This window comes from Haemaphysalis longicornis, unplaced genomic scaffold (assembly GCF_048455015.1).
Source record: "Haemaphysalis longicornis isolate Haplotype H1 unplaced genomic scaffold, Haemaphysalis longicornis Haplotype H1 scaffold_3, whole genome shotgun sequence".
In the NCBI taxonomy this organism is placed as follows: Eukaryota; Metazoa; Arthropoda; class Arachnida; order Ixodida; family Ixodidae; genus Haemaphysalis; species Haemaphysalis longicornis.
The window spans coordinates 192,799,484-193,087,841 of record NW_027526335.1 but is presented as its reverse complement, the minus strand read 5'-3'; the positions used below and the strand labels follow the sequence as shown (position 1 = coordinate 193,087,841).

The 288,358-nt window shown below is 48.3% G+C and overlaps 2 protein-coding genes, 2 long non-coding RNA genes and 1 other non-coding gene across 5 annotated transcripts; 4 read left to right on the top strand and 1 right to left on the bottom strand.

Annotated features, from left to right (window-relative positions):
- The first annotated feature begins 65,006 nt into the window (after positions 1 to 65,006).
- LOC144173635 (uncharacterized) lies at positions 65,007 to 67,973 on the top strand. The gene is made up of 2 exons (XR_013323343.1): positions 65,007 to 65,526; positions 66,983 to 67,973. It is a non-coding gene; the product is annotated as an uncharacterized LOC144173635 (long non-coding RNA).
- A 20,594-nt stretch (positions 67,974 to 88,567) lies between these two features.
- Positions 88,568 to 227,343, top strand: LOC144175917 (uncharacterized). Its single transcript, XM_077704991.1, has 5 exons — positions 88,568 to 89,150; positions 131,643 to 131,783; positions 152,296 to 152,439; positions 169,896 to 170,203; positions 225,393 to 227,343. The coding sequence occupies exons 1-5, from the start codon at positions 88,733 to 88,735 to the stop codon at positions 225,699 to 225,701; spliced, it is 1,320 nt and encodes a 439-aa protein (XP_077561117.1). The 5' UTR covers positions 88,568 to 88,732; the 3' UTR covers positions 225,702 to 227,343.
- Positions 118,617 to 118,779, top strand: LOC144176098 (U1 spliceosomal RNA). Its single transcript, XR_013323786.1, has one exon. It is a non-coding gene; the product is annotated as a U1 spliceosomal RNA (small nuclear RNA).
- LOC144175918 (uncharacterized) lies at positions 182,888 to 186,816 on the top strand. The gene is made up of 5 exons (XR_013323712.1): positions 182,888 to 183,084; positions 184,233 to 184,401; positions 184,597 to 184,742; positions 184,829 to 184,951; positions 186,001 to 186,816. It is a non-coding gene; the product is annotated as an uncharacterized LOC144175918 (long non-coding RNA).
- Positions 227,344 to 242,072: 14,729 nt separating the features above from the next.
- LOC144175916 (uncharacterized) lies at positions 242,073 to 247,124 on the bottom strand. Its single transcript, XM_077704990.1, has 4 exons — positions 246,575 to 247,124; positions 245,418 to 245,694; positions 242,402 to 242,621; positions 242,073 to 242,173 (listed from the first exon to the last, which is right to left on the bottom strand). The coding sequence occupies exons 1-4, from the start codon at positions 246,664 to 246,666 to the stop codon at positions 242,088 to 242,090; spliced, it is 675 nt and encodes a 224-aa protein (XP_077561116.1). The 5' UTR covers positions 246,667 to 247,124; the 3' UTR covers positions 242,073 to 242,087.
- Positions 247,125 to 288,358: the final 41,234 nt, after the last annotated feature.

Sequence of the window (288,358 nt, the reverse complement as noted above, 5' to 3'; positions counted from 1 at the left end):
TATATACTCTTATGTGCCAGAGTATCGCGACATATTCGATACACCGTAAAAGTTTATCACTCCCGAGATACAAATAGATTCTTCAAATGCATTGTGACACTGAAATACAGATACTCAAAAGATTTTGTGAGATACTATCGCGATATCCTCTTATCACGACTCTGCCCAACCCTGTGTGTATCCCACGCTGTAACATCTGTTCGGGACCTTTGCTCCGACGTCGCCGAAGTTACGGCTGTGGGCTTGCCAATAGGCTCTAAGAAATACAACATTGCATCAGTCTACCTCCCACCTCGAAAAAGTATTGATGTAAAGGCGTTTCTGGAGCAACTCTGTGGCCGTTGTCCAGCCCCACGAATTATATGTGGCGGTCTTAATGCGAACCACCCGCTGTGGGGAGGCAAAGCGACAGACGCTCGAGGAAAACATCTAGCAGACGCCATTGATAGAGAAAGAAGAAAGCGTGGCGCACACTAGTCGTGTACGACGGAGATAAGATGCGACAGATACAGGCGCCAACTTCCCACGAGCGCCAAATTCCCACCACGTGCGGGCCACGTTACGACAAGCAATTTTGCAGCCACACGAATCTGAAATTCAGAATCCCGGATTGTGATTACAGGAAACGGCTGTAACTCTTGTACTCTCGAACGTATAACGAAACAAGTTATACAAAATACATCCGCTATGACGACGCTACCGTTACGCGGAGTTTTATTTTCTGATTACAATTAGTTCACAGTGAAGTTGCAACTGTTACAGAATTAGTGTCTGCTGTCAGTGCATGACCATATACAAAGGTTCCAGAAAACGTCTGTAACTGCTGTTTTGCCGAAACTATCCCGAAACTAATTATATGACAATTAGGCGATAGGCAATAAAACAACTCTAACGTTACGCACCAAAACTTCGCTGATCATCCTTCTTCACACACTGGAAGGGCAGTGCATTTTTTTATTCACGTAGACACCCACGTACCAAGTTTTCGATCGGTCCACGCGGGGGCAGATTCGGTCTTCGACGATTTAAAGCAACACTCCTTTTTTGCCGTGAATTTTGCACTTATATGCACGAGCAGAGCAAGGGTTCAAAAGAAGCTGAATAATTAAATTAACTGGAACTGAACCATAGAGATTCCATTTGTTTACAGAGGGCAGAAAAACCACCATCAACGGTGAGTACCTTTTACGTGAATAAGTAAGTTTCGCATATGTTCGGCAACGCTCTGTGGAATGAATACCTTCTTCCTTTTTCCAAAGCAGGCTAAGTGCTCTGTTCAGCGACATCTGTCGTCGCAATCAGGACACACCTGTGGGGCCGGAAAGAGCAGCCAGCGACCTCTGGCTTGTTCAAAACGTTTCCCACTAAACTTTTGCGACACACAGGCTGTACGCTTCAAAACAAGCTGCACTGCCTGCCTATATGGACATGTGATGCATTTTGTATGTTTCTGCTGCCAAAGTCATGCGTCTAGTGCTGTCAACCGCTTCCTGTAGTTCGCTTCCTGTAGTTACGAAACAGTTCCTTTTTTGAGGGATAAACACATTCAAAGGCGTTTCCTCTGTAGTCGACGCAGATTAACTGGGGCGATACTGAGGATGTGAATTTCAAGAATGTTGCACACCAGGCATACCACGTACAGACGTCAAAACAGTTAACAACCACGCGCGAACGCGTAGCCTTCGATACGTACAGCGCAGCCTGATGATAGGCACCGGCGTGACCAGCGAGATTTGGGGACGACGCTGCGGTAGCTAGGCATGCGATGCTTGCTTGTTTTGGGGGGAGAGGTTCGACGCTGAAAGTCTTTCAACACGACCCCCGCCAACTCCTATATTAAACATCTGACGCTCATATTCAGCGCAGTCTCATTTTCGCCTTTGGTATGGTTCCGATACTAAAAAATGTTGAATGTGGGCCGGGCATGGCCATTCCAACTTATGATGTGCAGGAAAGGAGGAAGCATAAGTGGATGCAGCCAGGGACTGCTTTTATTGAAATATTATTTCGAGCACACATGTTCGTGTCAAAGTCGGACTCAGAGGTAGTACAAAGTACGTTCTTTAATCTACGTCAGCCTAGGATGACGCCACCGGCATTGGCTCAGCAATGACCGACTACTATCCCTACATGCTCGCGTGTTTCACCTCGTTAAAAAGAGCAAGTTGCACGAGCGAACGATAATACAAGAATTTTCCATCCAAACAGAGTTCGCGCTGTGTTTTTATAAGCCGCGAGCGGTCCAAGGTAACTGGTTATTTCCCGGCAAGATGCCACCACGGATTCCGCTCGACACGCAAGTTGTTCATCGGTCCCAAGAAGGCGCATCGCAGCGATCCATCGCTCGGCAAATTGTACTAAACCTTCATTCTGTTAACAGGATAATTCAAGCCTTTCTGGATGATGGTAGGATCGGGGATGCTGCTCGTGCTCCTAGGCCACGAAACACGACACCAGAGGAAGATCTATCAATTATTGCTGCCGCCTGCGACAACGCCTTTCTCAACGCCAGGGAGCTGCGCAACGAGCTTTCCTTAGATGTGAGTACGCAGACAATTGGGAACCGTCTGCATGAGGTCGGTTTGCGGAGTCGTGTTTCCCCCAAAAGACCCCTTTTTTAACTGATCAAAACAAGGAAAACCAGCTGAAATTCCGTCAAGATCACGCCCCTTGGACTGAGGGGGAATGGGAAGCTGTGGTCTTCTCAGATGAGTCCACATTCACGACAAGCTGGCATCAAAAGCAAAGAGGGTATGGGCCAGTCCATTACAGGTTAGTAACATGCTTATATCACATCCTGTCGGGGACTTTAATCAAATATAGCTGGTTAATCATCTTTTTTAGATTATGCTCTATAGTGCCGGCATTGATGCTTCCCTCTGGTCAAGAGCCCTTGTAGTACCTTCTAACCCATTATTCAAAAGAGCCTTCCCACAAACGACACGAACTGCTATCTTAGGTTAAAAAAAACTATATAGATTTAGCGTGTTTTCATGACGCCATTCTGGGATGGAGGACTTATCGTATCACACAAGGATAATTGCTTTTTCAATAAATATGTTGTCTAATTGCCCTTCTAGTTAGGCACGTGCTTTTAGGAACATTTACACATGATGCTCGCTGAGGACAGTTCTTTAAAAACATACCGTACTTTATAACACATATTTAAGAAAAAACTGCAGTATTGTGAGCTTTATGTAACCCCACTTTCGCTATGTAACTGCACAGATCAATGCAGCCACAACCTTGCAAAAGGGTTGCACTGAACACGTTTCGTCTTATTCTTTTCTGCGGGATGGAGCAGCCTTACGTTCACCACGCGCGGCACAGTGTCTGGGGCTGCGTGACACGGCAGGCTCCTCTTGTACGACTTGACGGCCGATTCAACACAGTTTTCTACGAAAGACTCATTGCGACAGAGCTACTCCCCTTCGTCCTCGACTACCAGCAGTCTGCGCTGCACCTATCGAAGGCCACGCGTTCGCGCGTTAAGTTTTGACTTCTGTACATCCCCCCCCCCCCCCCCAGCACATGGACTTTGAAAGCTACGAACACCCCGTCTCTTTCGTATCGTGTAGCTTGCCTCTGCCAATTTATGCGTATGGTACAATCTACCTTGCTTTTTAGTTCTAGCCTAGGATAATCTTTAATTTGCAGTGTTCTCGATGTAATTCGACTGTGCGATAAACACTCATGCGATAGAAGCTGGTAACTGTTTGGCGTTACGGCGACACCTCAACCGGCCGAGCAGGAAAGAAGAGGGGGGATAGTGAGAAAGAGAGGAAGGAGGAGACTAGCGGGACTGGAGAACCAGCCCCTCTGAAGCGCATTAGGACGTGTTGGGGTTTGGTTTGGCGGCCTGTGAAGATCGTAAGAGCGAGGATAATTTTAATAATAAAAAAGAAGTAAATAAAGTACCAAACAGAGGTCTGTAGACCCTTGAGCAAAAATTAAAGGGCATAAGTACCTTGCAGCCGGAAGGCCCGAGAACAACAACGCAGGCAAAGGCAGCGACAACAGCAAAACAGCCACGAACGCAATAGGGGTGGCCACAACAACGCAACTTAACATCCACGAACATCAAAAAAGAGAGAAAAAACAAATACAAAACAAAAACAAACAAACAAAAACCAAACACGCAGAAAGCACAAACGAGCCGCGCGGAGCGGAGAGGGACAGGCAGGGGACATGCTAACAACTATGGCAAAACTGGGCATTTTAGAGTGCGCGGTTTTCACAAAGGATGACTAGTACGCAAAACAAAGCACGCTTATCGTCCCTGCACGGACACGCTGACAGCTGCGGACTCCGACATGTGAAGGGCGCGTGGCTGAAGCTCGAAAATGTCGCGTTTGCTTTTTCACCATCTTATACGCGGATGAGTATAGACACAATAGGCATATGTAGGTTCTCGTTCTGCTTTCGCACGGTGCATCAACCTTGCATTGAACAAACGCGTTTCAGTGCAGCCTGATTTTATCTCTCAAAGCATATGAAAGACACTCGGTGCCACAAATACGAAGGTAACTTGTGAGCTTGGGCTCTTGCTGGAAAGTAAGGTTTACCGCGTCCAAGAATAAGGACAGCTCGAGACGATGCGCTCATAAAGGTTGGTCTCCGGTGGGATAAACCGGATGACTACAACCGCTGGGTGCAGGAAGATAAATACTGAAGGTCGCTGATGGACTTTCTGCACGCCACTGGACTGCATGCATATCTGTAGACTCGAAAACCTATCAATTTCGTGACCATCTGTGCTCAGCCCCTCTCTCCCTACTTTCTTCTCTTTCTCTTGCCTTCCTACTTTCTTCTCTCCTCCCATCTTTAAACCGCCTCCCATACGCCGCACGGCAAAAACTCGAAGTAAAAAACAGAAAAAAGAAGCACGTGGTTTTGAGGAGCACCGCCGGGCAGAATACCGGAGCAGTCGAAGCGACATTTGCAACTCTTCGACGAAAGGCTTTTGACGAAAAGTGCTGGAGTCTCAGAAGTTACTTATATAAAACACTTTTACAAGTGTGCTATATCTGAATAGGCTGCGTTCCTCTTAAGAGTCCCCGTAAGGTAAGTAATGCAACGGAATATACACACAAGAATAAGACATATAGAATTGTGCTGATCTGGGTGGTGTTTCGGTCAGGTCACCACAGAAAGCCAATTTTTATCACGGTGAGCGAGCTTTTATAAGCAGGCATACAACGTCCCATGTCTTTCGCGTGCGAAAATATGCAATACAAGGCCTGTAAAAAATTCTTGAGGAAAGGGAAATTACCAACCACAGGCTCTCGGTTCCAGGAATGGGCTGACGCCACAGGCCGCATATCGTGGCTGTAGAAGGCTAATTCAGTCAGAGCTGTCGCGACACAAAGCACCACACTGTTTACATCACAACCGCATGGCGAACTCACGAGGTCAGACGGCATTTCCTCGCTTTGTTCTCTATGCCCTTGTATGTCCTCGTCAGGCTCAGAGCGTTGCGGGTATTCAGGCGTCGCGTCATCGAGATGCTTGAAGATGCGGAGTCTAGGATTGATTATGAGGTTTAACTCGCCGACACTTCACAGGCGATGTTGCGTGCCGTAGTGAAGGGCTCTGGATAAATTTTGACCACCTGGGGATCTTTAACGTGGGCCGAAATCTCGAACACAGGGGAGTTTTCGCTTTTCGCCTGCATCAGAAACGCGGCCGCCGAGGCCGGGAATCGAACCCGCGTCCTTGAGCTCAGCAGCACAACGCCTTAGCTCCTGAGCCACCGCGGCGGGGATACTGAAGGTGTAGCGGTGATGTAGGTCAAATCAAATCAAATGAAATTTTATTTTCAACAATACAATGTTGAAGGTCACCCTGGCATAAAAGCTGCTAGACGCAGCTTGACGGTGCCAGGGGGCCTAATGTACACTTCAATGACATGCATTCGTACAGTGATAATTAAAAACAAAATTTGTTCAATCATGTGATATACCAAGTCTATTTAAAAAAAAAAAAACATCTGTGTAAAAGCAGCATTGAATTTACAACAGAAGGGGAGCAGGCAATCGCAGGCAAAACGTTTCCCGTACTTTACACTTACTAAAAGCATTCAACAAACAGACCGACAAAATATGCGAATAAAACTCTGTACACAACATTTACCTATTGACATAAGCATCACGAAGGACATGTCGCGTAAACCTCGCGTAAATGACACCGCCACACATTTTTAAAGCGTCACCTTTATGATTGGAAAATTCTTTTTAGAAAGGACTGAAGGATGGGCTTTTAGGTTACCTGTATCTCTTTCAATACGCCACTACGCCAATACATGAATACGCCAATTAACCCCCGGCCCTCAGTCTCCAGTGACTGCGAAACAACTGACCACAGCGGCGGTCAGACCTGTGACGCAGCAAAGTGTGCTAAGAATCTCTGGAACCGAACAGGCCGCCGTTGGAATCTGAAATTTCAAATGCTTAACCCGATAACTTATCAGGCGAGGCGAGTCTGGAGGTGTTGTTCGAGGAGTTATATGACATTAAATTGGATGTAATAGGGCTTAGCTAGGTTAGGAGGGCTGGTGAAGCCCTTACGGTGCCGGAAAATGGACACGTCCTATGTTACCGTGGTCTAGAGGACAGAATACATTTAGGTATGAGATTCCTATTCAATAAAGGCATAGCTGGCAACATAGACGAATACTATAGCAATAACGAAAGGGTAGCTTGTCTTGGAATTAGGCCTAATGAGAGGTACAAACTTAAGGTGGTACGGTGCTACGCCCCTACATCCAGCCCCGACGACCAGCTAGTTGAACGCTTCTATGAAGATGTGGAATCAGCAATGGCTAAAGTAAAAACACAGTACAGTGGAACCCCATTAATACGTTTTTCACCGGACCGCGAAAAAAAGCGTAACGGCCGGGAAACGTAAGAGTGAGGAAAGCCACGGAAATGGGCCGACGCCTAAGTGGCGCCCCCCCCCCCCCCCCCTATCTAAAGCTTCATTGTTGCAAACTAGGTTTTTGCCCTTTCCGCCAAATGTAGCGGTCTTTTTTTTTGCATTTTTATGGGCACATTTAGTGTTTTCAAGAGCTATTAGCACGGGGGTAAAGTCATGTTAGTGGTCGTAAAATCACTCTACTACTCGCTCGCCGTCACCCTACTCGTGAAGGCCGACAACAGAACAGGGACTCGGGAAATCAACGTACCACACGCTCGCCGTTCCGACTGTCTCGCGGAGCGAACACGGGCGTCGTGATACGCAAAATGAACGAAAACAGTGCCCCTTTGACAAAAACGATTTATTTCTGCAATGTGAGCCTAACGCTTTAAAAAATCCGGAATGGAAGCTTGCCGTTTCTTTCGCCCGCTTGTAAGCACCACTCGCTCCTCAATAATCTGAAAGGCCGCATTGCTTTCAGCGTAACTTTGAGGTGCGACATACCTGCGAAGGAGGTCCATCGCCGCGACGGCTTCTCCAAAGCTTGTAGTGTCTGGCAAGTCCCTAGACACTACAAGCTTTGGAGAAACTGGCGCATATGAGATTGGAAGGGTGGTCTAGAAGGCGACGAGAGTAGCAAGGAAGGAGCAGCAGACGACGCGCCGAGACCGATCTCAACGCTACCGCAGCGCCACCGCCTGGTCGGCGGCAGCACCGGCCCCCACCGCAGTACTGGAAGGCCGCGCCCTTTGGTAACTCACCTTATCTGAAATTGGCTTCAATCCACGCTGTGAAGGTGGTTGGAAAGCAAAGCTTTAAACGACACCCACAACACTTGCCCATGCGACGTCACTTCAATTCACACACTTCGCTCTACAAAGAGTGAAACCAGAGATTCTGCCAGCCGTTACCTGGAATTCGCCTGGATGGCGTACCGAACACAGCAGCAGCGTCGGCCACGGCCGGACTAGAGCGGCGGAAGCCGCCGCTGTAGCCCGGCCGTGAGTCGGGAGAGAGAAAACAGAGATGAGTTTCTTTCGAAGGGTGAGACAGCAGAACCTAGCCGTTTTGATGCGCTAGCTTGGGGCTACACCACCGCGCAACACAAGCGCAGACACCGAAAGCATTTGAGCTTAATGATTCCCATTTATACTGATTTAAACTAGTTAGCTTAGTAAGTTTGAGAATTACGAGAAAGCTGAGGGAACTTTTATAATTCCAATTTATAAGAACCTGTTGCTAGTTTCGCCTTTTGCAACCCCTCCTAAAACGATTGGCAATCACCAATTTAGAAAACGGAGTCCCATTCGTGGCAAGAAGTGCGCAAAAGGTAGCGTTTCTCTAGTGGCCTGATGTGTGTATGGGGTTTATACATTTTGTTTTCGCACCCTGCAAACCAATCCTTAACGTATGTTTTCCGTGCGACCACTGAATTCCATCGGGTGCGGGTTAGCCTAGAGGTGCTGTCGAACAAGTTAATCAAGCCGTGCGAAGGCACCGCCCAATGGGCGGGAAGCTGCACCGACACAGCTGGCCAAAACAACCGCCGCTGAAGCAGACGACAAAGTCGCACCGCGGACGCCGCCGCCGTAGTGTGCTCCGTAAGGAAAACCGTCCGCCCCCCCCCTCGATGCCTCCGACGCTTTAAAGGGACACTGAAGTGATTGGTAAACATTGCGGGATTAGTAGCGCAAGTTGTAGTCCGGAGTTGGTAGGCCATGTTCCTTCCACTCTGAGTGCGTTTACGCGAATTTATTTAGTATAAAAATCAATTGAAAAATGCTGTCCTCCTCTCTGCACCCTCGCCCATTTTCTGTGGCGTTTTCGTGTGACGTCTGGGGGAAATGACTTGGCTTGACTGCGCTACTGCACGGCTTGCCAACCTTCCGACAGAGTCCGTCGGCCCAGCGCTTAGTCCGCTGGCCGCCGACGGTTCGTCACAATTCGTTCGCTGAGTTTAAACTAAGCCGCGATACGTTTGTGAATAGAAGAATGTGCCTTTCTTTACTTTGTTAGTTTGTACACTCTATCAAGCGCCAAATAAATGCAAGAGGGCAACGCACCTGGTGAGGATCAGACAACCACAGACCTATTGAAGGATGGCGGTCAAATTGTTCTAGAAAAACTAGCAAAATTATATAAGCAATTCGTAATGACCGCGAGTGTACCGGAATCTTGGAAGAACGCGAATATCGCCCTAATCCACAAGAAATGTGACATCAAGGAGTTGGAAAATGATAGGCCGATGAGCTTACTGTCAGCCGTATACAAGGTCAACCGTATACTGAACCCTTATAGATAGCCTTCATAGATTTGGCTGTCGAAACCTCAGCAGTGATTCAGGCATTGGGGAATCAGGGTGTAGACGGGCATTTAGCAAGAATACTAAATTATATCTACTATGGGTCCAGAGCTACCATTGTCCTCCATAAAGAGAGCTGTAAAATACCTATAAGGAGGGGCGTCAGACAAGGAGACAATCTCTCCAATGTAATTCACAGCATGTTTACAAGAGGCATTCATAACATTGTATTGGGAACGGGTTGGTGTGCGGGTTAATGGAGAATACCTCAATAACCTCAGATTTGCTAATGACGTTTCCTTGCTAAGTAACTCGGGGGATGAATTGCAAAGCAGGATTACCGCACTGTACAAGCAGAATATAATCGCGGGCCTGAAAATAATATGCAGAAAACTGAAGTAATGCTTAATAATCTCGGGATAGCACCGCGGTTGACGTAGGCGAGGATGCAGTGGAAGTGGTAAGCGAATATATCTACTTAGGCCATGTACTGACCCCGGATACCAACCATGAGGCCGAGATAATTAGAAGGATACGAATGAGGTAGAGTGCATTCGGCAGGCATTCTCAGGTAATGAATGGCAGCCTACCATTTTCCCTGAAGAAGATAGTGTATGACAGCTGTATTTACCGGTACTTACCTATGGGGCAGAAACTTGGAGACTCACTAAGAGGGTTGAGGATGACTCAGCGCGCAATGGAACGGAAGATGATAGGTGCAACATCAAGGGACAAGAAGAGAGCGGAGTGGGTCAGGGAACAAACGTGTGTTAAAGACATATTAGTAGAAATTAAGAAGAAGAAATGGGTGTGGGCAGGGCATATAATGCGAAGGCAAGATAACTGTTGGTCATTAATGGTAACAGTGGATACACAGAGAAGGCAGGCGTGGCAGGCGTCGACAGAAAGTTAGATGGGCAGATGAGATCAAGAAGTTTTCGGGAATAAATTGGTCGCAGTTAGCACAGTACCGGGATAATGGAGATCCATGGGAGAGGTTTTTGCCCTGCAGTGGGCGTAGATAGGCTGGTGATTATGATGATGATGTCCACTTTCAAAGCGGCTACTCACAGGCCTATACTTACGGCGAGTAGCATGTGGCAGGATATGGAGAACATTTGCAATGGAGGTAAGCTTTACCCCACACATTACCCCAGGATCACGTTGCCCCACGATCAACTATTTCAATAGCACAGTCAATTTCCATTAACGTCAGCCTCCACTTATAACCACTGGAAATGTTCCAACTCAGATCTGTGTAGGACAGGATTGAGAATATGCAAAATGTTCCTTTAGACACTTCTGCTCACCAATCCGTTCAGTTACATCATTGTTCTCAAATCGGCAGCCTCTGCTCAAAATACCCCTCGGTTTAGAGGTGGTGTCCGCACTCCTTGCGGCAACGCCTCTTCATGACTAAGAACCAAGTTCATCTTTTGTGAACAGATGGCGAGTCATCCTCAGGCTCTCTTGTCATGGGTGTCCGTGCCAATAGCACTTGACGAGGGCCCACACGAAGCAGCCAAGGCCCAATCCGAGCAGTCCAGCGCCGATCAGCGTGGTGTGCACGCTGTAGTAGCCGGTAAGCGTGACCATTCTGAACTCGCGCGTGAGCGACAGTGCCAGCATTATGCTTCCGCTGCACACCAAGAAGCAGCCGATCGCCAGGAGGATGTACGACCAGCCCACCATGCGGTTCCGGGGCGCGTATCCATCGTGGCACAGTGCCTTCAGCAGCACTGGCTTGTCTTTGCCGGATTGTTGTGGCCGCCGCTGCTGCAGCGAACGACAGTCTAAGACCACCTCGGACGGCGGTGGTGGGCTCTTGGTCATCGCTACCCCGTCCCTGCCAGAAACCTGCGAATAAATGGGGCAGGCAGTGAAGTGAGTCAGTTTTTAACGAAACAAACAATGAACGCTTTTGATTTAGGTTTTAGTGTTCGGAACTATGGTCGTCGGTAACATTTTCTGCAACTATCAGGACAAGCCTATGCATGCGCACATTACTGACGCCAGGGCTATCTGCTAGGTTGTTGCCGCAAAGCACAGGCGGCCGTCTTTTTTTTTTAATAAAAATGCGCTAGTTGGTTCATTACAGCTTGTAAAAAAGGGTGCTAAAACAGGACACAATGAGGGGGAATGACGACCCAGATGCGCTCATGTGTTGTGGATCTTCCTAGTCGTGTCTTGTTTTTAGCGCTCTTTCTTGCAGCCATGTCCACCCATCGCCGAAATGTGACAACAATAGTGCATGCACACCAGAATATGTCAAATCGGGAGTTCGGGTTCTTTCTCTGCCATTAAGCCATTAAAACAGTCAAATTTCGGCCTTTACCAGCCGAGTCTACTGAACCGACTGGGGGATCAATTTGTACCCCCAGGAGATCATTTATATGCTTTGAAATCTCGACACGCGGGCGTTTTACCTTTCCTCTATCTGAAAACTAGTAACCTCGACCGGTATCGAAGTCGTGCCTTTCGGCTGGGCAGCATAACGCAGTAGCAACTAAGCCACAGATGCGGGTGCTTAGCAAGAAGCTCCAGGGAGTTTGAATTGAAGAAAACTTTTAAATATGTGTTCTTCACGTTCTTCATGGCTGGTATAGCAGATATGCTTTTGCTATGGGCGCTAAAACGGCATTAAAAATAAGGCAACCGCCAAAGCAAACCACAAAAATTCTTACGGGGTTGGCGGGGTATGCGTGAAATATATATATAAAAAAGCCAAGCATACTTCGCGAAGCAGGCAAACAGTGACTACGATCTGCGTCGGCATCATTCGCACGAAAGGGTCGTGCGAGCATGAGACTTCGCTCGGACCTTTGTCGTCTAACACGAGATGCTACTCTCAGTGGCTAAGGCGTTGCGCTGCTGAGCACGAGGTCGCGGGTTCGATTCCCGGCCGCGGCGGCCGCTTTTCTGATGGAGGCGAAAAGCAAGAACGCCCGTGTGTACGAGATTTCGGTGCACGTTAAAGATCCCCAGGTGGTCAAAATTAATCCGGAGCCCTCCACTACGGCGCGCCTCATCGCCTGCGTTGCGTAGGCGCGTTAAACCCTACAATCAATCAATCAAATCGAGATGCTACTCACAGAAAATAGGATGTTTTAGCGATTCATGAACCGCACTACCGTCACTGTGACTGTAGCACTATCAAAACATCCATGTTTTCATACCAACTTGTACCAGATCTGGTATTAATCGTTCACGCGCCTCTTCGACAAACGTTTTCTCTTGTTTGCCGTGGCGTTTGGTTATTTTAATATTTGAGCAGCTGGAGAGAGTGTGTTTTAGAGAGCAAAGGGGAGGCGGTAGCGAGATGTGCTCTGAGACCAATCAGTTCCTCAGTCGGAAAGCAGTCAGCATATCCTTTCGAAGCTATGACACCCTTTGGTTATAGTCTTCGCCATAAGCAGTTTCCTTATGGCCCGTAGATACCAAAACCGTAAAACATTCGCTGTGTCGAGAAGCTGTGACACACTGTACCTTCAGCATGTGATACATGATCTTATCGTCAGGCTTCCGCTATTCTATCACGTTTTACTAAAAATGGGCCCAGTGTACGGCCAGCGAGTAGTATCTGCTCGTATCTGCCACCGCATTCCGCTGTCTCAGAAATCGAGTGAACTGAAGATGCTGTATGAGCAAACCCTCTGGTGTCCCCCCTTATCCCATGGGCCAATGACTGCAGCGACAATCACAGAGAATGTATGCGGCACGCGTAGATTAAACGTAAGTGCGGCATTTCTATTGATACCTATGCCAACATACAAACAGGTATTTCTCCTGGGGTTATGAGTAACTCTCGGAAGACGCGGTTGAATTGTAGCTGATAAGTACTCCTGTTGTAGTCCATGATACCGTCCAGCTTGGTGGGCATATATTTGTACTTGCACTTTGCTATATTTTTGGCTTGCACACATCATCGCCACCATTTCTGGCGCACCACTCTCAGTTTTTCAGCGATGCTCGAGATAAAAGGAATTGATAAGTTTACTGCCTTTAAAGAGACCCTGCAACACTTTCAACTTTTTTTTGAAATCCTAAATGCTTGCAGAACGTAGTCATCAAACACACCTAGTACTTGGATTAGGGGGTTGCAAAGTACCTCAGGCAAAAAGTACTGCTCCATGCCCATCAGGTAACTTGTAAACTCGCTAAAAAGATTGTTCTCTCTTTTCCGGTCTTGACGTTTTTCGACGGCTCGAATTACGTCACTAAGGCCATATAGCGGCTGTTGCCCGGTTTTTCTTCCGTTGCAGCAATGAACGCTTTTCGATAACAACTAAAAAAAAACACAAAAGCAAAGCAGAAATACAAGGCGTATCTGGTGCGACAAGCAAATTGCGCAGTGCCGCTCCGTTCTGGCGAAAACTATAGATTTCGCCTTGGTTCCAGACGCGAAGGAAAGAGGAAAAGCGCTTATCAAAAGTGTTGCAGGGTCCCTTTAAAGGGACACTGAAGTGAATTTGTCAAGCTCCCGTTTTTGCTTGCACTGCGTAGACTGGCTCAAATTAGCACACTTTTCATCGTTTATCCGGTTGACAAATCGGTAATTATTTTACAAAGCGCGAAAGAAGAAAAACTACCATGCGCGGTTTGCGGCGGCCGCACCAACTAAGGCTGTGACGTTGGGAGGAGGGGCGCCGTGATTGGACGATGCCCAAGGTTAGCAATCACACAAATTTCGGTTTCGGTTCTGTAAAACATAACCAATGGCGTTGTTGGATGGGCATTCTCAATATCTCAGTAATCATCGTACCGCGCTTCTGCCATGTTGTCGGCTGTAAAATGCACAAGATAAGCCTCCCAGGACGGCTTGTAGTCGTAGCATTCACTAGCCGAGACCTACGCAGTGCATGAACGCCCTCCGCGTACCCGCAGACGCCCAAATGTCATGCGCTTTTCCCCATATTTGTAGCTTGCCTCCGTCATGCCTGTATCGTAAAAAGTGTGTTCGCACCAGGCCAAGGGTCTGTTCATTCTGGCCTGTGCCCACTGCCTGCAAGCAGTCGGTGCTTATGGCAACAGCACGCCAACGAGAACTCGCTAGCGCGCCAGTGCCAGCCTGCGCGCGTTTTGTGAACTAGTTCGTGTAGCCATGAACGTTGCGGCCCAAAAAAAGGTGAACTCAATATAGAAAACATCGGCGGAAAACAAAAAAGTTAACTTACAAAAAAAAAAAGCACGTACCCACGGGAATTCGAACTCGTGACTTGCAAAACATTTGCGGTGACATACCTAGCGCCCCAGACTTTTTTTTTTCTTTATTGCCGGTCATTTATAAATAAACACTCACGGTACAGACAAGAAAAAGTACCAACAACGAAACCTGGTACAAAACATACAATGCATAAGGCGGCCAACCGTAACTCCGGCTTGGCCTTGTCCTTGTTTTCACAACTGCGTGTAGTAACGGTCGTACACAACCCCTACTCTCACATTTTCTTTCTGAGCCTGGTTTGGTCTCACACACCGTAAAAACTCTTTAGGTTGGCCTAACAACGCTGCCGAACCTATAGTTGGTAGTTAATATTTGTGGGCCTTAGTTACGCTTAATGCACTCATAAGCGACAAAACCTCATCATCATATTCTTGTTTGGCGTACACTTCTTTCAGTTTGCTAACATTTTCTGCAAAGTAAGAATCCACTGGCCTGGCATTCTCATCACTGTTTCTGAGTGCCATTCTGCTACGCCATATAGCATGTAGGCCGAGGAGGAAGAATACATCGTAAGGAGCAACTAAGCCACGGAGCGAGACGCGAAGGCCCACTTAATATAGGGTATATATTGTACAACCGGTTTACACTTTTATTTAGTTTTGGCATTTCAAGCAGCTTAGGTGACTATTTGTTGTACTGCGATCGTGCAGTAAGCGTCGCCCGAGTTTCCACAGTAGCTCACGTCTAGCAATTGCATTTCGTAGACGGAAAAGCGTTCGCAGATGCGTAGTCGTGCTGCTGACCGCTGTGCTTGTTCGCCCAGCGCAAAAAAGTGCTTCCCGCCCCCTAGTTTTACGCTGTACGGTAAAAATATCAGTTGATTTTATTTCCTTAGTACCTATATTGACTTCGCTGACTCTTCTCCCGCCTTCAAGAGGCCTTATATTTTCCTACTGGCGTACCAGTCAGCGAAGCGTCGCATGTGCGCTTGTGCAGCGCTTGTGTGAAGCGACCTTGACTTGGAACTAGATACAGTGTACAAACAAACCAAGTAAAGAAAGGCACATTCTTCCATTCACAAACGTGTCCTGGATTCGTTTCAACTAAGGGAACGAATTGCGACCAAGCAATTTTTTTAACCTCCTTGATTGCGACGACCCGCCGGCGGCCGGCGGACGAAACGCTGGGCCGACTGACTCTGTCGGCCGGGGAGCCGTGCAGTAGCGCAGCCGTGGCGCAGCCAATTGCCAGCTCATCCCCTCCTGACGTCACACGAAAACGCCACAGAAAATGGGCGAGCGTAAAGAGAGGAGGACAGCATTTTCGAATTAGTTTTTCTACTAAATAAAATCGCGTAAACGCGCCTAGAGTGGTCGAAACATGGCCTGGGGACTCCGGACTACAATTTGCGCTAGTAATCCCGCAATGTTTACATATCACTTCAGTGTCCCTTTAACTGTACACGCTGTTCAAAAACATGGCAGCTGCAGTGCCGTCAGTGCAAGCTGTGTATCAACGGCAACAAATTTAGGTTGAAAAACAGGACGAGAAGGAAGTAACCCGAACACCTGCTGTAGTGTGCCAAGAGCGTCCTTACAAACCAGTTTCAAAATTTTAGAACCCAATTCCCAACTGTGTTGCGGTATTTCGGAATGTCCCGGGAAGAATCCCGTTTCGCAGTTGAAAAGCGGTACACTGAGATGCGTCGGTTATTTATGTTTGTTTATTGGGTTTTACGCGCCAACGCAACGCAGGCGATGAGGCGCGCCGTAGTTGAGAGAGAGAGAGAGAGAGAACCACTTTATTTTACAACTGGGATTTAGGGGGAAGGGATGGCCGAAGCCCACACGGCTTCGGCGACCGCAAGGGCCCGTGCGGTTAGAGTTTCCTGAACCGCCAGGTCCGAGCTCCCCAAGGCCTGTTCCCAGTGGTGGGGCGTGGGGTAGGAGGGAAAGGGGTCGTGTGGACACTCACACAGCGAATGAAAGTGGGTATCACGTTGGTGGCAATGAGGGCAGTGTGGTGTTGGAAACTTGTGTGGGTGCGTGTGTGTGAGCGTGGTTCTGTGGGGGAAGCAGTGAGTTTGTAGGATGCGCCACATGTTGGCGGCAGCGTGCTTTAGTGACGGGTGCGGTGGGGGATAGTGCCTGCGGAGGAGTCGGTAGTGCTGGGCGACTTCTCGATATGTTAGAAGTGCATACCGAGAAGCCGTCGGGACACCGTTGTTAGGCGGAAAAGAGAGGCCTGCTCGGGTGGTCAGTGCTCGAGCTTGATGGTGGGCCGCCTCATTACCACCTATTCCAGTGTGGGCCGGGGTCCACAGCAGCGACACGGGTTGGGTGGGGGGCTTCTTCCGCAAGATTTGCAGTGCTACTTTAGATATGGTGCCTTTGGCAAAGTTGCGAAGTGCTTGTTGGGAATCCGTGAGAATTTTCATTGGGGTGGGGGTTTGTGTGAGGGCGAGGGCGACTGCCGATTCCTCCGCTGTCACCGGGGAGTTAGTGAAAATGGTTATGCAGTTGGTTGGTGCATCTGTGAGTGAGGTAAGCACTACTGCAGTGAAGGCTTCCTTGGAGTGGTACTGTGCTGCGTCCACGTACAGCGTGTTCTCCGAGGGTGGGTAGTGGGTGTTGTGGTGTCTTGCTCTAGCTTGTCGTCTGGCCGAATGGAAGGTTGTGTGCATGTTTCGAGGAATTGGCCTGATCTTGATAAGTTGACGTAGGTCGTTTGGGATGACGTGAGGTGGGTCAAGGGGTACTGGTGGGTTGAGGTTAATCCGCTGGAGGATCCTTCGTCCCGGGAGGGATTGAGACAGTCTGTTTATTTGAGCTGTTCTGTGGGCCTCGACAAGTTCGTCAATGGTGTTATGGACACCCAGGGCGAGTAGTCTTGCAGTCTGGGCGTGGGGGGGCAGTAGCAGCGCGGCTCTGTAGGCTTTGCGGAGTAGTGCGTCCAAGTCGTTTTTGTTGGCTTTCGGTATATTCGCGTATGGTAGATGGTAGCAGAAACGGCTTATTATGAAGCTTTGCACAAGTCTGAGCCGTTCCATTTCGGATATTCCATGGTGTCTGTTTGTTATTCGTTTTATGAGTCCGATGGTCTGTAGAGTGTGATTTCGAAGGGCGCGTTGTGTGAGGGTTGTGCTTCTATTTGCTTGAATCGTAAGGCCTAGGATGCGTAAGTTACTTACATGCGGAATGGGGTGATTATGAATTGATATATGGATGCTGTGTTTGGCGGGGGATTTTGTTCGCGGAGGGCGCAGGATTAAGAGTTCGGATTTGTGCACCGAGCATGTGAGACCGGCTTGCTGTGTTGTGTGTGCGACTGCCGTGGTTCCCAGTTGGAGGACTTCCTCGATATGTGCGTCGCTACCGCGGGGTACCCATAGTGTAATGTCGTCTGCGTATATTGTAGATCTGAGTTCCGGTATGTTTTCCAGGCTGCGTGCAGTGGGTATCATTGCCAGATTGAAAAGCAGGGGTGAGAGGACAGCGCCTTGAGGAGTGCCTCTCGCTGGCATTGGGAAGGTTGGAGAAATGAGGGGGCCTAATCTGAGTGTGGCAGTCCTGTCAGTGAGAAAAGTGAGCACGTACTTGTGTGTGCATTGCCCTAGGTTGAGAGATGTGATCGCTTGTAGTATTGCTGCGTGGGAGATGTGATCAAAGGCCTTGTGTAGGTCTAAGGCGAGGATCGCGGCATTGTCTTTTTTGGAAGGAGCTTGAATGATGTCGTGGTAAATTTGAATGTGTGCGTCTTGAGTTGATAGCCCTGCGCGAAACCCTATGAGGTTGGGTGGGAGGAGGTCTTGTTCTTCGAGGTATCTCGTTATTCTGTTATGTATTATGTGCTCGAGAAGTTTTCCTAAGCAAGACGTAAGGGAAATTGGACGGAGGTTTTCTAGTTCGATTGGTTTTGAAGGTTTAGGGATTAGCGAGATGTTGGAATGTTTCCATGTGGTTGGAAGGGTCCCAGCCATCCAGTGGTGGTTGAAGAGTGTCGTGATTGCGTCGAGGGCTTGATCGTCCAGGTGTCTTAGTATCTTGTTGGTGATTTTGTCGGAGCCGGGAGCTGTTCCTCGTCGGAGCTTTAAAATTGCGCTATGTACCTCTGCAGTTGTGATTTCTGTGTCTAGTGTGGGGTTTGGATCGCCTCGATATATTGGGTCGGGTGGGGAGGTATTCGCTGCTGAGGGGGTGTACATGTTTCGTAGTGTCTGCATGAGTTGTTGTCCCGTGGTGGCCTGCTTATGCAGTAGTTGGGTTATGCGCTGCGTAGTGCGTGATTTAGAAGCTGCGGGGCCCATGAGTTGGCGCAGGAGGGCCCAGGTGCGCTTCATGGACAGTCCTCCCCTCATTTCGTCGCATACTTGGTGCCACTGTGCTCGGGTTAGTTGCGCGGCATGTTCTATGATCTCCCTGTGTAATTGGGCAAGGCGTTTTTTGAGGGCCTTTCTGTGTTTGCGGGTTCTCCACCGGCGTTCTATGCTGCGGTACGCCTCCCACAAATGCTGTATGCGTGAATCGGCGTAGGGAACTGGTAGTTCGGGATCAACAAGCTTTTCGTTCTCTTTCTTTGCCTGCATTATTTGGTTGAGCCACCGTTCTAGCTCTTCGTCCGTTTGGTTGGATGGCGGTGAAACGTTTAGGGTTGAGGTTCGGAAACCGTCCCAATCAGTGATGTGTTTTTGTTCCGGTTTTTTTTATTAGGGCAGATTTGTACGCGAAGGTTGTTTCAAGAATGTAATGGTCACTGCCAAGTGTGTTTAGTGTGGGTGTCCAGGTTATGCCATGTAGGCGATGGGAAAATACGAGATCAGGTGCTGTGTCCCTTTGTGCGCTGTTGCCTATGCGCGTGGGTATGTCCGGTTCGTTGTGTAGAGTCAGCTGTACTTCTTGTATTGTTTCCCAGAGGAGCCGGCCTTTTTTTGTTGTTCGCGTGTAGCCCCATGCCACGTGTGGGGCATTGAAATCCCCCATGACCAGGAGGGGTTGACTGCCTGCTTCTCGTAGTGCTTCCATGAGAACGTGTTTGAAGTTGTGTTGGGTGTTTTTGGGGGAGCTGTATAGATTTAGCACGTGTAATTTGGTGTGGCCGGGTTGAAGAGGATATAGTGTGACGAAGTTATGTGGAATATTAATATTTGAAAAGACCCGATGTTCTGCGCTTATATTGCGTTGTACGAGTGTTGCTATTTGGGGGTATTCGGGCGTTTGAAAGGTCTGGTATCCTGTTAGTTTCACAATAGTACCTGTTTCTTGCAGTGCTATAACCGTGGGGGGGTTTTGAATGGTTGACAGGTGTGTTTGGAGTGCGGGGCGTTTGGCGCGATAGCCTCTACAATTCCATTGCCAGGCAGTGTGTGTTTTATAGGTCGGCATCTGCTTCCATTTCGATTGATAGGGGGATACTGGCAGATGGGTCGGGTGTTGGCATTGCTAGTCGTTGTGGTAGAAGTTCTTTCATGCATGTAAGTAGTTCATTGTCTAGAGCCGTTATAGATTCCTGCATGGCGGCTTGTGCTGCTTTGACTGAGTCGTGAAGTTGTAGATATTCTTGTAGCTGTGTTCGTAGTTCTTGGGCAATATCTATTGACACTGCAGAATTAGCACTCTCTGTCGTTGCCCTTCGTTTCAGTGGTGGGGATTTTGTGTCGGAGGGTTCGTGAGATGATTGTTGGTTGCATGTCTCTTCTTCAGAGGATGAGTGTTGTTGTTGTCTCAATAAGAGATTCTGTTCTTTGAGCTGGGCGTTTTCTTGCCGCAGCTTTAGAATTTCAGCTCGTAGGGCCTGTATTTCTTTGATAAGTGCTTGGTGTGCGTTGGTTTGAGTTGTTTGGGGGCTGTGTTGTCGGAGGCGTGTTGAGTAAGGGTTTGGGAAGGCCTTGGGGGCTCACCTGCGTGTTTCTGCCATGAGATGATCGGCCGGGTGAATGTTGAAGGGCATCTCTGTACGTAAACTCTTCACGGTTGGGGTCTTGCTTCTTTATGGAGTTTTCTCTTGCAGAAGAACGGAAAGTTGGGCTAGTTGGTATGTGTTCATTTTGGTGGCATACAGAAGCGCTCAAAAAACAAGGACGAAGGAAGAAGTAGACAGCACGGCGCTTACTCGCAACTACTCGTTTATTGAAAAACATACAAATATATACCATCCAGAGTACACGTGGTCGGATTCCCTCCCCCCTTATACACACCATTACAAGACTTAACAGCGGTCGAGGCACATGCGGCAGAAAAAAATATAAGATAAAACACACGCCAACTTATAGTACGCAAACCCTGAAAACAGCGCCACAACCTTAGATAGACCAAAGCATTAGTTCCGCAACGTGTGACACAGATAGGAGTATTCCTTGTCGGTCAAATTGAGGGAGGGGGCGCTGACACAGCGTTTCCCACACCTTTTAATGTGGAATGCTTCTATAACTTCTCTCGTGGTTCTGTCCCGAAATTTTGATAAAACTGAAGCCTCGCAAAAAATCGGTGTACATCCACACGCAGAACAGTGTTTCGCCAAGTTAGAGCCATCCTTCGACTTTACAGAACTTCGATGCTCTTGCAGGCGTATATTCAAGCATCGCCCAGTCTGGCCCACGTAGATATGGCCACAATTCAACGGTAAGCAATAAACAACACACGTTGCACAACGAACAAAGGGGGGGTTGTGCTCTACTCCACAATTTCGTTTCCTTGGGCATTTTTTACTATTTGATAATAACCTATCTACTTTGCTACACACACCGTTCAGTTTATTCGGAGCCGAGAAAACCACTCTAACATCAAACCTATTGGCAACATTCTTTAACCCATGCGCCAACTTGTGCACGTAGGGAATGACTGCCTGTTTTGTGGGCTGTTTTTCGCTGTCCTTTTCCTTGGCCGCCCAATTAGACTTCACACACTTTATTAACTTCAGAACAACCTTCCGCACGACCGCCTCTTGAAAACCAGCCTTGTTTAGTCTATCTAATTGATTTTGAAAACTTGTGGACACTCTATCATGATTGTGGACACTCTATCATGATGGACACTCTATCATGATTGCGATTTGCGTCTGCAAGGCAAGAATTCTTTCATGGTACGCAAGGCATGGGCTATGTCCCAGTGATGTACAGGCACTGTGCGGATTCACCGAACCTTCCACGGAACACAGCAGGAGGATGTGCAGAATTCTACGCGAGGAGAGCTGGAGACAAGAACGCCACTTCAGGGACTGCTTGCGCATGACCTGCGCCGCACAGGGCGAAGATGGTTCTCGCCGACGGATTTTCCTTGGTTGGTGCAAAACCTCAAAGCAGCTCACCGAGTGGATGTGGAATTACATAAGACCTACCTTGCCTACACGGAAGAAGGTCAGAGCAACCGAAGCGAATGTGGTTTTCCTTGGAGGAGGAAGCGTTCCCGACCACCACAAGAAAGTTCTGCAGCTGGGGCCGAAGTTCTGCTCTGAGCCCGTCTTCAGTCCCCCGGAGAAACTTGCAGTTTCAAGGTCCGTCTCATGGCGTGTGTCAGACGTGGACCGTCCTAGGTTCATCGCAGAAGGTGTGGACGTCATTGCAAGATCAGAAGGTAACAGAAAGGGTTCACTCAATGTTAGAGGTCTTGTTAATTATGCGGTGAAAAATGGCTTGCACTTGTTGACCTCTGATAAGGAGGGCTTTTTCGTTGTTGCTCCTGAAAGCATTTTCGCGCGGAAAGCTTTTGAAGCTGTCGCGAAGAATTTCGTCCATGTGGACATAAAACCTGCAAAAGTAAAACAGCGCGCCCTGGACATACTGCATGAGCACAGCCTGGAAAAACTTGCATCAGCTGTCAAGAAGTCGAAAAAGCCTAATTTGGAAATCTTTTTTACGGCAAAAACGCACAAACCTGAGATTCCTTTTCGTGCAATAGTAACCGAAAGGGGTACTTGGCAGCGAGAGGCTTCTATGTTCTTGCAGACTCATTTACAAAACCTGGTGGTGTGCGACCCGTTCATCATCCCGAATTCTGATGAACTTGTTAATTTTCTTAAGGTCTCAAATCCAGGTGCCTGTGGTTTCTTTAGCATTGATGTGCAGGACTTATATTATTCAATGCCCTTTGATGATCTTTTGAAGAGTGTCCGGCTTTGTATCACGGAAGATAATGATGAAATCAGGTTTAGTAACAATTGCGGTGTGTCGGTTAATACATTCATGGAAATCCTGTCTTTCTATTTGGAGTCTACGTTTGTGGAATGGAAAGGAAAATTTTATGTTCAAAAAACAGGTGTATGTATAGGATCCAAAGTTGCCCCTGTGCTCAGCAACATTTTCCTAGGCAAAATGGATCGACAAATCGACCTCAACCTTGGTGGGGCGGCTACAAAAATTGTAAGGTATGTCGTTGATTTCCTGGTGTTTGTAAAGTCTGATAGCCTTCGCCGCAGGGTTAGTGATGTTCTGAGTCTTTTTGAGCAGTATGGTCGTGGACTGAGCTTTACAGTAGAGCTACCGAAAGAGAATGAACTACAGTTCTTAGACGTAAGGCTTTTTCGTGAAGAAAACCACGTTTGCTGGGCGTACGTCCCGCGCTCAAAAAAGCCCATATTAAACTACAACTCTGGGCACTCAAAGGTAGTAAAGATGGGAATTGCTGCTTCTTGTCTGCGTTCAGCCATTACGAAATCTTGTTCTGATAGAGTGTCCACAAGTTTTCAAAATCAATTAGATAGACTAAACAAGGCTGGTTTTCAAGAGTCGGTCGTGCGGAAGGTTGTTCTGAAGTTAATAAAGTGTGTGAAGTCTAATTGGGCGGCCAAGGAAAAGGACAGCGAAAAACAGCCCACAAAACAGGCAGTCATTCCCTACGTGCACAAGTTGGCGCATGGGTTAAAGAATGTTGCCAATAGGTTTGATGTTAGAGTGGTTTTCTCGGCTCCGAATAAACTGAACGGTGTGTGTAGCAAAGTAGATAGGTTATTATCAAATAGTAAAAAATGCCCAAGGAAACGAAATTGTGGAGTAGAGCACAACCCCCCCTTTGTTCGTTGTGCAACGTGTGTTGTTTATTGCTTACCGTTGAATTGTGGCCATATCTACGTGGGCCAGACTGGGCGATGCTTGAATATACGCCTGCAAGAGCATCGAAGTTCTGTAAAGTCGAAGGATGGCTCTAACTTGGCGAAACACTGTTCTGCGTGTGGATGTACACCGATTTTTTGCGAGGCTTCAGTTTTATCAAAATTTCGGGACAGAACCACGAGAGAAGTTATAGAAGCATTCCACATTAAAAGGTGTGGGAAACGCTGTGTCAGCGCCCCCTCCCTCAATTTGACCGACAAGGAATACTCCTATCTGTGTCACACGTTGCGGAACTAATGCTTTGGTCTATCTAAGGTTGTGGCGCTGTTTTCAGGGTTTGCGTACTATAAGTTGGCGTGTGTTGTATCTTATATTTTTTTCTGCCGCATGTGCCTCGACCGCTGTTAAGTCTTGTAATGGTGTGTATAATGGGGGAGGGAATCTGACCACGTGTACTCTGGATGGTATATGTTTGTATGTTTTTCAATAAACGAGTAGTTGCGAGTAAGCGCCGTGCTGTCTACTTCTTCCTTCGTCCTTGTTTTTTGAGCGCTTCTGTATGCCACCAAAATGTTTTCTCTTGCTTGGGGTTGGTGCTCAGCCTGGGAGACTAGGGCGACGATGGGTGGTTGGTGGGGACGTCGTGGTTGGAAGCGGCGGGGACAACACGATGCTCCGGTGAGGTGGGAGTCTCCGCAGAGAATGCAGTTGGGGTAGCACGGGTGGTTTTCTGTCGGTGTGGTGGAGCCGCACTTGGTGCATCGAGGCGTAGGGGGCGTGTGGGGGCAGACGTCCTGTCTGTGGCCGGGTCGCCAGCAGTTAAAGCAGGCTTCGGATTTCCTCTTGAAAGGGTAGCAGCGTACGATCGCTGCCCTGTAGCGTACCCAGTATGGTATTGTTGTTCCGTTGAAGAGTATTTGCACCAATGAGGAGTTGTGAAGTCTTTTGGCATCCAGTATGTGAAGCGCTGGGTTGTAGTCAGTTAGGCTTCTGAGTATGGTGCTTGCATCGTCCTCTGTTGGGGCATTGAATATGACACCAACACAAGTGTTGGACGGTGGGGGGATGTGGTTGGAGAGGAGGTATGTTGCTCCTTGGTATTGAAGGGTCGTGAGTTGGAGGTATTGCTTGGCTCGCGCTTCTGACGGGGTGCTGATCACAATGAAGTTAGATTTCTGGTTGACTCGGAGTTGATCCTCATTGTTGGGAGTGATATTTGCTTGCCTTTGGACGAGGTCTGCAAGGGATGCTGCAGTTACGGTTTGTAGGTCCAGGCCGCCTTGGGGTCGTAGCACGATTTTGATGTCGCCTTCTGGCAGAGGTTCTGCAGGCGGAGGTGGTTTCTTTTTAGGCTGTTGTCTGCGCTTGTGGGCGTGCTCGCCGGTCGGGGTGCTGTGCATGGGTTCTTTGCTTGAGAGTAGCTGACTGCCGGCGTTTTGGAGGTTCGGTGTTTTGGCTTGACGGCGGATGCGAACCCATCCGGGTTCATCTAGGGTTGCTGGGTCTATTGGTTGTCCTTCTACGGTGTATTCCATGGCGTGGTGCGTATCACGGAGGGTACTGGGTGCAGGCGATGTGCGTCGCGCCGAGCGAACGCCCGCGTGGTTGGCAAAACCGGCAGGCGCCGCTGCCGAAGCGAGCGGCTGCGACGAACGCAGCTACGGCGTGGCGGCCGCGTCTTCGACGGGGGGGGGGGGGGGGGGGGGGGCGAGGAACGTTAGGCTTAGGTTGCAGCTCCGAGGTGGCAGAGTTAAAACCGCTTGTTGTGCAAGTTTTGATGATCTCAGCTCACCTTGGTTGGTATGCGGTGATAGCGGACGGTTAGCTGGTGATGTTGGCGTACGTTTTCGGTGGCTAAATCGCTTCGTTGAGGGCATGGGCGATCTCGAAGCGAGAGCGATGTGAAGACACGTCCACTGGCTTTGGCCACCTGGCGGCCTTCCCGCCCGTAGTTGAGGCCTCCAGATTAATCTTGACCACCTGGGTATCTTTAATGTGCGTCGAAATATCGTACACATGGACGTTTCTGCTTTTCGCCTCCATCAGAAAAGCGGCCGCCGCGGCCGGGAATCAAACCCGCAATCTCATGCTCAGCAGCGCAACGCCTAGCCACTGAGCCACCGCGGCGGGTGGCAAGTTCAAATAACGCGAGGCTTAGCTACGAACACAAAGTTGGGAAATGTGGTTTTCCAAATATGTTACTAGCGCGACATTATTGGACCTTAACAAACAGTATTCTTGAATTTTGCGTGTTCCGGTCCATCTTTTGGTGTTCGCAGTTCGTTTGTCTGCGACTGCTCGTTCAGCCCGAACCTACAGGGGGGATTAAAATAAATACGAACAACGGAGCGCACAGCCCCCGATGCATGCTGCATCGTCTGACTGCACTGTCAGTAAACTACGCGCATGCGTAGTACTTTCCGAGCGTTTGAGAATGGGGAAATGCTTGATAAAGAAGCGACGCTGGTCATTTCTTTTGTGGCGCCTTTTTATGGTCTGTCGCCACTGGTCATCCTGTTATCTACTACCATAGAGTTTCATACTACTATATACCAGAGGGAAATCTGGCGCTGCAGTCGCGGGCCGCCGTGGGCGGCGCCATTGCCGCTAGCGCCGTTCCTCGCCTACCTGGCTTAGATAGCTATATGGCTTCTGTTTTGTCTCGAGGCCAAATGAAATAAAAAAACGTTATATTTTTTGCTTGTTCATCGTGCATGAAGCTTCTACATAATCACTGACAAATTAATCTTTTTGGAGGTTCTAGTCTTTAAAAACAAAACAAATTTGTTGAACCTCTACAGTAATATTGTTTCTTTTTGGCAGCCAGAGCGAACTTTTCAGCGTGTTCATGAGCCATGCCAAGGACACGTGGAACGTGCCTGCCCGGTACATAACAGAACGCTCGCCGAAGCGCGCCTCCCCTAGACAGTGGCGCCAGATTTTCCTCTCTACTACATTCGGGAGCCAAGCGCACCGCAGGCTGATTGCAGCTAGCATGATGCCCTTCAACGATCATCCTACTCAGTGGCGACGCAGCGTGAAAAGGCGCCTCAAAAGAAACTACCGGCGTCGCTTCTTGATCAAGCATTTCCCATGAATGTAGGCCCCACTCTCATACGCTCCAGAAGAAGTGCGCATGCGCGCAGTTTACTAACTTTGCAGCCAGATGGTGCAGCATGCGTCGGAGGCTGTGCGCTCCGCTGTTCGCATTCCTTTTAATTCACCGTGTACGATAGCAAACATTCACGCATACAGTTGCGCGCGGAACACATGCCGCGCTACGACTACCAAACGACGAGACCATGCTAATAAAAACGAGAATAGCCAATGCAATAACATCCGTGCCAGGCAAAGCGAGAGCGCGTATTTTAGGAGGAGCCCACGAAAACACCTAGGCACTCGGCTTGATACTGGGGACCAATATCAGAGCCAGTGTAGCCAGTGCGCCGAAAAAAAAAAAAAGATATGAAAACGGTAGAATTATAACTCCCCGCATGTAGGGACGTCAAAAAATCTTAACGTCCCACGAATTAAATATTTCCGAGTATTGTTTTTACATGCCTTATCACCACAGAAAGCAGGTCGAGGCCGCGACTACTGGTACGCGGAAATTCTGCTTATTTTAGCGCGAGCGCTTCGCACGTGGCTTGTTTAGCGCTGCGGCGCTGAAACCCGTTCTATTCGGAAGACAGACGATGTGGATCACACTGGTTTAACCAGGCCTCCCTTTCAGCCAGCCCTCTGTTCTTTCGCATCCTATCAACGCCGCAGATTCGTGCATCTATAGATGGGGCGCGAAGAGACATGCTGTCCGAGAGTGATAAAATGCTCAGAGAAGGCATCATTACGGTTTCATTCAGTTCATTGTCATCAACGGCGTTTTGGTGAAAACGAAGGCTAGAACGTTTGGAACTCTGCAGCCTACTAAAGTGTCGGAAATCACCCACAGTGTCGCAGTATACTACCTGCCGCGGTGGCTCAGAGGCTAGAATTATCGTCCCTAGAATAAGATACAGAGTGCCGTCACTGAGGCACGCAAGTGAGCAACGGTGGCCATTTTGGTGTTTATCAGTGTTGCCAGATTGCCGCTTCTGCGGCCTCACCGCTAACTTTGACGAGATCATGTGGGAACAACACTACCGAAGACGCAGCAAAACGGCATCTTCGGACACACTTTTGCCGCTGAAAGGCTGCGAGGCGCGTAATCTTTGATTCGCGTTCGTAACGACGGCAGTCGCGCGCAGCCGCAGAGCAGGGAAGGCAAGCTGAGACTACCACAATTGACCGACAGAAAACGCATAAGCCACAAAATGGCGGTGCCCACGAACCGTCGCAGTGTAAACAAATGTCACATGATGCGAATTGACCAATGATCACGGTGGCGGCACGGAACAATAGGTAACAAGAGTGCCGATACGCTGTAACCTTATCTAGCGACACAAGCTAGAGCGTTGTGCTGCTGAGCCCAAGGACGCGGGTTGCATGCCGGACACGGTGGCTGCTTTTCATATGGATGTGAAAAAAAAAAACATTGCTGTGTGTCGAGATTTTGGCCCATGTTAAAGATCCCAAGGTGGTCGAAATTAATGAGGAGCCTCCACGGCTCTCCTCATGACCCAGGTGTAGCTTCGGCGCGTTGAACCCCCAAGATCGATCAATCAATCAATCAGTCAGTTAGTCCCAACTACTCGCAACTGGTCATTGGGCAACGGTTTATAACAAGGGATATATGCTACTCTCGAACGACATTCCGCGATTGACACCGCCTAACTGCCTGTCCTTTCGGGAGCCCGCAATTCATTCACACGGTCCCGCGGTATCATCGCGTTGGACACTCTGTACCTAGGATACAGCTGGGATATTTCTTTTTCCCCCTTGACGGTGGTTTGAGAGGCAAGAGCCGGCAAACAATTAGCAGTGGCTTAGCTCGGCGCTGCCAGGATATACGTAGCGTGAGCTAAGGTTCAGCTGATTATTCTGAGCTTTCTCCTGGTTGTCTAGGATAAGCTTGATTATCATGCTTACTGCTTCTTCAATGACATACACTCGGTATACGCATGTGACACGTGTATATTTATCAAGCGGCGCCGGCGCAGCGTCACCAATCGCCCCAGAGCTGAGCTGCCTCCACAGCCGGCCACCCTTCGCATGGACCGTGCCGCCGCGTGCGGAATGGAGGTCGGCGAAGACGCTGGGCGCATGGGGTGCGTGAGAGACGCCGGGCAGCGAGCAACGTTCTGTGCGCCGTGTGACGTCACTGCTCCTCGCGCATGCGCAGCACAGCTCTCCAGGAGCCACGAGAAATTGCTCAACCTCGGCCAGTGTAGCTCACGCCAAAAATACAGCCCGGACTCAGGAGTGTTTGGCACTTATAGCGACATTTACCGTACTGTCCCGGCAGGTGTCAACTTTTCCGTGCCTGAGGTTTCAAACTAAACTCCTCCGCCCTCTCAAAGAACCGTACAAATATCAGGGGCCGGGAACTGTCCCTTAAATGCAAATCAAAAACTGTTTTGAAATCTGTTGATTTACTTAACTCACCTGTTGCGGGGCAGGCCCACTGATGTTGTGTGACAAATGGTAGGAGTGGCGACCCATCCTTGGACATCACCAGGACTACAATACTCTGAGCTATGTACGGAACTCACAGTACCATGGACCTAGCGCGTTGTGGGCTACTGGCAGCGCAGGCAACGATCTGCATCAAGCCGCCAGTTTATTACAACTTCGGGCGACAACACGCCAGCGCAGCTGGGGATTTTTTTTCTTTTTCCGGGAGAGCTCTGATGACATTGAAATCGTAGTGGGTTGCCTCGCTTTATTTCCGCTCGCAGCAGACTCGCAGGCATCGCGCATCATGTTCTTTATCACTGCAGCGAGCCTGGTTGCACGTCCCCTGAAAAAAAAAACCCGCCCGCATCTTCCCACGGGGGGAACTCGAGTAAATGCGTCACGGAGTGGTGGGGGTATCGCGTGAATGTTGCGTAATTGGGTATGGTTTGGGAATGCTTAATTGTTATTTCGTCTTTATTATTCTTATTTATTGAATGAAGGAGAAGCGAAGGCAAGGAGTGTAAAGTTTGATTGATTGTAGGGTTTAACGCGCCGACGCAACGCAGGCGATGGGCGCGCCGTAGTGGAGGGCTCCGGATTAATTTTGACCACCTGGGGATCTTTAACGTGCGCCGAAATCTCGTACACACGGGCGTTTTTGCTTTTCGCCTCCATCAGAAAAGCGGCCGCCGCGGCCGGGAATCGAACCCGCGACCTCGTGCTCAGAAGGAGTGTAAAGTTAAAGTCTGTCTTTATTGCTTGGTGCCGTCAAGCAAAGCGTCAAGTCAAGCGAAAGCCAAGCAAAGACGCCCTTGACTGAATTCCGAACGCGCGCTCCGCCGCTTATATACACACCGCCCGCGTTCGAGGGAGAGGAGTACGGGGGAGAGACGCGCATGCGCACACTTCCGTACACAAGCGCGCGAACTTTCCACGCACCCACCACGCCGTTATCACGTGTACACGCCCTGCCGCCGTTACTGTTGAGCGCGACGCAGCGCACGGGTAGCTACGACGCATGCGCGCACAGACGCGCTCCCCCCGCACCGCCGCAGCTGTTGTTGAGAGCGACGGAGCGCACGGGGTACACGCGCTCCTCCCGCACCGCCGCACCTGTTGTTGAGAGCGAGGAGGGTACGGGGGAGAGACGCGCGCCTGCACCTTGACGCGACGCGCATGCGAAGTGAGCGTGTGGACGGCGCCGACAACATCGACGAGTGACATCGCGAGCCTAAGAAATGCTCCGCATTTAAAAGGTCACGCTGGAAACAACGCCTTCGTTCAGAGTCGAGCCAGTCGGGAGAGAGTTCACCGACTTTGTTGGTTCCCGCACTCTACAGCCCAGGTTGCGCAGATGAAGAAACCTTTGTCGCCACAAGCCGTGCCTTACGGTGCTTAGCGTGAACGTTTGTTTGGAGGCACTGTGGCAGGCAAACTGCAGTAGTAAAGTGAGCCGACGCGGAACGCTCTTTATCGCGTCGTTGGTACTCAACCTTTTGCGCTGTGCGAGACGCTCGCGGCCGCAGTGGCGCCTTGCGCTCACTCCGTTTCTGACGGTCCGCTCCGCTGCGATAGAAAGCCGGAGCGCCATTGCGCATGCGTGGCACGTTAGGGCGCTAGTGGCTATACCGGAGCGGAGCCCCGCTCCACTATCCGGGGCCTCATTGCGGGCCGTCGCCGCCATGGAGTTTCTTACAATATACACTAGAGAGGAATCTGGCGCTACCGTCTATGCGGCTCACATCAAGGTCGTCTGTGTCGTCATTGACCGCCATTAGATCATGCGCTCGCCTAAATTTCATCATTGGCTTGGATCGAAACGTTTTAGTGACCGCAAATTTAAACGAAATTACAAAAAACGCGAAAAATAGTGTGTAAATATGCAATTGAAAAATAAAACAGGCTGTTTTAAAACTAAGAAAAAAGGAGGTAAAGCTTATTTTTGCCGGAACGTTTGTTCCTGCTATTTTGCAAGCCAAGGTTGTAGTTACAAACAACGTTAATATTTGGGGAGGAAACTGATTATACTCTTTTTTTATTAACTTTACCATTACTTCAAATTATAAGTTGTTTGAAGAGTTTGGAAAGTTTTTGCAGCGTGCCTAAGAAAACGTCACCTTCGTGGTGAACCCGTGCACCGAGCGTCAGCTGCAGTTTAACAAGAAAAAAGAAAACGTGGCGTTAAACAGTCGTGGACGATGACAAGATAGGACGGATTCATGCGCCCGTATCTGCCGTATCTTGTCTTCGTCCAAGTACCTTTTGCTTATTTTTTCCGTCGACTACAAATTTCGCGGCGGCATATTAGCCGCTCAGTCATACGTCCTTCGACTGCGGCATGACCAACGTCAGGTGCGACCACACACTGCCTGATGTTTCACCGAACACGGCTACCACAGAACAGGGACGATTTCGGCTTCATCGTAGCTCGTAGACGTGTTAATGCATAGTGAAAGAAAGCGAATCCCCCAAACCGCTTAAGAATCCAATTTTCATGCCAAGCTCAAGACAAAAAGGGGGTCTTCCCATAAACCCCCACGATGACATGACTTACCAGGCGCAGTTTCCTCTCTAGTATACTTACTAAGAACTCTATGGTCGCCGCAGCTCGCGCTATCACGCGGAATTTTAATATGGCTGCCCCGTGTGAGGCGAGCGCGCATCGCGAACTCCGTTCCTTCAGATGAAACACGAGCGATGAAACCGAGAAAGCGATTCCGAAAAGGCAAAGGCGCCGCACATCTCAACGACGTCTAGAACGCGAATCGAAAATGTCGACCGAAACGCGAGCCTGCTTTTATGCACCTCCGATAGAGACGGCCTTGCTTTGGGTATCCGAAAGTTAAACGGCTTCTTTTAATAAATATTTATAACCATTATATCGCGTCAGCGACTATATAAGAAAGGTGAAATAAGGTGCCCACCCGCCGCGGTGGCTCTGTGGCTAAGGCGTTGTGCTGCTGAGCACGAGGCCGCGAGTTCGATTGCCGGCCGCGGCGGCCGCTTTTCTGGTGGAGGCGAAAAGCAAAAACGCCCGTGTGCGCGAGGTTTCGGCGCACGTTAAGGATCCCCAGGTGGCCAAAATGAATTCGTAACCCTCCACTATGACGCGCCTCATCGCCTGCGTTGCGGCGGCGCGTCGAACCCTATATATGTATACCGTTGATCAATGATTTGAGCGCCTAAAATACCAGTTCTTATATTTCCTGTGGGTGACGTTTTCGTTAATAGGGCACGAGCAGTGACGCGAATTATTCCCCGCCGAGGGGATCGCTTCGCTAAAAATACAGTTTTAGCTGGCCGTTTTGAACGGTCCGCTCCGGTATCGGTGAACCGCTGAAATGCCGTTCGCGGGGAAGCGCGCCACGCATGCGAAATGGCGCTCCCGCTTGCTATCGGAGCAGAGCGGACCGTGAAAAACGGTCAGCTTGACACTCCGGTCGCGCTGAGCGGGCCGTCGGCAGTGGAGCGGACCGTCAGACACGGTCAGCTAAAACTCTCTAATATGATAACCCGATTTTTCCTTTGCTTCGACAGGAGGAAGCGCCGGCGAGGGACTTCCACTGTAACGGAATTTTACTACGCGAGCAGATGAGGCCGTAAACATGTGGATGGATTTGCGGCGGAGACCTGTATAGTTTGATCCGTGACGTACGGCCGACCACAATTATGACATTAAATTTCTGGGGAAACAAAAAAGTCATTCGCCTGTTGGAAGGCAAACGAATGGCTAAGCTGTATAAAATACACATCACTCCCTCCTTACGAGCTGAACACATACCTATTTCTTTTTCATTTCATGATGCTAGTGACTGCGGGTTTGTGATTACTCGTACGAAAACCTGGAAGGACAAATGTTTTACCCTTGCGTACAAACGTGAACTGTTCGTTCTTTCTCCTGTGGAAGCATATGTATTGAAAGCAGACGTCACTTCAATAACGGTAACAACTTTGCTATGAAATAACCACGACCAAAGTAAAGTTGGTCGTGGAATTAACTACTCACGTCAAGTAAATGAAACTCGGCGTAATAATACAGGCGTCCTAGCGGCCAGTTGTCACGAAGCTTGCTCCAAGACAGTTTCCATAAAGCAAGGGTCACAGCCATTTATTGTAGCAATGCTCCTCCCAGAGACACCGGTGTATTACCAGCCGACGGCACTTCGGTATCGTGTACAACTTTACTGGGAATATTTATGAGAAAAAAAATTGGCTCCAATCCACGCTGTGAAGGTGGTTGGACAGCAAATATCACAACCAAGGTATCAAATATTCTGCATAAAAGATATAAAAACACTTGGCATGTACTACAAACATTAAGACGGTAGCTGAGGATGCCAAGAGAAACACATTTCTGCAGGTCAAAATTGGCGTCAACACCACAAGGCGATCGAGTAACGTTGATCCAAAAGCGAGCGAAAGGCGGATGTCGAGCTAAAGAGCATCACAAAATTTTTTGCCGTATCTATTTATTTCTTTCAATCGCTATTAGTAACATAGCTGGGCTCTCTGCTTCAATCCAAGCTTTGTTGCATTATCACCTTCCCGGCCGTCACTGCCGCGCCATCGTCTGCTGCTATGTTACAAGTTTACACACTAAAAATTTTTACGCCCAAAAGGGTGCTTCAGCTTGTCGCCGCAGGAGCACCCTAAAAACTGAATATTTTACGCCCTTTAGGGTGCTTGGATTTTGTCGCCACAGGAGCACCCTCTGTGAAGCACCCCAGAAGACAGGTGCCTTATAAACACCCTTTTTCGCCTAAAAGTATCCTAGGGTGCTACTTAGCACCCCAATCTGTAGGAGCATCTTCTGCAAAAGCACCCACCTAAAGGGGTACAAAACGGGTGCGTCATCCTCGGTTCACAGGTGCAGCAGGTGTGAGACCACATATTGCACAATATCACACACAATTATGGTATGAAACATTCGTGCTTTCCAAGCTCGGTTCTGTGAGACATTCCATTGAAGCTCAACATCAGCTGATAATTTCCTTGAACTTGTGTCACCGATTGTTAAAACATCAATTTAAAAAGTCAGGAGCCACATCTCAGTACAGTTATAACTTTAGAGGTAGTTTATTACCCAAAACTTCGTAAAAAACCAATTATATGTTCACTTTGCCGAACTGCAGTACACATCCTTCGAGATTCACTGCAGAGCCTAACCATGCTGTGCAGTGAAAGCAATTAGGTGTGCAACACTTCAACCACACAAAACTTCCTTGAACCTTAAAACCCTTGGCTTCTTAGTATTGCATCAAACTTTCAATCAAGGTAGCTACCTGCAATGTTTAGTGCCTTATTCTTGAGCTGAGCAGGAAGGTTCAATATCAAGGAAGACCAAATGCAAAATGTATAGTTTCCTCCGTAATGCGGCTCATAATATAGTTCCCTCCGTACTGCGGCTCATAATCTACTTATAAAAGTTGGGTACCCAAGCCATTTATTTTCGTTTGCATTATTCTTTTTGCTTTACGGAAAAATATTCATATGGTACAGCACTTGCAAGGTTTGGTGGTATTTGGAGTTTTATAAACATACCTTTAGACTAAATGACCCCACATAGCAATAACAAGAACTGCAAACATCACAGAACAATGCATACAAGTTCCCTGGTGAAGCCCATGGTTGAAATGTAATGCCATTGTTCAGAAAACATTATTTTACCATGAGGCTAGCTTGTACATGGTGCCTTGCATTATGTCCCTGCCGGTGGATGTGGGGTCATTTGTCACTGTTGCAAATGAAAAGCCAACAGCCAGGGCCCATTAGTTTTGGCTAGTATTACGAGGTGCCTCACGGTAAGCATTCTACGTCGATAGACTTTTTTAGAGTTGACTAGAACTGAAATCAGCAAAAGATTCTCTACAAAACATTCATTCTATCCGCAGCTTTAGGGTTTGCTAATTTCCATAGTTGGGTTTCTTCTGCCTTTCTTAACAACATTTTTCTTTTGATAAGAAGGTGCACAACCAAAAGCAAAAAGCTTTTCTGTAAACCTTTGGTAGCTATATAATTGTTACAAAATATTTTACTCTAAATATGGCAACTTAAACTGAGAATATTTGCATTTAAAAACATTAAAATAAGTTTAAATTGATCATAAATTTTTAGCTGTTTTTACGCAAAACTGTACATGGGATATGAAGTGCACCACAAGGAAGGCTTTGGATTAGCTTTAGCAAATTTGGGACATTTAAGGTGCACTCAAATCTCTACACATGCGCTTTTTCACTTTCTGTATCCACCAGAAAAATGGCTGCCAATTTAGACAGCGATTCTAAATAGTAGTTGACGTGCATTTTAAAATAATCACAAACATTATAGCCACAAAATTAATTTTTACAAGTTGTAGACATTGCCCGTTACACCAGACATTGGACTACACTGTCAAGAGCTTTGATATCTACAATGACGTCTACAAAGCAGGCTTATACTGGTAGAATGTTTCATACCATAATTACTGTGTGTTCAGAGCTCACGTGTGAAGTATGGATACTGCTGCTTCAGCAAGAACCGAGGATGAGCACCCTTCCTGGTTCTGAAAAAAAATAACAGAGGAAATGCCTTAAGCAGGATTCTGAAACGGGGTTGAATGAAACAAGAATGAACAAGAAATTCTTTCAAAACATGTAAAGCAATGCAAACAAATTTATTTCAACTTATTTCTACAAAAGACCACCTCATGAAGACTGGTGGTGGGGTATTGGCTCAAAAAAAAAAAAGCAGAGAGCACTTATACAAATGCTACAGGGAGCCTTCGCAGCCAACAATTGTTTGAACACACCTAAACTAATCACTGTTCAACAAACTCATAAAAAATGTTTGAATGCATAAAAAACCAGTGGTAAACACGGGAAACAGTTAAAACAGAATGACGGCACAAGTTTGTCCCGTCGTTCTCTTCTGTGTCCTGGGTTTTCCTATGGTTTTTCATCCAGTCAAACATGTACCAGCTAGCCCAGTCCAACGCCTTGGTATCATAAAAATATGGATAGTCAATCCTTACACAAAGTTGAAAAAAAAGAAAGTGTAAAGTAGGTGACAAAATTAAAACGACAGCAAATTGGTTGGCTTTTAATTTTAAATGATAATATAAAAAATAATGGCATGAATGAAAGTGAGCAGCACGCGAAGTACCTTGTTGCTAGCCCGACATTCCACTTTGAAGCAAAATGTCCGCTTTCAACACTACATAGGCTAAACATGCAATGAGGCATTCCTTTAGGCACACAAAATATACCATAATTGTTAAAAAAGCTACGAATTAGTTGAAAAAACCTGACCACGACAAATTGGAATTAGTGACTAGATACAGTTTCAGAAATACACAGCGACATCATATAAAAATATATGGTTCCCATACAAAGATTGATCATAACAAAAATTCAGGACATTTATCAGACTGGCATCAATGTGCAAAGCAGCTTAATGAAGGAAGACGGTCTTCACTAAAAACATGTTAATATTGGGAGCTCATGTGCTTGATTGATTGATTGATTGTGGGGTTTAACGCGCCGACGCAACGCAGGCGATGAGGCGCGCCGTAGTGGAGGGCTCCGGATTAATTTTGACCACCTGGGGATCTTTAACGTGCGCCGAAATCTCGTACACACGGGCGTTTTTGCTTTTCGCCTCCATCAGAAAAGCGGCCGCCGCGGCCGGGAATCGAACCCGCGACCTTGTGCTCAGCAGCGCAACGCCTTAGCCACTGAGCCACCGCGGCGGGTAGCTCATGTGCTTCCCTGCAAGTTGGGTGTGTAAACCCACTGACATCTTAACTAACCCGCCTGAATCATCACTTGATAGACATTGAGGAATTTTACGAATTGGTTTATTGTAGCCAGCTGTCTAGTTTATTTCCCTATTTTTCTTGGCATTTCGTGTCTAATTCTAAATTTGGTGACTAGATAGCTTTTACTATGCTCATGCACTGGTGACAACGAATATTTGATTTTACTTTAAAAAAAATTCAGTTTTGTTTTATTGCTCACCAGCCAACGATCTGAAATATCAGAGGTGCTTAAAACGTATGTTGGCATTTCCTTCCTGCAGTGTAGTACAACTAATCATGACTTTTACCATAATTTGTTCACAAATCGTAATATGTGGAAAGTATTCAGCTTAATGAAAATGTCATTTCAGAAGCATGCACAATCAACAAGGCCTCAATGACTCTCATGACGTGGTCCACTTGTTTCTGTCACAAATAACCTGAGTGCAGACACATTCCACCGAAGACGAAGGTAACATGCCCTCTTGGGTGATGAATATTTAAAAAGCCTTACGAGTAAATTTGCTGCTGAGCACGTGAAATTGTGGCATTAAAACAAAAGATCCCTCTGCGGCATCTTTCACTTGGAGGAGCGCTTGGCCACAAACTTTGAGAAGCTGGAAAATGCTCCGTGAACCGCTCCAGCCAGCAGAAACGATGCAGGGTACAAGTTGGTAGGTGGACCGTTGGCATCCTGCGATTGTGAAGATATTTCTGTTTAGTAGATGCTCTTCTTTTTGTACCACTGTTTATTTCACCTTTAACAAGCAGCTGAACTGCTTAACGTTCGCATAATAAAATGCTGCAATGCGGAACAGTTGGCAGGGTTACCTCAATTTTGCTTTTCTACGAATTAACACAATGTAGGTAATCTGCACACAACTACAATCAAACTACAATTTTCACCTACTTCACTGCTAACATCAGCGTTTGACTGCTCAAGCACAAATACAGGTTAGACATGTGAGCAATCTGCTAAACGTATCCCCACAAACTGAACAATCAGGCATCAGAAATCGGCAAGGAAGGAGGTGTCACGTTTAAATGGCACTTTTTTCGTTCAAAACATAAACAACACCTGGAAGCTTGAAGCGTGAGAGGGGGTCTTTCACGCTGACAATGTCAGAACATAGCTTGCTAGTGGGCACCTGCACAATGTGCACAATGTGTTTCTTGAAAATGCGTGCGAAAGTTTGATTGATGTGTAGGACGAGAATTGCAGCACGTTTTGACACAGGCCTTGTGGACGCTTCTGCCTGCTAATGTCAATGTGGATTCTTGCTAGTCGCCCTCTTCGCTTCTTTCTGAATATAATGCTTTAGGCATTATATTCAGGACAACGACTGCATCAAAACGTGCAGCAATTACCTACGTCCCACACATCGGTGAAACTCGCACACATTTTCAAGACACGCAGTGCATACATTGTGCATGTGCCCACTAGCAAGCTGCGTTCTGACATTGTCAGCGTGAGAGACCCCCTCTCACGCTCCAAGCTTCCGGGTATTGTTTATTAGATTCCATGCGCTGAATGCAAATCAGTGTACATTGGCGAAACGGGCAATCTGCACAGAAGATTAATGCAGCACTGGAACGAAGTGAACAAGGGCCATGCAAAAACAAGTCCACTGGCACGGCACCGTGAGAGGACGGGACACGTGGTCGACTGGAACAAGACAAAATTACTGACAACTGAGTGCAATCTATCTTCTCGATTACTGCTCGAGTCCCTCATTGTTCAGACGACGCCCAACATTATCAACATAATGGATGGCAATCTGCACCTTATCTATGCAAACTCATTGCGCCGCGTAATGCCCAATATATAGCTTCGTTTTCCACGACACATGCTCACCGTGAACAAGCAACAAACCGTTAAATGGCTTTCTTGACTTGGTCAGTGACCTACGTTTCATCACTGCAATAATGCTTTTACCTGCCTACACGGCATTCCGTCAAACACTGGACTACACCACATGAGCCATTGGCGTTCTTAACCTGCACCAGAGTATATAACCTTTCACTACTGCTATGAGATAGACCCATCAACGCACTTCAATATGGCCTTTATATTTAGCTCTTGGAAACATTATGTATAATTTTACCTTTAAGTTGCACCTGCTACAGCAGCTGGTACTATACCAAAAACATGAAAATAAAACGGTGGTTTAACACGCCAAAGCTACACTTGGGATATGGGGAGCACTGTAGGGGAAGGCTTCGCATTAATTTTGACCATCTGGGTATTTTTGTGCGCATCGAAATCTCCAAACATGGGCGTCTTTACGTGTTGCCTCCATCTGAAAAGCGGCTACACCAAGCGGTATCTAACCGACATTCGCCTCCACAGCACACCACCCTAGCCACGGCAGTGGGTTAAACATATGAAATAAAGCGAGTTTTGGAGTGCAAATGAAAATATTAATCACACGTCTTATTTTCCCAATCGATGTACCTTTTGAAATCCACCATGCAATCCCCCCTCCCCTACCGGCCTACCAAAACACCTTTGTCTCAAGAGGTAATCAGGCTGTTGTTAATGAAGTATTTACAATCCGAGACTTGCCACTGTTAAAGTCATGCACTTTGTTAATGAAGTAAGTATTTACAATCCGAGACTTGCCACTGTTAAAGTCATGCACTTTGTTTTAGAGATAAGCGACATTAGCCATTTGCAGCACCAGGAGTTAATTCTGTTAAGATCAGATTGAAAGCATTGACGGTAGTAGTTGAAAGAAATTGTGTGATAAATTACAACATCATCTGCAAATAGACCTACATGGGAGGATATGCAACATGGAAGATAGACCAAGCAACCTGCCTGGGGGGACAACAAAGTGGCACGAGCAAAAGAAGTATATAGTTATTAGAAGTAAACTGCATTTGAGAAGAATGAAAATCTTTTGCTCAAGTGAGGACATTAGGGTGAAGTTTGAGAAGTAGTCTTTGGTGTGCAATGCGATTGAATGCTTTAGAAAAATCGAGAAAAACTACCGCAGTTTGTAAGCCTGTGTCAATGGATCAATGTAGATCGTGAACAAATCCTGAAAGTTGTGTTTCTCAAGTAACCCTTGTGAAAACCGTGGTGATACTCGAATGTGATATTGTGATTTTATAAATAATTAGCGACCTGAGAGTGGATGAAATGTTTCCTGACCTTGCATATGGTGCTTGTTAGGGAAATTTAATGGTGAAGTACCGTCTCCTGATTTAAAGACTGGTGCTACCTCGACTATCTTCCAACCATTGAGATTAGTGCCTGTCATGAGAGACTGCGAAAAAAGCGCTGTCAGAATTCTACAGACTGCGGGATGTACTTTTCGGTATAGTATGATTATTACCAGTATGATCTGAAGTAGACCAGTTTGTATTGCAAGTTTAAAACCATATCGAAAGATCCTAAATGTTTGCTTGGCTTGATTACATAGGAATACTTGCTTCAAAGTCAGTTCAATTTCTCTTCTTGCCCTTTAGTCGTCAGCCCCAGATTCTCTTCAATATCTCTGCTAAGCAATGACACGCTCCATGCGCACAGCACTGCTTCATGAAAATGTTTCAAATAATCAGAGGCCACAGCACTGCTAACAGGTATCCATCATGGAAAGTTCCACAACATGCAATAACTAACCTGAAAGTACATAATCGGTGGGTGCACCGATATGGCAGCAGTGCCTGGACCGATGTGTCGAGCAAATGCGCTGTCTTCTGAACGGGTGGTCCAAGCGGCCAGATGATGGATGAATGACCATTCCTGGAGGCAAAGCGTACGGAGCACCAATGAAAGGCCAGGCAGTACTTGGGTACAGCAGGTGCAGTGTCGGTTGGCCAAGGGAGGCCCTGGCAAAGCCTTTGAAACTGGACTGGAAGGCAGCTGACCCAGGACAGCCAGCAGCAGCACCTGCAGGTGCATAATCTGTGAGTGTGCTGACACTTGTTGAAATACAAGAAGAGCACACACAAAGCACGAATGCTTACATCAAGTAGATTTTTAATCGTTTAAAGACAGCAACCTCCAAGGCACTAATAAGAACATTCCCGGAACACCCCAAGTGAAATTTAGGTCAAAGTAAGAATGTATTTATTAGACCCGCAGGTACTGTGAGTGGGGTATGCATGATATATGCAAAGCTAGCTACTGAGCTAATTTGCATGGAACGCATGCTAGCAGCTCATCTGTATCCCTTGCTTTCAATCGGAACTGGTGTGTGATAGTTGAGGCTCCTCCATTTCAATGTCTGACTTGTATCTGCACGTTCAATTCTCCAATATAAATCGAGTTGAGTGAGTGCCTACAGCTTTTTTGTTAGTCTCTGTATGGCCTGCGGTTTTGCGAAAATGAGAACTTGCGAATTGGCTCAATTTTCTGCACTAATTTAAACAATACATATGCCTCTGATATCAAGCCCCAGACTTCCCGAGAGCTACTCTGACAGAATCGGCAGGCGCCTCGTAGGCGTTGTGAAATCTCCCCCACTACCCCGAGACTATGCTAACTCCCTGCGAGGCCACATGCGCGCATTTCATCTTCAATTTGCACGTATGTGAATTCTATACCTTTATGAACTCTCAGACGGGCGTCGTCATATTCGTGCCGGACTCGTGAAACTCGGCAACGTAAATTACCGCACTCGCTCGCTGGCGCGCGGCCCGAACTCTCTCACCGTTTCCGGCCCTTGCATACTATTTTCTCCACCTTGCACTTTGTAAATTCTCATGTTTAACTACACCTCGTGCGCCCTCATCTCTTGCCTGCTTTTCTTCCAGCACAACTCCGTCAGCACCCGGTCGACGCGTACGCTGACGGGGCGCGTTGGCGAGCGAGTACGGCAATTTCGCTGTTGTCGAGCTTCACGAGAACAGCACACATATCGCGGCCCGAAGACCGCGAGGCGTACGGTCGCCGGTCTCGCGAGCGCAATAGCTGCGAAGCGCACTGCACGGAATTCGTGAAGGGGGGGGGGGGAGAGACGCCAGCCATGGAATCACGTGTACGCGTTTTCACATGCACTTCCAGGGAACCTCCTGTTCATGTTATTTCTTGGTATACCACGGGTATTCACGAGGGAGGACTAATCACAGCGTTGTGCCACTCACGCGAAATTGCGACTGCGATCTGCAACCGCAAAGGCACTGTTTGAGAGACACATAAACAAACGCCCCGGTGTTAAAGAGCCTTGCGTGATGTGAAATTATTAGCAGCCGTGTACCATAGCGCGAGCATCGTAGCCAAGGTCTAGCTTCATCGTAAATTGATGCTGACTTCTGCGGAAACGGTGGACTGGGCGCCAAACAAGGATACTAACTCACGTAGGCTCTCAGAGCAAACGAGATGGGAGTCTAGCGAATTACTGACCCATAAACACCAGAACTCGTTCCAACCAAATACAGAATAATAAAAAATGCGTACTTACCCGAGCAAAAACGATGTTTCCAACGTAAAATTCTCCTTCACTGTCGTCTTCATCTCGCGGACACACGAACACGCTTTGTTCTGATGCAATGTCATCCACTTTTGACGCGCAGTATTTTATCCGGCGATGATCGTTTTTCCGGGGTCCCTATGTTCAACACACGCGTAGGTTGGAAGGGTAGACATCACCCATAAAGCTTCTATAACTATGATTTAAGCTTGAAATAGATAAAACAGATTAAATCACGCCACCAACCACTCGGCACAAAACGCCATGACAAAACACACACAAAAGTGAGAGATAGTTGCCAGACTTCAAATGCAGCACCTCTATGTTTGACGAAAATTGTGTTACTACTGTAATGTTGGTAATTATCTTTCTGCTTTCAAAGTCTGAAATGTGTTTATAACTTAAATTTAAGGTTTTTAAACACAAAAAGTGAATACACATAAAGTAATTGACATATATATTGATATTGTAAAGAGGTTTGACGTTTGTTTTGGTTTTGTTTTCACGGCGGGCTTCTCAAGAGAGAACGTGCGAGAAAACGAGCTACTTTGGGTTTAGGAAGAGGGCGGTAAATGTCGGCGTGATAGAAAGCAAGGAACAGGTGCTTACTCTGGTCGTTAAAAAAGGAGCTAATGAAACCCTCACGTAAAAAAAAAAAAAAAAAAACACGTTCGACGAGGAATCGAACCATTGACCTACAAAACAGTAAACGGACGCGTAAACAAACAGCTATGTCGGCGGGCGGTGTACAAGGCGCCTAAAACAACTCTATACTTACGTAAGTTGTCAACGAATATTGTTGCTTGTGTCTAGTCATCGCCTCTTTTAACGTTGGTCTAGTTTATGCTGCATTTTTGAAATTCTGGCTGTCCTAACGCTTGTTTCTCACGCACCGGTCTTGCAGACGAGGCCGCATTGCTAGCGCTGCAAGCGATTGAGCCAAAGCTCCATTATTTGACTCAAGAAAAGCTATCGCAGTCAACCCGACCTTTTCTGCGCAAGCCACGGCAGCCACGAAATAAATGGAATGTCCCGTTAGAATTATGGCGTTGATAACGCTTGTTTGACCGGCACCGTCTTGCAGACAAGCAACGTCGCTCTAATACTACAAGCGATGTCACTCCTGGCATGTCAGGCGCATCAAACCCATCGTGTAAAACGACTGCTAACAGTGCGAAAACCTCTGAGTTTGTAACAAGTGGGGATTTGCGGTGGCGGCGACGTAATAGGTACAGCAAGCAGGTAGGCAGAACAGCAGCGTAGGGTTACAACCTTTCCCCGAAAAAAAAAAACGGGCCTTCCGGGGGGGGGGGGGGGGGAAGGGGGGATTGTGTTGAAAAAAGACGCCATGTTTTTTAACATGCAGTGCCATTTATTGTAGTGTTTTCTTAGAGAGAAATCAACATAACGTTTGTACTGAAAGTGATTGAGAGCTTGGTTAATCGCTCTGCATGTGCTTCACTGAACAGTAACCTCAATTGCTGACCGCGGCGGTAGAATTTCGTTATTTTGTTCTTCCCTTAGGTCCCCCTCCATCTGAGGCAGCGCGCTCGCCCGCGTATTTTCTCTGCTCGCGTGTCTTTGCGCAGCTTGTCGACATAGGCGTGCGCAGAGTTCTCAATTTGGGGGGGCAAAGTCTTACCGCTGCGCCCCCCCGCCCCCCCCCCCCCCCCCACCCCAGAGCAACTCCCGACCTCTTCTCACTGAAGGCCTTGCGGTGCGAACGCAGTGCAAAGAGGGATGGTTATAAAATTTTTATTTCAATGTGATGGAATTGCAACACACACAAAATATTTCTGAGCAGAAATTTTACTTTCATGTGTTACATCGGCAAGGCATGGGGCAAATTTGGCGCCCCCTTCAGATGATTAGGGGGGGCGGCGGCCCCCCCTGCCCCCCCTGTGCGCACGCCTATGCTTGTCGACACGTATTTATCGTCTTAGTTGTTGAATTGACGCTTATAAAACGCCAAAACGGGCATAATCACGGCACAAAAGCCAAAAAACCGGCTGATGACGGCTAGTTTTAGATATGGACCGGCAACCGGCCCGCTGTTTAAAAAACCGGTCGGGCCGGTCCAAAACCAGGAAGGTGGCAACCCTACGGCAGCGACGAGCGAAAATGATTTTACACGACCGCCCCCGTCGGCCTGCGCAAAAAAGGAAGATAGAACCCCTACATACACGCCCTCGAAGAAAGCTGTATAGCCGATTCAGTTTGTTGTGGACGAAGAGCAACCGAGGCTGCAGCCACAAACGATTGCGCTTGCCGTGGTATGAGCCAAATCATATCTTCACATAGTTATGTTATCGTCCGTCTGACTGTTACTTACTGAAGGGAAAATTCAGAACACAAACGTTGACGTCTAGCGTCTATGCCAGACATAGACGCTGCTGTTTAGGCCCTAAAAACCACCTTCAGGGCGTCTGTCGGTTCTGTCTGATGGCGCGCTCGCGCCGCTGATTACGAACGAGGCGTCTGTTGGCGTTGACTTATCGTGTTGGCGAGCCGGTAAACGCCATCACGGTTAAACTCCCTGTTGGAAGACTACGCTGTTGGGACGATAGAGTGCCGACAGAGCTTCTTATTGGCCCCACAAACGCCATCAAGGTTAAACTCCCTGTTGGAAGACTAGGCTATTGGAACGATAGAGTGCCGACAGAACTTCGTATTGGCCCCACAGGCGTGCTGTGAGCCCAACAAGAAAGTCTTGTTGGAATTTTTGCCCGGGGCATAATAATACGGGAACAAATTCTTAGGTAAATTCGATTTCGTTGAGGACACCGATGCCTCGCGTAAAAGTTTTATTTATAGGACTACAAGAGGCATTTTGTAGCCTTTCCTTCCCGTGCACCCAGGCATCGAAACGAACCTTGTGATACACTCGAAGCAGTAGATTAGTGCAGAGTGGAATTTAAACATTCAGCACGTTTTGTTCAATGTACGAACAGCAATTTTAGAGCCTTTCCCCTGGTCTATGTGGAGAGTTCATATTTATTCTCTCAACGGGCGGTGAAATAGTGCAATGTGCGGTTTAAACATTCAGCCTGTTTTTGTGCAATTTTGCATGCTTGCATTCACACACCGTTCTTTTAGGCACCCTAACGATAAGGTGCCGTGGTAACACCCCAATCGAGAAGAAATACTTTTTAGCACCCCTTTAACGGTCGTAGCACCCTATGAAACTGTTGATTACACCCCTGAATTTTGGCACCCTCGAGGTGGGGTGCCCGAGCAATATTTGGGTGCTTGAAAGGTGCAAAAAGGGTGCAAAATGTTCAGTACACCCTCCTTGCACCTTAAAGGGTGTAAAAATGTTAAGATTTACACCCCTTAATATGTGGCACCCTCATGATTGGGTGCCGGAGCAATGTTTTAGTCCTAAAAAGGTGCAAAAAAGGTGCAAAATGTTGAGTGCACCCTTTTAGCACCTTTAAGGGTGTTAAAAAGTTTAGTGTGTATGGCGTGATCACAGAAAAAGACGGCCGCGAACATTGCTTGTATTACACTTAAGCGCAGCGAACAGCTACGCCTGATAACTGCGGAGCGCACCGATGTCGCCGATTCACTCATTCGTCAATCTCGACTTCAATCAGCGCTGTAATGAACCGAAAAGGGACTTTTTTTTGCAATTTTTCTCTTGAGTTCGATCTTGTGACCCAGCAGGTTACTTGGAGGTGTGTGTGGACAAATACCATGCTTTGGGTTCTCTTTGTCATGGATAGACTTGTACTACTGCCCTACTATGTAGCGGTTACGCCAAACAAATAATTTTTATTTTATTGCCAAACATAAAAGCAAACTACAGCAAGTTATTTGTATGCTCCCTTATCGCAGACTTGGAAACAGTCTTTAATTATTTCGGTAGAAAACGTGCTTGAAACCGCGCGTCATGCGAAACTGTGCCTGCTGCAAATTCGCGGACATTTCGCGGCGCCAAAAGCCGGGGAAACTTTTTGCCCTATTTTGCGACAAAAGCAGCCGCCCTTTTGAAGCTGTTACGTAACATTACGTCACATTTACGAGGGCTGAAGTTGTCAATGCATGTCGTGATCGTTCCCGCCAACTATTTAAATTACGTCATGCCTTCTCAGCCAATCACAGAAAGGGCGTGTATTACAGGGAATATTTTTGTCGAATAGCAAAGACAGGCCTACGTTGTCATGTCTGGTGCTTTTAGTCTGGTTCTTTTACAGCACACACAACCGCTTTGCCAACCGGAAGCACGTGACCAAAATTGAAAGCCAATCAGGAAAGACTTCTGGCAAGTTCCCAGATTTCCCGGGAATTTGTGCAGTCGAGAATACGGCGATTGGAGCCGTAAGCGTTTTTGCAGCTCGCAGAATGCTTCCTCTTGGGCATTTTCCCAACTGAGACGGATATTATCTTTCGTCAAGAGCGTGAGTTGCTCTTCAATGCGTGCGAAGTTTAGGCGAAGCGCCGGTAATACGCGCACACACCCATAAATCTTCGCACGCCCTTCTTGTCTTTCGCCCTCGGGAAGGTCTCCGGGTCAGGCAGCACTTCCGCGCCGTTGACGACGTGGGCCAAAAACTTGAGTTCCTCGCACGCGAATTGGCACTTTTTCAGTCTTCGAGTCCCTAACCGACATCAGAGCCAGGGGGCGCCACTCAAGCATCTCACCGCCAATACCAAATTTTTTTTTAATTGAGCGGAAGTTCCAGTTCACTCAGTTTGAGTTAACCAACGTCAGCCTGACGGTGTTAAAATAGCAAAAGGACGCACGTGAAAAGGAGGGGATCACGTTAGTATTGCCAACTTTTATTCGATATCGCGTTTTGTGCTTCTGGGAATGGGAGCCTTAAGACCCCAGCTGGTGGCTGGAATAGTTGCATCCGAACCCATCAGAAGCACTTGGACAGTCGAGGACGCAAGCGTTCTGTACAAGCGGGATCGGCAGACTAAGTATAAAATTATCTCTTACCAAGACCACTTATCAGGCAACACGTGCCACCGACATTGGTGTCTATTTTCCACTGCTTTCTTTCGGCACTAAATTCAGCAGTACGCCAAAAAAGCACTGGGCAAGTCGAGAGCGCAAGCATTCGTCGCAAGACGAGGGTTTGGCAGCCCTGGTATAAAATTCTTCCGTACCAAACACACCCGTCGCTTCTCTAAGATTTTGTTAGCTGCTTCAGCGCCGCACCAACGGAATCCTGTACTGGGAACCCTGAAAACTGACCAGCTCGATTTCAGTTTTGAGTTGTTTTGTCCTCCTCCTCCTACTCTTCCGAACGCGCCGAAGCCACACCCAGGCTATGAGGCGTGCCGTACTAGAGGTCTCTGGAATATTTTGCCTACCTGGGTTTCTTTAACGTGCGCCGAAATCTTGACACACGGGCGTTTTCGCTTTTCGCCCCGACAGAAAAGCAGCCACCGCAGCAGAGATCGAGCCCGCGTTCGATCCCTGCTTTGAGCTCAGCAGTGCACAACGCTTTAGCTACCATCGCAGTTGGCCTTGACCCGAACGGTCGTAGGGCTACTTAGGGTAGATCGCCGAGTGACCTATTTTGTGGGGACTGGTTCATATTGCGCACTGCGACGTTAAAGGGACACTGAAGTGTTTGGAAACAATGCGGGATTACGAGCGCAAACTGTAGTCCGGAGTCCCTGGGCCCTGTTTCGACCACTCTGTGCGCGTTTACGCGAATTTATTTAGTAGAAAAATCAATTCGAAAATGCTGTCCTCCTCTCTTTACGCTCGCCCATTTTCTGTGGCGTTTTCGTGTGACGTCAGCAGGAGAGGAGCTGACAATTGGCTGCGCTACTGCACGGCTCGCCGACCTTCGGCGACCGAGTCAGTCGGCCCACCGTTTAGTCCGCCGGCAGCCGACGGGTCGTCGCAATTCGTTCGATCAGTTGAAACTAAGCCACAACACGTTTGGGAATGGAAGAATGCGCCTTTCTTTACTTCGTTAGTTTGTACACTGTATCTAGCTCCAAGTCAAGGTCGCTTCAACCAAGCGCTGCACAAGCGCACATGCGACGCTTCGCTGACTGGTACGCCAGTAGGAAAATATAAGGCCTCTTGAAGGGGGAGAAGAGTGAGCGAAGTCAATATAGGTACTAAGGAAATAAAATCAACTGATATTTTTACCGTACAGCGTAAAACTAGGGTGTGGGAAGCACTTTTTTGCGCTGGGCGAACAAGCAGAGCGGTCAGGAGCACGACTACGCATACGAAATGCAATTGCTAGACGTGAGCTATTGGCGGTGAGCGCGAACACACGCGGCGCTGCGAAGCGCGCCTCCGTGACGTCAGCTTAGGGATTCTCGCATTTGTCGTCTGCTTCACTCAGGATAGCTCTCCCTGCTGTTTCTTTGCGCTCGGTCAACGTCTGATGCTTGTCCGTACCAGAATTGGCGTGTGGGTAACTTTTTATCATGATAATAGGCTTAAAATCGCATACACTAGCTCATGGTGTCAATTAAAGTATAGTTTTGGATACCGCTACGGGAGAAACATTGCCGGGGCCATCCCATTCCTTGCGAAGCCGGTCCTGTGCGGAGCGCAAAGAGTCGGAGCTAGGCGTCAGCTTCTCATGTAAGCATTCGAACAAAAGGAACAGTCAGCTGCTAATAACCGACAACAGCAAAAATGGAAGACCAAAACAAATTCTAGGCCTTCAGGGCTGTCGGCTTTGGCAGAAGGCTTCACGATTCCCGGTAATCATATGTCAGGTAAAACAGTTTTTGCAACCTTGCCGAACGCTCGAACGCGTTTTGTCAGATCACTTTACGTTGTCAGGGCATGAAAGTTTGCCGACATGCACTATAGACGGCAAAAACTGTAGGTTTAGTTCCAAATAACCCAGTGTGCATATACGCGCGTGCTGATTCTATACCAGGCATCTAACCAGTATGGAGGTTTATTGACCAAAACGAGTCACGTCTTCGTTAAATTTATAGTAACACATATATGTGTGTTAAGACCTGGAGGGATATTTCGGAACATTTTGCACAGCCATATCTTCCCGATATTCGTATATGAGTTATAGGAAAGCTGCACTCAAGAGGAGGAGGAGTAGTAAGGGGAGGAGGGGAAAACTTTGTTTAACAATTAAATCGATCTGGTTAGTGGGCCGGGTCCTCAGTCCAGGACAAGAGAGTAAAAGTAATTTTCTTCAAATCATAGAACGCCATCCCGAGTAGAATAGGATTTGTTGTTCGCGCCTGGAAGGGTTGAAAAGCAATAAAGAGCTACTTGGAATTCTTCTTCGGTTTCGAGTCTTGTAATATATGCAGGTATACCATTTATTACGTTAGTTAGCGAGTATATCATGCCTTCAACACCGTAATCATGTCATCATCGTTCGAGTTGAGAGTCAGTTCGTTATGATAACTATATAATTACGATAGAAATTCGGAGCACAAAAGCCGCCTTCGAGTACTGTGGACCACGTTGTTTAGGGCGCGATCGCGGTGGCGTAGCACAAACCTTCTCATTGTATTTGCATGTGAATAAACAAAGCACGCTGCGGATATGCACCTTCTTGCACGCAGCCGTAATGAAAGCCAATTTGTGAAGAAGGGAATGTATGCCATACAAAATTAAGGAAATATCCACACGACCTTTGTGAGGCTCCCAAACATCCAGAAACCTCCTAATAAGTTGGTGACGGCGCAGAAAAATTAATGCGTTGGGCAGAAAAAATAAGCAAGAAACATTATTCCGATACAAGACAACAACGAAAGAAACAGAAGAAAGCCGCTTTATTTCCTGCTGTGCGATGAGCGTGTAGAGGCCGCTGCTTAATACGTAGTATTAGACTATTGAGTCTTCATAGGAGCATCTCAAAAATACTGCAGGGAAGCCTACGCATTTTGAATACTTATCGAGAAGCTCTGATCGCTGATCCTCGCGAATAAGCAAGAAAGGACGAGTTACACACGATCTTCTGACCGATACTCTGAAGAAAGTTGTTCTCTATCTCTTCGTGTGTTGCAAACTTGTGGGGGATACAGCTTCAAATTATTCAGATGCGTCAGAAGCTGGCAAAATAACTGAGTCGCTAGAAATACGATTTTTAACGCACTACAGCAACGAAGTGGGCGATTTCTAGCCCAGGCACTGTTGCCCCTCACAAGCGGAGTGTAGCAGACGACAGCGGCGCGAATCCCTAACCCGACGTCAGAGCCAGGGGGCGCCACTCAAAGATCTCACCGCCAATTGTGGAAACTCGGGGGACGCTTACTGCACGAGCGCAATACAACAAATAGTCACCTAAGCTGCTTGAAATACTAAAACTAAATAAAAGTGTAAACTGGCTATACATTATATACCAAATATTTTCCATTACCGCCAGCGGCCCCCTGTGGCCTAGTTTTTTGATGCGCTGGGTAGGTCGCCGCAAGTGTTTTGCCAGTCACAAGTTCGAATCGCCGCGGGTACATGCTTTTTTTTTTATGTGTTACCTTTTTCGTTTTTCGCCGATGTTTTCTACGCTGAGTTCAACTTTTTTTTGGGCCGCAACGTTCATTGCTCCACGAACTAGTCCACAGAACTCGCGCGCGCTGGCACTGCCGCGCTAGCGAGTTCTCGTTGGCGTGCTGTTGCCATAAGCACCGACTGCTTGCGGGCAGTTGGCCCAGGCCAGAATCAACAGACACTTGGCCTGGTGCGAACACGCTTTTTACGATACAGGCATGAGCGAGGCAAGCTCCAAATACGGGGGAAAAGCGCATGCATTTGAGCGTCTGCGGGGACGCGGAGGGCGTTCATGCACTGCGTAGGCCTCAGATAGTGAATGCTACGATTCCAAGCCGTCCTGGGAGGCTTATCTTATGCATTTTACAGCCGACAACATGGCAGAAGCGCGGTACTACGATAACTGGGATATTGAGAATGCCCATCCAACGACGCCATAGAATGTCAAACATGTTGTTTTACAGACCGAAACCGAAACTTGTTTGATTGCTAACCTTGGGCATCGTCCAATCACGGCGCCCCCTCCTCCTAACGTCACAGCTTAGTTTGCGCGGCCGCCGCAAACCGCGCATGGTAGTTTTTCTTCTTTCGCGCTTTGTAAAATAATTACCGATTTGTCAACCGGATAAACGATGAAAAGTGTGCTAATTTGAGCCAGTCTACACACTGCAAGCAAAAACGGGAGCTTGACAAATTCACTTCAGTGTCCCTTTAAAGGAGTACTGACACGAAATTTCTCGCTTTCAGTTTTTATGCTGTAAAGAATACCTATTGGCCCACTAATTACGAAAATCGAACCGAAAGCCGTCCGCCGCAAACACAGAATTAATTATAGCACGTTAATTGCAACCAATTTCAAATTTGGTCGCCGCGCGGGAAAATGGCCGTTCGAAGGCCAGCCTGCAAGCGGGCAGCCTTACGTCATGGTCTCACCCGTGACGTCAGGGACGTTTTTCTTTCCTCCATGCGTTCGCCGCATCGTCTGCTACGATTGCACATGATCCGCGACTCGCCCGCGCAGTCGACATGTCGTCTGAATCTTCAGACTCGGATGAGTCACTGCCACCCGACAGACAGAACAACTTTATTTGGCCAGGCGATTAGGCCAGCGATGTCTTTGCCGTCGTCCGTTTTTTAATATCACTGCGGCTCGAACCGGCGCAGACCGTGATAGCAACAGCTTGTCGCCACTCTTCTAATCAGTCTGATCACGAAAAAGAAGCTCTACATGCGAGAAACTAGATGTTAGTGTGTTGAAAATTGTGCTAGGAGTTGTTATCAGCGCTGAATTTAAAAGTGGCGTTCAGATATTTGCCGCGATGGTAAGCCTACGCTGACCGGAAGCGGAGGTTCGGCGCTCCGACCCAGCACTGTCGGCACCACGGTGCGGCGAGCGGCCGAAAGATGGCGCCACCTGCGCGCTAGAATCAAAACAGGCCGCGGCAGATGTTTTGGTCACCGATCGCAGAAACGGAAATTATTGCCAAAATAAAGCTTCATATGCGAAAAAGGGGATGATAGTGTGGTGAAACGTTGTGTAAGAGATGGTCATTCGCAGTTGTACAGATACCAGCGATCAAATAGTCGCCACGATACTAAGTTCCCAACACCCAAGGTGACCCGTGCAACCCCGAGCCCGCTGGCTTGGGCGACAGTTCTTGCGGCCGCCGGCGTGCACGAACTCCACGAAGTCCACATTTAGCGCTGCATGTCGTCGCGTGGAAAATAATGCATCTTGGCGTCGTCGTCGATTTGCTCGGGCAGGCTTCCACGAGCAGTACTTCGCATACCGCGAGCTTGCCATAGCACAACTTGGGCGAGCTCGGCGACGCGCACCGCCGCGTCGCCGCGGTGCCCGTCGACATCGCGTACAACGCCGTTTTCGGCACCAGTGCCAAACACCATGCGCCGGCAACGAACTGAAGAGCAAAGACGTCGAACACGCATCGTTTACAAGCATTGCTCACACAGCTACGCCCACGTCTCCTGCCCAAACGAATACCACCGACAACAGCAGCGCAGGATATCGTTTCCGGTTCTGAAAACGACTATATGACGTCACCCTGAACCGGCCAGACACGTAGGCCAATGTTTCGTCACTCCGAAAGCGATTGCGCTAGTGCTGCCGATTTGTGGAAGCTCGCGGCCTAGACAATCAAAATCGATTTTAGATGTGATTCCGGCCTCGGATCGCTGCAAAAGTTTCTGTGAGGCATCTGTACAAACTACTGAAGCCAATTATATCATTTCTAAGGTATCAAAATTTGGTGTCAGTACTCCTTTAAGATTGCACCCCTAGCGGCCGCGATAGCACCGGCCGATTGGATGGAGAAGCATTCCCAAGCACTTACTACAGCGAGAAGGCGCACGCAGATCAAATACGCGAGCTCTTTTTCGCCTTGACGAAGGGGTGGCATTCAACTACGGTCAGGATTTGTGCACAATTCGTTAGGTTCAGAATTCCACCGCGCAGAATCCGTTCAGGGGTGCGAATAAAGCCCACTATGGCAAACAGATGCATTCGTATGAAATAGTTAAGCTAACTCTAAAGCTCGGTGCAAATAATGTCGTTTGTCAAGCTGGCTTTTCCTGCGAGTGGCTGCAAGGAGGCAAACGTGGGAAGAAAAAAAATGGCCCAGGTTTAACCCTTCTAAACCTGATTGTCACGAGAGAAAGCGAAGACTATTTGCGCACGCTGTTTTGTGAATGGTTGCCCTGTCTTGATATTTCGCAGCCTGCCGTCCAGCTATATTTGCTGGATGACGGGATTCAACATTTCGTTTTCGCTAAAGGGCACCTACATAGAGCAGTAATTTTCGGATGAGGTGCTTCGTGACCTAATCTAAGTTTTTGATGTGTTGGTTGACTGTGTTCTGCATGCATTTAAGACTTTGAAAGAAATTGAAATAAGTGTTGCGGGGCCCTTCTATAGTTGTTCAGCTGACAGACTAAATATCTTGTCGCCTCAGTTCTTCTATTTGCACCTCTAAATGATGGCGCAGGCGTGCAACACATTAACTGCAACGATATTATTCTCTCGAGCCGAGGGACGGGGGTTCGATTCCCGGCCGCAGCATCCGATTTTTCTGGTGGAGACGAAAAGCAAAAACGCGCGTAGGTTCGAGATTACGGCGGACGTTAAAATCCCCAGGTGGTCAATATTAATCCGGAGCCCTCCACTAATAGTCGCGCCTCATCGCCTGAGTATCGTCGGCGCGTTAAACCCCACAATCAATCAATCAATCAATCAATCAATCAATCAATCAATCAATCAATCAATCAATCAATCAATCAATATTACTCTCCTCGATGCGATCGGTGGCGAACCTCAAGGCGATTCTACTTCACATAAGAGATCACGCTTAAAGTTTCGTTTATCACTGCTAAATTCTCGCTCGTGATTACTTCAGTGTGAACTTCTGCTTCTATATACTCGCAAGCCTCGTTTCCAGAACATGCGTAATTAACGCCCGTTCTCGTCTCGTCAGCGCGCGCATATATCACCAGGCTCACTTGAGCGAATCGCCGACACCTCATGCATACATGCATAACCAGCTTCAAACCTTCTCGCTTGGAGAGACGTGCCGCGCATGCGCCAGTGAATTCAAGCGAAAGAAGTAGACAAAACTATACGATCACCGGGAAACGCATCGCGACGAGCAAAAACTACGCGGAGAACTCGCGTCCAAAAAGTAAGCGAGCCGGCATGTGCTACGTGCGTGTTCCCCCGCGCGCACACGGCTGTTGCTCTTCCCTGCCCCCGAAGAACGCAGGCGCAGTGGCAGAAGTAAGCAAATAAGCGAACGGCGACAAACAGGAAGGAAAAGTCTTCGCGCGCCGGGAAACCGCGAGGTGGCGTTCCGAGCTGCGCATCACGTGACGCGACAACGGCCATCAAAGTCGCATTAAGCGGCGGACAGCGACGCTCTAATGGGCCAAAGATGGCCGACGCCATCTGCATCAAGTTGGCGGCTGCCAGGCCACACTATCAAACTGCCGTTAGTCGCCATCACGGCTCCAATAGGCGTCACCCTTCTCTCCCTCCTGCATCCATCGTATCGGACGGGGCTCGAGCACCTCCCCCTTTTTACGTCACTCTGGCTCTACCTACGTCCCTTTTTTCCCAATCCGCCACCTTTGCGGAGACTTCGAACCTCGTTAGTTTTAATGTTGGTGTGATAAAAACTTTCGCTTGCCACCATTTTCGGCAGCATTTGGAGCCAAGCGTGTCTTTATCGAGGCTCGCCGTGCCTTTGTACTGTGCTTTCATCACTAGAATTTGAAGTTGTGGCCCTCGTTTTTCTTTCCCACTGTACGCATAATGCAGGCTGTATACTTAGATCGGCACGCTCACGTTATGATTACCCTATTCTCATCTTTGATGGCTGTGTCAGTACAAGCTTAGTCTGAAGCATGTTTCCCCCAGCAACACTCTTTTCTAGGCGGAGACGTAATGTCCCCAACACATTATGGGGATACAAAGGAACCCATCGTAGTGGTAAGAACTTCGAGCGTTCCGAAGAAACAGCAGCTCTTCAGCTTATTAACGACCCGGATGCAATCACTCGCATCGGACTTCACTTCATCTCAACGGGACACTTTTCCTATCTTACTTGGGCGACCACGCCAAATGCAACTCCATATGAACTCCATATGCAACTACCGGGGCTCTACGTGGACTCCTTGCAACTACGTGGACACCACATGCAACTGCCTGGTTCAGCGACTACCTATCGAAACTCATCTGGTTAAGGAACAAAGAACTTCAGACAAGCCAAACATTAACCTCAGACCCGCCGGCATCGCTAGTCGAATACTGCCATTTCGTTTCGAATTCGTCTGCGCAAGCGCAAGAGACCATCCCACGTGGAGACGAGAATCGGCGTATGAACAATCATCTGGCAAACCTCTGGCGAAGAGCGCGTGAGCTTACACGCACCCACCTGGATAAAGAAAGAAAAAGACACAAAGACCTACAAAGAATCCGCCAACCTGATTTCAAATTATCATCGACAACTAAAGCAGGATTGCCGGCCGACAATATGTAGCGATCTCAGCCGCGGGCGAAGGCTCTTGGGCTACGAAAACTTCACCCCAAACATCATCAAGAGTAAAGGCCACAAGCCACCGTTCGAGACAATCACGCTTAGAAACCGCAGACGCGGTTCCTAAATTGGTTTTCCCAGCGGCGTCTGTGCACTTCTGCGACGGCAAACAGGCTGACGATTGCAAGCAAACTAGTAAAAGCGATGTCGACGAGTTGGCGCGTGATACAGCGCAAGGATATGAGGACGAAAGAAGGACAAACACGCACAACAACGCAGCGCCGGTATCATGTTGCTGTGCGCTTTTTAGATGCGACGCTGAGAGCATCTCTTGTCGGAGGCCCTGTCCTTCCTGCGTGCGTCCGTCGTCGTCGGCGTCCGCACTCTCCTCCGCTCACCCCCTCTCCTCTCCGATAGCGAACACTCTCTCGCGAGGGGCATTGGATTGGATTCGATTGGATTGGCTCGGCTTGGCTTGGCTTGGCTTGGCTTGGCTTGGCTTGGCTTGGATTGGATTGGATTAAAGTGGATTGTGTTGGATTGTGTTGCGTCATAGCCGCGGCAGACGCACTGGCGCCGGCGCGTGCCCAGGTGAGATCGAACACTCTCTCTCAACATCTGCGGGTGTGCGGCCCAGCGCGCTCTCACTCCGCCGGTGGGCGGCGCTGCGCGCGGTGCTGCGCATGTGCAGTACTCTCTCTCTCCGCGGTCTCCTCTCCTTCGGGCGCGCTGCGCATGTAACCGGTGTGCCGCTCTCCGGCGGCCTTTCGGTCGACGGTTTCTCTCCGATTGCGCTTGGACCCCCATCAGCGTCGCATCACACCAGGGTTCCCGCGAGGGGAGGTGGGCGTAATTTTTTTTCTTCTTTCGTCAAGCATCAAGCAAACTATAGTAACCGCTTGGCACTTAACCACATGCGACGAACCCGGCAAGACGACTTGTAATGCAAGTACTGCTCGGTTCCAAACACCTTGTACCACCAGATGGTGTGGGAGGAGGAAGGCAAACATTTCATTGAGCCTTTAAAGGTCCCTTAGGGGTGAGTGGTGACCGGCGCACCGGTGACCACCGCAGGCCTCGCCGTGACCACCCGTTTGTGAGTCCGGTCGGAGCTACCCAGCCCCTCAGCCCAATGCCCACCGTCTAGCTTGAATGGAAAGCGCTTAAACTTTGACTGGTAAACAATGGGATATGGGAAAGCGCGAGATATGGGAAACATACAGCATGGTTTCTGGTAAAGAAGGGGATTACGTCAGCGCACCATCTATCACATTATCAAAAAGAGAAATAGACTTCTTGTCGCGCTAAGAACTGAGCACGCGCTCCTTGTACACAGTGTGCAGTTGTAATCACACACGTTCAAACTTTTTTGTATCTTTTTGTTTTTTTGTGTCTCCTTTTCACACAAGCACGTGTGTATATATATGTTCATCCGCGTAAATAAATCAGTTGTTAGTTTGCGCTTCGTCCTGTGTTGTAGTTTTTCTCGTCCTTGTTTACCAGTCAAAGTTTATTAAGCGCTTTCCATTCAAGCTATGCATAACCAACTAGCCCCAACAGATGCCCTGTTAAAGCCCACCGCCTGGTAAGGGAGGATACGGGTTGTGGGGGCACTTCCAAAGGAAATGGTCGAGCGTTTCCACTGCTCTGCAGGCCGGGCAATTGGGGGAGGGGTAGACGGGAGGATAGATACGGTGCAGGCGGTAGCGACAAGGAAGGGTAGTGATTTGCACCATTCGACGGTGGATAAATCCCGGTGTGCGGGAGGGAGCTGAAGGCGTGAGAGGGGGTAATGTGCCGTAAGGTCTCGAAAGGAGAAGGGGCTGTCCGGAGCTGATAGGGCTCCATGAAAGGGTTCCACCAGGGTGATGGGCGATCGAGATGATAGGGCTCGATCTGGGCGAGGCGGGCGACGAGGGCCCAGGACATCCCACTCTAAGGACGTTACACGCCTGGAGCGGAAAGTAAGTCGTGTGGCCTCTACTATAACGTTAAATACTACTACTTCGCTCATTGGATACACTGAGTCTATAGCAACCGTTCCCTGCGCCGCTAACTTTGGAACCTAGCTCGTGCCATCAGTTTCATTTTTTTCCGCCCCCTGCTCGACTCCTTCATTCCACCCACTCATCCCCTTATCCTCTCGTCTTCTGTATTCGCACACCCCCCACTACACGCCGGGTTGGTACGGGGCCGTGCTGAAAAGCGACTAATTTTAACTGAACAACGCTCAACGACAAAGAGCGGGGTTAAGTAAACGAAAACTATTAAGGAGAGCCAAGAAGGCCCAAAAAAACCGGAAAAAAGGAATGTAGCCCTGCACGGGCTTGCTTTTAAGGCCCGAGCCCGGCCTGAGCCCGCTTTATGAAGCCGGAGCCCGACCCAGGCCTGTAACAGGCCCGGTCCCAGGCCTAGTCCTGGCGTCTACGAGTTAGGCTGGCCCGGGCCCGTCGCATCAAGCCCAGGCCCGGCCCGTGCACGGTCATTTATTTTTAAGCCCAGGGAAGGCCCGCGTGTGTGACCAGGCCCGGGCTTAGAAGCTAAAGGTAATTTGTCTAGTACATTTGGTTGAGTGTCTTCGTATCGCGTAACCAGACGGAGCCTCTAGTCTGCACAGCACGTCAAAGATTGAAATGCAGAAATTTAGGGTTAAGTAGTGCATGTAGTTTAGCTTCCCCCAACTTGAGTTAAGTCACATCGGCGTAAAATGTCTCGTATTCTTACGCCAGAGACACCGTCCCCTTTGATGACCAGATTCTTGGCAACGGCACGCGGTTCTGTCTGCCGGAGAGTTGGTAGGCTGAAATTTTTGGTGCCGCGTTTCAATCCACGGATATTGAAATGTTTTACCTGAATTGGCTGCTTAGCGCTGCTGCTTCTGTACCACGCCAGTGTGATTCCCTGCCACGGCAGCCGCATTTTGATGAGTGCGTTATGTAAAACATACGTGTACATAGAAAAAAGAGCAGAGGTTGTCTGAATTGATCCCTTCCTTGCTGTGGCATTCCTTGTGATCGTATCTTTGGTATGTTATAGCCGATAATAGAAAATCTTGATAAAGTAAATAAAATGTCATTAAAATTGTAGTACAGTGACCACCAGACCTAGCAAAACACGTGTTTGAATTATTGTGTACAACTATAACAAAGAAGCACGTGGAAATAAGCCCAAAACATTATTTAATGCTCTTTTCTACACTTCAAGTCAGAAATAATTACGGCCAGGCCCATGGAATCAAGCCCGAGAATGGCCCAGGCCAACGGCTTCGAGCCCGAGCCCGGTCCGGGCCCGCGGCATTTGAGCCCAGGCCCGGCGCGGGCACGCCGTAAAAACAGTTCGGGGTGACCGGCCCGGCCCGTGGGCCGGATCGGTCGCGGGCTATCGGCTCAGCCCGGGCCCGTGCAGTGCTCTGAGGTGAAGGCCAAAAGCTTAAGGTCGTCCTAATCGCTAATCTTAGTATGTCCTCGAGGTGTTTCTAACCCCAGCCGTTCAGCGCTGACCTGCCTTCAACTTTCGGAAAACGCCTACACCTTCCTACAAAGTCACTAAATTGCGTTTTACAATATTCACGGTAACATAGCAGATCTTTCATCGAGTGTACCATCTCCGTTCATTGCCGATATTTGCGCTCTTCAAAACCTTTCGCGAATATCGAGTAACGAGAGACTGGTATAGTTCACCACGCGGGGCTACAAGCGTAGTTACGCTGAGCCTTCGAGAACAACCGTTGTATAGCGATTGTGAACGTGTTCTATTCCCTGTGAGAGAGACAGAGAGGGCATAAATATTTTTTCATCCGTCTAGCAGATGCTGATGTTACGGACTTCGCCCCGTGGAAGGCATCCCTAGTCCGGGATATGACTGCATAAATGTATGAATGGTTGGCAACTGAAGTTGCATAGTGTAGGCGCCGTCTGACTCCAATATGCAGCCGCCAGTTTATTGAGGTTGACGGGGAGAGAGAATGTGACGCGAAAGGATGGGGAAGAGCAGGAGTAAGAGCTAGTGAATCGTGTAAGTGATGCCTTTACCGCACGCCGCGCCACCGCTTCCGGACGGAAGAGTGCGGCGCCGTGAAAGCCACTTGAGCGTGGCAGAGTCCTCTCCTGCGTTGCACGTGCAGCGGACGTGCAGGCAGCGGCAATTAGGGGGAAGCGGAGAGGGGGGAGCCGCGCTGCGCGCCTCGTTGGGGAAAACCAGGAGGAAAGCGAGGGCAGGTTGCGAGTGTCGAGGAAGGTTTCGGGGAAAAGGAAAACGGAATGGGAGAGCAGGGAGGGGGGAGCGGCTGAATGGGGAAAGTGGAGCGCGATATAAATACCGTTACCGGTCGCGACATCTACGGCAGACGGGAGTGCCACGCTCATTCCCTGGATGCGAAGGGGGCATAAAATGGAAATGAGGAAGGAACCGAGCTGGGTACAGCGAGGAAGCGGATCCCGTAGGGGAAAGAGCAGCGTCGAAGGAGGCACGTGCAGCAGGGGTTGTCTCGGGGCTCGTGGAAATTAAGATGGGGAAAAGGAGCGGAAACAAGGTGCAGCATGAAGGAGTACCGACGCGAGGCAAAGCAACGTGCGATACGCTGGGCTAAGTAATGCACGTCGAGAGCGGGGGAGAGGATGAGAGGAGAGAGCGCCACTGTCCTTCGACACGGGGAAGGAGGCCCGGAGACGGGAAAGTGTCGAGGAGGAGGGCAAGTGAACGTGGGAGGGGGAATCGGGAGAGCGGGTTGAGTCGGGAGGAAGCTGTTCCAGTCGCCTTGTTTCCTGGTAATTAGGCTCCCCTCTCAATCAAGGCTCAAATAAAACGGCGCTGCCTCGTCGCCGCCAGCTGCCGCTGACGCCCGGCCGCTGCTGGGGAAATGAATAAGCTCCTGACGGCCGCCTTATTCGCGCCGCCGCCACCGGGATGTGGTGGCGGTGGCTGCTGCCGAGCCGCCACTGTCCTCTCTCCCGTGTCTTCCCCCCGCCATGGCGCCGGAGAAGCACGCCTCCTAGACAAGCAGAAGGCCTGGCCACTGCGTCGTGGCAGTGGGATGGAGCAGACGCCTTTGCCACTTCTTCTGTGGCTTGCACTTAAAAACGTTCCTATTGTGAGGCGAAGTCCGTAATCACGTCGGGAGGGAGCAATGGGCGGATGGGTGGTGGCAAGGCTACGATCCTTTTACATGGAAGGCGTTGGCCATGTCCCGCACTGGGGCTACGGATCGAGAGCACGTGAAGCCGGTTGCGAGCTTCTGTGCTATAAAGGCATGCCGGTGCATAGTGAGTCACAGCGTTGTTTATGACGGTGCCACGGCAGTATGCACAGGTCGAAACTATCACATAGGCGTGGCAATTGAGCGCGATCTGAAACGCTATGAGATTTTTATTAAGAGTCGTTTGAAGCAAAGATGTCGCATTGTGCATGTTTATTGCATTCTGTGAAGTTTTTTAATCTACTGCTACCAACTATTCTTCTTTTTTACTGTCCAACTATTTTTGTTAGTACAGGGGGTCCCAGTGCAGTCAAAGACTATGGGATGTCCTTCTGTGTAACAAAGTGTTGAAACACAAATGTGTGACACAATAAACCTGACACTGATGGCGACTGTAATTATTAAACTCTAAGCGATGTAATATATATGCACCGACACCGGAGGCTCAAGCGCAGTTTAATATAAATCGGTCACCCAGCTGAAATAGCTCCGCTAGCGCACATCCCGTCACGACAATGGGGACGACCGGCCGTATATTTTTCAATACGAATCATTTAAGATAAACAAACAAATAAATAAATAAATCTAATTCATATCTACACCGCACGTCTTTCCAAATGTTCACTGTACTGAATGCAGACATTGTACCACTAAATAGGTTAGAAAAGAACAGAACTATCGTATCATGTAGTTGTCACAGGTTTAAAGCTACATTGTGTATAGGTTCCTACTAATAAATACATTCAACTGCAAAATATGTTTTGGAAAGACGTGTCGGCTTAGGCGTCATTTCGTATGCGTCGATTTCAGCAACTACAACACAAATTAATTACGCGTACCAAAAATGCATTCAGGTAGAACGCAGTTTTAAATCTTGTTAAATTAACTTCGTGACACAATCAACACTGGTAGAAATTTTTCTTTAAAACTTGGTTTTACATTCTCTCGTCTTTTTATGAATAGCTTTATTGCTAAAGCAGTGGGCCGGCATGATGGCCAACCCAGACCCAGGAGACCAGCTTCAGTCAACAGGGCCTGCCTGGCCGCCGCAGCCCAGGGGCTCCTTGGCAGAAAGGAACCTTGAAGACCTTAGATGAAAAGCTGAGAAATTTTTTTCAAGGCGGAAGCCTTGCATCTAAGTGTTTCAAGCGCACGCGTTGTGAGCGCGCGCTGTGAAGGGAAACGGCAGTTCCGGAAGAGGGCACCGAGAGAGGGCAACAGACGTCAGCGGGGAAGAAGTATGGGCCCGCTGCTACATGGGTGCGATACGAGCAACGTACCGACGGGGATAGACACGTGGCTCCTAGCGCTGGCGAGAGAACGGAACGGGCTTCGGAGGCTTCTGTCTGCAGGGGGCGGGTCAACTGGTGGCGGGCACGGCCGCAAAGTTCAACGGAGAGTTCAAGAGTGCATAGGCAGGACCGTTGAACCGCTGTAATTGTCGTCGTTAATAAAGTTAATATTACACGTTGGGTGGGTTCTTACGAGAACAAATTAAATACAAAAATGCAATAAAAATGACGCAGAAAGGCGAGATGAAACCGAACACAAGAGGAACAGAGCCAGAGTTGGGGTGTTCTAGGCAGAACAAGAAGCAAACAATAAAAAAGAAGCACTCGGTCCCAACAGATGGCGCTCGAGCAGTGCGAACGCGGGAAAATTGAATTGAATTGAGCGAAATTCGATTGCACCTATTATGGGGTACGCAGGTCGTAGCCTAAACACTGCCGAGAAAAAAACTACACAATCACCGAGCAAGAGTGCACTGTGGTTCGGCCTGTACGTAAATTGCGACTTTACCTCTACGGCGGCCACTTCACTTATAGTGACTGACTACCATGTTCTGTGCCGGTTGCAGACGTTAAAAAATTTATCAGGGCGGCTTGGACGATAGCTTATTCGGCTGCAAGAATATGACCTCACTGTCACCTATATACAGGCCCGGCGGGGAAAAGCACCAAGACGCGGATGCACTTTGTCGTTGCCCTCTGGAGTCGAATAAGACTTACGGGTCATTGTATTCCTACATGGTCCTCCCCATAGCACCTGTCAATTGTGTAGCAGTTGAGGATCTCTCGAGCCTGCCTTCTCTGCAAAGGGCCGACACTTAGTGCCAAGGAATGATCGACCAGCATTCCAAACAGCATGACCCGCCGGCAGCTTCAACACTTAAAGTTTTTGGATGGCATCTTGTACCATTTCACTCATCTCTCATCTGGCCAGCGATGGGTTCCCGTTGCGCCATGCTCCATCCGCGCGCATATACTGGAAACTCTTCATGACGATGCCACAGCTGGATTAAGCAAAACTTATGAACGCGTCCGCTGTCGTTTTTTTTTTTACCTGGCCTGCCCACCTGCGTTACCCACTGCATTGCTGCTACTGACACCATCAAATACTCTTTTTTCCGCGTGCGATACAAGAGTGGAAGGAATTATCCCCTGTATAAGTGCCTTGTTTGCTTTTATTGTTTGTATTTTTTGCATTTTATCATCTTGTGCCCCCCTGCTTGGACCTAACCATGGTCTGCAGCATGTATTAAATAAATAAATAAAATATTTCCCACTACGCGTCCATATGGCCAGCAGCGCATGAGATCCTCATCCCTGCCTGTCGGTCTTTTGCAGTTGCTCCTTTGACCGTCTATCCCTTTCCAAACAGTTGGTATACATCTCTACGGGCCTCTTCCTTGCACGGCTGCAGGAAATCGGTGGATTGTGACAGTGGTTGACCACCCGACACGTTATGCAGAAACAGCACCCATTCGCTCTGGCTGCGCAGCAGAGGTAAGACTTCTTCCTGTGTGCAATTAATAATCTTGCTTCATAGGGCCCGTCGTGTATTTTGAGTGATCGTGGCAGAGTTTTTCAGTCCAGTATTGTTGGAGAAGTTCTTCCTGCTTCGAACACAGACGCGGTAAAACCACTTCCTCTTACCGCAGACGAACGGCCTCACTGAAAGATTTCACTGCATTCTCTCTGATATCATTTCTATGCACATTCGGCCTGATCACACCAAATGGGACACAATTACTCCATTCGTTACGGCTGCCTATAATACTGCAATTCAACTGACTACCGGCTATTCTCCATATTCCCTTGTATTCGGCCGGAACCCACACTCTAAGAAATCGGGGGAGCAGTTGAAGAGTCCAACCGTCATTGTACTCTTGCAAGCGTTGGTGGACTCCCTTCGAAAGCTGCGGGGAGTTGGATGCAATGCTCGCTCCCCATGAGGAGGAGAGCAAAACTGACCGCGTACTCTTCTCGTGCGCGGTGGAGTGCAGCCCCAGTTCTGCTCCCGCACCAGTGAAGAGTAAACCTGCGCATCGTCTCCCATCTCCAGTACGAAGAGTAGAATTGCAATTTCATTCTTGTCCAGTGCGGGAGTGCGCATGGAGATGCACTCCTGCCATCTGCGCACACCAACTCATCAGCGATGTTTTATTTGCATACGAATATATTATATAAAGCGGTTGTGTAAAAAGCGCCCGATTACTTCTGCCGCGCATTCTAAACGTGCAAGAATATGAATTCGTGTAACGATTGCTCGCAGCGTTAAGTGGCGGCAGGCGGCAAACCGAAGGAACTAATCTACGGACCGCTGCAGGCGGTCGCTTTGAAAGAGTTTGATAGACGTACGCTTGTCCCGCGCCTAGTCGAGCTAAAAAAAAAACTGATTGTAACTCTGAGATCGATTGAGAAAAATGGTGTTGCAAGAAGTGAAGTCCGCGCTCTTCTGATAGCTCAAGCTGCAAGCACAACACGAACCCGACCCCACAACCGTGGCTAGTGTCGCCGAGATAGGCATGTACATACGATAGCTTTTATTGGGTTAAATAAAGGAAATCCGTATACATAACTGGTATTAACAGCAATATGGGGCCTATCTGCAAGATCGGAGTGTGAGGAACAGGCGAGACCACTACGAGGGCATCTCAAATACACCCTCTACGGTGAAAACTATCTCGTCGACTGACGAGCGACAATAAAAGCGTACACACCGATCGGTTGCTGGAAGTCAAGCGCCTTTGTTAAGCAAAGAGAAATGATGACCCCCCCCCCCGGCGGCGCAGGCGTGGATCACGATACGTAACGCGTCATACATCCGGGGGATCAGGTAACGCGATCCGCCCGAGCAAGCGTGAGAAAGGCACCTTCAGCGAGCCACGAAGTGCGCGTGTTCTGCAAAAACCTACACAGGCGGTGAACCCGCCAAGGCCGGACGGGCGACTTACAGGCCGCGCCAGACCGTGATGTCAATGTGCTACGAACGAAGTGGGCTTTCAAGCAGACGCTTCGTGCAACATGGGAAGTTGGACCTGCCCTTATCGTCATACTTGCTTCGACACAGTATACGACGCGTGTTGGCTAACTGCTGGCCGCTTGTGCGTCAGCGCGACATCATGCACACGCGAGCAAGTCGTATATTCGTTCATTCGTGCGTGCGTGCGTGCGTGGTACTAGTTTTTCTTTCGGACGAACATCACAGTGGCGACAGCGCTGAGGCCGATTTCGGAACTATGCGCACTGTGTAGCGATGCGCGCGCTATGGCCGGACTGTTTCCGCGGCCGTCGCAAGCTTCGCGCCTTGAGATTGGGATCTTTCGCAGCTATTACGACCTTGGATTTATCTACCGGACGAAGAAACGCTGGCGGGAAGTAGAGGTAAGCCACTAGTTAACCTCGTATTCTTGTCTTGTGTATTTAACGAAGCAGAGTTACTGTCGGTACTTCGGTCCGCGGAAGCGGTTAGTCCTAACGTTTTCGTGACTGATTTTGACCGTTGCTTAGTTTTGAAGGGCGGCTTTGAACAAACAGCGTCGATTCTTGCACCGTTTCAATCCCTTTGATACGTGAAGTGTTGGTATCCTTGCGGAATGTTTTCGCAGGTAGGAAGCATGGTCGCGCGAGTAGTCGCAGCGCTATATATACGCTGTACTCTTAGCTCGGCGGCTAGGGTTAGAGTGGCGGCCGTGCAGTAGCTGTGGCTACCTGCGCGGCTCCAAAGAATTGCGTACAATAGGCTGAGTGATAGGAGCGCGTCTAGCGCGTGGTAGTCACTAAATTACAATAATTTTAGTGACCGCCGCGCGTACAGCAGCAGACTGAAATGCTGTTCAGACAAGTTTTTTTACGTTTTGCTTGAGGGCAGGATGGGCGGAAATGGGACTTTTCGGGGCGTACTCACCGCACTGTTAAGGGGTAATTACATGCGTCTAAGGCGATGAGCGACGCGAGAAACCTCACTCAGTGTGTACGGCAAACAGGTATTGTGTGCGACACAGACAAGCGAAAATTTTTTACACAGGCCGCTGACGGCGGCGACAGCGGCAGGCGACGGGCCGTCGCCGTCGCGGGTTTATTCCCGGACAGAAGCAGCCCACAAGCGAGCGGCAGCAACGACGACGAAGGGCATTGGCAGCAAAGCATTACTTTTTTTCGTTTGTCGCTGTCGCCCACACTGTTTGTTGTACCCATTACATTACTTTTTTCGCGTCGGTTGTCGCCGTCGCTCGAGCGTTCGAGCGTTCTGATCGTTCAATAACGAGCCTATTGGTTCTCGTCAAATGTTGCGATCTGCAGCGTGCATGCAACGAAGCGTACTCGAGAATGAAGAAAACAGTAGCTATATGACCCATTAGCAACTTTCCCACGCTAGTCTTGTGAACGTATAATTGGCCCTACGTTGCAGTTGGCTGAGGACAAAATCCAATGCAAATTATTCAGTGATTATAACCTTACAAAAAGAGTTATGTTTCCTTAAATTTTGTGCAATGTTTTTATACCGGGAACGATAGCGGCGTAAACAGTTGAAGCTACGGACACGTAAGCACTAATGGGTTTGGGGCGCAGTGCGTAGGCAGACAGCTATAGGGTGCGCTGTCTGACATGACATTGGCCAAGTGGTACAATGAGCGTGGTGGAATCCAAGGTCACCACATCCGCATCTAGACTGGTTACTGCGCCAAGCAGTATGGCATTCCAATACGGGTTCAGTGCGTGCTCTCGGCGCAAAAGCTAATCTATCACCCAATAAACTTCATTTAACGTTGTCAAACTCGTTAATATTTTTTTCATTGTAGAACTTATCTTTGCTGTCCCCCTCTTTCTGTCTATGTAGGAACCACGGGAAGACGCTACTTGCCCGAAGATTTTTTTTTTTTTTTTGAGAGAGGGAGAGATCCCCGAGGCGTCAGCTGCAGTGGCCGTCGCATTCAAGACACTTCTCCTCACACCCTTGGACATCGTGGATGGGTTTCCATTGCTGCTGTCTGTGTTTTGCCCGTTCATTGTGTAAACGCTTCAAAGGCGAAGCGCACCTTCTTGCTTCTGTAGACGTTACTTTGGCTCAAGCACGGTGCCCTGGTCGGTACTGTTCTGAAGGCCGCCACCAACATTATGAAGCAGTCAGCTCGAACGTGTTTGTTTTTAATACCAAGTTATGCCTTTTTAAATCTTACTAGCGCATCCTCATTTGAGAACCACCCGCCTAAAAAACCCAGTGGGAATGTTTCCTGCGGTTTCCTATTGTACCACCAAAATATATCTGTTGCAAAGTTGCCGTGTCAATGGCTTTGTATCTTTGTGTTCATTGCACCTTGTAATGCGTTAATAGTAATCCACGCTGAATTGTTTTAGTCCCAGATTTTTCTTTCGCAAAATTTATTTGTAGATATTTTTTATGTGTGCTAAATAAGAGCTGGCTTTTCCAATCCATGTGAAGCACTCACTGGTGTACTAAGACCATTTTGTTTTATATTAATACTGTTAACTATTCTCCCACTGCTGTATTTCTAGTGACGCTTTTCTTGCTAATGCCAGTACCTTTTTATTTGTGGATGTTAATGTCATTTTTATCGTCATAATTTAATGTTTGTATTTCAGTGTTTTCAATTGCTTTGCTGCATTTTTATTTGTGAATTTTTCTTGGATGTATCCTAAATAGGCGCTACGTCTCCTGTGTGCATGTGGAGTAGGAACCGTTTTTATGCCGTGATATTTTAATTCCCAATAAATTGCATTTTGTGTTAAATTGCAGAATGAACCGATTGTTGTGGTATTTTGAAAAATAAAGTCTGAGCTTGTTTTTTCTTCTTTTCTATGTTTCAAAATAGGTTGTCCTGTTTTGTTTGCTTGTAACTGCCTATAGTACCATCGTGGGGAAGGGGGCGGGGGGGGGGCTAGTAGCAGGCGGAGCGAAAGCACGCTGCCTCGCGGGGAATAGCAGAACGCTCTTGAGGCGTAACGAGATGCTTTCCAAGAGAGAATAGTAGTACCCGTCTGCAGTATCCGGGAACGCCGCCAATAGAGCTTATTTACGCCTAAAGGGAGTGACGGAACGCTGCCTTGGAGATGGCATTGCAATTCCCACACAGGGTTCAAGTACTCCCCTTGGAAAGCAGCAAGTAAACCCCACGGGGAGTGTTTCGCCTCTCGTTCGGCCGCCACGCGCTACTCCTCGGAAGAGTCGCCCAATGCTTCCAAAGGGAGTGAAATATGGGACAAAAGTTTTTACTCCTAGACAGAGTGCCCAGCACTCCTCGAGTTCTTAGAGTGCATCGTTCATGCTGACACCACGTTTTTATCGGCTCCCGTGTCTACCCTCTCCCCATTCTCAGAACAGCTCATCTCCCGTGTCAACTAATGTCGTCGAGTTGCTCTTCCGCAGACTGAAGCCACCCAGCAAGGCCTCAAGGACCGGTATGACGCCTCCCGCCGACCTGTTAGGTTCTGCCATGGCGATGAGGCCCTATGGACGCCCACTCGCAGACCAGTGTGAAAAGCTTCTTCGCCGCTTCACAGGCCCGTATACAGTCCTTGAGGAAACCTCCCCTGTTAACTATCGTGTCACGCATAGTCAAGCTCCATCGGACCGTCGCAACCGCGTCACAGAAATCGTGCACGTGTCACACCTGAACCCTTTTGGGCGCCAAACTTCATGAACATTGGCGGACATGCTCCCGCCTTTCATCAGAGGAGTACATTATTGTGATCGCATGTGCCGCGTCACGACGGCCTGGGCATCGACGACACTTGCAGAGACTTGTTTATCCATAGGGTTGTTCAAAATCGTTTGCTGGTCACTGACCAAAGTAAAAAAATACAAATAGCGCTTCGGGAGTGCTACGGCTCCCTTGTTCACACTGAAGCAACCGGCTGTCCGGACGTCTCCGGGGACATAAACCGGGGACGTCCAGCGCTCGCGTGCCGTCATTTGTATCTTTTTACTTTAGTCAGTGACCAGCAAACGATTTCAAGCATGTTTCCTATCCATACAGAATGCCGTCAAACCCACGACCACATAGGTTTGTTTGTTTTCAGGGTTTTATACTTTTTTTGAAATTGTGAGGTAAAAATGGGGTGTTATTTTTCGAACAGATATCCGGGGAAAATCGGGGTTTTCTTTACCAGCATTCCGAACTTCTGGTTTTTCCAGGTTAAATCTTCAGATGTGCTATGTAATACAATCAGTTTTTTTTTTTCTCTCAGAAGGTGTCAGGAGGTGTAATGCGTTAAAATTGGGGTTTGTTTCAGGCTGGTAAGGGGGAGGGGGGGACATAAGGGTTTTCTAGCAAATACAATACTCTCAGAAATTTGGCGTTTATGTGGAAATAAAACAGTAATAATGACGCTAAAGAGCATTGACAACTCCTAAGAAATGAAACATTTTATTCACAACAAGCTGGTCATCGATTTTTCGCACATCCTCGTTTACATAGATTATCATCAGCAATCCCAACAAGTCGGTCTCCGTTGGAGACCTGTACGGTCGTTCAACGTACCCCAACCGGGGGAAGTTCCCTCGACATGGCAGCTTCCGTTAGCTAGGCAGAGCAATGTCAGTGCACTATTTTCCAGCCTGAGGTAGCTAGAGGTAGAGTCATGCCACTACTCAATGAGTTCGAAATCAGTGTTTGTGGAGATTGCTTCCAACTGGTCGAGAACTGCGGACCCACAATTGTGCAGATCGGTACTTTGAAAGGGTACATCCGGAGAGAAATCAGGTTTAACCAGAGTTTCCCGAAACATGTTCGGGACATAAAAATTGGCCAAAATCGGGTTTTACCCCAAAACGAACGACCCTGTTTATGCACAATGGACAATATCCCACATTACCTCCTCGACGTGACGTGATAATTCGCATTAACATTACTCCATCCTCTCCGCTCGTGCGTCATCATCATCATCGCTCTGGGTTCGGGGTTCGGACACCCTTAGATCACCGAATAAACTTCCTGGCTCACCCATTGTTCAACGGCCGTACAAAATAGAAAGCATGCACCCCTCCGTCTGACGACGACGATGGTCGAACGCGAAGCTTTTCCATGACGGATTCCATGGTTGTCTGAGTTCGTACTTTGACTCACAGGCGGTTTGGTCTGTGACTGGTTGAGCTTTGACTTTGACACGCATGCACTTTGGACTTTTGATCGCGCCGCGGCTTTGACTTTGAACCTTCGCCATTTGATGTCGCAAAAAGAAATCTTCGCGTTCACTATCGTCGCCATTGGAGAGAGGAGTACATGATCATTTTAATTTTGCTCATCCATGCCCCCCCTTTTCAAATCCAACCAGCTTCGGCCATGTCGGCATGGCGCAATCGGGGCATCGGCATCAGGATCGGCATCGTAACGCGAGGGACGCAGGTTCGATTCGGACCACGGAAAGCGTGTTTCGGCACCTCATCCACAATCACCACCATCATCGTCAGAGTGAACGGCTCTCCTGGGGTGCGTTTCGGACGCGACGTACGCCATCAGTTTGGCATAGAAAGCTTCGCTTTAATACGTGATTGGGTCCCACGTGGTATATTTGGTGGTCGAGGTCCTCCATTAATTTCACTCTACAGCCACGGACAATGCAGATGGCTATCGTTATAGAATCTTATTATACGGTAAATCGTATTATAGTATACTTATATTATATAATATTATGTTGTTTTTTATTATAAACATTATATTATGTTGTAAGATATTATATCATATTCTACCTAATATATTATATTATAATATATTATATTATATATTATTATATTATATCCTATTGTACTACTGGCTATTAAAAATTCCTTCATGTTTCCACCGAGAGCCGTGAAAACCATTGGACAAAACTACATAAAATACAGGCCATTCTTCCTCTGTATTTTACAGTCGTAACGCAGTCGTTTTTCTTTCGTGGTCTATGGTGACTCCGTAATGACAACGACTGCATGAGATCTGAAACGAAAGTAATTAGTCAGGGTGCATGAAGATAGAAAGCAAAACTCACGCCGGTAGAGGTGTAGTGTTTCTCGTTCATTTATATTTCATTCTAATACTTCTCGGAGATTCATTTTTTGAACCATTTATACAACTTCTCCTTGTGAGGCTACGTCATTTGTAGGTTTTTCTTTCCAGTTTTCGACAGACACGCTCGAAGCGATGGGCGCGGACTTGATCTCGTGGGCCTGCCGGGCATGCAAGTTTACGTTCACCTCAGTGGACATGTCGGAGACACCGTGCGCATCGGCTCAACCCACCCCGCGGTCACCGCCTACCTATCGCTCACACTCCCTGGCCTCGCTTCACATCGCCGCCAAGCTCGAATAAAACAACCAAGGCACTTGCGTTTCGACGGCTTGCGCTTCATCAAGTCTTTCTGTTTGAATTTCGCGCATTTTTGTTCTTCCTCGGGTTCATTCCCCACCTTAGGGGGCGAATTCCGCCCCGTGTCGTTGCGCTTATTTCATGATAGGCTTTTTCATTGCTTCTTTAGAAGCTCTCGGAACTTCTGAGCTGCCCAGGGGTGCATTTACTTCCGAGTTAACGCGCACAAAATGGCGTGAAACTGAGGGCCAATGCGTGAAAGAAAAAAATGTGAAGCATAGGTAGAATATACAAGTGAACCTTACTATATCTACGCATGCCTGTGACAGCTCCGCAATGCATGACGTAGCCTCGGGGAGTCCGTATAGCCGAATGAAAAGCGAATAAACGCTTGCATACTACTCGCTGCTCAAAACAAAAAAAAAGCGTGCGTGTTAAATGCCGATAAATTGAACAGCAAAATACGCACTTCGCGTTGCACGCTGGGGCGGAAATAAGCACGATAAACACCCGTATTGTGAAAGTTGACGGTCGCTTATTTACATAACAACGAATATCTCGACAGTTTAATACTAACTTAACATTACGTTAACGCAAACGAAAAACGGCAGGGGCAATTAAGAGTTGCGCTTGGGGATGTGATAGCATTACATTTTATTTCAAGCTATTCGATCCTCTGTATTCAATGTTAGGTCTTTTGGAATTATGTCGTCTTCCGCAGCAACAAGGGCTTCGTAATCGCAGGTGTATTTGTCTGGCGTGTAGTCTTCCCGTCGCAACCGTTGCGGTGTTGTGTTCAGAAGGTGCTTTATATACCGTATTTTGGCGATTCTAAGCACCCTCACCTAATTTCGGAAAAAAAAAATTGAACAAGAGTTTGCATGCGAATATATACCCCCTTTTCTAAGCAACCATCGCAAGGTGCACTTCAAACACGTGGAAGCTGGCCTGAGTTGGCGTTTTGGCCAAGTAATTCGTAAAGTTTTCAATTACAAACCACTTCAAAGGAACAGAAGACAACCTGCGGTGGGATACTGAGAGCGGCGGCCCAAACGGCACAACTGGCTCGAATGGTAGTGATAGTGACTCAGGATCAGACGTAGGCGGTGGGTGCACTGTACCTATTCTTCTTTTGAATGTTTGCCATAAAAAACATTGCTCCTTGCGCCTGTCTCTTGTGGCGGTAGGGGCGGTAGGGGCGGCAGTTTAGGTTTTTCGGATCTAAGCACTCCCCTCACGTTGGGCATCGTGATCGCGGAAGAGAGGGGGTGCTTAGAATCTAGTAAATACAGTATATAGCAACAAACGCCGGCCCCTTTCCATCTCCCTTGCCTATTCTCGTGAGGTGTTCTTCCGTGCACGGCGACCGCGCTCCGCCGATGCGGCTCAGGTACATACCGTCACACCGAGTGCATGGCGTTGGAAGTTAGCGTGCTTCTGCCGCATGGCCGAACCGCAAACATTTGGTGAACTGATTAGGCCTTTCAACGTGGTACCGTGTGTAACCGATTATGGCGGGTTTATGTGTTGATGGGGTTGCAGGTACTATATCCGCGCTTTTGAACGCGGAGGTGGCCAACAATGTATTAGAAAATACAGGACTGTTTCAGGATATGCCAGTTCTGAAGTGTCGTCGAGGGTACAATCGTCTGCACAAAGCCCTGGACAACGAAGAATACAGCCACGAAGAACTGTCTGATACACGGGCTTTAAGCCCACGGAATCCTCAAAGAGTATCATTATGTACAAACCACTTGCCGTCAAGGAGGGGTTCGAGCCTATCGCTCGCGACGGCGTGCTGTAAGGAGACCTAACTGCAAGCTCAATCTATTGGTCACCGATAGACACAACGTGCTGAGAATTTGCGGCATTAATTGTGCCGGAGACCGGTAAGGGCATATGAACAGCGCTCAAGTAAATGTACCGTCTGCACTGCGTAATTCGGGATGTAGCTAAGGGCAGCCCATCTCCCGAGACTCTTCAGGTAAAGGGATGCCACCCAAATCAGTCCGCAGTCAGCAAAACTGTATGCCTAAGAAGAGGATTCACGCAGACAAACACGAAATTTACGTTGGCAGCCTCTTGACACTAGCTAAGACCTGGCCCGTTTCACAGACATTTGTTTCTGCAGTTACGCTGCTGCAGCGACAATGAGGGGAAGCCGAACTTCGTTACTAGCTGCAATTACGGGCTCTCACGTTATCGGGAAGCTTCTCGGTGGTCTCCTCGGCCGGAAACCGAAACGAAAACGTGCTGTTGTGTCTTCGCTTCAAGCTCAGCACTAGTAACGTGACCCGCAATGCGTGCGTGATGGGTACGGGCATGTCTGCAACAGTCGGCCTACAAAGCACACCTGCTGTTGCTTGAGGCCTTTCCTATGATGTTGATTGATTATGAGGCTTCGCGCACCGAAAGTACGCGGGTTATCAGTGGAGGGCTCCGAATCAATTTTGACCATGTGGGGATCTTTAACGTGCACTGAAATCTCGAACGCACGGGTGATTTCGCTTTTCGCCTCCAGCAGAAAAGCGGCCGCCGCGGCCAAGAATCGAATCGGCGCCCTTGGAAAGAGCACCACAATGCCATAGCCACTGAGCCACAGCGGCGGGCTTTCGTCTGATGTCCTTGATCACACGGTGCTCGTCCGTTGCTCCCCTACAGCTTCTATTTCCAGGGCGAGGCCGGTAAATGAGTAAAAATCCTATATCCAGGCCTATACTGCACGTGAAGTCAATATTGCCCCTCCCCTTTTTAAACTCTGCAGTTCTACGCTCCGCTCTAGGGCTCTCTCCATACCCTCAGCTTTGGTGTAACATGGCTGCAAGTAGAGTTTAGAGGTTTTTTTTTCTCTTTATTCCTCAAGTGTCCCATCGGTGCATAACACGAAAGGTGGACATGACACGGCACCTGAAAATATAGTTGCAGCAACTTTGGTAGCAGCAACAGATTAAACCCCAGTAATTATGGCGCCACTTCTCCAAGTGCCTCATTGGGGAGGAATTAGTTTGAACTCCCCACGTGGCCCACGTGACTTCTTATTTCTCGCTATCTTCTGTAAGTGTAGATTTTCCCGCCAACTACTGCTGCCAGAACGTTCAGATAGGTGGCAAAGTACCACAATATTTACCACAGTACTGGTACTGTGTCAATAAAAGCGTATAAATGTTCGTAACGCCCTCGTTTCTATTTCAAAGGCGTGCGTGACGTCGAAGAGAGTCTTCAAGAAATTGTATGCAATTCTTGCTGCTTCATTCTTTCGCAGCATTTACGTCGCCTCAATGGACTATCCCAATTGATAGGTTATATCCGCAAAAATCATGTTATACGCCTACATGCACGTCACGGTGATGTCCACCCTTCCCTCCTAACCACCCCACAATCGCATTCCTAACGTTGAGTAACCGAAAACCGAAGCCGGGTCAAGCTGCTGCAGATATATAAATATTTCGCACCTGAAACATCATTGAAATCACCAGCCTATTTACATCCCCTTCAAGACTGTGTATTAATTTTGTGTCAGATGATATCTGTCTCATTTACAGTTCAGATGATGTGCGGAGATACCCTCGGACTGTTTTTGGCTACTTTTAGGCAATGGGGCACTTATTAAATTTCGCGTACGCATTGTGTCATACGTCGGGAACGGAAGGGTGGACCAACGGTCAGATTTTGGAGGGGAGTCGCCACATAATGATTCCGCATTGCAAAGTTCAGTCACAAGGACTGTTTCACAGTAAAACCCGGGTGCGAATGCATTGGGTTCTGAAGCACACATTAAACTGTAAATGTCCGAAAAAAATGGAAGTGCGGAGGTGAACCCCAGTGAAACGACACTGTAGTCGATAAAAGGAATCAAAAGCGGCGAAAATAGACTTTTAAAAAATCGGAGAGAGGGAGAGAGAAAGAAAGAGAGTGAGGGGAAGGTACACGGATGGACAGACAGACGGACAGACAGACAGACAGACAGACAGACACCTACAGAGACAGAGAGTGCGCTTCCATAAAGCGAAAAAAAAAACCTACGGACAAAAAGCATGCTCAAAACGCCTGAAACTACAGCCGGAAAAGAGAGAGAAAAAAAACATCCTAGAAGAAATTAATTCGCACCGAAAAAAAAAAACAGGCCTGTGAAAGCAGCACTAACATTACGCTGAAAAAAAGTTTTTATAGCAGCACGCGCGAAAAGCAACCAAACTGCAAGCATGACAGCAACCCGAAGGAGTTCCTGAACTCAAGGTCGTGAACTGGAATACTGATTTCAGTTAATTATATATACAATACAGTACACTACAGTCATTCCTGCTTTCAACTATAGTTGAAAGCAGGAATGACTATGCGTAGGAAGGGATCGGCAAGAGGGCGTCAGGATATGGTAGCGGCGCGGACACATAGCTGACGGAAGCTAAAAGAAATCGCTGTGAAGTTTTTTTTAGTTTAGCCAATTTTGTGAAAGGGTGACAGGCGTCTATATCGTTGGTTGCTCGCCAACACCGATAGATACGAGATGTATACGATATATGCCCAGTGTATCTCGACACCAACGAGGATGGGACGTCGGGTTATCGCGGTCATTTACAGCTGGCTGCCATCTGTGTTGTCGGATCAGCAAGGCGTCCCTTGCTTCTGATGAAATCAGTTACATAAACGTCTGTGGACTTCTCTACAAACACGAAAGAAGAAGACGAGAAAACGATCTCCCTCTCCTCCCCATACGTCGTCCAAGAACACACAATTGCAAACTTTGGAGTATGCTGTCATCGTATGCCACGCTTGGTATCCTTCGCCTGTAACAACTGCAACGTATCCGATACCTCCTGTTTACGTCTAGAGCCTGCATGGCGTTCGAACAAACAAACACTTCCCGCCATGCAAACCGCAACTGCCTGTTCCCACACTTCCACTTCAGGGACGTTAAAGTTGTCTTTGGCGGGACAATGTTCTTCTTCGAAAAATGATACGGACACCTCTGTTGAGATACACTATAGCTTATGCCACGATGCCTAAAGCCAGACCCCGGCATTTGTGCCACCGCTGTGCACGCAGTGTAGCAGACGTCGTATGTGTGCGTGGTGTCTCACTTCAACGTATACGCAGGGCCGGTCTAAGGCAAGCGTAAATACGCCCAATTTGTGGCCAGTTGGGGCTTGAGTCACGGACTTTGTAGAGCGCTTAACAAAGGGTACTGTTGCGCGCAGTCGAGGACCTGTATTGCTGTTTATGTTACGCTTTATGTGCACCGCGTGACAACATGGTCGCTCTGGCGACGCGTTGTCACGCGGGCGCTCGAGCGCGTGGGACGCGGGAGGAGTCGCATTCGCGTACATCCGTACAATGCAAGAAAGCGCGTGGCTTAACAACGGTGCGAGACGTCAATCACATTCATATCCCTAGGATCCTGGAGCGCAAGCACGGAGCCCTTCGGCAGGGTGTATACAGAGAAGAATCTCAATTCAGTTAATTAACTAAATATTTACGCACTATATACGCAAGTTAACCTCCGTATGTAGTGAAGGCGCGTATGCAGTGAAAGCACACCGTGGTCTTGTTTTTACAGCCATAGACCGCTGTGCATCTTTTTCTGTGTAGGCTGAAGCCTGTTGAAGTAAGAATATATATAAGTAATGAAGTGAAGTTCTCTTTGGAGGCTTTAAAAGTTCGTGCTTTAGGTTGTAGGCGGACAAGGCAACTATGCAGCGTGCATAGGCGTGAAATGATGCGGCGCAATGTGAAAGATTGTAATTGGATTAATTGTTCTACGGCGGTGACGTTGATTTCTTTAGAGAACTGTAAGGCTATAAAGTGAGATGTACCGTCTTGGACTGATTATAGTTCGTTAGCCAGATATGCCCGGGATGGATTCTAGATGTACGAAGCGGATTGTAGCTTTGGGTGTACATATGTTATGCTAGTTTTTAATGTCAGGAGATGCAGGTTTTATATTACGACGCAGGCATCCAAGTGTGCGCACAGTGACTGAGCACATAGGCTGCACGTGCGACGCAAATGACAGAGGTGGGTGCATTTTCACTCCGAGATACTTGTATGACGTGGCCGTGTCGAGATGAAGTGAATTGATAAAGTGGGTATGATGAATAGCGGCGCATTTACGGGATAATGACAAAGATTTGAATTTAGTAAGGTTTAACGGCATCGCTGATTCTTAGCACTATAACGAAACTGTGTCGAGGCCTTAGTTGAGTACGTTTTCAGTATTTCGAATGGCCGAGTATAGGTATATGACACAGACATCTGTAAATAGTCTGTTTCGTTTGTTGGCCAGTCGTTTATGAATATTAAAAATAGAAGAGGTGATAAGCCTGCGCCCTAAGGGACACCGATTATAATTTTAAGTGTGAGTCATGATTATTAGCAGAATGAATTCCTTACGGTTACTGAGGAAGTGCTCAACCAAGGAGGCAATATCCGGTAAAATACCAAGATAACGAAGTTTACAAAGTAATACATTATGAGGCACACCATCAGAGTTTCGGAAAAATGTAGGGACATGGTATCTATCGGAAGGTTATCTTGCACGCTTTGTAGCAGGTCGTGCGTGAATTCGTCTAGTTGGGTCTCGCATGAGAAGTACTTTCGCAAGCTGTGCTGGTAACTATGAAAGTAATTTATCGATTCAAGGTGATTCGCGATTTGAAAAGGTACAATGTATAACGAGTAAAGGTGAAACTTTCGCGAAACCTTCAATATTGTGGAAAGGCCATGGCTTATACGTTTGGATATTTTCCGTAATTTTTAAATATTTTTCTTACTTTTCAGTTTTTCCGAATTTCGACCGATCAAATCTGAATTTACGTTACTATAAGAATTCCATCTGGAACTTCCGCGAAATCTGCATTATTGTGGAGATGCAGGGTGTTACACGGTTAACCAGTTCCCGCAATTATTTTATATTTTACTTATTTTCTGAGTTTTTCGAAATTTTGTACGACCAATTATCTCCATTTACTCTCTTATAACGATTTCAGGTGGAACTTTCCCGCAATATGCATTATTGTGGAAATGCCGTGCGGTATACGTTTTGGCGTTTTCCGTATTTTTTTGTGTTTGTTATTTTTTTTTTCAAAATTTCATTGAAATATCTTCATTTACGTTATTTTAACGATTACATTTGGAACTTCCGCGAAATTTGCATTGTTGTGGAAATGCAGGGCGTTACACCGTTCACCATTTCCCGTAATTATGTCACATTTTTCTTACTTTTTTAGTTTTTCGGAATTTCGTTCGACCAATTATCTCCATTTACGCAATTATAGCGATTGCAGATGAAACTTTCGCGTAATCTGCATTATTGTGGAAATGCCATGCGGTATACGTTCTGACAGTTTCCGTATTTTTTTTTTAAATATTTTCGCTATTCTTTAGTTTTTCAAAATTAGTTTTTGAAAACTCTTTAGTTTTCCAGAATGTGTTTCAGAAATTTAGAAGGAATTCCAGTCAGTAAAATTGGATGGAAAAGTGCTGGATTGGCTCGTTGTACTGTTATGGTAAATTGCAACTATTCGATCTATCTTCCAGCCGTCTGAACTTCAGCTGTTTCTATGCACTGCTTGAAGATGACGCAAAGAATCTGCCTAACCACAGTAACGGTGTTTACTAGAACTCTGTAGGTTATTTGGTCGAATCCTTGGTCTGAAGATATTTTAAGAGCAATCATTAGTTTAGCGATTCCTTTGGGGTAAAATGCAACTTGGGATGTCAGGTAATCGTTTTCACTGGGTAAAGTTACAGAACACGGAGAAGTTATTTAAGGCGGTTGTAACGCGTTCCGTGTCTATTGGTTCTCCGTCTGGGTCAACAGAAGTTCGATGTTGATACTTGAACTTTTGCGAGAATTCAGGGGATTGTCTATGCGTAACATTCTTATGCCCCCTGTCTTAAAGGCGAATTCTTTACACACAGGTTTGGCTGAGTAGTCAAAGACTCGGGTTATTTTATTCTTTTTTGTGTGTTCGTGTGTTTCTTTTCGCCAAATATGTAAATTTAGATTATTATAGCGATTAAGTGCCTTTATTCGCCAGTTATGCATGTTTCCGCAGATGCAAGGCGTAATGCGGGGCTGGTCCTTATTCGCTGTTTTTATTCGTATTTGGAGCGTTCTTTTGCTGGATTTTCTTGTTTAGTCTCCTGTTTTCAGAGGAGATGTACAGGGTGCATATTTTGATCCCGACAGATAATATTCGGGAAAATTTAATTTTTTCCCCAAATTGTCGTGCTTTTTTTCTGGTTTTCCCAATTCTGTTCGACGTATTCGACTGCGTAATTCTGTTTGGTAGCGTAATATGTCACACTGCGTAATATGTCGTAATATTAACCCTAACTGTGATCATTGCATTGCTCGATCTGACCCAAATGCTGTAAGCGCGCAGCGTTCAACTTGGCTAATGCTTCTAAACCTTGCTAAGACAAAATTAATGTATTTCACTAATCAGGCACCCCGACATCAACGTCTTACATGTTAAACAACAGCAGTATGGAGCAGGTTTATACCTACAAATGCCTTTGCGTTGACCAAACCGCTACCTTTACGTGGAATGATCATATTAACCATATTTTCACACTTGCAAACAGTTCTCTTGGCTTTCTGAAACGTAACCTCAAACATGCTCCTTCACACTTACGCAAATTGGCATACACCACACTCGTACGTCATAAAATAGAGTACGCTTCAGCCATATGGGATCATCATCAATCATGCGTAATAAATGACCAAAAATCCCTGCATAACCGTGCTGTACGCTTCATATATTCGGATTACCCACGACACACCAGTGTAAGTACAATCACGCTCAGCTTCAAGTATAGCCGTATCGTCGTTGTGCATCTCGTTCAAACCTTTTTCATAGGCCTTACTATCTGATTCCCCTTCGTAATGACTTCGTTTGTGAACCTCCAGCCATCTTCCCGCATCGTGATCATTCGTGCTAAGTAAAACTGATCGCGTGCCATTCCCTCGCAATTGCTCAATCATTCGTACATACCTCAAACCGCGATAGAATGGACTGATCTGCCATAACACATTGTCGCCGAAACAAATGCATCGAAATTTACAGATGCTTGCGCTGCTGAGCACGAGGTCGCGGGTTCGATTCCCGGCCGCGGCGGCTGCTTTTCTGATGGAGGCGAAAAGCAAAAACGCCCGTGTGTACGAAATTTCGGAGCACGTTAAAGATCCCCAGGTGGTCAAAATTAATCCGGAGCCCTCCACTACGGCGCGCCTCATCGCCTGCGTTGCGTCGGCGCGTTAAACCCTACAATCAATCAATCAATCATCAATCAATTTACAGATGCTCTGCACAGTAACATGTATACCTAGTACATACCCTTTCACTGCGTCACTTGAAACTTTATCTGTCCCTTTTATTTTCATTCTTCTCCTTTCCTTTCCTTTTCTTTTCTTTTTTTTTTTTCCCGCGGGCCAGTAAACGTCTGCGTGAGATTGGTGTTAGTTTTGAAATGCTGTTCCGGCAACCATTTTTATTCTGTGCCCTCTCTATGTGTATGTTTTTGCGTGACGTGCCGTAACATATTTTACTGTATTGTGTTTCTGAATTTTATTTAAATTGGTGCACTCCACTCCGCTTAATTAATATGATGTTCACCGTTTGTAATACCCTCCCCAGAGGTCATTTAGGGTTATTTTGAATAAAATGAAATGTCCACCTTGTGTTACTTCCGATTATTTTTTATTTTTATTTTTTATTTATTTTCGATTTATTTATTTATTTATTTATTTATTTATTTATTTATTTATTTATTTATTTATTTATTTATTTATTTATTTATACCGTCAACCGTTATTTGAGGCTCTTTACAGAAAGGGGAACAAAAGATAACGGCAAAAAATAGAACAAAAACAGGCACTGACAACTTGGAAATCAGGTGTCTATCGTGTGCAAAGTAAACATCAAAAACTTCGATATTTCTTAACATCAGAGCTTCGAACAATATGTTGTGGCGGTTTGTTCCATGTCTCTATAAGACTTGTCTTGTATTGTCCTGTGCGGAATCTATTTATTTTGCATTGTGTGTGAATACTTTCTCTACTTGTCCAGGGATTACTCTTGTTTGTTTTGTTAATCCAATGGCAACAAGTCTGTCTATGCAACTGTTTATTAATAATTTGAAGTTTTCTCATAGTCAACTGACTTGCTTTCGTAGGCTAGCTTGAAATCATCCCCCGCAGCTCCGACAAATTATAAAATTCAGTTATCGTCTGCCCCCGTACGGTCGCTAACAGGCACCCGAACAAAGGGTCGTTTGCGAGGTTCTGTACCAGACATATGCTCCACCGAAATCAGTTTGTGGTCAGATATGCCTTTTTGAGCCATGACCCTGAGTAAATGTGTTACTTCCGCCAGTTATGCATCTTTGTAGAAAGCTAGGGCGTTATTAGTTTCCCCGTTTTGGCTATTTTTTATTCGTCTTTCGAATGTACTTTTGCGTGCTTTTGTAGTTTAGTCTTCATTTTTTTGGAAGAGCTGTGTACGATGCATATTGTTGATTTGGTCAGGTCATTTTAGTGAAAATTTTATATTTTCCTTTTTTTTTTGTCCAAATTCTCTCTGACCAATTATTTCCATTTACGGTAATATAACGATCTTTCTTCTCCTATTCTGCATTTTTCTGCGAATGGTGGGCGTGACGCGGTCCCGGCTGAGAATGCTACTCGGCAAAGATTGCTACGCATTAAAAAAGACGTTTCAAGCTTCGGGCTACCAGCAAGCAGCTTCTTTTTCTTCTGTTTTATTCCACGAACCTCCGCGCCGTAATAATCACCGAAGGTGACACTAACTGTCCCCTATCGAGAGCCGTGGTCATGGCCTCTTACTTGTAACTTCAAGAAAGAGGTAGCCTCCGCAAGGCCATACTGGAGGTGTCAAAGAAATTCTCTGGGCGTGTGACTTTAGCCGACCCGATAACGGCCGAAGTTCCCAGACTGGGCGTCTCCTAATGAAGAGGCTGTGGCAGGACGGCCTGGAGTATAGGGCTGTCTATAGATAACAAAGTTTTATCTCTCTCAAAGGCTGGGCGAAGAATATTTCAACCACGTGACTGACGTACATAGTGAACCACTGAATGCCTTGCGCTCTTCGTGGGTGCGTACAAATACTTGTTAATGTGTTTGCATGAGGAGGTGTTTTATGTTTATGCTAACAAGTATGCTAGCGCCTCTATTTTTGCCTCGCTGGTATCCGGGGTATTGTAATGGGACGGCGTTTTTTTTTTTTTTTTTTTAACTCGGTAGATCGAGAATCTGGCCGACCGTCGTTGAAGGAATTTAAGGAGACACTTTAGACTGCTTTCGTCTTTAGACTGCTTTCGTGTGGAATTGTGAAAGCATGTCATTTTATTTCAAGCTACGCGATACACTATGTCTAATGGCAGGTCTTAGTGACCATGTACCGTTTTGAAGTATACAGTGGGGCGGTTGTGTTTTCTGACTACATTCTCATGATGTTTTTCTCTTTGGGTCGTCTCCGTTGTCTCTTTGGTCTCCTTTACGGTGTTGGACGGTATGCATGGGGCCCTCGAGATTGTTTCCTTTGTTTTGTTTTCTTCTTTTTCGCCCTTGGTAACCCTACATATTCGCTACTACTGTAACCATGGTTGGCTACTTCTGCAAAACGTGCTGTTGGGATAGTTGGTACATACTGAATGGGAGGCTTAGCACACACACACACACAAAAGAGACGAGAACTGTGGCAGACGAGACAGGCGCTACTGCCAAGTGAGGTTATTTCGAAAAGTACAAGCATATACATTGCGGACATACCTGGAAGAAAGTAGAAAGGAAGGGAAAAGGACACACCACGGGCATCTGGCACAGCACGAACATCAGAAAAAAGTTTGTAGAAATGCACTTTCCTTATCATAGATAGAAAGCGACGGCACACTCACGCACATGCGCCTTTTCTACAAACTGTTTTCTGGTGTTCCTTCTGTGCCAGATGCCCGTGGTGTGTCTTTTTTCCTCCTCCATTTTGTATTGCGTGTATACCCGCCATGTATATACTTGTACTTTTCGAAATAAGCTTCGTTCAATGTTAGTAGCGCCTGTCTCGCCTGCCACCGTCCTCGTCTTTGTGTGTGTGTGTGCGTGCGTGTGCGTGTGCGTGTGCGTGTGTGTGCGTGTGCGTGTGTGTGCGTGTGTGTGTGTGTGTGTTTTAAGCCTCCCATTCTTCTCTTCTGTAATTGGTGTGCCCATATTACTTCTTTTGGCCTCGATACACGTCTCCAACAAAGGTCTCCAAGTCGAAGGCCACAACGAGCTGGCTACAGATAACGCGTTGTGACCTTTTGGGTGGGAAAGTCGCCTTTTGTTTGTTAAATTCAAGACTCCGCAATGGTGCAGGGGACGCAGGACGCGAGTTCGAATCCTAGACGAACTTAAATACATTTTCTCTGCTTTTATTAAAGCGAATCTTCCTATTCCTTACTGATGGCGTCGAAGTCCGAGCAAACCGAACCGCGGAAAGGCCAACTTTACACGATCGGTTTCAAAACACGATGATGATAATAAGCGAAGGCACATCAAACACCTCAAAAGAAAAAAAAACTCCAGTGGTCGGAAAGAACCAGCTTCTCTCGCGTTATGAAGCCGACGTCTGTCTGATTGCGCCACTTTGACACGGTCGGATCAATTTGGATTCTGGACTTCGACTTAGACTAGGTTACATGGGAGAAAGCTTCGCATTTTACATCCTTCATCTTAAAAAAGGGCCATTAATTTTTTTTTTTTGTTTTGCATGCACTATCGGCATTTTTTCGGACTATATATAGGCCGCGCCGACGCCGGACGCCCCCTCTTTGCTGAATGAGACATTTATTAATTTTGCAATAAAAAAACGTGCTTGTGTTGGAAATAAACTTACGCAAACTTGTATAACTAGGCCATGACGTTTTTTTAGCAAAATTATTTACAATATGCATACAGATGTGCATCAAGTGATTGCAAGGGTTGACAGAAGAACACACGCACACAAAGACGCACGTGCTCTTGCTTCCGGGATATGATGTGCGAGCCCAGAGTCAGTTGGTGTAAACCGACCGTGAGATAAGCTGAAAGCCAAAGAGCGGTGATGAAGTGGGTCAAGGAATCAGGCGACAGTATCACTTCCGTACCGCTTAGAGGCCGCGTTCGTGAAAACAGAACCGGTATGAATGGAGAAGTCTGGAGTAAAGCCATCTGTGGCGGTACGAGGGAACCACGGGTGCCTTTCCGGATCCAACCCACGTACTGACTCCCATCCACTCTGGTGCTTCACAATGGACTCCATGGGGCTCCTCGTCCCCGCTCAAATACATTATAAGTGCCGCACTGTCCACTGCTCCATCTGCTCGAAACGCCTCTACATTAAGTACGAGCGTTGGGTGCTGTCAACCGCATCAGCTCATTTCACCCTCCGTAGCGAGTGCCGACCAATGACGTGGACGCAATCACGGAGGAGTGGGCACGCGGCAGCCGTACAAGGACGTGTCCACCGGATTACAGCTGAAATACCCCCACAGATCGGCGACTCTAGCTAACTCAAGGTGGACCTAGCGACTGCGTCGCGGCCTTTGACATGTAAGCGTGCGTTGGAGACATGTGCTCAGGAGTACGACATTCATTTGAGGCCGCGATTTAAACGAGCATCAATTATGCGAGTAGCAAATAACGCTCTCTCTATAGTGTGCTCTTTACTCGGTGATGTATGCGCGGAGTCATAGCTACGGAGGGAAGGTAAAAACGACTCAAAATTAAACTGCTAGTAATGATAATGAGAGGCGACGCTCTGCTAACGGACACAGATGGCTTCGCTATCACTACGTCCTCGTAATTTTTTTTTTTACTTTGTCAGCAATAGTTGGGGCGTATCGGCCAAATTTTCACGGTGATCGGTTCATTTTCTTGTCGTTCTGTCAACAGAGTCTGTGATAGAGAAGCGGATAACGACAGAGCGGAGATAGAGCGCGCGTAGCCTCCGGTAAGCTGGCCACGTTTCCATGGAAACTGGAATCCCAGGGTGTCAGCTGCCGCTGCCTCGACGGTTCTAGTGGCTCCCGCGGTCGCTGGTACGTGTTTAAAGTGGCGCCGCCTGAAACTAGTGCGGGCGGCAGAGGGGATGGATTGGGAATCACGGCGGCGACGGGTGCGTACTGGCGCGTGTGCAACAAATGGAGTTAATGAAGCTACAGGCAGTGAATGCGCTGCTAAAGTTAGTTTAAAGTAAGTGATTGCCAGTGGCGTAGCCAGAAATATTTTTCGGGGGGTGTTACACGCCGCAGCGAAAAAAACAGAAAGATAGCCCAATATTTTATCCCTTTTTTGTTTATCAATATACCGATGCGGAGTGTCAACGGCGCGGACAAAAAAAATCCGAAATTCGAAGGGCACGGAGGGTAAAATGCACTGCTCAGGAAATTTTCCGAGTGTTATGACACCAAAGCCCCCATCCCCGCATATATTTTTTTGGTGATCGCTTAAGCGTGCAGATCGCTGAGCACCCTCGGCACGGTGTACGAGGTAAGTGCGAGAAGCACCGCGTTGTGGGCTGCTAAAGCCGGAGGCAAGGTCTGCAAATGAGGCTGAGCCTCCATTTCACCAAGAGAGTGCAGGCTACGGCCTCTCCGCACTGCACTCAGCCAGTACAAGTTAACCGGACTGGGCAGCACTCATATCGCAGTATGTGGGCTATTGGCCCTCATCCAGGTGGTGCACCCCCCCCCTTCCCCCCCCCCCCTATAAATATTGAGCTCTGCAGTTTGGCTGAGTATCGTATGTGAACAGCAACACAACCACATTGCTAAGCCCGATGGCCGAATGGAAACTCTTGCTTTATCTCTCGTGAAATGAGGCAACCGTGTGAGCGTATTATCGATACACCTTGCGCACAGTGCTTTTAATTTCATGACCCATACTGTGCAGGTGAGTGGCATTTTAAAGCTTTCGCTGAATATTATAGGCGGTCATTTATTCGCTGGCTGTAAATGTCTCTCGCATGCCTGTAGACTTCGATGCAAATGTCGCGGCCAGCGCATTCCGAAATGCCTAAACTTGCCAAGACACCTCATTGTACAAAACGGACGGAAATTCTGACTGCGCCCAACTGTCTTATGTTGCTATTCAGGAAACTACGGTACGGCGTTGTACAGTATAGATGGCCTGCACGGCAGAATGGTGGGCTCGCGGAATAGTAGCAAGCTGCGCGAAATAGTGACACAAAGGTACGAGAATAAGTTATTTTAATAGTGGAGCTGTGCATAGGTATTGTGTCTCTGCTGATATTGTGTGACGCTCTCCCTGGAGCAGGTTTTTCCTAGAACCACTAAATAAGCTGGGCTTAAGAGTAACGACAGTGATGCACGGCGGCAACCATTTTGGTGCCTGGCGCGTGGGTTGCCATCTTTATGCGCCATATTGCGGCTAATATTGACGGGTGGAATTATTCTGGGCGCCGTTTGGCAACCATGACAGCTGTGTTTACTTTTGGAAGATTTAGACACAGCGCGCCGGAGCGATGGGGTAAGGCTCGGTTACGCTAACGTAGCTTATTTAGTGGCTCTAGGTTACGCTAGAGCCACTAATTAAGCCACGCGTTTGAAGTGGCTACAGGTTACGCTAGGCCACTGTCGTTCTTTCCCAGCGGGAAGCGATGCATGCGTTTTACACCTTCCCGCCGGATGAAATAGCTCAGTACAGAGCGACACGGCATCGCTACTCTGTCTGGGGGCTTAAAAACTCACTCTCTACGTGTCATACAGCCACACCGCGCTCCGAAAAACACGACTTATCGAAGAGCGTGCGCACGGCAACACACAGGCACCAAAATGTCAGCTCCCATGAGTCTTCCGGGGGTAAACAAATGTCACGTGACACTGTTCGATCAATGACCGCGGTCGGCGGCATACAACAATGACAGAAAAAAGAACCGATTCTCTGAAAACCGATCTGGTTTCTACGCCGCGCGAAAGCTGGCTACCAGTATAGAAAACAAAAAATAGTGCAGAGTCCTAGGGCCTTCATATTAACATACAAGACGCCTTATATTGCACCTGAAAGGATGCCTTCCCAGCAGTGCATGGTGCTTAGAGGTGAAGCCGATATAGGGGACCGGTGTAGGCTTGTTCTTTGTAAGCTGGCTTTCCTGCATGATGTGTTGCACAGTGAAACATGGCCAGTTTATGGAAGGTGCGTGACCACGGGAAATGGCTCTTACTCTTGTGTCATCGAGGCATCCCAAACAAATTTTGTGCATTGAGCCGCTAAGATGACTGTGCCATTACGCGGAGTTTCACTTTCTTTTCGCAATTATTTAGTACACAGTGACCTTGTAAACATTACAAAATTGATGTCTGTGGTGACTACATGACCATGTGCTTAGGGAGTATGTTTACAAAAAATGCCTGTAACTGTTGTTTTAACGTAACTATTCAGAAAGAAATAAAATGACAATAAGCCGGTAACAGGACTCTAACACTACACACGACAGCTTCGCCGGTCATCCTTCTTCACACAGTGGATGGACAGTGAATGTTTTTGCTTTATTGGAGCACGACAACGTTTTGGAAAACACGGTCGAGACTTGTGAGCAATGGGCAACCGCGTACATGACTCAAAACTGTTGGTAGAGAAGCCCACGAAGTACTAGTAAGCGAGCATTTAAACTGTCATGACCGGCTGTTTCACCGCAATGTTGCTGAAGACTGAAGAGCGTCAACAAGAACTCAAAGACCGGCCGAACGCTCACGTCAACGGAGTGCGCTCAGTAGCAGTGACCAATATCTCCCGTATTAAGCGTTAAGTATACTCCCTCAGTGTCTGTACAGCGCGAAAAGGTCGCACAAACCGTGACCCCGCGCTCCTCTCTGCAAGACACGGCGTGCCGGCGCGAAAGAACCCCACGGTCACCCGAATCGACCCCATCCGCTTCTTTATACGGATCGCGACATGACCGCGCGGCGCTACGACCATCGTCGCGTTCATTATGGAGAGCCGCCGCCCGCACCGCACCTCACCATCGCTGCCTCCTCGGCGCGACATAAAAGCGAGCGCGCTGCTCTCGGAAATGGAGCGATCGAGTGTGGCGGGCGCCCTCCTCTTCCCCCGTCCGGCTACTACCGTCGGCGGTGGGCGGCGCCCGCATAATGCGGGCGGACCGGCGCGGCGGCCAATGAGACGGGCGAGTCGTGCACGGGGCGCCCCATGCATTGATCCGCGACCGCGAGGCGAACCGAGTCGTGTATAATTCATAGCGGCGGGAAGCGGGGACGCGCACGGCGCTCCGATGTACCCGACGGCCGCCGGGCCGCTCACGCTCACGCACCGGCCCAACAGCTCTTTCCTCGTGGACAACCTGCTGGCAAGAGGGGCCGAGGCTCCCGCCGTCGCTTCTTCACCCCCGGTCCTGGTCGCGGGCGGAGGATCGCCGTCGTCCCCGCGAGAACACCTCCTGCAGCCGCTGCTCGGAGGGCCCGGTGCGCAGCTGCCGCACCACCTGGACTGCTGTTCTTCCTCCGGCGGCATGACGCCGAAAGACGACGAGGACGAGATGCGCACGCCCCCGCCGCCGCTCAAGTTCGGAGTGACGGCAATCCTCGCCGACCACGGGGGAGCGGCCACAGTGCACGCCCGGGACAAGGAGAGGATCTTCGGAGGCGCGGCCAGGAGCGCGGCCGCGGCGTCCCTGCTTGCGGCGGCCACAGGTGCGTAGTCGTGGTACTTGCTCTAATAGTCCCCACAACCCTTTCCGCCTGCCAACCTTTCGTGGCCACTGGACACGTTGTCATGCGTGCAGCTTGCGGCATAACCCCCCTCCCTTGGTTCGGTGACTGCTTTGGTCTAAATACCGTCACCCCCTCTACATAAGCCGTGGTCCGATATAGCAGTGGCGACAGTTTCGGTATCGCCTGTCCGCAGCGGGCTTTCACAGCAATACGCTCCCTTCCCGCGCCGCGCGCATTTGAATAAGGAACGTAAGTTCGACGTGGCAGGAATGTAGTTATGGTGTGTCACACAACGAGCCTCCTCCTTCGTGAAGGTGACATAGCTGAAATGAAAGCCGGAGTGCTTACTGAGCTTAAATATAAAGAGAAAAATGCGTATGGCGTCGTCTTTGCCACTTATGCCCAAAACAAGCCATACATAAATTAAATCATTTTTACGCGTGAGCGCATGTGTTCTAAACCTTGAGGATTCGCGTCGCAGGTGTTTGAGGCTCCACGATAAAACTTGGCACATCGCCAAGGAGGATGTCAGCGGCGTCGTTGTCATAGAGTAATAGGGTACGTAACTGCGCTGTTAAAAAAACGACCGGACGCTTTGATAAATACGAAGATAATGCTTACGCAGTGATGAAAGGAATGAGAAAAAAATACCCAAGCGAAATACGGAAAATACGCTCACGTACCATTCGTGAAAAGCCGCGTAATTTATTTCTTGCCACCTCTCGAACAGTGACACTTTTTCGCCACTTATTCGAATCGACCCGCGGGCGTGTTTAAACCGACACTTAAGTATATTGTTTCATCAACAGCGTGGTTTCCCGCAGTGAGACACCCTCGACTGAGCTTTTGAAAAGTGTCAGCTGGCTCCGACGATTCGAGGAATTCTCTCCGCCGAGAAACGAAAACGGTCGGCCACGGGGCGCTTAGCCACTCGACACCACCGAATCTGCCGCCCCAAGGCGCCCAGAAAAACGCAATTTACTGCCACGGCCGCGCAGCGAGGAGCCGAGATTCTCAAGGGAACGAACGCGCCCCTGACTCGGGTGTGTTATGCCCGAGAACATGAGGCGACGCCAGACGCAACGCGGGTGTTAATGTTCAGGTTCTCACTGTCTCACGTGTGTGTGCTGTTCGCCAATGAGAGTCGCCCCACGCCTGTGCACCGTGTCAGACGTTTTCTCCCCGTGCTCCTCTATCCTGATCCACTGTAACCTCAGTTCTCTCAATTATTAAACGATTTAAATTCTCAAACCCTAGTTTATCCTATTCGATGTTCATTCGAGCCACGACGTAGTAGATCACAAAAGTGTACGCAGGGCTTCCATGAGAACGTACAAAATGTTTACGCAGCAAATTTTTTGAAGCTGATTTTTGCATTCATAAAATATGATTCCTAAATCTCACTATACGTCAGTACGAAATCCATGTTGTGAACATTGTTACAACCGGCAATTAATGAAAACTCTGCCGCCAGCCCCAACGACCGCATCCCTTTGAAAAGGTCATTCGCTCACAAATATCCCTGTCGCATGCCAGATATAAACAACAAAAGAAGAATCACGATAATTCCTTCTTGAAAAAAAGTATTTTTAAGATCAGAAGACCAAATGTAAATGTCCCAAAGTGCGTTCTAGTTTTATGAAAACTGGCAAAATATTGTGTAGACGATTGTATGAGAAGTGTTTCACACGAACCATTTGTGCAATGAGCCTGAGTATTACGTTTTCTTTTTCGTCTAGTAATTTTTTTGCGCCCAGCCCATATAAACCTCACATGCAAGCTATTCCATTATGTCATTGGGCGCTACATCTTCGCAACCTCACACCCCCAAGTCTGTTGCAAGCAGTCAACCAGAACAGACAGCGAGAATAAAAAACGTGCGCACGGTACGCAGAAGGAGTTTTTGGCATGGACAGACTTCAGCGGAATCCACCTTCAATTCTCACTTGTGCATGCGGGTTTATGTCCAAAATCTGCAAACGTTCGATACGCGGTAGGTGAAGGAAAAAGTCAGTCTACGGAAACAGTTATGAGTTGCGAGTGTAAGATCATGAATGCGCCATTGAACGCACGGGACGACTTCTTGCGCCTTGCGTATCCTTTGTATTTTTGTCGGTGGGGGCGCTCCGCTTCGACATACATGTGCCTGCAAGCTTTCGAATGCATGGCTTCTATCTGTCTCGTACTCGTTGCACCACTAACTGCTAGTTCCTGCCGCCGTGTAAGGCATGGGAGAGACAACGATGATGACTGTCGATGCGTGTCTGCTCGGAGCTCGTTTGGCTGCGTTCTTCCGCTTCCTTATCTCATCATGCTATATGTTCTGGCGTGGACGCCCGCCTTTCGCTACTATAGCGTTTAACCTCGGGCCATGGAGCGCCTCATATAATACTTCCCAAGGAGCTGTTTCCCGGCTTCTGACGCCTATACTCCAGCTTTTTTCGGAGCGAAGCCCCTCAGGGGCTGGGTCTGTTCGTGTCTCCTGCCGTCGTCGTCGTAATCGTCATTCGTCTCATGTAGTCACGGTAATAAAACACCCAGAAACTCGTTTACGCCTCGCACTCGAACGCAACGTGTACTGAAAAAACACCGCGAGAATCGTTTACGCCTCGCGCTAGAGAGCTTCGTGCTTCAAAGACACGAGGCTTTTACAGCAGAGCTGTATACCTGCACCCCCCCCCCCCTTCCCCCCTAACGGTTTCATCTCCAAGTCGCCAAGTATACCCTTATACCTGGCATGCTTCGCTCCTCACCAGGTTTCACGTTAGTGGAGATGGCCCTGGTTTTTTTTTTTTTTTTTTTGTTAATTGTCCTGGTAATGTTTTCGCATTTATAACGCGTATTGGGTTCCAAGCCGACGCTGGACTCTTTCTGAAACGGGAATCCTACGGGGGACTGTAAAAGGCGAAGTAACTGCCTGGACGTACACGGCGAGGTGATTGATCGAATTGCGTGGCGCCGCTATAGGTATATCCAGCACCACGGGCGCGTGGGGCCCGCAGTCTGCAATGCTCTCCCCCTTTCCTTCGCTGACACTTGCCCATTGGGGAGGCCGCAGAGGACGGTTATTTGGCGCAGTTCACGCACTCGACTTCTTTCTTCCCGAATGGTTGGCCAAGTATTTTCTTCTCTTTCCGTACCTTAATATCGTTCAGAGGAGTGGCGCTGCGTCAGGTGTGTTTAAATGCGTGCAATTTCCTGACAGATTTAATCAGATAAAGCGACGTTTGTTACCGTATTGCTAGCAGAAGTGGACATTGAGTCGAATGTCTCTCATGTAGTTGTTTCGTGCTGCTGCTTAATTACTTTGCTTTGCACTAACAAGTAGCATTCATTTTGTCGTACTTCCAAATGAGCAAATTCGAGCTGAATGCCAGCGTCGTCGGTTATTGGGTAACGGAAGTATATATGCGTGTGCAATCATGCCGGGGACGCCATAGCTTTCTTGAAGCGATATTACACCCATTTACCGCAAGGACTGCTCCTTGGTGTTTTTTGTACTGGAGGTATGGATGATGCTTTGAAGAATGCACACGCTAGAAGTGTACCGTTAAGTCAATCATCTAACTTTGGCAAACGTTTGCCTCGAACACTTGTCTAAAGAGAACTATATAGAAATATCCCCGTGGGACTTTTTGTAGTTAGCCGCGGAAGCTGTTCTTTGTAGTCCTTACTTCACTCTCTAACTTGGTAGGACCATCCCTAACAGTCGTATTGACCTAAAAGCAAGGTTTTAATATGAATGCTAATTTTGGTTAAAAAAATGTGGTTGAACATTCAATAACTCTTAAATAGTCAGCGACAAAGCCAATGCAATACCGGGAAAAGCTCGAGATCTACCCTGATCAACATCAATATCGAGCCGTTCCTTCAACGCTGGATCCCTGTTCCGTGGTAGGCGCATGGGACCAATAATAAAAAAATTTGAGTAGTAATATTTTTCTCTGTACATTTATATTAACATAAAAGTGTTTTATGTCAGGATACACCGACGTCATATCCGTCACGGAAAGGGCATTACCAGAAAAAGTTCCATTGACGCTGCAGCGCTAGGATTCGACCCCACGATCACTCTGGCCGCAACGGGAGACGTCAAGCGCTCTGCCGACTCATATGTGGAAAGAAGGCAACAATAGTACGGCAGAGACGGAAGAAAGGACACGAATTTTCAGCAGGTGCCGCGACTACGCAGTGAAGTTCCTTCAGCGCCCAGTCGGTGGTAGAATACTCGACAGACACAGTCGCCAGCCGGGCTCACAACTGACGCCATCTCCACAAGGCGTCTTTCGACCGCACGATAAAAATATATAAATTTCCGGTAACTCACGGGCCGAAGCGACATCTCGGCTACGACGCGCGCGGTTGCGGAAGGCCCCGGAATAATTTCGACCGCCTGAGGGTCTTTACCGCCCGCCGAAATCTCGACGCACGAGCCTTTCAGTTTCATGTTTCCATCAGGAAAACGGCCCCCGCGGCTGGGAATCGTACTCGCAACCTTGAGCTCAGCAGCGTAACGCCTTACCTATTGGTGCGATTCCGCGTGGGCCACTATTCTGTTCGCGCGTACTGCAAGCTTCGCTCAGTGCTTGTGTGGTTTGTGGCAGAGCCTACCACTACATGCGTCTTCCGCGTGGGCGCTTCGTTGGCGGTAACTCACGCCGTTTCAGCGACAGCCAACGGATCTTCAAGTGGAACGTGTCCCGGCAGGGCGCACGCCGCAGCCGATACCATCTTTCCCCTTCTTTCAGACTCAACGAGCACCGCTACTGCCTGCCCTCACGAACTAGCAAACACTTTGAAGCACTGACGCTGTCACCATCTGCCTCAAATTGACCAATACCCTGCCGCCGCAGCCTTTCACTCAGATTTCAAGCCACAGAAGCGCAGAGGAGATCGGTCTCTTATGGCCCGCGGCGATTAAATACCCTCCCCGCTGGTCTTTTCTCTTCGCTGACCTCCAGTGGTTGTGAATCATGGAACGTAAACAGAGATAATGGTTTCAAAAACGCTCCTTGAGAGTTGAAGTAACGCTATCGCGTTTTACATCTTAAGACCCAAACGTAGATGTCACCTGCAGCTTTTTGCTCTGCGGGGCAAGTCCACCCAAGCATGCAGGGTCGGTACCGATAACGAATAAACAAGCAGTTCCGAACGAGCGCGAACAGACGCTGCTTGCATGGGTTAGCATTCCGCCACCCTCCAGTTATTGTACACGCGTCCCACATGCTGGCTGCGGTTCAGGGCAACGTGTTCATGTCGCGTATTCATTTCACGTGTGAGGGTAGTCATGAGGACACCTTTATCCTCGTGCGTGATGTCTACTCTCGACAGCACCTGTACTGATCAAACCTAGATCGAAATTTACGACGGTAACGGGTATCCGCAGATTGACGTATACATTGCGTAGTTTGTCTATTCGGTACAAGTTCACGGCGTTAGAGCTCGAAGTGCAGCGTTAGATCTAGCGGCTTATTTTTAGGCTTAGCGTTAGATAAATTTCAGGTTGAAGCTGCAACGCAGCAGGCAACAGCATACTCATTATAGAGGTGCTGTCATAAGTAATTGGAATAAGGACTTGTGAATATCACAAAATATTTGTCGTACTGGCTGACAGCCCTTACCGGGTTACAGGAAGTTTTTTTCTATTAGGGAGGACTCCTTTAAACGCATGCCAATGCATGCCATGCACTTTCCGGAAGAAGAAATGTTTGTAAATTTACGATACCCGCAGTCTAAACGCACTACAGGAATACCGCAGAAACCTAACAAGAATTCCTGTCGCACGGCAAAAAACTTTGTTGTGGCAACACAAGTCCTGTTGTTACGACAAAGCCATCTGTTGTTGCAACACACATTTTTGTCGCAACGACAAAGTCAATTTTCTCAACGACAAACATTCCTGTTGTCACAACAGAACTGCAATTTTGCGCTACTCTTCACACTCGGCAATAACATTCAAACCATGTGCAACTACTGATGGAACATCAGGATCAAGACAAGACAGGAATTCGGCACGGCGGAACATCAAAATCAGGACAGGAATACGGCACACGACAGAACGTTAGCATCACGACACGACAAGAATGCGACAAGAATACGACAAAATACGACACGCAAAAATACGACGAACTACAGAAATTTTGCTTGTCCTCATTTTCAACTGAGACTCTGTTCCAATTAATTACTTTTGGCTGCACCTGTACGTCAAGCGGCGGGTATCACGGATTTATCCCATGTGCCGTTTCTCTCTAACCATTGTTCGCTCTGATTTTATGACGTCTACGTGATCACTTCACATTGCCGATCATGAGATAAGTGCAGTGGGTTGCTAGAATGCTTAACGACTAAAACCTTGGCGCTAACAAACAAAAAACCTTGTTTCCAGTGTAATGGGGGAAAACTAATATGTTTAACGTTGAGATGGCAAACCAGTGCGACGATTGTTTTATAGTCGCTGCGACAGCCTCGAACGGTGACCATTCTCTGCCATACAGAATCTAAAGCTCTACACTTCTACTCATCGAGGAGACAGATGGCGGATTAAATAAGCTAACCTGCGCGATAATGTCCCTTCAATGTCTGTCTAACTGATACGCACTCTGAAGAGCTTCCAAAACTTTTATAACGGGTGCTCCGAAAACTGCTTTCAGGTATGAAATATTTAAAAGGCCTGTCATGCTCTTCACTTATCTAAGTTCTTTTTTTTTTGTTCTCGTAACCTCCTATTTGTACTGAAAAAAATATAGTTTTAGCATACGGTTGCATGGATTCCTAAAAAAACGCGAAATAATGATGAAAAAACACGGCGATTCCTTTGGTCACGGTCTTGCAAATATAAGGAATGCTTGCTTGCCATACGCTGGTTAGGCAAAACGCAGGCACGTGCTATCGAATTGTTGCAGTACGCACCATTGAGGCTTGTTCTCTTGTTTTGACAATGCTTAAGGTGTATTCTTATGCGGTTTCACGGGGTCGGCGTGCAAATCTGTTGGGCTCACTGTTGACGATGTAAGCAATTTCGGACGGTTCACTTTACTAATACGGTCTTCAAGCGTGAAACTTGGTTACGAAGACAGAATTACCACCCGCACTTCGACCACCTTCGATCTCCCTTGAGGTTGGATCAATTGGAAGCTAGCGTGGGATAGTATCATGCAAGGAAAGCGATCTGGGAACTTTCGTAGACTTCTTGCAATAGACCGTTATAGCCTTACCAGCGAGCTACTGGGGCAGTTCTCTCCCTTGAATTGAACGACAGACACTCGTAGACTGTGTAAAAGACACAAGTTTAGAAGTGAGCAGCACCTGGATTACAGACCGTAAATTCACACTGTGTACGGCTGTTGGTATACACTATCAAAAACTTCTCTTCTCGGCTCCCAGGCTCCGGATTCATCGGATAAAAATGTCATGCTTTTGCTACAGAAGATTAGGACGGTCCATTGCGTCGAGGAGGACGAGGGGTCATTTGACCCGTACGAAGAAGCCGCGAGTCCAACGGGAAATATTGCTTCCGGTCACTGACGTCACGCCAACTTAGGCTGGCCGGTTTTCCTTGCATTACATTATTTTCTTTTCTTTCCAAACTTCGTGATCTCTTATCTGTGGATGATAACCCGCGCGTGGGCGGGCGTAGAAAAACAAGTGAGGGGCTTAGTACTGAAAAGAGAAGCTCAGAACTGCGCTGTTCCAAGCTGTGGCTTCCAACAATACACTGGCGTTCTAAGTTTTCCGTAAACGCTTTTTTAATGCCGGGGACTTGATTGATTGATTGTAGGGTTTAACGCGCCGACGCAACGGAGGCGATGAGGCATGCCGTAGTGGAGGGCTCCGGGTTAATTTTGACCACCTGCGGATCTTTATCGTGCGCCGAAATCTCGTACACACGGGCGTTTTTGCTTTTCGCCTCCATCAGAAAAGCGGCCGCCGCGGCCGGGAATCGAACCCGCGACCTCGTGCTCAGAATGCCGGGGACTGTATAACACACAACAGATTAGAGTTTCGCCGAACTTCTCGTTGTACGAAGGCCGAGATTATGTGTTGCAATATTAGGTACATGGAATGACAGCTGTAGAGGACTGCAGGAGAAGCTCGGAAACCGATTCGTTTTCTATATATAAGGTTGACAGGGCTCATCGCTCAAGGAATGGCTGTTCGACTTTTAGTTATCAGCACTAAGGAGGATTAAGATATGATTTCTATAATTTGGAAATTCCCCGTACCTTCGTCGATTTAAATGACAAAAGCGTCGCCAATTGCGCTCCAACAAGATAGAGCGGTGAGCTTCACCGCTCTCGGCGGTACTTTGCAGGAAAAGCGCCAACTTTACATCGCAGGGAGCCGATTGCCACTGAGCTGACTGGCGTGTGTACAGTTCTGCAGGGAGACCAGCACCTGGTCCTTTGTGATGGTATATGAACTGCGGAGTGATGGCCGGGAAGAATTTCAGAGCAACTGAATTGCGGTATTAGCGCCCGCACGCCCACGCACGCACGCCCACAACACTTACGCGCTTGGCGTGTAAAAAAAAAGACAGTGGTAGAAATATATTCTTTTTATATATAATGCAGTTTTCTGAACGATTAGTGTTGAAGTATGGTTGGAGCGCATACATTTGTACATTTGTACATATCGCGTACATATCGCACGCACATTTGTAGTGTCTCATAATGGACTAGAGAATGTCGGTATGTCGGCGCGCCAACTTTTGGGGATAATGACTTTAAAACAAGCGGCCAGCAGCCGAAAATCTCCTTAACACGAACACGACATAATTCTTACTCGATGCCTGCAATACATATCTGAAGCGAATATTAGTCAAAGGTTTATGCGACCAGAAGGTATAGATCTAATGATTTCAACGTATTTGCGGAGCACAAAGCATAATCTCGTTTCAGGCTATGCTACAATCACTCTGCTGTGTTGCAAACATTGAGCATGCGCCGCGATGATAACAACCTACCACACGCGCGTTTCGGCTGACGCGCTTGCCGTTGCTATCGCGCACGATACAGTCATCACTGAGCAGAATTGGAGGGGCGGTCTTGTCCGAAGTGCCATAGATATATACTGAAGGTGATTTCCAGTGACTATACATAAAGCTACCTGGAGCCAGTGGTGGAGCCAAAAATTTTGCTCTGATCGGGAGATTAAGGATCAAGTTTTCATGCGGCATTATGGACCACGATAGAGGGATGATGAAGACAAGAAGGTCTCTTTGGACAGTGCCAAGGGGCGTAATAGTGAAAGCTCGATTAAGCGTTGATGTTTGTTGATGTTGATGTTTCCGTGCAAGTCAGAGTAACATAACATTATAACATAGGCACAGCCAAAAAAAATATAAACAAAAACGTTTTCTGGTTTAAATCATCAGGCCAACAAAAGTAATTCAAGATCTGTCGGTGGCTTTTCGAGAATGCGTGAGCATCTCGTCCATCTCCCTCGCGAAATCCAGGCTCGGCTCGATGCGCGCACCTTGCCCCGGATTTAGAAGCCCGCCACACGGCGTTTCTCGCATGCCCCTCGTACACCATGCCAGCCATGCTTAGCACTTGAACCGTCTCAGTGGTCCCGCTTGCTCACTTCAGCAGCGGCATTGGCTGCCTTGCTGAGCCACGAGGTGGCGGGTTCGATTCCCGGACGCGGGGGCCACTTTTCTGATGGAGGCGGAAAACGAAAACGCCCGTGTGTTCGAGATTTCGGCACACGTTAAATATCCCCATCCGATCAAAATTAATCCGGAGCACCTCACTACGGCGCGCCTCATCACCTGTGTAGCGTCGGTGCGTTTAACCTCGCAATCAATCAATCAATCAATCAATCAATCAATCAATCAATCAATCAATCAATCAATCAATCAATCAATCAATTACTGTATAACGGGTAAACATGACTGTAATAAAGCTTAATACTACACCCTTAATTCCTGCGAAATGCTTATACACGTCTCTCCGGAAGTTCAGATCTGTCTCCGCAGTCACCATTTGTTCCTTGAATTGAAGAGAAAGCGGCGATGTCGCCACTTGTCCTTTGATAGAGTCCACCACAACCGGCCTTTTACACACGCACTCATTGCTATCTTGCGTTTGCGTGGCTGTACGCCCAAAGATTGGAAGAAGCACACGGCCGCTTGTTGACGTCCAGTAGATGGTCAACTCCTCCTTGACCGAACACGTACCAGTTTTAAAGCTTAACATGCGGATTAAGCCTGCTCTTCGCAGAAAATCGCCTTCAAGCCCTTGTCCGAAGCATGGGCCAGAAGTGATCTAAAACGTGTGTGTTCGGCATACCCTCAGAGTCTCCTGAAACAACTTGTGCAAGGTGGTATTTGTGGATGAGGGGCGAGGCGGGCGCTTCTTTGGCTTCTCTTTCACGATGATCTCGGCCATGATTGATTTACGTGCCCTGAACTCTTCATGCACATCTCTACCTAAGACGTTGACCGATGCGGGGAATACGGTGATGTGTACGGACAGGGTGCGTGGAGGGGGCGATGTATTCCAACCTTATCTCAGGTCTGGCTAAAACTGTTCTGACAAGTCCAGTCCTGATCGCTGCAGCGTTCGCACCATCAAAGACAAATGACTATCGATGCTGTAAGCGTTCCCGTCCTGCAGTGCGAACTCGCTTTCTGGCCCTCTCGAAGAAAGTGTGACTGCTGTTGTGCCTTTTCGACATTGGAGAGATGCCCTACCCGATGCCAGGAAAGGTTGCACTTATGCTAACGCTGTAGCTGTTTTCCGCCATCGTACATTGAACGGCTGCTTTTCTTACCGACGGGAAAGAAAAAAAATCCAAGCCCCTTATGAAAAAAAAATGGTTAAAACGCGAAGCTTTCTCCCATGCAACATGAGTCAAAGTCCAAAATCCAAACCACTTGGAATGTGTCAGAATCATTGTTTTGTGTTGTGCCGGGACGCTGTGTTCTTCTCGGACGTTTTGCAGCGGACACTAAAAAAGGGCATTGCCATCACCCCGTACACCATTCGCTTCTTGCCATTTGAAGATGTTAATCGGGTGCCATAGGACGTTTTTGTTCTCCTAGGATTGTTTTTCTTGTGAAAGTGCCGTATGACTGATCGGCATGCGGAACCGCCTAGGCCGACCAAGTGCATTTTTCGGGAACAGGCGGCGGTGGCGCGGAGCGTTTATGCTGCGCAGAGTGATCCACCGGAGTGGCTGCCTCTTTTGGAATGCGTGCGTTTGCTTGCCTGAGTTTTGAAATGGTGCCGATCTTTGTTCGACTGATGTCCTTGCCCTTCGCTGTCTGTTAGTGTTTATATTGTGTGGTAGGTGTCTTGTCTGAGTTTTTCTAAAATTTTCTAAAATTTCCATGCATTAAAGAGAAAAAAAGTCAGAATGGCGCAATCGGACAGACGTCGGTTCCATAACGCGAGGGTCGCAGGTTCGATTCCAACCACAGAAAACGCTTTTTTTTCTTTTGAAGCGCTTGATGTGCCTTTTTGGATATACAGTGTATAAGTTGGCTTTCCTCCAGTGCGGTTTGGGCGTAGCGATGGATGGCACCAGATAGTCATAGAAAGCTTCGCTTTAAAACACGCGTAGAGTGGAAATTTCAAAACGCGTTTGGAATCCGGGGTACTATGAAACGATAGCCCTTTACTATAATCCAAACGTAGCTTCGCTGTACAACCACTTTTCTGTTTGAACATTTAAAAATGTCTTTTATTGAACAAAGTACACGCAAGAAAAAAGAAAGAGATCCACCCTCGATTAGTTTTTTAACCGCTGGGGTCCCGACGTGTCCAGCACGAACTAACAGCCGCCACACTGATCTCGATCCGCAAACCACAGCCGGTGATTAGATTTCCAGGTTGTTGCGATGCTTTGTACCTCTGTATCCCTAACCGGGCCGCTTACAGTGCGGAAAATTTATCGATAACATTCTTTTCCAGCATCACTGGTGAACAAACAATATCTGTATTCTAAACCAGGTATTTGTAGCAATGTTAAACGCTACCAATAAACGTAGATTCTACACGTCGAGACCTTATTTACAACTACTATGAATAGCCAGGAAAGGAACCCTAATATACAAAGCGCTTATTGCTGCATGTGCGTGACCATCCGTGCCCGCTCGGTGCAGACCCTTAATCGCACAGCGATGAGCCAATACCTGTCGAATGAACCATTAATCATACGTAGCATGAACAGAAACGCATCAACCGTGACCTCGGATAGCCCCGGCGGCACTTTCAAAAGTCATTCTGCACGTACAGCACGCCTCCAAACGCCTACGACTACGTGAAGCGCCATTATGAGTTCACGTCTAATCCGAAGTTCATTGCCTCTCACGGTGTCTATTTAGGCCTTAATTTAGCTTAATCGGGTGGTGGAATAGACTTCATGCAAAAACGGGCACCCTCTATTGCGGGAACCGCGTGCGCTTCCGCCGTGTTGGGGGATTCCTGGATCTCCGGATACCGCAGTATACATGATAGCCCGGGGTTAGCGACGTGCACGTGGGCATTTATCGTTGTCCAGGATGCCCAAATACTGCCGTGTAACTTGCTGTGCACAAAGATGATACGAGGACGACCACAGAAATAGCGCACACATCTTTTTTTTTCTCAACGGAAGCATGATTGGAGCCCTGCGTGAAGTCGCTTGCGGGTGTCGACTTCCCTTTGCGCAGTAATATTATAGCTAGATAGCATGCATATTCATGAAACGAATAATATGTGCAGTACTAAAAAGGTCCCAAAGTGAGCTATTTTCTAGCCCTATGTTTGCGGCCGAGCACTCCTGCCTGCTGGTAGTTAAGGCGCACTGCATCGGTCAGCTCGTACTTTATCGTGCGGGTAGAGTTCTGAGTCTGCCGTTCGTGGTTTGCGCACCCGCATTTTCTTTTTATTCTGGACGTTCGGTAGGCTTTTATGGAAGTACTACGCATTCTTTCGTTTGCCAAAAGTTACAGGAAATGAGGGATCAGCGATAGTTGCAACCTTCATCTACCGCCATGACTAGCGCACATAGTAACCCGTGTATCGGTAATTTACCGCTCGTCGCTTGCTGTTCGACCGTAGCCTATTTTTCCAAGATGACATTTTTGAAGCGGGATTTTCTAAGCGGTAGTGTGCACCCAGTTTTGTTGTCCACGGCGCAAGCAAAGGACGCTCAGCGGTCGCCGTGAGGCACGCGCTCACGTGCGCTCGGTATTTTCTCGCTCTTTAAGGTTTTCGCAGTTTTTTTTTTCTAAAGCCTTTGGGTGTGCTGGGGACGCTCGGCGGTCGCCGCGAGGCACGCGCTCACCAGCGCTCGGCAATTTATTGGTAATTTAATTATTCATTGGCAAGTTATTGGTAATTTATTGGCAGTGTTTAACGCGTTACACGCCATACGCGTTACGCGCTACACATTACGGCTACCTACAACATCTCCGCTGTTGAAAAATGCCAGGTATGCAATTTATTTTGTTAAGTGTTTTTTTTTTCAGGTTTCTTCTGCGTCCCAGAGGATCCTTAGCGTGTATATATATCGCGAGTGCTCCCCCTCCCCATTTCAACCTCAGGACAGCCCGCAAGCACGAAGCGTTTCCGGAATGACCTCCTGAGAAACCCGCAGGATGAGAACCAATTAACACGGACGTACTTTAAATGTTTGCGTTCTCAAAGCCAAAAAAAAATTACGCCCACCTCCCCTCGCGGGAACCCTGGTGTGATGCGACGCTGAGGGGGGTTCAAGCGCAAGCGGAGAGCAACCGTCGACCGAAAGGCTGCCGGAGAGCGGCACACCGGTTATATGCGCAGCGCGCCCGAAGGAGAAGAGACCACGGAAGAGACCACATGCGCCGGCGCCAGTGTGTCTGCCACGGCTATGACGCAACACAATCCACTTTAATCAAAATCCAATCCAATCCAAGCCAAGCCAAGCCAAGCCAATCCATTCGAATCCAATCCAATGCCCCTCGCGAGGGAGGGGCATCGGAGAGGAGAGGGGGTGAGCGGCGGAGAGCGCCGCTCGCGCGGCGAGGAGAATGGGGGAGGGGCGGACGACAACAACGCCGACGACGCTGCATGGACAAGGCGAGTGAATGAGATGCAGTCGCATCTAAAAAAATGACACCACCTTCCCACGAGGGAACCCTGATTTGATGCGAAGCATCTCGGAGGCTCCGAAACGTTCACGAGAGTGGGTATCCAAATAACGGAAAATGACGGAACTCCGGACGACGCAGCGTGACTCAACCGAAGCAGCAACTGAGGGAGCGCCACGCGGACCGGGTTTATTATATAGAGCAGATGGAGTGTAGAGGAGGAGATGAGAGAGGAGATGCGCATGCGCGCTTATCGCGCAGCTGCGGTGATGAGTAGCGCGCGCGCTATCGCACAGCTGGCGTGGAGAGAGGGAGAGGTGCGGACGGACGACGGACGGACGACAGAGGCGAGAGCAAGAGATGCTTTGCAATTCAAAAAAAAAAGAGAAGAAACGCGACAACCTCTAACAGCTTCCCTGCCGGTGCCTCCCTGACTGCTTTTTCGATGCATAATGCGTATTTACAAAGTCGCGCGCAAATGTGGGCAACAAACAGAGAAAGGTCCACAGATTACTCGTCGCTCATTTTGCTGCGTTTAAATCTGAATATAAAAGGATCGCCAAGCCCAGAAAGCCCCTCACACGCTCCGTACCAAGCGATTCCGCGACCGCCATCCCCCAACATGGCGTCGCGTGCTCGTTCAGCTAGCCCAAAAAAGGCCCTTGTTTTTAAAAGAGGAAACATAAAGATATATACATTTACTTTCGAGCACACACAGGCAGGAGCGCACGGAGGTGGCACATCCACTCACTCACTCACTCACTCACTCACTCACTCACTCACTCACTCACTCACTCACTCACTCACTCACTCACTCACTCACTCACTCACTCACTCACTCACTCACTCACTCACTCACTCACTCACTCACTCACTTTCTGTCTCTCTCGTACACACACGCGCACACACACACACAGGAACACACGCACACGCGCACCCACGTACACGATGGAGGTCACACTACAGACGCGGGCACAGATTCGCGAGCGGGCGATACACAATAACTGAACTCAGCCGGACCAAGAAATGTGTCCCGCAAGACAGGGAGAACGCTCGAACAGGTGTCTGAGAACTCCCAAGGTGTTGAACTCAATGCTTTCCTTTTTCGCCTAGGGGGGTCCACCCACACAAAACTAAATGTAGGGAGGTCAGAGAAACGGCGAGGTCAAAGAGAGGGGGGTGAAGGGAGCGCGAACAAGAGCGCGCGAACACGACGACAAGACGTGGCACTGGACGACAAGTCGGACAATGAGGAGCGAACTAAGCACTCCCCAAGAAGAAGAAAAAGAGAGAAAACCCTCCGAAGGGGGAGGCAGAGGTTCGAGCACAAAGAAAAGCCCGGCTATGGGAATGACGCTCGCGGCCGGCGGTAGAAAAAAACGACAACCAGACGGCGACTTAAACAAAGCTCTGGCCGGCGACACGGGTGGATAGAACCTGACGGGGCAGCGATCATCACCGCCAGTCGGAGGAAAATAGCGGGAACAGCAGTGCGAAAAAGTGCTGGCGAGCTGCCGAAAGAAATGATGAACTAAAAATATGATTGTAAAACGGCATGTGGAGGGAGGAAAATAAACGTCGAGTGCGGATCTCAACCGCGGCTGCCCTTGGCGAACGCCGTTTGGACAGAAAAGCGACTCAGAGAATCGGCGTTGGGGAGATGTAGGAGCGCTGAGAATCAGTTGACGCCTGCGGACAGAGGCCCCCGTGCGTGGACTGGACTTGTTGTCCGCGACATGCAGTCGGAGTGGTGACTTATGGCTACACGGCTTGCACGTCGACTGCTGTCGAAACTTTTCCTGTTGTGCTCATACACAGAAAGACGCTTGACCACTTCGAATGAACTGCATCGAATCCGGCTGGGTTTCGAGCACTGTAGTATTTTCCTGCAGTCTTTCGTAGCAAACTTCGTGTTTCCGGCTCTCCGTGTCCTTGCTGCGATACCTGCCATTTATAAAAAAGCATCGTTAGTGTTGACATTAACAAGCCTTAAAAGGAACTGATAACTTGAGAAAATATTGGGACTGAGTTCTGTTAACCCAGGGAATAATGAAGGGCTGTGCATCGGCGATTCAACCTAAGTGCGAACAAAAAGTAGTACGAAGCAAACTATCACCCACGGCGAGTACCTTTACGTGGTTAAGTAAATACAGGGCTTGCATCGACTGAGCAACGGTTCTTGTATGTTTTCCTATTCACTGCGTGAGATAACATGGACTCGAACTGGTCACGGAAATGGTTTGGTCATTCTAAGTATGCTTTTATCAGCGTACAGCGGTTAATTGAAAAAACATTCCCGGGCCATCTCCACTAACGTGAAACCCGGGGAGGGGAGAAGCATGCAGTGTATAAGTGTATTCTTGGAGCCCTGGCGTTCTTGCCAACGGAGATGAAACCGTTGGGGGGTGGAGGTATACAGCTATGCTGTAAAGGTCTCGTGTCTTTGAATCACGAAGCGTTCTAGCGCGAGGCGTAAATGAGTGTCCCGGTATTTTAGCACCGCGACTACATGAGACGGCGATTACGACGACGACGACGACGACGACAGGAGACGCCAACAGCCCCAGCCGCTATGGGGCGTCGCCCCTAATAAGCAGTATGATTGCTCCGTTCCGTTGTAAACAGCCTGGTGTGAAGAATTGCTATCATTGATCGAAATATCATGATAGTTCTACCATTCCACTCCTCTCTCCTAGTTGCATTGCATAAGCGTTTGCGTGATCCGTAGATGTCACCTGTTCCAAAGAACTTTGCTTGGGAAGCATGCTTTGGGTTCAAAAAGTACTCGAATGGCTATAATATTCTTGATCGCCCTACCACAAGATTATTAGTGAGATTAGCAGCACCGTAAACTAAATAAGTAAAGTACATAACTCATACATTTTACCACACTTTAACACCCGTACTATATGCATACTGCCAGGAATATGCATGCCAACTAAGTTCCTCCTGAAGAGCCGCCGTCCTGTAATTAGGGTATACACGGATTTAAGAAGGTGCAAATCTTGCTAATATCGAGGTCACTAATTCGTCCTCCAAGTGCGCCTAATTAACACCAGACTTCAGTTATAAGAAAGTTATAAAGACGTCCGATTCGAATTCACCACGCTCGCTTACCTCCGCATAAAAATATCCCGACAAAATCGCCGACTCCGAAATTCGGCCCAATCTTCGACTCGACTGGCATTCCCACCGGCCGGCCGTCCACTTTATATGTGCGTGCTATGCATTTAGTGCTCAAAGCAACTGTAAAGCGTCCGGCTGGAACGAATCCGTCGATGATGTCCGATAATTAAAGCGGCAATAATCACCCAGTGCGTTAAGCAGAGTCCTGACGGGTCATTAGGCGCTGACGTCTGTATACGCTGGAAATGCCGAAAGTGTAGGGAAAAATATTCAGATGATGGTTCACCGCCCAGCAACTTTCTGCGTTGAGAAAATGGAGCAGCGGCGACGAGCTAATTAACTCCGAAAACGGCCGCGTTAATATTCAGGCCGAGTTAGAACCAACCGGACGTCATTTTACATATTGCATCAGGTGCATAATTCTAATGTTATCCAACGGGCGAAAAAGATCTGTTGTAACTTATAGGTGTGCGTTAAAATATTTCTTGAAGGGAGACGTCCCAATATATGCTCGTTGTGTGCGTAGCTTGGGGCTTTTGTCGAAGAACTGGCCTCGTTTCACCGGGCACAATATCGAGGTAGACGAAGAATGGCACCGCTGCGCTCGGAATTTTGTAGCGTGAGCTACACTGGCCGAGATGGAGCAGTTTCGCGTGGCTCCTGCAGAGCCGTGCTGTGCAAGCGCTGCACGTGGAGGCCCGGTCCACTTAATGATCATGCGAGGGGTGACCGGGTGTGGAACCGATGGCTCGTGCGTCGCGGCAACACCGGCGTGCGCCTGTGGAACCAGCTTAGCTCTGGGGCGACTGGTGACGCTGCGCCGGAGCCGCCCGATAAATATACATGTGTCACATAATGCGCATACCGTGTGTGTGTCATTGAAGCGACAGTAAACATGATAATCAAGCTAATCCTAGACAACCACGATAGCTAAGAATAACCAGCTGAACCTTAGCTCAAACTACGTATATGGTGGCATAGCCGAGCTAAGCCACTGATAATTTTTTTATTCTTGGTTTTAGAGGAGGGGTATATTGCTCGGGTGAACAAAAGGAACTACGGGGATGCATCGAACCGCCTGAGCATGTCAAGGAGTAAAGCCTATTTGGACCTCCTGTTGATCTGATGTTGAACTTTCTGTTAAGCTTTGCGGCCACACCCATCACCACTTGACCCTGGACCCTCTGTAGCTCCTTCCGCTCACTCACCATCACCAGGAGCCTCCTGTTCACCCCCAACGGTACCTTACCCTCTCGACACTGCTACAGGCCGGGAATTTCCTGTGCTATGCTGAACGTTAATTAAATGCGTTGAGATGCCGACCTAAACGATCCAAGCCACCCTTCTTCGCGAATAAAAAAGAATCAGTAGAATTGAGCATTTTACATACCCAGCTTTCTCGCTCAAAATTCAGACCTCTCAGGAACCTAGGGAAACCACTTCAGGAAAGTGATTTTTGTCACAAAGCAAGACGTCAACGTGGAGATTAAAACTCTAGAAGAACTTTCCAGGATGCTGAATATTTAATGTGCAATTCGCTGTCAAATCTTACTCCCCATGCATTTGTATGGGATAGCTTCCACGGCTCAGGAACCTAGCCGCAAAACGTGCAAGACTTGAAACTGCGCAAAGCAAGTTCTCACCCCCAATATTAGCGGCGCAAAATAACTTTCAACTACGCTAAATAACTACACGATAATCACTGTTGAAAGGACTGCCATGAACGGAAAGCTGCACATGAATGAGGAAGTCGCGGGTCTTGCGCCAATTTTAGCAGTGCTGGTGTTAAGACCAAGCTATAACGCTTCCACCAAAACCGTGAGCCCACTAATAGAGTATACTGAGGCTAAACAGTGGGGTTCTTTTAGGTGTCGCTCAAAACAGTGACAGAGTGTTCCAAATGGACCAATAGGTGGCGCTTGCTGTGTGCGGGAAGTGGCGGGCTTGTACCCAGAGGGGAACTGCGGCATTGCTGTTTCCCCTTTACGGCGCGCCTCACTGGTCAGGTGCAGTTCCGGCACGTTAAACACCACAATCAATCAATCAATCAATCAATCAATCAATCAATCAATCAATCAATCAATCAATCAATCAATCAATCAATCAATCAATCAATCAATCAATCAATCAATCAATCAATTTCTTTAAAAAAACGGTATCTGCATTGACGGGAGAAGATTTGTAAGAGTGAGCCACGTGGATACCTGATAGGTTTAATTATTTATTTGTTTCTCCCGCCAGCGAGGTTAGGTAGAGAATTAAGCTTTCCATTTCATCCTGGGCGTCACAACAGACCTTCAAGAATGTGCTTCCAGGCCACTACTAATCGCTTCTTTCGATCGAAACTAAACTGATCCGGAAAAGAGCGGCGGTGCACAGTCCGGGCCCTGAGTGATGACATTGCACAGGTGATGTTGCCACAAGATGCTAGAATTATTAAAAGCTGCTGCAGCTCAAGTCGTGACAAAATTTCACCATGTAAAGAAGAGAGAGAGAATAAATATTTATTTGTCGAGCAGTGGTACCTGAGATGGGCCTCGCCTCGTGAAAGGCATCCCTTGCCAGGGGTTCCTTGGCTTCGACTAACTGTCCTCTCTCAGGCCACCGGTTGAACTGGGTACCGGGGTCTGTGCTGGCCAGGGAAGCCCTCCAATGCTCGAATGTAGGGTGAGAAGTGGGGGCAAATTGATTGATTGATTGATTGATTGATTGATTGATTGATTGATTGATTGATTGATTGATTGATTGATTGATTGATTGATTGATTGATTGATTGATTGATTGATTGATTGATCGCACGGTTTAACGTGCCTCAGCTGCACTTCAGCTATGAGGCGCACCGTAGTGGAAGGCTCCGGAATAATTTTGACCACCTGGGGATCTTTCACGTGCGCTGGAATCTCGTACACACGGGCGCTTTTTGCCTTTCCCCTCCATCAGAAAAGCAACCGCCGAGGACGGGAATGGAACCCGCGTCCAGTGGGGGCAAATGTTGGTAGCGGTGGCACGCCCATACTATTTGGTAGAGGGTGCCAGGCTGGGGACAGTAAGCACATAGGGAACGTTTCTTGGTTCGGAAAAAAAGGCGGGTGGAATATTCGTCTGGAGCCTCCGCGAAGCTGCAGCTTCCTCACGGGAGAGGCACCAGTGCACGGCTAAATTATTACGCGATTAATCAGAAAGGGAAAACAATTTGCAGGAACTCCCAAATTGGAATTGAAAGATAAATTCGTAAGTCACTTCGCTAAACGCCGAGCCCATTCGAATTCGGCTTCACTGCAATACACAAGCATTGCTGGGAAGACAATTTTTTTAAGGTGGGAGGCGGATGTGAGCTGTGTGATATCAATGTATAGATGCTTCAAGGCTCTTTAATAAATGAATCCAGTCGACACTATGTGTCCCTACTAAAGTGCATTGTTGGGGTAGTTGATACGGCCCAACTGAGACGTGAATAGCGCAGCTAAAGACGACGGACAGATAGTACGCACACGGACAGAGCGTTCTGTCCGTCCTGTCTGTCCATCGTCTTAGCTGCGAGCCCTAAGTCGTGTGTGCATATATGCAGCGCTATCCATCGAGACCCTTTAGAGTCCTAAATATTGCCATTGGGCAGGTTTGGTAGGCATGATAGCTTTAAGAACAGCGTGAAAAAGTCGCTTTCACCCTTATACGCAACTGCATTTTTGTGGAGACACTTTTCCCGGAGGTATAAACGGGGTGATATGAAAATATGCAGGCCCGAGGGCCCTTGATTAATAGCGTTTTGTTACGCGGCGAAAGTGTGATAACCGTGAAAAGTGTTGCGGACCGAAAGGCTTCCCTGCTGAGTCAACGTAGAAATGTCTACATCACCAAAACGCATTGACTCATTCTCTGGGTGTGTGAATATTACTCATAACGCTCTATAAATGCAACAAGACCAAATACATTCGCGAAGAACCAAGGAAGTGCTCCAGAAATTTCTAAAAGGAAAGCAGACTCTCTCTCTCTCTCTCTCTCTCTCTCTCTCTCTCTCTCTCGCCTTCGGCAATCAAAGCCGTCTCCTGCGTGCATCTGTTTATAACACTCACGGCAAACCGCTGCGTGCTAATGCGACAACACCCCATTTACACGCAAAACTCCTTTAATGTCAAGAAACTCCGCGGCACTTCGCATTCGCTCTTTCCCGCAAAAACACGAATCGCTTGTACCCGCTCCATGCGGAGAGTAACGACAACTTCTCACCCCTTTTACTCTTCCCCAAGCTTCCTCTTTACAAATACTCCCGCAGAAACGGAAGAGAGAAAAAAAGCGGCTCGCTCAGATGTCATGCGTGCAAGAATGAGCGCCGAAACAGCGCGGAGATTACTTGTTTTTCCCTTCCCTTTTCACCACCCTCTCCCTCTCACGCGTTTGTGATTGAGTCCGCCCCGAAAACGAGTCGTTGTCCACGCTAATTAAATTATCACCGCGCCTGTCGACACAGCGACGTTTCCGGACGCCGGTCACCGCCGGCTCTCGTCAGCACTCGCCGCAGTTTCGTATTATGCACACACAAACACCGGCTGAAGTCGCGCACGGGCGGAATAGCAGCTGCCAGCCGCAGCACTAATTTCAGTTACGCAGCGGCGCCTAATCTCCGGGGCAACGAAAAGGGGCTTCAGAAAAGCCGCGCTCACTTCTGCAAAGCGCGTACGATAAAGCAGCAGCCGCGCGCTGTACTGTTCGCCGTTCATTCTCGCCGGCGGAATGTCGACCGGCGCGCACGTTTACACGCAGGCTCAACCGGGCTCGTCGGAAATGTTCGAGGTGGAAAAAAAAGAAGCGAATGATACAACGCGCACCCACTAGCACACGCACACACACCCACGTGCGCACATGAGCAGGCTGACGGCCCGGTGGTCAGGCAGCCAATTAAATGCTAATTAGGCTGCGCGACGTCTTAATTGTGGAGGGCACCCGGGCACGCCGAGTGCTTCGCGCAGGAAAGCACTCATCCATCGCCGCGGCGCCATACAGCGTCCACGGGCCGCCCCGCTGGCCGTATGCGCAGGGCGACTCGAATATCAGGCCCGATCCGAAAGGTGTGCCGTGCACTTCTCGGAGCACCGGCTCGTGTCCGCGGTATGGTACGCACCTCTGCGCGAACTGAAAAAAAAAAGTGCTTCGTAAAGGAGCTGCGGCTTTCTGGCTTTCTTCCTTTGTTTTTCGCCGGTGCCTGTCCACGCCACCTTCTTTCCAGCAACCGGCTTAAGTTTTGACGCAGGGGTGTATACGCTTGGGGTATGATGAGTGCAGGAATGAAGGCAAGCTGCGGAGATATCGCCGTTGACAAGACTTCAGCGTGGTACGGGGCGTTACTTTCAGCTTGTGATGGCGTACCTTTCTGTTGACAGTGTCGTTCGTTCAGCTATACATGATAAGCCGCAAGCTTTGGACATTCATATTATCACGTGACACCGAAGAGAAAGAATGGCGGAAGGGGGTGTGTACAAAGCAAACACCGTAGTTACTGGCACAAAGGCAGTCGATGGCACGCAGCCTCTCCAGTGGAAACTCGGACTTCGTCTCCCTTCTCTTCTTCCCGTTGGACATCGACCAGCGTCTGTCCACAGGAGCACATACCGAGATAAGGAGAGATGGGACACCTGGGTATACGGCTATGCTTGGTGTCAGTTTCTAGGGAAGCAGGCCAAAGTCTGTGGCACAACTGCCCGGCCGCAGACGCACCGTCCAGGTGCCTGTTATGAAGGAGGAGCAGGAGTAGGTGGATCCCGTCTGTGGTGCGGCTTGAGGCGGCTCACGTGAAGCAGCTGAAGTGCTGAGTGCCCTGATGATGTCAGAGGCAACATAGGCACAAAAAATTTACGCCATCTTCCCGTAGGAAAACCCTGAGTAGTATGCGAAGCAGCCATGGGGTCGACTGAGGTTCCCATCAGTTTTCAGTTCGTCGTTTCCGTTGACGTTCAGCTTCGCGTGCCTTCGTTGTATCAGTAGCTTCTTGACGTTTTTTGAATGAGTGCAGGACATAAGGCGAGTTCGTAGCACATGCTCCCGTCTCGGTTTGTAGCGCAGTGGGAAGAGCGCCACGTACCTTCCGTTGCGACCAGAGAGTCGTGGGATCGAAACCGGGCGCCGCCTAACTATTTCTTTTTATAGTGGACTGCGCTGACGTCAGGCCAAACGCTGACGGGGCTGAAGAGACGCGCATGCGCAGTAGAGTGCGGACGGCGGACAAAGGAGGGTGGGACACAGCCCCGAGCATGAGATGCTCCGCATCTAATATCCTTTACCTTCAACGCTATGGCCTACGCCACACTTGTACTTTAGCCATCCCGATGTATGCAGGCACGTATACAGTGCAAGGCAGGGCTGGATGCACTGATGACGGCAGTATTCGCAGGTGTGGAAACATTAAGAAAAGGTCAGGCTAGCAGGGTGTGTGCGCGCTCCCAGAGACGGTGACCAGAGGGCAGCTCGGGCCTCCTCCTGCGATCGGGAAGGGCTGTCATCCTGTACGCAGGCCTGCTAACCTTGTGCGCGTTGCTCAAAGGCGCGTATAAGCTTTTTAAAACCTGTTTGGACAGCATAGAGACTTTGAGAACGGAGCACTGAATTAAAGTGGACAGGGAGACCACGCTCATACATCGTCCAAGGTGTGCATTAGATGCACCGGCCCGCAGGGGCCGCTGTCCACGCCGTATCGATCGCTTGTTCACTCTTCGCAGCTTCCTGTAATAAAGTCGTAAGCCGAAAGTGCGACACTTCCGCGCTCGGACAACACCGTAGAACGCGCGAACTGTGGGGTAACTTCTTGACACGGCTGATCCGTCTTGGCACTCGCGCAGTTTCTCATCTCCTTCCGATTTTACCTGCGCCTGAACTCTGTCATATGTGTTACATCATCGTTACGGGGCTACCGTAGGCTTTTTTTAAGCGCTTCCGGCTGATTTTCGCCTCGAGATATTTGAGAAACACGGTTGACCCGGGTGTCTACATTCGCGCCGATGGGACCCGCACAGGAATGTAGTTTTACAAGTTTTTGATGATAATAATAAATACGGATCAATCAAAATATTATTATAGTGCCGAGAAAGAACGACGTGGTCTTAGTAGTGACGCGCTTTTCAGGGCAGGAAAAAGGCGCGACAAACAAAAAATCCCGGGCCATCTCCACGAACGTTAAATTTTGGGAGGGATGAAGCATACAGTGTATAAGTGTATTCTTGGCGCCTTGGTGTTTTTGTCAACGGAGATGAAAACGTTCGGGGAGCGGTACACAGATTTGGTGTAAAAGTCTCTGGTCTTTGAAGCATGAAGCTGTCTAGCGCGACGCGTAGACGAGTGTGCCGGTGTTTTTTTAGTGCGCGTTACGGTCTAGCTCGAGGTGTAAACGAGTTTCCCGGTGTTTTAGTACCATAACTACATGAACCGACGATTACGACGACGACGACGACAGCAGACGCCAACAGCCCCAGCCCCTATGCGGCTTCACCCCGAAAAGTGACGAAAAAAACATGAAACACAAAACAAACAAACGCTTGATTGTGATTTAGGAGAATAGTACACCAGAGCTACATCACCTAAATATCGCGCAATTTCACGCGAAACATACTAAAGCATGGACTGAGAGACAACAGGCTGAGATCCAACACAGAATTAAAAAGCTATAAAATGTAAGTAAAAACGTAAACTCTACAAAATAGCGACTAACAATCACGTTCGCATGAAGGCAAGAAGCTTGCATAATACGACAAGGAATATAGAATGATCAAGCCATTTAACAACGTACGGGGGATAGTAAAGCAATTCTTTATGATGTGTGAATACGAGAACGTTATTTTCGCTCAGTCATGCCACTGAGTTTAATGTTGAGGCGGGGTGGATGAACGTTGTTTTGCTGCAGCAAGTCGCTTCGCGCGTTCCGCTACATTACAGTGGTCTCGTGCTTCGCCGACAGTGAACCGGCGCTGCCGAACACGCCCTCTATGCTTTCCCGCGCGGCTCTGCGCATGCCCAGGTGTGGCCGAGGTCGTCCACACTCTTTTTCCCTGAGTTTTGTTCTGTCTGATGGACGCGCTATGGAACGCGTCGCAGCTAATTGGATTTTGGTGTGGCCTTTTCCCCCCACAGATTTTCTGCAACGGCTTTCTGATGACGGTAGAGATGTCGGAACGGGAGCCAAGAAACGCCGTCATGTTCATGCAGGAACCTAACCTCGTTACCATAGCGTGTGTCAACACACCAGAATCTCGATAAAAGGAAATTGGTTGGACGGGACTACCACCGAAATGGACGAACCACCTAGCAGTTTCTGGCTTTGCATTAGGCCAATGTAACAAAAAAAAAAATTAAAGCCGTTCCACTCAATGTAAAAGCGGTCGGAAGTGCAAAACAGTGATTCGCCATAACAGGCTGTAGCGCCGTTATCCGCTAACTGCTACCACCCAATTACGCCCAATCAGTGGCGGTCCCAAGGGGGGGGGCGAAGGGGGCGATGGGCCGCACGCTAGTTTGGTGCTCTATTTCTCCTTCTGGAACCCTTCGGTTCCTGTTTCAAGTAACTCTAAAGCCGTGCGGCGTTGGCATAGAGTGGTGGTTAAGTCATTTGCTTGTGACAGCTTGTCCCTGATTTCGATTCCCGTCTCTGCCTCGGTTTTCCTTAGAGACACGTGGATTTCCCCAGCCATATACACACTGTAAAATGATTCACACCCCTCTGGGTGTAAATCATTTACACCCTGAGGGTGTAAATGTTAAGAGGGTGTAACAGGGTGTAAACTATCACCCGTGCACCTTAGCAAAAAAACACAAAGAAAGACACCCCCTAAGGTGCTTTTGTGGTTTCGAATACCCTTTCACTCTATAAAAACACAAGAAAACACCCTTTTAAAGTATGCTTTATGACTGATTACTCCCGTATAAAGGGCATTTTTATTTATAGATGGGGTGTAAGAGTGGTAGTTATAGCCAAAAAGGGTATAAATCATTTTCCAATGTAGCGTCGGCGAACAATGCCGCATTTTACGCCCCATGAGGCATTCACGCTTTTGTGTTAATTGTATGATAAATTAACCAATCATCCAAATTTATTTACACAGTACTGCCCAGGAACAACGGCACAGAGATAGGCAGCAAGACCGGGTGCAGAGCGGGATACTACTCAACAGGTCACTCTGCGGCATTCAGTAGAACATTCATGCCTATATAGTCACGGCACTTATGAAGGGCAAAGCTGTCGTCAGATTTTTTGTTCCCGTGGTCTTGCAAATTGCACGGCCCCCTCCTCTTCCTGACGGTTGGACCGCAATGCTTCAGCGAAAATGCAGCCCAATAGCTTCATTTTACTAAAGTGTTTTTTGAGGCGCAACTTTGCGTTGGCGAGTTCCTCTGCAAAATGCGCCCGGTCCGCGAAAAGTGCACATTGTATCTGCGCAAAATACGTAATTGGCGAAGTTAAGATACATAGTCTCTATAACAGTTTCACTATGTATGATTGGCAGCGTGACAATTGATAATGAAAATTAGAACAAAAAAAGTTTATGCCAATCCACTCTGCGGAAATGGATGACCAGCGAAGCTGTTTCTAGGTTATTGGTTGACCGCAAGCTCCCTCTCAAATAGCGAACTCACGCCGAGGAAGCGTCAAGCGGGATTGTAGCCCCACCAAGGTCTTGCATTTTCCACCTCGCGGTATTCGGAGGTTCGAGTACGGCCATCGCGCTTACGCTTGGCGACTGCGACCCGACCGTCGTCGGCGGTCTCCCTCCGCCGCGCTCGTTGGGAGTCAGCCTGGATTTAGGGGCGAAGCACTTTAGGACTTCGCTTTGTCCTGGGCTTGGCATCCGTGTACACGGTGTTGCGAATGCGCGAGGAGCATTGGATTGCACAGGATTGGGATTTGGATTGAATCGGATTAAATCGACTTGTATTGGATTGGATTGGATTGAAATTGTACATACTGTACATACGCGTTGTCCCTCATTTTCATGCGCGAGTGGGCAATGCCACGGGTGATTTACGGTAAGAACGATCACCAGTGCTTCGCCCACTCGTCATCATTCACTTCGTGGAGATTTTTCTCAATGTGTAGGCTTCGCTGTGGAACACACAAAATGCGAAAGCCGAAGTTTACAAAAACCAAGCTAAAGCTGATCGCTTTAAAGTCGGCTTCTGTACCAAACACAAATGCATTGCTGGGAAGATATTTTTATTTCCAGAGGCAATATACCTCATCTAGCATCATAATAGGAAGTGCTGAGTGTTAGGGAGAGGGCGTGCCGAAGTGAGGATGAGGGGAGAAGCTTTTGTGTGTCTACGCACGCCATGGACGAAAGACGCACGCAACAAAATGGGGGTGTTCGCTCCGCTGTAAATATTGCTCATAGCACAGACCGTTCCCGTTAGAATGCTGTGAAAGTTTGTTTTTCCGCATTACGGTTGTGTGTGCAAATGAGCGTGCTTTAGGGCTGCTGTCTACGGAATTAGAATAACTGATGGGTAGATGTGATAATAGTAAATAGTAGTAATATAAGGTTAGTGGCTGTTCAAAAAGGCAGTGCGTGTAGGAAAAAGCAGAAGCAGCGACCGCATGGCGTTTCGGCTCCTTTGGCACGATCGCTTTGAAGGGGTTGGATACGGCGGGACATATTCTTTTGATGCCAACAAAAACTGTTGGCATCAGAGCAGTTCACTGAGCTTCACTGAACAGTTCACTTCTGTTTCACTGAGCTTAACGCCAAGCGTAAGCTGAGTGAAACAGAAAAGAGCCGTAAGAATGGTTAAACATTAGTTACAGAAGTTTATAGCCTTCTGTTTGCTTACCCTTGCCACAGACAAACCGACAGTGAGCGTGACGTGATTCCTGCTGCACATCACCTCATATTCTTGCTGTTGTAGTTTTATGAAGAGTGTCCCTTAATTCAAGTGCTCTGGGTTGAGAAGTTACTTTTTCACCAGAGAAAAAGCGGGCGAATGGCAACGACTGGTCTATAGACTTTCTGATAACAATGGCGCTGAACTGCTTGCTATCCGAGAATGTAATCGCTTAGACCCATCTGTTACTAACACGAATTCACTAACGAAATGTTTGTCCAAAATCGCTACCATTACCAATTAACAGGTAAGTAAAACTTGAAATTCTAATGTTTATGAAGTGTGGATTAGAATGTTATGTATTCTATACAATGCACGGTGAGCACCCCTAAACTTGCGTCTGCATAACGTACAGAATCATGCTCAGTCACTGCGAATTTTGACTACTTACTTTTCTGTAATATATTTTTTTCTGTGAATTGAATATGTATGACTTGCTTCGCAATGTTCTGTATCTGCTGTTTTCTTTTTTTGATGCAAATACTATATACACACATGCGCAAACTTCCCTCAGTGCAATTACTTGCTGACTGATGGTTTTGTGACTCTTTTTTTACGGTTCCGCTCTGCGCGGTATTGTTCGTTGTGGATTGCGAAACGTATGGTTAGTCCGTATATCAATATATTTTCTTCAGACAAGTTGCGTTTTTTTTTCTTACTTGAGTGCACTTGCCCTGTTGGCATCCTTTTATAAATTGACGAAACTCAAATTATTATGCTTATATTATGGGTTGCTCAACCCTTCAACATGTTTCACGTCCTTTGTATCCTTTATAAATATGTGTAATCTAAAAAAATGACGCTTACATCAGAGCTACTTGACCCTTGTACTTGTTTTGACTTTTCGCTTTTATTACTGTAGTACTATCTACCGACTAAGTACTTTTGTATGTATATGTATACACCCCTGTATGCCCGCCTGCCTTGGTCTCAAAAAGAGACTGGCAGTATTTCAAATAAATAATAAATATATAAATAAATAAAAGGTTTTTCTGTCCGTCTCAACACACTACACCTAGCAGTATCAACCGCAATGGAGATATAAATGCGCTAAATTCCTTAAATTAAGGCAGCTTGTTAACAAAAAAAAAAAAAAAGGTCATTCCTCCTGAATGTCCGAATGACCCCGACGTGCGTGTGGCGCTGCCATCGTTTCAGTGACTAAACGTAAAAACGGGCCGTAATGTTGGTAAACCACTTGAAGCCCATGCCGCAAAGACTAAATCTACTGCATGAGTTGACTAGCAGATACTTGCGCGCCCCTTAATTACATTGTTTGTTTGCGTTTTTTTTTTTTTACTGTTCATGCGTCTTTTATGAGCATTTTTACCTTTTCTTGCAGACGCCACCGGTGCTTTGTAAGTGCACGTGGCAAGTCCGATCCGCCTGCGGCGCGCTGCTCAGGCATACTTACCTGGTGCTGGGCTGTTCGGTGGTCATGATGGCCGGCGCCCCAAGTGGAGGCCGGCCATTGCACTGCGGTCGGCTGAAGCTTGCCACTTCCCCAAACTGGGGTAGATGGGGCATGCAATTTTTGGTAGTGGGGCTAGGCGTTCGCGCCAGCCCCTTTCCAATGGAAACCCAAAGTCAGACCTGAGCAGCGCAACCGGGGCGCCCACCTCCCGAAGCCGGTGCTAGAGCCACTAAATGAGCGTAGCTTATGTAAGACTGCGTCCGCGTTAGCTTGCCGTCGCTTGCTCGCGCTGGTGCTAAGCACCTTGACGTGTTAGGCTTGGCATTTCAGCGACCCCGTATGAATGGAAGTGCATAATTAATACCCCTGCTACACTGGGGTCTAAATGTCATTTGAACCAAATGTCATTTGGCTCTAAATGCCAAGTTGTGCTGCTACACTAGGTTTTTAAATGCCATTTGGCTCAAATGACATTTGAGCCTAATGAGCACTGAGAGAGACATTTAAGATTTCAGATGCCATTTCCAGCACTCTCGGACGCAACGTCTTCGATCGGCAATAAAAAATATAATACTTCCGTACGTAAAACAAACAAAATACCGTTGTTTGTGAAACTTTGTTCACTGTTTATTTACTTAAAATACGAAATCAACATGTTTAATTTTCATACTCTCAGAACCAGTGGGTCAGTTGCAAAAAACACAAACAAAAACAACGCAAGACAGCCATATTTAGAGTCAAATTTGGTGTCTCTTCTAATTTGATATCATTTTACTACCTGGGACTGCTCCTAAGTTTGATTGTTGTATTAGTGTACGGAAACGGAACGGGGCAACAACAGCGCCACAACAGCACAGCGAACAGTTGTGAAAGCTTTCAAATGCCATCGAAATTGTAGTGTAGCACGGCGGATTCTGAATGGCATTTGAAGCAACCCATTTGAGTCAAATGACATTTGGTTCAAATGACATTTGGACCCCAGTGTAGCAGGGGTATAACCCTCTTAGTCCCGGTAACAAAGACAAAAGGGAAAGGCAAAGGAAAACGAATCATATATATGTTCCAAGATTGGACATCATTGCTAATTAATGCGTTGAATCAACTACCTTGCCAGTGGAAATAGATCAGGCAGAGGAATGAGAAGGGTGATTAATAAAGTAGGAATACTAAAAAACGATATGAAAAGCGAAGAACAAGAAAAAGAAAGCCCAGTTTGTATTTCGCGCGTTCGGTTTTCTGACTGCCTTGATGGTAGTTCGCGTCGCAGCTGACAGATGGCGCCACCAGTCCACGTCGCGCGCGCCGCTCGTGGGACCTTGTTCTCGGCGGTTGCACTCGGCCTTGCAAGAGGTAGCGTCAAACATCCCCCTCGCGAGGGGCACGATCAAATGCAGAGCATTTCCGGGGGCGCACGACGTTAAGTAGTTTGCGTTACGTTAATATTGTTGGACTTGTGGCAACTGCTGACGAGAGAACGCTCGTCAGCAGTAATTTGAATGTGTCAACGACACAAGACGCGTTCGTAGCGTCTTATTCTGCGTCGGCTTTGTGGCGCAGTGGGTAGAGCACCATGTACATTGCGCTCCGCCCGCAGGGTCGAGGGATCGAAACCTGGAGCCGGATAGATATATTTTCTTTTATATAGTGTAGGGGGAGGGGTGCGGACAACGACGGTGCGGACTACGACGGGACAACGCGGGTGACATCGTGAGTTACTGAAATGCTCTGCATTTAATAACACAAGACATGTTTCTTCCATGCATGAGACGCGTGACTGTCGATCCTCCGCACCTATTATTACCGACTGCAGCCGGCAGGGTAAGGAATCTGAGGACGCCTAAGGACTTCGTGGATGTTTTGAATGCACGAGCCTTAAACTTCAATTGAACGTTCTGGGGATAAATGGATATTGGGCCGGTGGATATAAGAAGCGGCCGCAGTGCCAGCAGTGAGTGATGTGGTGACTCTTGCGCTTCGCGGTAAGGTTACCGAATATCGCCTCCCCGAATGCTGACGCGCGCGCACGCAGCGTTAAGCCTAACGTCAGGCCAGCGCTTTCTCGCGTTCGCCGCCACATGACGCGTCGCCCACCATCGGAGTTTAGGCGCCGTTTCGTTGCTACAGGCAACACCAGCGCCGGGCTTTTATTCTCAACTGATCACCCAATGCTTTCGCATTAGTAGTTGGCTGCACATATATGGGCAACGTGTCAAGCTTGCTTAGAGTGGTGGTTCTGCGTGAGTGCTGGGAACGCGCCGTTTAAAAGCAGGTGAGTAAGCGAAGCATGTGGGCAAAACTGGACGGCGCGTCTGGGCACCATGAAAGTGTCGCGAAATGGCAGGTACAGTCGTCAAAACTGTTAACAACAACAAAACACGAGGTGCCTGCCTACGCACAGATTGGCAGCTCACGATAGCCACAGCCGCATCTTTGGCGGCTGGTTATCGGCCCTCACGATGTTGCCCTACTGCATTCGTGTGCTTCAGCGCATGCGCCCACCCTGGCTTAGCAGCCTGAGCGTTATCGTAAGCCGCCGCTCTGGGCGTACGCTGTCACCTCGTTCTTTGTTGTTGTTAACAGTTTTGACGACTGTACGTGACGACGCGGTTAAGAACCAAGTGGGTAGGGCCGTGACCGGACGCAGAAGAATTGTGAGGCGTCGAACGTTGCAGTGGATGCGATATAGCCGATTCGGGCAATTGTATGTGAAAAGAAAAGAAAACGGTAAGAAAGAAAGCAGGTAGAAACAATGAATAAGAAGGAGTATAAAACTAAATAAATAAAGAGCGCAGAAAAAGATGCAATAGCAAGAGAAAAGATCTGAGGGCCTCAAGGTAAGAGAACGTCGGTCACTCCCGAGCAAGAAAAATCGACAGAGCCTTTTCCCCTGGAGTCGTAATGGTCCAAAAAAGTCGGTCAGTTCTTAGGCGTTTCTTCGTCGCAGTCACACAAGGGTTCTTTTCGCCGTTTCTCATTCTGTAGAATGTTGCGGACCGTAGCACAAGAGATGCCCTATGCCCTCCTGGGTAGAACGCACCAACCGCAGAGCCGCGTAAGGGAAGATTTTGACCGAGGGTGATAACCATTCACCTGCGCTCATATTAGAGATGGTAATCAGCACCGGGCTTAGCGCCCCACCCCGGAGAACACAGCGGCTCACCCTGTGTAGTGATGATTCGTGGCTGTCTGCATGCATGCACACATATCCATGCGAAAGGTTCGAGATCACGCATACATGTGGTGTCAAACTCCTGAGACCTCATCGCCGAGCGGATGACTTCATGCGACACACAGTCCTATGCTGATTTGACGTCACGAACATGGCAATGTTCCGTCAACGCTCGGCTTGTTTTATGCTCTCTACTTTAATAGGTGGTCGACGCAGCTACAGCCATTGCGGAGCAAGACAAAGTTTAAGGGACGGAGAGGCTGGTGAAGAATACGCTTAAACATTTAAAGAAAATTCTGTGAGGTGGCATCAAAATTTACTGAGCCTTGGCGGAAAAATTCAAGAATATTACCACACACTTCGAATTTAGCAGCGAAGCAGCGCCGATGCGGGGAGGGGGGGAGGGGTTTCATGAAATACCAGGTTGCATAGATTTTAGACCCGCTGGAATTTTCGTGATTGCAGTGGCCGCAGGCTTTAGCGCACGCGCTTCATAACGCCACTTACTCACGAGGAACCATCGGTTCTTTTTCTCCACCTCTTTGTCTCTCTTCCGCTCTCTATCACTTATGATATTATTATTATAGGCTACAATTGTGTGTTGCTGCTTTTAAAATACCAGAATCTCTGTTATTTTTTAAACTTCTTGTTTCAGGATACAATGTTTAGAGCTGTGCTTTTCATTTGTATTGCATACTTCTCGTGCTTTTATGGTATTTCAAGTCACTTTTATTTATGTTGATTCTTTTCTTCTGCAATATCGTATGTTTCGTCGGTTTTCAACTCATTCCCCCCTATGTAATGCCCACTTGGGCCCTTAGGGTACCTAACTAAATCAAATAAATAAATAAAATATTTGCGAACATGGGAATGTGGCCTTGTTGGTCACATGTGGGGGAGAGAGATGTCATTTTAGGGGACCGTGTCAACTCAAACAGTCATAAACAATAAAAAAAGAAGGCAATTTGAGCTCCGTCCATGGTTCTTTAAAAATGCTTACCATCTCGTCTGTTTCCCGCCCGATATTTGAAGCTTATCCCGATGCACACGCCGTTCTGCGGCTTCAGAAATCCCCAACGCAGCGTTTCTCGCAGACTCCTACACAGTGGCAACTGTGCTTAGCGCTCTGACCACCTCAGTGGTCAGGTTTGCTCGCTTTGGAGGCGGGATTGGCTCCTTTTAAAGAGAAAGCTTTCTTAGTGGGATCGACCTCGTCCTGTCAGAAAACTAATGCATTTTTACAGAGGCTAGTTTTTTTTTTATTGCGCTATTTTGCCACGGAGCATCAAAGCAATGGAAAGATAATAAAGGAGGAAGTGACGGGATTCAAGCGGCTTCATGCACTAAAAAATGCCGTATAGACCAGTCTCAGCCATGAAGTCCAACGGCTGCTTGTAAAAGAGGACCATGCGTCCACCGATGTATATCGGGCGGACGTCCTGGGTGATGTCCTGGGGCTACCATGTGCCGGATTCGGGCTGGTTGGAGTCCTGGACATGTCACCAGGAGGTGGTCCAATGTCGCTTCCTCAGCGGAAGCAGGGCAGTAGGGGCAGATTTCATAGGTAACCGCAAGGCTAGAAGTCCATGCTGCACGAACAGCAGGCGTCAGTGCAACTAGAGTGAAACGCTCAGGCGGATTCTCCGGAGCCTGACTACCGCACGGCGGGTTAAGCCGCCAGGAAGGTCAGTCCCACGCGGAGGAAGAAGGGCACGGGTGGAGCGCCGAAGAGACTCTTTTTTTCATTAGCAGAGCGTCATGCAGGGACAGCTGCAGAAGAGGGGGGCATAGAGCTTCATACTAATATATACCAGAGGGAAATCTGGCGCTGCAGCTGCGGGCCGCCGTGGGCGGCGCCATTGCTGCTAGCGACGTTCCTCGCCTACTTGGCTTAGCTAGCTATATGGCATCTTTTTTGTTTCGAATCCAAAAGCAACAAAAAAGGGTAGCATTTTTTTCTTGTTCATCGTGCATGAAGCTCCTACATAATCACTGAAAACTTAACCTTTTTGGAGGTTCAACTTTATAATAACAAAACAAATTTGATGAACCTTTACAGTAATATTGGTGCTTTTTTGCAGCCAGAGCCAACTTTTCAGCCTGTTCATGAGCCATGCCAAGGACATGTGGAACGTGCCTGCCCGGTACATGACGGAACGCTCGCCGAAGCGCGCCTCCTCCCCTAGACAGTGGCGCCAGATTTCCCTCTAGTGTATATTAGTATGAAACTCTATGGGAGCGGGTACATAACTTGCGGAGGATGAGCAGCGATGTCGGCATCGACGTGGGTGGGCGTGCTACGGCCGGTTGATTGATCGAAAAGCTTTGATAAGATCTCTGGACACACACGGCGCGTGCGTGAAACGGACTTCCATTGTGCCAAAACGGTTACTTGAAAATCGCGAAAAGGAACGGTTCTGGATGGGACAATACACGCATCGGTCATATATAAAGAAGGAGAACAATAGTACACCTTTGTCTCATAAACCACGTATCGCTACACATTTAGGTCGTTCGTAGACGAATTAACTTAACGCGCGAAAAATCACCGCGTGGCTTCGTTCTTGGTTTGCGATTTGGGTCTTGGAGGGTTTGACGATCGATTGGACGCACTTCCAGCGAAGTAGACGCACTTTTATCTTTACCACTTAAGGAAAAGGTGGTAAAGTTTCGCTGTCCATTAGCTTCGGCATTTCGTTGCCGTCACTTCCATCTCTTCCTCTTTTGCCACCCTCACCTGGCTGCACACTGTTATTTACGGCGCCTACACGCGGTGACGGGAGTTTATTGTGGGGGTTTAACGAGCCGACGTAACGCGGGCGATGAGGCGCGCCGTATTTTAGGCTCCGGGATAAGTTTGGCCACCTGGGGATCTTGAACGTGCGCCGAAATCTCGAACAGACGGAGGGCGGTTTCGCTTTTCGCCTCCATCAGAAAAGAAGCCGCCGCGGCTGGGAATCGAACCCGCGACCTCATGCTCAGCAGCACAACGCCTCAGCCGCTGATCCACCGCGGCGGATGTGGTGACGGGAGTCACGTCGCAGGTGGAGACGCCGCGTGACCGATCCGGCGCGTCGGCGGATGCCGAAGTTAAGCCGCCTTTAGACTGATGTCCCCGAAGGCAGCTATCTCCACGCGTTCTCTCCACCCTGTCGTTCTCTGCTTTCTTCGCTCGCTGTGTTGAGCCCCGTTCTACATGGTTCGAATTTACCCGCGAATTCGCAGATGCGGCTCGCTCGTGCGGCAAAACCATCTATTTTCGTAGCTGCCAAAAACACGCGGATAGGTCGTTTTGTCGCACGAGCAGCATCGCAGCTGCGAATTCGCGGGTAAATTAGAACCATGCAGAACGAGCTTTACAAGGTGGCAAATCGACGAGAAAAATTTGCCGACGTGCCCCGTGTATTGTTACGGCGTAGGCACCGGACACACTTTCCACAAGCAGGCGAATATGCCCGTAGCCAGTGACCTCGTACTCTTAACTTCAATATTTCTTGATATAATGCGGAACGTTGTATAGCGAGAAAAATCCCATGCCATGTCCACTAACGTGAAGCCTGGGGAGGGGCGAACCATGCACTGTATAAGTGTATTCTTCGCGCTTTGACGTTTTCGCCAGCGGAGATGAAACCGTTTGGGGGTAGAGTAGTTATACAGCGTTGCTGTAAACGTCTCGTGTCTTTAAAGCCCGAAGCGTTCTAGCGCGAGGCGTGAACGAGTGTCCTACGAAGCATTCCAGCGCGAGGCATAAACGAGTATCCCGGTGCACGTGACGTTCTAGCGCGAGGCATAAACGACTGCACTAGGGTTTTAGTACCGTGACTTCATGAGAAGACCGTTACGACGACGACATGAGACGCCAACAGCCCGAGCCCCGAAACGAATACCTTAATCTCATTACAACCTCGTATATGGCACCATCGGGGACAGGCGCATCCTACGTTGTTTATAAGAACGCAGGATATGCGTTTTATCTAAATCCATCGTTGTCATCTTTTAGCGCATCCAACACTCGTATCTCACACCGTCGCTGTTCTTCCGTTGTTACAATGTGTGCGACTGGGGAGCTTAAGAACCTCGGTGACCCTAATGCACTGCCTGAAATTAAACCTTAGACCCATGCTTCAGCGCTCCAAAGACCCCGGGACTCTTCGTGGAAGCCTATGGGGACCCCGAAGCTTCACGCGTGCACTTTTGCCCCCGGAGGAATTCAGTTCCCAGGCCTGGCCTCCCCTCCAGCAATCACGGCACGCTAGTTGCCTCCAAGCCCGCCCGCCCCCAACCTCAATTTACGCATTACGAGAGCTTCCCGAAGGCCCCGATGGGAGCCCGAAACCGCAACCGCTGCTTTTATCACTCTGAGAAATCCGGGTCGCGTGCCGCACGCGATCACCGGCCACCGAAGCGGCGCGCGTGGCGAGATAGCCTCGTCACGGACTACACCGTCCCCGCTCATCGCTGCATCTCCTTAGGTTCCGTTCCCACGGAGTGCACTCATCGGCCAAGCCACGCACTGGCACAGTGACACAAAGTGCATTATGGGAGGTGCGCTGCCGTCGATAGCCGTGAACCGTAGACGGCCCACAAAGAGCGCAGATGTAGGTGGAAAGCGAGCTTCTGTAGGTTCGTCGCCCACCCAAGTCACGTGTTTTACGGCACTTCGGGCACTACTTCTCCCCCTCCTTCAGTCACATAACGTGCAGATGTGGAGTCTTTATTATTTCCTCTCTGTTTTCTTTTCTTTCCCGCTTTCAATCGCCTCGCACAACCGGAGCTGACGCGACACCGGATCGTTGTGAGAACCGCCCATATTGTGTGCGTGCGTATGTTGCGAGCGCAAGCCCTTCTCTGCGTAGGTGTACGCACGCACGCACTACGGTTGACACAAGGGGGGGGGGTGCTGTAAGAACAGAGGGAGCGTCGCGGTGGGAAAAGGATAACATAAACGAACGAGGGGGGGAGATGGGGATCAACGGGCAGAACCGGGGGACAAGTGTGGGGAGTGAGGGAGACCGAGGGAAGAGGATAGGGAGAGGGGCAGCGCTCAAGGGCGGCGAGGAGCGCGCGTCATTTGTCAGCAAATAGACGTTTAATGGGGCGCGCCGACGCGCCCGGACGCAGGACAAGGCATCATAGAGAAGGCGCCTCGGCGTCCGCTTACCAGCACAACACTTCACGCGGCGTTCCCCTCTTCCTCCTTTCCCCATTCACTCCCGCAGCGTCCCTTCCCTGTTTTATGCCCCGCCGCTTTCCCGCCGTTATCGCGTCATCGCCGGTCGTTTAGTATTTCCCTTCGACACTCTCGCGGGCATCGCCGACGCTCAGCGAGGCAGATAACGAAACAATAGAGCGCTCGACACACGCCGAACGCTCTTTGCTCTACTGAGAGACGACGGCGACGGCGGGAATGGCGTTGGCACGAGCGTTCAGAGGAGGAGGAGGAGGAGGCCTCACGTTCTCTTCCCCCCCCCCTCTCTGCACGAGACCCTTCCCTACTTTTCTTTACCCTTTTGGGGATCTGAGCATCCCGTATATGTCAGCATCCTCCGGAACTACTAGTTGACATTTTCGCGTGCTGCTGACCTATATGCTTCCGCTGCGTCGAACAATAGCGGTAAGCACTCGCGGCCAGTCGCTTTTTGCGCTACGAGCTTGTCGACAGGTTCATAAACGCCCTTAGGCGACGAGGATCGAAGCCAACACTTACGCTGCTCTCGTATGTCTCTTTCTCTTTCATAACGTTAGCAAGGTAGGTTTCACTTTTCTAGCTCTCTGTTCTGCCAACTGGACCAGTGTTCACAAACAGTCAAACCTCCACATAACGAATCACGCGGGACCACCCAAAATCGTTCGTTATTTTCAAATATCGTTGTAATGAAAAACTTGCGCTTATAAGCCAGTGCTCACACTTAGGAGTGAAAGTGACGTACTTTGACGGTATACGCGTGTGCAGACAAGCATGCTCTTAAATCAAAATGTCGCACTGACTTCAAAGGAGCTTTATTTGAAGAAATCAGTTACTTTCGTCTGGCGAGGGCAGCATGCACGATGGATTCCACTCTGCGCAATACCTCATCGGGTACATCATTGAACCCAGCGATGAATGTGTCGACTGTATTCATGTGCCCTAAAACATCATTTTTAGACTCTATCTCATCTCATTCTGGGTTCTGCGACCCACAGACGTCTTCGTTCGCGTCGGGACGATGCTTTCGCTTCTTCTTGGCTGTGCCGCTAACTGCAGTTATCATTCGATATCGCACAAACTTTGCAGCAAGATCACACGCAACAAAGAAATACCTGCCCGCACCCGTGAATAGCGTGAGAAACAACCGAACCACCGACCGGCCATCGACTGACATCCAAAGCAAGGAGAGAGAAAAGTTGCAAAGGCGGCTAGGCTGGCTAGGCTACTGTACATTAAACTGCAGCTTTGTGGTGGCGCTAGCAATTGGCACTCAAAATGGTGACGACGATAGCTACTGTGCATGTGGGAAAACACAGAGAAATGGCGGTTCCTGTTACACGCGGAAGTTGCGGCGCTGTTATTTTACCCGCATTTATAATACTGATGACCCTCTTCTATAAATAAATAATAAATAACGCGCGTTATTCTGAAATATGCGCTATACTGAAATTCGTAGTTCTGAAATATTTTTAGATTGAAAATATAGGAAATCTGGCAGGGATTTTGAAAATGTTCGTGTAAATTTGAGAAATTCGGTAATGTGGGGTTCATAGTAACGAGATTTGACTGTATAACGCAAACGCATGCGTAACACATGTGCTGTGCCCGAATGTTCTGGTTGTTGCATTCTTGTCTGGTGAGTAGCGATCGCCTGCCATTGGTTGCGTCCTGTTCTCTTCGAGCTGATGATGTATACACGCCCATGGTTTGAGCAGCGAAAGCGGGTTCAGTTGTAGCCCTAAGCACTCATTTTGAGCCTCGTTGCTAGCCACTCAACGCGTACTTTGGCAGCGACCATCAGGAGAAGGAATTAAACAAGTTTCATTCTCGGTCCGACGCAGACTCGGCATTCGATTCAGGTGGACCTTCCACATACTTCCGGTTCCCTCTCTGTCTTTATTTAATTATTTATCTTGAAAGGGCAGCCTCCTCAAGATGTTTATTTCACAATTTATGCACTCAAGACTCGCAGCTGAAAGCTATGTTAATGAAACACCTAAGAACGAGGAGAGATGTTTGCATATGCGAGAAGATACAGGAGCGTAGGCCCTGACCTGGGAACACCAGAGAACGGAATTTAGTTACCGCTCACATCACTTATCGCTGATAAGGAATAGCTTCCCAACGTTCTAACTTTTTTTAGATAGCGACTTCGTACAAGTAATTTCTGTTTATTTTTATTTTTTTATTTATTTAAATGCGGGTTTACAGTAGGGAGTACAGAACATTTTTCTGTCAGAAAACAACAATGCTCCTGCGTAAATGTCGCACTTGAGCAACATCGAGAAACTGAAAGCACATGCCAAAAACATCGCCGCACAAAAATACATTAACCTTGAAGGGAAAAAATGTACAGACAAAAGAGAAAAACAAAGGAAACGCAACCAGTGCACTACACTGTTGCAAAAAAGAGAACAAAAGATAAAAAGAAAGGAAGAAAGAAATGCACACGACGTCAAACAAATTCAAGAAAGATTTGCAGTGGGTCTTGAAAGGATTATGAATCGGACAGTATTGCGACGTGAGCAGGCAACGAATTCCATTCGGTGATTGCCATAGCCTAACGAGAGTTTTTATATATTTCTGTTTTAGCGAAAATTGGTCTAGTTGTAAAAATTTGGGGTCAATTCGGGCTGAGACATGAGGCGGTGGAAAGATGTGAATGTGGGAAAACAGCGTGTTACTGTGTTACAAAGAATGAAAAAAGATAATCGAACCATCTTGCGGCGCATGGAAACAGAGGGCAGATTAAGTTAACCTTTGAAAGAACATGTGCTCTGGTAGCTCGAGTACGAAAACGTGATGAACCTGTCTGCTTTGTTCTGGACAAATTACAAGGGTTAAGTTAAGTTTGTGCCATTAGAATGCCATATTATACCAGCGTAGTTTGCGAGGGCCGGATAAGACAATTGTATGCGTGTAACCTGGTTGGCTTGGTAACTAATGTAGACGTCTTTTTAGAATGCTATGTTTTTAAGGGCTTTAGTAGTTTAATGATTTTTTGTTATACGTCAAGCTTAAATTGGCCGTAGAAAAGACACCCATACATTTAAACGGTTGAACAGAATCTTCTGGGGTACAATTTATTTTATAGCTAACAGGAATGGTTGTGGCAACACAACTATACCTTATGTGTTTGGTTTTTCTAGATTAATTTATATTTGCCAGCGACTGTATCATTCCTTTAGCTTAACGGGGTCAGGCTGCAACATGATTGTGTCAGCAGGGTGACATAGTTCTCTATATACTACCCGGTCGTCCGCAAGCAGGCGAATTACTGATTTTAGGTTGCATCTTTGATGTAGATTAAGAAGAAGAGAGGACCTAACACTGACCCCTGAGGGACGCCATGATGAAACGCATGTTTCCTGAGAAATAGAGTTGCCTGGAAACGATTGTTTGAAAAATCTTCAATCGATCGTGCTGTGTTCTCATCAAGTCGGAGGTGATGAATTAGGCGTGCAGGGGTCACGCGATCGAAGGCTTTTGAAAAAGCAATGCAAATTGCATCAACAGGACGAAAAAAGCTTAGAGCGGAAGGGAGGTCGGTTACCAATTTGAAGAGCTGTGTTCGACATGATAGATTATTTGGAAAGCCAAGTTGGTTGTTTAAGAGCAGGTTATTTAGGTTACGGTGGGTCATTATATGTGTGAATACCGTGTGTTCAAGCAATTTGCAACAGATGGATGTCAGTGGAATTGGTGTGTAGTTGTTGGGGATTGTATTGACCCCGTATTTAATAATTGAGGTCACATGTGCAGATTTCCAATCCTCCAGTGTGCATCCTGAGTCAAGGTTCTCAGGATGCATACTGAACCCATAAAATGGGTGCAAATCCATGATATCAGTAACGGATAAGACACCCATGTTACGAAAAGATGTTTAACTTTCTCGCTATAACTCCTAAACTATTGGATTTATAACTTGTAAAGGTATATGAATGCACACTTTTAATAGAATCGAGCATGTAAATATTCTTGGAATTCAGAATCGCCCTGCGAGGAACCGTACGCACAGCCTAAGGAATTTATATAAAATCACGAAAATTGGTGAAATCTGGAACAAGGGGGGCAAGTGAACGTGGTGGATCAACGAACGTGGTGGATCAACAAACTAGCGTATGGACACAGCTCTTTTCAAAACTGATGGCCTAGTTGAGCGTCAATGAATCGATGAAGCAAAAAAAAAAAAAAATGGCCCCCCGTCTAGGCATACAACGTACGCCTTCTTCTCGGCGATAGACAAGGGGGCTACTCTCGGTGGAGAGCTTTCTGTTTGCATTGCCCTACGACGTGATACATCAATGTGATGCGAGTTAGCCAAGACGTGTTGCGTGACGGACAAACAAGAAATTACCCTTCCAATAACGGAATGGATGTTGGGTTATAGGACGGGAAATATAAGAGGCAAAAGGCAAGATAAGACTGACTGGCTGTCATTTATAGAGGCTTGCAGTAAGCGACGAATGTGTACCGGAAAGTGTGGTAGAGTCCTTGCAAGTCCAATATACCGCTGGTCCGAGATGTTCGTCCTGATCCCTGCTTTAGGAGATTATGGTTTCCTTACTATCTGGAACTTAAGACAAAACCTTGCTTATTTCTTCTCTGATAACTGATTTGCTATCCCCCTCTCTCTCTCTCTCTCTCTCTCTCTCTCGCAGGAGGCAAGCCCGATCTGCGGGACCTGTTCGAACAGCTGAGGTCTAATTCTGGCTTCCTTCCCCGGTGTTTTGTGACCGAGAGGCCGAGGTTTCCACCCAACAAGGACGAAAAAATGCCCGCCGGTATCCCCTGCGTGCCAGGTAAGAAGGTCCCGCTAGTGTTTTTTTCCTCAGTGCGTTCGTGCGATGTCGTCAGACATTCTGTCTGTTCTTAACGCTAGGGTCCCCTCTTCTTCGTTAATCACGGGATTGGAGAAATAACATTCGGCTTCTGGCATGGAAAACCGCGAGCCATCGAAAAGGGGAATGACAATAGGCACCGAGTGGTCTGTATTGACGCGACAGGCTACGCCAGAAGGGTGGCCATGACGGCCGCCGTGACAACTGCCATTTCGCACATCACCAGCATCCGCCCTTTCCCGCGTGACCACTGCCCAGGCAGCAGAAGTAGCCATCGGCCTGGCCATAGATCCCTCAAACAAACGTGGATATAATTATCACGGATTCACAGCAGGCATTCTGAGAGCACACCTCCATGGGAGAATATCTAAGTCTGCACAGAACATCCTCTTTCAACGTGAAATCTTGGGCGAGTATGTGATGCATGTTGAACCACAGCGCAAACTACGAGACATAGGATGATTGCAAGAGGACACACGAATCGCTGACTTACAACTGGATTTTATTTTCTCCGACGGCGCCAAATATAAACGAAATTGAAGAAAACCAAACATGAAACAATATATGAAAAAACCGGCATGAAAACCGGCTGAGATTGAACGCATGGGTGAGAATTGCGTCAGCATAGCCTCAATTGCACTCACGAAGAAGGAGATAGAATATCTTAACAGGACACGTTCCGATAACGGTTATCTGTGTGGTTGGCCCTATGCTTTTTCATGCCCGTTTTCAAATGTTTTTTTTTCATGTTTTGTGTTCTTCAATTTTGTTTATATTTGGTGCTGTTGGGAAATATAAAGGAAGCGCTTCGTGTGTCCTCTTGCTATCGTCCATTGTTTCGTCCTTTGCGCTGTGGTTCAACATTCTCATTCAACATCCACTGGACAGGCGATTCAACATACTGTGTACTCCGCCCCCTTCGACGGCCCGAGAGAGAGAGAGAGAGAGAGAGAGAGAGAGATTGATTGATTGATTGATTGATTGATTGATTGATTGATTGATTGATTGATTGATTGTAGGGTTTAACGCGCTGACGCAACGCAGGCGATGAGGCGCGCCGTAGTGGAGGGCTCCGGATTAATTTTGACCACCTGGGGATCTTTAACGTGCGCCGAAATCTCGTACACACGGGCGTTTTTGCTTTTCGCCTCCATCAGAAAAGGGGCCGCCGCGGCCGGGAATCGAACCCGCGACCTCGTGCTCAGCAGCGCAACGCCTTAGCCACTGAGCCACCGCGGCGGGTAGAGAGAGAGAGAGAGAGAGAGAGAGAGAGAGAAAACTCTTTGATGTGGACTGGAGAGGTCAGCTCACTAGCGGCAGTGCCTGCTACGTCAGATGGGGATGATTACAGCTAACCCGCCGAGCATCTAGGCTGTGAGGTCACTCCTAACCTACCGAGAGATCACCCACTCTTACAGTCTCGAGCGCAGGGCTTAAACCCCGGCTCATGAATATCTACCGAAAGACCACGAACGGTCACTTCGGCTGCTGCAAACAACGATGTTTCCCTGTGCGACTAAATCACACTTCATATGTCCGAACAACTACAGTGCCTCCATCTGTGCCGGCTTCTTAGCGAACATGGCTTTCTCTTGCAAATGATGTGGGAGTGGCAAAAAAAAAAAAACCAATAAAGACAAAATTATAAGTTCGACGCGGGAGCAGTGCGGGAGCATGCTGTCCACTTCCAGTTCCGGCGACTAACTCCGGCTGGTAGAAAGGATCGTCGCGGCTGGAACCACCGCTAGGGTTCCTGAAATGAGGACACCATTCACCTACTTTGCCACCTAATACAGAAGTTCTCTGTTTCGTTTCTCCCTGTCCCACTCAAACACGACTAGCTCAGCGGTCGTCCATCAGGCAACACGTCTGACGGGGGGAACTTTCAGTGTACGAGGCAGCCGCCGTGTCTCTCCACGAAGGTAGCATCCAGTGGATTCGTTTTTTCGGCGAAGGCAAATCGTATTTGAAGGGGGGAGAAGAGGGAACGAAGGTATTGTACACTCGTAAAATAACAGAACGAGTTCACATAATTTGGAGCAAACAACACTAACAATTAATTGACCTCTCTACCGATATTATTTATGAAGCAGAGCTTCTTTACAGCCTCCACCTCTAATCAAGAGAAGATAGAGAGAGGCGGGGTTGCCGCCCCACCATTCCGCTTCCGCTCTTAAAGGAACAGACAACCGATTTAGGAGTACATGCCATTAAAGCTTTCTCTCTCTCTCTCTCTCTCTCTCTCTCTCTCTCTCTCTCTCTCTCTCTCTCTCTCTCTCTCTCTCTCAAACGAAAAGGCATCACTTAACACACCGTGAACCGAATTCCCAGATAGCGCCAGGGAAAGTTCGAAAGCCGAATTGTTTGATCTACCAGACGCAAGCGCGCTGCCAAAACGAATGCTGGCAACCATGACGGTCAGCTGCGCAGCAACATACTCCTAACTGTACGTGAGATGAATAGAGATTTTCATAAACTTGTACTTGAAACCGCATTAAAACCGACGCTGCTGTTTGTATACGTAATGACGTTTAGACACCGCATAGCGCCACCTGTCAGACTTCAGAATGTTTAGGGTAAAATTGAAGTTATTTCCAACAATTTGTTTAGATATTTCATGTGGTTACCCGACTATTTAAAACACTGGCTTCCAAGTGAGCTAGAGGACATGCACTCACACACACACAAAAAATTGTAAGCCCATTTAAACTACTCGGAGGTTTGCGCTCTGTTGCTCATTCACTGTCGCTTACTTGGCTCCCGCGTTACCGACCGCCCGACGCGGAACTGTTTGTATGAGTTACTAGCAAGAGGAAGCAACGCTGCCGTGGTCGTATTTGCTTCCGAGAAAGGAGTTTTACCAGTTAAAACCAGACAGCGGGTCTAGGCACTGTATCTTTAACGCGCACTATTCCATCGAGTCTTCAACGCAAACTTTCAAAATAGAAGCTGAGCACTGATCCTATAAATGCTAAGCATTAGTAATGTCTTCGCATCGCTTTAGGTTAACGACCTCTTATTACACCCGCCCGCGAACTCCCCTTTCCCTCCTCCCCCCTCCGGGCAGCATGTGGTGTCACGCGAGTACCTGCAACGTTAGCATATCTGGATAAAAGTAACGGCTTCAGGCAAACATCTCGTAAAATGGGAAGGGGGCGGGGGATCTATAAACGTTCCGCGTTTAAACTGTTTCCGATCCGCCACGTCTAGTTGTTGAGACAGACAGACAGACAGACAGACAGACAGACAGACAGACAGACAGACAGACAGACAGACAGACAGACAGACACACAGACACACAGACAGACAGACAGACAGACACACAGACAGACAGACAGACAGACACACAGACAGACAGACAGACAGACAGACAGACAGACAGACACACAGACAGACAGACAGACAGACAGACAGACAGACACACAGACAGACAGACAGACAGACACACAGACAGACAGACAGACAGACAGACAGACAGACAGACACACAGACACACAGACAGACAGACAGACAGACAGACAGACAGACAGACAGACGCACAGACAGACAGACAGACAGACAGACAGACAGACAGACGCACAGACAGACAGACAGACAGACAGACAGACAGACAGACAGACAGACAGACAGACAGACAGACAGACAGACAGACAGACAGACAGACACACAGACAGACAGACAGACAGACAGACAGACAGACAGACAGACAGACAGACGCACAGATGGATGGACAGACACACAGACGGACGGACAAACAGACAAAAATTTATTTGTTCTCTGGGCTTAAAACTCCCTCATTCCAGGGAGCTGCTTACCGTATACAGTATGTAGTTATACGGTCAACTGTGCCGTTACAATATATACGTATTCAACGAAATATAGCACCCGCAGTATGCATTTATTATTCTGTTTCAAGGTACGGTCATATTGCTTTTTTGCGTTGTGAATTACTGCGTACACCAAGGTATCTCGAAGTTACAGGCACACTCGTGCGCAAGACTTGAAGGAGGACAGTGCGCGCTATAGGACACCCCACTACTGTATCCGATTCACGCCGGTACTTCTTTCCTTCCTCCAATTTCGATGCAACAGTCGCGTTATTCCATGATCAGACTCACCGCGAGTAGTTTGCAGGTAGTCCGAGGGCTCCGTGGCATATAAATATGTAGTCAAAACCCGATCTAACGAAACCCGATTAAATGAAAGTATTGATTTAACGAAGATATCCCGATCCCCTCTCAGACGGCCATAGATCCCAATGCTTTGACTAAGTCGAAATAACGAAACCAATATCATGATCTGTCCCGGTTTAACGAACCTTTTCTCAAAAAATGCAGCTCGAAAAGTGCTTTGGTTTATTTTAGCGAACGCCTTAAAATTGCTTCATGGTGCGCCATAGATAACATCGCGGAGCTGCTTTGTCCCTCTGTTAAGAAAGTGCGCGACGCAAAACGGGAGACGTAACGCAAGCAAACATCACAAACTTCTTTGGTGGAAAATAAATTGGTAGCCACCCGGGGGCCCTTCTTGTTCAGATAACAATTTTCGTCGTCTCTCCAAGAGTCATACGCGCGGACAGCAATTTTATTTTAGGATTCTTCACGCTTCGCAAATACGACGCCGCAAACGCTTGTTGGATGCCACTAGGGTATATAATCGAATGTACGCGATAAAGTGACCACGAAACCCCTAACTCGATTTATCGAAGCTCCCTATTTCATAAAATTATTTGCGACCCCTTCCTCCAACGTTGTTAAATCTAGCTTTGACTGCATGACAAATGAATGCCGGAGTGCTTCTTTGAGGTTCCGAGCTGAGTCTCGGACTGCTGACCGAGGACCCCACTGTTGTTGTCACCAGTCTTTAACGATGGCATATAAGCGCAAAGAACTTGAGGGCTCGCCTTGTCGTCGTAGTTCGCTCGCTGGACCCAAGTATACAGAGCCCCACGGCGCTCAGTCGTCGCGGCGTAACCCAGAGGCTTCGAAAGCCAAGCGGTTTATTTAGTCATAAGCGTTCGAAACTCGCGAACCACTGGCGCTTGTCATACATCTCCCCGTTGTTTAGAGCAAAGAAAACTGTGGGTACATTTGAGGCAAAATATATGTAATTAACCGGCAGGGCCCGCGTTCAATTAGTTAGGAACGCTTGTTGAGTTGGTTTTTGCGATAGTAAGCGAAAAAGAGTGGCAGTGCAATGCCGGCACGTGCGGGAGGAAAAGCAAGCACAAAAATTGACCGCGTATCTGCTCCTTTCGTTGCAAATGTCGTCAAAAGACGATAATCTTTGTAGACATTTGCCAATGAAATGCCCTCCTTTGCTTTCTCGCTCACCTTTCATGCTGTTTCTGTACCGTCGCGCTCATCCCAAAGTAAACACACTAAACGTTTGCGCAAGGCGATTTGAATTTACCGCGTTCCACTGCTACAGGCAGGGTTCCTCGATGCCAGCGCTGCAGTACGGCGGAGACGCGCGTGAATGGAGGCGGCCGACTACAAGAGTTATAGAACCGCGTGGCCGTGCTCCACGTGCGTTCCTAGCAGAACGTGGAACCTAGCTAGTGGAACCTTTCGTTGCTGTTTCCGCGTGATTTTTCATATGCCGCCAGGAGGCGGCGGTTTTCTTCAGTAGAAGTAGGATATCATTTTTTATCGAAAAACCAAGCATCCATGAATTTTTTAATAAAGGAACACTAAATATCCCTTGTGCACTAATTTCCTGTCTTATATTTGCGTAATGTCTTGTTCGTGTTCAACAAAGTTGACAAGTATGAACATATAAACCAGGCTTAGAGGTTTACATTTGGCTGTGAGTATATAAGACTATCGCGCAGTAAGCAGTTTACTTTGGCAGGGTGGCTGAATCGAGTTACAGACAGACAGACGGACATACAGACAGACCAAAATTTCTGGGTTTAAGTAGCCCAAGAAAGACTATCGTCAGAGTCCGTCAAAGCATTGACGGACTCTGCTATCGTCTTTAAAAGAACAGACCTCCCGCTGGCACAGTTGCACGCAGGGGCCGCGCGAGCACTGCGAAGGCGGGAAATTTGAATTGCATTGGGTGGTAGCACTGAGCGGATAACGGCGCTACAGCCCATTATGGCGAATCACTGCTCTGCACTTCCGACAGATTTCACGTTGAGTGGAGCGGCTTTAATTTTAAAGCCGATAGTCTTTCTTGGGATACTTAAACCCAGAAATTTTGGTATGGCTGTATGTCTGTCTGTCTGTCTGTCTGTCCGCCTGTCTGTCTGTGACTCGATTCAGCCACCCGGCCAAAGCAAAGCAATGCCTGCGCAATAGTCTTATATAGTCACAGCTAAATCTACCCGTCTATGTCCGGTGTAATGTTCATACTTGTCAACATTGTTGAAGAAGAACAAGACATTACGCAAATATGAGACAATAAATCAATACAGAAGTGACATTTGCAGTGTTCCTTTATAAAAAAAAATCAAACATGCTTGACTTTTGCGAAATTAAATACTTCATCAACTGCAGAAAAAGAACTCACTCCGCCGTCGCCTGCTGTCGCCCGCGCCACTATAGCTTCTGGCGTCATTTTAAGAAATCAACCGGCAACAGTTACGCAAAGTCTACTACAGAGGTTCCACGTTCTGCTTGCAACGCACGTGGAGTAGGGAAACGCGGTTCTATAAACGTTGAAGTAGGGCGCCTCGATTAACGCGCGTCTTCGCTGTACGGCTGCGTTCGCATCGAGACACCCGGTTTGGAACAATGGAACGCGGGAAATTTAAAATGATTTAAGCAAACCTTTGGCGCCTTTACCTTGGGAGGAGCGCGACGCAAGAGGAACAACATGAGAGGTGAGCGGGAAAGCGAAGGGAGGCATTTACTTCGCAAAAGCCGATAAAGACTATCGTCTTTTGACGGCATTTGCAACGAAAGGAGCAGATACGCGGCCAATTTTTTTTATGTGCACTTCCCATACAGCTCTTACTGCAGGGAAGAATAATGCAGCGTCATTTGTCTTTTAAATGAGCGTTGAACGAACTTTCCAATGTGTGAACGGCTGTCAAAGTCTGCAGCGACTCCGACTCATTGAATCCAATCAACAGACTGTGCAGCGCAGTTATATATATATGTCCACACTTAATTTGTATACGCAAGTTATAAATTATATACAGGCTAGTGATATCTCAAAAGTGGGAGTTTCAATTAAAGTTGCCACACCATTCGCCTCGGTCTGTGCTATTCGCCGATGTAAAATTCATATCACATTCGCGCGCTCTGCTTAAAAGCCCCAATATCCAGCCGGCATAATTGTCTCGGGACCACGATGAGCCGTTCGCATCGCCAGTCGATTGAGAATTCATGCGCGCATAGCTGTCTCTGGATCTGCGGCGCTTAATTAAAACGGGCCACGGTTTAACGAATTACGACAAGAACGAACCTCCTTTTAGCACTCGTTCTCCAATCTCGTTTTTCCGTCATTTAATACCTTTTATTTGCTCATCGTTCGAGGCGGGCGATATATCTATCCGGCTGCTCGGCAGAAGTATAATCATTGAAGACGTACCAATGAGCGTGCTTCGTCGTGCGCAAGATAATTATGCTTCGGGCTCCGACTCAAAGGTTCCGTTTTAAGGGCAAAAAAGAAAATGATTAGGTTCTGCGAGAGCGAATATGGAGCTTCATTTATGTCTGTCGGCCGCTAAAACGGGAGCCCATGATTTCGATGCCGAGCAATCTGGCGTACGCTGAGATCGTAATTGTCCTAAATATAGATCAAATTATTTAGTCGTAGTACTTGTTCAGCCACACGATTGGAAATCGTCTTTAGTCGTACGCTTTGGGGTAAAATAGATTTGACTCGAAACATACTAGAGGCTGCACAATTTGAGGAATTGATATTTGTGCTCACATTTATCTGAAAAATGGGGCTACGAACATAAAAATATCGACATACGGAGCAAATTTCCCAAATCGAGTTTATTAGTTCTACCCCATCACGTCTAGCCAAGTGCCAAGTAACACGCCGGACGCGGGTTCGATTCCCTGTCGTGGCGGCAGCTTTTCCATTGGAGGTGCGGCGCACGTTAAAGATCCTCAGGTGGTCAAAATTAATCCGGAGCCCTCCACTACGGCGCGCCTCGTCGCCTGTGTTGCGTCAGCGCGTGCAACTCCACAATGAATCAACAGTTTGTTGGCTGCTGGAAAACTCGCATGTACACGCGCGATCAATTGGAAGGTGATTGTTTCTTCGCTGGAGTGGTGAAAAAAACAATCAGCAGCGCCATGTTACGGGATGTATCATGGTTGTGCCATGCAAGAAACTACGGGGGTAAGAAGTCAGCGCTATACTTATCTCCAAAGTTCTGTAATCGGCCGTTAGACAGCTTGAAAGGACGGCCGAACGATGCTCCCGCAGTCACCTTGAAATTGATCGTGACTGTACACATATCCTTCCGGAAGCTGCCTCGACCCGCGAAAGTCACCACAGCGGGTCAGCTGTCGCGGCCATTGAATGATGAAAAAACACGTAGGAGCGGCCTGTCGCGTCGGGCACCAACACGCGGACGAGATCGATCGAAATTAACCGTGGTCGCCGGGGGCAGTTCGCCTGCTCGCGTGCTTCTGAGGGAGGCGACGTGGCCGCGGCAAGGTGTTTTTCATGTTCGCTACCGTGAAGTTCGTTCACGGTGGTGCGCAGCGGGCGTGGAGGTACCGAGCGTGTGTTTAGGCGGCTATCGACACTTACGGTAGGCGTGGAATGCGGCTTTTCATCCAGTGGCTTCGCTAAATACAACCTGCGTCATCGCCGTCACCATCACTGGGGCGGGGTGTTGTTGGCACGGAAGGAATCTAAGAGTCAACGATCCGTTCCGTAAATTCATCATACTTCGTGAGCGAGCAGAGCGCGCTAACGCACCTGTTATTTCAGAGATAACAAGACATGGGGGCACCCAAAGAGTGCGTACAAAATTTCCTCGGCCCGAGCAACGACAGCATCGTGTGACACCATCTTCAGCAATGACTAATGGACGTGCTGCCCTAATAACCCTTTAAGTTGAAACCAGAAGATGCCAACAGGAACTAACGCCAACCTGTATCTTCTAGGCATAGAAAAGCTTACGCCTACAATACATAGATCGATATGACGGCTACCGGTAACACGTGATTACTGCGTGGAGCTGTATCCGAAAATATTTCTGCATTTAGAAGCAGTTGCGTCAACGGAAATGCGCCAGCTTTATTTTGTCGTTGAAGCCATACCGATACCTTGTACGTTGGCCTGATTAAAGGTTTAAGTGACTAAATTCACCGCTTGCGAATTACGAAACTGTCAGTCTCGAACATAAGAAACTTAAAGCCGTTCCACTCAATGTGAAAGCTGTCGGAAGTGCAGAGCAGTTATTCGCCAAAATGGGCTGTAGCGCCATTATCCGCTCACACTCTTCGCCGCCAAGTCCCACTCCTCTCTTGATGAATGGAACCGAGGTTTGTCCAATGAAATTCAAATTTCGCGCCTTCGCAGTGCTTGCTGGCCCCCTGCCTGAAACAGCGCCAGCGGGAGTTCTGTTCTTTTAGTGCTTGTTTTTCATGCCGCACGTGCCGGCGCCTCCATTGCCTTACTGCGCAGTTTGAAACGCGCCATTTGCTGCCACTTTTTTTCGTTTACTATCGTAAAAACCAACACAACGAGCGTTCCTAACTCAACGAAGTCGGGCGCTGCCGGTTAATTACGTATATTTTGCATCAAATAAAACTGCAGTTTCTTTTGCGCTAAACAACGGGAAGATGTATGACAAGCGTCAGCGGTTCACGAGTTTCGAACGATTATGACTATATAAACCGCTTGGTTTTTGAAGCCTCTGTGGGACGCCGTTACTACGGTACGCCGGGCTCGACTTGGGTCCGTTATTTCGCTGCGCCGCCTGATTCCGGCAGTCAAGCGTTACGCGTTACAGTGAGATACGACAAGGCGGGCCCCTAAAGCGTTCTGAACTTAGAAGAAACTACTTCCTTGACTTTTTAACAAGTTATTTGCAAAGGCGGTCCTGCTACGCCTGTCTTAACGGTCCGCTTTTGTGCAGTTGCTGAGCATCGAATGGCGTACCGCAGGGGTGTGTTCGTGGTCATTTCCTGTTTTATTTATTTTTTACAATGTTTCGGTAAAAATGGAAGCTAGGAAAAACATTTGTTGTGCACAAAGATAACTTGATAACACAATATATACACAGTATATATTGGAACTACCCAAATAAACTATTTCGAAGGCTGTGTAATGTAACACAGTCTCGTTAATTTCACGACGCGAAATCAACTATGGTAGGCAGAATGCTGTGCTTTTCTTTTCGAAAGTACTAAACATGCTTTAAATTTAATCGCTCACAAAAACCAACGGCGAGAGAGCGAGATAGAGAGAGGAAACGTTTATTGAAACAACAGGGATGGGGTAGGGGAGAAAAAGAGTTAGGAGCTGTGGGCGGCCATCCTACTCCGGTGAAAAAACAAAATTATTTTTCCAAACGAAACAAACAAAAAAAAGGAGACACGAACTGTCCCGCGTATCATAGCCGTGTGATTTTTCTATTTCATTACTAGCTCACTGCCCCTGCATACACAGGGAGGTTAATGAAATTAGCATACTAACAATACAAGTGCACGGGGCACTTCATTCGCTTTAGCGCATGTCTGTTGACTGCCTGAGCCAGCCTTTTTGTTATTTTCTACGAGACTTCGGTTTCCTCAACCTTTTATAGACTTCTTATAGTCGTCGTATAGTCTCTAGATTAGCGCACATAACATTTCGCTCTCTGCCCTCCCCCCTCCTTAAAAAAAAAAAAACATGATGTAAGAAACCGAGAAGATATGGTTTCTGTATGGCCCGCCCTAATGCTGTACGTAAAATCAAGACATTAGAACAGCCACCGTTTGTACAGTGCCCTCTCTGAGCTGCTTTGTTCTCTCTTCTTCAAAGCAGCTATTAAGAAGCAATTAGGAACGCACGTTTAACACAAGCAAGTCCAAAGTGCGCGATGTTATAACGACGGCTTAAAAAATGGCCTTCCCGCTGTGTCTTGCTTCTGCGTGTATGTATGCATATATTCGCGTGAACAGTCTGCACTGCGTAGCCATATATCTGTAAGAGAAGGGGAAAAAGGGAGATGGGAGCTTGAAAAAGGGGAGGGGGTAACGGGAAAGTATATCAAGCGTAGAGCCCGTTTAGCAGGAGAACGCGCTTACGGTTCTGGTCATTATCTATACAGGGGTACAAGAAAGAAAGGCCTGAAATATGGCGCGGTAGAAAATACACATGAGAAATTTGGATGGGAGGGACGATTATTTAAATAGCCGCCCCTCGACAGTCTGCTGTATCGGCGTACGCAGACACGGCTTTCAGCCAAACGTTCAGGCACTGTTATTTCAAACGTTCGGCTAATTGAAACAAATTTGGAAATTTTGGCTGGCCAGCTATGTTTTCAATGTATTTTAAGGCTCAGTCTGTTTCAGTCTCTTGCTGTACAAAAAAAGAATGAACAAGAAAACTGTGGTGGATTCCTCTGTCCTATAGGAATCGGTAAAACACGAAAGTGAAGTGTGCAGCGAAATCTGCAGCTGATCATGATGTGCGTATCGGCGGCTGTCTTGTGGGTGTGCTTGGCGAGCGACTTCCTGCTGGCGGGTCGCTTTGGCAAAGGTGTACTGGCGTCATTTCATTGACGGGTATTACGTCAGTGAAATCTTAGTGTGTCCCGGCATAAGGCACGTTTGTGTTAAAATATAAAACCCGAAAACGAACAACACTAAAGTATAACTTGCTCTTTGATGATGATGATTTCTATTGGTTTCCCCTTTGAAGCGGGGTGATGACATGTCATCTTACCAACAAGGACTAATATAACCATGTTTTACACTCTTGGTTTAATACTAGCGCTGCTTAGGGCAGGCACTAAAGCTTATTAGGCCCGAAATACTTTCTTTTTCCTGTTACAGGTGGTAACTGTCCTAGGCAATATTCCCCTCTCTGCTTTTCGTCCACCAGCATTCTAATCTTCTTTTCGTCCCCTCGACAGCCTTGAAGTTAACTTCCCCTCTGATACCCTCAAATCCTAGGGCTTCTGAAAGCCGAATATTCCCTTCATGTAGATTTGGATGGATACCCTCACATTCTAACACTATGTGCCGCATAGTTTCTGTTTCTTTTCCGCAGACCACACACACCCCATCATTTTGTGAATACTTCCTCACAAAACTCTTAGTTCGCAGGCAACCTGCTCTAGCCTCAAAAAGCAAAGCACTGCCCTGGGAATTATAGTAGAAATTTTCCTTTCTGATGTTCATTTTCTCAGCCCTGTACATCTCTAACGACGTTTTAGCTTCCATTTTTTCCCTCCATTTATTCGTTTCAATCTGCCTTGCCTCTGTTTTGGTTACCTTGGCTGTTTTGGATTCTCCACTGTTCTTTCCGTATTTCATCGTTAGCCTTCTAGTCTTCTACGCACGCCGGTGTGATTTGTTAAGTGCAGAACACTTTCGGGGCTCGCCTTGTCGTCGTCGCTCGCCCACTGGAACAAGTAGAGCCACACAGCGTTCCGTCGTAGCGGCTGTCCTCGCGGCGTCACCCAGAGGCTTCTAACCACTGCGTGTCCACGCTTGTCAAGTATAGGTACCTAAAAACCTTAGCTGCCCACCTTCGTTGATCCATTGCCCTCAACCTCATCTCAAAGCATATTTTACTCTGAGCTTCTATAACTTCAAACGACGCCCAGCCCATATCTCCCTGAACTGCTTCGTTAGTTGTTTTTCCATGCGCTCCTAAGGCCAAACGTCCTATCGTTCTCTGGTTTACTTCAAGGCCTGATAAAACGTCTGATTTTAAGCGGAGTACAGCATTCGCAAACGTGAGACCCGGAACCATTACTCCTTTCCACATTCCTCTTACTACTTGATATTTGTTATACCCGCACAGAGCTCTATGCTTCATTATAGCTGCGTTTCGCTTTCCCTTAACCTTAAGTTGCTCTTCGTGAGTACTTAAGTAGTTATCCCCTTCGTTTATCCACACTCCCAAAAATTTATATTTGGTACTACATAAAGGTTGCTTCCCCGCAAGAAGACCCTGTGTGCAGAGGTGCACCCTTTACAGGCCGTTGCTTCGTTGTACTGGCTTGAGTTCCGTGACGGATATGACATCAGTGAAATGTTCGTGAATCCCGGAATAAAACACTTTCGTGTTAAAAAGTGACGGTAAGAGCACGCTGGTACGCAACTTCTTGCGGGTGACCATTGCAAATGGAAGTGCGTTCCGGGGAAGAATGCATGGCGGCGTTGAGCATCGGGTTGAAACGGGGCAGACGACGCACGCCGGTGTGATTTGTTAAGTGCAGAACACTTTCGGGGCTCGCCTTGTCGTCGTCGCTCGCTCGCTGGAGCCAAGTAGAGCCACACGGCGTTCCGTCGTAGCGGCTGTCCTCGCGGCGTAACCCAGAGGGTTCAAAAGCCAAGCGGATTATATAGTAATAAGCGTTCGAAACTGGCGAACCGGTAGCGCTTGTCATACACCTCCCCGTTGTTTAGAGCAAAGAAAACTGTAGGTAAATTTGAGGCAAAATATGCGTAATTAACCAGTAGCGCCCGCGTTCATTTGGTTAGGAACGCTCGTTGAGTTGGACTTTTACGATAGCAAGCGAAAAAAAGTGGCAGTGAAATGCCGGAACGTGCGGGAGGAAAAGCAAGAACAAAAAGAATAGAAGAAAAGAACAGAAGCACAAAAAGAACAGCTGTTTCAGGCAGGGGGCGCACAAGCACTGCAAATGCGGGAAATTTGAGTTGCATTGGGTGGTAGCAGTGAGCGGACAACGGCGCTACAGCCCGTTATGGCGAATCACTGCTCTGCACTTCCGACACCTTTCACATTGAGTGGAACGGCTTTATTATTTTTCTATGTACGTGCGGCCGCAGTGGCCCATGCCACGCCACGTCCATGTCCGTGGCCGTTTCCAGTGTTGCCAAGCGAAGAAATGAATAGCTAAACTTTTCAATTTATACCATCTATAATGAACGGTTGGCAGGCTCCAGGACGTAGTACGTGACGTTTCCTGTACAGGCTACGCTAATATTAAGTTAGTCATATATCGTGCTCGTCTAGTGTGTGTCAGTTTTGCTGCATCCTTCGCGAAAGCGTGAATGTGCCGCTCACGATAATCGTTACGATTACGCTCGATAACTGTGTAATGAGGATTACAGGAAAATAATAATTATTTCCTTCGAAATCATTCTACGGCAGGAAAGCGGAATGCCTTCTGCACTTATACACACCTCGGACTTGGAACTTTTATGATACCAAGCACAGGTAGTATGCAGTCAGAAGGGCAAAAGAAGAAAAAGAATCGATTGATTGATTGATTGATTGATTGATTGATTGATTGGGGGGTAGAATGCGCCGACGCAACGCAGGCGATGAGGCGCGCCGCAGTGGAGGGTTCCGGATTAATTTTGACCGCCTGGGGATCCTTTACGGGCTCCGAAATCTCGTACACACGGGAGTTTTTGCTTTTCGCCTCCATCACAAAAGCGGCCCCCGCGGCCGGGAATCGAACCTGCGTCCTCGTGCTCAGCAGCACAACGCCTTAGCCACTGAACCACCGCGGCAGGTAAAAGAAAGAGAGGGAAAAGCAAACTGTTTCGCTGTGACTTTTCGAGACTACGTATGTGTCAGCTGCCTTAATTACTTCGCAGCCAACGCATTAGCTTGAGCATGTTTGTTGTTGAAAACTAATGCTTCTGCCTATAAAACATGCACCTGGCCGGTCTTTCGTTGTAATATTGTCGACTAGCGTGTTCAGAGAGGTTTGAGGAACGCACTATAGCATTACAGTGCTACCCGGCAGCTTAGAAAATACACTGGGTGCATGTGTACGTAACATGCTAGTGGTGTCAGTGCAATCACTTGATGTGGGATTATGAAATTTAAGTGTCTTGACGCCTACAGACCTACGTTTCAGCTGTGGCGGCCGCCAAAATATTGGAGGCTGCGGAAACTGTACGAAGTCAAGGTGATGAAGTTGACCGTGACCGCCGCGAAAATAGCGGAAGCTGCAAAGGTGTACGAATTTGGTGGGATGGAGCCGGCAGCGACGGCCGTCAAAATTGCAGACTGGAAAAGTGCATGGCGTTCGGGCGGGAAGGCCTATAGGTGAAATCCACATTATGTATTAACTTAGGGTTCGCAAATGCCATTATGTGACTTGAGGGAGGCCAAAGAATGCTCGGCGGCTTTTTTTCGGTTGTTGCTATATCCATTTATTGTAAGAAGTGTTTGCTCGATTGTAGGTTTAAAAATAACTGTTGCTGTTGAGGATCGCGGTGCGCGGAAGCACATTTTGAAATTCACAGACCCAAAGTTGTCGAGGCAGGAAGAGTTTCAAATTTACATAGCCAACCATTTGCGGTGGTGCTGGTTAATCGAGCTCCTTAACGGCGTGATAGACGTAGAAGCCTAAAAGTACAAGAAAGGAGGAAACTGAATAAACTCAGCGGTGGTTCGTAAAGAAAAACACGTACAAGAAAGCCAGAAAAAATTCTATGGCCATTTAAGTTGCGGCAGAGGAAATTTGCCGCGAGCGGTGAAAGTCGCCAGACACGCGTTTCTATCGTGGCGTGATAAATGGCTTTTTAATCTATGCGAAGTGCTGCGTAAGTAGGCGGGCGAAATTGTCCGCAAAATAAAATAAAATAAAATAAAATAAAGATGGCCCAGTCAAACTAACAAAAAAAAACGATACAAGCAAAAGCATTCCCGAGCTTCTCCCGGTGAATTCACTAATGTTTAGGGTTAATACCGCGTGAAAACCGCAAACTTTGACTTTCCGGTTTCGTTCCCGCGCAAGGCTTATATTGCGACGGCGGGGGCGTAGCGAGATATAGAAGAATGTGTAACAAGTTACTAAGCTTCAAGGACATCAGGTGAAAGGCTTCGTCGTTGCGGAAGCGCGGTTTTTTAATGTGGTACTTAACACCAGTCCGTTTTCTTGTATATCACATCCTGCTTCTGGTTCTCTTTCATTCCAGTAACGGGTGCTGTATATGAACAGGCGGTAATTGATGTATGGATCAGAAAGAAAAAAGTAAGAGGGTTCGGTAAGTGGCAAAATATTAGGCATGAACGCTCTACTAAAATGTATGGCTGCGAACAGGTCCCGAGACCTTTCTCTGAAGAAAAAAATATTAAATGTTGGCGGCGAATATAAAATCAGTAGAATGTGCTTTGGGGAAGATAGTATTATAAATTTCTGGGCGCAAGATGTGCCCAATGTGCTCACATCGGCTGCCTTTTATAAAATGTTTTTAACTGAAAGTGAAAAAAATTAGCGGTTAACGATTTCGCGCTTTTCACAGTTGCTTTTTTCTTTCATGATTGGTAGCTGTAAGAGGTTGCAGGAAGATTAATCAATTATGTTATAACCCAACAAAACCCGGGCAGGTTGAAAGTTTGCATGCGTTAGAATGCTCTTTGGACCAAAATTTATGCATTTCTTCATAAAAAAGCTGTGTCGGTGCGCTGCATCTTGGTTATAAAGCGCTCTTCGTGTAGAAAGTCGGCTTAGAACAGATTATCGGAATTCGGCAAAAAGGATGCGGGAAAGGAAATAGCCTTTTTGAATTGATTGTCTACTAAATATACTCCTGTAAACGCACCCAGAGTGTGCATATCATGACCCTTCAGGTTTTAATTTGTACAAGTAATCTTGTAATGTCTGCATGTTACTTCAGAGTTTTTTTTTTTTTTGAAGTGCACAATAGCAACCTTAACAAAACATTAAATCTCCTTGAATTTTCCACGAAGTTGTGCAAATATTTTTTAAATTTATTTCCTTTATTTCGAGAACCACCGCTGGATGGGCTCCCATGGGCTAAAATCTGCAGACAGCAGCTTGACCAGGCCCAAGAGCCGTTGTACGTCGGAGAAAATGATGTCCAGACAAGATACATGGTATTTACGTCAGTGCTGAAGGTATACCCCTTTCAGATAACGAAAAAGAAACACAAGTTACACAGGCAGTTCTTCAAAGAGTTGTACAAACTATGCAAACAGAAATGCCACAATAAACCGCGTGTAAAATTATTTGCACTAATTTACGTTTTAACATACTGCTACGACTATATGAAGCGTGTAGATATACACAAAATAGAATAACGCAAATGAGGTGTGTAGGAATCACACAATTTCAACAACTTTCATACACATTACAAAAACAGAAAACTGGTCACAGAACGGTACAATTTACGTGTAACTTTATTTGCAGGGTCAAGAATTTGGTTTTCGTATTCGTTCTCCGATCTGCAGTCATTTGTGAAGGTTAATTATTATTCACACTCACGTTAATGAAATACTCTCGTATTGTTTTCCAGAGAAATATTGGCTGTACCTTTGCATTTATTAAGCGTCACCACACATTGCGTTTCAGAGATTGTAACTAATACTGCGTTCGAAAGTAAGGGATAAACCACAAATTACAATTTCTGGTTATAAGAGCAGTGTCGTGAGGCGTAAGAAAGGCTGAAGTTTGTAGGAATGTTTGGCGTTCTCTTAAAAAAAATGAATTGATCGCGGTATGCGAAATTTGTTATCCGGCTCAAATAGAATGATATTATACTTTCAAATTAAATTACAGCATATAGCAACGTTAGCTATATGCCGTAAAATTCTTTTCGGCAGAAGCAAGTTTTTACTAATGTTTCCCTTGGTGGCCGTTCCCTAGAATAAGCTACCACAGCAGTGGGCGAACAAAGCATAATATATTTTTAGTTTTGCATTCACTGGCATGATCAGCTGAGTGGATGATCGTGCACAGAACGGCTCCTTCATGAATTAACAAGGTTGATCCTGTAGACTAACCATGCGTTCGCAGCTAAAATAACTGAGGAGGAGAAAGGCGTTTGACATTTTCTCCTGATCGGTTCACAAACCTGTCTTGAAGCTTATGAACCGCCCAATAACGCTAGGTCATGCTACGTGCAGTCTCGTCACCAAAAACCGCGGTTTGGTCGAGCACCCAATAATGGATTCGTGATCAGCAGGGTCCTCTTGTGACATCGCTTTTGAACCCACAAGTACCTATGCCATGGCAGCGGCCGCGTCGTGAACTGTACACGATAGTTCGTGACCATACCGCATAGCTGTCGTTCGATGCATAAAATGTCACCTGCCTCAGGAGAGTGAGGATTCCAAACAAACATCCGAAGTGCAAGATCAAAGTGCAAGCGCAAAGTGCAAAGTGCAAAGTACAAAGTGCCTGCATCTTCACCAAAGCATTTCTCCCCCTCAGCACGACTTGGTTACGAATCCGTTTACAGAGTGTTTTGTGTGGCCCACGACTTCATTAAAGACGTAGTCTACGAATGCAGGATCCCTACAGCTGCCGTTAGTGACGCCCGCAGGATTTCCTTGGAAGGAGGGAAGGGGGGGGGGGGTGGCAAACAGAAAGGGAAAGCATGAAAGCTGATAAACGTAATAACAAAACAAGAAAAAAATGGCCGAACAAGGAATTTACAAAAAATGAAAATACAGACTTCGGTATGACGTATGACACCTTTCCGATTGCTTTGTTCGTTTCTTCCTCACTAAAATTGCCAAATGGCTAATCTTAGGTGCAAGAACATACATTGAAGCCGGTGGGGTATGGTGCGTAGCGTACCCACACGAGAACAATTATTGGTTGTCAGTAGTTGTTGATATCTGGTTATTTTCCTCTTTCAACACCCCCCCCCCCTGTGATGGTAAATGGGGAAGGGGGTCTCGGCCCTCTCTGATACCCTCCTGCCTGCTTGTGTATGTAGTACACATAACACCTGATGACCTAAAGCTTCTTCCGTGGTCTTTTGGAAAAAGTTTATTTCACAACGAAAACAAAACCTTAAAACGCAAACACAGGACACGAAACATCTGTGTACAATTCCTACAGACAGTGTGTACAGTCAGTTGGGCCTAAAACGTCTCGAATTTCTGCATTATTAACGATCACAGTGACGGTGAACTCATATCGAGGGAAGCGAGTGAGTTTTCGTGTATATCGACAGATATACACGAGGCCTCTTTTACCTGTACGAAAGAGAAACATAATCTCTTCGGTACATTTAACTGCACGGCGTGATTTTTTCTTACCATAGTCCCACGCACGATCTAAACGCAGCCTTAAAACCTCTCTTGTTTTTGTTTCCTTATAAGAAAAGTCGGCCGTTGTCAGTCGGGGATTCCAACATCTGGTATAACACGGGATGTACAGGAGTTTTTTTTTTTTTTTTGTTGTTGAAACGCTTTTCCTTTCAGTTGCAAAAAAAAAAACTTTTTTCATTAACAAAAGATGTCAGTGAGCAAAATCGAACTAAAAACACCACGTATATGGGATTTCAGGAACCCCCATTGAAGTTTACAAGCCTTGCAGGCTTATCAAAGCCCTGCAAGAAAACAATTTTCTTTTTGTCGGTTTTTCGCGTTACTCAGGCGTATTGTTCATGCTGCCGATATCTCACTTTTATAGCTAATCGAACTTAGAAACGGCACTTATTTGACAGCGCTTGTTCCGCAGCTTCGAGCGTGTCCGTCCTGGCAATATATGGCCATACGGGAAAGTACTGTTTCAGCGATCGACATCTTCGTACACCCTCGGGGACGGATTTATCCGGGCAGCGATGATTTTAAAGCTTTATTTCGACGACTGTTGCTCTCCCCATTGTTGAAAAGCTGCAGGTTCGAGAGCTGGACTGCTCGATCTCCGGGACGAACTACTGTCCACGTAAACATCAAACATGTTCCTCATTTCGTCGTCAAAAGGCGATTGGTGCGGCGGGAAATAGTCGATCGATGTTCGGCATCGAAATGCTCCTTTTCGCATTGTCACTTGACTAACGTAGCGATTCGGGGGAGTTCGTGTAAGTTAATCTTGTATTACAGGGAAACAAACCAGGACAAAGACGAAGAAAAGGGCAGACAAATGATATGCGTCCTTTCCTTCGCCTTTGTCCTGGTTTGCTGCGCTCTACAGCAAGACTTATTGTGACGTCATGTCTTGATGTAGTTTTTTTTTCTTTTTTACCAAAGCCAAACCTTGATGTATATAAGTTGGATGCAACTGGGAAATATTTCTGTACAAACGATGCTTGGATATGCAACACATAACAACAGCATACGCGAGAAAAAAATGAGGTATTTTTATTTAGTTTTATGTAAACAGTAATACAAAATGTTCAAGTATAGTATTTGTGATTTTGTTTGTACTTGCGTCATTTCTGGAGGCTTTGTGTGTTGTCCCTGCTCTCAAAGCCTCGTGGTGGCTAAAAGGATTTCTTACAATAAATTCTGATGATTTTGTAGTGAATTAAAGTTATAGCATTCTGTAGTAATTTTTCGTTGTGTTGCACTCGAGCCCTGTGTAGTGTATTTCTTTCAAATGTGACCGAGTGCAGCAGAGGGCGCAACCATCATTTCCCCTGGTCTCGCGCAGTGTCCTGTAGCGGGGCCGCTGCAGCAGCGGCTGCGGCCGTGCAACTGGCCGGTTCCTACCCCATCGTGGCAAAGCCCATCCCGAGAGGCTTCTTCGAGTCTCCACTGCAGTCGCTGGTCGCCTGCAGATCTTCCTACCTCGCCGGTGAGCAGTAACACCTTCCAAACATTTTTGGCGAGTGTTCCTCACCGCGTAGCACTCTTCTTCGCCCTCGAACTTGCGGGAACGTCATTTACGAATAGTGATACGAACGGCAAAGGACTCCTCGAGTTTATTGCCACGAACCTGTCTATGGCTAGGATCCACCAGATCGTCTCCCCGTGATAGAGCGTAGACCAATTTTCATCGTATGAAAAAAAAATAATAAAAAGGCTTGGTTGATTCCTCTGTCATATGAACCGGTAAAACACGAAAGTGAAATGTGCAGCGAAATCTGCAGCTGAGCATGATTTATTGGCCGGCGGCTGCCTTGTGCGTGTGCTTGGCGAGCGACATTCTGCTGGCGGGTTGCTTCGGCAATGGTGTACTGGCGTCATTTCAGTGACGGATACGACGTCAGTGAAATCTTGGTGTATCCCGGCATAAAACACTTCCGTGTTAAAATGTAAAACCCGAAAACGAACAACCCTAAATATAACATACTCTTTAGCATTAAAAATTGCTTCCCCGCAAGAACACCCTACGTGCAGGGGTGCACCCTTTACAGGCTGCTTGCATGGTGGTACTGGCGTCACTTCCGTGACAGATATGACGTCACTCAAATGTTTTTGAATTCCGGAATAAAACACTTTCCTGTTAAAAAATACCACAAGGTTACACGGCCTCTGTATTTCGCGCAAGATGGCTGAGATTGCCCACAAAAATGGCTTTCCAGCAATACATTTGTGTTTAGAGGCGACGCCGACCTTGATGGGCTCGCTGTAAGCTTGGTTTTTCAAAGCTCTTTCGCGCATTATGCGTTGCACTGCGAAGCATACCCATGTTCGTGGGCATATGACTACACCCCATGTTGCGCTCTCTCCACAACTACCGCGTGTTTCCCGAGTGCTGTATACTTCTAGCCACGCGCGGCGTCTCTACCACACCTGGTGTTGCGCAATGCCGCTCGTTCTTCGGCGGCCATTGGTGCGGCGCACTGGAGACGTCATTATCTCCACCCACCATCCTGTGTGTCCTTCGGGACGTAGAGACCATGCCAGTGACCTCATAATTCAACATAGTAACCCACACGACTGCACAAGCTTCGTTGTACTTTCTTCTGATCTTTTAGAGGAAAATAAACAACATGGTCGATTAGTCTGATCCATTTCGATGCGTTTGGATCTTTAGTTATGGTAAGATGCTAGTTGTGTAATGAGTGTATGGCTAAGTGCACCAGAAGAGGAATGATGTCGCATCAAAAGCCCGTAACCGCTCACCGCTCCCACGTCGAACTTGAAATAATTTAAATACAAAATTTCTGCAAATATTGCGCGTAAACGTTTCGCATGCACCTAATTCGCATACTTTCTTGCCCGTTGTTGAGGACTTGACCCTTCGCTCAGCTTCGCGGCGGTTCAAAATTTACCTTACCGCCGGAAATGTTCACCTGCTACTAACTGCCACCACTGAAGTCCGTATAGTGCACGCATTACATATGCAGGATGGGTATAAATACAAAAGGGATAATAACTTACTCTGATAAAGGAGGCATCTTCGTCTTTATCCGAGGTTACTCAGATAAAGACTGGTCCTTCAGTCAAAACGTCACTGAACGAGTGTTTTTGTTTTGTATGTTTTTAATCGTGAGTCAACCATTTTCTCTTATATATATATATATATATATATATATATATATATATATATATATATATATATATATATATATATATATATATATCAGCCAGAAATAAGAATTGGCAGTCAAGAAAACCTCAGAAAGCAAAGAACGCAACCTTTCTGAGGTTTTCTTGACTGCCAATTCTTATTTCTGTCCTATTTTCAACGAGCCCCTCGTTTCCTATTCTGATTATATATATATATATATATATATATATATATATATATATATATATATATATATATATATATATATATATATATATATCTCGAAAGGCGTGGGCTCGGTCCCCACTCTGGGCGTGTGTTTTTCTTTCTTTCTTTCTTCTGTATATTTAAAAATGTTAACTTCGTTAACCGTAGTAAAAAAAAGAGCCTAACCATACCCCTATGCCTCCTTTGGCGGTGTAGACTGCCGACCTATCTTTCTGTATATATATGTATATATATATATATATATATATATATATATATATATATATATATATATATATATATATATATATATATATATATATATATATATATATATATATATATATATATATATATATATATACAAAATCGTTTTACAGTTGCGAAACAATCACGTTTTAAAGTTGCGACATACATCGCTCCATCACCGGTTACTTGCGCGCGCACGCTTCGGAAGTGCTAGCACCAACGCCTTATGAAGGAGGATATCGCGTCACGGGTGGTAATTAATGGCCCGCCGTGTGTACGCTGCTGCGGCGCCCGTGATCGCTCTCTCGCGATCCCCTGGTCCGCCCCGCGATCGCCTGACCTGAGCACCGCTCGCACGACACGTCGCCATGCGCTTGCGCAAGCCTGCTCATGTTGAAGAGTTCGTGACCGACCTGGCCCGTTTAGTAACGCGATTTTTACTGGAGATATTAGCGTTATGGTCGTGAAGGTGTCCCGTGTTCTCACGGGTAGCCGTTAACAAACGTGCCCTGTTGGCTTTATCGCTGCTGGTTGAAAGCGAATAATACAATAATCCTGCCTAGAGCTCAGAAAGAACTTGGCGAAGCCGAGGTCTGCCGACGTCTAAACGACAAATACTTGCCCGCTACTCCCCCCGAACCTCTCCCAGACTACACGGGAGCAAGCAACGACCTCCTCGATAGAGACATCGAGGATTGGGAAGTAAGGGCAGTATTGCAAACGATCAACAGCAATTCAGCAGCCGGACCCGACAAGGTCACGAACAAAGCTCTCCGCAACCTAAGCGATAATGCCATCTCCGCACTAACACGCTTCTACAACAAATGCTGGAGCAGTGGCCGATTGCCCAAAAGATGGAAGGAAGCGAAAACAGTCCTTATTCCTAAACCTGGAAAGCCTCCTAACATCGACAATCTGCGTCCCATCTCACTCACATCGTGCATAGGCAAAGTTCTGGAGCATGTGCTGCTTAACCGATGGCAATTATACCTAGAGAACGAAGGATTGTACCCAAACACAATTCTGGGTTTCCGAGCGAAACTAAGCACACAAGATGCTATGCTGCTACTTAAACACGAACTCATAGACCAATCAACCAACACCCTCGACAACAGAGCAGTCCTAGGCCTGGACCTCCAAAGTGCGTTCGATCGAATCCGCCATTCGGCAATCCTGGAACAAATATCTCACCTTAATATGGGACACCGGACCTTCTGCTACGTCAAAGACTTCCTGTCGAACCGAACAACAACAATTCATGCGGGGGATATCCAGCTCCCCACAAAGTCGTTGGGCAGCGTCGGAACACCGCAGGGGTCGGTAATCTCACCCATGCTGTTCAACCTGGTAATGATTGACGTGGCAAACAGGCTTGCTAAACTCCCCGACGTCAGGCACACAATATACGCCGACGACATCACCCTGTGGGTGACGGGGGGCAGCGATGGCCACATAGAAGCCACCTTACAACAGGCAATTGACGTAATAGAAAATCGGCTGAGAGGTACCGGTCTAACATGCTCTCCCTCAAAATCTGAACTCCTCATCCTACCACCACGAGAGAAATGCGCCAGTACATCTACGACCACAAGCATCACCCTTCGAACAAGAGACGGGACTGCAATTCCACATGTCAAGACCCTGCGTGTCCTCGGGCTTCATCTGGACGGGAACAGAAGGAACGGCTCCACCATCAGCAAACTGGAAACAAAGGTATCGGCAGCCACCAGACTCATCCGAAGGGTGTCCACCCGATACGCAGGCATGAGGGAAGCAAGCCTCCTCCGCCTTGTCGAATCCTTTGCAATCAGCCATATTGCATACATCGCGGCCTTCCACAATTGGAAATCAGCCGAGCGCCAGAGGCTCGACGCAATCATCCGCAAGACGTACAAGGCAGCATTGGGGCTATATCCACACACTAGCACGGACAAGCTCCTTGAGCTAGGCATACATAACACTATAGATGAAATAGCAGAAGCCCAGCATACAGCGCAGCTTACAAGATTATCGCTAACAAGAACGGGACGCTACATACTGCAACGGCTCGGCTACCAAAATCAAGCACTACAAGACGACAAGGAACATGTATCACTCCCACAGGACCTGCTCCGCAGACTCCACGTATCGCCGATCCCCCGCCACATGCACCCCGAACACAACCAAGAGAGAAGGCTCGCAAGAGCGAAGGCACTCACGGCATCGCACGCCAACGACTCGGGAGCATACTACGTAGATGTGGCCAAGTACCCAAATCAGCCGAACACGTATGCGGCAGCTGTTATAGCCGCCAACACCGGCGAACTATACACCGCAGGCAGCGTCAAAGCCAAGAGTGTGCATCACGCTGAGGAAATGGCGATCGCTCTGGCACTCACAAGTCCGAAGTGCACCACTGTGATCAGCGACTCGAGGACAGCGATCGTGAACTACGCCACAAATCGTGTCTCCCACAGTGCAGTGAGGGTGTGCGGGGCCCTACCTCCCAAAGAAATGACGATGACTATTAGGTGGTTCCCGGCGCACGCCAGCCCGTTGGGTACGGGCAGCAACCGCAACGAGGAGGCGGACCGAGCAGCGCACGCGCTCACCGGACGCGGCGCAAGCTCCAGCCCCCAACTTGCAGAGCAAGAGCTCGACGAAGCGTCGCCACTCACCACCTATAGGGACATCCTTGAGTGGTATCGAGCTAACCGCCGGACCTTCCCACCACCGCACCCTCGTCTGACGAAACGAGAAGCGGTCGTGTACAGACAACTACAAACTAATGCGCTAATGACTCCGGTGATAGCCAAACACATGTGTCCAGAAGTGTTCCCAAGCGACGTGTGTGTGTTGTGTAAGAAGGACAGAGCCACAGCATCTCACATTCTGTGGGACTGTAGACTACACCCCAGTGAAGCCAACACAGCCAAAACGCTCCCGCCGCTTCTCGCAAGTGCGACCAGAGACAAGGACTACGAAATACAACATACGGCCGTCCAGCAGGTGTTGGGGGCCCTCGAACGCCAGCGCCCCGAAACTGCTGCCTCCACTGGAGGCAATGCATGAGTAGGGAGCCGACGACGAGTGGCGGCCCGACACGACGACTAGGCTGCGTCCCAGCTGCCGGACTCAATAAAGATGTTTGCTCTCTCTCTCTCTCTAGTTTCTTTCTTATTCATCTTTTTTCTTTCTTCGATGAAGTCTACACTGACGAGCCAGCTTTTCCTCGTGTTGAAACGGTCTTTTAACAACGCCAGCCTCACTGATTGCTAATACCATTGCGCGTAATATCATTGCGGCTAATGTACTGCCAAGTTGCACATGGTGGCCTCCGGAGGCTGCGACCTGCGGTTCCACTGGCTTCCCGGCCACAATGGCATCCGGGCAACCAGGACGCCGACGCGCGGGCGAGGGAGGCTCTATGCCGCATTCTGCAATGCGGCATAGCGCCTGCACCGACACGGGCGCAAAGGTTCCCCTACATGTGCGGACTGTTGAGAACCGGAGACTCTAGAGCACCTACTCTGCTTCTGCCACCACAACCCAGTGCCGAGAGCAGAGCTCCACCGAGCGCTCAAGCGTCGAGGCCTTCCCACCGCCGGCACGGAGGACCTTGTGTTCCCAAAGGGGCCTGCGGCAACCCAACGTGAAGTCCTCGTCCATCTGTTCCACTACCTGGAGACGACCGGTCTCAAGCAGCGGCTGTAGCCCGCACTGCAGTGTCTGACTGATGTGCCCGGACTGACAGCCCTGTCTCTGATTCTTTTTCCTCTCTCTCTCTCTCTCTCTCTCTCTCTCTCTCTCTCTCTCTCTCTCTCTCTCTCTCTCTCTCTCTCTCTCTCTCTCTCTCTCTCTCACTCTCTCTCTCTCTCTCTCGCTTTACTTTATTCATCCACTCCCTTTCTACTTCCCTTCCCCTGCACTTGGTTGTATGCAGGTGAGCTCCCTGCCGAGCTCTAATATATCCCCAGTGCACTTCCTTTCGTTCTCCTTTCCCGCAAACCACAACCACCAACGTGATGAGGTCGTGTGGCCAACCGGATAATTTTAATGGTGTTGCTCGTGAAACAAAAAGAATACATGACTTCGTTGAATAAAGGCAAGACACCTGCATGAGTTCTGTTCGCTGAAATGAAGATGGAGACATCTTTACTACCGTATAGATCATTGCTAGGTGTTTAAAAGCTCAAAAGACTTGCCAAATGGGGTGGACGTGTAAGCGAAAATGAGAATGCATACGTAACTGTGCGAAATATTCCGAGTGCCACCATATAATGGGTTTCAAGCGGCGAAGTACCTGGCGGGTTATATAGTCCTCAGCCGCGTGATGCACGCATGATCACATTTTGTAGATGTCGTACAAACGCAACGTCATAGGTTACCTGCTACGTATTATTCAACATTAAAGGGATGCGAGCCCCAGCGGAATAACTTGTAGAGTTTTATTTGCCATGAACAGCATGACAACTTGGCGCATATCTTCCGTTTTCTTAACGTGAAAATGTAAAATGCCCCTCCCAAGTTCGAAGGAACCGCCTCTGTGAAGCCGATTTGACCTTCCATGATTATAGCCTAATCACGTCTCAGCTGGTCACGCGACGCCACAGGAAGGGGGACAGCGGGGGCTACAGTAGAAGCCCCAAGCAAGTAGGAAATGTTTTCATGATATACAGTTTGATCTGTTCAGAACTTTGGCGTAATTTCCTAAAACAAAGTTGTTTTAATGCGGTTTTGTTGTGTTTTAAACCAAATGGCCGGCCCAATAATTTCATGATTGTGTGGATTAACTAAACCTGCGCTATGAGGCGTGCCGTAGTGGGGGGATCCGGATTAATCTTCACCACCTGACGGTCCGCAACGTCCACAATCATTTCATGGCCTAAAGGCTAAATATATCACGAGAAAATATGCGGATGAATATATAAGGTATGCTCTATGCCACACTCATTGTTTTTGGTATTCTACCGGGATCGTAATTCAACCGGGATCGTAAATTCTAACGTTACAAAAATATCCTCTTGACGAAGCGGGGTTGTTAACGGGGATCCAGCTGCACGCTTCCGGGCAGTTAACCGAGCAAACTGCGCGCGATGCCTGTCTTTCCCGGAGCAACACCGATAAATGGGGTGGGAACGAGTACTTGGTCGGGCAATTCAGGGACAACAAAATGCCTGACGACCTGGAGGTATTCGTTTATTGCGCGCGAGACATTTTCCCAACACGTATTCGACAGACCGCTTTGCTGTTCTCGAGATCGCAGGCGATGTAGAGCGCTCTAGCATGGCGATTTTGGCGCTTTCGTCTGGCCTCGCGTTCCGCTCTTGGCTCTTGCTCGAGGGTGCTGTTGCGTTGAAGGCTCCGCTAAACAATTGCTTGACACGACAAGCGAAGCGGCCCTGACTGGATACTTTGGGCTCAACTACAGTTATTCGTGTGCCCAATATGCGTGCCTAGAGCGCCTAACATGCCCATTGTGAATGGTCTATACAACTGCAGTTTCGTCTTCATGGAGCTTACTGAAGTTCAGCAACCTACAAAGGACTAGCTGCAAAGTCAGAAGTATACTGGCCTGTGTGCACAAGTCGAGGCCTGGGTTCTAGAAGCACCATTGCGAGGAGACGTCACTTTATGCGGCCGAACACAAGACTGCTGCTGATTTAGGAAAGAGTCCCCAACGAAGAATCGAAACGTGCGCCTCAAATCAAAGATGTCGGGGGCAACTGCGACGAGCGAAACGACACCAAACAGGACGCGCCCATCGCGGGAACCCTTGCCTAAGTATAAGCGCAGCAGATAAGCTCAGATGACACAAAAGACAGAGCGGAAGCCCGCGGAAGATGTGCACGAGACAGGCGCCATAAGAGATGTGAAGATGAGGTACTGTACGAGATACTCACAGAACGCGGCAGCAGACCACTTCGTGTATAACAAGGATGCTGAAAAGGTGCAGCAGTACACGGCAGCTGTGGCAACATCGTAGGGCTCCGGTGCCCACAATCCTCACATTTCTAGCGATGCTGAATATAATGATGGTACGGAAAGTGAACGCGCACGGTGCGAACACCGGGAGTATTTTATCGCCAACGTCGCCACCTCTGCTTCAGAGGCAACGTCCTGAAGAGTTCGCTTATGCATGTCGCCGGCTCCGGTGCAATGCGCAGTGTTGTTCTTCTAACGTCTCTGCTGAGCGCGCTGTTCTTTAGCCGACCAACTTGCCGGCAAGCGTAATGGCCAGAGACATAGAACCTAGTAAGGTACAGCGAGTGATGGTAGCGCGATATGAATCTCGAAACCTGTTGAGCGGCGCATTCATCGACCACTTGCACCCGGTCAAGACAAGGCAGCTATCGGCATCCAGCAATAAATGGGCATTTCGGAGTTCCTTCACGTGTGGTGCTTGCCAGTCTTTACGAGGATGAGCCAGCCACGGAGGCAAGGCCGTGCATTTATACAGTTGGCTATTTGGCACAAGACACTTCCATGTCTCCACCATCGGCGCCACGTAGAACGACTTCCTCGCCTTGTTCAAAATAGGTGTCCTACCAGCCACCTATTTCGTGTCGAACAAAGAGAAGATGCATCGAAGTATTTTTTGGGGCGTCATCAAAGTCGACGAAACATCCCACCGAGTCAGCGCCCCGCAAGTGAGGGCAGAAATAGGTGCCCTTTCTCTTGACTTCTTACATTCCCAAAGGGTGCCGTTAAGGACCCAAGCTCACCGCCGCCGCAAGGTGCAACATGGGAGAGGATGTCGTTGGACGTACTGACGAAAACAACTTCGCACCAGATAATACTACTTCCCCGAAAAGATATTCTCTCACAGTGCGACGGGTGCAGTGCGAGAGTATACATGCCGTTCGGCTAAGAGTGACGTCGGAAACGCGGAGACCTATATACAAGAGAACTGGTAGACGAGCCGGTCGAAGCATGCACCCAGGAAGAGATGGGCTGCAGGGTAAACGACGGGCGACTCTCCCTGACATGAAATCACATAGTGCAATTGAAAACTATTGGCGTACACACTTTCACTTATCGTATGCATGTTATTTAGAAACGTTTATATTGAATCACATTTGAATACGCACAGCGTTCATTTAGAATTGAATTGGTGAAAGTGAATGCGCTATCATTTTTCTAACATTAAACTTCAAACTGATGGATATTACACGATGGTCAGTCATTTCTGGAGTACTTCACATGGCTCTTCGTGTCGCATTTCGACATTTTGGAGCGATCCCAGCCTACCAAATGCCAGCCGCGTACGTCCACGCATTCGGCGCGCAGGCAATAACTCACAATTTTATTTTCCATCCACTTATTGGCCCCAGAAAGCTGAAGCTTTCTGGGGCCGATACGTTTAGCTTCGGCTTGCCCAAGGCGCTCGTGGCACGTTTTTCTGCCGCCCCATTGAACTCGAGCGAGGGCTTTCCGGGAGGCGCGATCCGGAACTTCGGAAACGTGCTCCAGAAACGTACAACCAATCGAAACTCGACAAACGGGGCGGTCTACGGTTTGGTCTCGCCCTCCTTGCTACCGTGGGCGACGAAGACACGCCTCTTTTTCTACGCTTCAAGACGCACACACACAAACACCCACTCTCACGTGCGCGGACACACAAACCACGAATTTTCGTCCATTGCAAGGACATGCCCACGGCCCTCTCTTTATGGTATACTTCTTTTTAGCGCCTTTTTGGCGGCAAGGGGCAGTAGGTCTGGCTGTATAAAGCTCATACCCTCGCTGGAATATCCCCCCCCCCCCCTTCAAGTTAGAGTGACGAGCCCGATGAACGGCTTCCGCACGACGCTCAAGCTCTGGCTGACGGCCAAATAATAAAGCCGACAAGGGTAAGCCCCGCAGTTCGCTCCGCGGCGTCAAAAGCCGACGACGCGTCGTGCGCCCACACCTCTACGCATACGGCCTCGCACGGCGCGCCAAAAACGGCCCATAAATTCATCCGCCTCGCGGCTTTTTTCGCGCTTCGTAGAAGAACGCGAACGCCAGTTGGCTCGGCTCATGGTTTCCGTCGCCCTTTTTTTCAAACAACGTTGCGTTGTAACTGCGCGGCTTTCCCTCGATCACCCGAAATTTGGCGCACGCTCGAGGCCAGCCTGAGTAACGAGGAGAAACAAACGGGAGAGGGCGCGCTATTTGTTTTACGCGTCATTTGGCAGCGGCGCCGCTCGTTCCTTACGGCTGTTTGCCGTAGGCGCCCACGGCGCCGCCTGCCGAGCGATGGAGGCGCCACGGAGCGTGAACGCTGGACGCGAACACAATCAGAAATGCCTCTTTGAGAGGACGACGGCTGAAAACGGTGGAATATATGGGTGTATGGGAATGATGAAAAAAGAGGTATGCCTAATGTGTGAGGAAGAAGCAACGGAGCGGCAGCACAGAGAGTAAAAAGGAGGAGGCTATTCAAGCCTTGTCGATAGGCGCGCAGTGCCTAATCCTAGCGGTGTGTATAGGCGTTCCGGTGTCCGTCCCAAAGCGCGACAAATAACGCCTGCTGGTGGCCTTTGCTTACTCAGCGTTTGTTTTAAAGCGAAAGCGTTCTCGGTGGGACAGGTGGAGTTCTGCCAAAAAAAACTAACGTCAAAAACTTGCACCATCTTCCCGTGGGGAACCATGAGGAGGATGCGAAGCATCATGGGGGTGTCGTGTAGGTTCCATTGTGTTGCCGTTATGTTATTTCATTTATCGGAGCACGAATGGAAACGTAGTGTGAACCCCCATGTAGAGACAGAGAAATGTAGAGAAATGTAGAGACAGCGAAGAGACCGACACCGGCGTTACCTGATCGAACACCTCCTGGTTCTCGTCTTTCTTTATTGCGTGCTCACGCTCCTACCCCGCTGCCCGCCCTCTTGGTCCTCTTCTCTGGTTGAGCACCAAGGCGCGTGGCGGTTCTTGCCACAGCTTTTCAAAAACAGCCTCCTCTAAAGTTTTCAGTTCAACGTTTCCGTTGACGTTCAGCTTCGCGTGCCTTCGTTGTATCAGTAGCTTCTTGACGTAGCTTGAATGAGTGAAGGACATAAGGCGCGTTCGTAGCACGTGCTCCCGTCTCCGTTTGTAGCGCAGTGGGAAGAGCGCCACGTACCCCCTGTTGCGGCCAGAAAGTCGTGGGTTCGAAACCGGGCGCCGCCGAAGTATTTATTTTATTTATAGTGGACTGCGCTGACGTCATGCCAAACGCTGGCGGGGCTGAAGAGACGCGCATGCGCAGTAGAGTGCGGACGGCGGACAACAACGACAACAAGGGAGGGAGGGACACAGCCCAAAGCATGAGATGCTTCGCATCGAAAAACTAATTTCCCCATTGACCGGTTGGTCTACCCAACAGCTCTGATAAGAACTCTTGATACGCGGCGCCTGCGTGAAGCCAGGCTTCCATTGTGTTTAAACGGTTACTGGAAATTCGCGAGAACGTAACCGATCGAGACAACACAATTCAAGAGTACAATAGTATGCCTTTATATCATGAAGCACTTATCGGTATACACTTAGATCATCGTAGATGCGTTTACTTAGTGAGTGAAAAATAGCCGAGAGGGTTGGTTCTGCGTTTGCGATTTGTGTATTTGAAGGTTTGACGACCGATTCGACGCACTTTAAGCTTTTGCGCTTCTCTCAACTTTCTTCAGGAAAGGACGGCAATTGTTTTCAATAAATAAATAATTACCTACCTGTGAATCGGGATTGTTAGGTGGAAGTATCAGAGACCAATGGCGAAACATACTATGACATCGGAGTGGACACGGATAAGGTTTAGAACCTCGAGGATGATGATCAGTGGGCTTATCGGTTAAGCCGTGATGTACAGAGATTCAAAATGGCTTCGCAGTTCGCCAGCCGAGTATCCTCGGCGAGTAGTCACAGAGTGTGGTGAAAGCTCGGGTGCCCGGTAGATAGCACCAACTGGAGGCGGCAGAAAAAAGCACCACAAACGAGCTTATTGCAACCAAATACCATTCCGGAAAATGCTCTCCTCAGCTGTGCGGAACTCTGATTAAACGCTCGTTCAAAACTGTGGTTGATTCCTCTGTCATAGGAATCGGTAAACACGAAAGTGAAATGTGCTGCGAAATCTGCAGCCTAGCATGGTTATATTGATTGATTGATTGATTGATTGATTGATTGATTGATTGATTGATTGATTGATTGATTGATTGATTGATTGATTGATTGATTGATTGACTGATTGATTGATTGATTGATTGATTGATTGATTGATTGTAGGTTTTAACGTGCCGACGTAACGCAGGCGATGAAGCGCGCCGTAGTGGAGGGCTCCGGATTAATTTTGACCACCTGGGGATCTTTAACGTGCGCCGAAATCTCGTACAGACGGGCGTTTTTGCTTTTCGCCGCTCCATCAAAAAAGCCGCCGCCGCACTGAGCATGATTTGCGGGTCGGCGGCTGTCTAGTGGGTGTGCTTGGCGAGCGACGTCCTGCTAACGGGTCGCTTCGGAAAAGGTGTACTGGCGTCATTTCCGTGGCGGATATGACGTCAGTGAAATCTTGGTGTATTCTGGCATAAGACACTTTCGTGCTAAAATATAAAACCAGAAAACCAACAACCCTAAGTATAACCAGAGTCCTTCAATGCTTTACTGGTCACGAAACTGCTCCGTAACTCTATGGGAGAGCTTCATATGCTGCGTTTGGCCGCCCCGCGGTGGCGCCACCATCTCACTGAGGTCATTCCTCGGGCTGGCTCGAACGGCGGAGACGGGGCAAGTTGTGTTTGTTTTGTGAGGGAAAAAATGTAACGTGCATCTCGCGCTGTTGCGATGCGTATTAAGTAGTTCAACAACGATGCCGAACACGTGTTGCGTCTCGGGATGTCGTTCCTTCTACGACACAAGAAAAAATGTTTTCTTGTTCTGTTTACCGAGCGACGTGGAGCTGCGTGAGAAATGGTGCCGCGCCATTACAAGGCAAGACACTGGAGATTTCAGCTTCGATTATAAGTGTGTGACAGTGTGTGGGAATGCACTGTGTGTGAGAATGAAAACAGCAATGTACCCTTTTGAGAGCATCCTGGTCGTAGAATTCCTTGAAAGGGGTTTTGTTTTTCCAAGTAAATTACCATAGACTTCGGCTGCGTACGGTAACGGCTTCTGCGCCCTCTGGCATAAGCGCTGCGCCGTCGTCTTTACAGATTTTTAGATCTCTATTGCTTCTTTTCTTAAAGCAAAAGTTGTAAATACCACACATACGGTACCTTCGTAGTCACGGACTGCTATGGGCCTATCGATAATACAATTAAAAAAAGCTTTATTAAGTGTGCTTTTTTCGTAGTAGTTAGCAATGAATAGTCCAGTCATTGCGTATATCACCTGCCTTCAATGGGGTTTTATTTTTCCAAGTAAATCACCACAGACTTCGGCCGCGTACGGCAACGGCTTCTGCGCCCTCTGGCACAAGCACTGCGCCGTCGTGTTTACAGATTTTTAGATCTCTTTTGCTTCTTTTCCTAAAGCAAAAGTTGTAAATACCACACATACGGTATCTCCGTATTCACGGACTGCTGCGGGCCTATAGATAATACAATTAAAAAAAAAACAGAAAAACCAAATACGCGTCGCTCAGACTACGCTATTTATGAATCCGTTGATTGGTCTGGAATGCGCAGAACGCTAAAAGAAATAGCCGAATAGTATTGTCGTTTCGATGAGTGGATACATACTTGAGAACATCTAAAAACGCTGCAGAAACGCGAAGGATCAAAACACGAAGAGATATATGTTGCACCGCGTGTCTTTCTTGCCCGATCAGTCAGGTCGCTTTTCTCATGGAGGCGAAAAGCAAAAACGCCCGTGTATACGAGATTTCGGCGCACGATAAAGATCCCCAGGTGGTCGAAATTAATCCGGAGCCCTCCACTACGGCGCGCCTCATCGCCTGTGTTGCATCGGCGCGTTAAACCCCACAAATCAATCAATCACCGATCAGTCAGGTAGTAGCGGTGCTTCATTACCTGTTTGTAAACTTGTATTACCTTGCGCTCAGGCTCGCATGTAAAAAAAGCTTTGGGGCGTCCTTGTGCTTTCACTTTTCATATTTCCGCGAATTATTCCTTAGGGTTCGTTTTGTTTGTTTTGTAACCGCGCGTGGCCGCTTCAGATTTTCTTATCTGGCGTTTCAACCGGAGCGCCCGTTTGCTCTTTTTGTTGTACGTACCCTCGGGCAATATTGTTTGATATGGAAAGGTGTCACCTTGTTGCTAACTTGATTTTTTGTTTCTTCGACAATGTTCTCGATCCTATTTCCATGGATCTGAAATTAAGAACACTCCGAGTTCTTACTCCGCATGCATAGCAAACACTCCGCATGCTCCGCATGCATAGCAAACGCTCCGCATGAACACTCCGCATGCAATTGCAAACGCCGCGCAACTCACTTTATCGACGTTCATCTTTGCACGTCACACTGCGGACTGCTTCTTCGACGTTTGTGTTTCACTCTAGTCTTTTGTAGAGCAGGAGGTAGGTGTAATAAACATCATTAAGAAAAGCTTTGCGTCGTTCTTGACTACGCGGAAATACTCTGTTTCCTCTGTGGGCTGCACATCACAGCGTAAAAAAATAACTTTTTGTACGCTGGACCACGCTCTTTTGTCTTCCTCCGTAATACCGAATTTTTGTGTTGCGTGTGATAAAATCAGTTTTATTGTTCTTTCTTCGCTTCCTTTTTTTGCAAGGATTGCAAAGCGTGGAAGTGGAAAGACAAACGATGTAACATATATCTCTTCGTGTTTTGATCCTTCGCGTTTCTGCAGCGTTTTTACATGTTCTCAAGTATGCATCCACTCATCGAAACGACAATACTATTCGGCTATTTCTTTTAGCGTTCTGCGCATTCCAGAGCAATCAACGGATTCATAAATAGCGTAGTCTGAACGACGCGTACTTGGCTTCTTTCAGTTTTTTTTAATTGTATTATTGATAAGCCCGCAGCAGTCCGTGACTACGGAGCTACCCTATGTGTGGTATTTACAGCTTTTGCTTTAAGAAAAGAAGCAATAGAGATCTAATAATCTGTAAACACGACGGCGCAGCGCTTGTGCCAGAGGGCGCAGAAGCCGTTGCCGTACGCGGCCGAAGTCTGTGGTGATTTACTTGGAAAAATAAAACCCATTGAAGGCAGGTGATATACGCAATGACTGGACTATTCATTGGTAACTACTACGAAAAAAGCACACTTAATCAGCGCGCAGACACCAAAAGCAGCAAGCGTTTGCACGCCAAGAGCTGGCCAATATGCCGCAAGCGCGGCGGCTGGATGCCCTTCGTGTGGCGGTGGCGCTTGTAGTGGCGCCCGCGGTCCCTATATGAAACGAGCGCCGGAGTTTCGTGACCAGTAAAGCATTGAATGACTCTGGTATAACGCACTCTCTGGTTTAAAGGTTGCTTACCCGCAAGAAGACGCTGTGTGCAGGGGTGCACCCTTTACAGGCCGCTTGCTTCGTTGTAAAGGCGTCATTTCCATGACGGATATGACGTCAGCGAGATCTTGGTGTATCCGGGAATACAACATTTTCGTGTTAATAAAGCAGAGAGGATTATGGGGCTGCCACCAAGCCAGTAGCTGGTAGCCCACGCAACGCAGCGTCTACTTTGGCTGGTGTGATCAACGCTGCGGTAACTGCCTCGCTTCCAACCTCGTATGTAGAACGAGCACTGAGGTCATGCCAGCATAGAACAGAGCTGCAATTCTACTGCGCCTGAGTGGACGAACAAAACCGAGGTGGGAAGCGCCTGCGGGGCGGTGTCCTCGCCCTTTGTTAGAGAAACGCAGAATATGCGTTGCGTTCTCCATGCCGTAGACTTGAAGAAGAAAAAAGCGTGGCGCAAACTATGCCTGGACGAAAGAGAGAGATATGACAAATACAGGCGCCTGTATCTGTCGTGTTTTCTCTCCTTCGACCACGCCTAGTTTGCGCCACGTTTTCTCTTTCCTTGAGCATGTATCAGCTAGCTCAGCAAAAAGTTTTGTTAGGTCGTAGACTTGAGTACTGCATTGTCGTGTGCACGCGTGTGTGCCGGTGCACATAGGGAACGCACGCTTCAGGTAACATGCTAATGAACACAGTAACCACGTTGTTTTCGCCACATTGCAAATCTGTAGCGCCCGAAGACAACAGGAGGGCCAGCACCGTGACATCACCACCTTTGTACCACTGCGATTTGATTGAAAATCCCGCTGAATCACAGTTGAAGCACGATTAACGTTTAGTACATCCTACTTGTTTTTCCACGCATTTTTCGGAGAAACAACGATAGATGGAACGCACAGAAAGACGACCGCACAAACACTTAATCGTTCCAACTGATTCGTGTATTTCAAAACCATGTGTCATACCAGCCCTTCTGATAAGCGCATAGAGCGGCGGGGCAACTAAAATAAAAGCACATGAAAGCGTACACAAACATATGGCCTGGTTGAAAGGCCCGAACGGAAAAATTGGCCGCGTATCTGCTAGCTTTACTGCAAATGTCGTCGAAGGACGAGTGTCTTCTGCTGCCCCTTCCGCGTAACTGCCTCGTCTCTCTCCCCCTCCCACCTCTCAGACTAACACAGCGCTGTGTTCGTCTACTCCTCTGTTGTCCCGTTCTTACGCGCTGTTAATCTCTGAAATGTGTACCAACTGGCCCGCCTACAATCCGTGTTCTCCTGCCGTCTCAATTTTCCCATGGCAGACACAATTGGGGTTTGCTGAAATCAGTTTAAACTCCTCGCGCTCGAACTGCTGGCGCGCCGTCTGTTGGGAGCTGCTGTTACTCTTTGGCTTGGGTGCCGCCTCGAGCTTCGGCGCGAGCCCTTTTTTTGTGGTGTGGTAAAAATGTTGTTTTTAGCGTGTTTTGTGCACGTCATCTCAAAAATTACCCGCACGTCTGCTAAGTAAGGGAACAGTGGTGGTATCAGTTATGCATTTATGTTTTGTCTCAAACACGCCTAATGATTTGCTTTTACGGAACAGTGTTGGCGAGTATGAACGATACTACCACATTTAGCATTTCGAAGATGTTTTGCCTGTGTAAATGTCTCGTTTAAGAATTCTAGCTCTTTGGCCGCGGCGACTGAATCTAGAAACAGACAGACAGACAGACAGACAGACAGACAGACAGACAGACAGACAGACAGACAGACAGACAGATTTTTTGCGTTAAGTAGCCAAAAAACGCTATCGCTTTCAAAATTAAACCAAATAACCGGGGTCTCCAGAGGCTGCACAATTATCCAGAGGCAACGGGACATAAACGAGCACTCTCTGCCCCAGTGTCATGGGGCTCAAATTTCTACTTCTCACCCGCCTCACTTTGTCCCCCACCTGTACACGTCGCAGGTCTCGGTTCGGCGGGCCTGAGCGGCGGCGAGCAGTTCGGCCTCGGCCCCGGCCGGAGTCCTCTGCCCGGTGGCGGTCCGGGCGTCCCCGGCGGAGGCGGCGGGCCCCTGCACCACGGCTTCCCGCTGCCCGCCACATTCCCCTGGGCGGCCACGGCGCGAGGCAAGCCACGGAGAGGCATGATGCGGCGGGCCGTCTTCTCGGACGCCCAGCGACAGGGGCTCGAGAAGCGCTTCCAGATACAGAAGTACATCAGCAAGCCGGACCGGAAAAAGCTCGCCGAAAAACTCGGACTCAAAGACTCGCAGGTGAGGAGGGCCTCTGCCGCTCAATGTGCCGGCCACGTTATGTCTGGATTTAGTTTTCTATCCCGTCAAGACGTGCGAGCCCAGCTCCGGAGGGGACGGAAGATGCGGATATAGGGGAAGCGATGTGAAGCCGGGAGGGGCAGGACGAGATACAAAGGAATCAGTTCTTGAGCTATACGGCGTTTCATGTGGTCGATGGTTTGTAGCATACACCTCGGATCATTGAGCACGCTTACTATACATCGAGGTCAGTGGCGGTCCCAAGGGGGGGGGGGGGGGCGAAGGGGGCGATCGCCCCCCCCCAAAAAGGTCCTCAGCTTCTTATTTTTTGTTTTTTTTTCGAAGCATTCCACTTGCGCGAGGTTAAATCCCACTTGTGTGAGGTCGCAAACGTGTTGCGACCGTCAGAAATGAAAGCTCAAGTCAGCCGTAGCACCGCCTACTCCCCGTAGGGGAGTAGGCGGTGCTACGGCTGACTCAAAAACCACTGTGTCGCTAAAAACCACTGTGTCGCTAAGTTATTTGTGCGCAAGCGGGTTACACAACATACACGCACACGCCGGCATGGTTATAACCTCCTCCGCAGAACTGGCGCAAGGAGAGGAGCGGTTCTTATTCGCCCCACAAAAAAAAAAAAAAAAAAATTCGCCCCCCCTAAAACCAATCTCTGGGACCGCTACTGATCGATGTGGCAGTCACCTGACGCCGGCCGGTGACATGGCTTGCTACTGGAGTACTGCGGGGCATGACTCAGTCATCCGAAGGAGAAGAGTGAAAGTCCAACTGACTTACTTGCTCTAGCATTTTATTCCGCTTGACGACGGCGTACCACCCCGGCGAAAAGAAACGTTGTTTAAGTTTACTTAATTACGTACCGAATTACTTGAGCAACCCCGGTGGTTGCTTACTGACGCGACGCATACCTTATATCTCTCTGTTTCCCTCTGCGTTACACTGCAGTTCCCTGTCAAGGCGAGATCCTTAGATGTTCGTGAGCTTCGCCGTGTTTCCAGCAGCGTGATAGTAGTGTCGGAAGAACCTTTAATACATCACGTCAACACAGGTATATTCACTATCGGGCGTTAGTAGGTAATTTTAACGTAGCTTCTCGAGAGGTGGCGCCACTTATCCTGCTGCATGCCAGCCTTGACTAGATGGCGGCGCTTCCAGCTGCGCTAGCACTGAGGGTGGCTTTACCGGCTTTTACCCACTCTTCCGGTGACTCCCTGAGACTTGTGAAATGCTAAACGTCCCCTTCTTTCGCCGTGAGCGAAGGACGCGCCCACCGACCCGTTCCGTCTTTGTGCATCGTCTGCGCAACGCGCAACTCAGCCCCGGAGTTTTGTGGCTTTCTAGCTTGCGGTGACCGCGGCGGCGACTCCCATAGAGAGTGTTCGTGACGACGCGATAACATCGCATCAGCCATTAGCACGCTAACAGCCCTTCAGGTGCACACTGCGTTTTGCACCCGCTCGCTGAAGGGCGGCCTGTAATTATTTGAAGGCGTCCCACTTTCCGACTGCTTATTTGTGTCAACCAGGGAGCGGACATTTCGTCGATAACCTTCTTCGCAGCGTTGCCGTTTACGAGTTTGCAATGCTAAGTACACCGGACAAGACACTCCAGCTGGCGCCTTTCGTGTACGGCCGGCATCTGTTATGCATACGACACGAGACCGCCCATAGTCGATCACCTGTGGGCGAAGTACCCCGTGCGCGCCACACATCCACTCGTGCCAGCAGCGCTCGCCCTCCCGCCGCCGCATTCTGCGAGGCGTAACGAGAGGTCCGTGCTCACGATCTGCGCGCCACGCAAGGCAGCAGGGCGGCCAGACGCGAAGCTGATAGCCGCCAAGTACACGGGAGTCGGCATTTTATTACGCCTTCTGCCCTCCCTCCTCCGCCGGCGCGCACACACCCCTCCCACCTTGTTCTTGGCTCGGCACCGCCGCAGAAGATGATGACGCTGATGGTGATCGTTTACAGCGGACACGGGGGCCTGCTCGCGCCGCCGCGGCCTGAGCGATGTAACTCTATTCCGCGGTGGGTGGGGCCAGCTCGCGTCTCTCACGATAGATGGCGTGCCTGGCAGCACGCCGGTGGCGGCGCACATCACAGGTGCTGGTGGCGCGGGAAGAATACGTAGGGGAAGCAACGTTCGGAGGGGGAGATATATACCAATGAACAAAAGCGTACTCCTAGCACCTGAGAATAGAGAACACGCCAAGAGGCTGAAAACGGCTGTACTTCGTTCCCGACGCTTTTAGGTGACTACGACGAAGCGGGGGGGTATAAATAATGGCTGCCTAGCGGTTAGAGCTTGACAAACAATCTTAATAGCCATTACCTCGCTTCGACCTTAACCTCTTCATATAGGTTTAGGCCTTTTACTGTAAGCTGGTGCGACCAGTGTACAGAACTTCGTCTTAACTTCAGGCACGTAGATAAGTTGCTGTTGTTAGAAGGCAATTAACTCGAATTTCTTCGAAGACGTAATGCGGCCTGTGTATGTTCATGCTGTGCGCCGCAGTGAACAAGCCAAGCCACGGAGAACGCACGGGATGGGCTGTTTCCTCTTTGTCCTTTGTGCCTTTGTCACCGTTCGCAGTGTCACCTTTAAAAATAGTGTAACGTAGTATTTTGGTTCCATACTGCCGCTACTGTAGCATGAAGATCGGAAGGAAAAAGTCGAGACGTCGAAGAAGTTTTAAGGTTAACTTGTTTACTTTACAGATGACATTGATGACATTTGGCACATACAAACTTGAAACAATTACACTTATTACATAGATGAAAGAGGCAGTCAAAGATTCAGAGTACTTAGCGGGACATAGTTGGCGGGCGAATGGCTCCCGGCGGGAGGGCACGACGACGAGCGGCAGAGTGCGGCTCTCCTGGTGTTGCTCGCCTCTCCCGCTCAGTGGCCAGAGGGGCCGCGTTATATTTGCTTTGGGGGGACGCATTGGGGGAAAAAGCGCATCCTAGCGTGTGCGGACCGGGTGGGAAAAGGCTAAGGCACACCCGCAGCCAATCAGGAAGACGCTTCTTAGCTCCAATCAGACATGTCCCTGCCAACGTGAAAATGACCAAAAACACAGACACAAGGTTTCGACTCGAAAGCGCGCACTCGGAGAATTACGGGCGTAGAGCAAGTAGTTAGACAAAACACACTAAAGTAAACAGGGAAAAAGGGAAGGTCGTCTGAAGAACACGGAGCCCGAAGGCGAGCAGCGCACACGCCACAGGGGGAATGGAACGCCGCGGCCGTGGTAATACAAGCCGAGGCGAGAATTCGCTTCCCCCAGCAGCCGTCGTCTCCCGGTCGGCCGACGGGCAGACACACTCGGCAACACGTTTCTTAGAAAAGCGGGGCCTCGGTGGCCGAGCCGCGTCCGAAGCGCTTTTACACACAACACTTTGGAGGAAGAGCCCCGGCGGCGGCACAGAACTAAAAACAACTAGAAAACATCATCAGACCTCCGCTTCGCGACAATAGTATGTGTTACGACTGGCCCAATATTATCACCATAAAATGGCATAGTAAGGGTTGCGCATACGCATTCGTCCCTTGTGCTCACACTCGAGCAGGCATGAAAGCGCGTTTCACTGTTATAACGCCCTATCTTCGGTATTGCACGCTTTACAGGCGGCGCAGTTTTTTTGTATTTTTTTTTTGCTAACGCCACCGGACCAAGCTCAGGCTTAAGCAGCTCCACTGCTGAAAGTGGATTTGCAAATAAAAGAGGAAACTGGAAGAAATAAAAACAAAGGGTTTGTAATAAGTCAAAGGCTTGGGCTTCACTCTGCAGCTCCTTCACGTTTAAAAAACGATTGATTGATTGATTGATTGATTCATTGATTGATTGATTGTAGGGTTTAACGCGCCGACGCAGCGCAGGCGATGAGGCGCGCCGTAGTAGAGGGCTCCGGATTAATTTTGACCACCTGGGGATCTTTAACGTGCGCCGAAATCTCGTACACACGGGCGTTTTTGCTTTTCGCCTCCATCAGAAAAGCGGCCGCCGCGGCCGGGAAACGAACCCGCGACCTCGTGCTCAGCAGCGCAACGCCTTAGCCACTGAGCCACCGCGGCGGCTAAAAAAAAAAAAGAAAAAAAAAAACGATTCACTAGTGTCAGCCTTGCTCACGAAGTAGTGGTAGCGCGTGGAATTGTTGCGAGCATTGAGACTCACTTGAAAGTTACTCGTTACGATCACGTATTTTACTTGGTCACGCAAAATAGATCAACGTGCGTGGGCCTTGAAGCAAGCCTAAGGGACAACCTCAGCCTCACTCATGTTAAACTTAGTCGGGTGGGGTCAGTGCCAAGACCTCCAACTTATTTCATCTACAGCGTGTCGCATATCTTACATCATTTCAGTCGCACCTGATATTCTAACGTCGAAAAATCAAATTGTCCTTTTTTGTTTTCGTGACTAATAGACAAAGACAATAACATACTTTTCAGCAGCAGCGAATTAAATTTATCATGGCGAACAGAGAGTGAGCACCTCGTAATCCTACGGGAGGGAGGAAAGTACAGCACGCGGTCGATGAACAATGCAGGATTTCTCCGCACTTGAACGCGTAGAGTACGAGATGGGCGAATGTCCAAGAGCTTAGAAGACAGGGAGGGGGAAGGAGTGCGTGAGGAGAGAGAGAGAACAACGGGTGGGTAATCTCGGGGCTATCACGCGTACGGCTAAACATGACCAGGGCACCCGATGAAGACATTAGAGCCGGGCAACACCTCCGCCATAATTCATGCGGAGGAGCTAACTCGCTGGCAATGCGGACGACACCAGCACTCGCTCTTCCCCGTGCGCTTCTCGCTCACTCAAGCTGCGGCGCCGCGAACCGAGATTGAGTGAGAGAAGGCAGAGGGAAACAACGCAAGAAATCGAGCAAGCAAACAGGACTGCGATCACTCCCGGCTCCTTTTTTGCGTTTAATGCCTCCCGGGAAAGCGACGCTGAGAAACGCGCCGATAGAGAGAGAGAGAGATGAAGTATCAAACAAAGCGGTGAAGCCACATTGCCTTCGGGGAGCCGGCGACCACGCTGCAGCCTCGGGAGTAGTCTTCCGCACAACGGGGGTGTATGATTGAGAGAGAAGGGGAGATCCGCCACGGACAAGAAGCCGAGGAGGCCTGGCAGCTCACGATCTCCCTTGTTCCGCAACCTGCGCGCACACAGCTTGCGTGCCTCCACACCCCTCGGCCGGTGTGGCGGAGGCGGCGTTACAGATGCCCCGAGGAAGCCCATAAATATCCGCGATAAGGCCATCCGTCGCTTCATGGGGGCGGCTGCGGAGACGCCCACTTTCTGCGGCGGCCGCGGGGTTCATGAAGACGTGCGAGTAAAAGAGAAGCATCGTCGCAGCCGAGGGATGCCTCGCCGTTGTTTCTTTCCAACGCTTCGGACGACGCATCATCGAGACAATGAACGCTACGGCATAGAAGCAGGCCCTGACGCTTCGCCAGCGCCGCAAGGCCCGTCGCGCGACAAGAGCTATCAACATGGCTGGGCTCAAAAGCCTGACGGGGAAGAAGGCGCCTGCCAAAGAAACGGCCTGACGTGTCGACGTACCAGGGCCTTGAAACGACTCTCAGGCTTCTGAGCGCGCATTCAGAGTGAGGACCTGCACCCTTCATAAGACGTCTGCAAGCAGACATATTCCTCTGGAGTGTGTTGCAGTCGCTCTTCCCGCCGTCACGATCAATATTCGCGTGTCGTAATCTATCTACGTTGTTTCTTACCAGGCATCATTTCTTTTGTATCGTATCGTTATGGGTGTGGTAATTGTTTACTTTGCATGGGCTGCTGTGATCCAGTACAGCTATGCAACAGTTTATTCCGGATCACAAAGATACATAGACGTAGGCAAGAACGCCTTCATAAAGGACGGACTCTAACTATAGGTTGCCGTCACTGGCGGGACGCACGATACGGCCCACTTCGCCGAGGCAGCGCGACTGGCGAGTGGCTTGTAGAAGACAGTCACCTTCATTGGGAAGACGAAGATCCAGAGGCGAAACTTAAACTCTTAAACCCATGGAGACAAGGCTTCCAGCGCAATGGCGTGCGATAACATGAGATGTTGAGAACACAAACTGGCAGTGTAGCGCCCTCGAGCAAACGCGCTTTCAGTGCTCGCCAAGACGCAAGCTTTTTGTACATGCAATTCCCAACGGTCAAACAGGCGTCGAACGTATTGCGACAGCGTTTTCAAACCAGAGTCAAGCACAAACAAGCAAAAGCAACTCCCACTTGCCCGGGTGGAGGTGATTCTCCATAAGTTGTTGAGCAGTCAAGCACGGTCACTGCGCATGCTCAGGAAGTTCTTCCAGTTACGCCTCGGTGACACAGGGGACAGCCACCGCAGTGCCGCTTGAAACTGTATGTCTGAACTGGTTGCGACCGCTGGCGATACACTACCCGCCCCTGGGGGAGCAAACTGCGCCGCTCGCAACGCTTTAAAAGCGGCGCATGACAGCTGATTCGTAGCACTGCACAGCACTGAGGCGCAGGGGGTTTGAAGTGCCAGGGGGATATGTTATGCCGTCAGTAGGCGCCGTATTTTCGCAACTGAATCATCACATGCTACGTTCCTGGCCGTCGTGGGACGGTCGTCCACACTGAAGACGAAAAGCCATGTTAGCGTAGATATTATGGACGCCAAAGCACGCACAAAGCGGCGGAGGTAATACCAAAGGCCGATGAAACCCCACAAAGGTTAGCTTGAGCAACTCGAACTCACTAAACACTACGCTGTTGTCCCGGAGGACTCCATGCTTAGACACCGAGTGACGCGATTTTAGATGCGAACGCATCTCATTCACTCGCCTTGTCCCTGCATCCATCCGGCGTTGTCGGCGTCCACCCCTCCCCCATTCTCCTCGCCGCGCCAGCTGCGCTCTCCGCCGCTCACCCCCTCTCCTCTCCGATAGCGAACACTCTCTCGCGAGGGGCATTGGATTGGATTCGATTGGCTTGGCTTGGATTGTATTGGATTGCATTGAATTTGGATTGGATTGGATTAAAGTGGATTGTGTTGGATTGTGTTGCGTCATAGCCGCGGCAGACGCACTGGCGCCGGCGCATGTGCAGTACTCTCTCTTCCGCGGTCTCCTCTCCTTCGGGCGCGCTGCGCATATAACCGGTGTGCCGCTCTCTGGCGGCCTTTCGGTCGACGGTTGCTCTCCGCTTGCGCTTGAACCCCCCTCAGCGTCGCATCACACCAGGGTTCCCGCGAGGGGAGGTGGGCGTAATTTTTTGTGCTTGCTTTTCATGCCGCACGTGCCGGCGCCGCCGTTGCCTTACTGCGCCGTTTGGAACGCGCCATTCACTGCCACTTTTTTTCGCTTACGATCGTAAAAACCAACCCAACGAGCGTTCCTAACTCAATGAAGTCGGGCGCTGCCGGTTAATTAAGTATATTTTGCATCAAATAAATCTGCAGATTTTTTTTGAGCTAAACAACGGGGAGATGTATGACAAGCGTCAGCGGTTCACGAGTTTCGAACGGTTATGACTATATAAACCGCTTCGTTTTTGAAGCCTCTGTGGGACGCCGTTCTGCGCTCTCCGCCGCTCACCTCCGCTCCTCTCCGATAGCGAACACTCTCTCGCGAGGGGCATTTAATTGAATTGGATTGGCTTGGCTTGGCTTGGCTTGGATTGGATTGGATTGGATTAAAGTGGATTGTGTTACGTCATAGCCGCGGCAGACGCACTGGCGCCGGCGCGTCCCCTCCCCGTTATGCGCGCTATAAAACGCGGTGCCTGCGCCGCTCCGCTCCATCGTTCCAGCGCCGTTCCTCCGCTGTCCAACGCTGCAACGTGAACCCCCTATGCGTCGCATCTACACAGGGGTTCCCGCGAGGGGAGGTGGGAGTTTTTTTGAGCTTCAGTTGCAAGTGGGCCTTGGCTATGGAGGTCAGTGCTTGGTCGAGCCGTTCCTTCGGGGGCATCGAAGTCGGGAGAAAAAGTAACGATGTCGTCAAGGTAGCTACGGCACTCCTTTTACTTCAAGCCGCGTAAGATGCTATCCATCATTCGCTCGAAAGTGGCAGGACCATTAAGAGCCCGGACGGCATTACGTTAAATTCAAAGAGGCCATCAAGTGTGTTGAAAGCTGCTTTGATGGATCAGCCTTCGCCAGGTTCGCTTGCCAATATCGGGAGCGTAAATCAAGTGGCAAACAGAATTGAGCACCCTTTAAGCATTCTGGAGCGTCATCAATGCGCGGTACAGGGCACAGGATTTTGCGCGTAATGGTGATTAGGTGCTCGTAGTACACAAACAATCTAAGGGAGCCGTCTTCCGTCGTCCTGAGGTCAACGGGAGAGAGACCCATGGGCTTCTAGAGGGCCCAGTGATACACCGCTGGAACGTGTCGTTTACCCGCTCATCAATCACGTGACGCTCGCTAGGGAACACCATGTACGGTCGCTGCCTCATTGCTGCGTGTGACCCATCCAGTATCGATGGAATGGGTGAGGGTAGAGGTGTAGAGTCAGTGTTGCGCCCAGTGAGACGAATATAAAGAACAGTGGAGAACTAGTATAAGTTGAGCTCTCTGGGTGGACTCGAGGAAGTTGCTAATGGAAGCGTTAAATATGTCGAAAGCTGCAGGGTCGTAGGAGCAGCATGCAGTACATCGTTTTGATTATCGGGTTCCATATTCAGCTCATCATCTTGATGATTGTGGATCCTTAATTACCCGACAGAAGTCTACAGGGTCGAAAGAGCCAAGAAGTCCACCGCACAGCAAGGACTCGCGGGCGGGTTGGTAGCAGTCATGACAGTTTCAGTGGAACACAAAGACAGAACAGCAAAAGGCGGCGGGATACACCTGCGGCGGAGGGAGACGTCAGGCGTAAGGGTTCAGTACAGTCGAAGCTCGTTACAACTAAGTAGTATCGGGACATCAAATTAGTTTTTTATATCTGATATTCGTTATAGCAGTACAGATAAAAATCGGCTCTAACAAATCAAAAATCTGGTTTGCGCAAAAATACTTGATTCGAAAATGTATTTTTTTACCTCGAATTTAGGCCTCGAACCTCAATTTACCGGAGCATGAGTACGAGAAATTAAAACAGAACAAAGTTTACTTGACAACGCAGGCCGGCGTCATTATCTATTCAATGAAGGATGTGATCATCGTCTGGTGGCTACTCATAGCACTGAGCAGGATGAAGTTTTCCACAGTGTCTACGAACAGAGGACCTTTATACCTCGGACGACGGAGGTGTTTTTTTTTTTTTTTTCAAGTGGCTTCTCAGACTCCTGGTCAAATATTTCCTTCGTTCTATCCGATATCGCGCGTGGCTCTTACAGTTTCAGTTTCGTTATAAAAGTATAAGTGTCATTGAAATAAAGCGTGACCAACCAAAGTTTGTATTTAGTTCGCTATAGCCCATAATTCGCCACATCGGTGTTCGCTATAACAAGGTTCAACTGTTGTACCATAAAATAAAGTACAGCGAGCGGGTATGAATGATAACATGTTCGTAACATGTTATCAGATGTCATAGCGTGTATGATAATATTTGTTTCTGCAGCAGCGAGCAGTTCATCGTAGGGAAGGATGCAGTTGTCTTCAGTGGGCTCATCTGGTAAGACAGAAAACTCATCGTCGGCATGCACACAGTCAGAGTACTGTGGCCATACGAAACGTCCTGCCTAGAAATGGTGTCATTAGAGCACGCGCGATGCACAATGGATCGATGGTGTAATAACCTACGCGGATAGAAACGCGAACGGTACAAGCATGCTAAAGCATCAAAGGGTTGTGGGTCGGTGGTTCGTAAGCATATACCAAAGAGGGGGTGTCATGACTATGCAAATTAAGCTGCATAGGTCGGCTCAAATTACGGAAACTGATGCTCGGGTGTCAACTATAGTGAAGAGTCTCCACACTTTTGACTGATAGCCGCGGTGGCTCAGTGGCTAAGCGTTGCACAGCCAAGCACGGCCGCGGCGGCTGCTTTTCTGATGGAGGAGAAAAGCAAAAACGCCCGTGTGTACGAGATGTCGGCGCACGTTAAAGAACCAATACAGATCTAAGCCTGGATGATACGCTTTGGGACTGCATGGATTATGAGCGTGCTTACCGTACAAGCCGCACGTCAATGTACAGAAAGTCTGTGTTTACCGTCAAGTGCCTTGAAAGCAAACTTGCAATGCAGGTGGTCAAACTTAATCTGCAGCCCTCCACTGCGGCGCGCCTCATCGCCTGCGTTGCGTCGGTGCCTTAAACCCTACAATCACTCGTCACCTTTGACTGATTCGTCGATCATATTTGCATGGGAAGGAGGAGGCTTAAGCGGACATTTCGGGAGCACAACGCAGCTTTCCGTTTCCCTGAGGTATACTGCTGGGACGGTCGACGTGGCATTGGAGGAAGCGAGCGGCAGCGGGGATCAACGGGTGGTGGAAAGCATGTTGTTGGAGGTCAGGGGAGCGTACGGCGGGTCAGTTGACTTTCGATGCAGAGCAGGCGAGGGGCCAATTGTAGGTGCGTAGTGATAGGAATAGAGGTATGGCCGTGGAGGACCGTTGGGAGGCAGTAAGCGTCGACGACAGTAACTCCATGACATGACCATTGTCGCGAGAAGCAAATCGAACGAGACAGGACACCAGTGCAGTCGCCCGGAGCAACACTCTTAATCTGGTTCCATATAAGTTCCAGTTAAAAAGGGTGATCCATATATTTTATGTGGATCCGAACGAAAGAATAACTGGAACGAGGCATATAGGTGGATCTTATCTGGAACCGTCAGCTTGTTTTCTTTATGTTCGTGGTTTTTATCTGGAACCGAAGAAATTGGGTCATGCGATGTCGGCGGTTCCGGTTACTGTTCCACTTATGTCCCAGTAAACGGTTGGGGAGAATGCGTTTGTATATTTTTTGCTCGTGTCTGGTTCCACATAACTCGTGCACGCCAGTGAAGTATACACTCTTTCATGCATCAACTGGAACAATGAACCGCATATATATTAGGTGCTTCTTGACCCAAGATGCACGTGCGCGTTTAATATACACGCGCACACCGCACATAAAATATAATGAACTTCGCCGACATCTGTGAAACTGCCTTGAAGCAGTTAACTTTCATATTACGGCTAAGCTGTAGTTTTAGTGATGTCCTTTGACAGAAAACGAAATCCCACTTTTTTTGTCACCGCCGTACAAAGCATTAAAAATGTCGAGAGGAGGATATCTTAGGCAAAAGAAGAAATTGCAGGAACCCATTTCCAGGTGTTCTGCGGCGCCCAAACCGCTTTCGTGAACATCACATTTTTCTAATTTGAGGCGTCAAGTAAAAAATTACCAGTGACTTCAATTTGAGAAGGACTAAGCGTCTTCCCTTACTCCATATGCCGTTCGGGCAAAGCCATAGTTGCTATAGCGCTGAAGAATTCGTGGTGCTTTTGTGAACATCTTCATTACGAAATTCTTGTTGAGGCCATTACATTTTATGCATTTGTTTACAAAGCTTCGCAGAAACGGCAGTTTTTGTTCAACACTCAGTCATCATCTCGCTGTGGTGTAGTACGCGCTCAATGGTACTTAGTCCACGTTACTTATGTTGTGATGGGGTACATACATAATGGTAACCGACTGCGTCACATTTTACACCACACACATCATGCTACGCATGCAGTTATATGCTTAGAAGTTAGTTTGTGTATTTTGTCTCGTCCCGGCTAGTAATTTTCACAAGCAAAAACAAAAGCCTCTTTGCAGGAGGAGAATGACACAAAACCCGGAGAACTAAATCTACCCCGCGGCATCTGCCTTACATTCTATATATTTATACTGAAATGACATTCTTATTTCAAATTATGCATTGCAGTATCGCGAAAATTCGCAGTGTTACCCTAATGTTGTTACTTGCCGTAGTAATTCAAGTTCACCGAATGACCTGCCTTCTCCTGCTGGTCCCCCCGTTGCTCTTTTCCTGCACTATTGGTGTTCATGAAGAAAAACTGCTGGAAAACGGGTAGATGTATTAGCGAGTAATCACACTGGATTCACTATGCGGAAGTAGTTTTCTATAACGTGGGTATCAAAGAGCGTCGCAGTATATATTATTGGTATTGGTAAGACTTGTTGTCAAGAGAACGCAGTCAATAAAGAAGCGTCGTTTTGTTTTCACTGCAAAGAACGAAATAAAGCTGTCATCAAAGTGTATGTACACATACCGCACGCGCTCACGGCCCGCGGAGAGAAACAACTTTAGCCCAACTAACGTGTTAAATTGGCTAATATCTGAGCTCTTTGTTCCAGCCTCAGAGCCGCGTAGACGTCCGCTTAGACGCCTACTATCATTTTCCGAAGCAAATATAAGCGATCAAGGGTGCCGAGCTTGTGATCTCTTCCGCGGACTGGTCACTGGCCACGGCGTGCATCCATGCCAAAGGCACGGAGGAAGAAAAAGTTGGCCGAAACGATTACGAAACGACCGCCACTTCGGTGCGGCATGCCGTGCGCATGCGTTAAACGCATGGAGGAAAGAATACAAGGCAGCGCCGCTTGCGTTGATGCATGGTATAGTGGGACGGCAACGGGTACGACGACGATGAGGGAAAAACGGGACTGCGTGAACACTTTTCAGGACAGCAGCGCCCCTACGTCTCAACGTTTACGGAAGCTAGATTTTGTTCTTCCGCATGCAGCGCCACTAGTGGCGTTCTATGGCGGTTTTCTCGATTGCTCGCGTTATGCGCCTGATGTACTAAATGAACTGTCGGTCAGACTGGCGGGAACGGTTACCAGTTTGGTTGTGGCGTGAAACTGCGGATTTCTTCATGTCCTCGGGCTGTATTTACTGTTCGACGAAGTCAAGTTTTGCCGGGAGGCGCAAAAAAGGTCAGTGCTGCTTATTTATGTTCTGGTAACGGTTGTTGTTCTTTGACTTGTTCATCACTGCGTCCGATAAACGTGCCGCTCCGCTGCCTGTTCGATGCGAGAAACGTTTGCTGCCGTTATTCATTATAGCTTGTGTATTTGTGGGTCGGAGTCGGCTTGACATTTATGACTGCGTAGGTTAGCTAGTGCTATTTAGAAAGTGGCTGGTGCGCGCATTTCTCGAGTCTGCATGTCCCCTTATGGTGTGGTGTTGCTTAGTTGTATATTGACGGTTGCTGTACCTGTCAGCGGTACTGAATCTTCTCGGGTTAGTCGCACGCTATTGTCTCACGCGCACACACTACACAACATGTTTGTCGGAGCGTCTGTCTTTAGACTTATCGGTATTTTCAAACTTCCGTGTTAATTGCGTTGTGTTGGTCTTCTGAGAGCCATAAATTTACTGTGCTAATCACGCTATTCCGCCTAATGTTGATGTGCGTTCAAAGCGTTGGCGGCAGCACTGCTTTTTATCTGTGCTGTGTGTGTAGTTGTTCCTTGTTTCTTCCAATGCCTTCGATGAATTCAGATGATCTATTTACACTAGTCAACGTTAGTTGGCTCCCTGACGTGTAGTGAAATGCAAGGAAGTGGTTGTCTGAGCAGTTGTGTAGTAACAAAACGTTCCTTTTGTGGAGGGGACGGCAGGTGGAAACACGTAGAAACTGTGTTGCCGTTTCTATGCTGTCAATGTCAGTGGTAACCTGAGACCTCAGAATAATTACCCATAAAACTCACGTATGGACTATTAGAAGTTTTAACGTCACAAAGTAAGTTTAAAAATAATCCATTCCTGCCATTTTATCCTATCAATGTCAGTGGAAGCTCGAGAGTTGGAATAATTTTCAAAACGCTCGGGTGCAAAGTTGTTGCATCATGATGTGCACCAAACATTAATCCATTTCTGTTCTCCTTTGAACGTAGAAATTGTACTCCAAAAGCAGATTGCTACATTCTGTATTCATACTGTATGACCTGTTCAGAAAGAGTATATGGCTGACTGTGGAGACATTTGGCCCTCCACTGATAGGTTGTGACAAATGTGTTTGTTCCTCTGCAAAAAAAAAATGAAAACAAATTATTTCCTTTCTTTACATGCTCCTGCGAAGTCATGGTTGTGGCATTCACTGGCTGAAGACATCTTTGGCATGCTGATGGGTCGTCGGGGAGAGTGTGGCGGATTATGAATGCCCTGTGGAGCTCATAAGCCACAAAAAAGTACTTTTTGAGTCGTGCATATTGTGCAGATATTCACCAGTTCGCATAGACCAAGGACAGGTGAGCTTAAAGTATGTTCAAATATTTTCATATCTCAAATTGTTTAGCAAGAAAAGATTATCAGGGCTTCCGCTGTAAAAAAGACATTCTACTTTCGTGGAACGAATCAGACATTGTTCAATATTTTCTCGTGCTCCCTGGGTAAAGCAAGGCATAAATTTATTCTCTGATATTTTTGTACTGTTTATTTTCTAGGCAATAGGGCGAAGATAGATTTAAAACAGCGGTACAAGGAATGCATAAGGCCATTTTAATTGTATTTGGACCCCTTCTTGGAAGTGTATCATCAGAAGGCAACACATTAGAGCTCTTGCACGGGACGAAATCATTGCATTCTACAAGTAAGTACGCACTGCCATTTTTGGGTCTTTCGTGGCGCGTTTTTAGGTAGTTTCTTTATAACTAATGGTTTGAAACTTCTTTTCAGTGACAGCTTGGCCTGTGGCTCAATGTGACAGTACGAGCTTTTCTGAACACGTCAGCGAAACTTTCCTGGAAGTGCACTTTGAGACGGCCCTGGCAGAAACACCCGGGTCTTAATTTTGGTTGGGTAAGCTGGCATTTTGTTTTTGCGAGACTCAATTTCTGGGTCTGTTCGTCGTAATAAAATCTCACTGTTAATAAGTTATCGTGAACGCCAATATTGGCCATTGTGTTCACATTCCGCCTATTACGGATGCTCCAACAGTGACAAAAAAAAAACACTATTTTGTATTTTAGTTTTGTAAATATTTAGCTTTTACACCTTGAGAGTTGTTGCTGTGATTTGCCAGCACCACGGACACGCCCAACGTGGTTGCTGATACAATACGGTGGCAACTGCCGATTTAAATTTCCCGCTTTTAATACGCCCGTAGCACCAATAATACTCCCAAATACAGGCGTAGCATAAGTAATGCTTGCATTGGATTTTGACAGGAGGTTAAATAAGGAGTAATTTTTTTAAGGGAATTGTTTAGAGCACAGAAAGTGACGTCTGCAAGAAAATGTGCTGTAGTTGCGATTTATAAGAAAATTGAGCAACAGCCTAGTTCAGCATTAGTCAACTCAACTTCTCACCTCATACCACTACGAACCATGGAGGTAATACATATCGAGAGGGAAATATTTTAGGTGGAACTAATTCCACAAAAAATTTCTGCCACAGTGCGATATTTATAATTTCCTATGACTGGCCATTTATTTCTTTGTGGTAGAAACATAGTTTAGCTGTAAGTTATAATAAGCCAGCCTCACTACAGCATTCTAGAAAGCACATTATACAGTACAGAGAACATTTTTTGCAGAGAGAAGGTGTGTAAAATATAATGCCGAAAGGTGATTATAGTAATTATTATTTGATTATAAACGAAACGTCTCAAGGATAAAAAAACCTTATATTCAGGATACCGAGGCAGCAAAGTTAGATACTTTCCAGAATCAGGGCAATTTCATTCATTGTCTGTGGTGATATTGTTTAGCGCACTTTCACCTTTAACAGCACTCCCAAAAAAACCCAAGAAATCACTGATTTTAAATCAATTACTGTGTTATGAAAGGGCCTAAGCAACTCGCTCATTTAAAGCAACCATGTAACAAAATTTTCTTGTTTCCTTGAAGGTACATGAGGTGAGCAGTAAGTCTTCTCGAGGCCCGGTTATTCTGAGAGAAGGGACTGGCGGCATCAATATTGCCCGCAAGAAACACATCACGGATTCGCCGCCTGCATTGTCACTTCAGGATGTGGTCATCCTCTTCGCCGCATATGTCATCTTTTTCATCGTGTCATCATGTTCATATGGTTGTGTGCCTTTGGAGAGTTCTTGGGACTTTTGCAGGGAGTTCTAGGAAAGCACAAGAAGTTTGGCAGCGGCCTGGTGTCATTTAGGTTGGAGTCTCTGTTGAAATACTTGAAGTGTTCAGCTCTACTTGGGATTTTAAATTATTGGTAGAGGTTAAAGTATCTCTTTAAAGGCATGAAGGAGGTCAGATGAAAGGCATGAAGGGGATGAAATCAGATGAAGAGGTTTAAGGTTCTGGCACATGCAAGTTTCATGTCAACTGAACACTGAAGTCGTGCCTTATTTTTCATCATTGGCACAATGCGCAGGCTGCCTTTGAATCTATAGTGGGTGTTAATGTAGTTCATGGCACCGCATTGTAACGTCCTTATTATTCAAGTGTAGCTCATGAGATTTTTTTTCATGGCAGTGCTGCTGCTGATGCAAAAGTGACAGTGATTATTACGCAGATGGCTTCCGCCTTCATTGATAAATTTTAGTACCGGATGGGAGCTTACACCCATGACCTAGAAGAATTGAAAATGTGCGTATTTGGCTTGAACAAGTTTTCTTCTTTGAACAAAGCTGCATTTCGTGCTTGGCAGAAGCAGAGCTTTGGTCACAATTACACTGATAGCAAGACGGGGGGGGGGGGGGGGGGTTATAGCACGCAACTGTGAATTTCACCTAAGGTAAAATGTTGAGGCTGGAAAAAATGCTTTCAAGTCTCCTTTGTAAAACTGGCCACCTGTATGTTTAAACGCTGGCTTCTTTGGTTCTTAAGGATGTCTGACTTGTTCCCGCTTGAATTGATGACGTATATAATTAGTCTGCTTGTTAAATTTTAATATGAGTAACATGCTTCCAGCTACCTGGTTTGCAAAATTATGTAAGTTTCACACTGGCTTTTGTGAGACTTCTTGGGATGAATTATTTTAACCAACTACAAATTGTTTGGGCAAGTAACATGCCTTAAGTCAAAGGCCTTTTCAGGATGCTCATAAAGTCTATGTTGCCTACAAATAGCTTGATGTTACACTTATGTCTGGTGTCAGGAAACTACTATCTTTAATAATCATGTTTTAATGGTGGCATACTGCCACATGTGACCTCTCGTGTCAAAATGTTTTATCGTTAATCTTGGCTCGAGCGTTCTTTTCCTAAACTCTTGCACTGCAGTGTTGTAGGTTTGTGATAATACAACCGTGTATGGCTTGTTTTTAGGCATTTCCCTACAATTTAATAGCAAACTGCATTTTCCCAAACAGTTATGCGTAAACATAGTATGGCAAGCGCAATGAGTCATTCCGCCTTTGAATTACCTTAGTTTATCTGATAAGACAGCATATTTGATGCTCACTGTTGTATAATGTCTGTGTCAGTGCCGCGGTAGACGCACACGTTTATTTATTTGTGAAGCAGTTGCCCCTAATACCGTCTTTATTAACCATGTTTTTGAGTAAAGGTTAATATGTGAAAATGCCACTTGGAGCCTAGTGTTATCGTTTTGGTATTTATTCCTTGTACGTTGGTCATTTTCTGTGCAATTTAAAATAGACAGCTATTCAAATCTGAAATGTATCATACTAACACCCAATAAAGTTGTATAGTATGTTGAAAAGCAGTGTATGAGTCATAATAGTTGGTTGCGTGCGTATTTTAATGCAAGTATATTGTTTCTTTTACATGCAGCTGAAACCCAGAACAGGATTCTGCGGGTGAAGCCAAAGACTGTGTGCCGCTCTAGGTGCCTCAGACCAACTTTTATATAGAACTGTGCTCCGATAGGCAACTGTTGGGAACTGTCAGGGACCACACTGCTGCGGTGGTTTCTGTTTTCCAATTGTTGGTAGCACTGCGGGTCATATATCAAGGCTGTGTTAAAATGGTGCTTGCGGTTTCCTGCTGATACCAATGCATCCGCCAGCCTGGCATATGACCTCGGTGTATACCGACAGGAAAGCAGAAATATTGGAAAAGTGGAGTCCCATAGACAGCTTCCCAATGCCTATAGGAACACCGTTTTATATAAACAGCTGGCCTGAAGGTACCTGGAACGGCGCACCGGATAAATTCCATAATCATTTTACATGGATCAATGTTCCAGTAACTTAGACTACCCTTTTATTTGGAACAGTGATCCGCATACTTGTATTTGGAACACCGATCCACATAATTTAGTTGCAAAAATATGTGGTGCACTGTTCCACTTAATTTTCAGGATATGTGGAACACGGTTCCAAATATATAACTGGAACTTTTTTGCAAAAAAGTTCCAGTTACTAAGTGGATCTTACGTGGAACCAGATTAAGAGTGAAGTAAGGGCATTCCGGTATCTGGTCAGAACTCGAGCTTGAGGAAATGGTTTCGGCAGAGGCTGGGCTCGGAATGACGTTCTTCCTGTTTGCGGAAGCCGTCCGGGGACTTAGGCGTAAATGATTGGAGCAGCCGCAAGAGCGGGTTGGCCAGAAGGAGGCAATGCCTCAGTTTGGAAACTTGGGTGGTTCGGGCATTTATGGGTTAGCTTCAGAGGACAGGTGACATGGCAAAGTAGACTGGCACTTTTTTCACGGACAACCTCCTTTATCCGCAGCAGCACAGACTGGTCCTCGAGGTCAACACTTAAACTCGCCTGTGACTCGTTCTGGACGAACGGGCGCCGAGTGAAGGCCGTTTTCGCACCTTGACGTAATGGTAGCGCAGGTTCGAGATGTGTCTAACGGGGTAAGCATCTTGTTTTGCAAGAGGCATCTGAAGGGAATCGTCGTTGGTACCCTCGAGAATATGTGTTTCCTGTTTCCGGCGGCACCGCAGACACGATGCAGCAGTGAAGAAGTCTTCGATAATCGCTGGAATTCGCCTTCAAAGCACTTATCAGAATTAATTGCCAGATAAATTTTTTCATTAACACCGAACAGAAAAGAATTAGTACATGCTGCAGCACAAAAGCCGCTCTCAAAAAATTGGGCCCATCTCCCCGCGAGGGGGACTCGAGTAAATGCGTCGCATAGGGGGTGGGTGTATTGCGTTAACGTTTAGTGTTTGGGGAGTTGGTGGTAGTGAATGCGTTGTATCAGCAGCTTCTTGACGTAGTTTGAATGAGTCAACGATATAAGGCGCGTTCGTAGCCTCTCATTCTGTGTCGGCTTTGTGGCGCAGTGGGTAGAGCACCATGTACATTGCGTTCCACCCTCAGGGTCGAGGAATCGAAACCAGGCGCCGGATAGTATTTTTTGAATATAGTGTAGGGGGAGGGGTGCGGACTACGGCTACGGACGTCAACGCGGGTGACATCGTGAGTTACTGAAATGCAATCTGCGGACGATTTCACGTCAAAGCATTGATTCAGAAAGCGTTTCGCTACTGCAGATTGATCGCATTCCAACAAATTTCTCCGGAGCAGCTGTGTTGGTTTTTTTTTTCTCAATATTATTCTGGTTTTAAAAGAAAGAAAGGAAGGAGTGTTTTTATCTATTTTTTTGTTGTTGTTTTGTGTTCAACCGCTCACATTTAGGGACGCGTATTCAGAAGGTCATGGGTTCGGGTGCACACAAGGAGCATATTTTTTTTTCTTTTTATTTCATTTAAAAATGTAACACAAAATCCTCTTTCTACGCTACAAAATGAACTGCTGCGCTATGACCTGTGCTCCCTTCTTTATCGATGAAAATATGTGGTACATCTGCTGAGATTACGGGGCTATGAAGCGGTGCCTAATTGCCGTCCCCTCAGTAAAAGATAGCATGCCATCGCATCTGTGCAAACGTTTTGTCAATGACATACAAATCAAGCGAAAAAAAGAACGTTCACCCTCCCCGAAGAGAGAAAAGTAGCATCTGCACCAGCAGCTCGGCTTCCGCTCTCGTTTCTTCCCCCCCGCCTTTCGGATGTCTCAATTTCGCTGCTCGCGTGCCGCCAAAGAAGAAGAAGCAGGGAAGACGCGGAGAGCGGCTCGATCGAGCCCCGGCGGTTTCATTCCCCCCACCGTGCCCCTCGTCGTTCACCCTCACCCACGCCCCCCGCTAATACGGCCGTCCGGGATGCATGGCTTAATTAAAAGCGCAACAACTGAAAACCGAGTCAGGGCGGAGTTTTAAAGACTCGGGAAACGATCTCACCTTACCGCCCCCCTCTATCTCGCCACTGCTTGTTCGTTTTCTCTTTTGTTTTATTTTTAGATCCTCTCGGAGAACTCCGGCACAGGCGACGCTTTTTTTTTTTTTTGCATTTGCCCTTTCCTTCAGGCTGTTAGGCTCATTTCTATACCCTCCTTACTTCTAATGCTAAGCCTTCGGTATGAACATCTCTCTCTCTCCCACGATCTTTTCCCCAACTTTCTCTTGATGGCCTTTATCATGCGCCGTCTGAATGTTTTGTTTTAATTGCATTGCTGCGATAGTTTTACTTCTAAACTGCGAACCCTCCTTGCAATCGCTATGTTCTACTTCGTGCGTGCGCGCTGAGTATCGATTAACAACGTGCCGAAATATTTTTTTTTATTATTATTTCTCGTGGCCTCGCATATATTCTGGCCTTTAGAAGAGACCGGTGGGATACGCAATGGCTTTGAGAGGAAACGGTCTGGCCGGGCCGGGTTTAGGAGTAGCGATGATGTAAATAAGAAAGAAAGAAAAAAGCGGAGAGCAGAGGAAGGGGGAGAGGGTGGAATGTTGGAGGATCGCCATTAGGGATTTTATTGCGGGGCGTCGCTGATGTTGAGAGGTCAGCGGTGGCTCCGGGGTTCCGGGACGTATTTATTAGTTCTCGCGTTTCCACTTAATTGCCGCCGCGGACACGCCGAGTATATATATATACTGCCGAGCTCTGGCATCGGGCGCGCACGCAGTCGTGTGGGCGGACGACAAGAATCGCTGCAGTCTGTTGGGCGTGAGCATATATCGCTCGCCGACGAAACATTGTTTAAAAATTCACGATTAACGCGGCAGGTATTTCGAGTACCTTAACAATGCCATCTGCCGAAAAAATAGGTTTTTCAAGCGGGAATCTTTGAACATTACAAGAGTTGTTTAGAATGATGAAAAGCATTAACGACATAGGTTTACATATCCAATGATTTTACGTTCATATTCTTTATTTTCACCTAGGGCTCGTATGCTCACGGGAATTCTATTTTAAAATAAACATTCTGCGTATTGCGCTGCACGTCTGGAGATGCCGAGAGTAAAGCTCACGGCCTGTGACTATAGAGTTCATGCACTGATCGAGCTCAGTGACCTTGACAGCTGGAATGGCGTTGAAAGACAGCTCTCCAAAACGGATCAACTCGTGTTACTAACTTGACAACCCGTTTTGCCAACACAAAGATGTTGTTGTTGTTGTCGTCGTCGCCGTCAATGATAATATAATAATGATGATGATGAATGCGGCGGGAAAGTGCGTGTAGATGAAACTAGCTCAATTACCAGTAGCAGACGATACCATCACGTCTTTTACTCCTGTATGTGTAGTTCATCGTTAACCTTCCTGTATTTCTTAGACACGGAGTGTTGACGTTCTTGGTGTAGACTGTAAGCCCTCTTCGAGCGCTGGCGCCACCTGGTGAAGAGAAATTAAACGCTGGTTCCGTGAATCTCATGAAACACTAAAAACCATGGCATGATACCCTGAGGTATACTGACAGCGGCCAGTACAGGGATATTTGGATTATTCCGCGGAATCACGTGAAACGTTATCTTGATACCACATATTCTCTTCGGCGGGGATCTCCATTTCAAGTAATGACGGCGCAGCTTTGAGTGGCACCCAGACCTGGGCTGGAAGCCTGCCGCCGCTGTCGTTGGAACGCCGTTGGAACAGTTGAACGCCGCTGGCGTTGCACTGTTAGGACAATCTTTGTGACTGTACAGGTTCAGTCGCTGCAAGTCACTACAGTTGAACCTCATTATACTGAACACTGATATTGGCGGTGAGATCTTTGAGTGGCGCCCCCTGGCTCTGACGTCGGCTTAGGGATTCGTGCCGCTGTCGTCTGCTACACTCCGCTTGTGAGGGGCAACAGTGCCTGGGCTAGAAATCGCCCGCTTCGTTGCTGTAGTACGTTAAAAAGCGTATTTCTAGCGACTCAGTTATTTTGCCAGCTTCTGACGCATCTGAATAATTTGAAGCTGTATCCCCCACAAGTTTGCAACACACGAAGAGATAGAGAACAACTTTGTTCAGAGTATCGGTCAGAAGATCGTGTGTAACTCGTCCTTTCTTGCTTATTCGCGAGGATCAGCGATCAGAGCTTCTCGATAAGTATTCAAAATGCGTAGACTTCCCTGCAGTATTTTTGAGATGCTCTTATGAAGACTCAGCAGTCTACTACTACTTACCAAGCAGCGGCCTCTACACGCTCATCGCACAGCAGGAAATAAAGCGGCTTTCTTCAGTTTCTTTCGTTGTTGTCTTGTATCGGGTTAATGTTTCTTGCTTTTTTTTTCTGCCCTACGCACTCATTTTTCTGCGCCGTCACCAACTTCTTATTCGGCGGTTTCGGGATGTTTGGGAGCCACACAAAGGTCGCGTGGATATTTCCTTCATTTTGTATGGCATACATTCCCTTCTTCACAAATTGGCTTTCATTACGGCTGCGTGCAAGAAGGTGCATATCCGCAGCGTGCTTTGTTTATTCACATGCAAATACAATGAGAAGGTTTGTGCTAGGCCACCGCGATCGCGCCCTAAACAACGTGGTCCACAGTACTCGAAGGCGGCTTTTGTGCTCCGAATTTCTATCGTAATTATATCGTTATCATAACGAACTGACTCTCAACTCGAACAATGATGACATGATTACGGTGTTGAAGGCATGATATACTCGCTAACTAACCTAATAAAGACTATACCTGCATATATTACAAGACTCGAAACCGAAGAATTCCAAGTAGCTCTTTATTGCTTTTCAAACCTTCCAGGCGCGAAGAACAAATCCTATTCTACTCGGGATGGCGTTCTGTGATTTGAAGAAAATTACTTTTACTCTCTTGTCCTGGACTAAGGACCCGGCCCACTAACCAGATCGATTTAATTGTTAAAGTTTTCCCCTCCTCCCCTTACTCCTCCTCCTCCTCTTGAGTGCAGTTTTCCTATAACGCATATCCGAATATCGGGAAGATATGGCTGCGCAAAATGTTTGAAATATCCCTCCAGGTCTTAACAAACATATAGGTGTTACTATAAATTTAACGAAGACGTGACTCGTTTTGCTCAATAAACCTCCATATTGGTTAGATGCCTGGTATAGAATCAGCACGCGCGTATATACACACTGGGTTATTTGGAACTCAACCTACAGTTTTTGCAGTCTATAGTGCATGTCGGCCAACTTTCATGCCTTGACAACGTAAAGTGATGTGACAAAACGCGTTCGAGCGTTCGGCAAGGTTGCAAGAGCTTTTTTACCTTACATATGATTACCGGGAATCGTGATGCCTTCTGCCAAAGCCGACAGCCCTGAAGGCCTAGAATTTGTTTTGGTCTTCCATTTTCGCTGTGATCGGTTAATAGCAGCTGACTGTTCCTTTTGTTCGAATGCTTACATGAGAAGCTGACGCCTAGCTCCGACTCTTCGCGCTCCGCACAGGACCGGCTTCGCAAGGAATGGGGTGGCGCCGGCAATGTTTCTCCCGTAGCGGTATCCAAAACTATACTTTAATTGACACCATGAGCTAGTGTATGCGATTTTAAGCCTATTATTATGATAAAAAGTTACCCACACGCCAATTCTGGTGCGGACAAGCATCAGACGTTGACCGAGCGCAAAGAAACAGCAGGGAGAGCGATCCTGAGTGAAGCAGACGACAAATGCGAGAATCCCTAAGCTGACGTCACGGAGGCGCGCTTCGCAGCGCCGCCTGTGTTCGCGCTCACCGCCAATAGCGAATTATCGGCTGTGGGGAACTAAATACGAACTTTGGATGGTCCCGCTTTATTTCAATGGCACGAATTCTTTTATAACGAAAGTGAAACGTGAGGGCCGCGTTTACTATCGGATATAACGAAGAAATATTTGACCAGTAGGCTGACAAGCCATTTGGAAAAACTCCCGCAATCCGAAACTGCAGAAGTTGAAGAGGCCCTTCTGTTCGCGTACACTGTGGGAAACTTCATCCTGCTCAGTGTTGTGAATAGCCACCTGACAAAGATCACATGCTTTCTTGAAAAAAAATAGGAAGGCAGTGCGGTTTTGTCCTAATTAAATTTGTTTTGCTGTAATTTCCAGTTTCATGTTCTCGTTCATTGAGCTTGAAACGCTGCAAAGAGAAAGATAAGGGTTACCTTCTTTATAGCAGGTTCGAAGATTAAAGTAACGCATTTTTGTATCAAGGACTTTTGGGGGAGCCAGATTACCGATTGGTTTGAACCGATTTTTAGCTCTGCTGTTACAACGAATATCGGGTGTAACGAACTGTCATGGTAGTACTTCGTAAAAAAATTGGGCCCATCTCCCCGCGAGGGGGACTCGAGTAAATGCGTCGCATAGGGGGTGGGTGTATTGCGTTAACGTTTAGTGTTTGGGGAGTTGGTGGTAGTGAATGCGTTGTATCAGCAACTTCTTGACGTAGTTTGAATGAGTCAAGGATATAAGGCGCGTTTGTAGCCTCCCATTCTGTGTCGGCTTTGTGGCGCAGTGGGAAGAGCACCATGTACCTCGCGTTCCGCCCACAGGTAGTGAATGCGTTGTATCAGCAGCTTCTTGACGTAGCTTGAATGAGTCAAGGATAAAAGGCGCGTTCGTAGCCTTCCATTCTGTGTCGGCTTTGTGGCGCAGTGGGTAGAGCACCATGTACCTTGCGTTCCGCCCACAGGTAGTGAATGCGTTGTATCAGCAGCTTCTTGACGTAGTTTGAATGAGTCAAGGATAAAAGGCGCGTTCGTAGCCTTCCATTCTGTGTCGGCTTTGTGGCGCAGCGGGTAGAGCACCCTGTACCTTGCGTTCCGCCCGCAGGGTCGTGGGATCGAAACCAGGCGCCGGTAAGTATTATTTTTTATAAAGTGTAGGGGGAGGGGTGCGGACCTGTTGTTGAGAGCGAGGAGGGTAGCGTGATGCGGGAGAGGAGGAGTGGGGGAGAGGGCGCACCTGCGCGCTGAGCTGTTTCGGACGGACGGCGGACGCTACATGTGAGTTAAAGAAATGCTCCGCATTTAAAATAGGTTCGACTGTACAAGTATTGAAGGGCTGATGGCGCCTTACGTCGAACCGGCACGAGGGAAGGCACGCGCTCGCGGGGGTCACTTGGCCGTTCCTTGCGCAAGCCTCCGTAATAGCGTTGAAAGGAGCGCTAATTCCGTCTTCATCATCTCTGGATGACGCATGCTCAGGTGGATGGCGACAGGTCATAGGCACGGTCCCTCTGGAAGCATACCTGCGATGCCACCACGCTCCTCACTCTTGCCTGCATAACGCCCGCAAGGTGCGACGCACTTCTGGGCACCAGGCTTTTCGCAGGCCGTGAGAACATTCCCTGCCAGCGTGTTTCCTCTCTTCAGCGACAACCACATGTGGGGGAGGAGTAGAACTTGGGGAATCAGGTCGGAGAGCGTATGGCTCCACGATTTGTTTATTCCAAAGGGCGGCTGACAGGTCGGATCTGCAGCGCGACGCTCATTGGGCACGAAGTTGGAAATTCCGTATCACGGCAGCCAACGACAAATCGGCTGTAGCTTTTGAAGCCCATCTAAAATAAGCCATCGTCCATGCATAGTGCACGTAAATCTGGTTGCGGTCTAGGGCGTAAGTACAGAATGGCAGATCACCGAGACAAAAGTTCTTGGGCATAACCTATGTCAGGCGAACGCTAAGACAGCAACGGTCTGTCACACTTTTTGTAAATAACATTGTGTACAATTAATGTAAGGCCAACCCGTCATCGTCGTCTTCTCGTCTGTTCTCCTTCACCATTATTACCGCCGAGTTCCAGGGCGAAGAGTTTCTTCGCCGAAAAAGAACCGCAAACCTACCAAAGAGGATATAACATAATGCTACACAAAAAGGTAATCGAAATCTGCGTTTTAACAAGCGGCATTTACTTCTTTAGAAACTTTCTTATCGGATGATTTAACTTACATGATTTTCCATGCAACGTTAACGGGGACCAATGAATGGTCGTTTAAGTGTCTTTATAAGCTTGAACGCATTGTGAAAGATAAAAAGTAGCATGCCTAAGAACAGTCTCACTGGCCAGCCTCTTCTTCTGCCAATAAACTTTTACTCTCTCAGAAAGCTATCGCCAGCAGGTAGCTCCATGAGGCCTACACGTCTTGCATATTCTTCTTTTCTTCTGTAGGAAGCAGACTCGGTCAGTGTGGCTTCCTACATGCATTTGGAAAGCGTGGGCCCGGCCAGAAGTGGGAGCGGTGAAGACGAGCTCTTGCCCACAGTCGTGTTCGATCTCCTGTGTGTCGCGTTTCACTGCTGACCCTGGCCAGGCACCGCTGATGATGATTGTGGCGCTGATGATTACGATGGCGATGGTGTCGCTACACTTCTATCGCTTTGGTTTTTGTGCGGAATTAAGCACTATTACGGCCTATACCTCAGCCGGTTGAAGCCTCATTTCTGAAATCTCCCGTATTTTCCACTTCATAACTCGCTGCAGGCAAAGGTTGTTCCGCGTTAGCCTAACTATCACGCTATGAGGTCTCACGCCATTAACCGGTACCCGCGCTTAGACTGAGTATGAGCATGAGTATGAGTTGAGTTGCTTAGCACATCGTAAGGTTAGGCCTAACGTTAAGCCTAACGTAAGGTTAATGCTAACGTTAACGTAATATTTGCATATCATAAGGTTAGGCCTAAACACAGGACGTTAGGCTTAACCCGATGCTTCCAGTCTAACGTCGCCCACAGGTCGGTACCCATTTAAAAAGTACTCATCGTACCTTGGTCGATATCGTGAGATTCAACGCGCAGCCTTAGGCCTGTGTTCCTAAATTCTGGCGCATTCCTGGCAGTTGTTGCTTTTGTTCAATGTGAGAAGCACCCACAGACGAACACATACCCGAGGTTGCGTATTAGAAATACGCCACATAAATGAATGCTGTTCCAGACGTTGTGCCTGTGGTACGTTCTATGGCATATGCATCCAGCAACGAATTAATCAGTCAATCAATTGTTTAAAGCGCAAGCACTATAAAATGATCGACCGCATGAAACGTGTGTCTATATACGCTGAATCCTGTATGCATAGAATACTACCAGAATGCTGCATACCAAGGGAGAAGAACATACGCACAGTGGCGTATTGGGCAACGGTTTACCAGAAAAAATGTATGCTACTTTCGCACGACATTTATTTATTGGACACAGTTCAAAAGGACGTAGAATGGGGCTAGTTGGTCATGTTTCATATTGAATTGCGCTACGTATACAAAGCAGAAAGGACGCTAACAAGACTTGGACGAGGCGCACACTTGCTGCTGTTTATTAAAAAAATGTTTATGAAAAACAGCGTTGCGTGGTGCAGCCAAACCGTCCACAATTCGTTCACGCATTAAACAGCTTCACTGCCGCAACCTCAGAGATACATCTCATGCTCTGTAAATTGATGAGCACGATTTTCTCTATATAACACCCATATAAAAACAAAGTAAAACACCCTTTGACAGGATGCATTCTTGTGTTTGTGGTGGCGTGTAAGGGTGTTATACAGAACAAAACATTCTTAAAGATGCTTTAGCTTTGTTTGCGTTTTGCTAGTGTGTAAAGGTGCCAGTTATAAACAGTGATTTGCAACCTAAAGAATGTAAATAGTTTTACAGTGTACTAACGATTGCTTTTACCTGTGGCTCATTTTTGCGGTAAGTAACGAACTTTAAACAACAAATGAATGCAGCCCAAATTCACAGTGCTGTTCGCTCGGAAGATGTCGAGTTTGTGATTGGTCGACACATCGACTATCATCGCGCTTTGAGCTGATGGTCACCCGCCCGTAGACGCCAGCCAATCAATAATTGCTTTCACGATGTAATTCAAGCCAACAGCTTGTCGTGAATCTTGGTGGGCGAATATTTGAACAGAGGCGCGGAACGAGGAGAAAGCAGTTTAAGTTACTGTTTTAGAGTCCTGCACACGCACGACCGAATCATTCTAAAAACCGAAAGAATCTTGCTGTTGAGTACATTTCGGCATGGGTGGCCGGATTCCGCCGTGATGAGCCCTTCGTATCGACACCCAGCCGACGAAACACCGACCGGCAGCAACACCCAAAACCATCCACTTACAAGGAACCGGACTCTCAACTCGAATAAGCTGCAAATCTATACTAGCGTCCTGCGAGTGCAAATAAACCGATAAAGCGGCAAAACACACACCCGGTGCAGCGCAGCCAGTACGCTCCGCCGCAGCACGCCGCGTGCGCATAGCCGCATCCGATTACCCAAGTTTATGCATCGTCGCCGCCGTTTACATTACGATATATACGCATACCCACACTCGCCGGCGCGGACGGCCCATCGATCGATACATCTTCGTGCGCGCCCGGCCGTTTATTGGCTGCATCTTTAGCGCTGCTCACGCGCGTCCAGCGTCGCGCACCGCCCGCGTGTTTCTTCGAGCGCGACTCATTCGAGGCACCGCATGTATGGCAACAGCAGCAGCAGCAGCAGCATTATCAACAGCTACATATCCCGCAACCCGTGCGCCATATCAAGCATGCAAGCCATAGCACGCTCCACCGAAGCTAGCGCCATCGCCGCTGCTTCCTTCGATACCCAGCGCCTCTATTAAGCGGACGCCCGAAAATTCCGCCACCTGAGTAACCCCGCCACCCTATCCTTCTCTCGTGCCACTCTCGGTCGTGGCTTCATTCGCAGTCGTAAATAAAGTCACGCTGATTTTCATTGCCACGCGGGCATAAACCGTCGTCTTACACGCGCACGCCTCCCTGCTCTCTAATCCGCCCTTGTCGTTATTTATAGAGCCCGGCCCTGGACGCGCCACATGGCCCTCGATCGAGAAACAAAATGAACGACAAAGGGCTGCTCTAAACTGCGCCGGTGATTCTTCAGTGCGGCTACTAACGAACTGGCGTGTCTGGGACGATATACAAGCTCCGATTCGCCTTTGTTTTTGCCTTCGCGGCGTCGCCGATTACCCTCTGCGTGTAAGCGCCGCTAGCTTTTAATTATTGTTTCGGTATCACGTATACGGCGTGCCTTTGAGCCGGCCTGCCAGGTTGGCGTGAAGGTCTTTCTTCCTCGCCTGTTTCTTCTCGGCGTCGCCGCTTGCTTTTGTCTTGATTGCTCCCTTGATGGCTAACTTTATTTATGTCCCATTTCCCAGCCCGCCGACCCGCCCACTGCCATATATTTCTCTCGCCACTTGAAACTCTACACTGTGAAGCTCGTCTCATCACCTCGCCATACCTTCGTGCAGATCACAGGCGGACCTGGTGTATAGATCTTGTTTCCGCATCGTTTTTAGGCATCTCGTCTTTTCTTGTTGCTCTGTCGCATCATCACGTCGGTTTTTGCTTCTAATTCTACAGTTGAGTAATATGCTACCCGCCCTCAGCAATCGCTCGATGCTTCAGACTGCCCGAGACGCCTCCTAAGAAGTTTGTACAGGTTGACCGCTGCGTCAGCGCACCTCGCAGCGTTGGTTCGCACTCAATCAAGCTTCCAAACTGAAGGCGCCTTGTCTGACTCGTCGGGCCACTCTCAAATTTTGCTGCTATATAAAGGGCCTAAGTTGGTTCATGGTTAGCACTCCAACCAGTTCAGGAACGCTTGCCTCGTTTGTAGTTGTTTCCTTCGGGTGTGGTACTTCGCTCGGGAGCAGGAAGACGTCTGAGAATACCGCAGTTCCTCTCCATCGCTACGCTATCGCATTTCGTTTGTCTTTATAGCCGTTGGCGGTGACACCATTCTTGGTGCGCCGGCATCTGCATACTATAAGGGTTCGTCCGGCGTCTGCATACTATAAGGGTTCGTTTAGTCTTATCTCGCCTCACGGTTTCTCTCACGCCTACTGGGATGGGCAGACGTTTGTCAGTGTCTTAACCAGTTTGTCTTAACCTTGCTAACGATCCAACCATGCACACGCAGGGGTTAGCCCCTAAACTAACGCGCTTTAAGATAGTGTGCCCTGAGGTCGTAACTGTTAACGAGGTGCTGCATGATTCGTCGGGCAGGAGTTGGTTATGCCCTCGCTCGTGTCAGAGATCGGACAAGTCAGGCTGATCGCTTGATTAGCTGGATGAAGTTGAGTCAGGTACCGCGCCCGAATCAAGGATGCCGCTCTAAGGCTCTACGTGGTTGTAGGGGTGAACGTATCGTGGAAATCTTACACCGATGTCTCCTCCAAGACAAATCGTCTGCCGAATGCCAGCACCCTGTGTCAAAACAAAGTTTAGGGGCGAGGCCCCTTAGGGGCCAGGATGTCGGCGTCTCCTGTCGTCGTTGTCTCATGTGGTCACGGCACTAAAACACCGGGACACTCTTTTTCTAACGCCTCGCACTAGAACGTTTTATCCTCGTGGGAAAAAACGCGCACTAACAGAACACATTGAACGGCAGCGCAATAAACAAAGACAGAAAGGAAAAGAAGACGACAGGAAGACGCTGTCAGCGTCATCCTGTCGCCTTCTTTTTCCTCCTCGTCTTCCTGTCGTCTTGTTTTCCTTTCCGTCTTAGTAGTACTGCGAGTTGGATGAGTTGGTCGAGTTGGTACTGCATAACCAGTACCAACTCGTCCATAATGTCGGTACGTTTGCAGTATAAAAGAACAGACCGGGGCACTGGTTTTCCAACGCCTCGCGCTAGAAAACTGGTGCTCCAAAGACACGATACTTGTACAGCAAAGCTGTATACCTGCAACCCCCCCCCCCCCCAAATGGTTTTCCCTCCGAGGGCAAAAACACAAATGTGACAAGAATACACTTATACACTGCATGCTTCGCCCCTCCCTAGGTTTCACGTTAATGAAGATCCCCCGGTTTTTTTTTCCAAGCACTGACGACCTCAGCTTTAAATGCCGTATAATACTGATGAGCGAGACAGAGAGAGAGAGAGAGAGAGAGAGAGAGAGAGAGAGAGAGAGAGATGAAGCTTTATCTCTGCAGCTTCAGTTCGATACGCGTTATAACGTTCATAGCTCAAAAGGGCCATAAAGACAAAATAAGGCTTTGATCAATTTGAAGGAACTAGCCTTTGGTAACTCACTCAGCGGTATTTCGGCAGCTAAATACCCTACTTAAAAGAAAAAAAACTCAAGAAATGCCCACAAACTTTCAAATTTCACGCCACACTGACCCAATATGGGTAGTTGTGACGTAATATGGGGTAACACTGAAAACATATCTATAAGCGTGTTAATTGCACATTATCATCCAAATGATACGATCTAACGGAACTGGAGGCCCAACGACTATTGCCAAGTAATGTTACTTGGCGCTGCCGTAGGTAGGCTGCCGCCAATTAGGAAAAACAAGATGTTGTCACGTCATACACAATTTTTTTAACACGAAAGTGTTTTATTCCGGGATACACAAATATTTGAGTGACGTCATATCCGTCACGGAAGTGACGCCAGTACAACGAAGCGAGAGGCCTGTAAAGGGTGCACCCCTGCACACAGGGTCTTCTTGCGGGGAAGCAACCTTGAGAACTTGAGAGTACGTTACACTTCGGGTTGTTCGTTTTCGGGTTTTATCTTTCACCGCGAAAGCGTTTTATCCCGGGATACACCAACATTTCACTGACGTCATATCCGTCACGGAAATGACGCCAGTACGCCTGTGCCGAAGCGACCCGCCAGCATGACGTCGCTCGCCAAGCACACCAACAAGACAGCCGCCGACCCGCAAATCATGCTCAGCTGCAGATTTCGCTGCACATTTCACTTTCGTGTTTTACTGATTCCTATAGAGGAATCAACCAGCGTTTTTCGACTCTTTTTATTTATGTATTACATACTGCGGACCATTGAAGGTCCACGCAGGGTGGATGTATGCATAGTATTCAAAGGAAGGAATACAATACGAACACGAACATCGCAAAACAAATTTAGCAACGAATATCATTTCGAAAGAGATATGGGGTTTGTAGAATAATTTAGAGTGAAACAAAGCTACAAACATCATATGGAACGAGATGTGGGCTCTCTAAGAGAATTCTAATCAGCTATTGTACGAGAAAAGAAAGAAAATTTAAATGTGTCCATTCCAGCGAAGTATGGTGTTAGTGAATGAGGGTGGTGATGACGCGTTGGTCGTGTCATTAAAGGGGATGGATACGGTGTGACCGTGACGTCAATGGCCAATTGTTTGTTGACAGGTTGCGCGACAAAATCCAGGCGGAACTTTTTCCTTCGAAGTTGAAGAGGGGCCGTTAGCTCGCATATAAGGTCCGAGGGCGAATTTAACGGGACAAATGTAGAGAAAACGAATCTAACGACTTTTCTTCGCCGAGAACTTGCTGAGTCGTCACTGGTTCATCTCAGCTATTTGTTTGATGTTCACGTAATGTCGTTATCAATGTTATCTGCCACTTTAAAGGCGGCAGATGTCTCACTACGAAGGGGAAGTTGGCGAGGTAGATGGAAGTGCTCGAATGTTTGATGATGAACGGATAATTTACTACCGTCGAACTTAGTAGTATTCTTCGCTTCTTCTGCTTGCATGGTGCGAAATATGCCAACGAGTAAATTTTTTGTTCTGTAGCTTCTAGTTTTTTGCAACTCAGATGCGGCGCGGGAGTGAACGCTCGTTTCTTGTTGCATTAGCCATGAATTATTTGCAGCCAATCAGTGCTAACAGCTATTTCTGTCCATTCTGAAACAACATACACGAATCAGGAAGCAATTAGAGCTCGGCCGTGAATACCTCCTGCACGAAGACACGGGTAAATTAAAAAAAAACATAAAGCGGCGCGCATTTATGTTAAGACTGCCAGGGCGCTCGATGAATGCAGGTCGTTTGGTTTGGCAAGGGAGAAAGTATCCAGGATCGATAGCACGATGAGCAAAATATGGCGACACTGTCGCCATATTTTGCTCATCATCCACCGCGTTTAGGTGATGCAACGTACCGCGGCATCGTCGTGAGGTTCACGCACGCTCTGACCTTTCGCACGCAGCTGCGCACGCCGTGAGCAACTGGCATTTATAGCCTGGCCGATCAGGACGAGTCATCATAATTACTTCGATATGGATATCAAAGCAAACGGTAAAAAATGTAGGAGAGAGAAGTATTTGACGGGGCTATAATGAAAGGCATTGCGTTAAACGCTGCACTGCCTCTTCTTCTCTTTAGGGTTGGATCGAAAAAAAAAGGTATGAGCGCACGAGCCGAGGTGTAATGACGGGGGTTTCATATTTATCGCCGGTGTTTAATCATGATTAAGTGTCTTGCGTGACTGATTTGACAAAGAGCCCCCTTCCTGTGCCACGCGTTCACGTCGTGACCATCATTCCGATGACCTGCGACTGTACAAACACGCGACTCTTGGATGTCGAGCTGTGCACGCTAATCTGAGGTTCAATGGGGAGCGCGTTGTCCTCGCCACGCCCGTACACGCTTTTCGTAAGTCAGACAGGGACTATTGAGCGATAGAGTAAAAAAAAGCAGAATAGTTAAGCAATGGCGGGTAGAAATAGGGTAACCTTTTTTCTTTGAGGGAGGGGGGGGGATAGAGATTAGGGCTACAAAACGACAATCTCCGAGTTTGCAATCTCAGATCTCAGAGTTCGCACTTTTGAAGAGGAAATTCCTAAATATCTATGCTTCTTGGATCGCCTAAGGTGCAGAAAGGCACCGAGAAAATCGGTGGTATCAGGAAATCGGAGCGCAAGCCTGGAAATGGAAACAGCAGCGTTCGAGGAACGTTCTGAAAAAGGGCGAGGGGCCATAGAACATTCTAGACGCGCCTTGCACACGTCGCTTCATTCCCCATCGTCATGGGTGACGACGACGCGGGCAGGGAGGACCGACAAAGTACGCCACGACTGAAGAGGCTACAACAGCTCGAAGTGCCACTCGTCGTAACCGCCGTCGGGAGGAAGTGTACATATGGATGAAGCAGCGGCAGCGGCCGGGCAAGAGCAACGCGAAAGCTCAACAGAACGTTCAACATCAGGTCAATGGAAGGCGGCTATCACCTTCACATACTTTGATAGCTCCTTCCTCAGCGGTATGTCCAGTAGCGCCCACTGCGACTCCTTCGAGGCTGAAGAGACAATCGAGCATATGCTTTGTAGTTGCCCCCAGTATTCACAGGTAAGACGCGTGATGGCCGCCGAGCTCAGCCGATTGGACAATCAACCGTTCACAGTAGAGACAATTCTAGGACGTCGGCCCCTACCATTGACTTGGCAGAAGGCAACAAAAGCCCTTCTGCATTTCATGAACGACACAGGCGCAGATGAAGGACAGTAGTGCCCGCAGGGACTAAAGTGCCTGCGCGTCCCCGCTCCTGTCCCTTTTTTTTCGCCTGCCCTCTCTTTCACCCCCTGAACACCTGTCCACCAGTGCCGAGTAACAATCCGGGCTCTACGTCTGGACAACCTTTCGGCCTTTCCGTTTGCTTTTCTCCGCTTCCTCGTCCTAATCATCACCCGTCATTTTGCGCCTTCCAGACGCCCTTTCTCGCTCTTTATTTTGCTCATACTGCGATTTGCATCGGGCTTCTTCAGTTATAATTAGGGCTCTGTGTTTTCAGATAAATAATAAAAAATCCCGAAACCACTGTCCGGCAAAATTCTGAGCAATTCGAATTTATCCTATAAACACCGATTTTCAGAGTCATGGGGACGAAAAAATGATGGACATAGTGGAACGTTTGACAACTTATCGGAAACATGGACAGTGGTGTCGAGAAGGGACTACTTCGGCGTGTTTCTCTAGAGACCAGCACGCTTTAGAAAAAAACAGTTATCTCAGCTCCCGTATCCGGATTGGGCGCTGGTTCCTCCACTTGCACATATTCCATTTCATTCTCGTTTTATGTTTTTAAAGACTGCTCGAGGGGGTATTACATAATCAGTCCGTAACAAAAGGAACGACCGTAAAACAGAACGGTTTAACACAGAAAAAAAGTATTGGTGATATTTCTGTGAAATGTGATGGGAAGATGGTGCTTGCGACGTCGCTGGGAAGGTCGTTCCAATCTGATGCTGCTTGAAGTGAAGACGAGGCAGAGGCAGAAAAAGCAGCGGATTGTATAGGTGGACGAGTAACTTGAAGCGAACGACTCGTGCGGTGAAATATGCACGTTGCAGGATTGGTACAAGGTGGGGCATGCGAGGCTACGGAAAATTCTGTTGAACAAAGAAAGGCTGGCGATACTCCATACGTTAACGAGATTCTGATTTAGAAGCACACTGACAGTTCATGAATATGAACAGGGAGAAAAACTAGCCGCTCTGTTATGAAGGGGTCCGATGGAATGCGTCTGATGGCGGGTGTGTTTCGTTCTGATACTTGTAGGCTGTCCTGCGTGTTTCTTTTTAATTCCTGCAGAAACCATTCCGCCACGGCTGATAGCGGCTGTTTAGAGTACCGCGCCATCTGAAGTCCGACCATCCGCTTACTAAAACTGTCTGGAATAGAGTGAATACAAGATTTATTTAAGGCATTTCTTAAGCACGCTGCAACAATCGACCTTTTTGCGAGCTTAGAATGGTATGACTGAAACGGAAGAAGCGGCTTACAAGGCGCGCGATTCATACGCCCAGCAGACGTGATTTGGCGAAAAACCAAGCCTCAGATCTAAAAACCTGATCGTTTTTTTTCCACTGGTGATTCAAACGTTAAAACTAGGGAATTAAACATTCATGAAACTGGTGTAAAACCTGAAACATTATTAGTTCAAGACCCACCTCGCCAATGTTAGAAATGACTAAAAAATCATCTAGGGAACGGAAAATTGTGGTTACATTTGAAATTCGTATTTGGTCTGCAGTAGAGTACCTAGATTGGCCAAAAAGAAAAGGTCGCTCAGAAAGGGTGCTATGCAGGATACAATGAAGATCTCATTGGTCTAGATATAAAGTTTATCGTCCCACGTCGGGAATGTACAGTTTACGTACATCTTTAAAAGCTCTAAAAAAACTTGTACTGACAAGTCTTTGTTGTTTTAATAGGCAACGGAACCGTAATTGTCTACCCAAACTTTAAAGCAGAGTAAAAGTTCCCGACGTGGCAGGGAGTAATATATATCTTTAACGTCAAATGAGCAAGCCATATAGGTTTTCCCATTGAATTCCTAAAAAAGAAAAAAAAGAACTCGATAACTTTATCAGATATGCGCACAAGGCATTTTCTAGATAGATAAAGTGCTTTTGCAGAAACAACGGTGCGCTTTTTTACCACGCACCGTTTTCCGAAACAATTACCCTTAGCGGTATGTCTACTTTGTGGGTTTTTTGCGCTGAAAAACGTTTCTAGGCTCATACGTTTGCTTTTTTCGATTGATTTAACTAAACCGTACAGGCTTAACTCTTTGCACAATTTTCCGGCCCCAGGTTTTAGTTTGTGGAGGGAAATTTCCTCCCGGAAAGTGAAGGCCGATAAAATATCTTGCTCAGCTTTTTTACTTTAACAGGCCACCCGCCGCGGTGGCTCAGTGGCTACGGCGTTGCGCTGCTGAGCACGAGGTCGCGGGTTCGATTCCCGGCCGCGGCGGCCGCTTTTCTGATGGAGGCGAAAAGCAAAAACGCCCGTGTGTACGAGATTTTGGCGCACGTTAAAGATCCCCAGGTGGTCAAAATTAATCCGGAGATCTCCACTACGGCGCGCCTCATCGCCTGCGTTGCGTCGGTGCATTAAACCGTATACAATCAATCAGACTTTAACCGGCCTTCCTTTAAAACTAAAAGACCTCCTTCTTTATCCGAGGCTAGGAAGGACAGCGAGTGTGTTCTCCAGAAAGACTCCGTCTGCCTGACAGGTGCATCCAAGAGTAAAAGATTACAGACCACGAAAGCATCAAATTTGGGTTATTTCTCTGCCACACGGGAGCCTGGGGGACTATGTGCCGTATTTTTCATTACTGCAGTAACTATACGACATCTCGCATGCGCATGGCAGTTTGTCGAGCTGCTACCGGAAGAGAAATAATCTAAAATTTCCGTTTTACTGGTCCGTAAACTTTTGATCGGGGCTGTACATCTCGTTTCCTGTGTCTGCACTTCACAAAAACTTCCACTCCTTCGGACACTCACCTGTCGGCCTCTGCATATAGACACTTGTCTCAACAAGCTGAGCAGCTCTGGTGCCGTCTGCTCCGGTTTGATGGAGAATTTCGGTCTTCCGGCTAGAACACGCTGTATGCGTTCCGGAAGTGATATGTCTCCCAAAGTCCTGATGCTGTTATTCTTACCCTTCGGAAACGTACGCGCAGAATTATGATATATGGCATTATATATGACACGTTCTATGACAGAAATATGACATTCGCTGCATCATGCGCATTTTGTAGGTGTCCTCGCAATATTTCCGTCGACTGACAGCTCTAGAACATTTGTAAAAGGTGCCGCTAAGTAATGATCACGGACTGTCCGGGATTGGTGAACGTCAAAAGACACACTGATGTCATAGCAGTACTGAGTCGATATGCTATCCATGAGTACATGCTTTACACCAACGCAACGGTGTCGTGTATATTTTTTGTACAATCACCGCATGATTAAAAATGCGACGTCATCTATCGTGTCTACTGTCAGGTACATTTGCGTGGTTTTTGTTTTTCTTCTTTCGTGAGTTTTTTCACTATATGAGATAATGCAAAAGTGCCTGTATAGGACCTGTCACCCAATGTTAAGGCATTTATTCGTGTACAAATTGTGAAGGAATCTCCCTACAACAAAATCTTTCTCCCCAACCCGGATTGAAGGTGGTCCAGTTGGTACATAACTGAATTATTAAAGAGCGCGGCAAACGAGACCACCGAAAGGGTTTGTGTGCCCTTTCTGTAGTCTCATTTCCCGCGGTGTTTTATAACTCTTTCTTCACCCTGGTAGCGCTTATTCTACCAAAACTACGCGTTCCAAAGCCTCCATTTCTATTCCGACCGTTTTCTTAAAGCTCGAATTTGCGCACTTTATGTTTTCGCGGGTGTAGTCCTCGTCGAGAATTTCAAATATCTCTCGCAAGCTCCTTCCGCGCGTTCCCGAAGCATCGGCTTCGCCGCGATCGTTCGGGCACATGCCGTGAAGCAGTCGCGAAAGGAGCAGCAGCCGAGGGCGGCGGCTGCGTGACATCTATAGGCGCGAGCACCCAAAGCTCCTTATACCTAACCATGAATAATACATGCCGCGCCGCACGGGAAATCCCAACACAACAACAAACAACAACAACAACCACAAAACGATCCGCGCCCCGCTGAGAGGAGAGCAACGCGTGTTCGCTTGCGTGCGCGCGAAATGCGAGATCCGGCTCGACGCTTTTCCGAATTTCATATCGGAGTCAACCCGCGAACTGCTCGCTATATGTGTCTCACCCGAATCGCGGCGACGACAGCCAACAACATCAGCGCCGAGCTCCGACTCTCTTTATGAAGCAAGACGACGGAATCGCCACACCGCGGCGTACGTTTTTTTGTTTTTTCCCCCGTCGTCTGCTGCGTTTTCTTCCAGCAGCGTCCCGTACAGATGCCGGAGTAGGGAGGAAGGGAAATGAAGGCTGAGGAAGAGAGGGAGTCGCGTTTTCTCTGCTCGGGTAGCCGCGGAGTCCTTTTTTGTCCCTCCTTTTTCGGGCGACGTTCAGGCTGTGTTCCGCGCTCGGGTGGATGTTTGCTGCGCGCGCTACAGCGTGGAGCCGAGTGGCCTGCTTGAATGCACCTCCCTCGACGTCGTATACGCGGTGGTGAGTAGGGAGTCCTGAGCGCTCTTCTTCGCCGTGTCGCCCGGCACTCCACCGGGAGCCGTGTATATGGCGCACTCAATGGAAGAGGGGCATATGGGGCGGCCGGCGCGGTTAGCGCGACCGCCGGTGAATTATTCATGCAGCCGAGCAATTCTCGCGCTGCGAGCATTCGTCGGGGCCGACGCCAGCCTTTCTCCCGCTCCAGGAACCTGGGGGCCACCGCTGTCGCCAAGTTATTGGCTCTTTCCTCGCCCGTGCTCCTTCGAGAAGCGTTGCCCGGCTGGCGCCCGCCAACCCTATAGCTCCTGCGATGGAGGCCAACATTTGCCGAACATGCGTGGATAACCGGGCTCCGTGGATTCGCGCCTCACGCGGGAGAATGCTAAATTTTCTCTGCTTCGCCATTGAACCGATAACTTATAATGTCTGCCTCCTTTGTTTTGCAATTCAACTCCAAATAAGCTGTATTTATTCAAGATAGAAAGCACCCCGCAAAAATCAGACTGATTGAGAAACCAACTTTACGACGCCTGCAGGCCTGATATAAAACAGTGAGAAATGCGCTATCCATGCTTCGGCTGGCGATCACTGTTGAAATTGAGTGTTTTTGGCATCTCAAACGAAATGATCTTTGATCTCTTAGTCAAGTCGGCGCTTGCGTGATGGACCCGGCGTCACGGCAGCCTCCCAAGTCACGTGTTCGCTGACGCCTTGTCGCGTTATAGGCGAATCGACGTGGCACACAAGGCCGGATGTTCGAGCCGTGTCCATCACTGTGTTTAGAATCGGCTGCAACTGCACTGCAGTAGTTCTCTGGATATCGCATATCAGCACGCTGAGATTCACCGGGTCACCCACCGCGGTGACTCAGTGGCTAAGATGTTGTGCAGCTGAGCCCAAGGACACGGGTTCGGTTCCCGGCTGTGGCGGCCGCTTTTTGAATGGAGGCGAAAAGCGAAAACGCCCGTGTGTTCGAAATTTCGGCACACATTAAAGATCCCCAGGTGGTCAAAATTAATCCGGAGCCCTCCCCGACGACGCGTCTCATCGCCTGTGTAGCGTCGGCGCGTTAAACGCCATAATCAAATCAATCAGCACATTGCGATAATGTGCCACCAGCATGTTGACTGCCCATGCATCATAGTGTCAACTTTCGGGACAAGCGTCCACTTATGCTATACTGTAACAGATACTTGACCCTGCCCGTGTCCTGCGCCTCCTTCTAGCATTTAAGAACATTGCAGAAGGGACACAGCTCCTGCACTGTTCTACCGTGGACGCTGTTCAGGGCACACTTAAGTGAGCTGGAAACATTGCTTAACTACCTGACCAGAATGAAGTCCGGAGTGCGTATGTTCCAATATTTTCCGGCCAAATTACGCACACGTTTAGCAAAACAACGGCTTTCGAACATGTCGTTACCCGCGCACCGTGTACTCTCCGTCGATTTGGCGACTACACCTATGTCGACACAGTGGCAAGTGGCCAGTTCTAAATTTAGCAGATTGCTAAGGCGTTTAACTTACAAAAATGTGCGCCAACTAGCAAGAAGTCGTCGACATCGGCCACGCTATGTATCGAAATTCAAATTTTGAAGACGAAGATAGCATGAAAATACCTCTGAAACAAGTGTCATGATTTGTCGATGCGGCAGCCACAAACACGGTGCATAGCATTTTCTTTGGACTCTTTGTGTTCAGATACCACCCTTTCCAGTTGTTTTTATCCATTCTGCGAAGCGTTTTAGCCCACGATATAGAGGTGACGCAGAATTTAGTCGAAAGGTGTGAGCAAATTTGACTTCTCTCAGCTGTTGACGGTGGTCATCCCGAAGAAAGATTTTTGCGTCTCAGTTACGAGACATACATGCGACCGTAGCCGCAACTTTTGCCGTGGTTATGCGCGGTTAAACCAAGTTTGGCGATTGAGAGATCGCCTTTCGGGCAAAAGATAGCAGCGAACGCGTTCTATAGCGAAAGCACGGATGCCGCTCGGCGCAGTCGCAGCTACGTGAGAACGCGTGATTAACGTTGATACAACCAGAGCCTCCTTGTGTCAGTTTCTGATGGCGCCAACCCTTACTCTTTCCCTCATACCCTATCTGCACCCTTCACCTTAAAACGAATGAGCGATTAGAGGCCTTCACTACGGAAGCGGTGGGTGCCGCGAATTGGTTCGGTCAGTGGCGCTTACGTGGGCGCTCGTGCGAAAAGCCTCGTGCGAAATCGCACGAGGCGCTTGCTTGACCTTGACAGAGCTTAAAGGTGAGATGGACGCAGTTAGGCGTTTCCTGGGTTTGTACCTGGAGTAACCAGCCTCGCGCAAAAGGGTGGTAGGCTGTTGGGAACGAAGACGGGGGTTTGATTTCCGGTTGTGGCGGTTATTTTAAAAAAGGCGACTAAAAAAGGAAACAAGAAAAAAAAAACACCCACGTGCACCGCCATTAGCAGACGTTCAAGATGCCCATGCCATATAAATTCATCCGGAACCCTCGACATCAGTGCACTCCGTACTGCACCTGTCGCATTGGCGAACAAACACCTAAATTGAATCGACGCCGCGCACTCTTTATGGTTTATCAACACCGTAAAAGCTCCTGCTGTGAGCGCAACGGCTTCAGATGCAGGTTAGCACGCTATATTACAACGTCGGCAGCAGATTCATTTCTTCCATTCGTCGCGCCATTTCAAGCCATTTCGACAACGGCAGGGTTGAGCTTATCGCTGGCGGCACACTTTCTTTTCCGAGAAGACTCATTACAATGCATCGAGTATGACCCGCGAACAGGCAGCTTATGCCGCTCTTCAACGCGGAAAAACCGATAGGTAAGAGCGCGGGTAAAGCAGCTCCCCGAAAAGCCCTCTGTACCGCGTTCGCTCTCGTCATAATCATAACGCGGAGCTTTGCATACCGAAAATGGTCTTTAGGGGCATTGCCGTGCGTAAGCTAGTATGGGCTTGCGTTGCTGAGCGCGTCGCCTCAGCGGTATAATATACGCGCGGCGGAAGCCATCGACGAAATGCGCGCCAATATCGACTAAGCGCGTTCGTGCGTCTAGGAAGTGCGTGGGCCTTTCGGCTCATTTTTTTCTCAGTTGTATGAGCGAGATGATTATTACGGGGAACGTTGATCGGATTCAACGCGGTCGAAGAAGCTATGCGTGAAATGAGGGGAAAACACGTGATCCAAATGCGCTTGGTAAGGACTCAGAAATCAGTCTGCGGAACTATGCAGATTTTGTATTATATCCACTAAGGGCATGGCTGCAGCATGCAGCGTCGGTATTTCAATGTGCACTTCTAGTGGTCCCCTTCCTTTGCTTGTCACCTTTTTTTTTTTCACATTTTGGGTGATCATTGCGCCACCAAGTGTGCCATCGAAGTATCTATGTTGAGAATGGTATTACGGTAATCTCCTTCAAATGTGTTTTTACGGAGATCTATGAAAAGGCTAATCGGTGCAACAACTCTGCTCGTGTTTTACTACACTGTTTGTCTTTCGCGCAAGTGTACTGCAAGCGGCCTATTTGAAAAGATAGCATTCTTTGATAACAAAGTGATAATTATTTTTTTTTATTGAAGCACTTCGACTCACGTCTTCCTGCTAATACAGTTGCGGCGAACGGATAGTCACCTTGATTGATTGATTGACTGATTGATTGATTGATCGATTGATCGATTGATCGATTGATTGATTGATTGATTATTTGTTTCTAGGGTTTAACGCACCGACGCAAAGCAGGCGATGAGGAGCGCCGCAGTGGAGGGCTCCGGATTAATTTTAACCACCCGGGGATGTTTAACGTGCGCTGAAATCTCGTGCACACGAGAGTTCTTGCTTTTCGCCTCCATCAAAAAGCGGCCGCCGCCGACGAGAAGCTAACCCGCGTCCTCGAGCTCAGCAGCAAACCGCCTTAGTCACTGAGCCAAAACGGCAAGTGGATAGGCACCTTTCCTTATTTACCAGCAACTTTCCCAGTTCTTTTTGTTTTTGCAAAACTGCAAGAAAATTTATAAAATTCGTACCAGTTGCCCGTGGTTCTTTTTTTGCGCGCTCTTGTAGCTGGCAGCAACAACTGAAGCGTGCTACAAGCCTTCACTGATTTTCCTCATGTGTCCAGTGTATCAGTTTTCTGAATGAGCTACTTCATTTCAGGAAAAACCACACATGAAATTATTCTCGAGAATAAATTATCCACTCATAGGTAAGCAGCGATGTAACGAAAGAGCGAAAAATTGTTTGATCGATGGAAAGGCTGGCTCTAATCCTATTAGGAGCTGTTTACTGCAATATACTATTAGGAGCTGTTTACTGCAATATACGAATGCAGGATCGCTTACAGGCGGACGTAAACACTTGCCTTAAAAGTTGCAATGGCGCACAACGTGGTTATATCAATCAATCAATCAATCAATCAATCAATCAATCAATCAATCAATCAATCAATCAATCAATCAATCAATCAATCAATCAATCAATCAATCAATCCAATAAGAATTCATCCAGTCAGTGAGAAAGTTATGTAATCAGTTTATGTTCCAAACACATGAATAAACAACCAATTCATTCATTCATTCATTCATTCATTCATTTATCTATCAACTGGTCAGTGAGGCAGACAGTCAGGAAGTTATGTAATGAATCACTCAACCAAATCTATCAACCCCAACCTATCAATTTGTATTCTATCACTGGAGACTGCTGCAACTAATGGATTGGATTTCTGCTGAGTTAATTATTGTAATACAATTAAAATACAGCTAGAGTGCTTCAAAAATTAATTAATAAAGTTGTGCTTGATTACACGTTAACTTTGCCCCGGTCTTCGTGTTCTTCTTGTGCGTGCAATCCAGTGAAGTATGCTTCGTCTGTTCGATATCTCGGCTTAATCTAAGACAATGACCTAACATGAAATTCTCATCTAGCATACGTCCGTAGAAAGCTGCGTGCGCTTTCGTTAATTTTGTACCACTTGCGGTATTTTATGCCGTTATCAGCGCGGAAGATTTTTGTGCATGCATTGGGCTACAGTGTGCTTCATTACGGCATTAATGTGCATAGCCACAACGGAGTTCGATGGCAGCAAAGGCTAAATTTCATTCTAAGCTCCTTACAGAAATACGTAGCCTATAATTAGGGTTGCTCGTTTTCGGGTAAAACCAGATTTTACCCGACTCTTACACCCCGAACGTGTTTCAGGAAATTCGGCTTAAACCCTATTTCTCCCCAAACAGACCCTTTTAAAGGAGCGACCTGCACAATTGTGTCTGACGGTCCACCGCTCATAACCAGTACATGCTGGAAGCAAGCGCACAAACATAACTTCCGAAGTCATTGAGTATTGGAATGACTCTGCCACCAGCAACCTCGGGCTGTCAAATGCTACCCTGACATTGTTGTGCCTAGCTGATGGAAGCTGTGTTGTCGAAAGAGCCTTCTCCCAGCTGAGGTACGTTCAGCGACCAGACAAGCTTCGAATGAAGACCCGATAAGTTGCGCAAGCAAATAACAATAATGTATGTAAACAAGGATGAGGGTACAACCGATGACCAGCTTTTCGTGAATAAAATGTTTCATTTGCCGAAAGCTATCAATGCTATTTACTTTCATTATTTATTCATTTCCAAAGAAATGCGAAATTTCGGAGAGCATTTTAAAGATAATCCTGAAGTCCACCAGATTTCCAGCTTGAAATAAACGCCAATTTTAACGAGTTAGAATCTCGTGATACCCTGCAAAATAAACAGAATTTACTATAATAAACTTAGTACATCTATCGGTATAAATCCAGAAAATCCGAATTTCGGAATGGTTTCACAAAAACACCCGTTTTCTCCCCGAATATGAGTTCGAATAATAGCACCCGATTTGTACCGTTCATTCTGAAAAAATATAAAATGAAAAAATGAACAACCCTATCTATAATGTATGCCTCCCAGGTAGTACAAATATTTTTACAAGCTTACAATCGCCTAATTTTACTATGCCGTCGGTGGAAACGATCGTGTTACAGCATTTTCGGACGGCTGACTATAGAATGCAAATTTCATTCGTACGCGTAGCCTTCGACCAAGAGATCTGTATCAGGTACCACGGTGTTTTACCGGGTATGCTCAAACAATTCGGCGCTGCTATGTACCGTCGTCCTCCGATAAATTGCCACCTAGTGTATTGGAAGTAAAGACTCGTTGTAAGCTCACAAAACGCCTACGTGCCTTTTGGTCTGAAGTTGTTCCACTCTGCTTTCCACCGATGCGCACCTTTATTGCCTTGTTTTTATGTTCCCGTCACTCTGTGGCCGAGTACAGCGTGTAATGTGTTTATAGCTCACCTTGTTAGTCTCACTGAAGATTAAGTTGCACCATTTTTAACTAGATGGTTCTGTTACTTTTTGGTATTTGGCCATGTGCACGGATTTTCACTGCCTGCCAGGCGCATCACTTCAATCGCACTGCGGCTTTCCCAGGCCTGCGACTTTGTAGTTTTATGTTCTGTGTAATAAAAGTATTATTAATAACTAGTAATATTATACACCGCGTAATAATTTATTTAATGTATCTCAGCCAGCAATGTTGCGCGAAGTGCGCGCGTGCGAATAAGGCACGCGATTCAGCCCACTGCTCAGCGTTGTATTCACGCGATTTGTATGAAGAATCAATTCGGAATGCAATCAACATAAAAAAAAATGAAGGAAGTTCACACTAACGCGTAAGACTTGAAGGCAGCGAAGCTGTGCGCAACCTTTACGACCATCCCGACCGTTTAAGTCCACGATTGCAGCCCATTTGCTTCTCCGCCACTGCCGCGAGCACCCTTACTCCATCATTGTTGCTATAAGTGTGAGCTTCCTTCATTTTTTTGAAGTGATAATCATTGGACATCACCTTGGAGGTGCAGTGGCTATGAAGTGTTTTTCTCGTTACGAGCAAGTGTTGAAACGGTTACGGCGACCGCTGGAGGTTTTGTGCCAATATTGATTAATCTCCCTAAGTGGGTATGCTTCGCTTGACAGACGTGCGCTGGGGACGCTGGGTGTTCGTCGCGAGGCGCGGACACACGAGCGCTCGGCATTTTCTCCGTCGTTTTTTACCTGCCGGGCAGTCACCGCGAGTCACGTGCTTAGGTGCACGGACTCCGCATTTTCTTGGTATTTTTAAATGCGGACAGGAAAAATTATCATTTGCTAAACAGCTTCGCTGTTAAAATGGCCCACCGCAGGCAAGCGCTTATTTACATACTAACATGTACACGCCATTTCCATTTCACCGGGCGACTTTATGTTAATCATATAAAATTATTGGAAGCTCCATTGGTGTATCTTTAGTAAGGCGAGGGCGTCTCATCCCTCTCACTCGTGAACTTAAGGATTGACCGATTTTGGAATCCCGCTGCACGGTGTTTCTTCCACGCCCTTCGCACACCGTGCCCACTGTGCTTTGCGTTCTAACCGTATCAGGTGTCACGTTTGCTCGCTTCAGCAGCGACACCAGCTGTCTACCGCTGCTTCTCTTTTCCACTAGCCGCGGCCTTTCGCCACCGCCAATCCCATTCCATCGCGTTTCGCAGTCTACTGAGAACTCCACTCGCTGCACCCTCCCCTTTACAGCGCTTATACGCGGTGCGTCAGGCAGGTTGGGCGGAGCCGCTGTCAGCAGCGGTGCGAATGCAGTGCCACCGCAGAAAAACTCGCCGCCGGCTCGGCTGACGTCACCTCTCCAGAGCGCGCGCTCTGTCGTTATTCTGTCTCACGGTGTACGGAGATCGACTGCGATTTTTGACAGCGAAGGTGTTTTCCAATTTGTTTATACCGGCGTTTCACAAAACTCCGTATAAAGAAACGAAATCACCGGCACGGGCATGATTCCAGCCTGTGTCTGATATGTAAAAGGAGTTAGTCAGTCGTCTTACCCACTCGGCTACGGCCGCGAATTAGCGCCCGAGAGTGAAACAGTTTACTCACTCGGCTGAATGTGGGGAGATGAATCACGCCACTTGCTCGACACAGGACATGCGATGCGGTACACGTTGCACCCGCGGCGCCTAGTTTAAGTGTGCGCGTTCAGTTAGTTCGGTCTGCGTCCTCGATGTGCTTCTTCTTCGCCGCTATAGCAACAAAGATGGGGTAAAGATCGTTGCGGCAGCGAAGAATTAAATCGGCTGCAACTGTGGACGTAAACGTCGTGATGGTCGTGAAGGTTGCATACGCTTCGCTACCTTCAGGTTTTACGGGTTAGTGAGAGCTTCCTCCTTTTTCTCCCCCCCAAAGGCTCATCTATTGTTCAGGCAATAAATAAAAAGGGATCTTTGGCACCGTGATGTTCACCCTGGAAGTTATAGCTACGCCGTTGCGACAGCTGAATCAAATTTCGCAGCCGCCCGATTTTCGGGCGTAGTAGCTGGGTGGGTCGAGAAACGGGTCGCAATAATCGCGAAGCGCCAGATTTCGCTCCGCCAAGCGGCTCCAGCTGACGCCCGCTCCCGCCACACGGACTTAACCAGGCGCGCTGTAATGAGCCAGCGAGGCGATCGAGAAAATGCGCTCCACCGCGAATATACTAGCGCGCGTGATTGACGCCCAAGAGAAAACCAAAAGCGCTCGCGTCGGCACGATCGCGCGTGCGGCGAGTTCGTCTTTTGTATACGTGTATCTTCCTCCGCTGCTTGGTTGTTTGTTAACGAGGTCATCGTTGCCCAACGACGCGGGCTTTGGACGAGAACCACCGCATCGAGGAAAAACGACAACGCCGACCGGGAGCCGCTTCCCCATCGAGCCGCCGCGGCAGAAAGTAAACAAGAACAAAAAATGACGAGCGGCTTTTAATTCATAGCTTCCACGGGCGGGAAATTGGGAAGCGGTGCGTGGCGCAGTTTAGGAGCGGAGCAGTTATTGCCTGCACGCCATAGGTTGCAGCAGCACGAGTGAAAAGGATGGCGGTTTGGTTAGGTTCGGTTGCACGCCGCGAAACTCAGCCTCTCATCGTAATTTGTGGCTGAAGCGGAGATGTTTCGGAAAGATACATTGCTGCGGGTGAAATCGAGTGACCCTTTTTTGCGCGCTCATTTTATAGCGACCTCATTTTCCGACGGCCTCGGGCATTAAGAATTCCGCTTTGTTTTGTATTACGGACGCATCGTGATGGAGCTATTCCATTACAGCGAGACGTGCGGGGATACTCAAACGAGCCCCCTGGTTAAAGATATTCGCGCTTATTACCGTGAAATTATTGATGGGTAGTAAAAAAAACGGGCTGTATAGGTGCGCATTTAAATGCACGTCTCGCTCGCTGTCTATAGCGGTTCTGTTAAGCGGTTTGAAGACTAGGATCTAAATCAAGCCGAAGATAGGCGTAATATGGACAAAAAAAAAACGTCAAAAGAATGACCAAGACAACCAAACCTGTTTAATCCTTCTCAAAAAGAGTGCGCACATAAAAAAGGCTCGTTTGATGTAAAGTGTCCCCATAAGAAAAACCTTCATAAAACAGGTAGGAAACCACTGAAAATTTGTAAAACAGATCGCCATAAAACAGATTGGCATGCCATAAAACGTGCACGCTTCGTGATGGACATTTTTAAAGGAACTTCTTATTTGGGAGTGCTCGCGCATTTACCTAGAAATTAAAAGTTAGCGGAAAAACAGAACAATGTTGACAAGTATGAAGCATTTTAACAGACTTAGTTGTTCGGGAAGGTTTTTCCTATATAAACATCCTGCTCAAAAACTTTTGTTTCGTTTTAAGAATGTTTGTATCAATTTGGTCTGTCTGTGTGCCTGTCCGTCGATTCAGCCCGCAGAGTCGAGGGACAGGCAGGCAGACAGACCAAACTTTTCGCGTTTAATTAGCCTAGTCCTACCAGAGAATATAAGTTGAAGCACAAGACGTGCTTTTCTTTCTTGGGCCATTTAAACACGAAAAGTTTGGTCTATCTGTCGGTCACTCGATTCAGCCGCCGGGCCAAAAGTTCAAAGAATGTTTTAACAAGAAGTGTATATTGGCAAATTCGTTCCGAAATACGGAAACTTGTGGCGTGCATCGTACATGTCAAAATTGTTCGGCAAAAAGAAAACATTAGGCATGCTCGAAGCAAAATTTAAGTAAATGATTTACAGTAGCAGAGTTCTTTTAATTAAACTAGACGTAGGATTGGCTTAATTCGAAATTACAGAAAAACAGGTGTCGAAGACAGGCAGTATAAAAGTAAATACTCAAAAACGTGTTCTCGAGCTATTCCAAGGACAATGGAAGGGAAAGGTCCAGCCGAAAAAAAAAGAAAAGCGCGAAGATGTGGAAGTTTCTTTTTTGTGTGATGAAGTTTCATTGTGGCCTCTGCACAAAAAAACAAACAAACAAAAAGAACACCCACTTCCACTATTCGGAACTTTAAAAATAATTCAGCTCTCTGCGGCGTTACATTGAACACGAGCGCTCTGTCTTTCAAAGACGATACCCTTACTTGGACTACTTGAACGCGAAAATTTTGGTCTGTCTGTCTACCTGTCCCTCAACTCTGCGGGCTGAATCCAGGGACAGGCAGACAGACAGACCAGATTGTTACAAACATTCTTTAAACAAAACAACATAGTTCTTGAACGAGGCATTTCTATAGGCAAAGCCTTCCCGAACAACTCAGTCTGGTACAAAACTTCATACTCGTCAAAATTGTTCATAAGAAACAAGCAATTAGGCATATTTGTGGAAATACATCAATACGTAAATGATATTCGCAGTTCTCTTTTACTTAAAAATAGACATGGGCCTGCTTTTTGCTACAGCAAATAATAAAAGGCGTTAAACGCGTTTTACTAATTACACGTGTTTTATTATAATAAAACACGTCAAAAATGTGTTTTGGTCGAAACGCGTTTTGACCAAAAAAATTCACAGCATATCCACGGGGTGAATGATGATGAGTGGGCGAAGCTCCTGAGGGGAAATCAACGGTAAAACCGTGACTCTTCAGTGAAAGTTCGCCCACTACATCTGTGTCCGAACGTAACGTCTAGAAAGTCTCGCTTAAACCGCGCGTCGGCACCTTGGGGCTGAGCTCGCCTGATGCGTTTTGCAGACGCCTCACGAGCTCTCACTGCATCGGGGTCTGCCTGCCGATACGCGCGCTTTCTCGCCGCTTCCCGTTCTCTGACGTTTTGGAGATCCTCTTCGCGCCGCAGCCGTGCCGCTTCGCGTACGGCAGGGTCCTCGCGCCGTTGCCGTGACGCTTGGGCCTCTCGTTCTCGAACGCTGGGATCTTGGTGGCGTCGTCGCGCAGCCAGACGACACGCTTCGGCCTCCCGCTCTCGTACGGCAGGATCTTGGCGGCTGCGTCGCGCAGCTTCACGGAGCGCTTCTGCCTCGCGGGCTCGCACACCTGCAGCCTTATCCATCGGGCGACTCCGAGCGCGCGCCGACAGCGAACGGATTTTATTACAACACTCCCCGCCATCTAGTAAACAATCCAAGAACTAAACTAGAGGTAGCCACGCCATCTAGTAAACAATCCAAGCGCATCTTTTCATCATATACAAGTACCGCCATCTAGTAAACAATCCAAGAACTAAACTAGAGGTAGCCACGCCATCTAGTAAACAATCCAAGAACTAAACTAGAGGTGGCTAAATACATACGTCGAGGATGGACAGACCGACGCCTTACCTTAAGGAGCTTCGCCCCTAAAATGCAAAAAGGGCTCACGCTGTAGCCTCGGCCTCGCGGCGGCACTCACTCCAAGCACAACAGTCACAAAATGTCCCCACGGAGGGCGCGCCAGCAGTGCGACGCTGAAAATTTCAAGTGATATAAGAAAACCTCCACCATATTTATCATGGAAGGAGCGCGACGTGAGGGGGACAGCGTGAGAGGTAGGCGGAGGAGAGAGAATGGGCGCTTACGTGGAAGGAGCGGCAGAAGACTCGTCTTTCGACGACATTGCAGCGAAAGGAGCAGATAGGCGGCCATTGTTTTTTTTTTCTTTTTTCACCGTCCCCGTCCTGGCGCCGTTTATGAGTACATTCAGTTCAAACCACCTGACTCAACTTTGTACCTTGTAACATTCAACAGTCTTCGCCTGGTAAAAAAATTGGCCGCGTATCTGCTCCTTTCGTTGCAAATGTCGTCAAAAGACGATAGTCTTTGTAGGCATTTGCCAAGGAAATGCCCCCCTTCGCTTTCCCGCTCATCTGTCATGCTGTTCCTGTTCCGTCGCGCTCATCCCAAGGTAAACACACTAAAGGTTTGCTCCAGGCGATTTGAATTTACCGCGTTCCACTACTACAGGCTGGGTTCCTCGATGACAGTACAGCGGAGACGCGCGTGATTCGAGGCGGCCAACTTTAACGTTTATAGAACCGCGTGGCCGTGCTCCACGTGCGTTCCAAGCAGGCGTGGAACCTAGCTAGTGAAGCCTTTCGCTGCAGTTGCCGCGTGATTTTTCATATGCCGCCAGAAGGTGGCGTGGGCAACAGCAGGCGCCGGTTTTCTGCAGTGGATGTAGAATATCATTTGCTATCAAAAAACCGAGCATCCAGGAGTTTTTTAGTAAAGGAACACTGTAAATATCCCTTTTGTACTAATTTTGCTGTCGTATATTTGCGTAATGTCTTGTTCTTGTTCAGCAAAGTTGAGAAGTATGAACCGGGCTTAGACGTTTACATTTGGCAGGGAGTAAATAAGACTATTGCGCAATATCTATTTTACTTTGTCCGGGTGGCTGAATCGAGTTACAGACAGACAGACAGACAGGCAGACAGACCAAAATTTCTGGGTTCAAGTAGCCCAAGAAAGACTATTCTTGGGCTAGTAGCCCAAGAAAGTAGCCCAAGAAAGAAAGAAAACTAGTGGTGTTCAGGCATGCAGTACTTATATTTGGCGTCCCGGTGTCCCACTTCTTATGCAAACAGTTTTGCCAATCAGTACCTTCAAATGGCGGCGCGTTGTTAGTTGAACATAATTATGGAGGTCAGCGAGAGACTGTTCCAGCATCGACAGCTCACAGAAGCGGTTAAAGGCCTCAGCTTTTGAAGGGGGGCTGGGGGAGCAAAAGTTCCGCTGGCAATGAGCTTTCGGCGTTCTATTTGCACACACAAAAAATGTGTAGCTCATACTCCCGCATTTATTTCAACGTGAGCCAAACAGACAGACCGACAGACAGACAGCGATAAGATAGATAGATAGATAGATAGATAGATAGATAGATAGATAGATAGATAGATAGATAGATAGATAGATAGATAGATAGATGGATGGATGGATGGATGGATGGATGGATGGATGGATGGATGATTGATTGATTGATTGATTGATTGATTGATTGATTGATTGATTGATTGATTGATTGAAAAAACAGCACGAAAAAAGATGGCCGAGCCCGCTCTATCCCGGTGTAAGGCGTATACCGCTTCAGACGTAGCGTAGCCATCATCATCAGTAGCTGGCAGTTGGTGTCCTCTGTAGAATGAAGTACTAGCCGTGCTTCTATCGTGAGTTATGTCGAGCCCAACACATATAACGCCATACGAACAAACAAATCTTGCATGTTATATGCCCGCCTAGATAAAGAAACGAAAGGTGAAGTGTGTATAAAAAGGGAGGACGGCTGAACGTGGCGACGACAAATAGGTGAAAGAAAGAGAGGGGTGCGCGATCAGGGCCTAATTGCTGTCGTCCCCTCTCTGCCGTCGCAGAACGTTGCGCCTGCGCCCTGGGGCCGTTCCTACCACGCGCGGGCGCAGGGCACAGCCGGAGATGCCGCATCAACGGAAGCGGGGGAAGAAGCCCGGGGAAACGGGAAACGAGCGGCGAAAGGTAGCGGGAAAGGGAAAACCGGGGAGGAGGCCGCGACGGGAAAAAGGAGGGCCTCGCGGCGGCGCCTGGCGGGGAACTCATATGGCGCGAGTGGGGGCTCGCGTTTCGACATATTAATTCGCTAAAGGCGCGCATTATAGCGTTAGCGGAGGCTCATTTCGCGAGAAGGTCCGCTTAATTAACGAGTTCGCGCGGTCCGCGAACACGCCGCTGCCAACGACGCCGCCGCGAGAGACGACTATGGCGGCATCCGCGGAAACTGGCTCTGAGCACTCCCCCCCACCCCTTTCCTCCTCTCGGCGATCTGCGCCGCCTTCCGTTCGCGGAGAGCCCTTCTCTCGCACGTTTATTCATATTAGGAGAGTGCAGAAACACACCTTGATCTCCAATCGAAGGCTTCCGCAGGCTGCGAGGACGCTTCTTTGGTCCGAGTAGATTGAAAGAAAAGCGGGATCTCTTTCTCGCCCCCTTCCTTTCCCTCAACCACTCATTAGTGTCTCATGAACGCTCGGTGAAGCCACCTGCGGTCATTGATTTTGTCATGGTGACGTCGTCCGAGCACGCCTGCATGCAACTAACGCCTGCCGGTCTAACGTCTCAATGCCGAAGCGGGTACTCAAGGAAGCCGTAACTTTACTGCGCGTGTGCCTTGTCATGAGTTTCTTCACACTATTTTTTGTGAGATTTATTGACTAATCCCATCAGCACCCTGTATGTCTCCTTTGGCAGTTCCTAGGTGTACACACTATCCCGCAACGACTTCGCCTTTTCGCTTCCTCAACGAACTGTTGGCTTCTAATGGCGTTCTTACTGACCATTGCTTGTCCTTTCGGAGCGATACGCGTGCGGCGGTGTTATAACCCCTGAAAATGGATGCGGTCGTTGTTCTTTAACTATATTGAATTAGGTAAAACACGAATTTGAATTACCATGAAGAAAAATACAAGTCTAGTTCATTCTAATGATTGCCTGGTTGGAATGCCAAATCCTCGTGCCACATTTAACGCAAACTTCATTGAGAAAATTGCCAGGGGCACTTCCCTGTCCCTACGGGCTTTGACGGCGAAGGCCTGGTAATAGCTATCAACGAATTCTTTACCGCTACATCGTATTTCCACCTCTTTGTTGGCTTTCGTTTTGTCGTCTTTTGGCGCAAATTAGTCGAACAGGCAGACTGATGACACTTCCCGACCCAGCTCCTCGAGAATCAGAATTCTGCATGGCTGGGCTGCACCTCTTCTACTCACGTGCCGTCAAGTTCACCTGTCACTTGGCACGCACGAAACTAACCATTTTTCTTTGTTGAGACAATGCTACCTTGCTGCTCCACTTGAACGACTCGGGCGTTTTCAAAGCTGGTCCCGCTATTATTTGGGACCAAATCACTGGGATTCAGTCACAGAGATATGGTTGCAGCCATTCGCGCATACGTTTCCCAGACAGGACGCCCAAACTGTTACCTACTATTCCGGAGTTCATTTAAAGTGCTGCGCAAAAAATGACTTTATTTCGTTTCCCACGTCTGTCATCCATCAACCAATCGTCATGTTTGACTGCGCGCTCTGTTGCGACCGGGGGGGGGGGGGGGGGCACCCGATCCGAGTTCCGTGGCCTCCAACATACGATGGGTAGCGTGTATGATGCGAGCGGCCAGCCGCTGTTGCAGCCGTGAAGAAGTCCAGAGCAGTAGGATAACGTAACTGTTTACTTCATAGCGAGAGGTGAGCCGAAGCCAAAAAAACATACAATGCCCTGACGGGCGAGGTTACAATACAGGACTCGAGCAGAGCGACCGCATGGATTCGCTGCTCAGACAGGAATGAATATCAGCTTTTGGGCTGCTTCTATTTATACCCAAAAGCAACAAAGGTCAAACGCGAACAAGTAGTCACACGCCACGAACATCACAGACACACACAACGCTCTTTCCACAGTTCGTGAGTTATTGATGGCCTCGCCGCACGTGGCGTCCGAGAGAGGGGAGAGAGTGTCCCCGAAAGGTGCCGGGGTCGCGCTATCGAATGTTGATCGCGCCTATAGCGAAACGTCTGAGCCGGGTATGTCGAGGCGTAACTCACCGCCACGCTGGTGCCTGAAGGGTGTGGCGCACGTCGTGGCTTCGCACGTGGAAGCTGATGCGGGAAAACACGTGGCGGCTGATGCCGGAAAACACGTGGCGTTGGCCGATTCGTAACAGCTCTCATCTTGACCGAAATGTTTACGTTTTCAACTAATATTTCGTGAAGCGGGAACGCAGTCCCTCACAGTTCCCAATTCCTGGCCAATCCCTCGAGTGCGTATGTGCCACTTAGAAAGGCTCAGCAAAAACTTTTGTTCTTCCGTTTTCAAGGTGCGGCTATGTCATTAGAAATTCCAGCCATGTAAAAGTACCCGTTACAGGATGCAGGAGAAGAAATACAGCGCAGGATGTGTGCCAGGTGCATAGAATGACGTACCACCCTTGAGGATTCCTCTCCGGTTGAGTGACAGTTGTGTTTCCTCACATAACGCGAAAGTGTATTGATAACAAGTGCGCATGTGCGCCTCCCACCACCTGTCACTGTATGCAGTTGCTCTTCCACACCGAAGGGGAATTAACCAAGCCTTTCCTTTTCTTTCGTCGCAGGTGAAGATCTGGTTCCAGAACCGGCGCATGAAGTGGCGCAACTCCAAGGAGCGCGAGCTGCTGTCAAGCGGCGGCTCACGAGAGCAGACGCTGCCGACCAAGAGCAACCCGAACCCGGACCTGAGTGACGTTTCGTCCTCCTCGGCGGCGGCGGGATCTACCAACGGACACGGCGGAAGCGCGCACCAGCCGGTCACGGCCGCCGCAAGCCTCGCCGAACACCTCATGAGGGCCTCGCGGGACGACGACGACGACCGGCGCTCCGTGGACATGGACAGTGACGAGGACGTCGAGATCAAGGTCCTCTGAACACGCGGACGTGTCACCCGCACTCTGAGAACTCGCACAACCGAAGATCCCACGCTTTTGCACCGTCGGCAAGGACCTGGTCAGTGTACAGTACACTTGTTATGAATGGCCAGGCAATGCAAGGATTCCACACATCCCTGTGGCCACCGAAGAAAGTGATATTTGCGGATGCGAGCGCGCCACGCAAGGCTGCTGGCAGCGTCGCCAAGATGATCTCCCGAACCAGATGCATAAGGATGGGGACATTGGTATGGCTTATGTCCGGAGGACGAAGTTCTGGACTGAGAGGAGGCATGTGTACAGTAAGTTTGCCGGTGACAACGCCTTTGATAGCTCCCAGAGTGTTCAGTGAGGTGCTGCTTATTGTGAACCCGGTAGTGCGGTGTTTCCGTTGCAGCCCACCGACTCACGAAGGCAGGCAGCCCCCTGAGGCGGGACACACATTGGCGCCCTCTTCACTCCGCCTTCACGGGTACAAAGAGATCCTTGGACTTGTGCGCTCGGGGTGACCCGCCTCCTGGACCCGCGGACATGTGGCATGGCTAAGCTCTGTGAAGATCCTCTTCCTTCGCGAGTACTCCCAAAGGCTGCCGCATTGAAAACATACACCATGGCAATTAGGAAACTAAACTAAGGAAACTATAGAGTCACAGCAGAATAAGGTCTGGAACTTGCAGTTGGCCATGGTAACGCGGTTCTGAAGCTCAAGCTAGAAGTTAGAACCACTCAAACCTAGAATATCTACAGAGTCGAGTGCTTCAATCGTTGAAGCACTCCCAAGACCCAAATTTTGAGGGAAGTCCATTTATTGAAGAATCAACATCGAGTATTTCGGCCGACAGTCTACTGGGTAACCTTTCTGCTGCGAAGTCAGGTGAGAGCTTATATAAATAATAAAGCAAGCAATTCAATGGCACATACTACTCAAGGCAGACTGCTGGGCTCTGTTTAGGACAGCTGTGACCAGTATCTTTCTTGTTCTCAGGACGAGTCACCTTTGCTTAGAGGAATGAAAATAACTTATCGAAGAACAATTTGTCCTAGTTGAGCTGCAGGATGCTTCAGAGATGCACTGTGCTCAGATAGGATGGTAAAACTCCTCGCCGCTGATATAAAAAGGATGCCACGCATCAGCGAACATTGAAGACGAAGCAGCGCTGAGTGAGCTACAGGCTTAGAGAACTTTTAAAGCAGCAACTGGGAGATCGGTGGATCCATTCGGCCTTCCCCCGGAGCACACGACTATTGTCCGAATTAGTGAGCAGTTCGACAAGTGTTTACATTGAGAAGTACGCGGAGAATGAAGCAAAGACGAACTGTTTTCAACGGCTTCTGGCTATGCACGCACTGAGGCAGCGCAACAGACAACAGATGGAACTCAGCAACTTCGTTCGGTGTGTCCACGTTCTTCACGGCTCTGCCCTGCGGCCTTCCAGTTCAAGAGTCAAAGGAACTTTGTGGCCCGCGGAGCTGCAGTGCGTGGACGTGACACTTAATGTGCGTGCAGGCTGCCTGACGGCAAAGCCGGACTCATTGATGACTGATCCCAGTGAACGAGGCACCGCTGTAAATCAACTTTCTCTCCTTTGTTGAGAGATCATCCCCGAAGAACATGTACAATAAACTCGTGATGACGGTTAAATTCGAACATTTTTCTTTTCACTGCTTTCGTCGCGCCCACTGCACCTAAAGACGAAAGATTCTCAAATTTTGATAAAATGCTTGATGATAGAAGCCAACTATTAGTTACACTGACAGACTTTATTGACATTTTCTAGTTCCAGAAACCTAAGGCCCACTTAGGGGGAACATTGAAGAGCATACAGTTGAACATCGTTATAACGAAAACTGATATAGCGAATTATTGGTTATAGCGAACTAAATGCGAACTTTCGTTTGTCACGCTTCATTTCAATGACATTTATTCTTTTATAACGAAAGTGAAACTGTGAGAGCCGCGCGCACTGTGGGATGCAACGAAGAAATATTTTCCCAGTAGGCTCAGAAGCTACTTCGAAAAACTCCGGGCGTCCGAAACTGCAGAAGTAGAAAAGGCCAGGTCGTGGACACTTCGGAAAACTTCATTCTGCTCAGTGCTGTGAGTAGCCACCAGACAATTGTCTCATGGCTATTCACAGCAGTGAGAATGTGGCTGAGGCGGAAAGATGTAATCTTTAAAGATCACATCCCTCCTCCAAAAATACGAACGCAGGCCTGTTTTGTCAAATGAACTTTGCTTTGCTGTAACTTCCCATTTCATGTTCTCGTTCATTTAGCTTGAAATGCCAAAAGGACAAAGATAAGGGTTACCTTGTTTACAGTATGCGCGAAGATTAAATGCATACGCTTTCGTATGAAGCATTTTTGCGGGAGCCAGGTTACCGATTGGTTTACACCAATTTTTAGCTCTACTTTTACAACGAATATTGGATATAAAGAACTAAATTGCTGTCCCGAAACTACTTTGCTGTAACGAAGTACTAATTAACCCTTTCAGTCCTCACTTCTTTATATCAAGCAAAACCATTTTTTTCTGTGTGTCCCGAAAGTTTAGCTTCCCATAAGCCCACAAACAAAAAATCGGGCTGAAAGTGCAAATGTTAACATATTTATTACGGAGGCCATTAATTAGGACATCTAGCAATTAAACATTTCGTGTTGAGCAGAGACATCACTTTAGCATGTTTTCCTAAACTTTATGACTACATGAACCTAAAAACAAAAAAGTGAGCTTTGTAGTGCACGTATTTATAGATATACAGTCTTGCGAATAAAGCTCAGACCGCCATTTTTTCAGCCTCAACGTCGTAATTTCGTCTTCACCGGAGCTTCTTCTCTTTTGTAGCGTCAATTTCCACTACAATGGAACAACACTGATATCTATCGCGATAGGCATCATTGAAGAACAATTCCCCAGAAAACTAGCAGTTTTGGTTTCGTTCTCTATGCGCTAGAGGGAATTTCAGGTGATGGCATCAGTTGACACCACCAGGGCCTGAAGGGTTAAGCTTGTATTTTAGGGGCGAAGCTCCTCTTGCTCGGGCCCTGTCCCGTCCCTCGTTGCTGCTGTATCCGGCACATTAATGATGATTGTGGCAGGCTCCCCCTAGGGATTGGCCAACCAAAGATTTTGGCCGAAGGGGTCAAAACGTTCAACGCGTTCGTTGCTGCCCAACAAGGAGGAGAGGAAGAAGAGGTTGTCGTTCGTCGCCTGCGAGCTCAAGAGACGTACCGGGGGTACGTGACACAAGACGGTCTGCAGAAGGCGATGGCCAAGGTGGCTAAAATGTCACACACCGAATTTGCCAACTTACCCATTAAGATTCTCATCGTCCCAAACAAGCTCTACATAATCGCCACAAACATCGACGTCGTCGACGGGCTTGTCAACAGAGCGGTGGTAAGCTTGACGTGTCGAGTCTTTATATGATGTACGGGCGAATGTTTCACGGTTTTACCGACAAGCATTTTAGCTTCGCCCCTCTCATCATCATTCACTTCGTGGAGATGGCGGGATGTTTTTGCACATGGCACGCCTTCACTTTCGAGATAAGGGCAGAGGTGACGCTCTACAGAAATCCCAAAGTCTCTCGTGTGATTAGTCGTCAAACTCTGCGGCAAAAAGCGATGCGCCTCGTGGTTTGTTCCTCTATGGAGCGAGGGGAAACCGCCTTCCGGATTGATAATGATCACAAAGCACGGTTGAAGCTTCAGTACTAATTATTTGAGAAATTGTTTCAGAATGCTCAAAAAAATTGGGAAATTTGTGTATCATCAGGGTAAAGGGATGTTTCAAAATCTTCAACATGCTAGAAGAGCAGCATGGATTTGTCAAATAAAAAACTGCTAAGTGAAGAAAAATATGTACACTAATGAAACTTCTAATTATTCAGCCTCGAAGCGCTGCATAGGAAAGCGCTGATGACAGCAATTGGCGTTCCTCAGGGAGCGGCAAACGAGAACGCCAGTCTGCTACAATTCTCTTGATGGCGTCCCAGAGGTTACTGACGCTGGTAATGCATCTAGGGGAAAGCAGGGCTGGAAGAGCAATAATAAGGCGGTATCGAAGGACGGCCTCTCAGGCGCACACTTGTGCCATTAGTGGCCGGTGAAACTTCCCATCCCAATACCGCCAAGGTGTTACGACAGCCTTCAGTGTTAGCAGCATGTTCCTCACATGAGAGTCAAGCGAAACACGCCAGTGGAAGCAGCCAGATATTCGGTTCTTGAACATTTGGAGAACTCTTATCCGAATCACCTTCAAATTTTTACGGATGGCTCATTCAATCGTCACAGGGGGGTTAGTGCAGCGGCGTATTTCATTCCTGATGCCCAGATTTCCTGACAGCACGCCTGGATCATGTGGTGTCCTCCACCGAATCCGAGTGCATTGCTATCGCGGTTGCTATTAGGAAACTTAAGTCATCTAAGCCGCAGGAAGTTGTAATTCTCACAGATTCAAAATCCGCATTACAACTTTTGCAGCGTGGGATCCAGACGAAAAGGGTCTGTCAGCATTCCTTACGGCTTGTGCAAGAACTCAGCAGCAAGGGTTTTAATGTGCGGTTTCAATGAATTTCATCCCTAGTTGGCGTCAAGGGCAATGAGACCGCTGATCAGATGGCACGGAATGCGCTGTAATTTGCGCCGATTGTTAAAGTTTCCACCAATCCCTTGCACGACTTCAGGCGAAATGTCGTCGAACATTTCAAGTCCTTGGGAAATCCCTATCACCAGCCTTGCGCCACAAAGGGACTTACAAGATCGGAGGCAACATTGCTGTGCCGCGTCCGAACGGGCTGAGCGAAGACCACGGCATGGCTATTCAAGGTGGGCCTCATGCGATTGCCTTTGTGTTCGTCATGTGCAGTGATATGGGATTTACACCACTACGTAATGTGTTGCCCCGATCACGTTGTTGAGCGGACTGCGATGCTCTCAGCGATTCGGAAACTGGGAGCCCCACACAGCACTCTGGACCACATGGTCTTTCCAAGGGGACATTAGGTGCTGCACAGAGATGTGTCGCGCCTTCTACTAAGCTTCCTTCAGGAGACGGAACTGTCGAACTCGTGCTGAAAAGACCCTGATTAACTAGGAGGAGCTTGGGCGGAGCAATTGCCGGCATATCCAGCCAGGCTAACCCCGCCTGATCCCGCACAACCAACTAACCGACCAACCAATCTAATTATTCAATAAATGACAATAAACTCTAATTGCGGAGTCTGAGGCAAAGCTACATAAAAGGGGAACAATATATGCCCGCAAAAAATGAGCTTGGTATTGAGATGGAGCAGTCCACAGAGCAATGACGCTCATAACAACGACTCACACAGTTGTTTACGCCTTGCTATTCCACGTGCATTCTTTTTGTTTTAGAGGGAACATGATATGTCCTCATCAGTAAGGAAACGCCATCTGTGCGTACAACTCCTAGGCTGCAAAAACACAGTAAAAAGCAGTTTCACTGAATGTGAAAGCTGTCAAGTGCGGATCAGTGATTTGCCAGAGAAGCTGTGGCGGCCTCTCTTGACTAGTGTCAGTATCAGCCTGGCGCACACTAAAAATACATGCATTGGATGTTAGAAAATTAGGTGACATGCACCAACATCAGCAAGATGTACTTTAGAGATGCGCTAAATGCTCTCCGCACAAGCGATATTGAACATCATGCTGTATATGAAACAGGGAGGCAACAATTAACTATTGGGGCTGAAACTATAAGATATTTTAGGAGCGGAGCTGTTTGGCAAACCGTATTTTTTTGTGGCAGCAGTTAAAAATACCTAGAAATTGCCGAGCACGCGCACGTGAGCGCGGGTCTCGCAGCGGCCTCCCGGCGGTGAACAAAACCAAGAAGATGCCTAGCGCTCGTGCGTGCGTGCCTCGCAGTGACCGCCCAGCGTCCCCTGCGCACATTTCTGAAGCGAAGCACGCACACTTAGTGAGATTGGCCAAGATTGCGGCGACCGCCCGGTAGTTAAAAAAAAACAAGAAAATGCCAGTGCTCGTGTGTGCGTGCCTCGCAGCGACCACCCAGCGTCCCCGGCGCACGTTTGTCAAGCCAAGCATGCCCACTTAGGAAGACTGGCGAAGATTGGAAAAAAAAACTCCAGCGTTCGTCGTAATCGTGGCAGCCCTTTTTCGGAACGAGAAAGACTCCAGCATTAGCCGTAATCGGGGCAATACTTGCTCGGAACGAGGAAGACACGTCATAGCATACGCCCCTCCAAGGCGATGTCCAATGATTATAACTTCCAAAAAAAGTGAACGAAGCTCAAACTTAAACCAACAGTGATGGAGTAAAGGTCGGTGCGGTAGCGACGAAGAAGCAAATCGGCTGCAATCATGAACTTAAACCATCGGGATAGTCGTGAAAGTTGCCTAAAGCTTCGCTACCTGCAAGTCTTACGATTTAGAGTGAGCTTCCTCGAGTTTTTTAGCAATTCATTGCAATTGCTTTCCCGTCATATGGGGAAGTAGGTGCCCGAGGCAAGCGTGGGAGCAACGCGAGGATGTGGCCGAAAGAGGAGACAAAATGTCAGTCACAACCCTCACGTTCCCCCGGATATTGGCGGTGAGCGCGACCACAGGCGGCGCTGCGTAGCGCGTATCCGTGGCATCGGCTTAGGCCTTCCCGCATTTGCCTTCTTCTTCACTCGGGCTCGCTCTCGCTGCTGTTTCTTTGCGCTCGGTTGACTTTTGATGCTTGCCCGCGCCAGAGTTTGCGTGTGCTCAACTTTTTGTCATAATAAGCGACTCAAAATCGCATACACTAGCTCAAGGCGTGATTTAAAGTACAGTTATTGATACCGCTCCGAAAGAAACATTAACGGCGTCGCCCCATTACCGGTGAAGCCGGTCCTGTGCGGAGCACGAAGAGTCTGAGCTGGGCGTCAGCTCCTGTATTCAGCAATCTTTCGAACAAGTGGAACAGCCAGCTGCTAATAATCGATAACAGCTAAAATCAAGGCGAAAACAAATTCCAGGCCTTTGGGGCAGTCGGCTTTGCAAGAAGGCATTACGATTCCCGGTAATCGTATGTTAGCAGATGGTAAAACAGTTTTTTAACATTTCCGACCGCTCAAAAGTATTTTATCACATCCGTTTACGTTGTCATGGCATGAAAGTATGCCGACGTATGGACCGCAAGTATGGACCGCAAAAAAATGTAGGTTGAGTTTGTGTGTCAGGCGTGCTGGTTTTATACAAGACTCCTAACCAGTATGAATGCTTACTGGGCAAAATTTCAGCAATTGAGTGCGAGGCTGTGCTCGTATTCAGAGCACGGCGCTATAACCGCTTCATCATAAAGTAATCGTGGTTTCAACCCCGTCTGAATTTCTTGATGTAAACCAAATCATACAGATTTGGGAACGACACACGCATTTTTCATTACTGCTTTTCTGTCCTTATAAAAAGTCAGTACGGAGAGGAGCTAGAGCTAGTCGATTTCCATCAGGTTCACCACCACAATATGTTTCCGGCATATCGCACACGCGCGCATACACGCACGCACACAGACACACGCCCGCAAGCACACGCGCACGCACGCATGCCAGTCCCGTCTACGGTAAAAGTACAGTAATACTATGTTTGTTGAGACCTGGAGGGAGATTTATGGTACGTTTCCCATAGCCATAGCTTCCGTGTATTCCGATACGCGTTATAGTAAAACTGCACTCAAGGTAGCGGGGGGGGGGGGGGGGGTGCAGGAGGACTCAACTGTATTTACCAGTGAAATCGAGCTGGTTAGTGGGCGGGGTCCCAAGGCCAGGAAAAGACAGCAAGAGTAATTTTCTTCAATTCATGGAACGCCACGTCGAGTAGGCCAGGATTTATTCTTCACGCCTGAAGTGGTTTGAAGACAATAAAGAGCTGCTTGGACATATTCATCGATTTCGATTCTTGTTATACTTGAAACCGGCACGTATACTATTTATTTATTGCGCTCGTTAGCGAGCATATTAAGCTTTCAACTACATAATTATGTCATAAACGTTCGGGATAAGAGTCAGTTCACTATGGTAACGATGGTTACAGAGAAATTCGGGTCCCAAAAGCCGCCTTCTAGTACCCTGGACAACGTTGTCTGCGCCGTCTCGCGGTGGCGTGGCACAAACCTCGTTGCATTTGCATGTTAACAAACAAACCAAGCTGCGGATATGGCCCTTCGTGCGCGCAGCTGTAATGAAAGCGAATTTGTGAAGAAGGGAATGTATGCCATACAGCCCGAAGAAAATATCCACACTATATCTTTTTGAGCCTCCCAAACATCCCAAAACCTTCTAATAAGGCGTTTGTGACGCTGCAGGAAAATTAAAGTGTTGGGGACAGGAAAAAAGCATTCATCTGATACAAGTCATGCAAAGAAAGAAATAGAAGCCAGCTGTTTCATTTTCTGCTGTGCGATGCGTGTGTAGGGGCCCGCTGCTTGGTGCGTAGCATTATAGACTGTTGGGTCTTCATAAGAGCATCTCCAAAAATACTTTGGGGAAGCCTACGCATTTTGAATGCTTATCGAGGAGTTCTGAGCACCGAACCTCGCCAATAGGGACCGGGCGGCCGTTGTATGGCACCACCGTCGCTTCAGCGAACAGCGCCGCCCGTGGCGAACCGCTCGTCAGTGGAACGCCGGTGGCGGTCAGCGCAGCGTTATTGTGCATGGCTTTCTTTCGTTCTGCTGCGGTGCGGCTTGCAAAGCGTGCAATACCACAAGGACTTTTTTCAGAGCAGTAAATCTTGAGCGTGGATGTGACCTTTACAAGGCATGCCATGTGTGTGATTTACTCCAAAACGCAGTATTTACAAATAGCAGACGACGCTCAATGCGCCAAGCTGGAAGTTAAGCTGGAAGTGAAAGTCCGTTCCTTCATGTAATTTTTTTATGCCTGAATGCAGTGTCGCGTATCGAGGAGTATATTGCAGCTAAATGCTCCCACAAAGCCGGTGTGTGCAACTGATGCACGAATGCTGCGGCGTTGGCCTTTGGCAGTTAATGACAAAACGGCGTCGACGTCGTGCACAAGCGAAAGACAAAGTTGGGGGTGCCTTCTAAGATTTACCTCAAAACAGAAACAGACGACGTTTCCGTAACTCCATTACCTACGGCAGAAACGTGTTTAATTTCACAGAAATGCTCTTACTACAGTCATCCGGAATCGCTGATAGAATAAATACCTCATGATAGTAGAACGTTATTGCTTGTCGTGGAGAAGCATTGATTTATCAGAATTGCAATGGTTGCTGGCTAGTTGGTATATGGTTTTTCAATAACCAATTCCTGCGTGGCTGAAGGACGCAAGGCAGGAGGGTGCCCGAAGCAATGCTGCGGTTACAAGCTGCCACCTACGCTTGAAAAATCATGCACTCCTCCGTCTGACGACGATGATGGTTTATCGCAAAGCTTTCTCGTATGGGCTTCCTTGGTTGCCTTCTGGATTTAAACTTTGACTAGTTTAGCTTCGAATTTGGCCAGCACGAAGTTTGGTCTTTTGATCGCAGCGTCTTTGACTTGGACCATTTCCCATTCGATTTCGCACGAAGAAAGCTTTGCGTTCAACCATCGTAATCATTAGACGGAGGGCTAGATGATTTTGCTGTTTAATTTTGAATTTCCATGCACCCCTCTCCAAATGTAAACTTTTTCCAGCGCATCGGAAATGTGTCTGTGCTGGAGGACTCGGGGCATCTAATTTTTGAGGCAACTAATCGCGCGTTTATGGTGTCTTCACAAGTCATTACAGGATTTTTAGGTACTCTGTAAAGAATAATTAAGCATTAAAACACCGGCTGACATTAACACTGCCACATTTTTTAACTATCGGTGCCAGCCTTTATTCCACGCAGGTGATAAAACGGGAAGGGGAGGAGGGATGGTTTGTGGCTTGGGCTGTTGGTTGGGTGAACAACTTTTGCTCTTGATAAAATGACCACCACAAAAGTGGGGGTTCCGCTTCGGCTTTCAGGCTCCCATGCTGTCACAGTGTCGCTCACAAAAACCGAAGGCACAAAGCTCACGGTTACAGAAAGTGTAAACTACCGCAACATTTCTACGGTTATACGGTAACCCATGTCGTACGCAAGTGCCTTTCTCTTCAAAGCACACGTATCGAGGTATCCCAGCGCTAAGGCTGGCGCGGAAACCGTAGCCATTGAAACCAGTGAAGATAATTTACAGTGGTAGAAATGAATAGTAATATTCCTAATAGTTTTATTCCTACTCAGATCGCATGGAGCCATGGGCGCAGAGCGTTGCAAAAAGCGCTCATGTCAATGTAGCCCATTCCCAACCTTAGAAGCATCCAATAAGTTTGCATATCCGTTAGTGCATTTATTTATTTATTCAAAAATACCCCTAAAGGCCCTCACTAGGAGGGTATTACATAGGGGGCAGGATACATTGAGAACGAAAAAAAAAAGAATACTACGTAGCAGCACGTTAATAGGCAAACAAATAAATACAAGTGTGTGTGAGGCAAAAAAAGAAAAAAAAAAGCAAGAAAGAAGGAAAACAAACAAAAAATCTTGAAGGAACTCTAGAACCTATAAAAGCACTTTTTAGTAAAGTTAACATACGAAGTAAGTGTGTAAAAGTTCTTGGAATTTGGTCGGATCTGTAAAATTTACAATGTGAGATGGTAGGGCATTCCAATCCACAATTGTGCGAGGTATGAAGGATTGTGAATATTTGGAAGTGTGGCATTTCACACGTGTCACTTTTAAGGCATGGTCCCGTCGGGGAAAGATGGCCGGTGTCGATGAAAAGAAATCAGGATGAAGAGAATTGTGATGGTACAGTTTATGAAACAATGATAAACGTGACAGTTTACGTCGATCTGATAGGATAGGTAAAGATGCGCGATATTTTAGAGCCGTGACGCTGGTATGACGTGAATAATCTGAAAAGATGAAACGAACGGCACGATTTTGAAGGGATTCAATTTTGTCAACTAAGTATGCTTTGTCAGGGTCCCAAATGGCAGATGCGTACTCAATTTTAGGTCTGATGAGAGTTGTGTATGCAAGTTTGCGGAGGTTAGATGGAGCATGTTTTAGTCTGTGCTTTAAAAAACCCAATGAGCGGTTGGCGGATGCAAGAATCATGTCGATATGATGATTCCATGTCAGGTCACAGTGCAGGTTAAGTCCCAGGTACTTGTAGGTGTCTGCTAGCTCAACAGTTGTGTTATTTAAGGAATAGGAAGTTTGAATGCGCGATGCGTGGTTTGTAAATGACATAAGTTTAGTTTTAGAATTATTCAACGACATTAACCAAGTGGAACACCAAGTAGATATAGAGTCAAGGTCAGTTTGGAGGGCCAGTTGGTCAGTAGAGCAGGTTATTGTACGGTAAATAACACAGTCATCAGCAAACAGCCTGATCCTTGAAGAAACGCAATTAGGTAAGTCATTGATAAAAATTAGAAAAAGTAAAGGGCCCAGGACACTGCCTTGAGGAACACCAGAGTGTACTTGACAGAAAGAAGAATTAACGTTATTAGCAGATGTGAATGTCAAGTATGACAGTATGACAGTATGACAGTATGACAGAGATGTCAAGTATGACAGAAAATCTTTAACCCATGCAATTACAAGAGGGTGGATATTAAGTTGTGTAAGTTTGATTAGCAATCTGTGGTGAGGTACCCGGTCGAAAGCTTTGGAAAAATCTAGAAATATTGAGTCGATTTGAAGCCCAGCGTCAACGGAAGAGTGAATATCGTTAATAAAACCAGCGATCTGAGTGTCACACGAATACCCTTTCCTAAACCCGTGTTGGTATTTAAAGATGATATTATGTTCTTCTAAGTAGCTAATCACCTGTGAGTGGATGATGTGTTCGAGAAGTTTACAAATAGTGCTTGTTATTGATATCGGTCTGTAGTTGAGTGGTGATAAGGAATTGCCGAATTTAAAAATGGGTGTTACTTTTGGATAAGGAATTGCCGAATTTAAAAATGGGTGTTACTTTTGCTATTCTCCAATCTTCAGGAATTGCACCAGATGAAATGGACTGTGAAAAAAGAGCGGACAAGAAGAAGAAATGAATACTAATAATAGTAGTTTTATTCGTACTCAGAACGGGTGGAGCCAAGCGCAAATCGCTGGAAAAAGCTCTCCTGCCATTGCAGCCGATACCCAACTTTAGAAGCGTCCGACAAGTTTACGTAATCGTTACTGCATCTAAGAACCCAACACATCTGTCTAGACTTCGTTTCATCTCACATGTGCGCTCACAACACCACCAAAACATTCAAAGCACCGAAGCAAACACGACAAAAACAACGGGAGGCTGTGTAGTCCAATGCACCTGCTCATTCCACTGACGAGGGGAGCGCCGAGTGGTGGCGCCACCCGTCCAGCTGCCCGGTCCCTATAAGCCAGAAATGTCAAGTTGCACTCGACCTTCTAATCGATGCTCCTAATAAAGTTGTTCTCTCTCTCTCCTCATGTGTTGCAAACTTAGGGCGGATACAGCTTGAAATTATTCAGATGTGTCAGAAGATGGCGAAATAACTTAATTACTGGAACTACGCTTTTCAATGCAATAAAGCATCAAAACGCGCGTTTTCTAGCACAGGCACTGCTGCCCCTCTCAAACGGAGGGCAGCAGACGACAACGGCGCGAGTCCCAAAACTGACGTCAGGAGTCAGGAGACGCCACCGCCAATTCTCTGGCATGTTAGTACATAGCAAACTAAGTAACCGCTTACCTGCATCTCTGTGCCACCAGGAAGTTGCTGGAAAAGGTACGCTGCCAACAAGCGCAATCAAATACCGCTGCTTCAGGGTTGTTTTTTTGTTAGCCATTTTTGATCGAGAAATCTTTAGTTCCCTAAATTCCCAGTTCTTAAAATCCTCCAGTTCCAAGTGGTAAATTCTTCGTTGTTTTAAAACGTGCACAGGCTAGAATCTTCTACGCTATAATGAAATAGAATTTGCTCAGATATTATTCAAGAAAATATAACAACTGTATTCCGAAATGCGGGATATGCAACGAAGTACAAGTAATTTCGTGATTTCTAATTGTAATGGCCACGAATCATGTGGTTTGGACAATTTCAGGAGGTTACTAATTTTCTAAAGGTCAGGTGGCAGCCCTGTTAGTAATCTAGTCATTCGCACCCACGTCGTAATTTGCTGCTTTGGATTTGGGAGGTAGCAATTGAATAGGTGCGTGAGGCTCACCGCGTGCACCACACACGCCACCGATGAAGTCGTCGGCTAAGGGTATATACGGCGCGCTACTCTGGTGCCATCTTTTAGCGGGTCACCGCTCCAGAGCACTTGTCGGGCGGCGCTTCGTTCTCCTCGATGCTGGCGCTCCCTAGTTTCTTCAAATAAGTCAACGGTGATGTCGATGCCTGTAAGTGCACAAACGGGTGTTGAACAGCTGCACTTTGAAAATGCTGGTATATTTCCCGACGCAGAAATTTTGAGCAAAATAGCCGCAACTGGACATCCGTATCACAGAGAGCCAAAGAGGCAGCTCTCTGAAGGGCTATAGTGCCCTCCGTAGGCTTCCGCTATGTTTGCAACTTCAACATACGTGTCTAGTCGATGTATTGTTGAGAAGATCAGCGGAACTGTGCAGCGGGTGCTAGCCATCCGCAGTCAGCCGCGCTCATCAAGCGTGCGCTGAAATACCCCATCACTGCCAGGCGGTAGCTACGACTGAGGCAGCCAGATGCGACGAGCCGCCTTGATCTGGAATACGGCGCACCTGCAAATGTAGGGGAAAATGAGTACGATGATGCTACGGCGGCATCAAAAGAAGGGCTACGTGATTTTGGCAGGCACCGCGCCTGCGCAGTTAAATCGGACCATTGCAGGCTAGCCTCGCACAAGCTGTGCGTTCTTCGAAGGATTGTTATTTCCAAACAACTCTCCCAAATTTCATAAAAAATGACCCAGGTAAATTTTTGTACCACTTGACTGATCAAAAAAAGCCTGCATCCGAAATGTTAGTAAATGACTCTGTTGTTACGGACAGAGATTATAGCTGAGCATTTCAATATATACTTCCATAGCGTGCTTTATAGCCCAAGTGTATATCCATCTCATGTTCCATTGTTTCACACGACAGAGGCCAACTTTATTTCGTACCCGGGTGTATTTTCTATGCTCTTAAAACTGAAAACTAAGAAATCAAGCGGTCCTGATAATATTCCAAACACGATTCTTTGCCGATATGCTGAAGTGATCGCGAAATATCTTGTGAATATATTCCGTGTATCTTTGATGTCTTCAAATCTCACTAGTGACTTGAAGGCTGCCCGAGTTGCCCCAGTATTTAAAAAAGGTCACCGCTTGCTTTTTGAAAATTATCGTCCAATATTCTTAACATCATCATGCTGTAAATTATTGAGCATATATTCGCAAATCATATCACCGAAAATCTTGAAAATAATGCTGTCTTAACTGATTCTCAACATGGTTTCAAAAAGGGTTTTTCTACTGGGACTCAACTGCTCACTATAACTCATTCCTTTGCATCAACTCTAGATAAAAACGGTCAAATTGATGTGATATCCCTGGATTTTAGCAAAGCGTCCGACAGGGTTCCACATGACATACTAATACTAAAATTAAACAATATTGGTCTTCCTCGCATCTTGGTTTTCTGAGTTATTGATTATTTAAAAAAACCGAATTCACTACGTTGAAATCGGGGATCAACGATCAGGCTGCCTTCCTGTCGCCTCCGAAATACCGCAATGGAGTGTCTTGCGACCGCTGCTGTTCCTGCTGTATATAAATGACATTGTAAGTGTGGTATCTTCATCTGTGAAAATTCGCCTGTTCGCAGACGATTGGGTTTTGTATAATGAAATTACTTGCCCTGAAAATCAACATGACCTTAATGACAGTTTGTTTAATGTTTTTCAATGGTGGAATCGCTGGGGAATGGCTTTGAACTCAGATAAAACTGTATATAAGCGTATAACCCGGAATAAAAATCCACTTCAGTATACTTATACACTAAATGAGTCACCTGTACAGCAAGTTTCTGAGTTCAAATATTTAGGAATAACACTCACAAGTAATCTATCTTGCAATCAGCATATTGACAATATTTCCGCTTCCGCCTTCCGTAAACTGTCTTTCTTACGACACAAATTAAAAAACGCTCCTTCAGATGTTAATCTCCTGGCCTACCAATGAATAATCCGACCAAAGTTAGAATATGCATGCGTAATATGGGACCCGTTCACACAGAAAAACGTCAATAAACTAGAACGAATCCAAAGAAATGCTGTAAGGCATATATACTCTAAGTTTCGTCACACTGATTCACCTTCTGATTTAATTAGAGCTAATGGCATTGAACTCCTTGAGTCCCGACGGAAGACATTTAGGCTTGATTTTCTTTCCCACCTTCTTCAGACACAAACAGCACTCGACCCGACACAGTACCTGACACCCATATCGACAAGGCATACGAGACACCATCACCCCGGAACCCTAACACCTTATTTTGGACGGACAGATACATTTAAATTTTCTTTTTTTCCACGAACAGTGGAAGAATAGAACTTCCTAAAAGACTCTGTATAAAGATTAACTTTGGCTGTTTTGCTTACTGTGTATTGTTTGGGTCTCTAGTCCTGTACTTGTGTGTCGAATTCTTTCCTTTTTCCTTTTTCATTTCTACCTGACTTGAGTGCCTGTATATGTACTTTTTACTTGTACCGTGCCCACCGGCTTGAACCTGCGAAGGTCTGCAGTATGCAATAAATGAAATGAAGTTCGTTCTACGCACCGTCGGTGGTCGTACTCTCGGCAGACTTAGTCGCCAGCCGTGCCCGCCCCTTACAAAAATGATTGTTGAGTTTCATAAGAAATTTTGTTGAATTCACTCAACAAACATTGTTGAGTGTCCAAAGAATTTCTGTTGAGATTGTGTTGAGGATTTGTTGAGTTTTTCAGGAAAAGTGGCCACCGTGGTTTCATTGATTTTCCGTTGAATTTCTTACGTCGAATTCCCATTGAGTTTCTGTTGCCTTTCCGTTGAGTCTCCACTGAATTTCGTATTGATATTTTGTCGAGGTTTTTATGAGTGCCCAATGTGTTTCTGTTGATATTTTGTTGAGATTTTTACGAGTGCCGCATGCGTTTCTGTTGATATTTTGTTGAGATTTTTACGAGTGCCCCATGCGTTTCTGTTGATATGTTGTTGAGTTTTACACGAATGCTCAATGTGTTTCTGCTGCGATTTCTTTCAAAGGTTTTTGCGATCATTGTAGGTTGAACAAGAATCTACATTTTATCGCACCACCAATACACGAGTTTATGGTGTGGCAGTAGTGCATGTCATGTGACTAAAAATTCTGCCTCATGCAGACATGCAAAAAGAAAAACAAGGTGTTCAGCGTGCACTTTTTACTTTATTTCCCGATTCAAAAGCGATGATAGGTTATTTTTTATGTAACCGGCGCTCACACCTGGAAACTTCTGGCCCGTGTAGCCTGCAAGAGATAGAATGAATTTATGATTTACTATAAAAAATGAAAACGTGTTCAGCAAGTTCTCAGAATTAGTAATAAAAGTGTGCAAAAATAGACACTTTCCCAAAAAGCATAAAAGGGATGCACTGATCTCACTGTGCACATGAAGAAAAACGGGTGATTAGCTACAAGTTGACAAAGATGACAGCTTTGTTCTTGGCACTCTAAATGCAAATCATGTGCACTCACCGACCACAGCCTTCACCCGCACGGGGTCCAACCCTGGCTTTGTAGGAGTGTCGCCCTGGGCTTTGCCTTTCCCTCCAAAGAGAGTTTTCCCCTTGAGCTCCTCCGGAGTGAAGACATGGCGCAAAAGAGCCCTGGCAAATTTGCCAGGGCCACTCGCACACGCATGCACCAGCTGATCCAGGTACCCCTTCTCAATTAGCACACCGCCCCCAATGTCAACCTGCGAGCAGAAAATAAAACCGAAACAGTTGAACCAACATGAACTCCAGGATCGAGACAATGAAGAGTTTGAGTACCCATGAACAATTTCTCAGAATATTACGGTAATTCATTTACAGATTTTGGCATTGATCCACTAAAAATTCTTTTCGAATAGATTTAATTTAAATGTATATTTTTAGTTTTTATGGGTGAACATGCATACCTCAACATGCTTTCGGCTTGTTTAAACAAGCCATTCAAGAATTCATTAAAGTGTTTGCCAAGTGCCCACTGCAGTACACCGTGGGTGTATTGCTTTGTGGTAGAAAGGCCAAAAAAAAAACCATTTGGGTGCTGTTAGGTCAATCTGGATGAAAGGTTGTGGCTAAAATAGTCAGATGGCTGTAATGCACACAAAGTAGGCAGTACGATGCCTTGCCCTGACTCATGCAACTATCCATAAAAAACTGACCTTTTTTTAGCACCCGATTCAGCAAAATAAAATGAGCAGACTGTTATTGATTTTTTAAATTATTTAAATTGAAAAGAGTGAACCCTAGTTACAACTAGGCCAATTTGCTCCTTCATTTTTTCATTGGCTAGCAGTGCACGAGGGTCATACGCGAAATGTGGTTTGCGGCGTGGTGCTAGCAGGAACTTTTTGTGTGGCTGGTGTTCTTTCTGCAGGATTGTGGGTTTGCGAATGCCTTGTCGTAAGGGATACCCAGCATTGTTTTTGGTTCGAAATTCCGCACTGCGCTGTTCACGCCTCCTACAACCACAGACACGAAGCAGGCTGCATGATGAATGCTAGCACAGCGTGACAATTGGACAGGTGCGGACAGCGGCTCAGATAAGGTAATTTTGCACTGTCTGTGTCATCTCCGCGCGCTGATTGCCTTATTTTTTTTTTTCATTGCTTCAAATGACTGTGGCTCGAATAAGGAAAATTTATGCACTTAAAGCTGCAACGATATTTCATGTGGTGGTGGCGTGTGATAAGAGGCACTGTTTTTACTGTGCCCCCCCAGGCATGCTGCGCACTTCTTGAGGAGTACGAGAGTTTGAGAGGTGCTCTAGTGACAGTGTTCTGGTATGTTGAGCGCATGACCATCCTCCGCCTGAGCTTCCAATGCTGAGCGATTATGCACAGGATCTGGGTGGAAACGACTGCGAGGTAAGAGTGCAATAAAATTACATACAGTGGCGGTGACAGAGATTCTACCTGGGGGACAAAGATTTTCAAGTGTTTTCTTTTCAATGTAGATGAAGCATAAATTATAATTGATTGATTCTCGGGTTTAATGCACCAACGCTACACAGACTGTGAGGTGAGCCATAGTAGAGGGCTCCGTATTAATTTTGACAACCTGCGCATCTTTACATGCGCCGAAATCTCAACCACATGGGCATATTTTATAGCAGACATGATAGACAAGAATTTCCATCCTGCACTGGGCGCCACCAATTCTTTCGGACTGCGGGGCGAGCAGACGACGCTGAGTCCCACGCTGTTGCTCCGTGCCATGCGTGAATATCAGACGCACCGAACGGCATCGAAAATCGGTGTCATTTATTTGGCATTTCAGCAGCAACAAGTTTAGCAGTGCCTAAGGAGAACGTTTAATTCTTCCAAGAGGTGTCCCGTTCGCCCATCAATTCTGTTCCTAACCCACTAAGGTGGCGGGCCAGTCCACACCACTTTGTCCTGACAGGCATTGCCTGTGAGGCCACGTTTCGTCCTGCCAGCAGGACGCCTGACCTTTTTATCCTGATGTTTATTTTCGGAATTCTGGGAAAATTGCCATCATTGCCTTTTACTTAGCGATGTTCAGAAGCTACTTGTCCGGGCAGGCGTGATTACGTCGTTACTGGCTGCACCAACAATCAGCGTAAGCACAAAGTGCTCATGCAAGAACCGTGCGAAGTGCACCATGACAAAACAAGTGTCTGCATGTGCGGAGTCTATTGGCTGCACAAATTTCCTGCGTCGCTTGAGTGTCACCGTAAACGGGTCGTTGCGCTAAATCGCAGACTTTGAGCCTGGCAAATTGGCCAGAATGAGCCCGGTGGTACGCTGCTTTTGGAAGCGCTGTTTAATCACCCTCATGCTCAATCCTTATCGCACGTTTCTGTTCTTTGGAGGTATGTTTGGTCCGTTTCATCGACGGGAAGCCATCGAAAATCAATCAGACACTTATGCTGCAGCTTGGGTACGCGAAAAATTCTCAAGTAACCCTTGTGAAAACCGTGCTGATATTCGAATATGATATTATAAATAATTAGCAACTTGAGAGTGGATGAAATGTTCCCTGCGTATGGTGCTTGTTAGGAAAATTTAATGGTGAAGTACCGTCCCTGATTTAAAGACTGGTGCTACCTCGGCTATCCTCCAATCACTGAGATTAGTGCCTGTCATGAGAGACTGCGAAAAAAGTGCCGACAAAATCTACAGACTGCGGTATGTACTTTTCGGTATAGTGTGATTAATAACAGTATGAGCTGAAGTAGATAATATTGTAAGCTTACTTAAAATGGAAAGTAGCTCCACACCAGTCTGTATAGCAAATTCAAAACCATATCGAAAATCCTAAATGTTTGCTTGACTTGATTACATACGGATACTTGCTTCAAAGTCAGTTCAATTTCTATTCTTGCACTTTAGCCATTGGCCCCAGACTCGCTTCAATATCCCTGCTAAGCAATGACACACTCAAAATGCACAACACTGTTTCATGAAACTTTCAAATAACCAGGGGCTAGAGCACTGCTAACAGGTATACATTATGACAGGTTCCAACATGAAATAACTAACCTGAAAGTACATAATCAGTGGGTGCACTGATATGGCAGCGGTGCCTGGACCGATGCGTTGAGCAAATGCGCTGGCTTCTGAACGGGTGGTCCAAGCGGCCAGATGATGGATGAAGGATTGACTATTCCTGGCGGCAAAGCGTACCCAGCACCAAGGAAAGGCCAGGCAGTACTTGGGTACAGCAGGTGCAGTGTCAGTTGGCCACGGAGGGCCCTGGCAAAGCCTTTGAAACTGGACTGAAAGCCAGCCAGCCAACCCGGACAGCCAGCAGCAGCACCTGAAAGTGCATAATCTGTGAGTGTGGTGGCACTTGATGAAATACAAGAAAAGCACACACAAACCACGAATGCTTACATTAAGCAGATTATTAATCGTTAATGAGTAACCTCCAAGGCCCTAATAAGAACATTCCCGCAACACCCAAACTGAAATTTAGGTCAGAGTAATGTATTTATTAGGCACGCAGGTTCTGTGAGTGGGGTATGCCTGATATATGCAAAGCTCACTGCTATGCTAATTTGCATGGAACGCTTGCTAGCAGCCCATATGCATCGCTAGCTTTCAATCGGAACTGGTGTGTACTAGTTGAGGCTCCTCCATTTCAATGCCTAGCTTGCCTTTGCAAGTTCGATTCTCCAATATAAATAGAGTTGAGTGGGCAGGCGCCCCTGCGAGACCACGCGCGCGCATTTCACCTTCAATTTCCACGTATGTGAATGTGAGCTTCACGAGTACGGCACGCATACCACGACGCATATCGCGGCCCGAAGACCACGAGACGGGTCGCGACGGCGGCAGCCGGTATCGCGAGCGTAATAGCTGCGAAGCGCACTGCACGGAATTAACAGTCGCCGCAAAGGCACTGTTTGAGAGACACATAACAAACAAACGCCCCGGTGTTTAAGAGCCTTGCGTGATGTCAAATAATTAGCTGCCGCGTTCTACAGCGCGAGCATCGCAACAAAGGTCTAGCTTCAGCGTAAATTGATGCTGACGGCTGCGGAAACGGTAGACTGGTAAATCCAAGGCGCCAAACAAGTATGCTATATCGCATAGGCTCTGAGAGCAAATGAGATGGGGGTCTACCGAATAACTGACCCATAAGCACCAGAACTCGTTCCGAACAAGAACAGAAAAACAAAAAAATGCGTACTCACCCCAGCAGAAACGACGTTTCCCGCCTAAAATCCTTCTTCACGCTCGTCTTGCCCTTCAAGGACACCGACACTTTGTTCGGACGCAATGTCATCCACCTTTGACGCGCGATGATCGTTGAGGCGATGATCGTCACCCTATAAAGCTTTTATAACTATGATTTAAGCTTGAAATAGATAAAACTGAACAAATCGCCCCAGCTACCACTCCGCACAAAACCAACTCCATAAACAAACACACAAAAAGGGAGTGATAGTTGCCAGACTGCAATAGCAGCATTTCTGTGTTTGACGAAAATTGTGTTATTGGTAATTAACTTCCTGCTTTTAAAGTATTAAAAGTGTTTATAACTTGAATTTGAGGTTTTTAAACGCAAAAGCGAATAACAGTAAACTAACTGACATATATACTTAAATTGTAAAGGTTTTAAAGTTAGTTTTGGTTTTGTTTTCACGGCGGGTTTCTCTACAGAGGAGGTGCGAGAAAACGAACTACTTTGGGTTTAGGAAGAGGGTGGCAAACGTCGGTGTGATTGAAAGCAAGGAACAGGCGCTTACTATGGTTTTAAAAAAGAAGAGATAATAAAACCTTCATAGGGGAAAAAAAAAAAAAAAAAAACATCCGACGAGGATTCGAACTACGGACCCTCAATATAGTAATCGAAGACGTAACCACTCGACCATACACGCGGGACTTCAGCCAATGTCTAAAATGATTGTGTAACTACGTAAGCCGGCAATGAAAATTGTCGTTTGTGTCTAGTCAATGCTGCATTTTTGGAATTCTGGCAGTTCTAACGCTTGTTTCTCACGCACCGATCTTGCAGACGAGGTCACATTGTTAGTACTCCGAGCGATTGAGCCGGAGCTCCCTTATTTGACTCAAGCAAAGCTATCGCAGGTCACCCGCGATCTTTTCTTCGCAAACCACGGTAGCCACGAAGGAAATGGCATGCGCCGTTGGAATTGTGGCCGTTGTGGCGTTGGTAACGCTTGTTTGTCACGCACCGATCTTGCAGACAAGCAACATCGCGCTAAAACTACAAGCGATGTCACTCCTGGCATGTCAGGCGCATACAGCAGCGAAAACCTCTGAGTTTGTAACAAGTTGGGGATAATGCAAGGCAATATTAAAGAGACCGAAGCATGTGGTGGCGGCGACGTAATAAGTGCAGCAAACAGGTACTGTGGGCGGCAGCGACGAGCGAAAAAGATGTAACATGGGCCGCCCCCGCCGGCCTGCGCAGAAATGGAAACACGCAATCGAAAAAAACTGTCCGGCCGATTCAGTTTGTTGTTGACGAAGAGCAACCGAGGCTTCAGCAACAAACGATTGTGCTTGCCGTGGTATGAGTCAAAGCATATCATGACATCGTTGTCGTTATGCTATCGTCCGTCTAGAAGGGAAAAATCAGAACGCAAACGTTTTCGTCTAGCGTCTATACCAGATATAGACGCTGCTGTTTAATGATATCTGGAGACAAATTTTTAGCTAATGGTGAAGCAGCGGATATTTTGTAGTATGGACAAGTGAATTTTATGGGTTAACTGAATGGCTGAAATTGAAATATGCACTCTAGAAACATTGATAAAACAACAGTATAAACAAGAATTTGAATTTTGTTCGATCACACTGAAAGTGCAAGTTATCAGAGTTTGTACTGTACTTTACCTTGTGCTGTATCTTGTACTTTGTATGCTTCCAATGCTGACAAGGCAGAACATATATTGTCTGCGAGATGTTACCCAAAGCATCAGACATGACGCGCTGATTTGTGCGATATGTGACATGTTGTAAGAATACCTTGAAGACATGTTGCAGAACGTCTAGGACTCATCGTTGAAATCTTTATATCATGAACATGTTGTTGATCTTCCACATGTTGTTTGACTCTTTACGATATCAGACCTTTATAATCTTGCAGTATATCGACATCTAGTAGAAGTCCTTATCATTAAAGACATGTCGTTATACTTATTCGACAAGTCGTTGAAATCTTTGCGATATTGGACCTTCATGATGTTGAGGACAACGAAATGTCGTTGAATTCATAAGGTGTCGACAACATGCCGTAAAAGTTATGTGATTTTCGTTGAAATCTTTTGAAGACATCTCGAAATCGTTATGATATCATGCATGTCGTATGGATATGTTGCCATATGTACAAGAAAGCGCTGAGAGTTGCATTGTGAAAGCTGGCTACCTGTACAAAATGCAACTTCCTTGAAAAATGCAACTTATTTAATACACTCACACTGCACAAAAATATGCTAAGATGCTGCCTAATTAGGCTCATACATCCAGGACAGTGGGTATTAAAGTTTTAGTGCACGTGGCTGTCCATGTCGAAGAAGCATGCAGATAGTATTTGGCATCAGTTGCTGATGACTTGCCCACAAATAATCACCATGAGTCACTGAAAATACAACAAAAAGTCAACAAGAACTCCACAATAGAAAAATCATTGTGCGGACCACAACGAAAATTCCGTTGTGTTCTCAATGTGTAAACTCAATGAACATTGAGTTTCACAAATAATCACCATGAGTCACTGAAAATACAACAAAAAGTCAACAAGAACTCCACAATAGAAAAATCATTGTGCGGACCACAACGAAAATTCCGTTGTGTTCTCAATGTGTAAACTCAATGAACGTTGAGTTTCACAAATAATCACCATGGGTCACTGAAAATACAACAAAAAGTCAACAAGAACTCCACAATAGAAAAATCATTGTGCGGACCACAACGAAAATTCCGTTGTGTTCTCAATGTGTAAACTCAATGAACATTGAGTTTCTGTTGATTTTCCGTTGAATCAATGAGAACTCAATGAAACGTCAACAGAAATTCAGAACCCATTTTTGTAAGGGGCAGCTGACGCAATCACACCGAACCGCCTGTCCCACCATGCGGTAATACTGTGTCATCTAACTAAAAAGGGGGGCAAAATTAAAATTAACGCCAGGCTCTCAAAAACCAAGGACGGTCTAGATCATGAGCGAAAACGAACGAGAATGCGCCATAATAATAAATAAAGCCCGCTACATAGCGTCTAATTACAGGCATTGTAAAATTTATTCCCACTGCCCTGTCGCCGCCGGAAGCTCTGTCTGGAAAATGATGGACGACGCCACGCGGGCAAGTTAAGTAATCCCCGAAACTAAGTGGGGATGTTATCCAGGGGACGGTCCGTGGGAATACTCGGCATGGACCTACAGAGAAGGGGCAGAGCCGATAACAATCGCCAAAAATACAGAAAGTATATAAGCATTTGGCGCACATTGTAAAACGCCCAACCAGAGAGAGATCATAAATAAGAGCATACTAAACGATAAGCCCTATGCAGTCACAGATATTCCGGATATCGTACAGCCTGCTCTACCAAGAACTCACCCACACCGATGAAGACCTAATAAACGCCATCATCGAACTTATCCATAGCGAAAACGACCGAATAAGGTCCACCATAAAGGCAGGAAATGAGTCCGCTTGGAACCTTCCGATGTCCGCGGTCACCCAAACGGTCCACCGGAAAGAAATCAGAAAAACCACTCTCCTAGCACAAAGAGAGCGCCTGAGAAAAAAAAAAGACTTTATTATGAACAGATGGGTTAACGACACGGGGCGGCCACCAAACTGGTGGCGACTAAAGCCGCTCGTTCAACCAAGAATCCAAAAATCTCGGGCCATCTCCACTAACGTGAAACCGGAGGAGGGGCGTAGCGTGCCGTGTATAAGTGCATTCTTGGCGCCTTGGAGTTTTTGCCCACGGAGATGAAACCGTTGGGGAGTAGAGGTATGCAGCTTTGCTGCAAGTCTCGGTTCTTTGAGGCACGAAGCGTTCTAGCGCGATGCATTGGAAAACGAGTGCCCCGGTGTGTCCTTTCAGTACGCGTATTTCCCACGGAGATGAAATGTTCTAGCGCGAGGCGTTGGAATACCAGTGTCCCGGTGTTTTAGTACCGTGACTACATGATACTGCGACGACATGAGACGCCGACAGTCCGATCCCTTCAGGGGTTTCGCCCCTAAAACAAAAACGGTAGGGGCTATCCTATGCAATACGGGCACTTCTCTAGAGAAGAAATGACTCGACGCCGTGATAGGCATGTCACCGATCTAGCGACTCGTAAGAACAACTCTTCCCTTACAAAAGAAAAAAAATGGATCAAAATACACAAGAATACGCGAGAAGCGATATAAATTCCTTCAAAGAAAGTTCGAAAACCACAAAAACATATTTACACCAAAGCCTGGATATGCGAAAGTACTAAGGCAACAATTATCGCAGTGGACCACCGTAGCAATCAGTGTTACTGCACGACCCTCCTACTCACAGGAACCGTAGTAGGGATGGGGGCCTACGACTAGGCAACAATAAAGACTTTTCTACAATAAAGTTTTTTTTTCTTTCTCACTCTCGCCTCTTGGTAAAATGTCTAGCGAAACTATGGAATTGTAGCTTGAAAACCATTGCAACTACCCGCAGGCACAATACCTGAGCGCTTCAGGAAGGTTCTCCCGGTCACAATGAAGAAAGTTCACAACACCACCTGAACATCTGCACACGAGTTTCTTGAAAGGGGCAAGGTAGCCGACCATGCTAGAAGTTTACCTTCTCAGAAGAACATACGAAGAACATCTCCTCATCCTTCGCCTAGGAACAGAACCAGTCCCCGTGCCACAGAGGGATCTCAACATCAAAGAATCGCAAACTCTGCTCGAGATACAAACCAACACATATATTGACGAATCTAGATGGACGAAGAAAGATAGGTAAAAAAACGTTTTCTTCCCTCTTCTGTTGGTGTCCAGTTGGTAGCATTCCGTCAGGTACAAAGGCGTGTTTTGTCAATGGAGAGATTCAGTAAGAATGAATACATTATAGAGAGTTCATCAAAAGGAGAAAAAAAAAAGGAAACTCTATACAGGGACGTCCCCTTCCGCTTTATTTTCACTGGCTTGATTCTAAAACTGGCATTTGTTGTTTATGCCCCGCAGATTGAGTAGGCAAGAATCTCGCCTAAAGACAGCCTAAAGCTTACTTAGCCTAAAGAGAGAAAAATATAACTGCGGTTTTTAACCTCAGGCCTTTAAAGTCTTCGTGGGATTAAAGTTTTTTGCAGACTCGGTACAGCGCAGGCTGGCTCAAAGAGCATAACTCTGTAAATTGTAATTAACATTTGCGAGGTCATCAAAAGCCAATATGTGCATGGAAAGGGAAAACGAAGATCACTTTTAGAAGCACTGACGGCTATCTAATGGACGAAACACAACTTACACCCTTGTACGCGATGATGGTCAATGGAATATATCTTCATGAGCGCGTGGTAAAATGGCCACCAAGCCTGTGGTAAAGGGGCCACTCGCGTTCGCAAAACAGCTCAAGCTCAACTCACGAAGCTGAGCTGACATGCGGTATAGAAAAAAGCAGGACAGCGCGGAATCCTTGAGGTGACAAGCGGGGGACGGTTAAGAAGGCAAAGGACAAGTTCACGAACTGAGCTAAAGGGGACAAGTGCAAAGGCAGGAATCAAAATGGAAAAAGAGGCGGTAGAAAGAAAAAATCTAAGCCGGGAATAAAGAGGTAAAAACGCCCCGAGCGACTGATCGCAATGACGTAGGAAGCAAAAATGCCATAGGCCGATATAGAAACCCCGAAAACAAAAAGAACTGTGATGCAAAAAGTGTACACACACACGTATACCCAGACATGATGCAGGACCAAAAACTAGCGAAAAAAGAGCGCGAGACAAGGTGGGAAGGAAAAAAATAAGGAAGCCAAGCGAATACATCAACGCAGGGGGCCACATAAATAGAAAGCACGACACGGGAATAACGGGCGAAAAAGCAACGAAATAAGGAGCGGGGGAGGGCGGGTGGTAAGAGCGGCTTGGGGAGACGCACATGTGCGCGCGGGGGAATAGGGGAAAGGCGTTAATACGAAGACGAGGTCAGAAAAGAGGCTGTTGGGAGCTGTCAGCGACAGAAGCACGAGTGGCGTCTCCTGTGCCCTCTTCTTTTCCTCTTATTTAGCTCGCGCTATTTTTGTCGTCGCCCCTTGCCGCACTCCCTATTTTCTTCCGTTCCTTCTCCGACGAGGCGCTGGCGCGAGGAATACGTATCTGCGTCGCTCGCCGGAGCATAACGCAAACAACCCGCGCGCGCCGATTCGCTTTCCCCGTTTTCCCCATCTTTGTATGAGAGGCGGCAAGCAGCAACCAACCGATTCCGGGGGATGGAAGACGAGGGAGCGATAAAAGGAAGCGCGGGAGAAGGAACAAAAATCTAGTGTCGGGACGGGAAGGCCAAATATGTGGCGCCGAATATAGCGTTTAGAAGACAAAGAACACGCTACGCCTAAACGAACAGGAAAAGAAATGCAAGGATAAACATCCCCGAAAAAAAAAAAGGATGGATAGAGCTTCTGGGCAAATGTAGAAGACGGGCGGTGTAGACGATCAGGAAGCGAGAAAGCATGGGCGAAGCGAATAAGAAGCAAATCCCGACGATCGAATTCACCGGAGGAGGGAGGGAGATCACGGTCGCGAGGAACAAGGCGCAGCGATCGACGAAGACTCGAGGGGGCAGAAAGGGACGACGCGGCGATGCCGGCGGGTGAAAAGAAAGGTTTCTCGGCGACGTGGCGTTACGTTGCGGCGGTGGCGGTGGGGCGCCGGTTGCCGGAAGAGGGGGAGAAAAATGCAACGGCTTCCCCCGACGCCTAGCGTCTTCAGACAGGCCGCGAAAATGCGTTCCACTCGGTCGCGCAAAGCGTGCGTCGTCGCATATTGTGCCTTCTGTATCCCAGTTCTCTTCTCATTCGACATTTCCGCCTTTTTTTTTTCTTCATCGGTCGCCACTGAGGCGGATCTCCTTAGAATTGTTTTAAGCTTCACCGTGTTTTTTTTTTTCTGTCTGTCCCGTCTGTGCTCTCTTGAACGAAGGCAAGCCCGCCGGAGAGCCACGGAAGACGTGTCGGGATATGAGTTGGAAAGAGGTGTATTGTGGAAATTTTCAGACACACCGGAAATGCAACAAAGCATTGGTTATAGCGGTTAAGCAGAGATAGAATGGGGAAAACAGATAAGGGGATGGGGTGGGAAGCGTTGGTTCGTACAAGAAGTGATGCGAGTGTATATTTATATGGATGACGGAACAAGACTTGGACGGTATAGACAGCACGCTAAGAAAATGTAGGCAATATTCCAGAGATCGCTGATAGAAAGAAGCCATATAGAAACAGGACAATCAGCGCTAATCCTGTATGCCTCAGCTTAAGTCTTTGTTTCTGTTGCGCTGCTTTGTTAAGATGAATCACATCCTGTATGCCTCAGCTTAAGTCTTTGTTTCTGTTGCGCTGCTTTGTTAAGATGAATCACATCCTCGCCCAATACTGCACTCCGCTGACAGACAAGGTGCCGTGGTGCAGCGCCAATGCACTCCTCTCGGGCGGGCGAATGAATGAATGAATTTATTGTCAAGAAAAAGGAAAGTGCAGTGCGGGCCGTCTGGCCGGCTTCGCGGGTGGTGCAATGTGCAGCGGGTAATGGTCGGAGCCCCATGTGCTGGGCTCCCGCCTCCAAGTGGCCTCAACCCCGGCTGACACCAGGCTGAGGTCGATGGCAGTGGCAGTGCGACTGCCACGCCTAAAGGTGCACTCACCGGTGTTCAGTGCAGTGAGGTTGAGGCGCAGCATGGTGTCCCACAGCTGCTCTCCCCGCGTGTCGATCCTGCCATCTCCCCAAGCAGTGTGGTGGGCGTTGAAATCACCACAGAGGAGATGGCGGTCTGCGCATAGAGACACCAGCTGATCCAGGAGGACCGAGTCCCAGCTCTGGCATGGACGCACATAGACACTGCACACAGTCATGTCACCACCCGTGCCTAGCCGTAATGTCACTGCCACGCACTCTTGCACAGTTGTTGTCACCCCACTGGTGTCCAGCACCGCGTGCTGCACGCAGTCGCGCACGAACACTGACGCGCGCGAGGGTCCTGGAGGATGGGCTGGCTCGCTGCACGCCACCAACGAGCACTGCGCGTTGTCGCAGGCCGTGGGACTGTGGTAGCCCGTATATCCAGGCAGCCTCAGCTCCGAGCCTTCTCCCGCACGCACGTAGCTCTCCTGCAGTGCTACCACGTCGGGCCCGTGCTGCAGCAGATATGCGCTCAGTTCTGCGTGACGGGGGCGAAGCGCGTTCACGTTCCATTGCAGCACAGTGGGCACTTGAGGCTGCGTGCGGCGGCTCCTAGCCATGGCGGTGCTCGGGGTGCTGATGTCCCTGCGCAGCCTGGGCGCACAGGGGACGCAGGTGAGAGTCCGCAGGCAGCAACTCCCCCAGGGTGCGAAGCACGAGCGTCAGGCCCTCCTGCTGCTGCCGTCGACTCCATCGTCCTCCTTTCGGCCGCGCAGATGCTGCCTGGATGCTGCCGGGAGCTGTCTGGACTTTGTTCTCCTGGTGGGCCACCACTCCACGTCGGCTGTTGCCGTCGCTGCTGTCCGGGTGCTACTGCGTCGTAACCGCCGTGGCAGGGGCCAGCCCGGGGTGTGCCGCCGCTCGCAGTGCTGCGCGAACTGCGACGCGAGAGGCAGGCGCCTGCGCCCGCGCTAGCGCTGCACATACGCGGCGCTCCTCCCGCCAGAGCGGGCACGAATGGTCCAGCACCGGGTGAGGACCCCCGCAATTTGAGCAGGAGGGCTTCTCAGCCCTGCAGGCTGCCCTCATATGGGGGCCCCCACATCGCCAGCACCTCCTCTCGCGGTTGCAGCTCGCGGTGGCGTGATCGAGCCGCCCACATTTGCCACACTGCAGCGGCCTTGGTTTGCAAGGCCTCACCGGTCGTCGCCGCTTGTACAGCGCGACTTCCGCAGGGGGTATCGGCGCCGCGAAGCGCAGATACACCGCAGTCCCCCTGCGAACAGCTTACTGCACAGCCACAGGCGTCTCGAGGGAGGTGACGATGTCCTCGGTCGTGATCGTCTCGTCGTCGACCACTATGACGCCCGTACTGCGCGACGCTGGCTCTCGGGGGCTCACCTCCATGCGGTCGCCTCAAAGACGCTTTTCTGTCTTTTTCGCAGCTGCTGTAGGCGAGCACTTCTCACCAATCTCTGGCCGGCTTTAAGTACGTCTTCAGATGTCCCTCCGGTAATCGGTTTCTCTTCGTGCGACGGCTTCGTGGTTTCTTTCGGCTGAGTCTGTCATCGCCATAAGCTAAGAAGAGGAAGAGTAAAACGCGAGTGGCAAATTAGTTTCAGTTTCAGTTTATTTGCATTTCTTACATAGCACAAAGAATATGCAGGGAGAGGGGACAGAAAGCTGATGCTATATCAGCTTGACGGGGTCCCATCTCCCCTTACAAGGCAGTGAGCTAGGCAGAGTGCAGCTCTTAATGGAATGAAAAACACTTTGTTTGGTAGAGTAACAGACTGTGTAACGGTAATGAAAACAGCAATGATAGAAAACATCAACTACAGGAATGCAGAAAAAAACACGATAACTTGCATTTTTCTAAAAAAAAACAACAATTACTGCAGTGACACAATTTAGGAGAGAAAGAAAGAAATCAAGTATGCAAAAAAAAAGAAAAATCAAGTAGCCCAAAATATTGAAACATAAGACAACACTATAATGTACGAAATACGAACCGTGTCATGTTCAACGAGAAATAATGTGACAGCAGCCTACGACTCAGTCAAGTAAAGCTATGAATTGGAAATGCAAAACCGAGCAAAAACATTAGAAACAAAAAAATTAGAGCACATACATTTCTTCACGTGTCACTACGCTCTTAACCACAATGTTTATGTACAATTCAAGAATGGCAATTTGTAAAATATTGCTTTAATGCGGATATGAAAATACTGTCTATGTTAACACTTTCAACAATCATGTCATTTAATAGTCGCGAAATACGGTTATCAATGTTATCTAACCCATGATTGGTTCTAGAGAAAGGAACCGCCCAAGTGGCTTTGTTTCGAAATGTATATCCTGTATCAGGAACCTTTCTCAGGTTGCATAGTGACAGAAATGCGGTATTATTACTGTTTAAGTTCCTTTTATAACTAGCCAGCAACATGAAATTGTACAATTGGGGGACAGGTACGATACTAAGGGAATTATAATAATCGTGTAGTGACACATCGTAGGAAACGTTTGCAACATTTCTAAGCGCTTTATTTTGAATAGAGAATATGCTGTTTATATTATTCTTCGATGTTGTGCCCCAAACCAAACCACAGTAATTGATTTTGGAAGAGAAAAGCGCGTTGTAAACCATAAGTTTTACTTTTATGGGCAAAATATGACAAAATTTGCACAGAATACCAGAAATCTTTGCCAGACTGCTCAGTACCCGCTTTACCTGCGTATTCCATAGTAAGTGCTGGTTAAAAATAACGCCTAAAGGTTTGACTTCCGAAGCTACTTCAATCCTATCATTACCAATATGCAGGATAAAATTGTAGTCAACATGTTTCTGATAAGGCGTAAATACAACAGCTTTTGTTTTCATAGTATTAATTTGCAAGGAATTAACAGTACTCCAGCGGTTTAGTTTTTCTAGCGTACTATTTGCACTAAAACACAGTTCTTTGGGGTTATCAGATTGTACAAAAAGGCTTGTGTCATCGGCGTAAATTATGAAGGAAGTTTGATCCGTTATGTTTACAATATCGTTAATGTATAAATTAAATAATATTGGTCCAAGTATGCTCTCTTGAGGGACTCCAGCAGTCAGAGTTTTGAAACTAGAGAAGGAAGCAGCAATTTTGATACACTGTTTTCTGTCAGTTAGGTACGAATTCAAAAGTTTCAGTGCAACACCACGAAATCCATAATACTCCAATTTTTCTGAGAGGGTGCGGTGGTTTATTGAGCCGAATGCTTTTGAGAAGTCGACAAAAATGCCCATAATTAGTTTCTTGCTTTCAAAGGATTTAATAATGATATCTTTTTGCGTTAATAGGGCAAGCTCTGTAGACATTCCCTTACGGAAGCCAAATTGACTTGGGGATAATATGGAATACTTTTCGCAGAAAGATATTAATCTTGCAGATATGACCTTTTCTAACGCTTTTGAAAATATTGGGAGTATGAAAATCGGTCTATAATTCGAAAAATTATTTTTGTCGGCAGATTTGTGTATAACTATTACTTTGGCTCTTTTCATCTTTTCTGGGAACACACCGGAGCTCAAAGAGAGGTTAAAGATATGGTTCAATACAGGTAAAAGACAATCTAGAACAAATTTTATTGGCTTAATCCTACTTACTTAATTACTGGATGCAATGCAAATTAAGCAGACCCCCCTGGCACTATCAGGCCTGCCTTTTTGTGACTGTCGCAAGCATTTAAAATAAATCTGGCGCATACGAGTCTATGCCAAAGACGCTAACCGTCCCTAAAACGTAGGTGCGAGAAAAGAGTTGAAGAATGCCTAAATTAAGGCCCACTGTGAAAATATTAGTAATATAGCATTTCCTAATGTCACTGTCATTGTTTCTGTGAAGCGTCATAATATTATAGTTCTCGTGCAATATTGTTTTTCAACCCTCTCCTCACACAACCGTTGAGTGACGATGGCCGGGTGATGGCTTCCTCTGCCATGCGTCCATTAGCGTTAAAACATTATTATTGCGTGAACAATAGATGGCGCATGTCGGCAAAAGTTTGCGCCGTCGATTCGCTGGCAGAAAAGCAAAGAACAGCAGAGCGCATGCGGAGAGGGGGATTTCAAGCCAAGCCCCCAGCCGGTGGCGGCATCGGCGGTGGCGTTGTGTTCGCACCGACGCCTCTGCCCGACGTGACAGTGTGCCGACGTTGTGCAATGGAGCGTCACACGAGAGAAGGGATGGGTAGGCGGCAAAAAAGTGTGGAATGAGACTGACGGCGACGAAGGGCCGATAGTGGGATACAACTAGAGGAGTGACAAGCAGCCAATGTCGCTGCTTAATAGAACAAATGCGACCCCTGAGGCGATCAGAATGCAAAGCACGGTTGGCAAGGTGTGCGAGGAGCGTGCGAGAAACGCCGTGTTGCAGCCTTTTAAAGCCGGAACAAGGAGTGCGTATCGTGCCCAGTATCATGTTGTGAGGGAGACGGGTTATGTGCTCACGCATTCTTAAGGTGCCACCAATGAATCTTCGGTTATTTTAGATGCGACGCTGAGAGGAGCATCTCTTGCCGGCGGCCCTGTCCTTCCTGCGCCGTCGTTGTCCGCGTCCGCACAGCTGCGTCTGTCCTCCGCTCACCCCCTCTCCTCTCGCCATGATAGCGCGCCCTCACCCCCAACATCTGTGGCGTGCGCAGTGCGGTGCGCTCTCTCACTCTGCTGGTGGGCGGCGCTGCTCACGGCGCAAGCGCGCTGTGCGCATGTGCAGCGCCCTCTCCCTCCGCGGTCTTCTCTCCTTCGGGCGCGCTGCGCATATAAGCGGAGTGCCGCGCTCCGGCCGGTCTCTCAGTAGGCGGTCGTCCGCGCTACGCTGGCTCTCTATCTCTCTCTCTCGCATTACCCGACGATTGCTCACGCAATTCGAGTAATCGACCCAACGGAAACGCACAATGGAACCCCCTTCAGCGTCGCATCACACCAGGGTTCCCGCGAGGGGAGGTGGGCGTAATTTTTTCCTAAACATGTGTAACCGGCTAGCCCACAAACGCGTATTGGTGAATGTCTAAGCCTAATTAACTACAAGACTCATTAAAATCCTAGTGCGTGAGTTTGTGCGTGCGCAGAAAACTTCAACACGGATATGAAAAATAAAAAATTAGAACGAAACTCTTTTTGTTGGGAACGGTCATATATGTTTAGCCTTCATAGACGAACCGTCTTAGTCGCAATTTATTTCAAGGCTGTTCTAACCCACGGCGTTGTAGCGCTCCAGCTGACCGTGCGGCCAAAAAAACACGCATTAAAATGTTGAGTGCCCGATACGTAGCAGCACCGTACGTAAAGTACCTATGGGTTTATGGGCCACCTCTGCAGGACGGCTCATGCGGGTAGCCGGCACAGCAGTAATTGGGCTTGGCTGGAGCAGATAGCGCTGAACGGCGTGCTTTCTTCCCCCTCTTTGTTCTGTTACGTGCCGCTCGCGATAGCGCGAGGCATAAAATTTTCATCACCCAGTCGAAAATGACAAGAAATATTTCTGTAGTTTTTCGCACGTCGTACTGTCGCCTTGTCGTATTCTTGTTGTGTCGTGATTTTGGGTATTATGTCGTGTGTCGTATTCCGGTGCTCATTTTGATGTTCCGTATTCCAGAATTCTTGTGTTGTCGTGATCCTGATGTTCCATCAGTAGTTGCGCATGGTTTGAATGTCATTGTGAAGAGTTGGGTAAACGGCAGTTCTGTTGTGACAACAGGAATGTTTGTCGTTGAGAAAATTGACTTCGTCGCTACGACAGAAATGTGCAGTAATAACAGGACTTTTGCTGTCACAAGGAAGTTTTTTGTCGTACGACACGAATTCTTATTAGGTTGTTGCGGGATTCCTACCGTGCTTTTGAACTGGGTATCTTTTTTGTTTTATCTTACCTCGTTTATATTAGCCACCATTCAGTAACGCGTACGGACTTTGTTTTGTTGTGTAGCACAGAGGGCAGAACGCGCTTCCTTTTAGATACTACGTCGATGACCCCGTGTTTTGTTTTATTTTTTATGCAAGCGCTGGGGTACACGTTGGATTTTTCCTCTGGCATCCTTTCGCTCAAATTGTCACGTAGCGAAGAACAGCACATCGTTCTTGTAGTAAGTAAACTTATCCGGAGATAACTCGTGCTCCGAAATTGTCACCGTAACGAGGTGTCCGTTGAGGAAATGGGCCGCTAACTTTGCGATCACGAGTGGCAAAAAATGTCGCCATTAAAAGTTTCCGCCATAAAACAATTCATTGACTGTACCGGTCGAAGAGGGATGACCGTCTAAAGCAGTGAAGAAAATGAGCCAGAGCCTGGAATTGACTAACGTGAATCTCCACTAACGTGAAACCTGGGGAGGGGGAAGCATGCAGTGTATAAGTGTATTCAAAGATGGTAAGACTCTGTCTTGACACACGCCGCGCTCTGATTGGGCGCCGGAGAAGCTCCGGTGGGGGCAGCAATCGCAGGCTCGCTGATGTGGTGGCGCCCTCTCCGCTCGCGTGGAACCGGATTTGAGCAATTTTCATGCCCCATCTGTCCCAGTTTGGGGTAGTAGCAGGGGTAAACGCGAGCGCAGTGCAATGCCCGCGCCTCACCCTGACGGCTCGTCCGTGTGAAAAGAAAATTTATAACAAAACCACATATCAGCGCGCAGCGACTAGAGGTAACCGCGCTGCCCTAAAAACAGAAAAAAAAGCAATCAGTTTCCAAGTACTCCGGGCAGTCAACACTTTGCACAACAAATATCGGTACTGGTGAAACAAGCTACTCCAAAATAAATGCACAAAAAGTTCACGGGTGTTCAAAGAAAGAGTTCAGAAATGAGCTGAAACAAAATACGACACTAGAGAGATGCTTAGGATGCGCTGAACCAGCGTAACAGAAAGGCTTCTTCGCCTAAAGCTGTCAACTCATTTTCTAAGTGATTTAGAAGGATCGACCGCACGTACGCCACAGCAGTGGAAACATCACCCGTTACAGTCGGGTTTGAAGACACGCGGCACCACGATTTCGCCACAGTACAAAAGCACCAGAACAAGGAGTTCAACAACACGTAATTTGAACGTGTGCTATTTCGAAGTGTAAGACCACAACCTGCTTAACTCAATCCAAAACATTGCCGTATACACGACAATGAAACAAGGCATGTTCAATATTTCAGTGTGCCCGCAGTGCGGGAACCGTGAGGAGCGCACTACGCCGAACGTCGCCAGATGGTCACACGTCGGGAGAACTTCCCAGCCACGCAACCATCCAAAATCCCGAACATCAGACGGAAGTGCCGCCGATGTCAGCTGATGCCAACGGATGCCACGTGATCTTGCTATCTGTTGATTGCCTAACTAATTTATTGCCAATTTTTCGCACAATTTACTTGCCGTACTTTCCCTAAAATTTAGGCTCCGCAAGGGAGTCTGGATGTTTCTCACTGGTTTGACAACATAGGCATAATATGGTGGTGACTGCTCGGCAGAGGGACCAGCAATGCGTTCGTCTTAAAAAATTGAACGGGAAGCTCCCAGAAAGTACTGCAGCAGCGCCCTCCCTGGGTACTCCATTGAGTCTACAAGGTCGAACCACGGCCTCCGCGATCGGCTGCCGGCGGCGCGCCGTTGCTCCGGCCGTCCCATTCGGCGCGTCCCCCAGCAAAAACCTGTAATTTGGCTAACTCCGCAACGCGCCGCGAGGTGGCGGTGTTAGCCGATGGTTCGCGGCAGCTCGCACCCACTCCTCTCTACGGCTTTGCGGGGCCTGAGTTGCTGCGTGTCTTCGCTGCCGGAATTCGCGTAACTGTGTTGAAGCTTTGTTTTTGCTGAGCTGACCAACCAAACGATCAGGTCATGAAGTCCGCTTGGCTCAGAAGCTTCGAGGAATAGCACGGAAACCAAGATATGTCACTGTACGGCGAAAAGTTAATCGCGTTTTGCTTGTTGGGCTTGATTTGATCGGTGCAGGACATTTCGGAGCAGGACGTTTCGGTGCGGACATTCCGGTGCGCGGACATTTGGGTGCGGAAACTTTTCAGCGACAGATTTATCGGGTGCTTGCTTGTTGGAACAGCCGTTATATTTTTTTCCGCGTAGGGTGGGTTATGGACAACAATCGAGAGCAGTCATTGCATTTTCATATTGACGCCGTGTTTGATTTTTGCCAGTTATTTCTAGAAATCGACCATTTCTATATTTTTGTTTGATACCTCGTTCAGGGTACACCTGCTATGCAGCCTACTGATTATTCGCGGGGAGGTGGGCGCAATTTTTATGTAGGTTGTGCTGTCAAACTAAAATGATTTTGCAAACACTGTTGTCGCCAGCATTTTTTTTTTCATACGGACAAGTCTACAATATTGTCATGGAGGAAGAACGGGCCACTTTGAAAACAGCTGCAGCTTCTTTTTATCCTAAATATTGATAAAGCGCGTGCTGCTTGTGCGTACAAAGCAATGATTTTGCCTCATCTAAAACGTTGTCCTCTGTTCACGTGCAGAGCAAGGGATGATGAACATATGCTACCACCACTCTGTCCATAGTGATTGTGAGGTCACTGCTTGCCAATGTTGGTGCAACTGTCACGAACAACGCTGTATTCAGCAAAAAAAAAAACTGATTTCCAAGCCCCTGCATCGCAAAGTGCTTCGTGTAAATTATTCTGTCAGTCAAGACAAGCAGACCAGAAATGTACGCTTTCAAGGCATCGATGCCTTGAAAGCGTACATTTGTAAATATAAGTGCAGTGTACTTTGTAAATAGGAGTTCAATAAAATATGCAGCTCTTGGACGAGCGTTAAGTACAGATTTGGTTCCCAACTTTTAGTGTGTACATGCAAGTGGATATTGTCCAAAGCAAACACGAAAGCTGTCATCATTGCTTAACACATGGACATGTGCTTCGAAATCAGTAATTGAAAATTTAAATGTCTTGGCTATTCATTCCAAAATAGGCAAAATTGGGCTTGCCTGTGGCCACCGAATTACGTTTAAGAATACAATGAAATCGGGGTACATCTGACTTCACGTTTTTTTTATTTATTGCGACTGAAATTGAAACCGTAACTTGCTTAACACGCATCGCTCAGTGTAACACTGCTTAAACGTGTTAATCCTAAAAATAGGATGGGTCCGCCTACCCAACAGCCGTTAATTCAAAGGATAGATAAAAGCACAGCCATTCGTCACGGGTATGACGCTCTAATAAACTGCATTGACCATGCAGATTATATAAAGTACGTTATACGTTATAACGCGTTAAGTACGTTATAAAGCGAACTGAACGTTATTTAAGCGCCAGAAATTTTCTACTGGCAGCAGCGAATATTGTCCGTGCGTCGCGGGCGTCATGCGGCACATATTAAAGAAGTCGCATAGCTGCAATCCTAGCTAAAATAAATGCATTATCAGGTTCTATGTGTCGCTTTGCATCCATGACATCAGGTATGCTTTGTTTTTATTCAGATACAAAGCGCGAAAGCTGACGAAACGCCATTTCGAGGAGCGCTGCAGCATGCACGCCTTTCGTTTCAACCATCGGCTCCGCGCGCCGCGGTGCGGCGAAAAACGAGGCCACGCCCCCTTTTCAACTTACGCTCTCTCCGGACGATTGGGACGGCCGGAGCAACGGCGCGCCGCCGGAAGCCGATCGCGGAGGCCGTGGTCGAACACTGCGGGTACAGCCAACACGCTACACATGGTTTGCACGCAAGGCAGCCTGAAACCACCCATTGACTTGGGCAGTCTCAACAGCGCACGCGAATACTGCTTCTGCCTTGCTCGCCTCGGTGATTAACGAGGCCCCGGAACGAGTTAAGTATGCCTTTTCTTGCGTCGACCGACCACCAAACCCGATCACGCCTATCGTCGAGAGCCTGTGGGCACTTCAATGTAACACAAATTATAACCCGTCTGCAAGCACCTGCGATCTGCTTGGGGTGGACGATTGCTGAAGCGCACAGGAAGCGTTCCACAAATCTTTAAATCATGTTAGTTTATTTTGAACCCGTTTTATTCAGTGTACACTTTTCTTTTAGTACACTTTACGCTGTTGCGCGAAGCGTTGGAAAACGAGTGTCCCGGTGATTCAGTACCGTGACTACAGGAGACGACGACAGGAGACGCGGACAACACGATCACCTAAGCTGCTTCGCGCCTAAAAGTTCCACTCTTCTCGCGCAACCGGACATACATGGAAGCGCATACATGGAAGGACATACATGGAAGCGAATTTTTGCGTATCAATCGTGCTCGCTGGTCATAAAAGGACGGCCGTGCTGAAAATAAATAAACAAAATAGTGAAGGAGGCTCACACTAACGCCCGAGACCTGAAGGTAGCGAATCTGTACGCAACCTTCACAACCTTCACTATAAGTCTATGATTAGAGCTGATTTGCTTCTTCTTCGCTGCTGCGACGACCTTTACTCCATCCTTGTTGCTACAGGGCTAAGCACGTGCGTCGCTCGCTTGAAAGACGGCGCAACACCGAGCTCTGCAATATATGCTCATCGCTCCAGGCCATCGACCCTGGGACCTGAACCACCCGGTCTACTCTCTTCGGCAAGTCTCCAGGATCATTCTGATCCATCATTTGTCGCATTTGACCGTATACACGTTGGGAAACCCGTCTCCGAAGGCGTAGTCATGCCCGGGACTCGCCAAGCCTAACCAAGGAGTTCAAATTCGGTGTCATGGCAACGGCGCAATCGTCGCTGTCGCCACGTGCCGCCGATGCATCTCCAGCTGAAGCACGCGCTCTCACCACCGAGGAAACCCTTCATGCCACCAAAGAAGCTCATCTTCGGTGCATCGGCATGCCCATGCAAGGAGCAAGCCCGCCCAGCCACAGTCTGCCTCAAGACAGCCTGCCGTTAACAACGGCATTCGTGCCAGCTGAGGTACGCCGCCAAGTGACGCGGCACCGCCGAACCAGCAGCATCGACTGTGCACGCAGCTTAGAACTCCTCTTAGCCGGGTGCAGCGATATCCTGGCCAGCCATGCACGCGCCACTGAGCTGCTGCAAGCTCGGGGCAGGAGACCTCTCCCTCTCGGCGCTGTATCATCGACCACCACGCCCTCCCTGGTTACGTCTGGCGACCACTGTGCAGGCGTCGAAGCGCAGCACAGCCCTCTCAACGCCGATGCAGACGACCAGGTGGCCAGCATGGACTCTGCGCCGCCAAAAAAACGCGGCCGAGACCTCGCCGACGGTTCGGGAGAAGAACAAGAGTACGCCGAGGATAGAGCTGGTGACATTTCAACAGTGGGCCCAGGGACGGCGGCCAATGCGCGCGCCCCCATCCCCAAGCGCCGCAACCAGACCAGCGATGCTCCGCAAGGGCTGAAAATGTCCCAGGCTGCGCAGATCGGCAAAAGACGAAAGGCCAGGTCACGCTCTCACGTGAGCTCTCCTGCGCATTACCGGCCCCTTGCTACCTCCACTGGACAGGTTGCGATGGCGGCTTCTGCGAGGGAGCTTCCTCAGCGTCCCGCTGCCTCGTCGAATGGTGCCCCCGCTACCTCGCCGAGTGGCGCCGAGCTCGCCAACGAGCTTGTGCGCTTTGCGCGGCGCGCCGCAGAGCTGCGTGACAGAGCGGCGGCTGCGTCCGCTCTTCTGGCCGAGGAAGAAGATGGTGATGCGGCGCAGTGCGTGGTCACGCCGATGGATTTTGCGGCCACAGGCGTCCCCACAGAAGGGCGATCCAACGCCGAACCTTCTTCGGACGACGTGGAGGGCCAGTGGACGCAGAAGATCTCAAAGGCACACCGTCGCAAAGCGCGCGGAAGCTTGCTGCCACGCGACCGATACACCAGCCTGCTGTCGGCACCTTCCTATTTCGTCCCACTGACCGCTCTGCCTCCTTCCTTGCGGTATCGAGGGAGGCAGTCGCCCGTGAATTGGCCGCTGTCGCCGGTGTCTCCCAAGTGAGAATGAACACTCGCTTAAACGTTGTTGCCGCCGATGCCGAGACTGCGGAATGCCTCTCTTCTCTGCTGGCAACGGAGGAAATATCCGGTCTACACGTACGAGCGTATCGACCCGTCGAACGCGGCACAAGTCGTGGCCTGATCTTCGGCGTGGACCCGCAACTCACGTCGGACGAGATAATGGCCAACGTTAAATCCGATGTGCCGATAAGTGAAGCGCCCCGGCAGCGCAATGGTGCAGTGGTGATGCACTTTGCGGGACCGGTCCCACCCGCCTTCATCGCTGTCTACAAGCTGCTGCTCCCCGTGAGAGCCTGCCGTCCCAGACCTGTCCAGTGCGGCCGATGTGGGAGACTTGATCATGTGACGGCCGGCTGCAAGGGTTCCGTGAGGTGTGCGCGTTGTGGGGGAGGACACAACTCACAACAGTGCACCGCAGGTGTTGCCCGCCGCTCCAACTGTAGTGGCCGCCACAGTGTGACGGACCCCCGTTGCCCACGCTGGCAGCACGAGCGCCGTGTGGCCACAGCCATGGCCCAGGCGCTAAAGCCAGTGCCCCGTGCTGAGGTCGAGGCGTCGGTTCGATCAGCGCAGCCCAGCTACGCCGAGATGGTCAGGCGGTGCAGCACCCAGCAGCAGTCACGGCTTGGCCCACAGACTCCCCAGGGACGACTGCAGCCCCGGTCTGCAGCCCAGCGGAAGGCAGCCAGGCGCGCCACTGCCCAGCAGCCCGCCCCGCCCGCAGCCCCAGTCGCAGCCCGCAGCCCGCAGCCCCATTGCTAGCAGACCCAGTGGGAAAGGCCAGCGGCCACGCATCCTGCAGTGGAACTGCAACGGCCTAGGCCGTCGCAGCGCGGAGCTGACTGAGCACCTGTTGCGGGAGTCCTTCGACGTGCTGGCACTGCAGGAAGTGTACATCTATAGCGACACGCCGCGTCTGCCGGGCTACGTGTGCCATCTCAGCGCCACAAGCTGCCGCCTGAGGTCTTGCAGCAGCACACCGTGCCGCGACGCCAGCCACCCACCGGGAAAGTCGCGGGCAGCGGTCTATGTGCGCGCCACCCTCAACAGTGCTCCTGTTGACCTGGCCCCAGTTGCTGACGGCCCAATGGAGATTGCCGCCGTGACAGTGCGCATGGGGACAACGGACACTACCGTGGCCAGCGTCTACATCCGGCCGCAGAAACCATGGGACGCCGTGGCGCTGTGCCGGCTGCGCGCAAACCTGGGCTCGGATGCTGTACTGTGCGGCGACTTCAATGCACATCACCCTGCCTGGGGGAGTCATCGAGCCACCCGAAGGGGACGAGAGCTGTTGGACGCCATCACCACCTGTGGACTGCACGTGGCCAACACCGGCAGCCCTACTTTCGTCCGCCCATGTCGTCGCAGTGGAACGGTCCAGCAGTCATGCATCGACCTAACCCTGGTGACGCAGCGGTGCGCCTATTCCTGGGAGACCGCCGCCAGCACGTGGGGTTCTGACCACTAACCCATACTGGTCACCCCCGGGAACCACCGCAAGCGAGCCGACACAAGGACTTACGCAGTCACTAGCTGGGTCGACTTCCGCAAGGAAATGACCAAATGCACCGAGGATCCTGAAGTCGACTTCCTCGCAGCAGTCGTGCGGAGCGCCGACAAGGCAACGGTACGGGGAGAGGTACCTCTCTGCATGCCACTCCCGGACATGCAGTTGCTACGGCTTCGGGCCCGCCGCAACCAGCTACAGAGGAAGGCTTTGCGAAGCAAGCGCCCAGAGTATTGGACGGAGTACCGGCGGGCGGACGCCCAATGCCGCCGACGGGCACGGCAGCGTCGCAGGCAGGGCTGGGAGTCGCTGTGTTCGTCCATGGACTCTCGTAAGGACCCGGGCAGAGCCTGGCGTATCTTTAAGGCTCTGCTGGGGCCTACCACCACCAGCCGGCGTCCCCTGCATGCGGTCGCCATATCCCTGGGCATCACAGAAGGGGCCCTGGCGGAGCTGTTCGCCGACCAGTTTGCCAAGGCCGCTCAAACCCCGCCTCCAGTTCCTGCGGCCTCACCCGACGCGGAGCCAGCCGCCCCACACGACCAGAAAGTGGTGTCCCTCTGCTCCACGGACATCACGCTCCGTGAGCTGCAGGCCGCCCTGAATCGATGCTCCAAGCGGCGGAGCGCTCCTGGTATGGACGGGGTTACGTACCAGATGCTGCGGAACCTGGACGTGACTCAGTTAGAGCCGCTTCTGCGACTGTTCAATCGGGTCTGGCGGACTGGTGTCCTCCCTCCAACCTGGCTCGTGGGGCTCATCTCGCCAATTCTCAAGGTCGGCAAGCCCCCGACAGAGCCAGAGTCCTACCGTCCCGTGTCCCTGACGTCGGCTGCTGGGAAGGTCATGGAGAGTGCAGCCCTTGCCCGTCTCGAGTGGATTGCCGACCACAGCGGCGTCTTCCGGGAGCAGCAAAGCGGCTTCAGGCGGCACCGCTGCACGGCTGACTCCCTGGGGGACGTCATCTCCATGCTGGAACAGGCCCGCCATGACAAGGAGGTGGCCTTCCTGCTACTGCTGGACATGCGGTCGGCATTCGACACGGTTGCCCACGGGGCCATCCTGGAGGCCCTGGACGGCATGGGCGTTGTGGGGCGCCTAGGAGGCTACATCCGGGCGTTCCTGCGTGACCGGACCCTGCGGGTGAAGGTAGGCCGGGCGACCAGCAGTCCTCGAGACATCCGCTCTGGGGTGCCCCAGGGAAGCGTGCTGAGCCCGTTTCTTTTCAACTTGGTGCTGGCTCCTCTCCCCGACTGCATCCCTCCAGGCTTGCGACACCCAGTAGAGGTGGCGGTGTATGCTGACGACGTGGCACTCTGGACCCATGGCCCCTCCAAAGACTGCCATATAGTCAAGGCGTGCCTCCAGGAGGCTCTGGGCGCAGTTGCGGTCTTCCTCGAGAGCCGTGGCCTGCAGCTCTCGGAGGCCAAAACGCAGGCCCTTATGCTGCACCCGGGAGGATGGAGGGCTCGACAGGCAACACCGCCCATCACACTCAACGGGCGACCTCTTCCCTGGCGGCTGACCGTGAAGTACCTGGGGCTGCTCATTGACTGCCGGCTCACATGGCTGCCCGCTGTCAAGGCCCTCCGGGCACGCAGCGCACAGGTGCTCCAAGGGGTGCGGCAGCTTCTGTCACGAGGCAAGGGCTGCTCACACCAAGTGGCGCAGCGCGTGTTCCACGGCATGGCCTCCGCAGCTGTGCTGTACGCGCTTCCACTCGCCTACCTGGGGCCACGACGCTGGCAGGAGCTGGAGATCGACCAACGCCGCGCCATCCGCCTCTGCCTGGGCCTCCCCTCCACGTCGCCGGTTGCGGGAACTTACACCGAGGCGGGCACCTGGCCCATCGAGATGCGGGCCTTGCAGACGGGGCTGCGGCACATCCAGCGTCTGCTGGCCGTACGTGACGGGGCTCCGCTCCTGCAGAGGTTCCGTAGCCGGCCCAACTCGCACATGGGAGCGCTGCTCACTATCTTCGAGGAGGGCATCGAGGTTCCGAACCGACCCTGTCTGGAGCCGCCACAACCAGACACCGGGGAGGCCCTGCAGATCACCACGACCCTCCGCGGGGTCCGCAACAAGCGGACCACACCACCCCAGGAAGAGGCGGCCGTCCTGCTGCAGGACGAGCTGAGCAGCTACCTGCATCTCTTCACGGACGGCTCCGTCAAGCACAGCACGTGCGAGGGGGCGGCTGCGTGCGTGGTGCCTGAGCTGGGAGCCAGCCGGAGCTGCCGCCTGCCCTTCCCCACTTCCTCCACACGGGCGGAGCTGGCAGCGCTGCACCTGGCCGCCGTACCTCCTCCTCGAAAGGGGGCCCCATAACCACCCCGGGGCGGTCATCCTCACGGACTCCAGGACTGCCCTGCTGCGGCTACACGCGGCCGATCAACCCACCAACAGCAGCGGCTACCCGGAGCGCTCCCTTGCAATCAAGCTGCGCACTGTGGCCTCCCGAGGCTGCGACCTGCGGCTCCACTGGCTGCCGGGCCACAGTGGCATCCGGGGCAACGAAGGCGCCGACGCCAGCGCCAGGGAGGCCCACCAGGAGGGCAGCCCAGTCTCCGAAGACGTCACCGCGTTCGACGAGGCCCGCACTGCCCTGGCCCGCATGGTGCAGACGATGCACCCCGACCCTCGGGTCGTGAGCGGCCTGGCGCCCAGACCGTTGCCCGCACGCATCAGCAGGGACGCCCGCTGCCTGCTTCTCCGCATGCGGCTGAACTGCTGCAATGTGGCGGAGCGTCTGCACCGACACGGCCGCAAGGACTCCCCTACATGTGCGGACTGTTCCGAACTGGAGACGCTCGAGCACCTACTCTGCTTCTGCCCCCACCACGCAGGCCCGAGAGCAGAGCTCCACCGAGCGCTCCAGCGTCGAGGCCTTCCCAGCGCCGACATGGAGGACCTTCTGTTCCCGAAGGGACCTGCGGCAACCCAACGGGAAGTGTTCACTTATCTGCTTCACTTCCTGGAGACGACTGGCCTCACGCAGCGGCTGTAGCCCGGAGTGCAGTGATTGACTGGTGTGCCCGGACTGACAGCGTTCTAGGACTGACAGCTCTCTTTATACCTTTCTCTCCCTCTCTCTCTCTTTCTACTTTATCCTATCGCTCCCCCTCTACTTCCCTTCCCCTGCACTGGGTTGTATGCAGGTGAGCTCCCTGCCGAGCTCAAAATATCCCCAGTGAATTTCCTTTCATTTTCCCGTCGCAAACCACAACCCCCCCCCCTCTTGTTGCTACAAGTGTGAGCTTCTTTCATTTTTTCTGGAAGTGATAGTAATTGGACACCACCTTGGAGCGGCGTACGTTATGACGTGGCTTTCTCGTTCCGAGCAAGTTTAGCCACGATTACGGCGAACGCTGTAGTCTTTCTCGTTCCGAGGAAGTCTTGCCACGATTACGGTGAACGCTAAAGTATTTTTGGGGGGCCAATCTTGGCCAATCTCCCTAAGTGGGGGGTATGCTTGGCTTAACAAACCTGTGCCGGGGACGCTGGGCGGTCGCCGCGAGGCACGCACACACGAGCGCTGGATACTTTCTTGGTTTCTTTAACTGCCGGTCGGTAGCTGCAATCTCGGCCAATCTCCCTGACTGGGTGTGATTGGCTTGACAAACGTGCGCAGGGGACGCTGGGCGGTTATCGCGAGGCTCGCCCACACGAGCGCTAGGCATTTTCTTGGTTTTGTTATCTGCCCGGCGGTGGCCGCGAGGCCCGCGCACACGTGCGTGCGCTCGGCATTTTTTGGGGTATTTTTAACAGCGGACACAAAAAATTCCGATTTGCTAAACAGCTTCGTTGTTAATGATCTGGTTTGCAGGAGAGAATTACAGTACGTTTTTTTTTATGTTCAGGACGCAACACTTGGTGCGCAAATTACGAAGTGACCGTCTCTGCGTAAGTATACACCAGCAGTCTCCGCTCCGCGTCTTGCCGCTTATTTCGTTAAGTACCCAGGCAACGGCGCCCCGTACTCTTGCACGGTCCTTATATGTAATGCCCAAATGCTCCAATATATATTCTACAGCCTATCTGAGCGTGCAGGCGTAGAGGAGGAGGAGTAAACATTTATTGAGCCAAAGGGCGGGAGTGAGGGGTGGTGGTCAGCTTCCTACGTCCAGGAGGCCGCGAGCCTTTGCTGATTCCAGGGCCCGTTGCACAAGCGCTTTTTGGCGCTCCGGTGCCGAGCTGGTCAGCGCAGACTCCCACTGCTCAGGGGAAGGGGAGGGGACGGGGTCAGGGTGGCGTGGGCAGGAGTAGACGAGGTGATAGGTTGTGAGGGGAGTGTCGCAATGCGGGCAGTTGTAGGGGTATGTGGATGGAGATATGTGTGCGAGGATGGTGTGATTGTAAAAAGTGTCAGTTTGTAGTCGGCGGTAGATATATGCCTCGTAGTTAGATAACGTGTGGTGGGGGGAGGATATGTTCTTCTCGTGTGGGTGTAATGTGACAAGAGTGAGCTGTAGCTGTTGTCGAGGGGTGCCAGGTGGGTAGCTCCACTCTCCGTGCCCCTCAGGGTAGCTTGCATTGAGGATGGGAATGCCCGGGAGTGGAGTTCTCGGGCGGAAGCGTGTGCCGCTTCGTTCCCAGCAAGACCCGAGTGACCAGGAGTCCAGACAATGGATACTTCTATGTCTTCAGGCAATCGCTGTAGGATCGGGATGGCCTGGGGTGGTGCCAGCCCAGCTTGGTACATTCGGCAGGCTTCCTGACAGTCCGAGATGATGGTAAGATAGGGTTGATTGTGGTGAGTGGTGGTTGCATGGGCTATAGCTAGAGCTTCTGCCGATCTTGTGGATAAATCAAAGTACGTTGCTGCAGTGGCAATTTCTCCTTCGGAATCGACCGTGACCAGGGTGGTGCCGGGTATCTTGGGATTCTGAGCGATATCCGTGTATCGGGTATGACAGTCGTCTGCATATTTCTTCGTAAGCTGGCGGACCCTTGCCTCACGGCGGCCTCGATTAAAGGCTGGGTGCATATGCTTGGGAATGGGAGCAACCTTGAGTTTTTTGCGTATGTGTAGCGGGATTCGTTGAGGTAAGTCGTTGGTGGTTGGGCTTGGTCTTCCGATGTCATGAAGCACCTTCCTCCCTGTAGGAGTAAGTGTTAGGCGATGAAGTTGTGAATTTCGCTGGGCTTCAATTAGCTCTTGAAGAGTGTTGTGTAGCCCCAACCGGAGTAGTTTTTCATTGGAGGTGTAAGTGGGGAGGCCTAAGGCCGTTTTGTATGTTTTCCGTATGAGGACGTCCAGCTTGCTGATCTCTTGAGGTTTGAGTTCAATAAAGGGAGTCGCATATGTTATCCGGCTAAGTAGAAGGGCTTGTACCAATCGGCATGTGTCAGTTTCGGTGAGACCATGCTTTTGGCCTCTTATTCGGCGTATGAGGTGAGTAAGCTGGGTCACGGTTCTGTGAAGTTGCGGTAACAGGGCCGAACCCGAACCATCATGGTGGAAAGGCACGCCAAGAATTCTAAGTGTTCGCACTTTGGGAACGGGCTGCCCGAAAATTGTGACGTCAGGGTCCGGAGTGCGAGGGGGTGGGCGTCCTCGCGTTCTTGCCCTGAGGATGAGGAGTGCTGATTTAGAAGGCTCACATGTCAGTCCCCTTGGTTGAAGGTATGAAATAGTTTCATCCACTGCCTGTTGGAGGGCGTCCTGCTGCTCCCCGCTGGAACCTTCGACTGTCCAGAGGGTTAAATCGTCGGCATAGAATGCATGCTTGAGATTTGATATTGCATTAAGTTTTTCGGGAAGTGCCAGTAGCGCAATATTAAAAAGTAGAGGGGAAATTACAGAGCCCTGGGGCGTGCCTTTGGCAGGCGTATTAAATGTAGGTGACACAAGCTGCCCAAGTTTGATGGTGGCTGTACGGTTGCCAAGGAAGGCTTTCACATAGTTGAAAGCCTTGGATCCACAGTGAGTCTGGTTAAGATTTTCGAGGATAGCTTGATGGGTGACGTTATCGAATGCACCCTTGACGTCGAGTGCCAGTATTGCTTTTGGGGTGGTGCGGCTAAGATTATCAATGACCTGTTCCTTCAGTTGCAGGAGTACATCTTGAGCGGAGAGTTTCTGCCGAAATCCGAACATTGTTAGAGGATATAAGTTTTGTTCTTCAAGAAAGTTGACCAATCGTTGATGCACGAGGTGCTCGAAAAGCTTGCCTACGCATGAGGTCAGAGATATTGGCCGTAGTGACGTAGGCGAGATGGGTTTGTTCGGTTTCGGTATAAGCGTTATATCAGAGTGCCTCCACTGTGCCGGTAGCGTGCCCTCGTCCCAATGGCAATTGAAGAGCTCAAGTATCGATTCCAGTGTTTCGTGATCCAGGTTGCGAAGAATGCGGTTAGTGATTCGATCCCTGCCGGGTGTGGTGTTCCGAGTGAGATTAGCAAGGATTGATTGCAGTTCTTCAAATGTGAAAGGAGCATCAAGTTCTTGATTTGGTCGGCCAGTGTAACACAGTGTTGGGGGAGCTGGCTGGGTTGTGGGAGTTCCAAACAGGTTGTTGCGGATAGTTCGAAGTAGCTCTCTGGGGTGGAGGTCACAGTTTCTTATTAGTTGCTGTATCTTGTGGTTGACTTGAGTCCGAGAGCTGGAGCTGTCCAGGAGATGGCGAAGAAGGTGCCAGGCTTTTTTGGTGCTTAGGGTGCCTTTGAGTTTGTCACAGAACGAGTGCCAATTTTGTCTTTGTAAGGTGACAGCATATTCTTGCGCTTGTTGGTTGAGGAGGGCTATACGTTTCTTAAGCGTTCTATTGTGTTTCTGGTGCTTCCATCCCTTTGTCAAGCTCCTTCGCGCTTCCCATATGTTTAGGAGGTGTGTGTCTGCAGCTGGCGTGTCCTCAGTAAGAGCGATTTCTTGCGTGTATTTTTGCACCCGCTGCTCCAATGCCTGTGCCCATTCGGTTAGGTCTGTTTGTATGGGCGGGAGCGGGGTGATATCCTCGCGGAAAGCGGACCAGTTTGTTAGTTTGGCTACTCCTATTTTTGTGGTTTTCTTCTTCATGTATAGTCGCAGAGAGATAATGTGATGGTCGCTCCCTAATGTTTCCGGCAGGCATAACCATTGCACATTTCGGCAATTTCTCGTGAAACTCCGGTCGGGGATAGTATCTCGGTTTACGCTGTTGCCAATTCTGGTCGGAACGGTGAGATCGTTTTGAAGCGTAAGGTGGTGGTTTTGTGTGGCGTGCAGTAATTGCGTTCCTTTTTTTGAGGCTTGCACGTACCCCCATGCATAGTGCGGGGCATTGAAGTCACCAACCAGGAGGAAAGGCTCGTTTTTCGTCTTCTGTGTGGCTTCGTGGATTAAGGCGTCAATTGCGTGAAGACTACCGTTGGGAGGGCTGTATATGTTAAGTATGTATGTACTTGGACAGGAGGGTTGTGCAGATATGAGTTCCACAAATGTGTTGGGTATTTCTTGGCTCAGCTGGTGCGGTTGGGCGGCGTGCGCGTTGTGAACAAAGATAGCTGTCCGATGTTGCGCGTCCTGTGTGAATGCGGCGTAGTATGGAAGGCGTGGAGTCGGGGTGTTCGTTTCTTGAAGTGCAATAATGTCCGGAAATGAAGATGCAGCGAGGAGGGCCAGTTGACTTCGTTTGCTATTCAAGGAGCGACAGTTCCATTGGTAAACGGTGATTGCATCGCCACTGTCCTTAGTCATGGTAAGGGTGATGTGAAGGGTGGCTAGAGTGAATAGTTTCGTAGAGGCTTTGGATGGATTTTTCTAGCTTATTTTGCCGATCGGCGAGCCCTTTGAGGCTTTCGCAGAGGGGAGCGATGTTTGCTGCGTGCGAGTCAGTAATTTTCTTCACAATCTGTGCGATTTTGTTGTCAATTACAGCGTGGATTTGCGCGGGTTCGAGTGTGTTGGTTGGTGGACACGGAAGGGGAGACGTGATGATAGCGTTAATTTTCGTCGTAATTTCTGTTAGTTGGCGTTGAAACTCTTTTTGTTGTTGTTGGAGTTGAGTTATGGCGTGGGCATAGGAGGGGGACGTGTGGTCTGGTTGTGAGGGAGGTGGGAAATCATGGGACCTGCGAGCAGTGGGAGCATTTGAAACTGCATCTGACCAGCTCACCTGTGGTGGGGTTATCGGGCAGTCCTTGGGCCGGGTGGTTGTGGGGACCGGCGGTAGAGCTGGATACTCGTTGTCGTAAAACTTGGGTTGTTGCTTCTTTTGCTGGGCAGAGGATTGCTTGGGCTTCGTTGTTGCAGGTGTCGGGAGATGTCGTCTTGGGCAGTCTTTCCCCGCCGTGACGTGAGGTTCTTCGCAGAGTTTGCAACGGGGTGTGCAGAGGTGGTCTTCCTGGGGGTCCGAGAGGCCGCAGACCGGGCAATGGGGCTTTTCCGGATGCGGGCAGACGTCTTGGCGGTATATCGACGCAGGCGTAGAAAAATAAATATTTTGTATGAATTTCCAATGCGGTAGCTCAGCGGCTCACGCGGTACGCTACTTGCCCGGAACTCGCGTCTTTGATTTCAGTGTACAGCGCCGTTTCCCTTCTTCTCCAGTAAAAAAGAAGCACTCGTTTGCAGAATATTTGTGTGCACGTTAAGTATATTGCGGTAGGCTTAATAATTCTACAGGTTTCCATGATGTTTCGCATTTCACAACGAAGACGCTGTTCCGATATACAGCTGAATTTTTAACCCTCGGTCCGGTTTCCGCATTACTCGTCCACTGCCCGGGCCTTACGTAAGAATTCGAAGCTGTAAATAGGCCCAGGCTTCTCCCACCAGAGCAACAAGCACAGCCTTATTCGCTGCGGTGACCGTGGCTGAAAAAAAGACACGGCGAACGAAAGAAGCCGGCCCAGTTTCCTGCGAGAAGGAAGGCGACGGCTGCGGTGAGTGAGTGAGAAGCCTCGTCCGCATAATTAGCATTCGTACCGGGCGCAGCGCTCCACCTTAATAACTGTCCCTCGGTTTCATTTTAATCTCGGCGCCGCCATGCGGAAATGCCGTGCGCGACAGTGTATGTACTACGCCCTCGCGTTTGTGCGTGTGTGCGCGGGTGTAGCACAGTGTGCGTAGCGTACCAGTAGATTTATACGACGACGTCTAGGCAAAATCGAGGAACGCCGCACAGAAAGGAACTGGAACAAAGCGGGTCCGTCCGACTCTTACTTGGCGGCAAATTCAAAAACGGAAGAGGTATGCATTCTCCTTTTCTCCATAACGCATAGAGAAAAGGCCGTCTTATTCGGTCCCGCACTGAAACGGTGTATACGCATATCGGTGCGCAGCTGGCGATAGCAGCGTCGTTTATTTCTCCACGATGGGATGGGAATTCTGCAATTTTCTGCGCCGCGTGGCATCCTGATGACGTTCCCCCTGTATACTGCCGGTACCTCTTCTATTCTTCTTCGCGCTCGCCGACACGTTGCGTACTTTGTTGCCTGTAACAGGACAAAAGTTATCGCTAGAACCTAAGCGTGACAGTTCGAATATGCGCACAATTTATTTCCCTTTCCTGTTTGCGACACATACCTCACGAGCTTTCGGAATAGAAAAGTGAGCTATTTGGGCGAACGCAATGTGAAGAAAATTGCTGAGGTTGGCGTTGTTTGAGGGCAGCGCTGAGTGCAAAATTTATAAGGCAGTAAAATACTTCAGTCCACATTTCACGTAATATCTGAAAGGTTTCAGTTGCCGTAACCTGCCATAATTTCAACGTCTTCATATTAGAAAGAAAAATTTGAATTGAGGCAGGTGTGGTTGCGGCAGTTCTGCCAAAAATGTCCGGCCATCTCACTTACTCCCCGCGTACACGTGGGTGTGCGCGTGTGTGTCTGTGTTCGGGATGACAATTTTTCGCGATATTCAGACCCATACCTTCACGCCTCTGCCTGCATTGCTGGTTCGTCAGCTTGAGTTCACGCTTTGGATTCTCACTCGACGTATCCTGGAGCACACTTACAGACAATTTATGTCCCACAGCCATTTTTTTTTTGACATTCAGGCGCACTCTGCGTTTTATTTCTCTTTGGGAGAGCTTCCGTTTTGTTTATATTCAGCTTCATTTTAAAAAATTGTGGCACCTTCGCACTGATCGGACGATGACTGGGCAAACCGCGAAGCTGGCGGCCCCACCTAGCTTATCCTTGGCTCAGCTAAATTTATGAGTGCTTATGCTTGGAGACTCGACCAACTTCTCTGCGTGGTGTCGTCCTTAGCCCACAAAGAGCAATGAACGCTCCGTCATTATGTACAATGAGCACGTGCCCACCGGCTTTCCGGTGAAGCTCCAAGAATAGCGGAGGGCGCACGGAGACGAGCGTTTGCCCAAAATTTTTGAACTCGTTCCGTGGCCAGCGTTTGGCTTGTGTGGTCTGGCGTGAGGGACGCTAATTAAGAAGGTGAATAACGCCATTGCTTCTCGGATTTTTGGCTTCTTTAATTTTGGCATTAATTCTTCTCTTTGCACCATGAAAACTGCGTCACTCGTCGAAACAAGCGATAGAGAAAGCCACCCCGCGACGAGTTTCAAAGCCGTGCTTGTACAAGTTGTATCGCTCCTCCGACAGCTGGCAGTACGAATCCCGCCCAAGCGCGGCGAAGCAAAGCTACGATAAAGCTGGTTTTCCTGCGCTCGTTCGCCGGCCCAACCACCAGCATCGCGGTTAATTAATAACCCTCTTGTTGCTGGAACGTGTAACGTCGTACTCCTTTAATTATACAAACAAGACCACTCTGGAGTTAACTAATTTTAACCTGATGATGACACCAGGGCTAAGGGGCAAACCTTTATGTATTTCGTGGGTCGGACGCCATGCTGTGTTTCGAGTGACTCCACGCCAATGAAACGCGCGACAAAAATAATGGCCTAAATTTAACTCTTCAGCAAGTCCCCAAGCTTTAACAATGACTGTTATTACCCTCCGCGGTAATAACAGTCGCGGAGGGTAATAACAGGCCGCGACTGTTATTAATAACAGAATAACCGGTAATAACAGCAGGGCCGCGCCGCCGGCCTTTCTGTTGGAGGCGAAAAGCCAAAACACCCATGTGTTCCAGATTTCGGCGCAGGATAAAGATCCCCAGGTGGTCAAAATTCATCCGGAGCCCTCCGGTATGGTGCGCCTCATAGCCTGCTTGCGTCGGGCCGTTAATCCCCACAATCAATCAATCAATCAATCAATCAATCAATCAATCAATCAATCAATCAATCAATCAATCAATCAATCAATCAATCAATCAATCAATCAATCAATCAATCAATTAATCAATCAATCAATCAATCAATCAATCAATCAATCAATCAATCAATCAATCAATGACAATGACTGTTATGGTTCCTTCACCGGACGCCTATGGTGCGAAAACCAGTTAGGCCCAGTCTGGTGACTGTCGCTTTGATAAAGGTAGAGGGCGGAAAGTTTTCACGTACTGAGCCAGCGCGTATTGAGCCAGCGCACATGAGTTCAGCAACGGCTGCTTCGGGTTTGCTTTTCAAGTTATACGTGCTCTTTGAGAACTCAACAGCGGAGTCGCTCGTAGGCACCTAGGCGCAGCGCAGCATGCTCTGTACCTGCTTATTGTGGAGCCCTAGCCGGAACCGACAGACTCTCCGCGCATAGCCGAAACAGCAAATACAACGAGGTGTTTCCATGTGGGCGAGGGCAGAATCTCCGCGAAAGACCCGAAATAACCTAAAATGGCCAGAACCAGCTGTACCGTTTCGCACCTAGCTTTTAAAGCTGCTATGTCATCAATGACCTCAGTGACACCGCCATCTGCCCCGCGTATACGAAGCAAATCAATTTCAATGACGTGGACACGTTCCTTTGTAGTCATTTTTGCTAGGGCGCACGAAGCGTATATTGCGGGAAGTGTTCACAGGGGACAGATGTAAGCGGCAGTTCACAGTTATGGCTGTCGTGAAGAAATGCGTTCGTTTCAAACAATCCTAAACTTTTGCTAATTGCAAGCGCGTTTACGAAGTTACGCATTCGAAATCTCGTAGTCACGTGTAAAGACCACGGGCTTGCCCTGACGTCGGCGTATATTTGTGGACCACATGCAGGGTGAAAGGCCGTACACTTATCAGATTCTTTTATCTTGGGGAGAACGGAAAAAGCGCAAAGTGGTTCACCAGAAAGAGCTGTGGGGCCGGCATGCATGCGCTAGCTGTGTATTTAAATTAACTTGGCCCGATGCTTGGGGACTAAAAAATTGGCGTTCTGCAGTTTCTCGGCAGAATGCGGTGCGATTCTCTCTACTTGAATGGTGGGAGACAACGGCGCAGCGCTACCAAAAAACAGACGGCACTAACCTACACGGTGCCGGCAAAAAAGGGACACGTTTGTACAACGGGAAGTCGGGTTTTGTCGAGGCGCCACCTATCGGCGCCACTTGCAAAAGTTGGTCGCGTATCTGCCTACTTAGCTGGAAATGTCGTCGAAAGCCGACATTTTGGACCTGCCATGCAAATGCTTCCCTTCTACTTTCCCTCCCGTCTCTCCCACTCTCACCTTCCCGTATCGCTCCTCGCACGATAAACACGGTGGAGGTTGGATCAAGTTAATCCAATTTGCCCCCGTTCCACTGCTCTATCGCCGTCTACTGGAACCTTTCTTCACTGCTGGACTTGGAATGCCGCCACGAAATCTGTGGTGGTACGCGATCACTTTTTGTATTTTTGGATAAAACATGGTTTCCAACGCGCACTTCTTATTTGTCATCGCAAATATCAAGCAGCCGTGTATTATTATTTAGAAGAGCACTGCAAATGCCCCTCATGTATCGACGTTTCGCCTTAAATACGCCTTATGGTTTCTTCCTTCTGAAAAATTTTGACCAGTATCAGGTGTTTTTACAGATTTAGTGGTTTGAAAAAGATTTCGCCTACATAAACATCTCGCTTCAGAATTGTTTTATCTTTTGGTCGGGTGGCTGGATAAATGGACGGACGGACGGACGGACGGACAGATAGACAGAGCAATAGTTTCGGGTTTGAGTACCCTAGTAGGGAGTATCGGCTCTAATGACTGGTTCCCGTTATATTCGCCCACGACGCCTTCGTCCGGTGGTGGACATCATAGAGTTACGTATTGTTACGTCCGGGAAAGATTTATCTAGGCAAGAGCGCAGGCTCCGAAAGCAGGTGGAGGTGAAGCACAGATGAGCACAACGCCAACACAATACCAACTTCTTTCTCGTTTTCACGAGAGCTCAGTCCCCGCATCCTCTTCCTTTTCTTAGGCGGAGCCAAGCGGAAGGGAGTAAACCACTTAGCCAAGCCAATGTAACAGAATTGACGCAGCATAACAATATACTAGATAAAAATCTGGCGCTACTGTCTAGGGGAGCCACGCTTCAGCGAGCGTTCCGTCATGTACCAGGCAGGCACGCTCCACTTGTCCTTGGCATGGCTCACGAACAGGCTGAATAGTTGCCTCTGGCTGCAAAAACGCAACAATATTACTGTACAAGATTTACCGAATTCTTTGTTATAAAATTTAGCGCCCAGAAAGATTTATTTCATCATCACAAGCCTATCTACGCTCACTGCAGGGCAAAATCCTCTCCTATTGATGTCGAATTATCCCGGTCCTGTGCTAACTGCAACCAATTTATCCCCGCAAACTTCTTGATGTCATCTGCCCATCTGACTTTCTGCCGCCCCCTGCCACGCTTGCCTTCTCTAGGGATCCACTCTGTTACCCTTAATGACCAACGGTTATCTTTCCTTCGCATTACATGCCCTGCCCACACCCAATATGTCCTAAATAAATAAAGATTTATTCATCACTGATGAATAAATCTTCAAAGTGATGCTCAATAAAGATTTATTTATCAGGGATTATCAAATCTTCACGCGAGATGAACATAGAAAACGATGTTACCCTTTTTTGTTGATTTTGGCTTCCAAATAGAAAATAAGTCATGTGGCTACGTAGGGCAAGTAGGCTACGGACGCTGCAATGGCGGCGCCTACTACGGCCCGTGACTGCAGCGCCAGATTTCCCTCTAGTATGTATTAGTATGAAACTCTATGGTGGACATAGAGCTGCTGCTGCAGATGCTGGTGCTGACGATGTTGATGACAATGATACGGGCGCACAGGGCATATCTTACGGTCATGCAAAGCGTTAAAGCTGAGAACACCAGAGGAATAAACTAATCAATTTCGAAAAGCGCTGTAGCCGTTACAAACAGCGCGATAACCTTCTCGTTAAAGAAGAGTGCAAGCGGAAGGAACCCAAGCACGAGGATTGCTTCTGGGACAACCGAAAAAGCGAGTCAGTGAGGGCGGTGGCGTTGCGAGTGGCCGTGTCAGAAAGGGGCGACACAGACTGCAACCTTTGCTTTCCGCTGCAGCCATACGTGTTACCGGACGAGCGGACACGCAGGCTGCGTAATAAAGATCGCGGAGTGCGCGCTCGCGAGAGTGGAAGCGGCTCCTGACAGCGTCAGGACGTTAAATGGGAGCAGAGCCCGCGCCTGACAGCCAGGGCGCACCCCGCGAACATGTAGCGAGAGAAAATAAAGCGCGCTGCCTGCAGGGAAGAAAGGCCTGTCGGCGAAGACGACGACGACGACGACGACAGCGCGGGCCGCTTCCTTGTATCCCCGCTAATTCCGATCATAAAGTAACCGAGGAGAAGCCGTGCGCGACACTTAATTAGCGACGCGAGGGCCAAAAACAACAGGCGTTGCGGAACGACCCGGGCGCTGATGAGCTTTGCGCATGTACAGCCGCCCGTGGCTGCGTGCGCGCGTATATATATACTCACTCGACGCGCTCGAGGGGACCTGCGTGCACAAGACGGTCTTCCCCTCTCGCTCGAGATGGAAAGCTCAGAAGACGATCCCTTCGCGTCTCCCTTGAATGAATGCGCTCATTAGGCTTAGCCCTGGATTCCGACCCGGAGCAGCATTTATTACGGCGAAAAAACGTTTCCGTGGCAGAATGTTTACCCCAAACTGCATTTACAGGTTTTCGTGACGTGTATACGTGCATTCGCCACCCCCAAAACAAAGGAAGTGATAATAGGAAAGCGCGGCGTTTCCTATAAAGTGGGCCATTTTTCTGCGCCCACTGAAGCTTAGAACGTGCAGTTAGGATGAAATCACTCGTCAATGCTTCTGACTATGCTTGAAAACACTCACGTTTTACTGCCGCACCCTGCGGTGCTGCTCGGCAGCGTGGGCCATGGACTCCCGCGATCACCATGAATTCGTTTCGGCCGATTGTACAGCAAGAGGGTGCGGAAACCGTCCCTGTCATAAAGCGCATGGCGGCAAAGGAGGGGAAGGAAAGCGAAAAAAAAAACAAAAAACGTTACCCGTTCCTAAAGAAAGTGTAGAGGACCGTGAAAACTTTCTAACATCAAAAGTGGGTCAGAACCTCCGCTTAAAGTGCGCCAAACCTTCCCTCACAGTGCGCCCAATCGATTGTCAAACGTTCAGAGCCCCAAATCGCAAACGACGAACGAACCCACGCGACGATTTTTTCGCGCAACAAGTCACGCACCTACGAGGGATCTAAATGTGTACCGATACGTGGTTTATTATGAGATAAATGTATACTGTTGTACTGCTTCTTCATGCTTGATGCATGTATTGTCCTATTTAGGACCGTTCATTTTTCGGGATTTCAAGCAACTGCTTTGACACAACGGTAGCCAGAGATGTTATCAGGGCTTTCTGGAACTTCGTCATTTTCTTGGGCCCTGGGCCAATACTGCTGACAGTACCTTAGGTACAAAAGTTCTACTCCAGTTCCTACGAGACACTGAACTAGACAAATTTCTCTAGATAGCAGACAGAGCAAGTGTGTCGTGATATCTACTCTTTCGCACTGTGGTGTTCATCTCTTTACTTTGCTTGTGTTGGTGTCACTGGCGTTCATCTATTTATTTTTCTTGGGTTGGTGTTACTCTTTTTTTTTTCGCGTCGTTTACTTTTCGTTTTGTTTCAGCGTTTACATTAAAGATTCTCTTTTCAATTGTATTTTTATGTCCGGACTCTGCTGGCAGATTTCTCTTGTTTTTACTTTCGTTTTTTTTTCAACGCTTCTTGTTTGTCTTCTTCCTGGTGTAACCCTAATGTCTAATATTCACCACTCATCAACGTAGTCACCCACCATCTGGTGTAGCAAGCCTTGTCCCTAGCAGGGCTGACCTCACCAGTTTACATTAAACAGCCTTCTCTCTCTCTCTCTCTCCGATCGACCAACCGGTCTATGGGGAAATGCATTAGCCTTTTGACAGGACGCCATGCGTCCCACTGAGAAAGCTTTCGCTTTAAAATATCCGCTTTCGCGGAAAGTGCCAAGAGAGCCGTCTTGTAATGTTGGGATAATGAGTAGACGCCGAGGCAAAGGAAGGGGGGAGTGAGGTGCAATCATATTTTGGCATAAGTATGAGCCCTATTCCACTTTTCTTACCTTTCTCTGCTTACACTTGGTTTGGCCGAGAATTTACGAAAAAGAGGACTGGCCGAAGAATTTTGAAGCAACGAGAAAAAAATACTCTCGAATCTTTGAAAATCTAAGAGAAGCTGTAATAATTTGCACTTGATAGCCCATGAAGTTTGCGACAGGCGGGAACAAAAGAAAGGGGGATGGATGGGAGTATACATACAAGCATACGCATACATACGCGCGTAGTCACCGCCGTCGTTTTCATCATCACCACCATCATCATCATCATCGCCATCAAGCGCACATTTCAGAATACTGCAGGATGAAGGCCTATCCCATAAACTTTCAACCAGTCCAACCTTGCAATGCCCGAAATCATTCCTTGCCGATGAATTTTAAATGCAGAGCATTTCAGTAACTCACGATGTCACCCGCGTTGACCCATCCCTACTATATATAAAAAAAATACAATCCGGCGCCCGGTTTCGATCCCTCGACCCTACGGGCGGAACGCAATGTACATGGTGCTTTACCCACTGCGCCACAAAGCCGACACGGAATGGGACGCTACCAACGCGCCTTATATCGTTGACTCATTCAAATTACTGCTGACGAGCGCTCTCTCCTCAGCAGTTTCCACAAGTGCAACAACATTAAGGTAACGCAAACTACGTAACGTCGTGCGCCCCCGGAAATGCTCTGCATTTGATCGTGCCCCTCGCGAGGGGGATGTTTCACTGCGTCTTCTCTCGGTCGCGGGACCCGTGGCGCCATCTGGCGGAGGCGCGGCACAACTCGTAGCACTTTATTTGAAAAAAGCGTCTCGAAAGCGCGGCAAATATGAAATAGGGATGACGCGCTTTCGAGGCAATCCGCCGACGCGGCTGCTTTGTGTACAGACTCGGCGGCGAGCGTCCCAGGATTCTGGTGCCGACCGAACCCCATTTTTGAGTGCGCTTTACTCTCGCCATGAAAAACGATTTGAATACAGTTTTTTTTTTAGCTTGCCTCACTCATGCCTGTATCGTAAAAAGCGTGTTCGCACCAGGACAAGGGTCTGTTGATTCTGGCCTGTGCCCACTGCCCGCAAGCAGTCGGTGCTTATGGCAAAAGCACGCCAACGAGAACTCGCTAGCGCGCCAGTGCCAGCCTGCACGCGTTCTGTGAACTAGTTCGTGGAGCAATGAACGTTGCGGCCCAAAAAAAAGGTGAACTCAGTATAGGAAATATCGGCGAAAAACGAAAAATTAACTTATAAAAAAAACGACCAAGAAATGGCAAACTGTTCGCATGGCGACGCAGTGAAACATCCCCCTCGCGAGGGGCACGATCAAATGCAGAGCATTTCAGGGGGGCGCACGACGTTAAGTAGTTTGCGTTACGTTAATGTTGTTGCACTTGTGGCAACTGCTGACGAGAGAGCGCTCGTCAGCAGTAATTTGAATGAGTCAAGGATATAAGGCGCGTTCGTAGCCTCCCATTCTGTGTCGGCTTTGTGGCGCAGTGGGTAGAGCACCATGTACATTGCGTTCCGCCCGCAGGGTAGAGGGATCGAAACCAGGCGCCGGATAGTATTTTTCATATTCCGTGTCTCCATCACCTGGAGGGTGCCCTAATACCAGCCCCTCGACTCAGACCGATAACGTTGGTTCATCATTCATCTCTCCATCTAGTAAACGGCCTTCTCTTACTTTTCGTGCCGTCCCTGGTAGCCACTTTATTGCCCACAAAAAGGCACCTATAGTACGACCCATTGAGCCGTGGTCCCCGTCACAAATTGTGCCCTTATTTCCCCTGTTTACCAAGGACTTATCAAGTTCTCCTACATTAGAGATGCGGATTGAAATCACGCAGACCGAACTCCCCCTGCGTTACTCCCGCCCCCCTTCCCCGCGCGGGCCACTGGCCTTCCCTCTCATTAAAGCCATCACCACCGGATTGCCCCCCGGTTGTAAGTCCTCCGAATTACATGCCCAGCCCAAATACACTTCTCCATCTTAATTCGAACCACCGTATCTTCCACTCGACTTTGTTCCCTAATCCAAAAAACGCGTTTTCTATCCTCAAGCGTAACTCCTTTCATCATTCGTTCTATGGGTTCTTGAGTTCACCTAATTTTTTCCTCAACGATCTCAACAAGGCGCCACGTTTCCTCCCGTAAGCCATTACCGAGTACGCATTTGTTCTATGCCATTATTTTAAACAACAGAGTTAGCGTATACCTGCAAGGGACAGAAGCTTGGGCTAGTTGGTAATACATTGCATTGGCGGGAAGCGCGAACTAATACGGAGACAAGAGCAGAAAACAAAAACATAGACGAGACGAAGCACTGCTATCAACTGAAATTTTATCTTGAAGCAACAACGCTTATATACACTAGCAGGGCCGGATTAAGGTGGGGGCTACGGGGGCTGCAGCCCCGGGCCCCCGGCTGTCAGGGGCCCCGCTCGATCATATGGGAAAAAAATATTTTGAGTGTGCTCGGCGCCCGCATTGAAAGTTGAAGGTACGACAACCTCACCTTTACACCATAGCTGACAGGTGAGGAGTAGTGGGGTAGGTGGGGGGCTCACGTTATGGTTGACAGCATTCGAGTCCATTTCAATTTAATGTAGTTATCCCAACTCCTCTTCCTTGTTTTCAAGAGGTTTATGGGAAGACATCTTGAACCAAAAGTCGTGGGCACACAGCTTGATCGGGTCTAATAAGCCACATAAACAAGGTCCCGAGCTCGGCTCCGGTCTTTTCCGGCACAGGTCGTTTCGGCAGTTTTTTCGGTACAGGGACATAGAGGTAAGCGGACGTTTCGGCGCGCGTACGTTTCGGTATAAGAAAGGGTAAGGCATGCGAATAATGAAATAATATCTGAGGAGCATTGTAAATTGTTTAAGCCTGAGGGACGTTATATGTAATTATAGACAACGTAAGCATTGCCCTCGGGCTCATACACAGTTTCTGCCACAAATTTCAATGTATAGCGCTTGAAAAGAAAGTTCATTGCGATGACGACCCGTTCAAGAACGCTAGCGGATTAGTTGAATCGCATAAGCGTGATTGATATTGACTCGATATTCTCGCTGAGTAGTCAGCGTATATACGGTTATTTAAATGTTCAAAGGTTGTGTAGGCCACTCGCGGGGTCGTTCGGCTTCACCACGCGCCTCTGTGCTGCAGCCTCTGCAGGCTGTCTGAGCAACAAGCATTGCGGAAGCTACGTGTCCGCGCGACTCCATTCGTAGCGTAATTTTCTAGGCGCCACTCCGTGTGGACGCAGAGGCCGCCGGGCCAGCCCGACCCTAGCGGCTCCCTTCGAGCTGGGGAATCAGCAGGCCTAGGCGGTGTGAAGAACTCAGGCGTGGGCGCCAAACAAAGCAACAACAACGTCTGTTTCCTTTCGGAATGACGAAAACTGTGTCCACTTAAAACCGCATCCTGCATGCGGCCCCTTCGATGGCGTCTTGAAAACGGACCTCCGCCGAGACTCGGGGACGGTAAGCTGTTTGTCCCCGTGGGAGCTTTTTGCTTTGGAATGAGCCGCCGGACGGCGCGGCCAAAGGGCCGCCCGCAGATCTGGTCCCGTGTTGGAGTGGCGGCACGAGAAAAGATCCCCCGAAGGAGCGCGGGAATACTGTGGACGCGACAGACGTGTTGAGGACTTGAAAACGAGACGTCCACCCATACTCGCATCCGTCGTAGACCCCGAATCTAGTCGAGAAGCTTTAGCGTGTTTACACTGCCAGTTACGACCGCACAACGACCCGACCGATCGACAACGAACTACTGACTGCTGGAACTGTTGCGCGGCACCGACGGGAGCAGCAGCGCGGGGGTGAGCAGAGACATTCAATCCCTATTAAACAGTTGCCTGGTGCCATCTCTCGGGCTTACCTCTCGCTCACCAACCCAAAGGGGACCCGTTAATGCGTAACGGCTTGCCGACTAGCAAGACCATCACAGCTGCACAACAGGAGTTCATCGCCACTGAAAGTTCGACGGCCATGCGCAAACCTATGCATGAAGCGGACCGCTGCCCAGCCTAAAATCGACATTTTCCTGCTTATCGTCGTTGTGCTAATCGTGCTGTAATAGGAAGGTTGCGTTGCGCGACATGTGTGAACCGCCCCCCCCCCCCCCTTCCCAAACTTCTTCAAAGGCGGCGCGTGTTTTAACCGTCGAGTGCTTTCTCGTCTGCGCGGGTAACCTACATGATTTTGGCCCGTAAGCCGTGGAGGCTAAATGTTTGGCAGATGTCTGTGAGTGACAGCTGCCTGTGCGGACTTTGAGCCCTCCCATATAT

What these genes read in the sequence shown, in the direction of transcription:
- LOC144175916 (XM_077704990.1), bottom strand. Translation starts at nt 246,666, where the DNA reads ATGACATTGCGTCCGAACAAAGTGTCGGTGTCCTTGAAGGGCAAGACG. An exon ending in GAAACGTCGTTTCTGCTGGG is followed by an intron (nt 245,695 to 246,574) that starts GTGAGTACGCAT and finishes ATGCACTTTCAG; the next exon opens with GTGCTGCTGCTGGCTGTCCG. An exon ending in GCGGGTGAAGGCTGTGGTCG is followed by an intron (nt 242,174 to 242,401) that starts GTGAGTGCACAT and finishes TATCTCTTGCAG; the next exon opens with GCTACACGGGCCAGAAGTTT.
- LOC144175917 (XM_077704991.1), top strand. Translation starts at nt 88,733, where the DNA reads ATGTACCCGACGGCCGCCGGGCCGCTCACGCTCACGCACCGGCCCAAC. An exon ending in CCTGCTTGCGGCGGCCACAG is followed by an intron (nt 89,151 to 131,642) that starts GTGCGTAGTCGT and finishes TCTCTCTCGCAG; the next exon opens with GAGGCAAGCCCGATCTGCGG. An exon ending in CAGATCTTCCTACCTCGCCG is followed by an intron (nt 152,440 to 169,895) that starts GTGAGCAGTAAC and finishes TACACGTCGCAG; the next exon opens with GTCTCGGTTCGGCGGGCCTG.